Here is a 283,293-nt window from a genome sequence, read left to right as displayed (position 1 = left end):
AGAATAATGAAAAGAATTAACTCTATTTGCTATACTTATAAAGACAAAAAATTTTTCAGTCTGTATCTCAGAGGACCTCTCTGTAAAAATCACACAAATTTTAAGCTACAAGTGTAATTACAGACATCAAAGAATTCAAGGCCTTAGATTAAAGGGCAATGTATTCATATATAGGCAGTTATTCTTTTGGACCGTCAGATAGGTAAATGGGGAATCCATTACATTAAAGCTTCAAAATTGGTCACGTCAAAGTTCTCTGAACGTTTTAAAGGTTGGGAGGATGCCTGTATACCTTTAAAAAGTTAACTGGATTAACAATAGCAAAGGGAGTTCTATTTTATTTCACATGTTGTTAGTCTTGTGTTTTCATTGAATGTTCTGTCAAGCATTTCAAAAGATCACAGAATCTTTAGGGAACCATGGCTATTGTACAAGAAGTACATCAAAGAAGATTATAAAAATAACAGAATGAAATCTTATACATCCTTCTCCCAATAATAAGGAGCTAGGGATCGCTGTGCAAGAGATATGATTCATTCAGAGTTTGCATGATTTGTAAGTGTAGTTTATACACAATGCTTTCTTAGAATTCATACCATGATCACCAATAAAATGAGTCTCCAAGTACATTCCAGGTTTGCCCGGAGTGTCAGTTCAAGTTAATTCAGTGAATGTCAACTACATCTCTGCAGTGTGCTTGACACTTGGATAAATGATGGAAGGATGACCAATACACAAGGCCTATGTTTTCCCAGAAAGAGGTGTTAGCAGAGGCTAGTACAGAGGCAACCATTGAAAATAAGCTCTGCCATCTGTGCGACAGACATGAGACCAGAGATTGAGGGCACAAAAAGGGTCAGCTTTCCCCAGGGAGTGAATCTTCCCAGGGAAGGTGACGTGTGAGCTGCATCTCGAAACATGGAAAAGAAACAAACAAGGGGTGACGTGCGTGGGGATGAGTTATTTTGAGCAGTAGATCTACCTGTGAAAAGTCAGTGAGACACAGAGCAGAGTTTGGAGAACTGCCAGGCTGATAGGAACACGGAGTCCATGCTAACGAAAAAGACAAGAAAGGAGGTGGGATTGGGAGACCGAGATTGGATATGGAAGATGCTCTAAGCCAAATCTCTCTAAGGCTGGAAAGTTGTAAATCGGGTCAAAGGAGCAAAGGCTGCTGGCAGAGACCAGTAGGAGCTGATGATCATGATAGCTCATCCTTGGGGTTATGTTAGCATTTTAATAAAGTTTTTCACAAATGTCATTTAGAAATGATTTCCTGCATTTAGGGGATTTGGGGGGGGGGGATGGATACGTGTATCTGTATGGCTGAGTCCCTTTGCTGTCCACCTGCAACTATCACAACATTGTTAATCCGCCATGAAAAGTGAAAGTGTTACTCTGTTGTGTCTGACTCTTTCTGACCCCATGGACTGTAGCCCACAAGGCTCCTCTGTCCATGGGTTTCTTCAGTCAAGAATACCGTAGTGAGTTGCCAGGTCCTTCTCCAGGGGATCTTCCCAACCCAGGGATCGAGCCTGGGTCTCGTGCATTCATTACAGGCAGATTCTTTACTGTCTGAGCCTATACTCCAATATAAAACAAAAGGATTTTTTTTTAAAGAAAAAAGAAATTATTTCCTTCATTTTATAGTATGATTGACTGCAAATTTAAAAGGCAAAAGTTTTGAAACTGTGCAAGGATTTTATGAAATAAAAAGCTACCAGAAAGAAAGGTGTCACACAAAAACCAACGGTAATTAAGACATAAGCCTCTGCCTATGTCTGGAGCTTGGTGGAGACTCACAAATGCCTTGCATTTAGGAGCTGGCTTCCAAACTGCCACTTAAAAGAAACAGTAACTCAATGGGATAAGTGAGTGCCAGAGTCGGAAGGGCACATCAGTCAAATTAACCTTGCCCTGGATAGATTTTCCATTGCTCTGTCATAATCTTTTTTTCCCCTCCTGAGGCTAACTGAAGAATTTATTAGCATTAGCGTGATATCTACATATCTAAATTTAGCCAGAAAGGCATTAACTGATATAGTTTCATCAGTAGAATTACCAATAGTTACAGAGTCCATGTCAAATATTGAGCTTTTATCCTTGAATTGTTACAACATGTAACATTGAATGGAAGATTATGTATTTCTAGTGCTTTTGTTACTTTTTTTTTTGGTGTTTTTTGTTTGTTTGTTTTTAGCTAAAATTGCTGACAATGGCAAAATTTGTCTTCTTCGAATCAGATGAGATTGTCAGATCCCATATCTCTAAATAGATCTCCCACCTCCTCTGGAATCCTCAACAGAAATCTCAGGACTGTCCATTATAGTTTTGCAGATAGATCAGAAACGGCCCAGAAAAGTCCATTATGATGCCAGACATTTACGTATTTATGGAAGGCGATTTTGTTTTCCATGTAACTCCACATGTAGTCTTTTATTTATTAAAAAATTTTTTTTTGCCACACCATGCAGCATATGGGATCTTTAGTTCCCTCACAAGGAATCAAACCCACACCCCCTGCATTGGAAGCAGTCTTAACCACTGAAGAGCCAGGGAAAGCTCCCACATGTACCATTTTAGAACCAAGATGTCCTTAGACATCATGCAATCCAACTCTTCTTCTTATAGATTAAGAAAGTTCAATAGGATTCCATTTTCATTGACCATAATGGCAGAATATAAGAAGATATATGATATTTAAAGTTGGCAAAAGTGTCCAGAGGAACATTCTTGTACCTGATTAAGGAAAATATAAAACGGTATGTTTTGGGAGGGTAGTTTGGCACCACCTACACAAATTTTAAAAATATATATTTTTTGGTTCATTTTAAGAAAGCAATCCTGGGACTTCCCTGGTGGCCCAGTGGTTAAGACACTGCATTCCCAGTGCAAAGGCCACATGTTCCATCCCTGGTCAGGGAACTAAGATTCTGCATGCAATGCAGCATGGCCAAAAAGCAGAAAAAAATTTTAAAAAGCTATCTTAAAGAAACCTAATACATACACATTGAATATATGTTCCAATGTGTTTGTTTCATTATTTTTAGATGGTGAAAAACTGGGGGCAATGTAAACATCCGTCAGTAGTGGAAATTGTTTCATCGACTAGGGTATTTCTGTACCATGAAATGTAAGACTGCAGTTGGATAGAATGTCCACCATATAGTATTAAGTGGAAAAAGCAAATTATAAGATAATATATGGAGTTTGATCCCATTTTTATTTTAAAAATGTTTTACCTTCTTATAGAGAAGTATATTTGAATGGTGTGCACCAAATTTTAACAGTGATTACATTACACCATGGAGTAGACTCAGAAAGTGAGGCAAAGTACATTTTTACTTTACATATTTAAATATTGCTTACAGTTTTTTTTTAACGAACATGCATTACTTTTATCTTTTCTTTTTTTGGAAGAAAAAGCTGAGTCTCAGATAAGTGAAGTAATTTGTTCAAATCACTCAAACAGTGAAAATGATAGAATGAGATTCCAGGTTTTCTAATCCCAACCAGATGCTTTTTCTCCCAAAGCAAGGCCTTGAGATACTTTACCTGAACATCCAGCTTCCTGCAGGGCTTCCCTGGTGGCTCAGACGGTAAAGAATCTGCCTGCAACCCAGGAGACCTGGGTTTAATCCTTGTGTCAGGAAGATTCCCCTGGAGAAGCCAATGGCTACACACTCCAGTATTCTTGCCTGGAGAATTCCATGGACAGAGGAGCCTTGAGGGCTACAGTCCATGGGGTCACAAAAGAGTTGGATATGACTGAGTGACTAACAACACACACACACACTAGCTTTCTGCAGATCTAGTCAGATTGCATATTTCTTAAGAAAGTAGGTTAAAAATAGGGCTTCTCTGGTCATCCAGTGGTTAAGACTCTGTGCTTCCAAAGCAGGGGGCATGGGTTTGATCCCTAGTTGGGGAACTAGGATTCTGCATGCCACGTGGTGTGGCCTAAAAATAAGTAAATAAATAAAATTTTAAATTAAAAAAATTTTTTTAAGAAAAAGTTAATAAAAAAAGAAAGTAGGTAAAATGTATCATTTCCTTCTTTTATCAAGGCAAATAAATTTCTGAGCCTCTTAATATATCCTTCTCAAAAATTTTTTTCTTTAGTACTATTATAATCATCATGGAAATATTCATTTACAACTACTATATTTTATTTATTGACCAGTTCTGACCATTTCCCTAACTACTAGCCCACAAAGACAAGATTGAAATTAAGTTGGATATTATTTCATAGTTGAACAGAAGACCCAGACTTTCCAACAGAGCTCATAAGTCTATTCGCAAACTACAGAGGAATTAGCTATCATGTTTCCTCATCTGTCCTTAGAATATCTTTTGCTGTCTTACTCAACCATAGTTGTTATTTTTAGCTGCATTTTGGTATTCATGATGGATGGCACCACTGCTCTTCATGAAATAAAATATAAGAAATCTTTGTTTAAAATCGACAGCAATAATAGATTTTTCCATAGGTCTAGTTTTTTAAGTTTATTTTTAGGGATTAAAAAATTTCCAGTGTGGAGTTAGAATTTTCAGACTTTAGGAGTGGCCATAATTATATGGCTGATGTTTTACTCAGTTGATAAATGAAACATCTGAAAGTAATTCAATCAGGGTCTTCCACATTGCAGGCAAATTCTTTACCATCTGAACCACCAGGGAAGCCCGAAGAATACTGAAGTGGGTAGCCATTCCCTTTGCCAGGGGATCTTCCCCACTGAGGGATCAAACTCAGGTCTCCCATATTGCAGGCAGATTTCTTTACCATCTGAACCACTAGGGAAGCCCATAATTATTGGGTTGATGTTTTTCTCAATTGATAAATGAAAGGAAGCATCTAAGGTAATTTGAAGGTAATTACATGTTTAATTGAATACTTAATTATGTTGGAAATGTCACTATGCTAAATAAAAAGAGATACCAAAATGTGTATCTCAAATTATCCCTCCTCAGTAAATGTGTATATTTTATATCTAATCATATATGCATAAAATAAGATCTTGAAATAAATGTATGCCAATATTAATATTAATATTGGATGATGAAACTCTGATTTCTGTTTTCTTCTCTAAATTCCTTGCAGTTTCTCATTTTGTTGAAGGAATGTTTATTTTCGACATCAGAAAAAAAGACCTAGAAGCCAATTTAACTTGAAACAATACTTTCTAAATGTCATTTTCTGAGAACAATAGTCAACTTTAGGCACTTCTGGAAGAGAGTGACATAATCTCATTTTAATTTGTATTCTTGCTGGTTTGCTAAGCAGGAGACGCCAGCTCAATCCCCGAGTCAGGAAGATCCCCTAGAGAAGGAAATGGCAACCCACTCCAGCATTCTTGCCTGGGGAATCCCATGAACAGAGGCGCCTGGAGGGCTGCAGTCCATGGGGCAGCAAAAGAGTCCAACACAACATAGTGATTAAACATTCTTGCTGGTGGTAAGGTCCAATTGAAATTTGACCTTTTTAAAGAAAAAGTAGCCTTCAGTGAAGAGAGAAAAGGAATCTAAAAGACAAGAAGAGTGAGAAAAGAAGTAAATAGACTGACTTGATTTGCCTGGGTGGAGCACAGATTTCAAACTAGGATGTACAAAGCCAGGGACTTCCAAGCAAGGACTTGATGGTAGAAGGGAAGGTGTGTTATAGAGTGACTGGGAAAGGAAACTTCTTCTGAGCACAGGAAAGCAGCAGATGTAACTGGGTTTTCCTTTCCTTACCCCATTCTTCAGCCACACCTTAACACAATCTCAAGTACGTGGCAGGCTTTTCTCTCTTTTTTTTAGGATGATAAATGAGGAAAATACAGCTGTTTGAAGCTAGATAGGACTGAGGTAGTGGCTACAATTATAGGGGGAAATCCAAGAAGCAGCTCACTCTTGCTGGGATCATGATGTTGGTGGACAGCTCTGTTACTCAGCTGAGGCTAGAAGAGTTTGTACCTGAAAACCATGTCGTGGGTCCTGTCATAACAATTAGGCAAAGAGTAGACTACAAAGGGGAAACAGAGCTAGTTATCATGAAATACAAGAGTTGGAGAAGGAAAAAGAAAACACCAATGATCTAATTAGTTATTTGTTGTTTTATTTTCCTAGGAATCAAGAAATGTTGAGTAGCACAGATCTAGAGATTATCACACTAAGTGAAGTTCATCAGAAAGAGAAAGACAAATGCTATATGACATCAGTTATATGTGGAATCTAAAATACAACGCAAATAAACTACAGAAACAGACTCAAAGGCATAAAGAGAACAGACTTGTGGTTACCAAGCGGGAGGGAAGGAATGGGAGTTTGGGATTACCGAATGCAAACTATGACATATAGGATGGGTAAACAGCAAGGTCCTACTGTACAGCACAGGGAACTATATCCAATATGCTGGGATAAACCATAATAGAACATGGTTCTATACGAATATATATGTGTGTATAACAATCACTTTGCTGAAGAGCAGAAATTAACAATGTGAATCAACCACACTTCACTAAAATTAAAAAAAAAAAACCTTTCATACATTAAAAAAAGAAAACATTGAGTAGGAGATAAAAAGGTCCTAGTCATACTAAAGATAGATTGATAAGTGATTTGATGTCTATTATTTAATGGACCACTGACTTTCAAAGTAAAAATATTAACAGCTCTTATTTGATAGGCCATTGACTTTTTCATCTTGTAAAAAAAATTTAGCATCTTTCCAGGCTTCAATATTCACCTCTGTAAAATAGGATCCAAATTATACTTGTCCATTTCCTTAAAGCAGAGACATTACTTTGCCGACAAAGGTCCATCTAGTCAAAGCTATGGTTTTTCCAGTAGTCATGTATGGATGTGAGAGTTGGACTATAAAGAAAGCTGAGCGCGGAAGAATTGCTTTTGAACTATGGTGTTGGAGAAGACTCTTGAGAGTCCCTTGGACTGCAAGGAGATCCAACCAGTCCATCCTAAAGGAAATCAGTCCTGACTATTCATTGGAAGGACTGATGCTGATGCTGAAACTCCCAATACTTTGGCCACCTGATGTGAAGAACTGACTCACTGGAAAAGACCCTGATGCTGGGAAAGATTGAAGGTGGGAGAAGGGGACGACAGAGGATGAGATGGTTGGATGGCATCACTGACTCAATGGACATGAGTTTAGGTAAACTCCAGGAGTTGGCAACAGACAGGGAGGCCTGGTGTGCTGCAGTCCATGAGGTCGCAAAGAGTCGGACACGACTGAGCGACTGAACTGAACTGAACTGAATATTCCTTAAAAATGGTGTAAGCATTAAAATATACTCCTGAAATAACTTATAAACGTATCGTGATATGTTAGCATTTAGTATTCTTGGGGGAAAATTCTCTAGCCCACTCACTCCTGGTGAGGAACAGTTGTTTTGGATGAAGTAAAAAATAGCAAGGAATTATTTATAGTAAGTTCTCATTAGTACTGGGGTTATTTACTTGGTTCCTTATTTTTCTTCCTCATTCATTCTAAAGTTCAAAATCAATTGGATATTCATTACGAACTGCTAAAGTTGTGGTCCAAAATAGGAAATGTAATGCCAATTCCTTCCATTTTTCTTCTTGTTAGTCAGTTTCAGAAGTCATATCAAGAAAGACAGTTGAAACTATAGCTTAAAAAAAGGAATACTAGATTATCTGTGAATTTCACCTGCCTAAAGCATCCTTAACCAGGGACCATGTCATTTGCCACCTTTACCTCCTCTAATAGTTGATGGCATTGGGGAAGGTGCAGTGGGATTGGTTCCTTAGAAGAAGTAGAGTTCAAGTTTTGGAGATTGGGGAGGGTTTTTTTTGTAATAATGCATAGAAATTAATATTGCTTGCATATCTCCACAGAATATCTTGATATCACTTTTAAATCTTCTGAAACCGATCTGTTTGTTAAAAAAAAAAATACTTATTAAGAGCTTAGTATATCAAAGGGAGTTATACTAAGAGGTTAGAAACACAAAGATAAATAACACAGTCCTCAATCTCAAATAGATCACACTCTCAAATAAAAATAAGCAAAAAGTTATAAAACTAGGACTTTTAATACATATATTTTAATTTAATTTAATTTAATACATATATTTTAAAGAATATATTTCACTGTATTTTTTGACATAGCTAAGTTAAAAGAAGAAATAGAAAATCACACATTTTCCTTATCACCTAAAAATAACCACGTTTATTATACACACATAAATGCATATATTTTAAAGAAATCACGTCTGAAATCACTATTTTTTCAAACTGCTTCCCTATTCTAGGAATATTTTTCCATGCTAAAATCTTTGTTAGTAGCTACAAAATTTGAAGGTACTATACTTTATGGGGGTCATAATTTATTTGCATATTTCCCAAACATTTAGGCTATGGAAAATATTCCATGTTATTAAAAAATATGGTCTTCCCTGGTGGCTCAGTGGTAAAGAATCCACCTGCAATAGTGGAGATGCAGGAGACGTGGGTTGATCCCTGGATGAAGAAAATCCCCCGGAGAAGGGAATGGCAACCCACTCTAGTATCTTGCCTGGGAAATCCCATGACAGAGGAGCCTGGCGGGCTACAGTCCATGGGGTTGCAAAAGAGTCAGACACAACTGTGAAGCAACTGAACACACACACACACAAAATATACTCCAGAGAGGATTCTGAGTCTGTGCCACCGAGTGAGGCTAAATTGTAATTTTACTGTCTGTGCCTCACCTGGACCAGGTAGCTGCAGCAGCAGCAGCCAGGAGAAGTAGACCCTTTGTTGTGTGTGTGGTTGAGATGCTCTCTAGGTACCAGGGAAGAGCATGGAGTCTAATAACATCAAGAAACTCTTGCATGACGTCCATAAAGGAGAGACTCCTGGGTAGAACATGTCCTGCTAAAAATCTATGCTCCTTCCTATGGTAGGCTGGCTTTGAATGCGTGAGTGTGTCTGGTCTTTTTGGCCCCAAGAGGCCGAGAAGAAACGTGTGGCTGGGACTTCTCTGGTGGTCCAGTGGTTAAGACTCCACAGGGAGCACAGGTTCCATCTCTGGTTGGGGGGCTTAAGATGCTGCCTGTGTGACAAAAAAGAAAGAAAAGGAAGAAAGAACCTGCCGGCAGACAGATCCTAAAGTGGTCTCCCATGGCCCCTTTACTGGTCTTCATGCCTTACCTCTCCTTTTGAGTGAAGATGGGACTGGTGACTGGTGACTTGCTTCCAACCAATGGAATACGGCAAAGGTGACAAGATCTGTGATGACGTGCATACAGCTGTAGCATTAATCTCGCCAGGAGACTCTCTTCCTTGTTGGCTCTGAGGAAACAAGGGGCTGTTGGGAATATCCACCTAGCAAGGAACTTAGGGCAGCTTCCAGCTGACAGTCAGAGGGAAATGGAGGCCCTCAGTCCAACAGCCCATAAAGAACTAAAGGCTGCCAGCAACCACATGAACTGGGATGCGGATCCTTCCCTACTTGAGCCTCAGATGCACCCACAGCCCCTGCTGATGCTTTAATTTCAGGTCTGTGAGATGCTGAAGCAGATGACCAGCCTTGCTGTGCCTGGACCCCTGACCCACAGAAAGTGCGAGATAATGGACGTGTGGTTTTGCAGTAACACTGGTACCTAGCAATGATTACTAATGCAAAGTCTGACAATGCCCTGAGTCATCACTGGTCTCTAGGCTAGGAAAGTAAGAAGAAATTGGGAACAGAAAGATTTTGTCTGTAATCCTCGATGAGACTCTTCACCTGCCTGATTCTATACTGTCAAGCCATAGAAGGAGAGACAGCTTCAGCTTTTATTACATGAAGGGAGCCATCAACTTGGGCAATGCAATATCAGTCCAGGAGAATGGCTGTAATTTGGGAATTGTTAAGAAAAGCATGCTGCAACCCTGAGAAGAAAAGGAAAAATGAGCCATGGGAAAAGGAGGACCTTCTTCCTTGGAAAAAAGAAAAAACAAAAATGTACCTTTATTTCCAAAGATGTGGAAATAGCCAAACAGAGGAATATAAGTCATAATTAACACAACACATGTTGCTGGAAATGATTATCAACATCTTGGATTTAAAAAAATAATAAAAGAAGTCACTTCTAGAACTGATAGAGTAGCTCAGATGGAGTGATTTTCCTGCTGATAAAAATCATTAAGTCTTCACAAATTGTTTAAAAATCTTATAATTTGAGGTACTAGAGAATGACCCATAGCAGGCAGACACCGCAGAGATGATCCTTGAATAATAAGCTGTGAACCAGTAAGATTTCTTAAAGGGACCTCTGCTCTTTTTCTCATTTATTACTTCTCTGCAAGAAGTCAGCCAGGTGCTGCTGAACCTCTGTGTCTGGGGTTTGTTGATCCCCTCCTAGGTCCTGGCCTCTCCTTGAATCTTCTTGCCTCTGTGGACTCAGAATTGCAGTGTTCCTCACTTACTGCCGGCCAAACCTCTGACTCAGTAGTGAGGTCTCTAGCCGCTCCCTTCCCCATGTCTCCTTTTCTTCTCAGGGCTGCAGAAATTACCACCATCTTCCTTACCTACAACACAAGGTAAATTTGGCCTCTGAGCATTACCATCCCAAATCGGTGTAGTCCTATGTCATATTGCCATATGGTGGCTCAGATGGTAAAAAATCCGCCTGCAATGTGGGAGACCCAGGTTCAATCTCTGGATCCCTTCTCTGGAGAAGGGAATGGCTACCCACTCCAGTATTTTTGCTTGGAGAATCCTAAGGGCTGAGGAGCCTGACAGGCTACAGTCCACAGGGTCACAAAGAGTTGGACAACTAAGTGACTACATCACACTGTAGAACACTGCCCTGTCAGGCCCTAGTCCCCTAACACCTCCTTGGCCTCTTCACTTATTTCTCTCTGTTTTTCTCTCTCAAATCCAGCCACATTTGCATTGTTGATGCTTGCTGTTCCTCTAACACAGGATACACATTTCCACCTCAGGGCCTTTGAACTTGCTATTTCCTCTGCCTTGAAGTTTCTTCCCCCAAATATCTCCATGGCTCTCTCTCTTTTCTCGGGTCTTTGCTTAAATATCACTCCTTTTTATTTAAAGATTTTTTTCTGTGGGTCTTTTTAAAATTTTATTGAATTTGTTCATTGAAAATTGGTCAAGAATCTGCCTGCAATGTGGGAGACTCGGGTTCGATCCCTGGGTTGAGAAGATCCTCTGGAGAAGGGAATGGCAACCCACACCAGTATTCTTGCCTGGAGAATTCCATGGACAGAGGAGCCTGGTGAGCTACTGGGGTTGCAAAGAGTCAGACAAGACTCAGCAGCTAACACATGCACAGGTTGAATTTGTTACAATGTTGCTCCTTTTTTTTGTACCTTGGTTTTTTGGACCTGAGGTATGCCTGATCCTAGCTCTCCAACCAGGAATCAAACCTGCACCCCCTGATTGGAAGGCAAAGTTTAACCACTGGATCACCAAGGAAGTCCTTCAAATATCACTCTTTTGGTGAGCTCTTACCTGCAAATTCCATCTAAAATGATCACCCCACGACCTCTCTCACGATGCACCTCTTTTCCCTTAGCACTTTTTATTTAATATGCTAGATGTTTTGTTTATTTATCCTGTTTGCTATCTGTCTCTCTAGCTAAAATATAAGTGCTGGCTGTGGATGCATGGATTGCTGCATGTTTTTTTTTTTTCCTTTTGTTACTTCTGTTGTATTTACAACAGTGACTGACATGTCAATCATTACTTGTTGAATTTCTCAACTTGGCTTAAAAGATTCTTTTTCTCATAGTACCATTTCTCCCATAGACTTGTAGGCTAGAACTAAGTTGCAGAGATGTCTTGGTGATCCACAATTATGGTTTTAATATTTCAGTTCCTTTTGACTAGAAGTATTTGTTCTTAAGTGACTAAGGGGAAGTAAATAGAATATCTAGGACTTCCCAATGGACAGAGTCATGGGTGCCAAAGTTCATTTATAAGTCAATTGTTTGCACATCCTGAACTTATTTTCAGAACACTATGGGCACAGCTAGTTAACTGCAGGGAGTCTGAGAAGACTGGATAATGCCAGAACTGGGAACCAGATATGCCCACTGGGATGGGGCAGACCCCAAAAGGACAGCAACAGGTGCACTGAACTCTGAGGATGTTCCATGCAGCCAGCAGGAGACACTGTCCTGAAGGCCAGGGCACAGGCAGCAGTTACATTAGAGAGAATCCAAAGAAACGGGATGACCCCATTGGGAAGTAGAGTTTAGCAAATGACCATCTAGGAGTAATGATACTTTAAAGACGAGTTTATCAAAAAACACCATGAAGCGCAAAGGCAAGCCAAAGAATAGAGAGAAAATATTTACCATATGCATATATGACAAATGGACCATATACAGATTATTTAAGGAACAACTTAAAATCAAAAAGGAAAGATAGATGACCCAATAGAAACATGGGCAAAAGTCTTTAGCAGTCATTTCAAAAAAGACAATCTCTAAATGTCTAATAAACATATGGGTATGTTCTTAGCATCAACTATAACAGTCAAACTAAAGCCACAGTGAGACTTTACTACACATCCACTAGAATGGCTAACACTGGGAAGACTGGAAATCAAATGGTATTGGCATAAAAACAGACACATAAATCAGTGGGACAGGAGTGACAGTCCAGAAATGAATCTACACATACATTATCAATTAATTTATGACAAAAGAGACAAGAAGGTGGGACACATGTACAATCATGGCTGACTCATATCAATGTACGGCAAAAACCACCACAATATTGTAAAGCAATTAGCCTGCAATTAAAATAAATTAATTAATAAAAAAAATAAGAGAGACAAGAATATACAATAGAGAAAGGGAAGTCTCTTCAAGAAATGGTATTGGGAAAACTGGACAGCCACATACTGAAGAATGAAACTGGACCACTCTCTCATACCATACACAAGAAAGTAACCTGGTTTAAAGACCTGGACATAAGACCATAGACTATAAAATTCCTAGAAGAAAACACAATCAGTAAGCTCCTTGTCATCAGTGTTGGCGATGATTTTTTGGATTTGACATCAAAAGCAAAGAGAAAAATAGGTGAGATGTCATCAAACTAAAAAGCTTCTGCACAGCAAAGGAAACTATCAACAAAATGAAAAAGCAATCCACCAAATGGGAAAAATACTTGCAAGTCAGATATTCGATAAAAGTGAAAATCCAAGATACATAACGAATTCCTACAACTTAGTAGCAAAAAACTAAACAGTTCAATTAAAAATGAGGAGGATAAACATTTTGCCAAAGAAGACCTACAGATGGCCAACAGATATATGAAAAGATGCTTAGCATCATTAATCATTGAAAAAATGAAAAAAGACCATAATAAGATATTGCCTAACACCTGTTAGAATGGCTATTATTTAGCAAGACCAGAAATAAGTGTTGGTGAGTGTGTGGAGAGAATGGGACACTTGTGCACCATTGACTGGAATGTAAATTGGCGTAGCTACTGGAAAACAGTATCAGTTCAGTTCAGTTCAGTCGCTCAGTCGTGTCCGACTCTTTGCGACCCCACGGACTGCAGCATGCCAGGCCTCCCTGTCCATCATCAAATCCCGGAGTTTACTCAAACTCATGTCCATCGAGTCAGTGATGCCATCCAGCCATCTCATCCTCTGTCTTCCCCTTCTCCTCCTGCCCCCAATCCCTCCCAGCATCCGGGTTTTTTCCAATGAGTCAACTATTCGCATGAGGTGGCCAAAGTATTGGAGTTTCAATTTCAGCATCAGTCCTTCCAATGAACACCCAGGACTGATCTCCTTCAGGATGGACTGGTTGAATCTCCTTGCAGTCCAAGGGACTCTCAAGAGTCTTCTCCAACACCACAGTTCAAAAGCATCAATTCTTCAGCGCTCAGCTTTCTTTATAGTCCAACTCTCACATCCATACATGACCACTGGAAAAACCACAGCCTTGACTAGATGGACCTTTGTTGGCAAAGTAATGTCTCTGCTTTTTAATATGCTGTCTAGGTTGGTCATAACTTTCCTTCCAAGGAGTAAGCATCTTTTAATTTCATGGCTGCAATCACCATCTGCAGTGATCTAGGAGACCAGAAAAATAAAGTCTGACACTGTTTCCACTGTTTCCCCATCTATTTGCCATGAAGTGATGGGACCGGATGCCATGATCTTAGTTTTCTGAATGTTAAGCTTTAAGCCAACTTTTTCACTCTCCTCTTTCACTTTCATCAAGAGGCTTTTTAGTTCCTCTTCACTCTCTGCCATAAGGGTGGTGTCATCTGCATATCTGAGGCTATTGATATTTCTCCTGGCAATCTTGATTCCAGCTTGTGCTTCATCCAGCCTGGCATTTTGCCTGATGTACTCTGCATATAAGTTAAATAAGCAGGGTGACAATATACAGGAGCCTCAAAAATTTAAATGGAACTACCGAATGACCCAGAAAATCCTATTTTGGATATTAATCCAAAGAAAACAAAAACCTTAACTCAGAAAGATATAGGCACTCCAATGTTCATTGCAGCATTATTTGGGCTTCCCTGGTAGCTCAGATGGTAAAGAATCCATCTGCAATGTGGGTGATCTGGGTATGATCCCTGGGTTGAGAAGATACCCTGGAGGAAGGCATGGCAATCCACTCAGTATTCTTGCCTGGAGAATCCCCAAGAACAGAGTATTATTTACAATAGCCCAAATAAGGATATAACCTAGGAGTCCATTAATGGATGAGTGGATAAAGAAAAACACGGTGTATTTTACGGTATAAAGTATATTTTATACTTTATTACTCATAATAATATTATGGAAAATTATTCAGCCATAAAAAGATAAGGAAAACTTGCCGTTTGCAACAACGTGGATGAATTTTGAAGGCATGTGCTTAGTGAAATAAGTCAGACAAAGACAAATACTATATGATCTTGCTTAGGTGTGGAATCTAAAACAAACAAACAACTGAACTCAGAGCTAGACTGAGGGTTGCCAGAGATGGAGTAGGAAGGTGGGAGGATGGGAGAAATGGGTGAAGGGTGTCAAGAGGTACAAATTTCCAGTTATAAAATAAATAAGTCCTGGCAATGTAATGTACAGCACGGTGACTATACTTAATGAGGGGGTTGACTCGTCTCTGCTCCAGCATGTTGGGGCTGGGAAGCCTGGAAGACAGGAGTGACTTGCTGTTGCTTTAACTCACACCCTGGTGGTTGATGCTGGTTGGTGGCTGAGACCTCAGTGGTGCTGAAATCCCCACTGAGGGGCTACCTCATTGGAGAGGGCATACCTCTCCATGTGATGTCTCTGCTAGAGCTGGTCTGGGCTTCCTCAAAACACAGCTAAGGATTCCAAGAGAACAAGGCAGAAGCTGTACCACTTTTTTATTGTGGTAAAAAACATATCATAAAATTGACTATCTTAACCATTAAAAAAAGAAGACACTTCCCTCATTGTCCAGTGGTTAAGACTCTATGCTTCCACTGCAGGGGATGCAGGTTTGATTCATCAAGGAACTAAGATGCTATATGCCAGACAGCATGGCCAAAAAAAGAAAACAAACAAGCAAACAAAAAACCTGTCTTCTTTTCAAGCAAAAGTTAGAGGAGATATTTCCCAGCTTGTTGGGTTGGAAAATAAAACTATTTTGTATTTTCAGCATCTCCAGCCTCTTGGAATATTGGCAGATGCGGCAGAAGTGACATTCTGGGACTTCCAGTCCCAGCACTTAAAAGGCCCTGTGGCTTCTCCTTTCCCCCTCGTGGGATCCAGTTGCCTAAAAAGGAGTTTAAGATATACCACTAAATGATGAGAAACCAGAGGGAGAGCAGAAGGCCCAGCCAGCCCCCAGCCACTCAGCTCCGTTGTTGGGAGCGTGCAGTCCCTAACATGCAGTTAAGAAAGCCATGTTTGTGGTCTGTCCTCGGGGGAGTCCCAAGCTGAGCACAGCTGCTTGTGGGACCTCAGCCAATACCTCCTGGAACAGAGTCAAGTCATCCCCACGGAGCTCTGCCCAGATTGCAAAATCAGGAGCAGATAAACGGTGGTGTTTGCTTCAAGACACTAAGGGTTCAGGGGGTTCTCATGCATAAAGAGACAACTAAAGTACCCGGCACTAGGAGCACACAAACAGTGTGATCTTTCCATATTCCTTAGCCCAGGGCTCAAGGTCCTCAAGGGTCCCTTCCTCCGCCTGCTGTTCTGACTTCCTCTGGTATTACTCTCTGGGCTAGTCAGCTTGGTCTTCCATCACAAAATAGCACAGACTGGGGGCTTAAACAACAGAAATTTCTTTTCTTACAGTTCCAGAGGCTGGAAGTCCAAGGTCAAGGCTATCATCTTGCGTATTAAGTTATCATCTTACATGATAAGTCAAAGGTGTATCATATATTTGACTCCATTCATCAAACACACATTAGTTTATCACACACTAGTTCCCTGGGACTTGAAGATAGATCAGATATGTTGCTTGACCTCCCAAACACTCCCCCTGGCTGCATACAGTGCCTGGAGGAGGGCAGAACATAGACAAAACCTTGAACACAATGTGATAAACACTCTAGTAGAAATGGGCATGAGAAGAGGAACGGAAATCCAGGTTAGGGAACAATGAATTCTGCCTGGAGAAGCAGGGCATGGAGAACAACAGACAGGGCATCTTAGTTGCTCCTTGAAGAATGAATAGCAAATGGTTAGGAGGTGAAAGGCAATATTTCATACAAAAGAAAGAGTGTGGGGACTTCCCTGGTGGTCCAGCAGCTAAGAATCCACCTTCCCATGGTGGGGGAACTAAGATCCCACACGCTGTGAAGCAGCTAAGCAACCCCCCGCCACTGCATCTACTGAGCCCATGCTCCGAAACAAAGAACCTGTGCGTGGCAACGGAGACCCAGCCCAGCCTAAAGGAAAAACAAAAGAGTATGAAGGATAACAGGCTCCCTGGGTGGCTCAGCTGGTAAAGAATCCACCTGCAATGCAAGAGACCCCAGTTCAAGTCCTGGGTTGGGAAGATTCCCCGGGAGAAGGGATAGGCTACCCACTCCAATATTCTTGCGCTTCCCTGGTGGCTCAGATGGTAAAGAATCCGCCTGCAACATGAGAGATGTGGCTTCGATACATAGGTTGGGAAGATCCCTTGGAGGAGGCCATGGCAACCCACTCCAGCATTCATGCCTGGAGAATCCCCATTGACAGAGGAGCCTGGCGGGCTACAGTCCATGGGATCGTAAAGAGTCAGACACAACTGAGCGACTAACACACATGAAGGAAAAGGTAAGTGTTATGTTGGCTTGATATGGGGAGGGTATAGGAAAGCGGGTGGGCAGCAGGTACAGCTGGAGAGAGGGGCAGGACTAGGTTATAAAAAGCCTGTGGATCATAATCTGTACTTTGTTCTGTAGATATTGGGGAGATGAGAGCAAATCCTACTCTGACAGAGACCTCTGGATGTCAAGAACTTACCTTTTCACCACTGTAGCCTTAGAAATGATTAAGAACCTCCCGGGTCTACACTACTAGCAAGGATCCCATGGCCGAGGGCAGAAGTTACTGAGCCTTGGAGGCTGGGAAGAAGTGGGGAGCAAGGATTGGAGGTCCTCAAGAGGAAGGGACTTTGGCAGGAGATGTGGGAACAGAGAGGGGCTGGGGGTGGACTGGGCAGGGCTGGTGGGTGGAGGTCCCTCTGGGTGGTGAGTAATGGTGTGACACAGTGAGCATTGGGCCCCAGCCTCTTTGGGTCTATCTTTCCCCATCTTCCTCTCACTCTTCTCATCACAGACATGTGGAGGGAGCAAGGTGGTAGGGAGGGGAAGAGGTGCAGAAGCAAGACACAGGTAACAAGATGAGAGTCTCTGCATTGTCAATACCAGGGACTAGTGTTGGGGAGGGTGCGTGGCGAGGAGGCTAAGGTGGAAAGAGACTCTCTACTCTATGCCACCCCCCTCTATCTTTTCTCCAGCAAAGCTTCTATTTTCAACAGATACTCACTGTAGAAACAAGAGAGGAGGGGGCCAGGAGGGGTTGTCATGTGGAGACAGTATTGGCTAAACTCAGACATGGTGTGATGCAGTGATGATTCTGCAGTGGCAAAGGAACCCAGCAAAGACAGGCAAAATGTGTGTGTGTGTTCGCAGGAGCGTGCGGGTACTTCCACTGTTACGAAGCAGAGGGACAGGGAATCTCTGGAATTGCCCAGTTGGGGTGTGGGGGAGGGTCAGGTGCAAGCAGCCTGCGTAGATCAAAGTCCTGAAGTCAGGGAGGGGCTGCCCAGGCCCAGAGCCTCCTAGCAGAAGGGAAGCCACAGGGCTTGGCTCAGTGGTTCTACCACAGTGGCTTCTGAGGTTCGTGCCAAGAACGCCTTGATGGACTCCTACAGGAGTGGCATTGGCCTTCAGTGGGAAGAATGGCTCCCCTAGGACAAGACCAAGGGTGTAAATTAAAGAAAAGCGTGCTAGTCATCTGATGGTCAGATTGTTTGTTTTGGTTTGGTTTTTAATTAAGAAGGTTAGAGGACATATTTCAAATTTGCTTTTAAGCCTTTTCCCAAACTCCTAGTATAGTTCCAATTCTATGCATTGTTTTTCTATAACAATGTATAAAAAGATTTCAGGTTGCAAAACTTGCCTTCTCCACCAAGACTTTATTCTATTACTATTAGAAGTAACTGTTTAAATTTAAATGGAGTCAGTTTAATTATTGAAAGCCTATAAATGAACAGTATTTAGGTAACTATAACACATATGTATATTTCAAAATCAAAGTATAAGAACTGTGAGGGCTTCCCAGGTGGCCCAGGGGTAAAGAATCCGCCTGCCAATGCAAGGGAGGCAGGAGACACAGGTTTGATCCTTGGGTCGGGAAGATCCCCTGGAGAAAGGCATGGCAACCCATTCCTGTATTCTTGCCTGGAGAATCCCATAGACAGAGGAGTTTGGTGGGCTACAGTCCATGGGATTGCAAAAGAGTTGGACATGACTGAAGTGACTGAGCAGGCATGCTAGCTATATATATATATATATAAACTGAATCACTTTGCTGTGTACCTAAAACTAACATCACATTGTAAATCAACTATATTTCAATCTTTAAAATGGTTTTAAAAAGATGAGAAAAGAGCAAAAATCTCAAAATAAAAGGTATCATTCACTCAATTATACGAGGAGTGTATATACATATATATATAAATGTATATATCATATTTCACTGTTAGTTCACTGCTGTTATTTTCGTTATAACAGAAACTAACATCTTTTAAAAAGAAGGTTCTGGAATTTTGCCCTGGCTTCCAGAATTCTGGGGAGAATAGTCCACCGTAAGGACTAATTATGTATTCACTGCCTGCTGTATGGTCTGCTAGGCAAAAATAAAGATAACTGCCGAATAGATGGCTTTGGACAAGTTTGGCTAAAGATAGCCTTCAAGTGTGTAAACTCTATACTCTTCCAGGGTGCATTTCCAACATCAAATAGTGATGAATTAAAGCTTTACTTTATCTTCTCCGTAATGAGCAGGCTCACTCGACAGGATACCTCAAACAGGAAATAAAAGGCAACGTCATTACATTCTCTGTCCACAAGGCTGTCTTACGCACTTAGCTCCAGTCCATTCAGCTTACATAGTCCTGGCTGCGAACATCCTCTGAGGTTACGATACTGTTCGGGTGTCCGGCGTCATCACTTTCCATTCCCTCTGGCGTCTGGAGTCTCATTTTAGCTGCCGAGATCACGCGGCCTGTCTATCACGTCACTTGTGGATACTGGGGCTGTTTCGCCTCTACGGTCCAGTGTCCCCGCTCCAACACCCAGGGTCACGTACGGAGCGTGTGATTTAGAAGATGAGGATCTAACCAGAAGGCTTTTCCTGCAACAAATGCTTCTAGAGTAAAGTGTGAGACACAGAATACAAACTTACGGTCAGCAAAGGGGAAGGAGGGCAGGGACGAATTAGGAGTTTGGGATTAGCAGATACACACTACTGTATACAAAATAGGTAAACAACAAGGTCCTACTGTATACACAGGGAACTATATTCAATACCTTATAATAAAATATAACAGAAGTATATGGTTATAAGTTTCACATATATGTAATATATATATATATATATATCTGAATCATTTTGTGAAGTGATACAACATTGTAAATCAACTATACTTCAATAAAATAAATAAATACAGAAAGAAAGTGTAAGCAAGACAATTTCTCAGTGTGCAGCAATTAATTCAGCCCCACTACCTAGGTAGCTGTAACCCACATCGACTTTCCCCTAGAGTAAGCGACAATAGAATAAAAATCCCCCTTCAGAATCCCCTGGGAATTCTGGAGCCCAGAATTCTCAGGGCTCCAACTGTCCTTCAAATCCTCTCACAAGTCCACCAATACCACCATCATATAGGTGGTGGGCAGGGATTTTCAGTAACCCATTTTTTCACCCAGGAATATCTCTTTAGGACAATCACTTTTACTTCATTGCTATTCAGTTCCAGACCTAGAAATGTAAAGAGGGAAATCCAGAAATAGAATTGGAAGACAAAGAAAGCAAGCAGTGGAACAAAATCCTTTCTGAGAGTTACAAGGACTTTGTGGAATTTCCTTTCTTAATAATCCTCAGGATCATCAAAAATAGGTTCTGGCTGCCCTTCTGGGTCCTGCAAAGTTCTTGGCCATGTACCCCCTCCTAATTTGAACACCGAGCTGGGCAGGTGGGAGCTGGGGCAGGGGTCCCTTACAGAGCAGCTGCACAGAAGCCTCTGGAGCTCAGGGTTGCCAGCCCTCCTGGAGCGGCTTGCCAGGTTTCCAGAGTGTTAGAATAGTAAACAGTTGTTTCTCTGAAACAGAGATGGGGTTATCCACAGCCTCACATGCTAAATTTAAGTTTAATGAAGCTCTTTCCTAACAAGCCAGATCAGTGATTTTAAACGGGTTGGTGGCAAGGCGAGATCCATCTCTCGGGGTTTGGGGGAAGGGACTGGCAAGTGTAGTCTGAGAAAACTCCCAGGTGATTCTGTATTCCACCTGCAAAACCTCAGTGCCTCTTCAGAAAACCACTGTCACAGATCTTGGATGCTGATGGAGGCCCTCTCTAGCTTCTGCAATTTGCCCACAGGGCTTCTGACATTTCAGAGTTAACCTATGAAGCACTTAGGGAAGATGACATAAGCCTCCCCCTGCCAATACTGCCATGTGAACTTTTTCACACTTAGAAGAGTATAGCTAAGGAGGCTGAAGAGCATAAAGAGAATGAAGTGGATATAATCAAATATTGACAATAGTTGACTGAGTAGTTAGGTTTGATCCTTGGAGCAGAAGATCTTCAGCAGAAGATCTTAAGTGTAAGTTTGGATGTCATCAATCACGTCTACCATAAGCCCTGTAGAACAGGGATGGTTGCACAGTCTGGAGCAAGACTGACGGTGGAGGCAGACACATCCTTCCACTGCCCTGACTCAGATGCGTTTTCCTGCTCCATATCCTATTCTTGTGCCATGAGCTTGCGAGGGAAGTGTCCTTCTTGCAGAGATGCCTGGAAAGAGGGGAAACATGGGCATTATTTATCTGAACTGTGATGGGAAAGATCCTACGACTTTTGAAATCCAAATGCATATTAGGGAAACAAAAATGAGCCTGCATTTTCAAAGTTGCTGGTCATTTTCTGTTTGGTAAGGCACGAAGAATTTTACATAATTGTGGGGACGACTATTCCTTCTGAGGCTAACACTTATATTGGCCATTTACTTATGCAAATAAAAGATAAAGCCCCAAATTGGAAAATGAGACCTTGGCAGACACCCCTTGCTGGCTTCCAAACTAATGACCACGTCTACGCCAATCTGATTCTCAAAGTGGTCCTGAGACCCTTTCAGGGGATCTGTGAGATTGGAACTATTTTTCCAACACAAAGACAGAACTTGCTTTTGCTACTCCCACCCTCTCACAAGTGTATAGTCAAATTCTCCCAATGTTATATGACATGTGATAATGAAACAGATTGCTGGAGCTGATAGGAGAATCTAGCTGTCTTCTATTAACATACCATATAGGGACCTCCCTGGCAGTCCAGTGGTTGACACTTTGTCTTCCAACGCAAGGGGTACAGGTTTGATCCCCACATGTCGCATGGCCAAAAGATCAAAACACTAGACAGAAGCATTATTATAACAAATTCAATAAAGACTCTAATAATCGTCCACATCAAAAAAACCTTTAAAATGACAAAGTCAATTTTACAACCTAAACAAAAAGAGACATAATAAAGAGATGTGCAAAAAATGCTAAACAATGCTACTGCATTCACTATATTTTTTGAAAATACAGTTATGTTTCATAAAAATATATTCTTTGTGTGAAACCAATATTATGGGTTTGTTACTGTTATTTTAAAATGAAGTAATAAATATTCTTAAAATTTCTGGTTTTTTCTTTTTAAAATTATTATTGTGACCAAATATATATCACAATTTAACATTTTAACTGTTTTAAATGTACAGTTCAGTGGCATTAAGTACATTCATATTATTGTACAACCATCACCACTATCCATATTCAGAACTTTTTCATCATCCCAAACTAAACTGTACCCATTAAACATTAATGCCTCATTAGTCCTTTCTCCCAGGCCATGGTAACCACTATTCCACTTTGTTTCTATGAATTTGACTACACCAGGTACCTCATACAAGTGGAATCATACAGTATCTGTCCTCTTGTGGCTGGCTCCCATCACTTAATATTTCCAAGATTCATCTATGTTGCATCAGAATTTCATTCCTTTTTAAGGCTGTATAATATTCCAGTGTGAGTACATACCACAGAATTTCTGTTTTGTCATTTGTAATCAATGGCTTAGCAGTTTTAAGACACTTCCTTTTATTAACTTTTTGTAATTTCAAAGTAGTTAAAATACTGATGTTTCAACATAACTGGTTTTCATTATGTTCTTCTACTCAAATAATGCAGGAATTTTGATTATTGCTGGTTGGAATGCATGACAGTACAGTTACTTTGAAAATGGTTTGGTAGTTTTTTTTAATAAAATTAAATATAGATATTTACTTGATAGTAATATACCAATGTCATTTTCTTAGTTTTGACAAATGTTCCATGAAATTGTATTAAGATGTTAACAACAGGAGAAACTGGGCATATTGGAACTCCTTACTTACTCTCTTTATAACTTTTCTGAAAATACAAAATTGTTCCCAAGTAAAAATTTTTTAACTAAAAATAATTCTCAGTTTTAGTATCTGCTATGGTAAATATTGGGCTTCCCTGGTAGCTCAGCTGGTAGAGAATCTACCTGCAATGCAGGAGACCCCAGTTTGATTCCTGGGTCAGGAAGATTCGCTGGAGAAGGGATAGGCTACCCAGTATTCTTGGGCTTATACTGGGCTTCCTGGGTGGAACTAGTGGTAAAGAACCTGTCTGCCAATACAGGAGATTCAAGAGATACAGGTTCAATCCCTGGGTCGGGAAGAGGCCCTGGAGTAGGAAATGGTAACCCACTCTAGTATTCTTGCCTGGAGAATCCAGTAGACAGAGGAGCCTGGTGGGCTACAGTCTGTGGGGTCACAAAGAGTTAGACATGACTGAAGTGATTAAGCACACAGCACGTGGTAAATACTGAGATATAAGCCACATAAATGAGCGCTTTATGGTTCCACCGGAGAAACTGAGGAAAACAAACAGGAAACAGACATTTGTTTTCCTGGCCTACCTTGCAGCCAGCATGGCCATGTGTCTGAGTTCTCACCAATGAGCCCAAGAAAGAGGTGAGAGCTGTTTTTCAGAAATCTTCTGCTTTCTCCCAGTAAGTCCAGCTGGGAGGCGAGGACAAGCCGGCATGACCTGCGCCCTCCCTCCTGACTGGAATGCCTGGGCTGAGGCGTCTGGGTGGCAGTTGTGAGGCACCACACACATGGCCTTCTGGACGTGCAGCCTCATTATTCTTTTCGTCACCTCAGATTCAGTTAAGCTGTTGGTAAAACTTTCTGTTCTTAGCATCCAAAGCACGGCAAAGGATACGGTTCCCTAAGATGCTCTGTGGCAGGCAGTGCTGCAGATCCTAGCTGCTAAACGTTTACTCATTTTGTTCCCTCTTAGATGTACTTTCAGATTACTCTGTGCCTAAAACAAACAAGCAAACAAAAGCACACAAGAAGAAAGTGTGGACTCTGCCCGGGGTGTGTGTGTGTGTGTGTCTGTGTGTCTGTGTGTGTGTGTGTGTGTGTCTCCAGGGCCAGCCTCCCCTTTACCCACACCTGCCAGGACCCAGCACCCTGGAATGACGCCCTTCCCATGTAGTGCTCACCCAGAGACCCAAAGTGCCAAGACTCACCTCTCCCAGCATCTTAACCAAGGAGGGGAAGAGGGCAGACCTAGGCCACTTATGTGGACTTCCTCAGAGGCCAAACCTGAGCAATTTCAGTGAGGCCTCAGAGAGGAGAGCTGCCTCTAGGATGCTTTTAGCTCCTTTCAGCAGATGGCTGATGCATTCAGCTTTCAACCTTGCTTCCTCTCCCATCTATGTGTGCTGGGATTAAAAGCACAGAAGCTAATGACTCTGCCTGGCTCACCTGGGAATCTAACACAGGATTCTGGTCTTAGGACCTCCACAGCCCAACCACACAAAAATCTGGTGATACAAGATGCAGACATAGAGAACAGACTTGTGGACACAGTGGGGGATGGAGAGGAAAGAATGAATGGAGAGGGTAAAATGAATTGAGAGGACAGCATTGACATAAATATAATAGATAGCTAGTGGGAAGCTGCTATATAACACAGGGAGTTCAGCTATACGCTCTGTTATGGCCTAGAGGGGTGGGTTGGAGGGGGTTGGGAGGGCAGGTCAAGAGGGAGGGGGTATATATATACATATGACTGATTCAAAATACTGTACAGCAGGAACTAACACAACATTATAAAGCGATTATCCTTTAATAAAAAGAAATTGGTGATACAGAAAGAGATGGCAAAGGTTTCCTGAGTCTCAGATCACACAAGTACCAGCTTTCAGGGTTCTTCAGTGCCTCCTCAAATTCAAAGCTGAGATCTACCTAGGCACTAGATAGAATTGATATTTCCATGTAATTTGGTATTGGAAAAAGGAAATAATATAGAAAGAAAAAAATAACTGGACAAAGAAAGAAGTCTGAGGGGTTTCTTTTAGGTCAATGATAAAAAAGACAGACTAAAAGCTAATCCCCAAGCCTACAGGAATATTCTTTTCTTCATGATTATCATAAGGAACAGGAAAAATGGAACTTGAATATTTATTTTATTGTCGTTAAAGACAGCAATGAAGGAGAAGGAGGAAGGCAAGGAGGAGGAAGAGAAGAAAAAGAGTAAGAAGAAGAAGGAAAGGGAAAGAGGTAGCAACAAGCAGAAGCAGAAATGATTGCATCTAGCACAGTAAAATAATATTTTAAGTATGACTAGTAATATATTGTAATATGCTATATATATTGCTATATATATATACATGCACAATCAGTATGTAATTATGAATATAATTTCCTAGATCATTTGGCTTATACATTTAATTAGAAAATATTTAATTATAATAAGTATAATTACATGTATAAAATTAATAATAGCATTCCTGTATTTATGGAATTAGTAAAAATGCAATTATACAATGATAATAAAGTGTACTACTACAATATATATGAATGTGTGACTAAGCAAACTAAACGTTTTCCCTTTCTAATCTGCTTTTCATCCCTGGATGAAGTGATGTGACATAACAAGAGCATTCCTCGTCGTGTTGGCCCACAGTACGTGCTTCGTAAGCTTTAAGTGCTTAGGTTCCAATCTTGGGATCAACCAATCAACACGCATTTCCTGAACAGCTCAACTACTATTGTACATTTCAGATTTGGAGGACAAACAAGGCCAATTCCTAATCTACAAGGCTACTTGCATCTACTTTCAGATGTATTCTGTTTGGAAGGCGAACTTTCTGGTCACCCTATGAGTAAGTGACTGTGGATTGTGATCATGGCTCAGAAGCATCCTTCATGCTGCATTTTACCTAGCTTCTTTTTCCCTTTCCTTTCCTTTCTCCATGTCACAGCCAGATTTTTTGGATGTTTCTGAAAACAAAACAAGAACATTCATTAGCAGTTCTTTCACATGAAAATAAAGAATTGCAATCTTCATTTTAAGTCCAGCAGTGAATCATTTCTTGAAAAGCTGTATGCAAAACACTGTTGTTCTTCTCTTGGCTTAGCTGATGAAGACAAGGGCAGAAGCAGGTTGGCACAGAGGTGACCCAGAACAAACTCGTTGTTCTTCAAGTAGCCTGAGCTAACCCTATGGGTCTGAATGTAAGCACGGTATAAAATCAGTAGGTGACACAATGAGACAGCAATGTAGACCTCTGATATTTTAAAACATCATTATAATGAGTGGTACAAGGAAGATGTGTTTTTGGATGTCAATTGTCATTGGTATCAAAGGGAATTAAAATTTTATTTAGTCCCTAAGCAGTCAATTAAGATGTGATCCACCCAAGCAATGTGATTTGAGAACTTAGATTCTTGTTTTAATCCTCTGAAAATAGTAGATATTGCCTTGATCCAAATTTAGTATGGCCCTTTTGGCAACAGGCACAATTTGTGAGAATTGTCTGTTTGGCAGTGCGTCATGCCTATGTGCTCAGTGGCTCAGTTGCGTCCAGCTCTTTGCAACCCTATGGACTGCAGCCTGCCAGGTTCCTCTGTCCATGGGATTTTCCAGGCAAGAATACTGGAGTGAGTTTCCATTTCCTCCTCCAGGGGTTCTTCCTGACCCAGGGATTGAATCCACCTCTCGTGTGTCTCCTGCATTGGCAGTGGTAAAGGCCATTTTACCCTCCATATGTAGAGGGCTGCCTTCAAGTTGGGCACCTGTTTGAGCCCTGGAACCCTTAGTGTGAGAAATGCACTCAGTTCAAACTTAGAAAACTGTTACAGGATGGGAGGATTCAGAATTGACTCTTGTAGTCAGATTTCCCCTCCTGAAATACGTACATTTTTGGTACAAGCAATGTTATGTTAGTGTTCAGTGTGCTTAGATACCTTTTGAAAAGCTCACAGTTTCAGAGGTGAGTGGTATGTTCAATTAACCTTGGCAGAATAAAAGCCAACTCTTTGCTGGAACCTAAAGAGAGCCTGATGAACTATGTATGGAGGTTCGTGACACTGTACAGGAGACAGGGATCAAGACCATCCCCATGGAAAAGAAACGCAAAAAGGCAAAATGGTTGTCTGAGGAGGCCTTACAAATAGCTGTGAGAAGAAGAGAAGCGAAAAGCAAAGGAGAAAAGTAAAGATATTCCCATTTGAATGCAGAGTTCTAAAGAATAGCCAGGAGAGATAACAAAGCCTTCCTCACCATCAATGCAAAGAAATAGAGGAAAACAACAGAATGGGAAAGAGTAGAGATCTCTTCAAGAAAATTAGAGATACCAAGGGAACATTTCAGGCAAAGATGGGTTCGATAAAGGAGAGAAATGGTATGGACCTAACAGAAGCAGAAGATATTAAGAAGAGGTGACAAGAATACACAGAAGAACTGTACAAAAAAGATCTTCACGACCCAGATAATCACAATGGTGTGATCACTGACCTAGAGCCAGACATCCTGGAATGTGAAGTCAAGTGGGCCTTAGGAAGCATGACTACAAACATGTGGAGCTAGTGGATGTGATGGAATTCCAGTTGAGCTATTTCAAATCCTGAAAGATGATGCTGTGAAAGTGCTGCACTCAATATGCCAGCAAATTTGGAAAACTCAGCAGTGGCCACAGGACTGCAAAAGGTCAGTTTTCATTCCAATCCCAAAGAAAGGCAATCCCAAAGAATGCTCAAACTACCTCACAATTGCACTCATCTCACACGCTAGTAAAGTAATGCTCAAAATTCTCCAAGCCAGGCTTCACCAATACGTGAACCAAGAACTTCCAGGTGTTCAAACTGGACTTAGAAAAGGCAGAGGAACCAGAGATCAAATTGCCAATATCCGCTGGATCATCAAAAAAGCAAGAGAGTTCCAGAAAAACATCTATTTCTGCTTTATTGACTATGCCAAAGCCTTCGACTATGTGGATCACAATAAACTGTGGAAAATTCTGAAAGAGATGGGAATACCAGACCACCTGACTGGCCTCCTGAGAAACCTATATGCAGGTCAGGAAGCAACAGTTAGAACTGGACATGGAACAGCAGACTGGTTCCAAATAGGAAAAGGAGTACGTCAAGGCTGTATATTGTCACCCTGCTTATTTGACTTATATGCAGAATACATCATGAGAAACGCTGGGCTGGAAGAAGCACAAGCTGGAATGAAGATTGCCGGAAGAAATATCAATAACCTCAGATATGCAGATGAAACCACCCTTATGGCAGAGAGCGAAGAGGAACTAAAAAGCCTCTTGATGAAAGTGAAAGAGGAGAGTGAAAAAGTTGGCTTAAAGCTTAACATTCAGAAAACTAAGATCATGGCATCTGGTCCCATCACATCATGGGAAATAGATGGGGAGACAGTGGAAACAGTGTCAGACTTTATTTTTCTGGGCTCCAAAATCACTGCAGATGGTGATTGCAGCCATGAAATTAAAAGACACTTACTCCTTGGAAGGAAAGTTATGACCAACCTAGACAGCATATTAAAAAGCAGAGACATTACTTTGCCAACAAAGGTCCATCTATTCAAGGCTATGGTTTTTCCAGTGGTCATGTATGGATGTGAGAGTTGGACTGTGAAGAAAGCTGAGCGCTGAAGAATTGATGCTTTTGAACTGTGGTGTTGGAGAAGACTCTTGAGAGTCCCTTGGACTGCAAGGAGATCCAACCAGTCCATCCTAAAGGAGATCAGTCCTGGGTGTTCATTGGAAGGACTGATGCTGAAGCTGAAACTCCAGTACTTTGGCCATCTCATTCGAAGAGTTGATTCGTTGGAAAAGACCCTGATGCTGAGAGGGATTGGGGGCAGGAGGAGGAGGGGACGATAGAGGATGAGATGGCTGGATGGCATCACCGACTCGATGGGCATGAGTTTGGATCAACTCCGGTAGTTGTTGATGGACAGGGAGGACTGGCGTGCTGCAATTCATGGGGATGCAAAGAGTCGGACACGACTAAGCGACTGAACTGAACTGAACTGACTGAAAGAGTATCTTGTTGGTTTGGATGATAATCTTATTCTAGGCACTGGCATACTGATACAAATGCTAATCCTTTTATGAACAAGTTTGATTGAATTTTGATTCTGGCTTCTATTTTTGGTCTCCTTTTGGAAAATGGGCTTCCCTGATGGCTCAGATGGTAAAGAATCTGCCGGTGATGCTGGAGACCCAGGTTTGATCCCTGGGTTGGGAAGATGCCCTGGAGAATGGAATGGCTACGCACTCCAGCATTCTTACCTGGAGAATTCTATGGATACAGGAGCCTTGGGGGGGCTACAGTCCATGGGGTTGCAAAGAGTTGAACACTACTGCCAACTCTTCTGGAAAATTTCTTATGTGCCCCACAAATATCCTGTCAGGCCCACATTCTGAGGTGGATCGCAGTCTATGCTGCTGCAAAAACCCTCTTGCTCCAATGCTGAACTCAAGGATCCTGCTGCTAAATTGAAAGAATGGTAACTGTTTCTCAGCTTTCAGAAAATGATGATTTGATGGATAGAATGTTCTCAACTTCAAATTATTTTTTTCCATACTTTTCCTTAAGAACTTGGGTTGATCAAAGACAAAATGAGTAAACAGAGCAAATAAATTAAAACTCATGCTTTGACAGGTTTCCTGTTTTCCTTATGAATGGCCCAGGCAGTTCAAATCTGTGTTATTTAAAAAAGATCAAAAGTATTCGTCTTCTGAAACACAGACACTCCTGCTGTGTGTGTGTACTTAGTTGCTCAGTCATGTCCAACTCCTTGCCATCCTGTGGACTGTAGCCCGCCAGGCGCCTCTGTCTATGGAATTCTCCAGGCGAGAATACTGGAGTGGGTAGCCATTCCCTTCTCTGGGGGATCTTCCCAAACCCGGTCCCTACATTGCAGGCAGATTGTCTACCATCTGAGCCACCAGGGACGCCCTGACATTCCGTCTACAACCTATTAAAGGCTTTTCTACCTAGGGCAGTGAGGAAAACCCAGATGACCTGGTGTACAGAGGAGAGGGAGGAGCAAAAGAAGTGGGAGGATGAGACTGGACCTCACCCTGCCCTATTTTAACAAGGGCTTGCCCACTTTGCATACCAGCCTCTGCTGAGTGGATGAGCAGACTGGCAAAACACTTGTAACTAAAAGAACAGTTTCTCAATAAGCCTGTTTCTTGGGGTGTAGAAACAGCTGAAAGTTCTTAGTTCTTAGTTCTTCGTCGTTTTTAAGATGGCTTTTCCAAATGACACTTGTTCACTACCCAAAATTTATTTGTAGAACCAAAACTTTGAACAGGACCAGCTATGTAATTTATGGAGTCCAATGCAAAATGAAGATGCAAGGTCCCCCTCCAACTAACAAAAATAACTGGGAAAAGAAAAGAAAAAAGAAAATGCAAGGCTTCTTGCTGAAAACTGAAGACTCTCCAGTGGTGACAGCAGAGCATGAGGCTAAGTACCAGAACCTTCTGAGGGGAGGGGCAGAGCCTGGGGCGCTGCACGGGCTGTGTGCCCATGAAGAGCTTTACTCAGCAACTTTCCTTTGACTACTCTTCTCAACAGCCACAGACTAGTGTTCTTGGGGGCAGGGTCCCTAGAAAACAGCAACAGAGACCTAGGGGAGCTTGTTGGACATTCCCATCTTGGGCTCCTGTCTGTGTTTTAACCAGCCTTCCAGGTGATTCTGTTTCACACTCATGTTTGAGAACCACCGCCTCATGATGGATTTTGGTGCTTAAAATGATGGAGAAGGACAAATGTTGTATGGTATCACTTATATGTGGACTCCAAAAAAAGCAACAAACTAGTGAATATAGCAAAAAAGAAACAGACTCACAGATAGAGAGAACAAACTAGTGGTTATCTGTGAGGAGGAGAAAGTGGGGAGGGTCAAAGACAGGGGTGCGGGAACGAGAGGCACAAACTATTATACATAAAATAAATAAGCTGTGAGGGTATATTGTACAACACAGGGAATATAGCCAATATTTTATAATAAATGGAACATATAAATATATATATAAAAATATATAAATGGAACTATAAATCATTAGGTTATACACAACTTACATAATATTATATATCAACTATACTTTGATAAAAAATAGAAATAATAATAAGATGAAATAAAATGCAATACCATGTAAAAATAAATAAAATAATGGATTTGGAGGGTTTTATCTTCCTTTTTTAACTGTTACCTTCCTTTTTTTTAATTAATTTTTAATTTTATTTTTTGACCTGTATTATGTGGGGTATTAGTTCCCTGACCAGGGATCAAATTCATGCCCTCTGCATTGGAAGCACAGAGTCTTAATCACTGGACCTCCAGAGAAGTCCCAAAATGATGAATTTTGGAATGGAAGTAATCTCAGGGATCATGTGGCCTATCTCATGTACAAGTAGACTAAGGGTGGGGTGAAGCAGAGTGAGGCCTAGAGTTCATGGTTAACTCTCTACTCATCTGCTGAACAATTTTTAGAGCACCAAATGGTCTATGGTTCATCACTCATGGTCATCTTCCCAGTTAAGCCAGCTCATATCCCAGTTTTAAAGATGAGGAAATCAAAATGCCAAAATTGTTCAGTGAGTCCACAAGCAGAGCTGGGATTAAAAACCAGAATTCCTAAATGCCCTGCCCAGGGCCCTCTGCCCGGCCTACAGGTAATGCGATACAGGTGAGCTAACCAGCTAGTCACTCTCCACCAGCGTCCAATCCCAACACCAACCAATGGAGTCCGAAGTCCCCAGGAAATGTGCAGCTCAGGGTGGCTCAGTTTGTGTCCTGACAGGACTGATGGAAGCCTGGGTTGTTTTGAAGAAGCTGATATTTGTGATTCATGCTGTGTTGACTCATGGATCTCACCACCGGCACAGAAGTGAGTCTAGGAGTTTTCTCTCCTAGTCTAAGGTTCTTTAGGAGGCCCGTAATACCCTCTTCTGTATCCTCATGTCTGCCCCTTGCATTCCTATCATTCAGTTACTTTGAAAGTCTTGGCCTTGGCTTATCATTTTTTCCATTCTTAGGCCAAGGCTATTTGTAGTTTCTCCACCTGTCACCATGTATGTTAGGCTGCAAAGGGCGAGTGCAGCTTCATGAATTGCATGATCCCAACTCAAGCTCCTTTAGAACACCATGCTTTCTTTGAACGTTCCATTTGAGGGATCCTTTATGAATCTTCACAACTTTTCAGCTGTGCCCTTTCACTTGGGCTGGGTGATACATATTGAGTTAGATATGTATGAAGTTAGTTTCATTTAAGGTTTGAATTATTTCCCACTTGTAAATGAGAGATCTTTGACAACTTACTAATTGCATAATATGCTCCTGATTACAGAAGTTATTGCACGAGTCCAAACCATACAGGATTATTATAGAAGAAATGCCATGGAAAGGAAGCAGGAAAACATAATGGAATAGAAAGTAAGAGGAAAGAAATTTTCAGAGTGCAATTTATAGTGCAAATGGGAAATAGTCACCAAAGCCATAATGGAAATGGGAAACTGTGAATATTATTAATCAAGAAAGAAAATGGAATGTATCATAGACCTAAATGTAAAAATTCTGGAAGATAACACAGAGCAAATCCAGGTGAGCTTTGATTTGGTGATGAGCTTCTAAATACAACACCAAAAGTATTATCCTTGAAAGAAAGAAATGACAAGTTGATATAGAAAACAGACTTATGGTTAGCAAAGGTGAAGTGGGGTAGGGATAAATCAGGAGTTTGGGATTAACATACACACACTATTATATATAAAATAGATAACCAACAAGGACTTATTATATTGAGCACAGGGAACTATGCTCAATGTTTTGTAATAACAAATAAGGGAAAAGAAGCTGAAAAAGAATATGTGTATAGTACAGTCCATGAGGTCACAAAAGTGTTGGACATGACTTGGTGACTAAACAACAACATCTGAAACAAACATGATATTTCAAATCAACTATAGTTCAGTAAAAACAATTTTTTAAAGAAATAAGTTGAACATTAAAAAAAAAAAACCTCCTGTTCTGTGAAAGTTACTATTAAGAGAATGAAATAACAAGCTACATACTGGGATGAAATACTTGCAAAAGACATCTCTGATGGGCTGGTGCACTAGGATGACCCAGAGGGATGGGATGGGGAGGGAGGTGGGTGGGGGTTCAGAATGGGGAACACACATAAATCCACGGCCGATTCATATTAATGTATGGCAAAAACCACTACAATATTGTAAAGTAATTAGCCTCCAACTAATATAAATAAATGGGAAAAAAAGAATTAAAAAAAATAAAGGATAGTTATCCAAAATATACAAAGAACTCAAAACTCAACAGGAAGATCTGAACTGATACCTTAAGAGAGAATGTACAGATGGCAAACAAGCATATGAAAATATGTTCTACATCATATGTCCTTAGGGAACTGCAAATTAAACCAATAATGAGATCCTACTACATACCTGTTAGAAAGGCTAATATCCAAAACACTGACAACCCAAACGCTGGTGAGAATATGGAGCACTAAGAATTCTCACTCATTGCTGGTGGGAATGCAACACCATGCAGCCACTTTGGAAGACAGTTGGAGTTTCTTACAAAAGTAAACATATGATCCAGAAATAGAGTTTACCCAAGTAATTTAAAAACTTAAGTCCATATGAGAACCTGCATATGAGTGTTTATAGCAGTTTTGTTCATAATTGCCAAAACTTGGAAGCAACCAAGTACATGAATGAATAAACAAATTATAGTACATTCAGACAGTGGAATATTATTCAATGATAAAAAGAAATGAGCAATTAGGCATAAAAAAACACAAAGAGGGACTTCTCTGATGGTCTGGTGGCTAAGACTCCAAGCTCCCAATGCAGGGGGCCCCTGGTTTGATCTCTGGTTGGGGAGCTAGATCCCACATGCTGCACCTAAGAGTTCACATGGCACAACTAAAAACAACCCTGCTTGCTGCAGCTGAAGATCCCACATGCCACTAACGGTCCCTCATGCCATAAGATCTGGCGCAGCCATTTAAACAAAAAGTAAACAAATACATTTTTAAAAAAGCTGTATAAAAAAAAGACATGGATTAAGTGTAAATGTTTTCTATTAAGAAGAAGCCAATCTGGAAAAGCTACATACTATATGACTACATATGACATTCTGGAAAAGGCAAAAATTTTGAGACAGTGAAAAGATGGTTGCCAGGGATTTGGGGGGAGGAAGTAATAAAGGTGTGAAGCACAGGACATTTTTAGGTCAGTGAAAGTATTTGATATGATTCTCTAATAAAGGACACAAGTCATTATACACATATTTCAAGATCCAAAGACTCTACAATACCAAGTAGGAACCCTAATGTAAATGATATGTACTTTAGTTATTCTGTGTGTGTGTGCTTGTTATTCACTCAAGCACACACACTGTGTCCAACTCTTTGCAATCCCATGGACTGTGTGTAGCCTGGCAGACTCCTCTGTTGTGGGATTCTCTAGGCAAGAATACAGGAGTGGGTTGCCATTTCCTTCTCCAGGGGCTCTTCACAACCCAGGGATTGAACCCAGGTCTTCTGCATTGCCGTCAGATTCTTTAGCATCTGAGCTACCAGGGAAGCCCACTTTAGTTACTAATAATGAATTAATGTTGATGCATCAGTTGTAACAAATGTACACCAATTGCAAGATGTTAGTAATAGGGGCGACTAGTAGTAATAGGGGAAATAGGTGAGGAAGTAAATGGGAACCCTCTGTACTTTCAGTTTAATTTTTCTGTAAACTTAAAAAAACAAAAACTTCAAAAAAAGTTGAGTAGTTAAAAGATCATACAAGCGTACAGTAGAATAAAGGATTCGCCAAGCCTGAATCATCTACCTCTGGAGTTCTTGTTATGAGGGGCTATACATTTTTCTTATTTAAGTGACATCTGATCTTACTTTTTTTTTATGTGTAAAAGCACAGATACACATATAGTATCTAAAGAGATTTACAGATTCTCTCTCATATTTTAAGTGTATGGGGGAAGGTACAGGTTTGGGGGTTAAAAAAAGCAAAAAGATGACTGGGGTGTTATAATGAAAAAGCAAGTGGCTTTTTTTCACATTCTTCTTATCCATCCATCTGTCCACAGACATATGAGTTGCTTCCACCTCTTGGCTAGCGTGAACAATGCTGCTATAAACATGAGTGTACAAGGATCTCTTTGAACCCTTACTTTCAATTTTGGGGTATCTACTAGATCAAAGAGAATCTATGTTGCTAGGTCATATAGCAATTCTATATCTAACTTTTTTGAGGAGCCTCCATACTGTTTCCCACAGTGACTGCACCACTTTACATTCCCACCAACAGTGCACAAGTGTTCCAGTCTCTACACATCCTCACCAACACATACTCTTCTGTGTGTGGGGTGACAGGTTTGCTTTCCTTTCAGGTAACATGATGCTTCCATATTCAAATTTTGCAAGACCTTATTGATGGAAACCATGGTAGATGGCGAAGTCCTCACTTCTGTGTGGGATTTTTCAGGAACACTTTTCTCTGTGTTTACGCAGGTTGCCCTGAGCGCTCTGACACCAATCTCCCTCATGATGTTGGAGTCCTGTAAGATCAAGTGAGTTCTGGGTCATAAAAGGAAAATGAAATTGTGTTTCAGTTGTTGTTGTTTAGTCACCAAGTCGTGCCCAACTGTATAGCAGCCCCATGGACTGTAGCCCGCCAGGCTCCTCTGTCCATGGGATTTCCCAGGCAAGAATACTGGAGTTGGTTGCCATTTCCTTCTCCAGAAGATCTTTCAGATCCAGGGGTTGAACCCACAACTCCTGCTTAGCGCAGGTGGATTCTTTACCACTGAGCCACCAGGAAAAGTTTTTTGGTTTTAATTTTCCATTATTATAGGCTTATTTTTTTAATATTATGGGCTTATTTTTTTTAACTATTAGTTTATTGTATTATTTTAAAATATTAAAAATTACCTTATAGTCCTTCATATTTTTCACATTTTTAATTCTCTTTTATTTCTTTAAACATAGTAGGCATATTTTATATTCTGATTCTGATCATTCCAATATCTGAAATGTTAGTTTGATTTTGATACTTAATTTTTTTCCTGTAAGACCTTTTTTCTGCCCTACTTCCTTCTGTGTTTTGGGAGTTTATACCATGACCACATTTTCTTTTTTTTTTTTTTAATTTTGGCTGCATCTTGAGGCATGTGGGACCTTAGTTTCCTGACCAGAGATGAAACTCGGTCCTCCTGCTTTGGAAGGCAGAGTCTTAACCACTGGACCACCAGGGAAGCCCTCAGACTTCACATTCTTTTGAGGTTGATTGATAAGAATTTATTAACCCCACTGTTGTAGGTGTTTGATCCTCCAGACAGCATTTGGATTTACTTCTACCAGGACACTATGGGCACTAGTGACTGATGGCCCTCTATATTTTGATTTGCTTTGCTTTGTTTAAAATGTAATAGAGCATCATTAACACATAATAATGTGCATACATTTAAAATGTCTAATTTAATAAAGCTGTCATATATATATATATGTATAAAACGCTGTCATTCATATATGTCATACATGAAACCATCACCACAGTCAAGATACTGAAGATATCTATCACCCCCAAAAGTTTTCTCGTGCCCTTCATCCTATCTCATTTCTGCCCCTTACCACCCTAGGCAAACACTTTCTGTCTCCATAGTTTGCAACAAGTGGAATCGTGCCATATGCACTCTTGTTTTTGGTCTGGCTTCTTTCCCTTGGCATAATTATCTTCCAATTTAGCCATATTATTATGTGGATGAAGTGTTCGTTTCTTTTTATTACTGAAAACTTTTCTCTTGTATGTACACTCATTTCCTGGGGCTTCTGCAACAAGTTACCGCAAACCAAATGGCTTGAAACAACAGAAATGTATTTTCTCCACAGTTCTGGAGGCTCAAAGTCTGAAATTTCAGATCAGTCTTTTTCCAGGGGCTGTAGGGGAGAAACTATTCCTCACCTTTTCCAGTTCCTGGCAAAAGTGTGCAATCCTTTACTTATTACTGCATCACAACCTCTGCCTCTGTGGTCAGAGTGCCTCCTCCTCTTCTCTTCAGGTCTCTAATCAGGTTACTATTACAGTATTTAAGGTTCATCTGGATAATCCCGGATTATCTTTTCATTAGAAAATCCTTTAAAAAAAAAAAAGACCCTTTTCCCAAATAAAGTAATACTCAGAGGTATCGGGCATTATACTTGGATGTCTTTGGGGGGCAATTTTTCAGCCTACCTCAGATGGATACACCACAATTCTTTAATCTACTCACCTGTTACTGGACATTTAGTTTATTTCCACTTTTTGGCTACTACAAATAGGAACATTCATGAATAAGTCTGAGTATGTACACATGTTTTCCTATCTTTAAGTATATATCAAGGAGTGGATTGGTTGGAAGATATGGTAGCCATACACCTAACTTTTAAAGAAACTGTCAAATCAGTTTTCATCAGCAATGTCTGAGAGTTCTGTTTCTTCCACATCCTGGCTAACACTTGGTATGTAAACATTAGTCGCTCAGTCATGTCCGACTCTTTGAGATCCCATGGACTGTAGCCCACCAGGCTCCTCTGTCCATGGGATTCTCCAGGCAAGAATACTGGAGTAGGTTCAGTTCAGTTCACTTCAGTCATTCAGTTGTGTCTGACTCTTTGTGACCCCACGGACTGCAGCACACCAGGCCTCCCTGTTCATTGCCAACTCCCAGAGTTTGCTCAAACTCATGTCCATTGAGTCAGTGATGGCATCCAACCATCTCATCCTGTCGTCCCCTTCTCCCTGTCGTCTTTCCCAGCATCAGGGTCTTTTCAAAAGAATCAGTTCTTCGCAGCAGGTGGACAAAGTATTGGAGTTTCAGCTTCAGCATCAGTCCTTCCAATGAATATTCATGGTTGATTTCCTTTAGGATGGACCAGTTTGATCTCCTTGCAGTCCAAGGGACTCTCAAGAGTGTTCTCCAACACCACAGTTCAAAAGCATCAATCCTTCAGTGCTCAGTTTTCTTTATAGTCCAACTCTCACATCCATACATGACTACTGGAAAAACCATAGCTTTGACTAGACGGACCTTTGTTGGCAAAGTAAAGTCTCTGCTTTTTAATAAGCTGTCTAGGTTGGTCATAACTTTCCTTCCAAGGAGTAAGTGTCTTTTAATTTCATGGCTGCAATCACCATCTGCAGTGATTTTGGAGCCCAGAAAAATAAAGTCTGACACTGTTTCCACTGTCTCCCCATCTATTTCCCATGACGTAATGGGACTAGATGCCATGATCTTAGTTTTCTGAATGTTAAGCTTTAAGCCAGCTTTTTCACTCTCCTCTTTCACTTTCATCAAGAGGCTTTTTAGTTCTTCTTCACTCTCTGCCATAAGGGTGGTTTCATCTGCATATCTGTGGTTATTGATATTTCTCCCAGCAATCTTGATTCCACCTTGGGCTTCATCCAGTCCAGCATTTCTCATAATGTACTCTGAATATAAGTTAAATAAGCAGGGTGACAATATACAGCCTTGACGTACTCCTTTTCCAATTTGGAACCAGTCTGTTGTTCCATGTCCAGTTCTAACTGTTGCTTCTTGACCTGCATACAGATTTCTCAGGAGGAAGGTCAGGTGGTCTGGTATTCCCATCTCTTGAAGAATTTTCCACAGTTTGTTGTGATCCACATAGTCGAAGGCTTTGGCATAGTCAATAAAGCAGAAGTAGATGTTTTTCTGGAAATCTCTTGCTTTTTCCATGACCCAGCAGATGCTGGAAATTTGATCTCTGGTTCCTCTGCCTTTTCTAAATCCAGTTTGAACATCTGGAAATTCACAGTCCATGTACTACTGAAGCCTGGCTTGGAGAATTTTGAGCATTATTTTACCAGCGTGTGAGATGAGTGCAATTGTGTGGTAGTCTGAGCATTCTTCGGCATTGCATTTTTTTGGGATTGGAATGAAAACTGACCTTTTCCAGTCCTGTGACCACTTCCGAGTTTCCCAAATTTGCTGACATATTGAGTGCAGCACTTTTACAGCATCATTTTTTAGGATTTGAAATAGCTCAACTGGAATCCCATCACTTCCACTAGCTTTGTTTGTAGTGACGCTTCCTAAGGCTCATTTGACTTTGAATTCCAGGATGTCTGGCTCTAGGTGAGTGATCACACCTTTGTGATTATCTGGGTTGTGAAGATCTTTCTTGTATATTCGTCTGTATATTCTTACCAGAAATGGTATGGACCTAACAGAAGCAGAAGATATTAAGAAGAGATGGCAAGAATACACTGGAATGGGTAGCTATTCCCCTCTCCAAGGAATCTTCCCAACCCAGGGATCAAACCCAGGTCTTTTGCATTGTGGGCAGATTCTTTGCCATCTGAGCCACCAGGGAAGCCTAACACTTGGTACAGTAAATGTTTTTAATTCTAGCCATTCTAACATGAATGTGATGTTATCTCAGTATACTTTGGATATTCATTTCCATGGTAACAACTGATGTTGGCATCTTTTACAGTGTTTATTTGCCACTTCTATATTTTTATTAGTGAAGTGCCTGTTTAAATATTTTGCCCATTTTTTAATTGGATTGCTGGTTTTCTTATGATTGAGTTTTGAAACATCTTTACATATTCTTGATATTTTGCCTACATTTAGGTATTAACCTTTTTACAAGATGGAGCTTGTATGTATTTTCTCTCATGTGCAATTTGTCTTTTCATTTTCTTACCAGTGTCTTTTGAAGGACAGAATCTCTTAATTTTGAGGAACCCCAATTTATCAATTTTTTTCCCTTCGTGGATAATGCTTTGGGTGTCATATCATGTCTAAAATAATGATATTTGTCTAACCAAAGGGTAAACAGACTTTCCACAAGGTTTTCTTTCAGAAGTTTTATAGTTCTAGGTTTTACATTTAGGTCTATGATCCACTTTGAATTGTTTTTTGTGTATTGTGCAATGTATAAATTGAAGTTTAGTTTTTTGTATGGTTATTCAATTGTTCTAGCACCTTTGTTAAAAAATTATTCATTCTCTGATTAATACCTTTGCAACTTTGTCAAAAATTAGTTCCTCAGTCATTTTGCTGTATGGCAGAAATTAACACAGCATTATAAATCAACTATATTTCAGTAAAATTCTTTAAAAAAACTAACAGTTTGGGAGGCTCAAGAGGGAAAGCATAGATGTATACATATTGCTGATTCATGATTTTGTACAGCCATAAGTAACACAACATTGTAAAGCAATTATACTCTAATAAAAAATAGAAAATAAAAATAAATAAAATAAAATCAAGTCACGAGAAAACTGAAAAAAAAAACTGGTAGTTTTTAAAAACCAACTGCTCATATATGTGTGAGTCCATTTTGGGGTTTTCTACTCTGTCCCATTGATCTGTTTGTCTATTGTGACATCAATACTAATTGTTTTTTGTTTGTTTACTATAGGTTTATAAAAATTCTTGAAATTAGATAGTGTTAGCTCTTCAATTTGTTCTTTTTCAAGTTTGTTTTGGCTACTATAGATTCTTTGCATTTCTATATGCCTTTTGGAATTCCATTTTTCAATTTTACAAAAAGTCTGCTATGATTTTGATCATGATTGCATTTAACCTATAGATCAATTTGAGTAGAAAATACATCTTGACAATGTTGACTTTTCTAGACCATGAACACAGTATATCACTCCTTTTATTTAGGTCTTTCTAAACTTTTGTAGTTTTCAGTGTATAGGTTTTGTATGTCTTTTGTTAGATTTATCCCTAAGTAGTTCATATTTTCGATGCTGTTAATAAGTTCCATTGTTTTAAAATTACATTTTCTGGTTCTTCATTGATAGTATACAGTTATATAATAGATTTTTATACATCAGCCTTGTATTCCTGCAACCTTATACAACTCATTGGTAGAATTTATCAGTTAAGCCGTCAGGGTCTGGAGGTTTCTTTGTGGAAAGGTCTTTACAGTTTCAGTATCTTCAACAAGACTGTTTAGGGCATCTTTTTTTTGGCTGCACCACTTGACATGTAGGATCTTAGTTCCCTGACCAGGGATCAAACCCTTGCCCCCTGCAGTGGAAGATTGGAGTCTTAAGCACTGGACAGCCAAGGAAATCCTAGAACATCTATTTTTTGTTGAGTGAGATTTAGTAAGTTATGTCTTTCAAGGAATCCATCCATTTAATCTAAGTTGTGTCTGTGTGGGAGGAGGTTGGCATATAATTGTGCATAATATTCCTTTATTATTGTGAAATAATAGAAAAAATATATATTGGTCTCTGCCCGCAGTTTCTGGCACAGAGTTCCTAAAATGCTTGTAAATTCCTAAGTAATAAGAGCAATAAGAACATGTTTTGATATAATGAGTGACTCTGGATGGCTCTTGGAGAGGGGCTGGTCACCAGAAAGACCAAGTCATGATTAAAAGCTAGGAATTTTCAGCCCTACCCTCCATCCTCCAGAGATGGGAGAGCGGCTGGAAATGGAGTTGATTTTTGATCCTGCCCAAGCAAGGATGACTCCATACAACCCAATAGCATGGAGTTTGGAGAGCTTTCAGTTGCAAACATCTCCACACTGGGAGGTGACATCCCCCGCCCCCCAAACTCCATGGGGACACAGGCTCCGGCACTCAGGACCGTCCCAACAGGCCATTCCTATTATCCTCTGCCAGTCATTCTAGGGCACCAGTTACTGACTGACCCTTTGGAGTTTCAGCTTTTTTTGAGGAAGAATCTTTTATTAGACTTTCTCTGTGGAGTATTTCCTGTATTCCCGGGCCTTAGTCTTTTGTGCTTTGTACCCTGCATGCCCAGAAAGTCTTGCTTTTTTTTTTTTTCAAATGCCCTCAGGATAAAATCTAGCTTTAGATGTTTGTATTACTTCTCATGGCTCCTACTTTTCACTTAGTTCTGCTTTCCAGATACGTCTTACTTTAATGTCAGCTCATTAATGTATTCACAAAGATGTTTTCAGGTATTACATCAAGTCTCTTAATTTATTTATTGTATTGAACTTCTTTCAATCCCAGGCTTCCATTAGAAAAACTGTACCATTTTCTAGATGAGAGAATGAAGACGACGGAAGAAGTCTTTCCATCATTTTATAAACCTCACTGTGCAGGTAATAATTATCTCTCTCTATAAACAAAATCTACCCTATCAACTTCTCAAACGTACATTGTTCTACTATCAGCAGAGTCAAGATAATCCACTTTCTTAAAAGTTGCTTCTCTACAATAAACATTTATGAAGTTTTTCTGCATATATTATTTCATTTGCTCTTCATAATACCCCTGGTGGAGTATGCAAGGCTGGCGTCATGCACATTTCACAGCTGGGGAAGCTGAAACTTGGAGAATGATTTGTCCAGTAACACCCAAGTATTGGGTTGGCCAAAATGTTCATTTGGGTTTTTCTGTAAGCTGTTTGGAAAAACCCCAGTGAACTTCTTAGCCAACCCAGTAAGTGATAATGCTGGGTCTTGACTCTAGATTCTCAAGTCCTGATGATGTGAGATATGAATGAGATCCTTACAGTAAGTAATTTGCTTATATATATATATTGCTTCTAATTTATGTTTTTTTAAGTTTAAACACATTACATGTAATGTTAATATATAAATAATATAAATAAATACATATACATGTAATGTTAACATAATTAGAGTGTTTATGATCAACACTACAGCGCAAAGTATTTAAACACAGTGCTTCTCAAACTACAAGCCAGCGCCATATCTTTTTAAAATGCAGATTCTAATTCTCAAGGTCTAGTCTAGGGTTTGCCCCTCAAGCTCTACTGTCTAATAAGCCAGCCCCCAAGTGCAGCTGCAGGTCTGCAGGCAGACCACTCTTTGAGCAGCAAAGGTTTCTTTCCTAAGTTTTATAAATAAGAACTTAGGGTGCGAGGGCCAGTGAAGTGTGGCTAAAATGTCCTGAAGTAGGGACCAGGTAATGTTGGCTCCAACCTTAAAAAGCCACTTGGGGGCTTCCCTGATGGCTCAGTGATAAAGAATCCGCCTGCCAATGCAGGAGACATGGGTTCAAGCATGGCCCCGAAAAATCCCACATGGCGTGTAGCATCTGAGCCCATGCACCACTACTGACCCTGCGCCCTAAAGCCCAGGAGCCACAACTACTGAACCCCACCCACCCTAGAGCCTGTGCTCTGCAACAAAAGATGTCTCTGTAATTAGAAGTCCACACAATGCAACTAGAGAATAGGTCCCGCTTGCTGCCACTAGAGAAAAGCCTGAGCAGCACCGAAGACCCAGCAGAGCCCAAAATAAATAAATAATTAATTAACGTAAAAAGGTCACTTAGCTGCTGTCCGCGAGTGGTCCCCCTCCCCCCGCCCAGTGTGACCCATCCCCCAGCCCCAAGACTTTGGTGGCCAAGTGGTCAAGGCAGTGGCTCCTGTCACTTGAAGTGACCGTAGAGATTTTATAATCCAGGTTTTTCATTTTTACATGTATGGAAATCTAGCTCAGAAAGGTAACTAAACCTGCCTGAGGTCAGAGCAGAACCAGAGCCTGAGTCAACGTGGCTCTAGTTATCAGTTCTTTTTGTCTGTATGTTTGTTTGGATGCACCTCTTGGCATGTGGGATCTTAGTTCCCTGACCAGGGATCAAACCCACACCCCCTAAACTGGAAGTGTGGAGTCTTAACCACTGGACCACCATGGAAGGAGCAGTTCTTTGCTGCCACCGCACACAGCCTCTCCAGACATCAGTGATGATTAGCCCTGGGACAGGTCCCTTAATCCCTCGGCTTCAGTAAGTATCCTCACATGTAAAATGAAAGGGTTAGACACGATCACTAAGACCCCACCACCTCTAATTCTCTCTGAGACTTGTATCTTCTTTACTTCTCCTGTGAGAAAAGAATAGAAGGATAAGAGATGGGTCCCCCCTCCTCCTGTAGAAGTTTAGACTGAAGGGAATTAATGCAAGCACAAAGTGTTTAAAATAAAATTTCAAGTGGGAATGTACTCTGTTCACTGTGAGAAGCAAGTCCCCGGATTTTCTCAGCCTCTGTCAAGTGAGAAAATTGTTTTGCCTTGAAGCACTTGTCTTATTTTCTGCTGAGTTGCCTTAAAGACTAAATTATAGGGTGTACTTGGAACTTGGCTTCCTTTCTGGGACAAAGAGATAACAACAAAAACTCATCATCTTGTCCCTTTATCATTGCCAAATCTTCCAGCAGGGAACTTTAATAGCCCTTCAGTTGTGGTCTTCCTATACTTCTTCCACTGCTTGACTTTTTATTTTGTTTAGAGTGTCAGGGTCCATTACTGGGGATTGAGAAAGAAACACTCAGACTGTAATTGGTCTTTAGAAGATATATTTGAAGATTTTTCTTCCATAAAGGAAATAAAAGTTCCTAATGATTTTATAACTTTCTAGAAAACAAGCATATTTGTATGAATATTCAGAAAAAAGAAACCATATTACTCAAATACACATACAAAATAAAGAAAAAGGAGACTGAAATAGGATAGAAAATTTTCTGGCTTCCTGTCAGAAAGAAAAATAGCTAGCCTTTTGGTATAGTCAGTAGATCTATACATCCTGATTAAATTCCAACTAACAATAGGTATTTTGAATCTTTACTAATGAAAGTAGTAGGCTGTTAAAAAAGTGACTGTCACATCAGTGAGCAAATTCGCCCACAGCTAGTTAAGAGCTGCAGTGAGGATTCAAACATAGATCTTTCTGATTTCAAACTCTTTAGCTATTGTGGTATACCACTTTTATATTTTTTTAAGCTTTTCTTTCCCCTTCAATGTTTATTTATTTGGCTGCTCTGGATCTTAGTTGTGGCATGTGGGATATTTACTTGCGGCCTGAGAACTCCCAGTTGTGGCATGTGGGATCTAGTTCCCTGATCACGGATTGAACCAGGGTTCTCTTCATTGGGAGTGAAGAGTCCCAGCCACTGGGCCACCAGGCAAATCCCCCTATACTGCTTTTCTCAGAGGCAACAATCTTGGTCTATCTCATTTCAGCTGTTAAAACTCTGATCCAAGCTAGTCAAATATCGTCTGAGGCATTTTTTTTTCAATTTTACTTTCTTTTAAGTTGAAGTATAGTTGATTTACAACCCTGTGTCAATTTCTGCTTACAGCAAAGTGACTCAGTTATATACATATATTCTTTTATATATTCTTTTAGATTGTGGTTTATTAAAGGCTATTGATATAGTTTCTTGTGCTATAGAGTAGGACCATGTTGTTTACCCATTCTCTATATAATAGTTTACATCTGCTAACTCCAAATTTCCAACCCAGCCCCCGCCACCGCCCTCCCCCTGGCAACCGCAAGTCTGTTCTCTGTGAGTCTGTTTCTGCTCATAGATAGGTTCATTTGTGCCATATTTTAGATTCCACATATAAGTGATATCATGTGGTATTCGTCTTTCTCTTTCTGACTTACTTCTCTTAGTATGCTAATCTATAGTTGCAGTCTGAAGCAATTTTCAATTTAGTGATTCTCCGCAAAAGAACGTCAAGGCAGAAGAAATTGCCAAACATGTGGTTGGAGAAGAGTAGGTTCAACTTCTGTTCTTGAATGAACCCACTTCCCTGGGCCACTCCAGTGTAGAAATATTCCCATATAACAAGTGAAGAACTTCCAGAATCTTCTCTGAATCAGCTCTATCACAACCAAACAATTTGGAAAAGGCAGGTCAAAAAACATCACTTCTTTATTCAGCAAGTAATTTTTGAGCAGGTTCTAAGTACCAAAGACAAAGGTAGGTGCGGGGACACCAAGAAGAAGGCCAATTGCTCCCACCCTCAAGGAGCTCACAGACTAAAGGGGAGAGGGACACACAGACGAGGGCTTAGCGGGACAGTCATGCAGTAGCTGTGATGGAAGTCTGCACACAAATGCACAGCTATACGGGGAGGCGGGACTCAGGTCTGATCAGGTGAGACAAGGCAGACTCTACAGGGGAGGTGGGGGCTGAGCTGAGATGTGAAAGATGAGCAGTTTTCCAGGTACCTATGCTAGAATTGGTCTTTAGGAAGAAGGAAAAAATACATGCTAAAGCATTGGTGCCTATTAGAGCCCTAAGTGTGGGAATCTAATGTGAGGTGGACAGGCTGACTACAGCAGGAAGTTAGAGCAGACCCAGTGCACGTAGGCTGATGCAAACCCTGAGGAGAGGCCTTATGTACCGCACTGGGCAATGCAGGTTTGGTCTCTAAGACGGGGGAGCTACTAGAGAATTTACGAAGGGCTCATGATTAGATTATCCTGTTAGAAAGATCCCAAATTCAGACACTGACACCCTATGGAACCTAAATCTGCCAATAGTGTTGGAGAGCTTTTAAGAAATGATTCTGGCCACTATCCAAGCTCTATCAAAATTATAAAGTATGTAAAAGTCTTTGCCCACCCTCCTCACTTCCTTCTTCTCTCCCAGCACTGTGTTCTGTTCTTTACCATCTAACAGCCTACATCCCACCCACCCAGGCCTTCCCATCTCCCAAAACTCCAAATTAAACCTCGCTACCTAGAACCTAAACTTAGATTCACAGGATCATCTCAGACATTGCGTGAATAAAAGAATTGGCATGAATGGACATTTATGAGCAGAAGAGTTAGCACTGTATGTCCTCCAGCCTTCCAACCACAACTCCCCAGGTATAGAAGAATGCTCTCCTGGGGTGAACTTGGTTCAAGTGAATTCAGAAGGGCATTTCTGACAGGGAGAGGGTCTCTTCCCTGGAGATTATCTATCAAAAATTGTAAATGAGTAGAGTTCCCTGTGCTAGACAGTAGGTTCTCATTAGTTACCTATTCTATGTGGTGGTTGTTCAGTCACCCAGTCGTGTCCGATTCTTTGCAACTCCATGATCTGCAGCATGCCAGACCTCTCTGTCCCTCACCATATCCTGAAGTTTGCCCAAGTTCATGTCCATTGCATCAGTGATGCCATCCAGCCAGCTATCTCATCCTCTGTTGCCCTCTTCTCCTGCTGCCATCAATATTTCCCAGCATCAGGGACTTTTCCAATGAGTCAGTTGTTCGCATCAGATTCCCAAAATACTGGAGTTTCATCTTTAGCATCAGTCTTTCCATTGACTTCCCTTAAGATTGACTGGTTTGATCTCCTTGCTGTTCAAGGGGCTCTCAGGAGTCTTCTCCAGCACCACAGTTTGAAGGCAGTGATCCACAGCCTTTATGGTTCAGCTCTCATAACCATACATGACCACTGGGAAGACACAGCCTTGACTATACAGAGCTCTGTCAGCAGAGTAACATCTCTACTTTTCAACACACTGTTAGGTTTGTGTCATAGCTTTCCTGTCAAGAAACAAATGCCTTCTGATTTCATGGCTGCAGTCACCATCCACGGTGATTTTAGAGCCCAAGAAGAGGCAATCTGTCACCATCCCACCTTTTCCCCTTCTACTTGCCATGCAGTAATGGGGCTGGATGCCATGATCTTCGTTTTGTAATATTTAGTTTTAAGCCGGCTCTTTCCCTCTCCTCCTTCACCCTCATCAAGAGGCTTTTTAGTTCTCTTCACTTTCTGCCATTAGAGTGGTATCATCTGCATGTCTGAGGTTGTTCACGTTTCTCCCGCCTATCTTGATTCCAGCTTGTAACTCATCCAGCCTGGCATTTCTCATGATGTGGTCAGTGCATAGATTAAACAGAGCGATGGCAGACTGCCCATCATACTCCTTTCTCAACCTTGAACCAATCTGTTCCATACAGGGTACTCACTGTTGTTTCTTGACCTGCACACAGGTTTCCTAGGAGACAGGGAAGATGGTCTGGTATTCCCATTTGTGTGTCCCAGCTGGTAAAGGATCCGCCTGCAATGCGGGAGACCTGGGTTTGATCCCTGGGTTGGGAAGATCCCCTGGAGAAGGGAAAGGCTACCCAATCCAGTATTCTGGCCTAGAGAATTCCATGGACTATACAGTCCATAGAGTCGCAAAGAGTCGGACATGACTGAGCGACTTTCACTTTCATTCCCATTTTAAGAGCTTTCCACAGTTTATTATGATCCACACAGTCAAAGACTTTGGCGTAGTCAATGAAACAGAGATGTTTTTCTGGGATTCCCTAGCTTTCTCAATGATCCAGCGAATGCTGGCAATTTGATCTCTGGTTCCTCTGCCTTTTCTAAACCTAGCTTGGACATCTAGAAGTTTTTGGTTTGCATAATGCTGAAGCCTAGCATGCAAGATTTTAAACATGACCATACTAGCATGGGAGATGAGTGCAACTGTCTGATGGTTAGCACATTCTTTAGTACTACCCTTCTTGAGAACTGGGATGAGGACTGACCTTTTCCAGTCCTGTGGCCACTGCTGGGTCTTCCAGATTTGCTGACATATTGAATGCAACACCTAGATGGCATCATCCTTTAGGGTTTTGAATAGTTTTACTGGAATTCTGTCACATCCACTAGCTTAACAGCAGTGCTTCCTAAAGCCCACTTGACTTCACTCTCCAGAATGTCTGGCTCTGGATGGCTGACCACACCATCAGAGTAATCTGGTTCATTAAAATCTTTTTTGTACAGTTCTTCCCTGTATATTTTCCATCTCTTTTTGACCTCTTCAGTGTCTACTCGGTCTCTATCATTTCTGTCCTTTATTGTGCCCATCTTTGGGCAAAATGTTCCCTTGACATCTCCAATTTTCCCTAAAAGATCTCTAGTCTTTCCCCTTCTGTTGTTTTCTTCTATTTTTATATGCTGTCCATTGAAGGAAGGCCTTCTTGTCTCTCTGTGCTGTTCTTAGGAAATCTGCATTTAGTTGGATATACCTTTCCTCTTCTCCCTTGCTTTTTGGCTTCTCTCCTTTCTTTAGCTATTTGTAAGGCCTCCTCAGATAACCACTTTGCCTTCTTGCTCTTCTTTCTCTTTGGGATGGTTTTGTTTGCTGCCACCTGTACAATATGGACTTTCATCCATAGTTCTTCAGGCACATTGTTTACAAGTGCCTTGAATCTATCCGTTACTCCACTGCATATTCATAGAGGACTTGATTAACTTGTACCTGGCTGGCCGAGTGGTTTTCCCCACTTTCTTTAGTTTAAGCCTGAATTTTGCTTTGAGAAGCTGATGATCTGAGCCACGATCAGCTGCAGGTCTTGTTTTTGCTGACTGTATAGAGCTTCTCCATCTTTAGCTACAAATAATGTAATCAATCTGATTTCACTATTGACCATCTGGTGATGTCCATGTGTAAAGTCATCTCTTGTGTTGTTGGAAAAAGGTATTTGCTATGACCAGTGCTGTGTTTCGGCAGAATTCAGTTAGCCTATGCCCTGCTTCATTTTGTTCTCTAAGGCCAAACTTACCTGTTACTCCAGGTGTCTCTTGACTTCCTACTTTTGCATTCCAATTCCCAGTAGTGAACAGACATCTTTTTTGGTGTTAGTTCTAGAAGGTCTTGTAGGTCTTCATAGAACTGATCAACTTCAACTTCTTCAGTATCAGTGGTTGGAGCTCAGGCTTGGATTATTGTGATGTTGAATGGCTTGCCTTGGAAACAAACCGAGATCACTCTGTCATTTTTGAAGTTGCACCCAAGTACTGTATTTTGGATGCTCTTGTTGACTATGAGGGCTACTCCATTTCTTCTATTGAATTCTTGCCCACAGTAGTAGATATAATGGTCATCTGAGTTAAATTCACCCATTCCCATCCATTTTAGCTCACTGATTCTTAGGATGTTGATGTTAATTCTTACCATCTCCTGCTTGCCCATGTTCAATTTACCTTGATTCATGGACCTAATATTCTGGGTTCCTATGCAATACTGTTCTTTGCAGCATTGGATTTCATCACCAGACACATCCACAACTGAGTGTTGTTTCTGCTTTGGCCCAGCCACTTCATTCTTTCTGGGGACTATTAGTATTTCTCCTCCATTCTTCCCCAGTAGCATATTGGACACCTTTGGACCTGGAGGACTCCTCTTTCGGTGTCATTTTTTTGTCCTTTTATACAATTCATGAGATTCTTATGGCAAGTATACTGGGGTGGTTTGCCATTACCTCCTCCAGAATATATCCTATTTTATACGTAGTATCAGCATTGTATGTATATCAATCCCAGGCTCCCAAGTCATCCACCACCCCTCTTTCCCCCTTAACGTCCATACATTTGTTCTCTATGTCTATGTCTGTATTTCAGCTTTGCAAATAGGTTCATCTGTACCATTTTTTCTAGATTCCACATATACATGTTAATATTTGTTGCTTATTCACCAAGTCTTGCCCGACTCTTGTGACCCCATGGAGTGGACTGTAGCCCACCAGGCCCCTCTGTCCATAGGACTTTCCAGGCAAGAATACTAGAGTGGGTTGCCATTTCCTTCTCCAGGGGATCTTCCTGGTTCAGGGATCAAACTTGCATCTCCTACAATGGCAGGCAGATTCTTTACCACTGAGCCATCAGGGAAGCCCATATGTTAATATACAATATTGATTTTTCTTAGTGCTCTGTGGTAACCTAAATGGGAAGGAAATCCTAAAAAGAGAGGTTCTATGTATACATGTAGATGATTCACTTTGCTGTATAGCAGAAACTAACACAATAATATAAAGCAACTATATGCAAATAAAATTTTTTAAGAAATTGTAAATGGACCCTTTGACCCCAAAATTCCATTTTTATAAACCTATCCTATAGATATAGACAAATGTCCATGTGTAGGGGATTGATTAAGGAAATTACGAGACATCTCTAAATGTTGATGTCTGTGATTTGGAAATGAAAGGCAAGTTGCAAAAGTGATTTCTTTTGTGGAAGAAAATAACATATGTCTATAAAATATTTGTATTTAGAAGAAAACTCTCCAAACTGTTCATATCAGCAAACCATGGCGAATGGGTAGGGGCTAGAAACACGTGGAGACTTCAGCTATTTATTTCCTACAGTTTTGTACTATTTGTTTTTTACCTGGAGTACATGTCACATTTATAATAAATGATAGCCTTTATTACTCCAGCTGTATTCTTGCCAGCTCAGAGAATAATGCATCATCTAGAACTGAACATCACATCTATTAATCCAGTTTAACTTTGCATTTGATTTTTTTGGTCCGCCTACACTTGGCTTCTATTGAACTTGCTTGTCAGTTAAGACACCCAGGTCTTTTTCACGGAAAGCAGTGTGGGTTAAAAAAAAACAAGAGATAAAATTCCGTCCAATTATTGTTATTTATTGTTAACAACAGAGTTAAAACAACATGAAATGCTTGGCATTTCCAACATTTATTCATACATCAACCCACGTTCTCTTTTCTATTGATTATGTTTATGATCTCCTTGAGTTTCCATGATGTTCAGTGTCTCTTAAGGGAGTGAAAAAGGACAGGTGGGTGGTGTGTTCAGTTAGGGCTATTTGACAGTACTTGGGGGTATTTCAAATTTTTTTAAAATAAATGTACATTTGTGAATGTAATGCTTTTCCATAAGTTTTTAAAATAAGATCAGACCATACGAATGATCGTGCAACTTCTTTTTTTAATGTAACACTACATCTTGGATATTTTTCTGTATTACTGCATGTAGATCATTCTTCCTAAAGGCAGAGTCTTCTCAGTAATGTTCATTTAAATTTGACCATCAATTTTTAAAAATTAAAGTATAGTTGGTTTACAATGTTTGGCTAGTTTCTGGTATACAGCAAAGTGATTCATATATATAAATACATATATATACATATATAAATATATATACATATATACATATATGTATGTGTGTATATATACATTCTTTTTCCTTATAGGCTATTATGAGATACTGAATATAGTTCCCTGTGCTATACAGGAAGTCTTTGTTGTTACCTACTTTATATGTAGTAGTATATATCTATGAATCCCAAGCTCCTAATTTGTGCTTTGCCCCCCTTTCCCCTTTGGTAACCATAAGTTTGTATTCCATGTCTGTGACTCTGTTCTATAAACAAGTTAATTTGCATCAAATTTTAGGCTCCATACATATAAGTGATATCAGATGATATTTGCCTTTCTCTGTCTGACTTATTTCCCTTAGTATGATAATCTCTAGGCCCATCCCATGTTGCTGCAAATGGCATTATTTCATCCTTTCATCCTTTTTTGTGGCTGAGTAAATTCTGTGTGTGTGTGTGTTTTATCCATTCATCTGTCCTTCACCACTAATCTTTACAGGTAGGTGGGAGAAGTTGGGGAGAAGTTGCGGAAGGAAGGATAGGGATTTTATAAATTTTATTGTTTAAAAATGCTAGCAGGCTCTGTAGCTCAGGGGTTAGAGCACTGGTCTCATAAAAATGCTAACCATCATCTAAGCCTTCAGCAAGTCATTATCTTTTTGCTGATATCTTTTTGTGGAGGGCTCTGCCTCGATGTTTGTGGGTGGTGGTTGCTAAAGATTGGGAAGCTGTGGCAATTTCTTACAACAACACAAGGAAATTTGTCACATCAATTGACTCTTCCTTTCATGAATGATTTCTCCGCAATGACGTTTGATAGCATTTTACCCACAGTAGAACTTTTTTCAAAATTGGAGTCAGTGCTCTTAAACCCTGCCACTGCTCTATCAACTAAGTTTATGGAATATTTAAATCCTTAGTTGTCATTTTGATAATTTTCACAGCATCTTCACCAGGAGTAGATTCCATCTACACAAACCACTTTCTTTGCTCATTCAAAAGAACTCTTCATCTGTTAAAGTTTTCTTGTGAGACTGCGGCAATTGAGTCACACCTTCAAACTTCACTTCTAAATCCAGTTCTCTTCAACTACTTCCTCCACTAAAATCTTGAATCCCTCAGAGTCATCTGTGAAGGTTGGAATCAACATCTTCCAAAGTCCTGTCATTGTTGATATTTTTACTTTATCCCATGAATAATGGTTGTTCTTAATGGTATCTAGATTGGTGAGTCCTTCCCAGAAGGCTTTTCACTGTGCCCAGATCTATCAGAGGAATCACCATGTATGGTGGCTATAGCCTTAAAAAAATGTATTTCTTAAATAATAAAACTTGAAAGTTGAAAATACTCTTTGATCACGGTCTACAGGATGGCTCTTGTGTTAGCAGGCACAAAAACAACGTGAATCTCATTGTAATCTCTGGCAGAGGAACCCCTGGTGGCTCAGTGGTAAAGAATATGCCTACAGTGTAGGAGATGTGGATTCAATCCCTGGGTCAGGAAGATCCCCTGGAGAAGGGAATGGCAACCCACTCCAGTATTCTTGCCTGAAAAATCCCATGGGCAGAAGTGCCTGATGGGCTACAGTCCATGCGGTCGCAAGTCAGACAAGACTTAGCAACTAAACCACCACCACCACCCAGTCTCCAGCAGAGATCTTATGTGACCAGGTGCATCGTCAACGAGCAGTAAAGTTTTGAAATGAATTTTTTTTTTCCTGTGCAGTGTCTCGCCAATGGGCTTAAAATATACAGTAAAACACATTGTCAACAGATGTGCTATCATCCAGGCTTCATTGTTCCATTTTTAGAGTCAGGGAAGATTTCGCATAATTCTTAAGGGCCTCAAGATTTTTGGAATGGTTAATGAGTGTTGGCTTCAACTTAAAGTCACCGACTGCATTAGTGTCTCACAAGAGAGTCAGTCTGTCCTTTGAAGTGAGGCACTGACAGCTCTCTAGCTATGAAAGTCCTAGATGCTGCCTTTTTCCAATATAAGGTTGTTTCATCTACATGAAAAATCTGTTGTTTAGTGTAGCCACCTTCATTAATGATCTGAGCTCGATAAGATCTAAGTTATCAAGGTGTCTTCTGGATAACTTGCTGTGGCTTCAAGATCAGCACTTTCAGCTTCACCCTGTACTTCAACATTATGAAAATGGCTTCTTCCCTTAAGCTTCACGAACCAGCCTCTGCTAGCTTCCAACTTTTCCTCTGCAGCATCCTCACCTCTCTCATCCATAGAATCAAAGTTAGGGCTCTGCTCTGGATTAGGCTTTGGTTTATGGAAACGTTGTGGCTGTTTTGTTCTTCTATCCAGCCCACTAAAACTTTTCCTGTATTAGCAATAAGGCTGTTTCCCGTTCTCATCACTCATGAGTTCACTGGAGCAGCACTTTTAATTTCCTGCAAGAAACTTTTCCTTTGCATTCACAGCTTTGCCAACTACTTGGAACAAGAAGCCTAGTTTAGGGACTTTGCTAGCAGTCCAGTGGTTAAGACTCTGCACTTCCAATGCGAAGGACATGTGTTTGATCCCTGGACAGGGAACTAAGATGCCTCATGCTGCATGGTGCAGCAAAACAAACAAACAAGAGGCCTAGCTTTGAGGCTTTTGACATGCCTCCCTCACTGAGCTCAATCATTCTAGCTTTTGATTGAAAATAACAGATGTCACTTTTCCTTCCATTTGAACACTGAGGGTCTAACTGACCTAATTTCAATATTGTTGTGTCTTAGAGAACAGGAAAGCCCAAGGAGAGGGAGAGAGATGGGGAAATGGCTCGTTGGCAGAGTAGTCAGGACACAACATTTATTGATTAAATTTACTGTCCTGGGCACAGTTCGTGGCACCTCAAGACAGCAACATCAAAGATCACTGATCACAGATCACCGTAACAAATACAATGATGAAAAAGTTTGAAATATTGAGAGAACTGCAAAAAATGTGACGCAAAGACATGAAGTGAGCAAACACTGGTGGAAAAAGTGGCACCAATAGACTTAGTGCAGGGTTGCCACAAATGGTCAATTTATTAAAAATGCAATTTCTGCTAAGAGCAACAAAGTGAAGCACAAACATAATGAGCAAAGCTGGTAGCATATCCTTTCAGGTGAATCATCTGTTCAAGACTTTTGTCCACTTTTTTATTGGGTGGATTGTTTTCTTAGTGTTGTAAGAAGAGAGTTTTAAAAATATATTTTGGATATAAGCTCTTTGTTGGATATGTGACTTGCAAATATTTGTACTTTTTTTACACTTAACCAGTTCAATTTGCTAATATTTTGTTGAGGACTTTTATATCCAAGTTCATTAGAGAAACTGGTCTAGTTGGAATAGACCATTTGGAACAAACTAATTGGAATAGTTGTCTTTTTTTTCATACTGTCTTTATCTGGTTTTGGTACCAAGATAACACTGGCTTCATAAAATGAGTTGGGAAGTGTTCCTGCCTCTTCTTTCATCTGGAGGAGAATGTGTAGGATTAGAGCTATTTCTTCCTTAAATTTTGTTAGAATATGCCAGTGAAGCCATTGGGACCTGGCTATTTCTTAATACAATTGATTTTTTTCCATATTGATCTTGTATCCCGCAACTGTGATAAATTAACTTATTTGTTCTAGTAACTTTTTTGATGATCTCATTGGATTTTCTTCATAGATGATCATTGTGAAAAATACAGTTTTACTTCTTTTCCAATCTTGATGACTATTTCTTTTTCTTGCCTGGTTGCCCTGGGTTAGACTCACCAATGCAATGTTGAATAGAAGCTAGAAGTGGTTTGTTCCTGATCTGTTCTTGATTTTAGGGGGAAAGCATTCAGTTTTTCAAAATTAAGATTGATATTAGCCATAGTTTTTGTTTTGCTTTGTTTTTTTAATAGATGCTCCTTTTCAGGTTCAGGAAGTTCCCTTCCATTCCAATTTGCTGAGGATTTTATCCGCAATGAATGCTGGATTTTGTCAAAAGCCTTTTTGTACCTATTGAGATGATCATATAGTTTCTCTTTTTAGTCTACTAATAGGGTTAATTAACTTAACTGATCTTCAAATATTTAAATCAACGCTGAATTCCTGGAATAAATCCCACTTGATCATCATGGATCAATTGATAAAATTGTGTGGAAATTTATTGCATCAATTTTCATGAGAGATACTGATCTGCAGTTTTCTTTTTTGGAACATCTTAACGTACCTTTGGTATCAGACCAATACTGGTCTTACAGAATGAGCTGGGAAATAGTCTCTTCTCTTCCGCTTCCTGGTTACATATAATTGGTATTATTTCTTTCTTAAATGTTTGATTGAATTCCCTGCTGAAAACATGGGGGCCTTAAGAGTTTCTGTGTGCTTACGCTAGGAGTATGGGGGAGTGTTTTAAACTACAAATTCTTTAATAGTGAGGTTTAGTAGTTTGTGTCATTAAAAGAATTTGTCCATTTCATCTAAGCTGTTGAATTTATTGGCATACAGTTGTTAATAGTATTCACATATTATACTTTTAAAGTATATAGAATTGGTAATGATGCCACTTCTTTCATTCCCAATACAAATAATTTATGTTTTTTCCCTGATGAACAATGTGGCTTGAAGTGTATCAACTTTATTGATCTTCTCAGAGAACCAGCTTTAAGTTTACTGGGTTTCTGCTTTACCTATTTTATTGATTTCTACATTGATCTTTATTATTTTTCTCTCTTGTGCTTACTTTTTGTTTACTATGTTCTTTTTTCTGTTTTTAAGGTAAGAGCTGAGGCTATTAATGCAAGATCCTTCTTTGCTAATATAAAAATTTAGTGTTATAAATTTTCCCTTAAGCACTGCTTGAATGACACCCCACAACTTCTGATATATTTTTTATCTTCACTCAGTTAAAAAAATACTTTCTAACACGTCCCCCCTTGTTTTTAGATTTTTATTTATTTTTTTATTTTTTGGCCGAGTGGCATGGCATGCAGGATTTTAGTTCTCCCACCAGGGATTGAACCTTTACCTCCTATAGTGGAAGCTCGGAGTCTTAACCACTGGACCACCGGTTGTTGAAGCTGAAAATGGCTCAGTCATGTCCGACTCTTTGTGACCCCATGGTCTGTAGCCTGCTGGGCTCCTGTGTTCATGGGGATTCTCCAGGTAAGAATACTGGTTGCCATCCCCTCCTCTAGGGGATATTCCCAACCCAGGGATTGAACTGAGGTCTCCCACATTGCAGGTGATTCTTTACCATCTGAGCCACCAGGGAAGCTCATGAATACTGGAGCTGGTAGCCCAACTCTTCTTCAGGGGATCTTCCCGACCTAGGAATTGAACTGGGGTCTCCTGCAAGTTCCTAATATCCCTTTTGAATTTTCCTTTCATTCTTGGGTTACTGAGAAATGTGTTACTGAATTTTTAAATATCTGGGGATATTCTACAGGTCTTTTTGTTTCTGATTTCTAATTTAATTCTATTGTGGTTAGAGAGCATACTTTGTAAGACTTATATATCCTTTTCAATTTACTGAGAGTTGTTTTATGGCCTTGGAGATGATCTATCTTGCTGCTCATGGTAGTTATCCATAATCCTTAAGTCCCACTGGGGTGACTCAAAGGCCCCTTTTGGAAGCCTGTCCCCATGGCAGGTTTTGTTACAGGAGAGGAAGACTGAGCTTGGCGACTTGAGACTTTCATAGCAGAAGCAAGACTGCTCTTTGTTTGAGGGTGAATGCTACCTCATCTGTCAAGATTGCTCACTGCAAATATAATGGTGAGAAATAGCCTGGATAAATAAAGCAGCCGGGGTTCTACAATTTTGGCATACCTGCAAGAATGTGCAGTCATACTCAGGACCATGGTAGATTACCCCCCAATAAGGTCACTAAAGTTCTTTTCATTCTCCTGGATTATTTTTTTCTGTCTCTATTTCATTTTGGATAGCTCCTATTTAAAAAAAAAATTTTATTTATTTGACTGTGCTGGGCCTTAGTTGTAGCATGTGGGATTTTAGTTGTGGTATGCAAACTCTTGAGTTGTGGCATGTGGGATCTAGTTCCCCAACCAGGAATTGAAGTCGAGTTCCTTGCAATGGGAATGTGGAGTCTTAGCCACTGAACCACCAAGAAAGTCCCCATAATTTTTTTATTTTTATACTTTCAAATTTGCTATTCTCTAACCTGCTCTTAATCCCATCCAGCATACTTTTATCTCAGATATAAGTCATTTTGTTTCTAGAAGTTTCATTTAGATATTTTAAAAATATGTATCTTCCATGTTTGCTTTTAACTTTTTAAACATATGGAATACAGTTATTATAACTGTTTTAATGTCCTTGTTCTTTTTTTCTGTTTTTAAGGTAAGAGCTGAGATTATTAATGCAAGGTCCTTCTTTGCTAATATAAGTGTTTAGTGCTATAAATTTCCCCTTAAGTAAGTGTTAGTCATTCAGTTATGCCCGACTCTTCGCGACCCCATGGACTGCAGCCCACCAGGCTCCTGTGTCCATGAGATTTTCCAGGTAAGGATGCTGGAGTGGGTTGCCATTTCCTTAAGCACTGCTTTAATGGCACCCCACAACTTCTGATATATTGTTTTCATCTTCATTCAGTTAAAAAAATACTTTCTAAAACCTCCCCCCACCCCTTGTTTTTAGAGTTAATACGCACTCAGATGGGAAACTCAGAAGATGCCTAGAGCACTCTGTGTGTGGTGCTCTCCTCTCTGATACTTTATCCTATGAATACTTGCTGCCTTCGTCTCCCTGGACGCTCAGCTTCATGTCCTCAACTCAGGGAGCCCTCTGGACTCTACCTGTAACATCTGTGTCAGCCCTCAGGCAGTTTTAATTGCTTGTTATTTTCACTATGGGTTGTGTTTTCCTGCCTCTTTGTCTATGTGGGAATCTTTGACTGGGTGCTGGAAATTGTGACTTTCACCTTGTTGAGTGCTGGATGTTTTTGTGTCTTTATAAATCTTGAGCTTTGCTCTGTGATGTAGTTCAGTTACTTAGAAACAGTTACTTGGAAACAGTTTTATCCTTTTGAGTCTTGCTTTTATAAATTTGTGATTGTTTTATGATTTTTTTTTTATGGAAGAGCAGTGGTCATTCTAGGCTTAATTTAGAAATAATTAAATCCATGCTACTACTTGTCCAGGAATAATTCATTCTACACGACTGAAGTAAGATTTCCCTAGGGACTTCCCTGGTGGTCCAGTGGTTAAGAATCCGCCTTCCAATGCAGGGGACATGGGTTCAATCCCTGGTCTGGGAAGATCCCACATGCCTTGGGGCAACTTCGCCTGTGTGCCACAACTGAGCCTGTGCATCTAGAGCCCTTGCTCCTCAACAAGAGAAGCCACCATATGAGAAAACTGTGCCGCACCTGGAGAGTAGCCCCTGCTCACTGCAACTAGAGAAAGCCTGGGCACAACAGTGAAGACCCAGCATAGCCATAAAGAAAGAAAGAATTTTTAAATGGTTAAGATGGCAATTAAAAAAAAAAAAAGTAAAGACCCTCCTAGGTCCTCCCCTCAATGCTCTGTGAACTGAATATTTTTGCAGTCCTGGGATTGGAGCAGGCACCCACCTGGTCCTGTGTGAATGCCATGCACTATTCTCTCTAACCCTTGCAGATGGCTCTTTCCTTGAACACGGGGGGCTTCCTCTCAAGCATGTTCTGATCAGTATGCATGCAGATGGGAAACTCAGAAGTCCAGAAGATGCCCAGAACCCTCTCTGTGTGGTCCCCTCCTCTCTGAGACTTTATCCTATGAATACCTGCTGCCTTCTTCTCCCTGGACGCTCAGCTTCATGTCCGCAACTCAGGGAGCCCTCTGGACTCTACCTCAATGGTCTGGTCTGCAACCTCGCTCAGGGATACAAACTGAGGCAGTTACAGAACTCTCTTGGTTTGTTTCCCATCTCTCAGGATTCCTGTCATTCATTACATGATATCTGTTGTATCGGAAAACCATTGTTTCATGTACTGTCATTTTCTTTTTTTTCCTTCTTGTTTCTTGAAGAAAGGTGAGGGACTTCCCTGGTGATCCAGTGGTTAAGAATCTGCCTCGAAATGCAAGGGACTCAGATTTGATCCTTGGTCAGGGAACTAAGATCCCACATGCCATGGAGTGACTAAGCCCACGTGCCACAACTACTGAGCCCACACATCACCACTAGATGTGACGCATCTAAAAATAATAAGAACTAAGAAACCTGATGCAGCCAAATAAATATTTTTTTAAAAAGAGGAAAGGTAATTTTAGTCCTTATTGCTCCATGCTGGGAGAAGTAGAAGTCTCTTTACTAACTTCTTAAGTTTAGCTGTTATTCCTTCAAGTTTTGTTTTATTTTTTCTATTCTCTCACTTTAGGGACTCCAACTACACAAACATTAGACTGCCTGAAGTTTTGCCATCTCACTCATCCTCTGCTTAATTTTCTTTTTTTTCTCTCTCCATGTTTGTATTGAATTGTTTCTATCGCTAAGTGTTCAAGTTCACTCATCTTTTCTTAGCCAATGTCTACCCTGTAGTGAACCCCATTTAGGGTATTTTTAAAACATTTATTTTATGAATTTGGCTGCATCAGGCAGGTCTCAGTTGTGGTGTGTGGGCATCTCTAGTAGTGGCACATGGGCTTAGTTGCCCTGCAGATTCTGGGATCTTGGTTCCCCAACCAGGGATTGATCCTGCATCCACTGCATTGGTCCCACTGGACCACCAGGGAAACCTCCCCATTAAGGGTATTTTTAATCTCAGATATTGTACTTTCATTTCTAGATACTCAATTTGGGTCTTTAAAAAAAAAAAAAAATCTTCCATGTCTCTGCATAGCATGTTCAATCTTTCCTCTAGCTTCCTGAGTACATGGAATACAATAATAGTTGCTTCCAGTGTTCTTTTCTACTAACTCTATCATGTGTCAATTTTGGATTAGTTTTGATTGATTGTTCTCATTATGGATCATACATTCCTGTTTCTTTGCATACTTGGTAATATTTGATAGGTGCTGGAAACTGCAATTTTTACCTCGATAACTGTTGAACGGTTTTGTTTTCCTATGTGTATTTTTAAGTTTTGTTCTGGGATGCAATTATGTGATTGGGAAACAGTTTGACTCTTTCAGATCTTGCTTTGGAGCTTTTTCAAATAGCACCAATACATCTAGCTATGACAAACCTAGACAGAATATTAAAAAGCATAGACATTACATTACTTTGCCGACAAAGGTCCATATAGTCAAAACTATGATTTTTCTAGTAGTCATGTACTGATGTGAAAGTAGGACCCTAAAGAAGGCTGAGCACCAAAGAATTGATGCTTTTGAACTGTGGTGTTGGAAAAGAACTCGAGAGTCCCTTGGACTGCAAGGAGACCAAACTAGTCAATCCTGAAGAAAAGAAACACTGAATATTCTTTGGAAGGACTGATGCTGAGGCTCCAATACTTTGGCCACCTGATGCAAAGAGCTGACTCATTGAAAAAGACTCCTGATGCTGGGAAAGACTGAAGGCAGGAGAAGAAGGGGACAAAAGAGGATGAGATGGTTGGATGGCATCACTGACTCAACAGACATGAGTTTGAGCAAATTCCAAGAGATGGTGAGGGACAGGGAAGCCTGATATGCTGCAGTCCATGGGGTCCCAAAAAGTCAGACATGAATGAGTGATTGAACAATAACCAGTATGCATCATTTAGTTTAAGCCTAAAGCCTCTTTCCCAAACCCTCACTTCTGAATACTCCATCTGATGCTCTGTGAATCATAAGGTTTTCCCCTTTAGTTAATGGAAATGGAAACTATTCCTAGACCTGTGTAAATTCTAAGCATCATTCTTTCTAATCTTTTTGGGTGTGTCTTTCCTGACCTCAAATGTCTTTCTCCTGTGCATTCCCTGATCAGACTCAAGGGAGACCCTCTGCAAGTCTCCAGGGTTCTCTCTCTTTGCAGCTGTCTCCTCTTCTACAACTGGCCTTGCAAATTCTAGCTGCCTTGGTCTCTCTGAACTCACAGTTCAGGGAGACCACTGAGTTATACCTGCTTTCCCTTTATCCCCTTTATGATACATCTTGGAATCTTTTTCCAGGTGATAATCTGGGACAATCATAATACACATGCCATTTGTTTCCTGCCTCTCAAGGATCATTATCCTTCGTTGCCTGATGATCAGTGTCTTAAAATGCTTTGCTTAATGTATTTCCCCCCAGATTTTAGTTGTTTCAGGCAGGATTATAAATCTGATGCCTTTTAATAGATCTCATCTGGAACCTGAGGTCCCCACAATTTTCAAGGCCTAATATGAACAGTTTTTGTAGTTGTTGGTCCTATTTCTAATAGTTAAAATTTACTCATAAACTTGTTGAGAGATTATTTTAATCCAAAACTAAAATTTTAAATTTAAACCCAAGCAAATTAGTTCAGTCACTGTTTCTAAGGATGCTTATTTCATCAACAAACACTTGTGCACCTAGTGGTATATGGTAGACATATTTCTAATTTCTGGGGATTACGGCCATGAATGAGACGAAATCTCTGGCCTAACAGAGTTCATATCTTAGTGGACATGTTGTTTAAAAACGTTAGCATGATGTATTTGCAAATTTGTAAGAAAGCTCAAAACAATAAAACTAAGTGATGGAAAAAATTCTAAGGAACAATGATAAATCCAGGCATACTTTCAGCTTGAAACCTGTCAACAAGTTAGTAGCCCTGAACCACAGTTAAGTAGCCTGTGGGCAACTTTTATTCACTCTGGACATAAGTTGCAGGAGGCAGGCCTTGCCTGTCAGTCGCCCTCTGGATTCCCCGTGCCTAATGCAACCTCCACTTCAAGGGACCTCATCTTGGTTCCTACAGGGACACAAGGGTGACGAAACAGCTAGCCAGGACCGTAGGGATGAAAAGGCTTAAGTCAATACATCAGGGGGAGATGAACATGTAACATGAAGCTGGCTGCTCTCCTCCTTTGTCAGCTGTTTCAAATTTACGACTGGCAGGTGAAAGCAGACACTTTCAGCCTTTGGTTTGGTTCCTGACTTCTTAACCCGGTTGGTCCAAGTCCTTTGCCTTGATTTCCCCAGGTGAGGGCAAGGGAGGAAGAGTAAGAAGAAAAGGGAGTCTGTAGCTTCTGAGCTTTACTTTTTAGGGGTGTGTGTGTGTGGAATCTATGAATATGTGGGAACACATGGAAAACGTGAATACGCTGGACAACATAGATGTGCCGGGGGTGGGGGGTTGGCCAGGGACCCAAGCCGTGTGTGTCCCTCCTCTGATCCCCGAACACCCAAGCACCCGGGTAACCCACCTGGGCGCCCGCGAGTCCTGCTGCTCCATGACCCTCAGGGTGGACGGGAGGCGTGGGCTGGTGCCGGTGGACTCAGCTCGCCGTGGGGCAGGTTTGGGGTAGCGCCGGGCGTGCGGACCCCAGTCGCGGGGCCCCGCCGCCAGCCAGCACGTGCTCGGAGCGACGCGGGCGGGCGCGGGCGGAGGCCCGGGCGGGGCGGGGGCGCGGCCGGGCGGCCACGTGACGGGCGGCGCGGGTATTAAGCGGCGCGGCAGCCGCTCGGAGCCCGAGCTGGTGCTTCGCCCGCGACCCAGCGCCCAGCGTGCCGCCCCGAGAGGACCGCGCGAAGGTCACCCCGCGCCCGCCTGCCCGCCGCCCGCGCCTCGCCGGCTCCGCCGCGTCTCCGCCCGCCAGCCCGCCCGTCCGACCCCGCGCGCCGCGCCGCCGCCGCGACCACCGAGCGCCATGAATCAGATCGAGCCTGGTGTGCAGTACAACTACGTCTACGAGGATGACGAGTACATGATCCAGGAGGAGGAGTGGGACCGCGACCTGCTCCTCGACCCCGCCTGGGAGAAGCAGCAGAGGAAGGTCAGCCGGGGTCGCGTGCTCGCCGTCTGCGGGCTCGACCCGCTGGTCCGCGTGTCCCCTTAGCCGGGGGCCGCCCGCGCGGGGTCGCCGCCGACCAGGGGGACTCGCGGGAGGGCGCTCGATGGAGGGCTGTGTGGTCCCGTGTCCTAGTGGCCCGGGTGCCCCGGGAGAGAGGCGATAAAGTCCGGGGACGGTCACGGAACCGGGCGTCGTGGGTGCGCGCGCGCGCGTGTGCGTGGGTGCGCGCGTGTGTCAGACAGGAGTTACAAAACGAAAAATGTTAAGCGAGGAACAGTGCGGGCGTTTCAGTTTTAACCGGCATTAGATCAGAATCGGAAAGAGTCTCAGGTCCGCTTCTGACCCCTCGAGTCTGTGACCTTCGCCACAGAGTTATTTCCTGGTCCCGTCGTGTTCAGTAACCGTCCCCCCAAATTAAAGAGGTCAAATGAACATCAGCTTCATTCCGATTTTCACAGGGCTGCCCCAGAGAAGAACTGGAAATCATTTATTAAATGTTCTGGGGCTTCTTGGAGAGGGATGCTGTATGAACACCAGACATTCACCCACAAAGTAATAGTTATTTCACAGTCTATTTATGGTTCGTTGAGCTAAGCACACAGGGACGAGGGAGTCAGCCAGCTCTAAAAGTTCCCTGCTCATCTTCGTTGGCGCTCTCTGGGGGCCCAATGGAACATTCCACTATTTCAAGGTTTCTTCTTGATCCCCTTGGCTAGAACTCTAGGGACTGCTCACCAGGAGGCTAAATCCCGCCTCCCTTTGACTGGGCGCAGAGCCTGGCCGGGTCAGGGATGCCAACGCAGACCTGCTCACCCAACCTTCTGATGACAGTGTCCTGGCAGAAGCAAAGTGCCCTATGCTTTTTCACCCCCTGTTTTTCTTGGGGTGGGGCAAAGTGGGTTTCCCTTCTAAGGGCCTGCTTTTAAGTGGATAACGTCTGTTGACCATATGTGTGCATGGGAATGCTCTGTTTAGCTGCCACAGTGGGTGATTATCTGATAGTGCCTGGTGAATAAGTGTCTGGCTGCAGGGAACACATCCCATACTCTTAACAAACAGAAGCAGAGAGGTCTCATATTTGGATGATTATCAAATAACCATTTTAGAGGGTTTTTTGGTTATTTATAAAATAACCAAATATTTTCAAATCCAGATTTTTCTTTTGTTGTCATTTCTCCATTAAGGAGACCACTTAATAAATTATTTATTTGAAAGCTCCCGTTTAGCTACATTTCATTCTCCCTCTGAGTCCCTACCTTCTTGAAAACAGTGGAACGAGACTGATAAGCGGAAGTTGAGTCTACAGAGGAGAATAAAATTTCAGACCTTCTACAGTTTTTAAAATGACTTACTGTGAGGGAAACACCTGGCCTGAGGATTATTACTGTTTATTATTATTGTGTCATCTGGGCTGATGGACACATCATCAGTCAGAAAGAAGTTAAATTGTTGCTTTAATTTTTAACAGTGTGTTTATTTTTTAAAAAAGTTTTCCAGTTTTGATTACTACATTTTTTTCATGGTTTTTTTTTTTTTTAAGTTTTAAGTCTTTGTTGCAAAGATTGCTTTTTTTTTCCTCATGATAGGTAGCCTGCTCATCATTTTTGAAAGTAATAAGTCTAATCACAGTCGTTTCTGTTGATTTTTTAAAATTACAGTACAGGGCAGGGTTAATTTTAGTTTCCAAAGGCCATATAGACATATGTCATTTGTCATGTATACATATATGTATATAAAATATATATATATTCACATACATAGTTTTTAATTATTTTACATATAATGTATAATTATATACAATTTTTAATACACACTATTTGGGCATATAATTTCCTTGTTGTAATTTTTTAAAGTTTGGTGTTCCTATGTGAATATATTATTAAAACTGTATAACACTTGAAATATATTATTAAAAAACAGACATATGTCCTGGTCCTGCTGCTGCTACTGCTAAGTCGCTTCAGTCATGTCTGACTCTTAGCGACCCCATAGACGGCAGCCCACCAGGCTCCTCCGGCCATGGGATTTTCCAGGCAAGAAGAGTACTGGAGTGGGGTGCCATTGCCTTCTCCAGTCCTGGTCCTAATAATAATAATAATGCTAAAAAGTGAGAACTCATTTTTTTTCTCAGGTACTTTGAGTGCTGTGTTGTGACATTAGGGAAAAACAAAACAGAAGGAAACTCTCCATTAGGACATGGACCTGAACAGATCCTGAAGATCCTCTACTTTCTACTTTTTTTGTAGAGAACCCACTCAAGGCAGTAAAATAAAATAGTTCTGAACTGAGAGGTCCCGGCAGCCAGAGCAGTGGCCTCTATTTATGTCCTATGAGCCAAACTGCTGGAACAGGACAAGGATAAAATGCCATTGTTTCTATTGTGGGCCACCTTCTCCACACTTGCCGTTTCAGTGATATGCCGGGTATGAGATCTGTCAACAGATGCTGGTAACACATGATGACGTCTGTAGTGTTATAATGGATGTGGGGCCTAATTATATCCACAGTTCACAGAGTCTCATGGGCTGTGGTAATCCTTGCTCTCTGGTATGGAATTCCTCACTACAGAAGGACTTAGTAAAAGTATAGTGCTGTGTGTGTGTGATGAGAGGTTTTTTTTTTTTTACATTAATTTTGTCATCTTGACTATTTTAAAGTGTACAGTTCAGTGGTGTTAAGTACATTCATATTGTGTAGTCAGTCTCCATAACTCTTTCCTTCTTGCAAAACCCACTAAACCCAAACTCTGTACCCATTGAACAATAATTTTCTATCCCACCCCCCACCCCCAGCTCCTGGCAACCACCCTTCTACTTTCTGTCTCTATGAAGTAGACCCCGAGGGACCTGCTCCTGGAATCATACACTATTTACTCTTTAGTGTCTGGTTGATTTCACTTAGCATCATGTCCTCTAGGTTCATCAATGTTGTGTCATGTGTCAGAATGTCCTTACTTTTTAAAGCTGAATAATAATTCACTGACTGTATGGACCACATATTTTGTTTATCCATCCATTGATTGATTCACCCATGGGTTGCGTCTACCTTTTGGTTATTATAAATAGTGCTGTGAACATGGGTATATAAGTACCTCTTCTTAACCTTGCTTTCAGGTTTTTTTTTTTTTTTTAATTTTGTACCCAGAAGTGAAATCTCTGGATCTTCTGGCAATAATTGGCTTTCAATTTTTTGACGATGCACAGTGCTCTTGCCACAGTTTAGAAGATGTTGAATTTAGCAAGAGTGTGTAAAGACGCTTCAGAGTTCTCCCCTGCTCTTTCCAGGGGTATTTGAGAATATTTGTATTCATGCAAATGGGGCTGTCTTCAGTGGACTTTTAAAACTTCTAGATCTTTGGTGCTTAGATATAAGTTTCTCCTGGAAGCAAAGAGCACATTCAGCCTTTAATTCAACAGCAGCTTAATTGGGAGGTGACTTGTCAGAGCAGCAATGCTGAATATGTGTGCTATCTCCGTGGGCACAGAGTGCTGTCCTTCCCCACCCTGCAAGGCTAAAACAGGCCTTTTAAGGAAGTGACTGTGTGTTTTGATACATAAAGGCTTCTTCCATCCTTAATCTGTAAGAGCTAGGTGATCAAAACACTTTTCTGTTCATTGTCAAGAGCATAAGAGAGTTGTTCACTTATTCCACATTCAGAATTCTGATCAGTTCTCATTGTTTCTAAAGAAATTCAAGTTCTGTGTACTCACGATTTAGGTGGACCAGCTCACCGTTCACCTCAGTGCACCGGCTGTCAGTCCTGCCATCAGACTAAAATGTTGCCACATGGGGTCAGGCAGTGTGGAAGGACACTTGTGTGGGGGTAGCTGCCCACAGGTCCGGATTAAATAGAGCGCTCAGACACTGCCAGTTGCCCCTTTCCGTGTTCTGATGAGCAGCTGTTGGCTTAGGATCCAGGTGCAGGCTGTTTTACCCTGCACATTGGAGTATGCTCTTGTGGGAATTTTTCCTGGGGAAGAAAAGGTGAGAATCGTTCCAACAAGGTGAATGATGAACCAAGGGCCTGTGAAATGTCTCAAATTCATGAGACCTAGATGAACCTCAACTCCACCTGGTACCCTCTGTTTGGCCATAATTAAGTCACTAGACCTTTAGATTTGTGTCTCTTCATCTGGAAAATAAAGATAAGGGATTCCCTGTCTTTCTTGCCTCATAGTTTTTCGGAATCAGATGGTCAAACTAGTTTCCATCGAAGGGGCTTTGTAGACCACACAGTTATCTGTAAATGTTATTACTATCCGTGTGCAGCCAATAGTTGTTAATTTCATCAGGCAGTGTCGATAGTAATCAGTATTGTGGTTGGACTTTGGAGGGAAGAAGAAGCACATCGTTTGTTCCTTAGTGATTTGGATGTACTTTTTGTGTGTGCAGTAAAATGTACAGAGCATAAGCTGTGCCATTTTAACCTTTTTTAGGTGTACACTTCAGTGACATGACTACAGTCACATCTGACCTGGAGGGGTAGGGTAGGGGAGGGTGAGAAAGTCACCAAGTGGCCAGACCGGGACACTCAGCTCCGTGTTAATGGATGTGCTTGCTGACATGTCTGCTATTCAAGATGTGTTTGAGGAAGTGTGAAGATGAGAGGAACTCAACTGAAGCCAAAGATGCAGATTCAGTCCCAGTGCTCTGTGACAACCTAGAGAAGTGGGATGCAGTAAGAGGTAGGAGGGAGGCTCCAGAGGGAGGGAACATATGTATACTTAGGGCTGATTCAGGTTGATGTATGGCAGAAGCCAGCCCAATATTGTGAAGTAATTGCCCTCCAATTAAAAAGAAATAAATAAAAAACAAATTCAGAGAGAAAACTACATTGGTAACCTGCGGAGCCAGGTTATAGAGGACCTGGGATGCCAGGGTGAGTGTGGAGTTTGTGGTCCAAGAGTGCTCTCGGGAATGCTTGAGCTAGGAGGAGCCATGTTTCAAGTAGTTTATTGTTTGCGGAATAAACTGGAGTCAGTAAGCGCCTGAGGTGGAGGATCCAGGTAGAACTCATTACAGGGACTATACGTTTCAAGCGGTGAGGATTAGAAACAGTGTTGAGGAAGGCATTGATTTGAGAGAGATCAGGAGGGATTATAAAAAGTATTAAATAACCCCATGTGGTTCCCTGGCAGGCTGTTGTATAAATCCAATTAAGTGGACATGATCTCACCATTAGAGCCCCTGGACTTAAAACTCAAGATAGTGATGTTGACAAGTAACAAAACTGACTAGGAGTACCTGCTTCTCCACTAGGAGATGTGTCTGGGCGGAAAGCTAACCGTTTATGGGATGTATCATCCAGTGCAGGCGGCCGAGTGCTGAGGGGCTAGCTGTGCATCCAGGTGGCTGATGCCTAAAGAGAGGGCTGGAGTTTCAGGTATCCTTGGATGTCCAGAGAGAGTTGATGATGGGCAGGCTTATAAGGCAGGATCTTGTGGGAGCCCTAAGAGACCTCTGCCCCCAGAGTGGCTGATGTTCTCAAGGTGCCCTTGGTGTGCTATGCAGAGCCACAGGTGCAGTAGCTGGAAGGTGGAGAAATCAGTCTTTGTTCATCTTCTTTTAGGTACTGTGAAATGTCCTGGAGTCTGCCCTTAACCCTTCAACCTGATTCACCGAGGAAGAAACTTGAACCCAAAATAAGCTTTTCCGAGAGTGTGGGAGGAGGAATAGAACTCTTAGCTGGGAAGCCTAATGAACACAGCTTCAGAAAACTGTCAGAATGCCCTGCAGTTGATTGCTGCAGCTGGGAGACACCTACATAAAAGGCGCAGCTCCGGGGTGGGTGGGGGTGCTCCCATGACGAGCAGAGGAGTTGACATGGAATACGTTGGAGGACAGTCAGAACTGTACCACTGTTTCCCTGGGAACGGGACTAGTTCTTCCAGAAAGAACAGAAAGCAAAGATGAGGGGAAATCGCTTGCTAACTACTGTGCTAGACGAATTTCTCAGGCAGGAACATCTCAGACACAAGAGATGGGTCTGTCTAAAGAAGGCTGAGGACTATGTTTTACATAAGCACCTGTCTGAACAATTGCACACACACCTCTGAGTGTACCCCTACCCACAATTTCCTGGAGCAGAAACTATCAGTAGAAGATTGTTTTCCCCCTTGCAGCCTGTAATGAAGAGCAGAATAGCAGTGGAGCAGGAGCGTGGCCGATCGTTCTTTCATCCCTTTGGCAGCTGTTGATCATGGTCATGCTGGGGACCAGGGTTAGGGCATGGAGTTGGCTCCATCCCAGGCCTTAAGGGGCTTGCGGCATAGTTCAGGAGACAGGCGAGGGAGAAGCACGGAGGAGGGACTGGCTCACAGAATGAAGCGGAGAACATTTCCGGAGCCCCTTCTGCGTGGTTCCTGGTCACAGTGCTTGGAAGCATCTTCCTCTCTGGCACCCAGGTGGGGAACCTGGGAGTTACCCTTGAGCCCTTGCTCTCTCCCAGCCCCTGTGGAGCCCACTCCTAAAGTCTCCCAGCCCCTGCCCCTTCCTCCCATCACGTGCTTTAAGGCCCTTCGGAGTCTCTGTGTTCACTGTCTGGATGGGGGCAGCGGCCTCTGCTTTGTCACCCTTCCACACTCCACGCTTGTGCTCAGACTCATCCCCCTGATGCTGCAGGAGTGATCTTTATGAAATACAAGCCTGGTCGTGTATTTCTACTTAAAGCCTCTCTGTGGTTCTTTTTTAAAATTTATTTATTTGGCTGCTTCGGGTCTTAGGAGTGGCACACGGATCTTTGACGTGTTATTTGGGATCTTTCATGTGTTATTTGGGATCTTTCATTGCTATGCAATGACTCTAGTTGTGGCTTGCAGGCTTCATTGCTCTGTGGGAACTTAGTTCGCCAGCCAGGGATTGATCCCACGTCCCTGCATTGCAAGGCAGATTCTTAACCACTGGACCACCAGGGAAGTCTCCCTCTGTGGTTCTTTATTGCCTTGAGGGGGCCTTGCAGACCTCTCACAGGGGTTTGGGAGGTCAGGCCAGCCTCTGTTGCTACTCCTCTTACCCCAAGGGTTCTTGGCGTCACCGTGTTGTTTTTATTCATCCCTTTGCTTATCCCCGAGTCTGGCCTCCTCCCCCAGTTCTGGGAGTTCTTCCTGCTCAGCCCCCTCCTCTAGAGCGTGACTCACTAGATGCTCTCCTGGTCTCTCCCGTGAGCAGATGCTCTTCTCTGGTCTCCTGGGCCTACTCAGAGTCTGCACGCACATCTGTGAAGTACAGAAATTATAAGTCATATTTCAGAAAAGAATCTAGTACAGTTATTAATAAATTTTTTCTTGCAATCTTTGTAACTCCGCGAGCTACAGATGTATTAAATCCAACTCACACTTGTTTAATGTTTTCTCAAAGCATTTTCTCAAGTTCCACAAATGATGGATTTCTCCAACTTAGTTCTTATTCTAAGACTGATCCTAGAAAGAGAATCTGCTTAATGTTTTTTAAAAGTTGCAATTTAGAGATTTGGGGAATAAAATAAAACCATACATATAGATATATTTAAATGATAATAAAACATGTCACCACATGAATGAACAAAATTCTGATAACCTAGATTTGATTTCATATGACTGTTTTGTCCAGGTTGAAAACATCTACTCATGTAATAAAATTCCAAATTCATTTAGACAGAGAAATATACATTTAAATTTGTTCTTCCGTATGTAAAACCTGGTAAAACAAGAATTTTTGGAAGACATGCCAGGCTTCACAGTAGCAGGATTAGAAAATAGGGAAGAGATGCAGGTGATTCTGCAGAGTGTGTGGACCTGGAAAAGAATCTGCCTGGGGCAGTCTTGTTATAAGCCAAATCCAGGACTACGGAGTTAGCATGACTTTTGAGTTGTTGTGTTTGTTTGTTTTTGCTAGGGGATAAATATGTTAGGCATCATTCCTAGAGATTACTATATAATGAAAATAGATTCTTATTAGTGTCTGTTACAACATGAAAAAGCTTGCTATCTTAGTAAAAACCTCCTTTTTTTTTTTTAGTAATTGTGAGGGCCAAGTGGACAAGTAGGTGACTATGAGATTGGGGTGGAAAATGACAACAGCATTTGATATTGAAGGTATGAATGCATGTTATATAGATGCTTATAACTGAGATTGGCAAACAAGAAATCCTATCTTTTAGAGTCCTGACAGGTCTTCAAGTTACTTTATCATAGTCGAATAGGATGGGAAGATAATAATTACTTAGAAAATAATCTCATTGCTTTTTATTAGAATTTTAAGATATTTTGTACATATTAGGTTGAACCATAGGAAATTTTTGACACTAACCATTTCGACCTCCCCAAATTGCAGTTTCTTATGGCTTAACCCGATAAAACCACTGTATCACTGCTATTGTCCCACTATATTCGAGGTATAGTATTTGACCAAGACCTCACAATAGCCAAGCCATAAAACTGAAATCAGATTGTTTCTAGTCTTATCTCTAGTGCCTTTGGTATCCAACTGGGAAAATAAGGGTGGTGGTTAGGTTTTCGTAGCAGTAAAATGGAGAGGTTTGGATTGAGGGATTGACAGCCCATGGAAACATCGAAAAGAAAGGTCAAGCTTAGAGATTTACGTGCAGAAGTTACCTGCTCAGAGGACAAGTTTGAAACTGTTAGGAGGGGGAACTGGAAGATGTACCTGGCAGATGCTGAGGTGAGCTAACATCGAGGGCTCCTGCAGGAAGCAGTAATTACCGAAATGTGGAAGCATTGCTTCTCTGGATGAAAACATGCATTTATTGGACGACTTGGAACCACTCAGACTGTCAAAATGTCTTTGCTTTTCTTCCTGGAGAAATCTCACCTTGGTGTTTTGTTGGAACTTTGCCAGGCCATCTGAATCTGGCATTTGAATTGGTTTAGTTGCTAGAACAGAAACCCAGGGACTTGGCACCATGGAATGCGAGATCTTTTAGCTCATGAGATAAGTTATGGTTTCCAAAGGAAGTGAAAAGCTGTAAGAAACTATTTGTGGTGGTGTGCTCAAGTCTGTGACATAAAATCGTTCCGCAACTGGAATGGCCAAGGTGGGGCCTTCTTGAGGAAGACTTTATTGCAAATTTGTAAGGATTACTAAGAGAAGTAGTTTCATGACTGAAAAGAATTAGTTTCATCTTAACATACCGAATGTAGCATTCAACCACAAGGTAGATTTCTCTTTTCTGTTTTTGTTTATTATTATTTGGCTGCACCATGCAGCATGGGGGATTTAGTTCCCCAACTAGGGATTGAACCCGCGCACCCTGAATTGGAAGCTCAGAGTTTTAACCACTGGAAAGTCAGGAAAGTCCCTAATATCCCCTAATTTTCCTTTCATCCTTAGGTTACCTAGAAAAGTGTTATTGAATTTCCAGTTATCTGGGAATTTTCTGGAAGGCTTTTTGTTTCTGATTTCTAACTTAATTCTATTGTGGTCTGAGATACTTTGTATGACTTATATTCTTTTAAATTTATTGAGAGTTGTTTCATGGCTCTGAATATGATATATCTTGCTGCTCATGCTGGTTCTTCATAATCCCCAAGTCTCATTTGAGTGATTCAAAGTGCCCATAATAGAAACCTGCACACACTGTGGGTTTTGTTATAGGAGAGAAAGGCTGAGCTCTGGGAGTCATGACTGCCAAGGAAGTCGCAACTTTTTCTGTTTTATTGTTTATAAAATTTTAAAAATGAGATGAATGGTGGCCCTCATTTAGGTGTTTTGTTTCAAGTTTGTTTATTTTTTAATTGTTTATATTTGTTTTTTCCGTATAACAGTACAAGAAAAATATTCCAATAAGACAGTAAAAATGATATTTTAAAATATGAATTTTTTGCCCATGGATTAAAAAAAGAGGGGGAGGGGATTTGGCACATGGCTTCCAGTATTCCAAGCTATTCACTGTTCTAGGGCAGAGCAGCTGTTTATTGAGAATTTCCAGGCACTGTTTTAACCATATGTATTATTTTATTCCAGTGTCATAGCAGTCTTAAGAGATGAGTATTGTGGTTCTTACTTTTCCATTAGGGACGTTAAGTAACCCACCTACGGGTGGTTGAGGGTAGGGAAGTGGTAGCTGGGAAATGTACACAGAATTTTGTCTATATTACAAAGATATTATCTTTCACAATCAAAATTTTATAAAATACAGAGGTGCTAATTATTTTATTGTGTATTTTGATTTGCAAACGGCAGAGCTGAATTTTGTATCCAGGTGACTTATCTCCAAAAGAGGTGCTTTTATTTTTATTTTTAAAAGATTTATCTTGTTGAAGTTTGGTTGATTTACAATGTTGTGTTAATTTCTGCTGTACAGCAAAGTGATTCAGTTATACACATATATTCTTTTTCACATTCTTTTCCATTCTACTTTCTTACAGGATATTGAATATAGTTCCCTATGCTATACAGTAGGACCTTGTTGTTTACCCTTTATATATTGGATTGAGCCAAAATATGAGTTGATCAGAAAATTCATTCAGGTTTTCCCATAACATCTTATGCAAAAACTCTTAATGAACTTTTTGGCCAACCCAAAATATAATAGTTTGCATCTGCTAAGCCCAGATTCCCAATGCATCCCTCCTCCAACGCCCCATTTGAAAGGGGGTGTGTGTCTGAATTTTTAATTTCTAAGTGGGTCAAGGGGGTCAAGGGATGAGAGTGAGAAGACTAAATTCTGAGACTTGGGAAATATTGTCCTTCCAAGATTTTCCCCTAGTCAGGCTCTAGCAATCGCTCTATCCCACAGAAATGCCAGAGGAGGAGCAAAGGGACCACAGGAAAAGCCAACTACATCTTTCAAATGGAGGCTTATTGGACATGCCACTAAGGGCACATCTTTGGAATTAACTACTGGTCTGTCTGACATAGTTCCAAAAAGAAACTGGAGTTCAGGATGCCTAAGTAATTGAGTCAGTTCCCTTTTGGAACGAGAAAAGGAGACTTCCAGAGGCAAGAGTGTAGATCAGAGCCATCTTCCTGCAGACATGATGTCTTAGTGGACAAGGATGCTCGCCAAGACTCGGGCTCCATAGACATTTGGCCAATGGCAGTGCCAAGGACTCCCTTCACTTTACATTGAAAATATTCTGCCTTTCTTTTATTTATTTTTAACTTATAGAAAATTTCAAGCATACACAGAAGCAGAGAGAACATATAGTGAATCCCTCTGAACCCCACCAGGTGAAGGCAACCCAAGTTTCATAAATAAAGGATACCCAGCTCTGACCCCGCCCCAGCTTTACTGAGGTGTCGTTGAGAAGTGAAAAACTGTATGTATTTAGTGTGGCGCATGTTTTGATAAATGTGTACATTGTGAAGTAGTTACCAGGAATGTCCAATCCTAAAAGGAAAAACAAGTTATGTTCAACTGATGCTTTATTCTCTAAACAAAATTGTGAAGCAAAACTGCCAAGTGAGCCAACTGTTACCTTCCCTGTTTTGAAAGTTCTGGCTTCTCCCCCAAACCCAGGCTTCCTGCTACCTGCTTTTGACCATCCAGGCCTCTTCCCTGCTCTGCTTGGACACCTCTCCTAACCCCCAGTTCCCCTGATAATTTCTCACAGTGTTATGATTATGTTATGATTGTCTGTTCCTAAAAACTAAAGATTTTTAGGCAAGACCTGCCTTCCCAAGGATCATCAACTTTTTTAGCTTTTTTTTTTTTGCTGCACTGGGTCGTAGTTGCTATACACAGGCTTTCCCTAGGTGTGAGGAGTGGGGGCTCTGCTCTAGTTGTGGTGTGCAGACTTTTCATTGCAGTGGCTTCTCTTGTTGCGGAGCACAGGTTCTAGGGCATGAAGGTTTCAGTAGTTGTAGCACGCAGGCTTAGCTGCCTCACAGCATGTGGAATCTTCCTGGACCAGAGATCAAACCATTGATAGGTGGATTCTTAACCACTGGACCATCAGGAATGTCTAGGGGATCATCAGTATTTTAACGGTGACCTTTCTAAGACAATAATGCTGTTGTCTTATTCCTAGTTCCAAGAAGAACCCTAATGGTGAATTTCAGGCTTGGAAGGGGAAGAGAACAAAATTGTGCCAAGAAACCTCTGTTGGCAGAGGCAAAGCCTTTTAACAGCCTGTAAATGTGGTGGATGGGTTCACCGTAGTTTGTGGCCCCATGTGAGAAGGCAGTACTGGTAGGCTCTTTCCCTTCTCTTGCTGCAGACTGATCTGGTAAATTGACCCCATAGCCTCCTTCAGGTTTATTGGTCTGACTCCTGTGACCATTGCTTTTACTGCTTTGAGTGGGGAGCTTGAATTTGAGACAGGAGGTGGGAACAGTGTCTGAAGATGCTGAATTTGATACCTCTGCATCTTTATTTCCTCCACCACCCCCAGAGGAGAGCCAGAGGAAGGAGCCGAACAGACATGTAACGTGTCTTTGGGGAAAGGTTATTTTTAGGGGCAGTCTTGCCAAGACTGCTTCCGGAGCTTTTATTTAGACATAGATCAGGTCCTCACCTGCTTAGGTATGTGAATTTCTAGGGGAGACCTGGAAGGGATAGGGGCTATCTGCCTATAGCAGTTCCAGGCCACTTCCTTCCTTACAAAGATTCATTTTATTTGTTTCCCAGCCTTTATTGAGATGTAATAGACATTTAACACTGTTGAATTAACTTAGTTGAAGGCATATAGCATGATGCCCATCTCTCAGATTTTCAGCTTTTTATGAAAGGAAATGAGGAGGGGCGGAGATTGATCCCAGAGGTCAGGTGACCCCCTCATCTAGGTTTTCCCAAGACAATCTCAGTTGTGGCTCTTGTCCCAGAGTAATTATAAATAATGTCACCTTTGACCCTCAGAGATGGTCTAGCTTAGACTTCAGATTCTATGGTCACTTTGTTCAGAGGAAATACACAAGACCATTTCAAAGAAGGTTAAAATAATATCAAGACCCAAATAATTTGTATATTGGACAATAATGCCTTTTTCTGAACAGTCTGGCCTATTTCTGAACTTGAAAAAAACGCGAATATTAGTGAAATGAGAGTTCTAAAACCGACTGATTTCAGTATCAGAGCCCAGTAATTTCTGAGTCTTCTAACTCATGAATCCTTTAGAAGACCAAGCCTTGCAGCCAGTGGTGGGAGTGAGCCCTACGTCTGAGAGGTATGGGACCACCGACCTCCCTGGAGGCCTCCCATGGGCCAGGTTTACCTCTGAAATTCACATCACTGTTGTCATTTTGGTAGTTTGTATACCGTCTGTGTAGTCTTGTAAGTAGTATTTATGCTCATATCTCAGATAGCTTGATAATAATATGTGCTAGACTTTAAGGGTACTGATCTTGCACATCTAGAAAATTAAGGATTTGGACTTCACCAGTGGCTCAAGGTAAAGAGTTCGCCTGCCAATGCAGGAGACATGGGTTTAATCCCTGATCCCTGATTCATGCAACCAAGCCCATGCTCCAAAGCTATTGAGCCTGTGCTCTGGAGCCTGCGAGCCGCAACTACTGAGCCCCCGTGCTGCAGCTTCTGAAGCCCATGCACCCTGGAACCTGTGACCCACGACAAGAGGCGTCACAGCAACGGGAAGTTCACACATCGCAGCTGGAGAGTAGCCCCTGCTTGCAGCAACTAGAGGAAACCCATGTAGCAAGGAAGACCCAGCACAGTAAGCAATAAATAATAAAATTAAATGAAAATCCTAAAGTGCTAATCGCTCAGTCGTGTCCAACTCTTTGCAACTCCATAGACTGTAGCCCACGAGGCTACTCTGTCCATGGAATTCTCCAGGCAAGAATACTGGAGTGGGTAGCTGTTCCCTTCTGCAGGGGATCTTTCTGACCCAGGAGTCGAACCTGGGTCTTCTGCATTGTGGATAGATTCTTTACCACCTGAGCTACCAGGGAAGCCCAAATTATCTGAGTTAAACATTATTAAAATATCTGGACCTATTTCCAGGATCAGATCTCTAAGTTTGTTTTTATGACACCTTAAGTCTTTTTCTTACAAAAGATTATACATATCTTTAGAGACTTGAAAGTCTGATAGCAAAGTAGGAATAAGTATACTTACTGTGGGATAAAATTGTGTTTAATGTAAAATTGTCCCTTCTGTGATGAGGTAGGGTAGGGCAGTCACCATGGGGGTCCTTTAAGGACTTGGTCAGGAAGCAGGGAAATTGCTGTCAGAAATACCTGGGGGGTGACCGTGGGTCTATTGCTGTCACTGGTGTCTGGGTAACTAGATACTAAGGACTCCAAAGGATTTCTCTTCCACGGCCCTTGGACTTGGACAGTGTGTACCTTCTCCATGGGGCATTTTTTGTTGTTGTCGGAGTATAGTTGATTTACAATGTTGTGTTAGCTTCAGGGATATAGCAAAGTGAATCAGTTATACATATACATAATGTCCATTCTTGTTTTTTTAAAGATTCTCTTCAGATATAGGCCATTACAAAGTGTTGAGTAGAATTCTCTGTGCTATGCAGTAGATTCTTATCTATTTTATATGATATTTTAAAATGTGATATTGAACTAGGGATTTCTACTGTGAAACTTACAAAAAAAGAAAGCCTTGAAGTAGCACTTTATCAAATGATTAACGTCAGAAATTTAGACTTGCTGGAATATGTCCAATTTAAATCGCTTTCCTTTTTCAGGTAGAATGACAAAGGCTGAGGAAAGTAAAGCTAGTTAACATAATTACAGCTAACCAGAGAAGGGCAGAGAATCTAACCTAACAGAATGTATAGAGTTTCCTAAACTACTTTTTGGAGATACATTTTCAAATAACTGCCCAAGTCATATGTCTTTGTTACAGAAAATATGGAGAAGAAATTTTTTAAAGTCACACCATGGAGAAAACTAGTGTTAACATTTTGTCATATTGCCTGCTAGATGACTTGAGGCCATAGTTGAAAAGCATATATTTATGTTTTATACTATAATATATATTGTCTGAAATGATTTAGGATATGAAGACTTTTGAACACTTTTGCCCTCAGCGTGAGCCCTAGGGAAGAACTTCTTGATGGAGGAAGTGCCAGCCTGGTTCCCTCCAGTGGCAGGAGCTTTGGAAATGCCCAGCTTCCCTGTTCTGTAGCCCTTCTGCTTTCCAGAGCTTTCCCTGTATGTGGCACAAACCTGTGATGGAGCTGACTGGGGGACTGTTACCCACTTAGAACCGTGTGAGGGTTCAAACCAACAGCACAAAGCATGTGGCATACTCCAGAGAGCCACTTCCTTCAAAATAGCACTTTTAGTTTCTCTGCATAGGCAACCATTTATTTGGGTCCCTGGAAATAGTAACAGTATGGTGAACTTGAATTAAAGTATATTTATTTTGCTGTCTGGGTAGAACAAGCTGCTTCCCCAGTTGCCGGGATCGACTGGGGGGAGGGGACGGGGAGGAGGGGGAAAACATCAGTAAGCTTTTCTTTAAGCTTGAATTCATCCTCAAGAAGAGGGTCATGGAAGTACAATGAATGCTGCTCTTGCCTATAACCAAGGAACAGTTGGGTCTGCCCTGACCCAGAGCCATGTCTTGCACATAATTACCCAGGCTCAAAGGGAACAAGTTATTTTGGGAAGCATAGCTCAGGATCAATCGTATGTAAGGCTGTTTGTTGGGAGCCTTAAATGCTTGCTTACCAGAAAGTCCTCAAAGGAATTCTTCACCGAGGTTGTGCCAGCTTGGGGGAGGCAGGTGTGACCCCACGCAACTCCCAGCCAGAGGCTAAGTCAGGTTGTTGGCCTCAGGAAGTCTTTAAGCTCAGATGACCCGGCATCAGTAGCTTTCAGGTGGTTCTTTGAACCTAAGTTTTTTCTTTTTTTTTGGTTTTAATACTTTAAAACAAAAATGACCAAAACTTTGATTCTATGGATATTTGATTTGGTTAGCACATGCTTCCAGTCCTAAAATTGTTTGGGAAGTAACTGCATATTGCTAATCTTAACTTTCTTTTTTTCCATTTAACAGTTAAGATGGGGAGCTTCATCAAGATCATTTAATTGCCCTTTAGAAGACAGAATGCTGTAACTTTTTAGAAAATTTATTTTTAATTGGACAATTCCTTTACAGTGTTGTGTTGGTTTCTGCTGTAGAGCAGTGTTGGATCAACTATAAGTATACACACATCCCCTCCCTCTGAGCCCCCCTCCCGCCCATCTAGGTCACTGAGCACCAAGCCACACTCCTGCGCCCACAGCAGATCCCCACTAGCTGTTTTCCACGTGGTAATGTGTGTATGTTGGTGCTGCTCTCTCAATTCATCCCACCCTCTCTTTCCGCTGCTGTGTCCACAAGTCTGTTCTCTCAAGAACTGAAAAACGTCCCTTGGAATTAAAGTAATGGTAGTTTGGATTGCAAACTACGCTCGGGTCTGTGGCTGGGAGAACTGTTGATGTCCTTGCTAGGTTGCTTCTGTCTTGAGGGCTATAGAGATGTAAATTGCAGCTGAAAAGCCAGAATTAGAGAATGAGTAATAAAGACTCCTGTAAGTGGTAATAAAATGTTTGTAGGGGATTTTCTTGAGTGGGGAGGAAATTAACAGATGGAAATATACTTTAGCTTCTAGAGAAATGTATGATTTTTTATGAAACAGAGAAAAGTGCTAACTAATTCAACCCAAATCCAATATTATTTATGGTTATCTGTATACGAGGGAACATGGGGACACACGTTGGGATTGAAATGTAAAAGGGATGCAGTAAGCTGAGACTTCTGACAGTTGTCATTTTCACAGGACAAGGGAAGTGTACTGTCCTTAATATCAGTGAGTGATGGACTCCAGTTATTCTGGAGTCTATATTCTTTTCTGTAACATTTTTGTTAACATCCTTTTTATTTTTTATTGTCGTATAATTGATTTACAATGTTGTGTTGGTTTCTGGTACACAGCCAAGTGATCCAGCTATGCATCCATACATATGTATATGTATTAGCATATTCTTTTTTGCATTCTTCTCCATTACGATTTATTAGAGAATACTGAATATAGTTCCCTGTGCCCTGCAGTGGGACCTTGTCGTTTACTTTATGTACATTAGTTTGTATCTGCTGACCCTAAGTTACTGGTTCATCGCTCCCCCCCCTCACCCCTCTTTGGTAACCATGCGTTTCTTTTCTGTAGAGATCATTCTTGTGCATTGATTACTACTGGCCTTCATCAAAATCAGATCAGTAAAATGTAGACTGGAATAGTGAATATTTCAGCACATTTGAATGTTTACCTCTTTTTAGAAGAAAGACTCTAAAACTATAAGACAGTTCTTAAGTAAAGGTAAAATCACGACTCTCATATAAGCAGAAAAATAAACACGTGTTAAAGATGATATTTAACTAACTCATGAGAAAACTGGAGAGGTGTTCCAGCTGGTTCAAAAGAGAATCTGAAGTACCGTTGTACATTTATAGATTAGGAGTATTGAAACTAATGTCCGAATATCGGCAGATACTTTTTGGTGGGAGCAAGGAGGATCGTCCCTGAACTGAACAAAAGGCATTCCTTGTCTGTAGAAAAGAACCGGTCTGCATTGCTCTCACTCATCTATTGGTTAGATCGGTGAGCTGTAGAATAATGTACATAGAAGGGGAGCTGTAGACAGTGCACCACTTGACCTTCGGAGCTCAGATTTTTCCTAACATAAAGTACCTTATTATTTTAAAAACTTATTTATTTTTTAGTTGAGGGTAATTGCTTTACAGAGTTTTGTTGTTTTCTGTCAGACATCAACCTGAATCAGCCGTAGGTATACATATATCCCCTCCCTCTTGAACCTACCTACAGTACCTTATTTAGCTATCTCCTCTTTCCAAATTTCGTGACTTTAATCTCTCCTATCCTTTCTGGAAGTTATGAAGGAGACTCCATGTATCAGACAGATCATTCCTTAAACCAGAATTAGTCTGGGCTAGACTTGGCTTTGTTTAAAACCTGGAAAGCCTTTTTGTCCCATTTGGCAGCCTTGAAGATCGTTAGCACATTTTTTAATCTATTCTGAACATCCAGGGACTAAATGGAAGTCAGTTTTCTGAACCTGGTGATTGAAACCTAAAATTCATGATGAAAACCAGAGCTGGTTAGGACTGTGTTTTCAAGGGCTGGGAAAGCCATTTTTACCCTCCCCACTTCAAGTGTCACCCATTAGCCAGATTCTATTTTTAGATCCTCTTCAGTAGTGAGGATTTTTATGAGTAGTGAGCCATTTTGGGGGAGACAAGATTATAAACTCTTTTTTTTTTTTTTTTTAAAGTTTAAGGATTCTGTAGTTAAGTTTGACATAATAAGAATCTTCAAAAGCCTGGAACTTGACTAGATAGAGATTTCTAGCTCTGCAGTGGTTTTTATTTTTTCAGTTTAAAAAATCTGACAGCTGTCTTCTTTGTTTCAGAAATCAAACAGATGTTATTCAGCAAATAGTTACTGAGTGCCACTGTGTCCCAGGATAAAGTGTCTGGAACACAAAAATCCCATCTTTGGGAATTCCCTGGCAGTCCAGTGGTTAGGACTCTGAGCTACCAAGCTGGGGGTCTGGGTTCGAGCCCTTGTCAGGGAACCGAGTTTCCCACCAAATGTGTGGTGCAGGTAAAAAAAAGAAATCCCAGCTTCTCTCTGTGCCACTTTCACAGACATTTTTAGAATGTTCCAGGTGGTGGTATCACCCACCAGGTATTTCTGAGAGGATTTTTCCTGCTCCCCGACCAAGTCCTGAAAGCCTTCTCATGGTGACAGCCCCACTTGAGTTGCTCGTAGGCTTTGACACTCCTTAATTAGAGATTGCTAGCTATTCTCACATTGCCTAGAAAGAAAGCCTGAATCCTACTTGTAGGCAGTATTTGTTGGGGATGAATCAGTGGGAAAAGACTGTCTCTCTTTTTTTTCCTCTTTGTCTTTGAGTCATTAAATTTGTGTTTATGTGTATTCCTGATACTCAGAGGAAAGGCTGTATGTTGATACTGTTAAGGCTGCAATTTATTTATGACTGAAATTGTCACAATTTAAGCTTGAAGTATTAAAAATTTGAATGGGTCCTGGCTCCGTATGGGTTCATACAGGTGTACCTGCTGGGTACTGGGTTCATGAGGTGATTCAAAGGTGAATAAGGCAGGACTAGAGACTACTGTGTTCATTTTGTGGATCTTTGATGCGTAATATGTGTGCCTGTGGGCATATGGAAAGCCTGAGAAACCAGTTGTGGGCCTTCCATTTGCAATGGAGTGCAATGGAATTTGCCTTTTTGCATGAGTTAACTTTAAGCCTGTTTTTATCTAATGTATCATGAACCAAGTTCTGATTCCCATGTAGCCCTTCCTATTAACTCTGCCTTAGGAGTAAGTCTTTTTTTAATGCATGGACAAAATATTTTTACCCTTTATGAGCAAACGCTAGTATTATAAGCACCGTGGACCTTGAAGAAGTTAAGATATGCTAGTGGTGTCTTTGGTTCTTTGAGCAGTGGGGTGAGTACCTGTGATAAACCAGGAAAGGTAGAGAGCTGGTGTGGTTCTGGGTCTGCGCATCCCTCTCTGTCTGTGTATGGCAGCAGTCTATGAAATGTGATGAACTGACAGTGCGCTTATGCTCATTTGTCAGAGGTGGAGTGTCTCCTATGCTCAGGTAGACATAAATTGTGACTGTGGACTGTCTTTATTTTTCTATGCAGTGACTTACTTCCCTTTCCATTGAAACCCCAAAGCACCTCACGTTTCTTTGAATTTCCATCACCTGCTGCTTGCTGTTCTCTTGTGTTCCTATAGCATTTATATTTGCAAAATATTTTCCAGTCCCCTCCAATTCATCATACTTCCCAGCCAACTCTTTGTATTAGGTTCATGGTGCGTTGCTTAGGGGAAGAAATAAGCCACAGGAGTGACAGAGGCAATCTATTATTTACAGGATGGATAAACAAGTCCCACTGTCTAGCACAGGGAACTATATTCAATATCCTGTGATAAACCATAATGAGAAAGAATATGAAGAAAACATATATGTATAACTGAGTCACTTTGCTATAGAGCAGAAATTAACACAACATGGCAAGCCAGTTGTACTTCAATGAAATTTAAAAAAAGGAAAAAAAAAGTCACAGGAAAGATGAGCTGACTTGTCCACAACAGACGCTGAGTTGGTCACAGAGCCAAGCTGAGGCTTTTAGAGCCGGTGATTTTCAGGGACTGCTAACCTGAGCTGTTGTTATCCAGCAGGATCTTGGGGACTAAGCAGAGATTTATGGGTAGAAAATAAAAGCGCTGCCCACCATGCCGTTAACTGCCTGGTTATGCCAGCTATGAGAACGTTAGGGCCCCAAATGGACTTCCGAAATGTCTGGTAATTGATGGCAGTGCATACAACATCCTTAGAAGGAACACTCTTCTGCTTGCTTACTTCTTGCTTTGATTCAATTTTTTAAAATGTTGTCTGTAATCAAAAAGCGTGCTTGGCAACCTTGAAGATTTGGAATTTTTTTAAAAGATCATTGTGATCTCGATTGATGATTAGTCAATGCTCATTGTGCTGAATGGTTGGTCACCAATGTGATGACTGTTTAGTCCAGAGAGCTATTCTAATGTTAAACACCAGCAGAAACACCTTTTTTGCCCCCCTCCAATTGCATTAAATTTTTTTCTTTTTTTAAAATTGACATATACTTGATTTACAGTGTTGTGTTACTACTGTTCGGGGAAGTGATTCAGTTACATGCATGTATACAGTCTTTTTCTTTTATATCCTTTTCCCTTATGATTTCTCATAGACTTTTGCATATAGATCTCTGTGCTATTACAGTAGAGCATTGTTGTTTATCCATCCTATAAGTAATAGTTTGCCTTTACCAATACTGTGGCTTATTTCTTCCCCTAAGCAATGATCCATGAACCTAACACGATGAGCTGGTTGGGAAGTATGATGAATTGTAGGGGACTGGAAAATATTTTGCAAATATTACTTCTATAAGAACACAAGAGAACAGCAGTAGATGTTTTCATCTATATAAAAGCTTACATCTGCTAACCCCAACCTTCTACTCTATCCCTCTTCCATGCCGTCCCTCTCCCAGCCCCTCCCCCGACAACCACCAGCCTGCTCTCTTGTGTCCCCGATCCTGAGAAACACCTTTTAAATGTTTTGAAAGTTGGTCGAGTATCTGACCCTTTCAGTTGAAGGCCACTGCTGATTTTTCTGATGTGATTCTGGAGCGGCACATTTTTCCGGGCATCGTGGCATCGTGCAGACTCACCCAGGGCTGTTCCCCCATGATGCGTGGGTCAGAGTCTTTCTGGATGAGGGGTGGGGAAACTTTGAGGTGAGCTAGCATGGCTGCCTCCACCAGCCACGTGGGTTGCATGGATCTGCCCCCTCAGAGGAGCAGCTCCCTGCCCTTGAGGAGGGCAGTGCCTCCTTACTTAAAACGCCAGAGCTGCCCTGCTTCTCCTCCCTTAATCAGACATTGTACAAAATGTGTGCGTCTTCCTAGACACTCCCACCCCCTGCGTTACTTTTCAAATATTAAAAAAGGACCAGGATAGTAATTAGAAGCAATCCGGGCAAATTGGGAATTTGTGAAGTGGAAAAGAAAACACGGTTATAATGATTATTGTAAATAGAAAAAGAAATGGAGCGTTGTTAGAAAATCGACTTAACAGAGTTGTCGTTTTCAATAGTTTTTTGCAGGAGGCTGTTCAGAGCTATTGTGATAATAGATTGTGTTGCCCAGTTGGCCTTTGTATTTCTTCTCCTGATAACCTTTTAAATTATTTCATAAAGTTGATTGTGGCAATTTTTGGGTAGCTGGGAAAGTGTCAGGACATGAAGGACAAATAATTGCGTGGTGTCAGAGTCAGAAATGGAATCTGAGTTCCAAGCCATGATAGTGAGCTGGACCGGGCCCCCAACTCCCTCTTGGGGACCACTATTTCTGCTCACCTGGGGCTCAGTTGTCTTGCCCAGAGGATCTGGCCAGGAATCCACATTCTGACCCTCCTGATGTCTTTACTCATTGACGACAGTAAATGATAAGCAAACTCAAAATTGTAGAAAACTCTGATGTTGCCTTAAGCTGGTTTTGACCTGATAGACAATGCTGCTTTTTAAGTATAGTTGATTTACAGTGTTGTATTAATTTCTGCTGTACAGCAAAGAGATTCAGTTATTTATATACATTTTTTCTTTTTTAATATTCTTTTCCATTGTGATTTATCTCAAGATATTGACTATATTACAGCTCCCTGTGCTATAGAGTAGGACTTTGTTGTTTATCCATTCTATATATAATAGTTTGCATATGCTAACCCCAAACTCTCAGTGACAATGTTGTTTTATAATTAGTGGATTTAAAAGCTGAAAGTTATTCACGCTTACCTAGCCCAGACTTCATGCTGCTCTGCCTAAGTGTCCCAGCCCCCAGTAAGCCCTGTTCTGTTTCGTTCAGAAATGCCCAGTGACTGAAGTGAGTCTCCATGTTAGGAAATGTGACCTCAAATTTTATATAGTTATTATGAAAATAAAAGCGGTTCACAAAGTATAAAGGAAACTGATGTCTGTTATGTTGCCAGATTTTTGTTTGGAGAAAATGGAATAGTAAATTGAACAAGGGTAGTCTTACAGGAGCCAGCCCAGTCCTACAGCATTATTGCTAGAAGAATTAGTAATATTCAGAGAACTGTGTCAGATTCAGGATTGATTTTTTTTTCTTTTGGTCCTTTTTTGTGTCAGATGATGATGTCTCCAAGGTAGAGATGCAAACTTGTGTTATTTTAACAGTATAATTAATCACAGATATTACTCATTTTCATGGAACAATATTGTTTTCCCCTCTCTCTTTGGAATAACCTACAATGTAGGATGTTATATCTGTAGGCTTAATTAACTTAAAAAGAAACTAAATACAAAATCATAGTGTTCAATAACTCAAGCGTATCTCAACATTTCAGTGAGGATATAAGTACTTTTTATCATTAAGCGCAGTGTACTGATTATCATGACATATAATTTAACTTTGAGAAAGGCAATATTGAGTTTCTATGAACTTGGAACTTCGCTAGTAAGTTCTTCAAAGAAGATGTGGCTTCTGAATGGAGATAGCAATTCGTGCTAACAGATATTCTTAGGAAACTCCTACAACTGACATTTTTCTTTTTTTTTTAAAAATTTTTATATTAGAGTACAGTTGATTTCTAGTGTTTCAGGTGTAGCGTTCCCTGTGCTATATAGCAGATCATTTTGGTCATCTGTTTTATATCTAGCAGTGTGTATGTGTTAATCCCAAGCTCCTCTAATTTACTTCCTGCCCCAGGCTTTCTCCTTTGGTAACAATGTTTGTTTTCTGTCTGTGAATCTGTTCCTGTTTTATAAATAAGTTCATTTGTGTCATATTTAGATAGACATATAAGTGATGTCACATGATATTTGTTTTTCTCAGACATACTTAGTATGACAGTCTCTAGGTGCATCCATGTTGCTGCAGATGGCCTTATTTCATTCTTATTTATGACTAATATTCCATTGTCTATATGTACCACATCTTCTTTATCCGTTCCTCTGTCAGTGGACATTTAGGTTGCTTCCATGTTTTGGCCATTCCAACTGACATTTTTCTCAGCTACCATGTTTTAGGGGTTGAAGAGCGTTTTCTGGCTCTCTGGATTATGTTCAGGAGTATAATGGAGCTGCACCTGCTGATCATTTGAATATCCTTCAGACTTTTCACGTGAAAACATAATACTACAAGTCAAGGGCACAGTGCCTTAACCCCCAACTGTTTTCCTCTGCTCCTTGTTTTTTCAGAGTTTTAGTACAATGGCCAGGGAGGGTCCCGTATGAGCAGGGAGACCAGTCTGCACCCACTCTCCTTCCTGGCCGGTGACTTACGCGTTATGATTCTGTATATTTCAGGGAGAAATGCTTTTATTTACTCCTGCTGCTTAAGGAATATATACACAGTGAGACAGTGACTCCTGTGACTTTCTGTCTTTCGGTGATTGAACACTCATTCCCTTAGCTTTTAAAGAAATAAATACACATGTATTTATTTTATTTTTTATTGAATTATAATTGATATAAAGGGTTAATTTCAGAGGTACAGCAGAGTGATTCCATTATACGTATATCTGTTCTTTTTCAGATTCTTTTCGCTTATCAGTTCAGTTCAGTTCAGTCGCTCAGTCATGTCCAACTCTTTGCGACCCCATGAATCACAGCACGCCAGGCCTCCCTGTCCATCACCAGCTCCCGGAGTTTACTCAAACTCATGCCCATCGAGTCGGTGATGCCATCCAGCCATCTCATCCTCTATCGTCCCCTTCTTCTCCCGCCCCCAATCCCTCCCAGCATCAGGGTCTTTTCCAATGAGTCAACTCTTCACATCAGGTGGCCAAAGTATTGGAGTTTCAGCTTCAGCATCAGTCCTTCCAATGAACACCCAGGACTGATCTCCTTTAGGATGGACTGGTTGGATCTCCTTGCAGTCCAAGGGACTCTCAAGAGTCTTCTCCAACACCACAATTCAGAAGCATCAATTTTTCGGTGCTCAGCTTTCTTCATAGTCCAACTCTCACATCCATACATGACCACTGGAAAAACCATAGCTCTGACTAGATGGACCTTTGTTGGCAAAGTAGTGTGTCTGCTTTTTAATATGCTATCTAGGTTGGTCATAACTTTCCTTCCAAGGAGTAAGCGTCTTTTAATTTCATGGCTGCAGTCACCATCTGCAGTGATTTTGGAGCCCAGAAAAATAAAGTCTGACACTGTTTCCACTGTCTTCCCATCTATTTCCCATGAAGTGATGGGACCAGATGCCATGATCTTAGTTTTCTGAATGTTAAGCTTTAAGCCAGCTTTTTCACTCTCCTCTTTCACTTTCATCAAGAGGCTTTTTAGTTCCTCTTCACTCTCTGTCATAAGGGTGGTGTCATCTGCATATCTGAGGTTATTGATATTTCTTCCGGCAATCTTGATTCCCGCTTGTGCTTCTTCCAGCCCAGCGTTTCTCATGATGTACTCTGCATATAAGTTAAATAAGCAGGGTGACAATATACAGCCTTGATGTACTCCTTTTCCTGTTTGGAACCAGTCTGTTGTTCCATGTCCAGTTCTAACTGTTGCTTCCTGACCTGCATACAGGTTTCTCAAGAGGCAGGTCAGGTGGTCTGGTATTCCCATCTCTTTCAGAATTTTCCACAGTTTATTGTGGTCCACACAGTCGAAAGCTTTGGCGTAGTCAATAAAGCAGAAATAGATGTTTTTCTGGAACTCTCTTGCTTTTTTGATGATCCAGTGGATATTGGCAATTTGACCTCTGGTTCCTCTGCCTTTTCTAAAACCAGCTTGAACATCTGGAAGTTCACGGTTCACGTATTGCTGAAGCCTGGCTTGGAGGATTTTGAGCATTACTTTACTAGCGTGTGAGATGAGTGCAGTTGTGCGATAGTTTGAGCATTCTTTGGGATTGCCTTTCTTAGGGATTGGAATGAAAACTGACCTTTTGCAGTCCTGTGGCCACTGCTGAGTTCTCCAAATTTGCTGGCATATTGAGTGCAGCACTTTCACAGCATCATCTTTCAGGATTTGAAATAAGCTCAACTGGAATTCCATCACACCAAAAGGTTATTTTCCCTTATAGGTTATTGCCAAATATCGAGTGTAGTTTCCTGTGCCATAGAGGAGGTCCTTGTTGGTTATCTATTTTATACATAGCAGTGTGTATCTGTGAATTCCAAAATCCTCATTTACCCTCCCCCTTTCCCCTTTGGGAACCGTAAGTTTGTTTTCTATGTCTGTGAGTCTGTTTCTGTTTTGTATATAAATTCATTTGTATTCCCTGTTTTTAAAAAATTCTACATATATTCTCCATAAGCAATATCATATGATACTTGTTTTTCTCTGACTTACTTCAGTTAGTATGATCATCTCTAAGGTCCATCATTCTCTTAGCTTTGTTGAGAGCACCTTAGGAGGGTGAGAAGGACTAGGAACGTCAGCCTTTTCTACCTGTGGGTAGATGGTTATGTGTTTTCCCATCTTGGTTCTCCTTGTGTGGCTCAGAAAGATTGTTTTAATGTGCTTAATTTTAAGATGCAGAAAGGATCTATAGAGACTTCCCTGGTGGTCCCATGGTTAAGAATCCAACTGCCAATGTAGGGGACATGGGTTCAGTCCTTGGTCTGGGAAGATCCCACATGCTTACGGAGCAGTTAAGCCCGAGAGCCACAACTCGAGAGCTGATATGCTGCAACAAAAGATCCTGGAGCCACAACTAAAATCTGACAGCCAAGTTAAAAAAAAAAAAGTATTTGTGTTTATCACTAGGTGAACAGGAGCAGAGAGGAAGCTGTGTTCTAGGAGAGAGGTAGAGGGAGGTTGGAGCTGGAGGCAAGGGAGGAGGTTAGAGAGCCTTAATGTGATGAGGCAGCGTCTGAGATGGACTCTAGGCTGGGGGACATTGACCTCTTTCCTTGAGGGACTGTGTATGGTTCATAGAACACCATTCCTTTTAAGAAAGGACACCTGCCTTGGTAATCTGGTTTGAACCAAGGAGCCTCCTTTCAAAACCACATGGACATACCTTGGTTCCATTTCAGTTCTCCAAGATTTAGTTTGCAGGGACCTTAAAGATGCACGTTGCCATCAAGCAACAAGAAAATCCACAAAGACGCCTTTTAGGTACAATGTGTGGGATTTTGTTGCCGCTGTGGTGGCTTTCATTTTTATCTCCTCCATGATTTGCAGCTTTTTACGGAAGCAGGGGACAATGGGGAAGGCATGGAAATGGTCTCTGTGGGCCACGGTAATGAAAACTGTAAATAGAGTGAAAATTAAACAGTCTAATAAAGCTTAAAATTCCTTTTCAGAATGCACTGGCCTCTTTGCAAGCTATTATCACAAAGCCATTGGGGTCCTCTTTTGCATTGAAGTTAGTTAGTCACCACCTTTATTGGCCCTTCGGAATACTCATTAAAGAAAGTGAAACTTCATTACACTTAACTGACTAAATTGACCTTGTAGATTCAATTCATTCTCTGGCTTTGCACAACTGAATAATTATCTATGGTAAATTACCTTCATTGTATGTATGCACGGCTATAAAAAGGTGGTATCCAACAGACGTTCACAGTGTTCCACGGTGGGGGGTCAGGAACAGCACTGATTTCATGAACAGACTTGGGGTTCTATCCAGAAATGCTTCTGATACTTGTATTATGAAGGGGCTTAAATAACATAGTAACAAAGTAAGGAAATTTACACCAGCAATATTTGCACATTTTAAAGGAGAATCTAGATAAAGACAACTCAGTAAAGATTTTTTTTGAGCTGAGTTTTCTGAGTTGAGTTTTTAATTTTTTCCTCTATCAATTCCATTAAAAAAAATCACAACCTGCTATATTCTCTTGTGCCTTTCCCAAAAGATTAGGAATATGGTTAGTCTCGGTATTGTCAGAAAAAACAAACTGAAAAACTGCTTTCAAAGTAGTTTTGCTTGCTGAAAATGGGGCCTGGGAAGTTTTTTAACTATATGAACTTGGTTATCTGGAAGCAACCTAAAAGGTTCATCGAAGGAACTAGTTCAGAAAGGGTGGTATGTCACGCAGTGGAATACTATGCAGAAATAAAAAGGAGTGCTTTTGTTGATATTGAATGATCCCTAGGTTATATTTTTCTTTCTTTCTTTTTTTTTTTTGAGATTGTCATATGGTTTATTTTTTTTTCATTTATTTTTATTAGTTGGAGGCTAATTACTTTACAATATTGTAGTGGTTTTTGTCATACATTGACATGAATCAGCCATGGAGTTACATGTATTCTCCATCCTGATCCCCCCTCCCACCTCCCTCTCCACCTGATTCCTCTGGGTCTTCCCAGTGCACCAGGCCCGAGCACTTGTCTCATGCGTCCAACCTGGGCTGGTGATCTGTTTCACTATAGATAATATACACACTGTTCTCTCGAAACATCCCACCCTCGCCTTCTCCCACAGAGTCCAAAAGTCTGTTCTGTACATCTGTGTCTCTTTTTCTGTTTTGCATATAAGGTTATTGTTACCATCTTTCTAAATTCCATATATATGTGTTAGTATACTGTATTGGTCTTTATCTTTCTGGCTTACTTCACTCTGTATAATGGGCTCCAGTTTCATCCATCTCATTAGAACTGATTCAGATGAATTCTTTTTAATGGCTGAGTAATATTCCATGATGTATATGTACCACAGCTTCCTTATCCATTCATCTGCTGATGGGCATCTAGGTTGCTTCCATGTCCTGGCTATTATAAACAGTGCTGCGATGAACATTGGGGTGCACGTGTCTCTTTCAGATGTGGTTTCCTCAGTGTGTATGCCCACCCTTGGTGTGTATTTCCTCGGTGTGTATTCTTTCTTTCTTTCTTTTTTTTTTTTGATTAAAGCAATTGCTAAATGTTTATTTTTTTAAATTTATTTTAATTGGAGACTAATTATTTTACAATATTGTAGTGGTTTTTGCCATACATTGACATGAATCAGCCATAAATTAAAAATCCAGGTGCAGAACAATGTGTTTATTATGATTTATGTTAAAGGGATAGAGAAAATGATGTATGTGTCTATGTTTACACATGTGTAGAATGTTGTTGAAGAGAAACGCAAGAAACTAAATCTGTTTGTTGTTCCCTCTGAGGAAGGAAACTGGGCAACCGAGAACAGGAGTGGAGAGGGAAGCTTTCTCCTTTATACCTTTTTGTACCCCTTGATTTTTGAATAATAGATTCTTGAAATAGTAGATAGGTAATAATAGACTCTTGTTAATCATCTTAGCTTCAGAACAGAAACATGATTATCTAGACTTGCATTGTCCAGTAGAACTTTCATGTTCCATGTCTACACCATCCAACATAGCAGCCACTAGTCCTGTGTGGCTTTTGAGCACTTGAAAGGTGGCTTGTACAGCTGGGGGACTAAAATTTTAATTTCCTTTAATTTTAATTAATTATATTTAAATAGCCAAGTGTGTCAGTGGCTACCATATTGATTAGGTGCAGATCTAGAGTATATGACTTAGGGTGTCTCTCTGTTTAGACCAGAATAAAGTTTAGTTGTGTATTGGGAGAAATAATTATTAGTTTAGGCTTTCACAGTAACATTTATTATTATTGTAAATCTAAGAAAATACCCACATTTTCTTTTTACCCTAAAATTTAATGCCATCACGTATTTCTTTTTAAAAATTTATTTTATTGAAGTACAGTTGATTTGCAATGTTGTGTTAATTTCTTCTGTACAGCAGAGTGATTTAGTTATACATATATATTCATTCTTTTTCATGTTCTTTTCCACTGTGATTAATCACAGGATATTGAATATAGTTCCCTGTGCTATGTACAGTTAGGACCTTCTTGTTTATTCATTCTATGTATAATGGTTTGCATCTACTGTCTAACCTTCCAATCCATCTCTCTTCTGACCCCTGACCCCCTCCCCCTTGGCAACAACAGATCTGTTCTCTGTGTTTGTGAGTCTGTTTCTGTTTTGCAGATAAGTTCATTTGTGTCATATTTTAGATTCCACATATAAGTGATATCGGATGGTATTTGTCTTTCTCTTTCTGACTTGCTTCACATGGTATGAATATCTCTAAGTCCGTCTATGCTGCTGCGAATTCCTTTCACATATTTCTTGAAATAACTATTAGTCAAGTTTGAAAATCCTTTTTATTACCCAGGAAAATCATTTTAATGGAAATGCTGTCTTTTTGTACTCTAACTTGGAAAAAGTCTATTTCTGAGCGGTTTGTTTTCTTATCTATAGCACAAACCCTATTTGTGTGTCTCCCTCCAGTGTACTGTGCCGGGCACTTTGCTCTTGAGCCCAGCAGCTGTTATGTGACAAGGGGGCAGTTTGCATTCTTAGCCAGCAGCTGCCAGAAGCGTTTCTAATCTGGTTTTGGCAGGAAATAGTGCACAAGTGGAAGCCAAGTTAAAAGAAGCTTGAAAAATAAACAGAATGATTTCAGATACCCCTTAGTATATCATTCATATTTCTGCTTAATTTGCTCTAGTTATTTCTTAACTTGACTGGAATCTGAACCTTTCTAGGGCAGAGCTCTATCTAATTGTCTTTGAAATCTGGGGTCTAACCCAGGGGCTGGAATATGCCAGTAGGAGGTCACTATTATTACTCTTGCTGTTATTATTAGTAGTAATGATTGACTTTATTGCAGATTTGTTTAATTGATTGTTACTAGCTTAAAACTGTTGTTCATCTGGGATAAACTGGTTGTAGATAATTAGTGGTTATGAGTCCCTCTTTTCTTCCCCTTCCTACTACACAGTGCCTCCCACCTTCTGCTCTAAAGTATGACATTTTGAACATTCTGTAAAGATTATTTATTCATCTCTTCTGTAAGCACATGGATTTTTCTTGTACACACATCCTAATTTAATCTGTCTTTCTTACAGAGTAAGAGGTTTTCAGAAGGCAAGGGCATCGGTGTAAAACACAGTACCTTTTAACAAATTTTTATTATTTTTTTATTGAAGTATAGTTGATTTACTAACTAACAGTATACAGCACATTCAGTTTTATATATGTGTGTGTGTGTATATGTATGTATATGTATGTGTGTATATATGTGTATATGTGTGTGTGTATATATGTGTATGTGTGTGTATATGTATGTGTGTATATATATGTATATGTGTGTATATGTATGTGTGTATATATGTATATGTGTGTATATGTATGTGTATATGTATATGTGTGTATGTATATATATATGTGTGTATATATGTATATGTATGTGTTTGTGTATATATACATATATGTGTGTATATATGTATATGTATGTGTTTGTGTATATATACATATGTGTGTATATATGTATATATGTGTGTGTGTATATACACACATATACATATATGTGTGTGTATGTATATATGTATATGTGTGTATATATATGTATATGTGTGTGTATATATGTGTATGTATATGTATGTGTGTGTATATATGTATATGTGTATATATGTATATGTATGTGTATATATGTATGTGTATATGTATATATGTGTGTATGTGTGTATGCATATATGTGTATAATATATGTATATGTATGTGTTTGTGTGTATATACACATTTGTGTGTATATGTATATGTATGTGTTTGTGTGTCTATATATACATATATACATATATGTATGTATGTGTATATATATGTATATGTGTGTATATGTATATGTGTGTATATGTATGTGTATGTGTTTGTGTGTATATACATACATGTGTGTATGTATGTGTATGTGTTTGCGCGTGTGTGTGTATACATATATATTTGCATATATATGTGTGTGTAAAGGTCAGTTTTCATTCCAATCCCTAAGAAAGGCAATGCCAAAGAATGCTCTAACTACTGCACAATTGCACTCATCTCACACGCTAGTAAAGTAATGCTCAAAATTCTCCAAGCCAGGCTTCAGCAATACGTGAACCGTGAACTTCCAGATGTTCAAGCTGGTTTTAGAAAAGGCTTTTTAGTTCAAAAAGAACAGAGATCAAATTGCCAACATCTGCTGGATCATCGAAAAAGCAAGAGAGTTCCAGAAAAACAACTACTTCTGCTTTATTGACTACGCCAAAGCCTTTGACTTTGTGGATCACAACAAACTGTGGAAAATTCTGAAAGAGATGGGAATACCAGACCACCTGACCTGCCTCTTGAGAAACCTGTATGCAGGTCAGGAAGCAACAGTTAGAACTGGACATGGAACAACAGACTGGTTCCAAATAGGAAAAGGAGTACGTCAAGGCTATATATTGTCACCCTGCTTATTTAGCTTATATGCAGAGTACATCATGAGAAACGCTGGGCTGGAAGAAGCACAAGCTGGAATCAAGATTGTCGGGAGAAATATCAATAACATCAAATATGCAGACGTCACCACCTTTCTGGCAGAAAGTGAAGAGGAACTAAAGAGCCTCTTGATGAAAGTGAAGGAGGAGAGTGAAAAAGCTGGCTTAAAGCTTAACATTCAGAAAACTAAGATCATGGCATCTGGTCCCATCACATCATGGGAAATAGATGGGGAGACAGTGGAAACAGTGTCAGACTTTATTTCTCTGGGCTCCTAGATCACTGCAGATGGTGATTGCAGCCATGAAATTAAAAGATGCTTACTCCTTGGAAGGAAAGTTATGACCAACCTAGACAGCATATTAAAAAGCAGAGACATTACTTTGCCAACAAAGGTCCATCTAGTCAAGGCTATGGTTTTTCCAGTGGTCATGTATGGATGTGAGAGTTGGACTGTGAAGAAAGCTGAGTGCTGAAGAATTGATGCTTTTGAACTGTGGTGTTGGAGAAGACTCTTGAGAATCCCTTGGACTGCAAGGAGATCCAACCAGTCCATCCTAAAGGAGGTCAGTCCTGGGTGTTCATTGGAAGGACTGATGCTGAAGCTGAAACGCCAATACTTTGGCCACCTGATGCGAAGAGTTGACTTATTGGAAAAGACCCTGATGCTGGGAGGGATTGGGGGCGGGAGGAGGAGGGGACGACAGAGGATGAGATGGCTGGATGGCATCACTGACTTGATGGACATGGGTTTGGGTAGACTCCGGGAGTTGGTGATGGACAGGGAGGCCTGGCGTGCTGTGATTCATGGGGTCGCAAAGAGTTGGACACAACTGAGTGACTGAACTGAACCGTGTATATATATATACATACAAACTTCCCTAATGGCTCAGCTGTAAAGAATCTGCCTGCAGTGAAGGAGACAGAGGAGATGCAGGTTTGATCCTTAAGTGGGGAAGATCTCCTGGAGGAGGAAATGGCAACCCACTCCAGTATTCTTGCCTGGAAAATCCCATGGACAGAGGAACCTGGTGGGCTACAGTCCATGGGGTTGCAAAGAGTCGGACACAGCTGAAGTGACTAGGCACGGCATGATTCCTTCATGCAGTGCTTTGAGGAGGATATATGTGTGTATGTATGTATATATATGTGTGTGTGTGTGTGTATAGATATATATTCTTTTTCAGATTCTTTTGCATTATAGGTTATTACAAAATGTTGACTATAGTTCCCTGTGCTATACAGTAGGTCCTTGTTGGTTATCCATTTTACATATAGTAGTGTGTATATGTTAATTCCAAAAGTAGTACCTGTTTCAAGTGAACAAAAACTCCTCAAGTGGTTAGACCAAATAAATGACTTCCTTTTCTTTGTCTCTAAAGAGGAAGTGTTACTTGTATCTTATCTTTGGGCTGCAGATCGTTCTTTCTATCCAATTCCCAGATGGCCCAGCCTCCTGTGTCCCAGAAGGGGTAAGAGGTTGGGTGTGGGCCACACAGGGGCGCTGAGTGTGGACAGAGCTGCGCTGAGCACTGTTTGTTTCTGGTTGCAGACCTTCACTGCCTGGTGTAACTCCCACCTCAGGAAAGCTGGCACTCAGATCGAGAACATCGAGGAAGATTTCCGGAATGGCCTTAAGCTCATGCTACTTTTGGAAGTCATCTCAGGTGAGTCTTAAACATTTTTCGTAGGTGTTATACCCAGTTTGTCTGAGCAGTAGATATGTATGCGTCTGTTTTTTTTTTTTTTTTAAAAAAAAAAGCTCCCTTTGAACCTGACTGGGCAAGAACATGGTATTATTGGCAAAGAATACTTTCCAAAGAGCAATCTGTCTGGAGTTATTTTTCTCTTCTAAAAGAGGAGCGAATTCTGTTTAAAACGGACTTATTAAAATAATGTTTCTGCCACCCACCTTGAAACAGAATGAGAGAAGAGAAAATGACATTTATATAACTCCTCACCAGGCTGCCCTGTCCAGGTTTAGTCCAGCTAGTGTGTATTCCAAAAACTGTCTTTCATGCCAAAAGCCAGTGTATACATTGGCTTAACTCTGCAAACAGGAGTCAGAGTTTCTGAGGGGTTATACCTTGCCCTGAATGTCAGCTAGCTGGTTTAGACATTGGACTGGAGAATGGATGAAGGCAGGGCTGCCCTGATCTGGGTATCCTCATATTCCCATGTCTGAGATGAGCCCTGCAATTTGAATGAGGCTCCCTGACTTCTCATAGCTGGTCAGCTACTCCAGTTGCTGCGGGGGCCCCAGCCAGCTTTTTTCTTACTTATTTAAACATTGGCTCATAGACCAAACAAGGCTCTCCCAGCAGGTCTGAAAAGCATATGGAGTTCATAGCACAGCCTCTGCTCTGGTGCATTTCATCTTGAAAGTATTGTGATTTACAAAAACTGGAGACACACGAGGAACAGTCAGATAACTATTTTTGTTTAAGGAGGGCGTGTACTCTGAATTTTGTCATCTTGATTCTGCATCAAGGGGGCTCTTTTCTCTGTGTCTACACGATTCTTTCTTCACCCAACAGGGGAAAGGCTGCCCAAACCTGACCGAGGAAAAATGCGATTCCACAAAATCGCTAATGTCAACAAAGCCTTGGATTACATAGCCAGCAAAGGCGTGAAGCTGGTGTCCATCGGGGCAGAAGGTAAATGGGGTGTGATGGGAAAGTGCACCAACCCCCCCACAGGGCAGTGGGCCTGCAGCTGGTTGCCTTCTTCCCTCTCTGTTCCCTCCCGCCATCTCCTCTTTGCCAAGCTCTGGGTACCGTGAACAGGAAACAAGGCTCTAAAGTTGTTTGAAAAGAATAGAGTCAAATAGAGCTGATACTTGCCCCTCGAATATTAAGCTTTTAACTTATTACTGTACTGATTTAGCATGAAACAAAGATGGCTTCTTTTTTTAGGCATTTATCTTGAGAACACAGCGTCTAGATTTTAAGAAGATATTGCCGTAATCCCAATGACCTTGTTGTTCTAGGATGTGATAACTTAGGAATGAATGTGGTTTGAACTTTATGCATTCGTGTGTGTGTGTGTGTGCTCTGTCATGTCCGACTCTTTGCAACCCCATGAACTGTAGCCCACCAGGTTCCTCCGTCCATGGAGTTTTCCAGGCAAGAATACTGGAGTGGGTTGCCATTTCCTTCTCCAGGGGATCTTCCTGACTCAGGGGTTGAATCTGCATCTCCTGCATTGTCAGGCAGATTCTTTACCACTGAGCCACCTGGGAAGGTGGTGTCAGATTCAGATTTAGACGGTGTCAGATTCAGAACTAGGCAGATGCATTTCCTGACCCTAAACATGGTCCTAAAGTAAATTGTTTTAGAAAATTGGATCCCAGAGATTACAGATGGGGAGTTTTGAGTGTGTCTGTATTCCATTGGCAATCAAAGAGGCCCAACTAAAATAATTGTGGCAAGGCTGACAGATATGAAACTGTGGACTGGACAAGATTTCCATTTGAAAAATAATCGTAGCCTAAAGATTATGACTTTGGAAGAACTAAGGTGATCGGCAGTGAAAAGAATCAGAACCTGTGACATTTCTTAAAAAATAATTTTAACTTGAATAATTTTTCCTATATTACACATAATAAAGAGAAACTCTTTATACTTTGTGCAGAAAAATGAATAGAGTCAGATACGCTGCTGTCTCCTTAAGACTAATCATCTGAAGGAGAAAGAGTTTGTACAGCCCAGCGAGTTTTTTAAAAAGTTGAAGTATAAGTGCTTTACAATGTTATGTTCGTTTCTGCCATGCAGCAGTGTGAATCAGCTGTGTGTACACGTACATCGCCTCCCCCTTGAGCCTCCCTCTCACTCTCCACATCCCACACCTCTAGGTCATCACAGAGCAGCGCGCGGATCCCTGTGCTACCCAGCAGCTTCTTCCCACTCGCTGTGTCTTCTCCGCGTTGTAGTGTGTATACGTCAGTGCTTCTCTTGGTTTGTCCTCCTGTCTTCTTCCCCTGCTGTGTGCACAAGTCTGTTCTCTACATCTGCATCTGTGTTCCTGCTCTGCAAATAGATTCATTAGTACCATTTTTGCAGATTGCATATATATGCATTGATATACAATATTTGTTTTTCTCTTTCTGACTTACTTCACTCTGTACACCATACTTTAGGTTCATCCACATCACTATAGCTGACTCAATTTCATTCCTTTTTATGACCAAGTAATAGTCCCTTGTAAATATGTGAATGTGAAGTCGCTCAGTTGTGTCCAACTCTTCCTGACCCCCCAGAAGGTAGCCTGCCAGGCTTCTCTGTCCATGGGGATTCTCCAGGCAAGAATACTGGAGTGGGTTGCCATTTCCTTCTCCAGGGGATTTTCCTGACCCAGGGATCGAAACTGGGTCTCCCGCATTGTAGGCAGATTCTTTACTCTCTGTGCCACCAGGGAGCTTTATACGACTTTTCTATCTATTCATCTGTCAGTGGACATCTAGGTTGCTTCCATGTCCCGGCTGTTGTAAATAGTACTGCAGTGAACATTGGGGTACATGTGTTTTTTTGAATTATGGTTTCCTCAGCCCAGTGACTCTTAATAAGAACTAATAGGAAGGATCTCCATTATCTGTGGGAGATTGGGAGTCCTGGTGAGTCTAGCAGGAGCTGAGACTACTCTGCCATTCATTTATTTTGCAGCTGAATCCAACAGCCTGCCAACTGGGGAGCTTGAGGAGAAGGATCAGAGTAAAGATGAGCCTGTGCTCTCTGTGTGTGATTATTTAGAACCTTAGCATGTCTAGTCTTTAAACCTGGGTAATCCCTGGGTTGTTTTCAGTGACTTTACATATGCAAGATCTGTGCTCATTATTAACTTAGAATTTATTTAAACTGGAGACATTTGGTTATGAACACCACATTTATAACTAGCCATGCTACGACAGTTACAAAAACAGAAACTGGTCTTTCCATATGTTATTTTCCAATAGCTCTGAAGTAAAAACTTACAGAAGACTCACAGGAATACTTTATGTGCTGAGTATGTTATCTTTAACCTCATTTTTTTGTTGTTTTTCCTTACCTAAAGAAATTGTTGATGGCAACGTGAAGATGACGCTGGGTATGATCTGGACCATCATCCTGCGCTTTGCTATTCAGGATATTTCAGTTGAAGGTAAAAGACTTGATATTGAGTTGATAAAGTCAAGTTTGAATAGAGTTTTGTAAAACTGAACAGTCACTTACATGATTGAATGAAAGATGCCTGAGTTGGGTTTTCACGAGTTTTCTATTTGTATGAAAAAAAGACCCCAGCAATGCTGTTTCATTCATGGGGGTGGAATCATTTAGGAAAAGATGAGCACATGTTCAGAACAGAAGTCGCTTCTTTAAATGAGTATTTTTTTGAGCTTTTTTATTGCTTATTATACTGTCGGTTCATGATTTTAACAGTTCTTTAGACTTCACAGCTTGAAACCCTTTTTTTCCAAGTGCGAAAAGATAATCAATTGAAATCTGTTTGTTCATTCCTTAGTTCTTTTTTAACTTCCTCTGTCTCTTATCCTTCACTCCCTCCCTCCTCTGTTTTTTTTAAAAAACAAAGTCTGTATCGTCATCCTATCTTTCAGCCCAGTAACTGTTCCATTGTTGTAATATAATCCCAATCCTTGGCCTTGCCACTGAAGATGCAAATCTTTAGTCTTTTACACCCACTGCATTCCCAAATATTTTGATGAATTCAGCACTGTCAAAAGTGTCAAATTGACGTTCTTAAAATTAGAACTTGGCTTGTTTAGCACTTGAATCACAAAATGCATAGCTGCACGTTATACTTAAGGGTAGTCTGACTTGTTCAACCTTCTCCAAGTTTGTCACCTAACAGATAACCAGGCACCTGAATGGTAAGGGCTGAGAGTATTGTTTACAATTCTGTCTTGGAATTTCTCTAAAGATCAAACTAAGATATAATGATATTAAAGCCTCAATAATTCAAGCTCAGGAATAGTAGCCAGCTTGAATTTACTGAGTCATACACTGGACTTTTTTAAAGAAATATTTACTTATTCATTTATTTGACTGTGTCGTGTCTTAATTGTGTCATTAGGATCTTCACTGCAGGCACATGGACTCTCTAGTTTTGGTGCATGGGCTCCGGAGCATCTGGGCTCAGTAGTTGCAGCTCTCGGGCTTAGTTGCTCTATGGCATGTGGGATCTTAGTTCCCTGACCAGGGATCAAACCCATAACCCCTGCATTGCAAGGCAGATTCTCAACCACCGAACCACCAGGAAAGTCACTCATACAATGTACTCTTATTAAAGTACATTCCTTTCATGCTTGTGAAAATAATAAGATGCTTTTAAAAAATTCCTGCTTTATTAAGAAAGAATAATTTGTAATCATCTAATCACTTTTATATACTTCTACATTTAAATATTTAAATAGTTGAGCCCACTTTGTAGAACAAGTTGAAAAATCTTGTTCACATCATTGCATTTACTACACTAGCAAATCCTTTTCCCACAGATATTACAGAGGTGAACTTGACCTCAGGTTTTTCTGATTGGTTACATTTTAAGTCACTGATAATATTAATTGAAAACTTAATTCTAGTTCAAATGTAACTATGAATGGTATGATCCACTAGAGATTTTCCCCCAAATTATTATTAATGTGCCCAAGATAAGATAATCAAATCATGGTTTTTTTGTAAACCATATCATGATAGAAAGATTTTCCAATGACAAAGAAATAAACATTCAGAAGTGTGATTTCACTGGCAAAGTGCTTAAATCTCTTCAAACAGAAGTCTTTTGGTGTCCTACACAGTAGATAATTTGCTAATTTATTTCTTTATTTGCTTAACTTTCATGGAGTCATTTCTTAGAAACCTCACTTAATTTCTGTAAATGTACAGAAAAATTGTCTAATTTATTTAAATGACATATATTGTGTAGAAAAAAGCATTGTCATTTAGACTGAATTCTTTGAGAAGCCGCTCTCCATCAACAGAAACGACGGGCCTCTTCTAAGAAGGAAAGTGAGAGGCTGCCGTATGAGCTGTTGAGGGCAGTGCAGAGATGCCTGAGTAGATGCAACTCCTTGGTGGTGTGGTTGTTCGTGATGGAATGGCAGATGGTACTGCCCATTTACAGCATGCTTTGTACACCCACCGTCAGGGTTTTGTGTGTGGACTTTTCAGGTTTAACCCTCACCTGCAGGGGGTGAGGTGTGCTTCAGTCATGTACTATTTGGCACAGGCTTGTAGCCTTCCGTTGAAGCCTCAAAGTGAAATTGGGGTGGGAGAGAGTCAGCTTTGTTACAGTAGCCAATTCAATAGGGAACATACTTGCTTCAGCATTCATGGTCTAAGAGTGTTCAGACATACTCAAACAGAAACTAGGTTAAACTCATGATTTTTCTTGCCTGGGGAATCCCATGGATGGAAGGAGCCTGGTGGGCTACAATCCATGGGGTCGCAAAGAGTCAGACACAACTTAGTGACTAAACAATAATGATTTACAAAATGACTTACAAATCTAAGGTTGAGGGACTTCCCTGGTGGTCCAGCAGTTAAGACCTTCCCTTCCAACGTGGGGGGGGTACAGTTTCAATCCCTAGTTGGGGAGCTAACATCCCCTGCCTTGGGGCCAAACAAACCAAAACAAAAAGAACAATATTGTAACAAATTCAATAAAGACTTTAAAAATGGTTGTCAAAAAAATCTTTAGGAAAAAATCATAAATCTAAATGTAAGCGGCAGTTATAAGATTGTATTAATCTACTTTCTGTATGTTTACTTATCTAAGTTTTTTTTTAATTTCTTTTTTATTGAAGGATAATTGCTTTACAGAATTTTACTGTTTTCTGTCAAACCTCAACATGAATCAGCCATAGGTATACATATATCCCCTCCCCTTTGAACCTCCCTCCCATCTCCCTCCCCATCCCACCCGTCTACGTTGATTCAGAGCCCCTGTTTGAGTTTCCTGAGACACACAGCAAATTCCCGTTGCCTATTTAACATGCGGTAATGAAGTGTCCATGTTACTCTTTCCATACAGCTCACCCTCTCCTCCCCTCTCCCCATGTCCGTAAGTCTATTCTCTATGTCTGTTTTTCCACTGCTGCCCTGTAAATAAATTCTGCAGTACCATTTTTCTATATTCTATCTATATGTGTTAGAATACAATATTTTAAAATATGGAACACTTCACAAATTTTCGTGTCATCCTTGCACAGGGGCCATGCTAATCTCTGTATCATTCTAATTTTAGTATATGTGCTGCTGAAGTGAGCACCAACCTAAGTTTTATTTAAAGTTTATTTTAAAAGTTTGGATTATCTCCTCCTATTGTACTTTTTCTTACTAATTCCATTGGCCAGAACCCCAAAGGCAGGCTATTATGTGTATAGCAGAACAGCTAGCTATGAAGTGCCATATTTCAATATCTGTATGAATATTACAATAAAGTCTTAGAACTTTCAGTCTTTTTCCTTAACAGGAACTTGTTATTAATAAGAGACATGATCAGGAGCCATTCAGATTATTCTTGGAGCACATGAAATTTGGGGGGTTGTATTATTTCATCTGGATTATGGGTCAAAGAAAAGTCTGAACTAGAAATGGGAAGTTTAGAGAAATGATTATAGAATACTTATCTTGATTTGAAAAAGTCAACCTCATACTGAAATAGAAGACCAAGGCCCAATTTTGAATAAGAGTCCACACGTTCAGGTTTTGAGGAGCTGTTTGGATGTATGAAACTTTGGATCCTCTAAGAAGCAAGTGCCAAGATGGTGTTAGAAGTTGTCATAACCTGTTCAGGCTGCCATACAAAATACGATAGCCTGGGTGGCTTAACAGAAATTTATTTAGCTGGAAGTAAAGATCAGGTTGGCAGCATTGTTAGTTTCCAGTGAGGGCTCTCTTCTTGCTTGTAGATGTCTGCCTTCTCTCTGTGTCCTCACATGGCAGAGAAAAAGAGGGAAGGGAGAAAGACAGGAGGGAAAAGAAAGAAAGAGACAGCAGAGAGCTTGCTCATCTCATAAGGGCACTAATCCCATCATGAGGGCCCTACCCTCACGACCTCATCTAACCCTAATCACCTCCATCTCTAAGTACCATCACACTGGGGGTTAGGCCTCCAACCCATGAATTTGGGGGGGACACAGATATTCAGTTTATAGCAGAAATGCTAGAGGTTTGTTGGGGGAAATGCCTATGGGGGGAGGATAAGATGAGGGGAAGCAGCAGATGGCAGGGTGCCTTCAGGCATAGTGCCTGGCTGACACTTGTGCTGTTGAGAGAAGGACTTGGGAAAGAAAAACGTCATTCTGCAGAGTGGTCCTCAGGCAGCTTCAGCCGGGCGGATGGGGGAGTCCCTCGGCCTCATTGCTCTCAGCGGAGTCCCGCTTGTGGCAGGAATGGCCCCACTCTGGTGCCCCTCCCTTGCTCAGCCTGGGGCTGAAGTGTATCCTCAGGGGGATGCAGGGGTGATTCAGAGCGTGGCAGCTGGGACGTCAGGTCTGTGCTGCGCTCCCAGCAGTGAGACATTTAAGCAGTGTCGTCATGCCTGCTGCAGCAAGGTACCTCTTGTTCTTGTTTTGCCACACTGTGTGGCATGCGGGATCTTAGTTCCCGGACTAGAGATGGGACCTGAGCCCCCTGCAGTGGATGTGTAGTCTTAACCCCTAGAATATCAGGAAATTGCCAGCAGTGGTTGCTTTTTTGTTTTTTGTTTTTTTCACCTTGGTCAGAACCCCAGTGGCCAAACGTGGAATTTGCCAATAAAAACCTCTAAGTATTTTAAAATCACTGAGAGAATATAGAAGGGAATACATTTCAGACACAGTGGCCTCTCTGAATTCCATTTACTTAAGAATATACATTTTAAATGAGATCAGTGACAGGTTGTGCATATGTGTTAGTTGCTCGGTCGTGTCCGACTCTTTGCGACCCCATGGACTGTAGCCCCCAGGCTCCTCCGTCCATGGGATTCTCCAGGCAAGAATACTGGAGTGGGTTGCCATTTCCTTCTCCAGGCAATGACAGGTTAGTTAAGTCATAAATTATACACATTAAAAAATTTTTTTTCATCAGGAAGGTAAGTTACCAGTACCCCTGATGTCTGGTTTGGTTTTCATTATGTCATACCTTGTTGTCACTTCTGTATTATCCTTTTTAAGCCCCTTCAAGGAGCATCAGAAGTCAGTCCCTGGGAACAGGGCACCAGCCCCTCTCCTTTTGCAGAGGTGATGCCTTTGGCGATGGGCCCTCTGGGAGGTCTCTTTAGCAAGTGATGAGAACTTGGGTGAGTGACCGGTGAGGGTGAGGGTATTTCCCCACGAACTCTTTCTCTTGGCTATCATTACAGAAACCTCTGCCAAAGAAGGCCTGCTGCTTTGGTGTCAGAGGAAGACCGCTCCTTATAGAAATGTGAACATTCAGAACTTCCACACCAGGTGAGCAGCCAGGGCCCCGGGGCCCTTATATGCCCTCCGGAACATGAGTGGGCAGGGAGAGCAGTGTTTGTTTATCTCAGTGTCTCCTGTCTGTGGGGCGTTTTCTGTATGAAGTAAAACTCAGGCTCTGGACTGATTGATACTTAGGGTTCCACTGGGGAAAACGTTGGATTCAGGCTAGGGAGACTGGTACTGACTGTGAGCATCATGCAGGGGTACAGCAGGGTTGGCTTCTCAGGGACAAGGAGACATTGAAATAGGGTCTGCATATCCCATGTACGAGGTCCACCCTGTCCCTTTTGTCTGCAGTGCCCAGAAGATGCTTCATCAGTCAGCTTTGTAGGCTGGGATTGGAGAAAAGTAGAAAAGGCCTGTTTGAAAAACTCTAGGGAGCTGAATGAAGGAGATCCAGAAATGATGTGAGAGCATGTTTGCTTCAGTCTTTCCTTTCTCGTGTACATCTTTTGCCAGGTGTTTATGTTTTCTCCCTTTGTGTGATAGGGATACCCATGAATGTAAATGGGTCCCCAGCCCCCATAGATCAGAGAAAAGAAATGAAGGATACAGATGAGCCCCCAGGACCAACTGGGGAGGTTCATCTAGGGAAATAAGTATTATTAGGTGTCCTGAGTGCACACAGGTGAGGAGGAGGCTTGCTGTTCCTACAACAAGCTGTCAGGATGAGAGGACCTGGAAAGGCTGGGACCTGCTGGGTGAATGTCAGAGGCCCAGTCTGGCCTTCTGCTCACCTCCTTTTCTTTCTCTGGCCCAAAATGGGCCTGAGCCCTTCAACAGTGTAGCCCTTGGGGTCTCCTTCTTCCCCACCCTTCCAGGCCCAAGACTCCCACTCCTGGTCTTCAGTGAACCTGCTGCTCGTCACCAGGGAGCTCTTATCCTGAGGGTGGTGTCTTTGGGCAGAGCGGAAATCTAGACTCTCCCAGCTTAGTCCTTCAAGTACTTACCCATCATTGCCTTCAAACAAACAAACAAACAAAGCAATAATAGAAAAGAACCCTATGAAGAAGGATAGGGGAGAGGGTGGGATTTCAGAGTGTGTTAAGGAGTGTGCTCTTGGAGGAACGTGTGTCCTGGGCGTTTCAGGGTGGACCATCCTGGTGTCTGTCTGTTGGGCCGACTCCAGGGACTTGGAGGAGAGAGAGAGGAGGAAGCCAGACCCGCCAGACCCTGAGGGGGTAGAAGGGCGGTGGTGGGGGGAGCATCTTCCCTCCGGCCCTGCTGGTTCTCCCAGCACAGAACTGACCAGCGCAGGAGCAGCGCGGCAGGGAGGGAGTCCCCAGCAAGGCTGAACCCGAAGCCATAGATGGAAGCGAGACTAGTAAGGGGGTGGCAGTCCTCGGCAGCCCCCAGGAGAGAGATGAGTACTCCCAGGGAAGGGGCCACGGCGTCACTGGGTGGGGGAGTGAGGGAGGTACCTGGGGCTCCGGGTCCCAAATTCCAGGCCAACACATGAGCAAGGGCAGCCCCTTGCCACTGCTGCCGGCGCCTCTCCATTAACCCGAGTTCCTGTTCCTCCCGACTGTGATTGTCGTGCAGCTGGAAAGACGGCCTTGGACTCTGTGCGCTCATCCACAGACACCGGCCCGACCTCATTGACTACTCAAAGCTGAACAAGGTCATTTGGGGGGCCCGGCATGCTGTGTCCACCCTGCCCCCAGCATGTCGTCTGAGACTGAGCCCGTCAGCCCTGAACTCACACCAACACCCAGGCTGCTGCCAGTATGCCCTCCCAGCCGACCCGGCGAGGGGTGAGGACAGGAAGGGTGGCCAGGAGCGTGCTCACCCGTCATTTTAGGGCAGGACGAGACCCAGAGCCAGGTCACCATTTTGGCCCACATTACGATGTTTGTTGTATTGGCTTGATTTACTATGAAAGCTTTATATATGTTTCTTAGAGATTTTACATTCCCAGATTGAAAATAGGGAAGTGAAGTATCTGGGGAAGGAGACGCAGATACCCCAAACCTCGTATTTAAATTCCTTTTATCTTTTCTGAAAGATTTAGTTGCTGACATATTTACTCAGAGTTGATTAACTTGTTTCTCACACAAGAGATGCTTCATATTTACCTTGCTATTGATGTAAGGTGTTAGTTGCACCCTTAGAAACGAGGTTTGGGGGATTTTTGTCCTTCTCTTTTCAAAAAATTCAACTTACGAAATTTATTTTTCCCCCAGCTTAGGAAAGTTTCATTATCCCTTTAAGCTTAAGCTTTTATTGCGCTTAAGTTTCAAATAGTCTGAATTCTTTCTTTAAAATAGTTTGCACATATGATCTGTGATGGAAGAAAGAAATCCTGCCCCCTTCTAAATATTGCAGTGGACAGTCTATGCCCAGTAACAAAGCCACGTAGAGACTTAAGATGCCCCGGGACCATTCCTGCCAGGGCGGCGGGCGCATTGCCTCCCACTGCTGTGTGCTTGGCTGGCCGTGCACCTCTAGTCGCTGTGTTTGGTGTGGAGTCTGGTCTTTGCTGCATGCTTCTCTCACGGCGTGACCAGTGGCAGGTGGGGTGGACGAGTGTGCTGGCTTTGGCCACCTTGCAGTTGTCACCACCCTCCCCCTGACCTGTCTTCACTGACCATGGGGTAGCACACGAAAAATGCACTTGTGTCCTGAAGATGAGAACTGTGGTCCTCAGGTGGAAGATTGCCAAAGGGAGTGGGCAGCCAGAGTTTTTCAGCTTCCCCAAGTGTATATTCTCACCCCAGAGTTATTCTGAAACGTGAAGACAGTGTATATTGTTTTCAGTTACTGTTTAACTTATTTGCAAAATGAGGGAATTACACTATATAGACCTAACTTCATTAGCAGTTTTATAAGGGTCAGTTTTTAGTGCTCAGTCGCTCATTCGTGTCCGACTCTTTGCAGCCCCATGGACTGTAGCCTGCCAGGCTCCTCTGTCCATGGAATTCTGCAGGCAAAAATACCAGAGTAGGTTGCCATTTCCATTACTCCGGGGGGTCTTCCCAACCAAGGGATTGAACCTGAGTCTCTTGTGTCTCCTGCCTTGGCAGGCGGATTCTTTACCACTAACGCCACCTGGGAAGTTTTTATTACAAAAGTTCAATAGACATGTGGTAATTGGCCACCTATGATCAGTAAAAAAATGATAATAATTAACAATAGCAGTTAATACTTTGATCAGCTCTAGATTAGGCACTTAATAAGTATATATATTATGTATGTATTAGTATGTGTCATACATCTGGGTATTACTGTTAATATTAATACATATATTTTATGTATATTATACATACACAAGGGCTTCCCCAGTGGCTCAGCAGTAAAGAATCTGCCTCCAGTGCAGGAGACATGGGTTCAGTCCCTGGGTCGGGGAGATCCCCTGGAGGAGGGCGTGGCAACCCACTGCAGTGTTCTTGCCGGGAAAATCCTGTGGACAGAGGATCCTGGCGGGCTGTGGTCCATGGAGTCGCAGAGTCAGACACAGCTGAAGTGACTGGGCACACAGCATGTGCATGCACAAACAGTCTTTCAGTCTTCGTAGCACACAGTAAACTATGTGTTGTAACCTGCCTGTTAAGTTGGTACTCATTATCCCAGATTTACAGATGAACAAGAGGAGAATTTTGTAATCTGCCCAGGGTCACATACCAGTAGCTGAGCCAAGAAAACACTTAATTGCCATGTTTTATGTCAAGTCACATTCTAAGTAAGAAACCATTCACAAAGTCTCTGAATTATTACTTTGTTTTTAATGCTGACATTTTTCTTCTATGTTAAGAACAAAAAGAAACTTGACTCAGCTATTTGGCTTTATAACATTTGCATAAAATATGCAGCTACAACTCCCCTTATTATATGGCTGCTTTTAATAAAAGGATTATATGCTTTGTGATAGTTGAAAAAAAGTTTTGCCTGAAATGATAGTAAACTCTGAGAGGCCAGGAGGCTTGCTTTGGTTTCTTCCTTGAGCACTGAACTTCTTTGAAGCCTGCCTGTTTTAAATGTTTCACCTTATCAAAGTGATTGTTCTCATTGCAAAACATTGTAGCTTCTGAAATGTTTAAATGGCTTTGATGGTAAAGTTCATTATAGTCATCTCTGGAATAACATTACTTCTCATTTTGATTTTTCTATATTATATACTCCCCCATCCCATTTCAGATTCACGGTACTTAATCTCTTTAGAAGATAAAAAGAAGAAATATTAAATACATCTTTTAATTTTTCAGTATTTCAGTTAAAAACTTCTGGTTAAATATATTTTGTTATGTTATATATTTAACCAGTTTTACTGTGGAAGACAAACACAGTCTTAAGAACAAAAATTTCTTCACAGTTTTCATTTACAATATTGTTTCTATGGTTTCTTTAATAATTTGATTTTTTAAATTTAATATTCTGCAAACCAAACTTTGACTCTTTGTAGCCATGTTGTAACAATCTTTAGTGATCTAAAAGTTTCACCTAAACAGGCTAAAAGCAGCATTTTCTAGCACTTAAAACATAAATAAATGTAAAGTTAGTGTTGTACTAATAAATATTTGGAGACCACCTCCCAGATCTGGAAAAATGTATGTTTCATGCTTCCTTTTGGAATCATCTAAATTTTGGTATTAAGAGTTGGAAATAAATGCTAAGGTATCCAGGGTGGTTTTTTTTTTTTCCCGTCCATGAGGAGATATCTCACAACTTTCCTCCCAGCCACACAGTATCTGTTCTCTCAGACTTTTTGCTCACATTTTATAAAGTGTGCATGGATTGAGCGATTTTTATGTTATTTTTGTTGTTTGTCTAAATGTTTGAAGTGTTTGGGAAAAGATAAGAAAGAAAATCTTATACTATTGTGGTTATGTGTGGATGGGAAAGTTTCATACCCAAAATGAGGCATATAAAAAAATTCATTCAGTGCTGTTCAAAAAAACATGTTAAAAAGCTGATTATATTCTTTTCCATGCAGGATGACCCAATAGGAAATATCAACCTGGCCATGGAGATAGCAGAGAAGCACCTGGATATTCCCAAAATGTTAGATGCAGAAGGTGAGATGAAAATTGTGTTTACTGACTTAACAGAAAATCTATGGGCTCCCTATGTTACAGCCACACATGGGGACTTCTAGGTTACATCTGAAGCACTTAGGGTCCCTTAGAAGTTTCTGTCATTGGCCTCATAATTATTAGAATATTTCATGTGTAGCTACTTCAAAATTATTTTTTAGAATCCTACTCAAAACCAAGCCAGCAAGACTGTAGTGAAAGGACTTGGTAAAAGGTTCAACTTTGACAAAGAAATGGAATGCTTTGGTTTGTGATTTTCAATGGAAAGCTTCCTATCTTAATTTAATTTTTTAAACAACATAAGATTACTTCTTTTTTTAACTACATAGGCAGAAATTTAACAAATAAATCTCCTTAAGCTTTAAGACTCCACAAGGAAAAAAAATCCTTCCCACTAGAAGTTATGGAATCACAATACAGACTATAGAACAGTTAGCCATCATGTGCCTCCCAGACTTTCATGTTTCATCTTTAATTTGTTCAAGTTAAATTTAGTTTCGTTAGAGCTGGAACCTCTCAATATGTTGCAGCTTAGCAGCCCTCATGCTGGGGACTGGTTTCAGTACTTTTCCTGCCCTTTCTGTGAGATGAGTTTGTGTGAGTTTTGCCCTGGCACAGCATTGAAAGCTCGTATGCATGGACATCATTCACTTATTTCATTTCACTTATGCATGAATCACTTCTCACTCAGCAGATACTTGATGAGCACCCACCATATATACAAGATCCTGGAGATGCTGCAGGAGATGATGACATGTATAAGGCAGGGCCCAGCCCTCAAGGAATTTATATTACTGTGCTTGTTGCTAATCTTATTATTCTCTGTTGGTTTGTTGCTTCTGCTAATTAGCATTGTTGGGGGAAAACAAAGAGCTTAATTCTAGTCAGTTGTCAGTCTTCTCTTCTTCCTTATTTTTGGTGACTGTATCATGGCTGCCCTAACAAAATACCACTAAGTAGGTGACTTGAAACAACAGAAATTTATTCTCTTATAGTTCTGTAAACTGTAACTCTGAAATCACGGTGTTGGCAGGGCCGTTCTCCCTCCAAAGTCTGCGGAGGAGGACCTCTTCTTGTTCTTCCAACTTCTAGAAGCCCCAGGTGTTCTTCAGTTCCTTTTAGCATTGCTCCAGTCTCTGACTGTCTTTACATGGCCATCTTCCCTCTGCATCTGTTTCTATGTCTTTTTCCTCTTCCTAAAGGATACCCGTCACCATGGACTAAGGGTGTGTCTTTCTCCAGCATAACCTCATCTTAACTTGATCACATCTGCAAAGATCTACTTCTAATAAGGTCACATTCACAGGTGCCAGGAAGTAGGACTCCATCTGTCATTTTGGGGGCCACAGTCAGTTAAGTCTAATTTTGCCCGTTTGTTAATGGCCATTTTATCAAACACCTGTAATACTGGGTGTTGAACACATTTGAATACATTCTTTGGAATCTACTTACGGTTTTTCACAAACTCATTAGAGGGAGAAAAGCAATGAAAGAATGAAGTCTCAACGTAGAAGAAGTACCTTTTGCTTCTTGTCCATCCATCCTCTGACCTCCGTTTACATTTGGGTGCTCTGTACTTTAAACTTTGCATACATTAAAATACCTATGCAGAGTTTACCACTTGAATGAACAGCTAGAATACCGAAGAGAGGAAAAAACAAGTGACAGTAAATTCATCTTTGCCTTCACTGACGCCTCCCTGACTTCTGACAGTGCAGGGTGAGCTTGGAATTATCCTGTCTCTGGCAGGCCGACCATCCTCTTGCTCCTGGCTCTCCTTTAATCTGAGTCCTGGTCTGGACATATGTTCTGCTTATCCTGAGTACTTGGGCTATGTTGGCCCTCTGTTCATTTCCTTCTCCTTTGTGACATCCTTGCCTCTTGTTGTTTTTCTTTTTTTGTTTTTAATGGTTCAGAAAAATGCTTATATATGATATTATTTTCTTTGCAGAGTAGTTTCTGTAAGAGTCTTCTGGCGAAAGAGTTATGAACTTGACTGGCTTGGGTGTAGGGCGTGCAGCGGTGTAACCAGCTCCCCAGCAGATCTTCCCCCACTGTTAATTATCCTTTGTGTGTTTGCCACTTGTGTCTGGACTCACAATCCCCACAGCTTCGTAGTAACATGTTCCTGCCTCTGTCACTCTTTCATTGTAATGTCTTTAATACCGGTTTCCTCCCCTCAGATCATTAATCCCTTTGGCAAATCCTTGCCTCCATCCCAACCCCCTCTACCCGCCTTCCACTGCTCTTGACCTTCCTTCCTATCATTTGTGATGGTCTCTGAACTCTAAATGGAATAGCTAATTGGGCTACCCGCCCATGAACCTGTAATAAAAACTGGTGAGATTCTTTCCTGTCTTAAGTACCTTCCACACTTTTTAAAAAGCTGAGAAGGTTGTTTCTCTGTGTCCTCCCTCCAGTGTGCACCAGGTGTAGGTTTGTCGGTGCTCATGGTCTGTGTGGACCTGCAGGAGGCCCCTTGTTGACCCCGGGACACCCCGTCTGTCCAGAGGGAGGGAGCACTGTTGTGTGCACCCAGTGGAATTCTGGAGTTCCCACTCCAGTCATGGATGCGACTTACTTGCTTGGTTAGGACTCTTCTGAGCTGGCCGTGCGCTTCTCTCGGGCGGTTCTTAGAAGTGCACACAGAGTAAGGAATTTGCAAATGTGACTTCTTTGATTTGAGCCAAAGTTTAAACATCAGAAGTGTGTGGGAAGGGGGAAGAGTCGAGACTTTGGCCTCTCTGAGAGGCCTGCTGCTGTTGGAACATCCAAGCAGTTAACCTTCTTTTTTTCCACACGGATTTAGTATACGCTGCCAGACCTGATGAGAGAGCCATAATGACTTATGTCTCTATCTTATCTTAAGATACTTACGTTACTCTCATGCTTTTGCTGGTGCGCAGAAGGTGAGGATGTGAAACATAAGTCACCACTCACCTCTCACCTTCTGTGTCTTGATTTTTTCTTCAGTTGTTTTCGCCCACCCCCCCACTCTTCGGAGTAAGGAGATCCATCTGGTTCCAAAGAAGCAGTCATTTGTTTTTTTCAGTCTAGTTTTCTTTGAAACGTACTGTCTATGCAGTAAGTAGTATGCCATTCATGTTCGTTTTCCAGAAGGTTCCATGCTGTTCCACAACCCCACATCCTATCAATATCCTCTGGAAATCCGATGACGAGCTTTCACCTTGGGGAATTACACGGCACCTTTTTTAACTGCATTCTGTCCAGTGACTGAACTGAGTCTCAAGTTAGAAAGCTTGATGATTCAGCCACAAATGGGGTGGCCAAGGTGAGAAAGGAAGAGTGTATGTTCTTGTGGTTCTGTTTTCTCTCTTCCTGCTGGTTGTCTTGGCAGCTCCTACCCATGGTGGCAAGAGTCATAGTAATAAGTTCAAGTCATGTATACCCTTCTTTTTAGAAGTTCTGTTACTCTGGGTGGTTTCTATCAGTGGCATGGTAAGTATGTATAGAAGGGTTAGAACATGTGCTGTTTTCAGTAAACTTCATCCCCATTTGAGTGAGGGCTGTGCACAGAGCAGAAAGCCAAGGATTATGAGGGAGGGGTGGGGAACTGGTGGCCACGATGGGGCCAGAGAGGTCTGCGTGTCCTCCTGCATCTCGCAAAGGGACATACCTTGCTCACAGCCAAAGTGGCGGATGACGTGATCCACTTAAAAGGCAGGATCCCACAGGTCCTTAGGAAGTGGGAACCAACTCTGATAGGCAGCACCCGGGCTCCCATAGGAATACCTTGCCTGCACTTAAAAAAAAAAAAAAGCCCACCCGGGGTGGGAGGGAAACCCTCATTTTGATGATGTAAAAAGAAATGTGCCGGTTGAAAGCATTGTGTTCACAAGCGTTCAGTTCTGTGCAGCCTTCCTAAAGGTCAGGATGGTGGGCCCAAAAAACACAGAAAGTCAAATGTAAACCAGTTTGTTCTTCCCTTTGTTCACCCTGGTTTCTGCTCTTCATCTGTGTGTATGTCTGTTCTCTGTGTTATTTTTCCCTCTCTCAGACATTGTGAACACTCCCAAGCCCGATGAAAGAGCTATCATGACATACGTTTCCTGCTTCTACCATGCTTTCGCGGGCGCGGAGCAGGTATTTAACCCTCGTCTGTCTGGTTGCCGTGCTGCCCTTGTGCGCTGGTTTCAGTTACGTGTTTACATGTGCACGCGAGCACACGCGTGCATACCTGGGTGTGTGTCCATGCGCTTCACATCTTACCTGGGGCTCTTTCTGAGTGCTCTGTAATGACCTAACTTGGCAAGTTCCAAACTGTGAATGCTTTTTTATTGAACAGCTTTACCCTCAAGTTCCTGAAGTGTTCTTAGTTCTCTGTCCTTCTAAGATATTGCTCATATTTCACTAGTCAGTTGTGGGAAATACTCGCGCTTTAGGAAAAGCAAGAGCCGTGAGAATTGGGCCGCATTGACTGTGCGGTGAAGGGGGATTTGACCAGGAGGAGTGAACGCCTTTCCAGGGCCCATTTTTATTAATAGTTCTCTTCTACCTGGACACCCTTCACTGTTCAGTGACCTGTTCAAACATCTTGCAAGATGAATATTAATGTAACTGAAATAGTGAAAAGATAACAGTGTTAAATCCTCAAAAAATGCACACTCCTTAACACCGGCCCCCTGAGGGACATCATAGGTAGGTATCCCTGTTTCCTCCATGGTCCCCTGTTTCTGCCTCCTGCCTCTTCCCACATCTCTACTTCCAGTGCTCTTATAGATGCGGGTGGACAAGGGATGTATTATTTCTGTGATCTCTATAACTCTATAAGCCTGTCACCAGCAAATGGTGGTAATTGGAAATTGGCCCCTATGAGGGTTTCAGAAGCAAGGCTTGGGACGAGGCAGGAGGGCTGGAAGCCAAACGGGTCTCATGGTCGTGGTTTAAGGGACTCGGCCACTCCCAGCTCAAGCTCCCCACAGAAGGACAATAGAAAATTATTGATACCACAACAGCTACTCAAGTGGATTAGACAAAGTCTTAAAGCAGGTTCTGTTCCAAGAAAGGATCCCAGCTAACACATTCTATGTGTTCATTTCGGGAGAAGAGGGCTTCTGTGAACTCAGGGCAGTGACAGATGCATTCAGAACCCAGTCCTCTATGCTTTGATATCTAACGTGATTGGAGAGTTCTCGCCCTGTAGTTTTGAGGTTGGTTAGAGCAGCGGTCTGCAACCTTTTTGGCACCAGGGACTGATTTCGGAGAAGACAGTTTTTCCATGGGCTGGGGTGGGGGTGTGGTTTTGGGATGATTCAAGTGCATCACACTTATTGTGCACTTTATTTCTATTCTTATTACATCAGCTTCACCTCAGATCACCAGGCATTAGATCCCAGAAGTTGGGGACTCCTGGGAGGGCTCAGGTGGATGCCCAGGGACCAGAGATTTTTGTTTCTGCGGCCCATCGATTTCTGTTACTAACTTGTTCAATGTTCCACAAAGCTCATGTTTTCAACTAACGCTAATCTTCCCGTTCTTCCCTGCAGTATATTCACCTTGCTGTGTAAGTCTGTATGAAACTGTCCCAAAGGAGTGCAATGACCCATAGTGTGAAAGAGCCATATCCTCAGGCTTACCCCACCAGAACCTAGCACCCGCACCATTTACGGCACATGCCACCCCCGCCCTGCCGCCTGCCGCCTTGTGTATGCACGTCCCTGTCGACAGAGCCGTCCTGTTTACCTATTGTGTTTTACAGGCCGAGACAGCGGCTAACAGGATATGTAAGGTTCTTGCTGTGAATCAAGAGAATGAGAGGCTGATGGAAGAATATGAGAGGCTAGCGAGTGAGGTAAAGGAAACGGGTCCCCGCGGTCTTGTCCATTCCCTCCCAGAGGGTGAGAAACAGAGGGTGAACACGGATTGTCAAGTGTTTTTTTTTTTTTTTTTTCCCTTGCATTTTTCATCTCGGGTAGGATAAAGTAGGAAACTCCACTAGCGCTCAGGAATTGTTCATCTTGTAGCAGCTTAATTATTGGCACAAAGATCATGCTGCAGGTTGTTCCGAGCATTGCAGGGCATGGAAGTAGGTTGCATGTTACAAGGTGTAGTAGAAGCTCTGCACCTCCGGGGTTGGACTCCCCTAGATGACATTGTGCTCCTTGTTTTTTTCCTGCTTCATTGGCTTCTGACATCACATTGGATGTGCTCCGTATTTAGAATCCCGGCTCCACGCAGTGACTTAGGATCTAAGGAACATGCCCAATCCATAGTGAGAGGAGAGAGACGCAGCCCTGTGTGTATATTTAAATATCAAATATCTAGGGGGAACCTGGTGGAGGCAGAGCTGGTAGAGCCCTCTGTCCAAGACGTTTGAGCATGAGTTTCCAGGCTGCCTTTTTATAGCTCTTCAGTCAGGTTCTTGGTTAGATTAGCACTTTGCACGCTGCGCTTTTTTTGTTCTTATTAAACTATAAATATTAGCTAAGCAGGACCAGGGAAGCCAGGCGGCTCAGTGGTAAAGAATCCAGTGCCAGTGCAGGAGATGCAGGAGACTCGAGTTCGATGCCTGGGTCGGGAAGATCCCCTGGAGGAGGACATGGCAACTTACTAGTATTCTTGCCTGGAGAATCCCATGGACAGAGGAGCCTAGCAGGCTATAGTCCCTGGGGTTGCAAAGAGTTGGCCACAACGGAGCAACCATGCGACAAAAGCAAAGCAGGGCCACACTGAGTCCACAGCCACCTCCTCTCTGGCTTGAACCCAGCCACAGTGACAGTAGCGGAGAACAAGTCACGCCCGCTGTGAGTTACTCGGGCTCATACTTGGCCTGTCCTGGGTAAAGCATCGGAACACTTGGAATCAGTTTTCCCAAGCAGTTGTATGTACTAGTCCAAGCTAATGATGCCGTTTTTACTTTCTACTGTTGTGGGGAAATTCCATTCGCAGCATCATTTAATGCCAGTGAGCCAGCCGCAGGGTTGAAGTATGACCAGGACTGAAGGACAGATGCTCCTCGGTGATGATAGCCTTCATTTTCTTACATGGTCCTTTATTCATCCTCTTCAGATAGACTGTGCAGGGCATTTGTAGGCCTTGGTAGTAATTTAAGAGAAAGGAGCATACTTCATCCTTGGGAGTCATTGCCATTTTCACCTTCATCCTGTGGGTTTCCTTGAAGTTAGCTATTAAAATACACTTTGGCATTGAGTCAGTTCCAGATTTACAGTGCTTTTGTCTAGTAAGTAGACCCCTTAGATTTGAGCCGATTATAACTAGAAATACATTTTAAGTTAAACCCAATCCTTTCCTGATTTTATTCCACCATGTGAAGTTTTTGGTTTTCTTTTTTTTTCCATTTGAAAGCTCCATCCAGCATTTGTCTGCTCATGTCTGGTCCCCAAGTTTCCTGTAAATGTCTCATTTTTGTAAAACATGCCTCGTGCTGACTCTGAGTTTTCAACCTGTGCCTAGTATCACTGGGGCAAGGGTGAGTGGCCCTGGGTGGGGACTGAAGTCTCCATTTGTGCCCTCCTTACAGATGGGGCTGTTACAGACTTCTGTAATCTCGGGAGCTTTTGGTCAACCCATTCCCAATCGTTAGATGCCTCTGTTTTATAACTGGGGGCACTTTGCTGGTGTTTTCAGCAGTTTTGTGTGTGTGTGTGTGTGTGTTTTGGGAGCAGCTTTTGGAATGGATTCGGCGCACGATCCCCTGGCTGGAGAACCGGACTCCTGAGAAGACCATGCAGGCCATGCAGAAGAAGCTGGAGGACTTCCGGGATTATCGCCGGAAGCACAAGCCTCCCAAGGTGCAGGAGAAATGCCAGCTGGAAATCAACTTCAACACCCTGCAGACCAAGCTGCGGATCAGCAACCGGCCGGCCTTCATGCCCTCCGAGGGCAAGATGGTGTCGGTGAGTAGGCCCTCGGCCCCGGGCGCACCCCGCTCTTTTTCTCATAAAGTCCCTCCTCTGGTGTGCCGCTGAGAGGAGGCGCTGACTGTAATTCTGACCCTGTGTCCGCTTCCTTCTGGGTGTTCCCCCTCTGCCATCATGCAGTTCTTGCCTCTCCCTGCTGCTGGTGCCCCGCACAGAGCAGGCCTCTGACAGACACCCGGTGATGACGGTCCCTCCCTCTCCTCCCCGCCTCTGGGTGGCCCAGCATCTCCATCACCACCTCTGTTCCCTCCTGTTACCACCTCCCCGTTTCACCTTCTCCAGGGCTCAGCCCGACATTTACCTCCCTCTCTGCATATCAGTTTCTCCCACGCTTCTGAAGCTTTCCCATCCACATTAGGAAGCAGTCTAGAATCTGCCAGACAAAAATGAAAACCTCCTATGACTCCACATCTCCCTACAGCAGCTGTCCTATTTCTCAGCTCCTTTTGCAGCAGGACATCCAGAGAGAATTCTTTGTGGTCCTTACTTTTGGTTCCTTCCTGTCCCTTTACTTCTTTTACTCGTCAACGTGCAGTAAGTAATCTGGCTTCCATCCCCGCCTCCATGGAGACTGTTCTGTTCAAAGTCAGCAGGATCCGTGTTGACAACGCAGTGGTCCCTTCTGTTTTCATGTTCTCTGTGGCTGTGACCATGGCTTCCTTGGAACTCCCTCCCCTCCTGAACTTAGCTGAGTTCCTCCTGCCTGACCACCGAGTCCTTCCAGTCACTGCTCGCAGCTTTGCTTCTTCCCCCGAGGCTGTGGGTGGATGGTTCCTGGGTCAGGGGCTCCTGACTTTCTCCTCTGTTTTGACACCTGCAAGTGAACTCATCCCAGTCTCGTGGCTTTAATTACTGGCTATAATGGCAATGTCTCCCAAATTTTACATCTCCAGCTCTGATTTCTGCCCCAGTGCCAGATTCATATGTCCACTTGGATGTCTCAAAACCTAACAACCAGGTGTCCTTCTGCAGTGAGCTCTGAGTAAATGGCATCATTGACCCCTAAGTTACTAAAGCCCCAAACCCAGGTGTCATCTCAGATCCTCCCATTCTGTCACTTTCTTGCATCTGGTTCCTCAGCAAGGTCCACTGGCTCAGGATCATATTTTGAATCTGAGCCCTTCTCTCTACCTCTGCTGCTGTTGCCTGTGCCAAGCCGCCAGTGCTTCTCTTTGGACCCTGCAGTAACTTTCTTACTTGCTTTTCTTGTTCTTTCCCCCCTAAAATGCATTCTCTACATAGATGCTGCCGTCATCTTTTTAAAAACATTTTTTTTCCTGTGGCACACCAGCTCAGGTGCCCTGTGGCATGTGGGATCGCGTAGTTCCCCAACCAGGAATCAAACCCACATCCCCTGCATTGAGTCTTAACCCCTGGATTACCAGGGAAGTCCCCGTCTTTTTAAAACATAAATCAGAGTATGTCTCCTTTCTTCTCAAAACCCTTCAGTGACTTTCTAAAATATCTGGAATAAGATCCAGATCCCTTTTCTGGGATCTGACATGGTCTGACCCCCACCCCACCCTGCTGGCCTCATCTCTGGCTGCTCTGCCCCTCACCCATCTAGGGACACACCACCTGCTGTGGTCCTTCCCAAGCCGAGTGCACCCCTCCCGCAGGCCTTTAGCTCATCACTCACTTCCATCCCTGAGGTCTCGACTCAAATGCCACCTCCGCAGAGGGGTCTCTGCCTAAGGGAACCACTCTCACATGCCCTCATCAGTACCAATTGCCTGTGAGTTGTTTTTCCTTAGCAGCACATCACTGTCGGAAATAGGAGTTTTGCTTGTTTAATTCCTTATTTGTTGTCTTTCTCCCCACTAGCACCCCTAATCATGAAAACTGCACAGGGGCCCTGGGAACTTTACAGGTGCTGTCCACTCTTACATCAAAGGTTCCCACAGTGCCTGGCGCGTGTGTGATGCCCAGGAGCCAGTTGACGACTGGAAGAGCCCCGTCTCTGAGTCATTTTGGGGCTGAGTCGCCTTGCGGCTTCAGCTTCTAGTAGCCAGAAAATTAAAGCATGTAAGCCTTTGTCCACATCTGGAAAAGCATGTGGTAACTGTTCACTGATGAGAAGGACCATCTGAGTCCTAAAAAGGCCTGGTGATAATGAAGATGTTTAGAAGCCAGAACATGGGGATGGTTTTTTGGGGTGGGTGGGGAGTACAGAGGGTGAGGGAAGGACAAGAAGACACCAAGGAAAATGCTGCCGACATCACCAAGGGGATCGTAGGGGAGCCCGGGGGGCCAAAGCGTAACAGATGGGTCGTGCTTGTCCCCAACCATCCTAGGACATTGCGGGCGCCTGGCAGCGGCTGGAGCAGGCGGAGAAGGGCTACGAGGAATGGCTGCTGAACGAGATCCGGAGGCTGGAGCGCGTGGAGCACCTGGCTGAGAAGTTCCGGCAGAAGGCATCCACGCATGAAACCTGGGCGTACGGTGAGTCCCTGGGGCACGGTGGAGCGCCTGGAGATCGGGGTTGAGTTGCGGACAGAGCCACGCGTGTGTGCAGTGACCACTGTCCCTGGCACCTGTGACCCTGCAGGCAGCTGTCCTCGCCCCTTTGCTGTCCCAGGCACGAGGGCACTGCAGGTGATGGGTGTGGGGAATTTCCTGGCAGTCTAGCAGTTAGGACTCGGTGTTTTCATTGCTGTGGCCCAGGTTCAATCCCAGGTCAGGAAACTGAGATCCAACAAGCTGTACTGTGCGACCAAAAAAAGAGGTAGATGTGAAGATGGATGTTTTTACCAAACAGGACTCATAGTACATTCTTCCCACGCTTAGCTACACAGCTAGGCCTCCTCCTCCTTAAGGCCCAGCCTCCCCCTGACTCACCCCACTTTCTTCTATCTGATTCCACAATCATCTGTTTGTTCCCTAACTGTGGGTCAGACAGTCCTGGCCCAGACACTAGCTTCTGCAGATAGAAGTTCTATTAAATGCTACAAAAGCAACAGAATTTCCCACTTAGAAAATCTGCTTGCAAGGAAAGAACACAGGAATGGTTTTCTGTCTTCCCAGTGCTCTTGTTTCACTTAGAGTCATCTGCTCCTTTCAGGCCTCGCAGGCATACCTGTGTGCAAGGCTGTGATGCTGTGGTTGTGGTATTGTTTTGACTCTCTGCTCTTTGCTGAGGTAGCAGAACATCCCCTCATGACTTGATCATCTATTTTGAGAAAGGACAGGAGGTTTCCCTCATCCTGTGGGTTCCTTTTGCTGTCCTACTGCTTGACTGTCCATGTTGCACAGCAAGACGGTCACACAGACGTGCGGCCAGGAGACGGTCACACAGACGTGCGGCCAGGGGACGGTCACACAGACGTGCAGCCAGGCAGGTTGGCGTCCCGGCACTGACGCCTCCCAGCTGCGTGTGCACCCTGCGTGCTTCTCACCTCTCAGGGCCTCAGTGTCGCCTGCAAAGTGGGGTAACAGCCGTCCCTCCTTCACAGGGTCTTTATGAAGATTTAGTGAGTTCAGTTGTCATTTGGCACACAGTGCTATGTTGTCATCATTCGATATGTGAACATTTGCTTTCCATGTCTTGCTTTCTGGAATTAAATTCTTGAAGGTCATCAACCAGGGAATAAAAATGGGTCCAGTTATAACCACAGAAGTTGCTTGACTTAAGAAATATTTGTCGGGAAACAGTTTCGGAGAGACATTTTTCTACAGTTATAGAAAAAAATTACAGGCTGCATTTAATCTCATTAAAAAATAAAGTTTTCAAAGAGGCAGAATTGGGCTAATGGTTGAACCCATGGGCAGACAAATAAGAGTACAAGTGTTTTATCTAATAATCCCAGATAATTTTCATGGGCTAGTAATTACTAGATTAACTGAGCATCACACGGGAAAGTCAGATACTTCTTTAGGAATAACGCAGACTTGTTATTTAGATTGTGCTCAGCATGCTTTCTGGGCTTCCCAGGTGGCGTTAATGGTAACGAACTCACCTGGCAGTGCAGGAGACTTAAGAGATGGAGGTTCTTAAAAAAAAAAAAAAGAGAGATGGAGGTTCTATCCCTGGGTTGGGAAGATCCCCTGGGAGAGGGCACAGCAACCCACTCCAGTACTCGTTCCTGGAGAATCCCATGGCCAGAGAAGGCTTCAGGCTACAGTCCCTAGAGTCACAGAGTCGGACATGACTGAAGTGACTTAGCAGGCACGCAGTGTGTTTTCCACCCTTCCAGAATACACAGGGGCTCAAGGCCTCCTTAGAGTGACAGCCTGAATTCTAGCTGAGATATTATCTCTGCCTCTTCAGGGCTGTCCTTCTTTCTCCCTCCTCTTGGTTCTCTGAAATGACCCAGGACTTTGCAAAGAGGCCAAAACCCTCACACTCCCTTGCTGCAACCATTGCAGGCAAAGAGCAGATCTTGCTGCAGAAGGATTACGAGTCGGCAACCCTGACAGAAGTCCGGGCTCTGCTGCGGAAGCATGAGGCCTTCGAGAGCGACCTGGCCGCGCACCAGGACCGCGTGGAGCAGATTGCCGCCATTGCCCAGGAGCTCAAGTACGTGCTGCCTGCGGGCGCTGCCGCTGACATTGAGCCCTGGGTCCAAGCAAGGACCCCGCTGAGAGCTTCCCCAGGCATTCCTAGGGAGGGGGTCGTGGGGGCCCGCCTTTCCTGTCCTGTCCTAAAATGTCGATCCAAGCCAGAGGATGCTGTGATGGGATTGGTCCTGTGTTTTTTTTTGTTGTTGTTGTTTCTTTTCTTTTTTCCTAAGCTTTTTATTTTATATTGGGTTCCCTCCCCCAAACTTTATATTTTATATTGGGGTATCAGGGCTTCGCTGGTGGCTCAGACAGTAAAGAATCTGCCTGCAATGCAGGAGATCCCTGGATCAGGAAGATCCCCTGGAGAAGGGAATGGCTACCTACTCCAGTATTTTTGGCCTGAAGAATTCCATGGACAGAGGAGCCTGGGGGCTACAGTCCATGGGTTCTCAAAGAGTCGGACACGACTGAGCGACAAGACTTTCACTCTCAGATAGCCGGTTAACAGTGTTGTGGTAATTTCAGGTGAACAGCAAAGAAACTCAGCCATACATACACATGTATCCATTTTCCCCCAGACTCCCCTCCCATCCAGGTTGCCACATAACATTGAACCAAGTTCCCTGTGCTACATAGTAGGTCTTTGTTGGTTATCCATTTTAAATATAGTAGTGTGTACATGTCCATCCCAAACTTTTAACCGTCCCTTCCCACCATCCTTCCCCCACCTGGCCACCATAAGTTCATTCTCTAAATCTGTGAATCTGTTTCTGTTTTGTAAGTAAGTTCATTTATGTCGTTTCTTTTTAGATTCCCTCTATAAGGGATGTTATAGGATATTGCTAGTTCTCTGTCTGACTTACTTCACTCAGTATGATAATCTCTAGGTCCAGCCATGTTGCTGAAAATGGCATTATTTCATTCTTTTTAATGGCTGAGTAATATTCCAGGTCCTTTTTTTCCCCCCCTTAAAGATTTACCCTGACTTTTGCTCTGGTCCTTTGGTTTTGGTAGTGTCCCTGTGTCCATCCATCCAGCAGCACCCCCACGCCCAACACAGGTTGAGAAATAAGCACTCAGGATGGGAGCATGACTTGCAAAGGGGGCCTCACCCAGGCCTGGGTGCACGAGATGACCCCATATTGCCTCCCTCCAGAAACCAAAGACCGAGACACCTCCAAAGGAAGAGATATTAAGGCTCCACTTTCCTTTGTCATCAAATAAGTGTCATTTCATTTTCATGCTCTTTATTTTATGGGAGGAGCTAGCATGAGGTTGAGGCCAGGGTAGTTTAAGCCCCAGTAGGTGTTGTAGGTCCCACTGGTGCAGACGCTGCCTCTGGCTGTGGCCATCCTTCCAGAGAGGGGCTGCTCTGTTGTTCCTAAGCCTTTTTTTTTTTTTTAAGGTCCTTGCTTCTTCTCATAAATACAGAATTCCATTCCCTACTTCTCTATCCCTCATTATCACCACTGATAGATCTGTAAAATTTTGAGAGCCTGTCACATAATGATAACTTTAAACAACCAATAGTAAATGTTTCTTATGATAATGTTACATTTTAAGACGCCCATGTTCCTCCCTTTTGACTGGAGTGAATTCCTTAATTAACAGAGATGGCCTCTTTTAAGAGTATCTTCTTATTCAGCCTTGCCCAAATATATTCTTAAATATTTGTGGCCTTCATATCCAGGTTTTTACTGTATTTGTGGCTTTACCATTGTCTTATTTCTTATGCTTCTTGAATGTTGGCCATCTGGCTGTTTGTTACAAGGGAGAGAAACACAAGCAACTTAATGTTCTATGATAGTTCCCCATAAATGATTTGGGATGGTTTCAAGTATTGCTCATAAAAATTAAGTAACAATTTTATGTTATTATTATTCCTGGTATCCCCAATGTGTATTTCTTTACTCAGTCAAGAGAGGAACCACAGAATCTAAACCTGTGTTCATCTTACTATTATTAGTCTCCCTTTCCTTTTTACCTTTTCTAAAATAATGAATGTTTATGCAGTCCTCAAAGTGCAAAAGAAAAGAAAATACCCTGCACAGCTATGCGCACCCTAAGTCCTTGAAACTAGGCATGTGTAGAGCTAGTATATATGAATTAGAAAGAGGGATAAATGTTCACCCTGATGATAATCACAGAAAGCTGAGATCGATGCCTCCACTGTGGATCAGTAGAAGGTTCCTGGGTTTTTAGTTCTGAAATCTTTCTGCTCTTTAATAGTTGCATTTGAAGAGGCATATCCTTTTCACTTTATATTCAAGGCTGTGCGCATTGCTGGCATGTTTTTATTGGTTTTGATTTTCTGGTTGTAATAATCACAGAATCTCAGTCCACCCCAGCTAGTGGGGTGTGTGTGTGTGTGTGTGTGTACGTGTGTACAAAGCTGCTCTTAAGAACTGGATTCTTTAGATGATTGGGAGCTTCTTACCCACAGAAAGCACACTTACATCACAACACATGCATCTCCTTTATTCAAAAACAGCGGCATTCAATAAAGACAAGTTAATATTGTTTAAGAGAATAAAAAGCAAGGTAACAAAAAGCCATTGCCTTAATTTAGAGTTGAAAGAAGGAATAAGCTTCAGGGAAGTGGATTTGGTCGGATAGGAGGGAGTTTCCTAAAAGCCTCACTTTGGACCGTTTTGAAAGGAGAAGTCTCCTGAAGATGTCTGTAAACCTTCCTGAGTCTTGCTTTCATCCTAACTAAAAGGGTGATTAAATTTTGTCCAGGATTTAAACTTTCTATCCCCAGAGACACGAGGTTTACTTTCTGGTCAATAATTTGCTTGAGTGGTGAATTCAGGGTATCTCACCTCACAAAGATCCCGTTGGGATGTACGGCAGGGCTGGTGAGGAGTGGGGACCGTTGAGGGAGAAGTCTGGCTGTCCCTGCAGTCACTCGAGTGACACAGGCGAGTGAGTCCTTGTCGGAGAGGGAGGGCTTGGTTCTGCTGGGCTCAGAGTCCCAGCACCCCCACCCCCGCCGTCCCCCCAGGACGTGGTGCTCTGTCCAGCCTGCTGCCCTTTGCAGGCGCCAAGGACACAATGGGGTGCAAGCTGATCCCCCTCTCTCGCCCTCCCCCATGACTCATTTGATGTTCCCGTCACCGTGGCTTCAGCACGGCCCCCGGGACTGTCCTCGGGTCAGATTCTTGGCTTCATTTACAGGTACATCACCACTTAAAAATAATGCACTCCGGGGGCCCGGCCAAGAAAATGAAGGCAGAATAAAGTTAACCTGAGGTGTCAAGAGGACAGCTTTCTCTCTGTTTAGAAATCTGTTGACCAGCAAGAATTTTCCTAATTCTTCCTGTGATCTGTCAGAGAATAGCGATCATGTTTGCAATGCTGAACAAAACCCTGAAATACCCTGCTCACTATCCATTACGTCTTTTTTTTTTAATTACTACCTATTTATTTTGAGCCTGTGTCCACTTTTCTTCATGTCATCTGGGAAAGTTATTCTTCATTTTCCCTTCTAATAGTGAACTGGACTATCACGATGCTGTGAATGTTAATGATCGCTGCCAGAAAATCTGTGACCAGTGGGACCGGCTGGGAACGCTTACTCAGAAGAGGAGAGAGGCCCTGGAGGTGAGTCTCCAGGCCACCTATTGGCATGACACCTCCTAATAGAGGTTCCTTTACTAACTCACTGTTATTCATTTTGTTTTTCTGTGGCATGATGTGTATAAACCAAAACAGATTGTCTGTGGACTTCCCTGCTGCCCCAGTGGCTAAGATGCTATGCTCCCAATGCAGGGGTCCCAGGTTCGATCCCTGGTCAGGGAACTAGATCCCACATGTCGCAACTAAAGATCCTGTGTACCACAACTTAGACAGAGCACAGCCAAATAAAATAAATATATTAAAAAAAAAAAAAAGCATGTGTAGTGAACAGAGCTTCTACAGAGAACATGAAAAGCAGGAGAACAAGGAAAACGGAAAGTTGGTAGTTTTGTTGTCATTTATCTGTATGGCAATGACACGCCCTTTTGAATTAAAAATACAAAAATCTAGTAGTAATGAGATAATGGTATAAACTCATTTTTGTGAAATAATAATGGCAGTGAATTTCCCAGCGTCCTTATCTAAGAGTAAATTGAGCTGAGACTGAGTCAGGAAATAAGGAAGAATGGAAGCTGAGACGTTCAAAGGGAAGATGGCAACACATGTTGAGGTAAGTAAAAATGGATGTGAAACAGAGTCAGGATGAATCTGGCCTTATTCAAGTATAAGACTTGGAGAAACAGAAGTAAGTGGCTGGTTTTTAGCTGAACCTAATCATCTCTCAAGATTTCACCCGTGGTTCAGTGGTAAAGAATCTGCCTGCAATGCAGGAGATACAGGAGACTTGAGTTTGATTCCTGGGTCGGGAAGATCCTCTGGAGGAGGGCATGGCAACCCATTCCAGTGTTCTTGCCGGGAGAATCCCATGGACCGAGCAGCCTGATGGGCTGTGGTTCGTGGTGTTGCAGAGTCAGACACAACTGACGCGATTGAGCACGCACATGTGCAGTCTTCTCTCACCGTGGAAGACTCAGACGACATGAAGAAAGAAGCAGTTAGCAATTTTCTGAGTCTTTTCACCCTGACTCTGATGAAACTTTTAACATGTGTAATATCAGGTTTCCTAGATGTGAACCAGCTATTAATATATTCACTTAAAGAAAAATGTTGAGAGAAAGGAAGGACCGGGCATGTGACAGAGAAAGCTCAAATTTTTTGAACAGGAGGAAAAATGACTCCAACTATGGAAGAGTTTCAGATTCCAGATGCCTCCCTCCCTGCCTGCTTGCCAGCCTCTCTGCCATAGGAAACGAGCATAGTATCGTTCTCTGTGACTTGAAGCCTTGTGCTTTCACATGCCCAGAAAGGCAGAGAGGTTCTCCAAGTTAAATCCTGAATGAGGATGTAAGAACATGAAACTGTAGTTCCTCCTGTCCGCTAGGTAGGTGACTGTCGGGAAAGGCACAGTGTTATCATAAAATGAGGACGATACCGTGAATTTTCTGTGAACCAGCATGGTTAGAGAACCAAGTCCTCTAACTTCTAAAGTGTGCTTTAGCTGAAAGCACCTTACTGCATACTCTATGTGGATTCTCAGCCTTCAAAAGGTAGGATGTGGGGACTTTTCCGGGGGTCTAGTGGTTAAGAATCCACCTGCCAATGCAGGGGACATGGGTTTGATCCCAGGTCCCTGGGAAGTTCCCACATGCCACCGAGCAACTAGGCCTGTGCCACAGCTACTGATACTGAGCCTGTGCACTGAGGCCCCTGCCCTGCAATTAGAGAAGCCACAACAATGAGACGCCTGAGAACCACCACGGAGAGGAGCCCCCACTTGCCACAACTGGAGAAAGCAAACTCGTAGCAACGAAGACCCAGCACAGCCAAAAATAGATAAATAAACAAAAATAAAAAAAATACAAGAGTAACATGTAGTAGAGTATTTTAAATACTTTCGGAACATTGTGACTCTGGATGTAATTAAATCCACCTCTGATTGAGAGGCACTTCAGAGGCCTGCAGGGCTCAGCCTCATCATTTGGACATCAGTTAATCTTTATGCATGCATATACTAACGATGAGAGGGTTGTGATGGAGGAAATGTCAGATAATAGTTTGTTGCCCTGGAGTGCATCTTTAGATGCTCCGAGAACTTTGTATAATTTAGTCTGTGATAACACTGGCTTCTATTTCATCTTCAGAGAACTGAGAAATTGCTGGAAACCATCGATCAGCTTCACCTGGAGTTTGCAAAGAGAGCAGCTCCTTTCAACAACTGGATGGAAGGCGCCATGGAGGATCTACAAGACATGTTCATTGTCCACAGCATTGAAGAGATCCAGGTGACTGAGCACACCTCTGCGTTCCCACTACTAGAAATGAGTTGTAGTTTCAAAAGAGTTCTCTCTTCTGTTTTGTCTCATTTTTTAATTAAGAAAAATGTGGCTGGGACATCCCTGGCAGTCTAGTGGTTAAGACTCTGAGCTTCCACTTCAGGAAGCAGGGGTTTGGTTTGCTCCCTAGTCAGGAAACTAAGACTCTGCATGCTGTGCAGCGAGGCCAAAAACACACACGCATATATAGGGCTAGAAAGCCCAATGTACCCTTTGACCTTTAGCTTAAAAATGTGTATACTGCTCTGCTACAGCTAAATTAACATCAGCCAAATAAAGGAAAATAGGTCTAAAAGGGTATGTTCTTTAAAATAGAATGTGAAATCATATGAGCAGAATAGACATATATGCTCTTGGACTTAGTCACAGCAAATTATGAGTTTATTGGCTGCTAAGTCACCTACTTTGCAATGTTTGCATTTACTGTTCATTAAAATCTATAGAATTTCACCAGACCATAAAGCATAAACAAAAACACAAATTAGCACCTCCACCTCCCACAATCCGAAATGTTCTGCTTTTGATCTCTTCTGGAGCATCAGAGTTACAAATAAGACTTAAAAGTGACTTAGGGAGGTTAAGTTCCTCTCAAATAGCCAGGACCCAATTTATTTAGAGACCATTTGATGTATAATGTAATATAAAGAGAAAATACTGTCAGATTTTTTTTCTGATAGATAATAGATAGATCATCAAAAATAATCTAGATGTAAAAGAAATAGTGAAGGTGGGGATTTGAACCCAACCAAGGAACAGGAATTCCTGCCAAGGAGCATTCTAGAAGGGTTTGTACCTGGTTGTAAGGGGAATGAAATTACTTCCTTGAACAAGGCCTTTGTCTTCTGAAAGAAGCTGTGATAGTGTTTCTTGCATGCACTCTTAAGCAGAGGTTGGCAATCTGAAATCGTTTCTGGAGTAAGTGAGACATCAAAATGTGCCTTGGAAGCCATACTTGATGCGTGAAGCAGTCTCTTCAAATTTAGTGAAAGGTGTGCTGGCGGGTTGCAGCATCTGTCCTGAGTATTAGCATCACCCTGGAAGGTGGTCCCCATGACATCTACACACAACTGAACATAAAGAGCTGCTGTCTCACATGCTAGGGTCCAAGGATAGGGTTGTTACGTGGAGGCTTTATAAAGCCTAGGGGGAATGAGTTGGTTTCTGTGGCCTTTTCTTTTGCAGGAAAGGGATGTACTTCCTGGTGGTCTGTAGGTATAAAGGCAGCAAATGGCAGGTTCCTTTTGAGGGGCTAAGGGTAAATAAACCCTGGTCATTAGAAAGGGCAGCTAATCTAAGTTCTGCATGTTGCTGGCAAGTAAGACCTAAACAATAGCTGAGCATCATGATTAAATGAATTATGATTTTTAAAAGAAGAAAACAATTATTTTTTAAAGTTTTTGGATTAATAGACACCAGTGAGTCATCAGGAGGTCTTTTTTTCCCCCCATTTCGATGAACTTGACTTGTGTGTACCAGATAGCTTTTCTGAGACATTCAGAATTTGTCATCCACTGGAGAGTCCTGCAGCTGTAAAGTTATTTATGTGCGTGCCGAAGGGAAGAGCAAACCTGTAAGATTCACTCTGAGGTAAGTCAGGTTTTCTCCGCTTGTCTCTGGCTCAGAGCTTGATCACTGCCCATGAGCAGTTCAAGGCCACGCTGCCCGAGGCCGACGGCGAGCGGCAGTCCATCTTGGCCATCCAGAACGAGGTGGAGAAGGTGATCCAGAGCTACAGCATCAGGATCAGCTCAAGCAACCCCTACAGCACCGTCACCGTGGACGAGATCCGGTCCAAGTGGGACAAGGTGGGCAACTGAGGGTCCAGGGGTGGGCGAGGAGGGTGTGGGTGAGGCGGGTGTGCTCAAGCTGAGGTGGAGAGAAGAGGTGAGCCCCTGGGGAAGTTAGAGTGACTCCCTGGTCATCAGAGTTGTGTCCTTCACCCCAAATTTCACAGCTGTGTTAAAAGAGAAACTGAGGCATAGTAGCAATTTTAAGTTTTTTTTGAGCAGAAGTCAGTTCGACTGGGCTGCATCCAATCTAGCAGACAGAAGGGAGCTCCATGTACAAAATGAAAGACTTTTATGGGCAGAAAAGAGTAGGAACAAGGAAGTTACAGGGCCAAAAAAAGAAGATTGGTTATTGCAAAGTTACTTCCCTTTAGGGGTCTACCTGGCAGATGGTCTCACTAGTACTGATCAGGTGATTCCTGGTTGACTGGTTTTTAAGATTCCATTTCTGGGAGAGCGGAAACTGTATTTAAGTCTGGGTCTGGTGGAGTGGGATTTAGCATAAGCGACTCTATTTTGGGCCTGTTGTCTTGTTTTTCACAGATGAAATATATTACACTCTTCAATACCTAAATACATTTAGCAGTTTCTATGATCTGTAAGACAGTAGAAATGATTGCCCTTAAGGAAAATCTTATCAGTGTTAGCAAACTCAGTACAGGTTATGATGCTAAAACTATTTTTAAAACCCCAGCTGAAAATTTGGTGGAACCCATTTTCTGCTGGTGCTTCATCAAAGATTTTTAAGAATATGGGCTAGACATGTCCCAAGTGTGTGTGAATTTAAAATGTGGGAAAATTACTTAGGAAACTACATATGGGGAACAAAAGAACTCCTTGCTAATTTACTGCCACTTATATTCTGGGAAACTGTACAGATTTAATTATAGTCCAGTGGGATCATTTGAACCCTTTTATCTCATTCTTAAGAAAGATTTATTTTCATGGTTTAAATTGTAGCATGGTTATCTTGGTAGGCTGCTAAGTCTTCAGTGAAGAAGTCCACCAAGTGGATTTGAGGTGGCTTGCTATAAAAACACACGTAACAACTGTTTAGTTAATAAACCATGCAAAAGAGGGGGAAAAGAAACAGGGATGAGAAAGAGAGTGTTAAATCTGACAGTTAGTTCTTGTTTCTGACCTTAAAATTAGCTCTGGTCTTCTGACAGTCAGAGTAAAAAGGAAAGTGTTGAGCTAAGTAGTTTCCTTGGCGGGGGGAGAGGGGGGGAAGGGAAATATGTCATTTATTTTCTTAAAATTTATTTATTTTTTAATTGAAGGATAATTGCTTTACAGAATTTTGTTATTTTCTGACAAATATCAACATGAATCAGTCACAGGTATACATATGTCCCCTCCCTCTTGAGCCTCCCTTCCTTAAAGTGAGACAAACTTTTCTGCCATCACTAAGTTATAAAGCAAAATTTGCCAGAGGGAGTTTTGTGAAAGGGACATTGAATAGTAATGTCTTTTTGCCAATACACACAGAAAAAGGCTTCTGAAGTAGCTCTTTTGTCTGTGGATTCAAAGAGAACTCAGGCATAGCATAAAATGTAAATCACAGGGTACAAATGGAATGGAAAAAAATGTAGACCAGGTGGGATCCCTTCCGGTGGGCCAGCATTATACAGGGTTGAGCTCATGAACCTGGCAGGGCTTCCCAACTTTTTTGTGTCTTAGATCCCTTTGGTAGTCCAGGGAAGCCCGTGGATCCCTTCTGATAAAAATATGTATAAATTCATAAAAAACATTAAAGGTTACAAAGCAAATAAAATACATTGAAAAATAGTTATTAAAATATATATGTGTATAACTGAATCACTTTGCTGTACACCTGAAATTAGCACAACATTATAAATCAACTTCAATAAAAAATAAATGTTAAAAAAGACAAAAAATGTATTTTTAAAGTTGGAATATACTACCACATTTTAAACCAAGATCTAATAGCAGGTCTAGTAAATGTGAGTGGTGATGAGTGTCCATCCTATTTTGAGAGGTAGGCAGTAACTAGTGTACATAAGAATGTGGTTTCTGTTGTGATAAAGTCACAGTGGGTTGGTGTCCATATTCATAATCGAAGGAAATGCTCATTTTCTGCTGGAGCTGGGGGAAATAAGGATGTCAGTTTGGTTCATTCAAGTTCACAAATCCTCTGCACTCTGGACCCAGCCCTGCACCCTCCCTTCCCCCCACCCAGGTTAGTGCTGCAGGCCGGGAACCCCAAGCTGGACAAATGGTCAGCGGTGCAGACGTAGGCTTTCGGCAGGCACTGGTGGCGCTGGGTGGCAATCAAGGCTAGACTGAGCTCCCCCTTTAGTCCCTAAAGTAGGGAGCACACGCCCCTTCCTCCCCCGCCTCCTCCCCTCCTCCCCCACTCTGCTCCCACCGCTGCCCTCCACCCACCACCACCTATCTTGGTCACTCTTCCTGGACCACCGCTGGCCTCTAACCCCTGTTGTCCTCAAATCCTGGCAGGTGAAGCAGCTCGTGCCCATCCGGGACCAGTCACTGCAGGAGGAGCTCGCCCGCCAGCATGCCAACGAGCGTCTGCGGCGCCAGTTTGCCGCACAGGCCAACGCCATCGGGCCCTGGATCCAGAACAAGATGGAGGTGGGTTGGTGCTTCAGAGAGAGCATGTCACGGCCTCCAAATCGGTCCCCAAGCTGCCACAACCACTGCTCTCCACTCAGTGCCGTGAGAACACTGTCCAAGTCACCTGGGTCTTACCCTGGGTGGGCCCTGGGCTGTTGCAGCCTGTGCATCAGTTTAGGGGGGTTGGGGTGAGGGTGGGGTGCTGGGGGAGGGTGCACACCCACCAAAGGCAGGCAAGACTGTTCTCGCTGTCATCCATTCATCTTGTCATTAAAAATGCTGATGGGTCTCCTTCTCAATTTTCAGCCTCTGCAGGCCCTAGATTTTAAACCATCCATCCCTAAGGAGGATGCGTGAAGAGTCACAAATACTTGGCATTTTCAGAACCTTTAAGGAAAAATAATCTTTGAATGACACTGATTTCTGGGTTCATTTTATTACCAAGAACAGCCAAGAGACATTTATTAACCTACTGTTTTTTTCTTTGAATCCCCCCTTATGGTGATAAAATGTTAGCCTCTTTCTTAAGAGGAGAACATCTAAAAATCTAGGAAATTCTTTTGACTGCTCATGAAGCATCCAGTGGTCTGAAATCTCTCTGGCAGCCACATTCCTGCAGACCATCCCCCGGTCTCCTCGAAAAGAGGCAGCTCCAAGCATCCGTCTTCATTGGAAGAGGCTGAAAGGCCTCCTTTCTTCATGGATCTTGGTCGATTTTTTTCTTTTCCTATTCCCTAGATAGATTAGAACTAGGGTACTGCCCTATTTCCTACTTCATCTGAAAAATAAGGGACTTTGGCTGCCGCCTAAAATGCTGGCGTAGCTGGCATCAGAAGCAGAGCCAGGAAGGATGCCGCCCACAGAGTCACTCTGGGCCGGCTCACCTTCCTCCTCCCCTGCCCTTGCCTCCACCAGGAGATTGCCCGGAGCTCCATCCAGATCACGGGGGCCCTGGAGGACCAGATGAACCAGCTGAAGCAGTATGAACACAACATCATTAACTACAAGAACAACATCGACAAGCTGGAAGGCGACCATCAGCTCATCCAGGAGGCCCTGGTCTTTGACAACAAGCACACTAATTATACCATGGAGGTACAGGCCTGCGGTGCTCTGGTGCCCACTCGTGACCATTTCACCCAGTCGGGGGTTTTCTGCCCACGTTTGTCTCTATCTGTTCCTGTTTGTTCTACAAGTTTGACAGTGAGGGGTCATTAAGCCTTCACTGTCGCTTTATGTGAAACAGTTTTGTGAACTAGATCAAGCACTGTGTGTGGGTGATCAGTCGCTCAGTCGTGTCCAACTCTTTGCAACCCCATGGACCATAGCCTGTCATGCTCCTCTGTCCCTGGGATTTCCAAGTCAAGAATACTGGAGTGGGTTGCCGTTTCCTCCTCCATGGGATCTTCCTGACCCAGAAATTGAACTCATGTCTCTTGCATCTCCTACACTGGCAGGTGGATTCTTTATCACTAGCACCACCGGAGCAGCTCAGATCAAGTGCTATGTAGTTGTTATTTATCAACATCGTCCTCAACTTTGTCATCATTATTATCACAACAGTGAATTCACTGCACTCCCAGGAATGGGACTGTTCCATTTCTACCAGTTTGGTCCAGTTGGATCTTTTGGGAGCCAGTGGATATAATCCAGGTCCCATCCTGCTACCTGGTTAGTGACAGAAAGACTGTACACTGTACATTTTATTCTACAAAGTGCTAGTTGTCACTGTTAGAACCCTGCTCCTCACTTCTGAGTATTTCCCACTACAGAATCTTGAAAAAGAGTGGAAAAGTAGAATTTAAAAAAAAGTACATAGAAGTCCTACTTGTCTCCCTTTGGGTTGACTCTCCTGTTATGAAAATGAGCAGGTAAGACTGACCTGCTGGGAGAATCTGGAGCTGATCATTTTCTGTTTTCCTTGGTAGCACATCCGTGTGGGCTGGGAGCTGCTGCTGACGACTATCGCCAGAACCATCAACGAGGTGGAGACCCAGATCCTGACGAGAGATGCGAAGGGCATCACCCAGGAGCAGATGAATGAGTTCAGAGCCTCCTTCAACCACTTTGACAGGGTACCTCACTCCTAGTTATTTGAAAGGCAATGCTGGGGACATCAAAAGACATATTTGAAACAGCACTCAGGCTGTTATTTTTAAGTTGCCATGTCCTTAAAATTTATTGAGGCCAGAGGAAAAGAGCCACTGAAATGAAGTGTGCTAAGTTCTCATGTTGCTCAAGGTGACATCAGACAAAGTCTAGGTTTGTGGGCCCGTTTATACAGATCATGTAACAAATGCCTTTGTATTTGGGAGCAAAGCAAGATTTATTCTAAGTGAAAGTGTATCCTTAACATAGTTGAAGGATTTAGGTCATTTTCTAAGCACTTAAATACAAAGCTCTAATGTACTTTTCCTAATTAACTACTTAGGTGAAGCACCTGATGAAAATTAGCCTACTCTTTTGCCATAAAACTTAATTTTCTTTTTTAATGAACAAAATCAGCTCATGAAATGTTATGAGGAAAATGTATCAACAAAATGATGATCATATAAAAAGTTTAGTGCTACTCTTAAAATATTATCTAATATTTTGATTTAAATATAGTTGGGTAAAACCAGTTCTTCACAAGAAAATGCCCAGTTTGCTTATCATTTAGTTAACAGTGACTCCTAAGGCCACATTCCATTTGTTAAAAGATCCCTAACAAAGTATATTTCATTCTTTTGCTCAGGACCCTGTGTATGATTTACAAATATTAGTCATATGGTTCCTAAAATGCCTATGGACTAGACCAGCCATATTCAGGCCTGTTAATGAGTTCAGAAAGTAGACTTCTGATCAGGGAGCTGAGGCATAAATAAAGTATTACATACAGAGATGGATACTAAAGTTATTTTGGCTTCAGCACAGCTGTACTGTCTATGCTATAACACTGACCTGACTTCCTTCAGGTTGGGTCATTTTCCTCCCATGGAGGGAAATAATTGACCATTGTTCCTGCACACATCACCTGGGCTTGTAGGAGGATAGCTCCGCTTGTTTGGGCCGCTTCAGAGAGGGAAAATCCACATCTGTTTGAATCCAGGGTAACGATTGTCTTTTGCAACAAAAGTCCAAAGGAGGACGATGCAGAACCTGCCAAGTTTAAAAGTTTAAGTAAAGCAACTATAGTCCAATAAAAATTAATTAAAAAACAAAAAACCCAGCTTCCCAGTCTCAGTGAACAATTTACATTCACCTAACAAGAACTCCTTTCATACCAGCTTTCCCTTCCCGCCCCCAGTAAACAAATTAATAGAAGTTTAAGTTAAGGATTCTGTGTCTTGGAGGGACTCGGACCTGAGAGTGGCTGCAGGGTAATGCAGCATGAATCCTAGTCCTGCTGTCATCTTTGGGGGGATTTTACAAGCGAGGTCTGCCTGGGGTCTTAAGAGTGTGAGGCTTTCTCAGAACACTTACATTGTGTTTGGTCATCGATGGGTGGCAGTGGGCAGCTTCTGACGTGGTCATTTTCAGTGGCACTGGGTATTCCTCCTGCTTTCTTGACGGTGTGGTCTCCATTTCCGAATGCTGTTTACCCTCCTTCCCTACTTTTTCCTTTTTAAGAAATTATTTTGTGATGTAATGTCCCTATGTTGAGCCTGTCCTTTCTGTAAATCAGACCTTTAAAAATTCTTTGGCAGATGTCACAGTGTCCCTTCTCTTGCTGGATTTTGTTCCCTGGTCAAGTCGAGTTATTTATTTTGCTTCTAACACTCAACTTCTTTCTTCTTTCTTTTTGTTGGAAGAGGAAGAATGGTCTAATGGATCATGAGGATTTCAGAGCCTGCCTGATCTCCATGGGTTATGACTTGGTAAGACAGAAGTTGAAATTTTATTACTATGATATTCTACTGAGCTTATTTAGGTTTGTATTTTAGAAGACAGCTGCCTTAAACTATGGCCACCCACTTGGGTGGGATTGTTTAATTTACCAAGGTAACATTGAAGGTTTGCCTGGTACCATATGAAAATAACTTCCCGGAGTCAGAACATATATTTTCATTCAGTCATTGGTCAGCTGGTTTTTTTCTTGTGAAGGAAGATAACATAAACTTTCCTGATGGTTTTTAAACAGCATTATTTGAGAGAGAACTTACATACCATACAATTTGCCCATTGAAAGTAGATACTTCAATGGCTTTTCCTGGTGATTTTTAAAGTGCTTTTTCCTCTAGTATTTTAGAAGGTTAAAAAGTTTTTAGTGGGCTTCCCTGGTAGCTCAGTGGTAAAGAATCCACCTGCCAATGCCAGAGACATGGGGTTGATGCTTGATCCGGGAAGAACCCACGTGCCTTGGAGCAACTGAGCTCATGCACCACAACTACTGAAGCCTGTGCGTCCTAGATCCCGTGCTCCATAACAGGAGAAGCCACCACCATGAGCAGCCCTTGTGCAGCTAGAGAGTAGCCCCCACTCTTGGCAACTAGAGAAAAGCCCACCAGCAATGAAGACCTAGCACAGCCAAAAAATTAATACATTAATTATTTTTTAAAAAGTTTAAAATCAGCTAAGAAATCTTACATTTCCCTGTGGGTTATGAGTACCTGTATTAACCTCACTTCTCTGTTACCTGTTAACACATTACTGACCAAAGACATATTACTATGTCTTTTGTTACCTGAACATTATTGACTGGAGATATGAGAGTGATAATAATTTACATCATCATGCGAAGCTGTTAGAGCTTAAAATTGATCAAGGGTTCATTATGCAAAACTTAACGATTATTGTTGTCATTCACATTTTGCCCCATTAGCTTCTTGTCCCAACTTGTGTATATTATAAACACAAGCTTATTACCAATTTTCAAAAATGATGCATAGTGAAATTTTGAGTGAAGAAGAATTTTTCAATGCATTTTATGCAAATTCTTTCTCTGATTGTCCAAGTGACAGATATACTTTAGTGTCTCATAATATGATAGTTCTTCCAAATATAGTTCTGATTCAGACGATGTGAAAATTAGACCAACAAAATGACAAAATATCTTAGTGATTGATTCTGATCTGGAAAGTGAAAGTGAAACTGTGCTGGAGAGATTTTATAGGTGTAATTATTGAATGTAATAACCTGCAAAGTGTTAGTGAAGTAACAGTATTAATTTTTGGCCAGTCAAAGGAAAAATCACTGTCCCACAGGCATTAGTTTCTGTGAAAATCCCCCAGTCAATAATGACTTAATATGTAATGTTGAACATGAACTACTTTGATGCTTCTCCCCTTTGAAATAAGCACTGTGAGAGCCCGCCTCTAACCTGCCTTCTCTTGAGCAGTATTATTCTTCTCAATTATAGCCTGAAAAAAGGCCTAAGTCTCTGAATTCTTCTTCCATAATTATGTTAAGTCCCAAGGCAACAGGGCTTCCCTGGTGGTTCAGCAGTAAAGAATCTGGCCACTAGTGGAGGAGATGGGAAATGTGGGTTTGATCCCTTGGTCAGGAAGATCCCCTGGAGAAGAATATGGTAACCCGCTCCAATATTCTTGCCTGGGGAATCCTATAGACAGAGGAGCCTGGTGGGCTGCAGTCCACGGGGTGACAAAAAGAGCCAGACATGACTTACAACTAAACAACAACCCAAGGCAACATGGATCAGAGAGAGAAAGGAATTCTGACATCAGGAGCTTCTGGGTTGGTGCTGTAGCTACACTTCAGAATCCTTCAATGGCAGTAAACTTAAGTCGCCCATAAGGGGAATCTGTTCCAAAAATGGAAGGGAAGTGCAGGGGATATTTAAGCTTTCAAGCAAAAAGGGACTTGCATGCCAACAGGTAAAAGCGGGAGAGCAGCACAGTGAGGAGCTGTGCACTGTGGAAGTCAATGTCTCCTTGCAACCTTGCCTCAGGGTGAAGCTGAGTTTGCCCGCATCATGACCCTGGTGGATCCCAATGGGCAGGGCACTGTCACCTTCCAGTCCTTCATCGACTTCATGACCAGAGAGACGGCTGACACCGACACTGCCGAGCAGGTCATCGCATCCTTCCGGATCCTGGCTTCCGACAAGGTCTGCATCGGCCCATTTTCTTCTGCCTATCTGACAGTTTACTGCTTTATTCCAATAAGAATGGAAACAGTGTTGCAAATAATAATGATTTTGATACTACTGCATTTTATACCACATCTGCCCTGAATTCTGAAAGCACTTAAGCAGAACAGTGGTGTACTCAGAACAGGTTAAACACAGACATTCTGTCCTGGCATTTGTGCTTGGTCCTTATGGGGAGTTTTACAGAAGGAACCAACAGTATGAATTTTGCAGTTTTTTGTGTGTGTGTTTTTCTGGTTCAACCCTACTTTACATTCTGGATTGGTAGATAAGATTTCTGAAAGATGAAGCAGTGCCATTCAGATGTTAGAAAACCAAGAACCTTCTCTCAAGGATCAATGACGCTGACTGTGCCCAGCCCTTGGAGCAGAGTTAAATAGAGCCATTCATTCTTTGTAAAAATTGGCAAGTTTTTCATTACATGTAACCTAGAAATTAAGTAGGAGTTTAGTTGCAAATTTTTAGAATTTTCAAATCTCCCAAGACAATATTAAAACATTTCAGTATGTATAAATTCAATTTGGGATATGATTCCATTGCCTTGCGTTCTAGCTGAAAGGGAAAGGAAGTTAGGATTCTAAAACACATCAGCTTGGCCATGTTTGTTACCTTAAAAAAATCTTATCTGACGACACAAACTATCTTTAAAATAATTATGTTTGTTTTAAAATGAATCCTTCATCGTGTGGATAGGGGTTGCGGGGAGAAAGTCCAACTAGTGTAGGAGATAATAAACCAAGGCTTATCTAACACCCCCAGAACCCTACTATATATTACAATACATTTGTTCTTTATTTATCTGGACCTATCAGTCTCTTTTATGAGAATTATCCTATTTTCTCTTGGACATTTGCCATTAAAAACAAAAACAAAAGACTCCATTGTTCAATGTCAGTTTAGTTTTGCTTTAGAAGGAGTTTTTCAACAGTGGCAACATGCCTCTAGTTTTTTAATAAATTGTGTAGGAAAGCAAGCACATATCACATATATTTTTTAAAAACCACATTGATCATTTTAAATTAAATATTCCTATATTTTCATCAGTGTATGGTATAATCCAACCTCCCCTTTATCTTTCTGTGTGAAATTTACATCGTAGTATTCTTCACTAACATTATGGCTCAGTTTGAGAAGTGTTGATGAAGTATTGCTGTCTTTGCCTCTATGAAGCATATTAAATTTCCCACTGGCCAGAAGACAAGTTACAAGTAAAACTAAGCCTTTGGTTGGCTTCGGGTACTGTGCCCCTTAGACTCCCTACCTTTAGTCTTTTATTTTTTTAATCTTTATCTTATATTGGAATATAGTTGATTAACAATGTCATGTTAATTTCAGGTGTATAGCAGAGTGATTCAGTTAATCCTTTTTTTTAACAATTAAACAAATGCAAGAAGTCTGTCAGAATTTAAACCATTCAAGTTCCAGTGTGTCCTGCCATTGATTTTTCAAACACGTGTGTATTGTTTTCCAGCCGTACATCTTGGCAGAGGAGCTGCGCCGGGAGCTGCCCCCAGACCAGGCCCAGTACTGCATCAAGAGGATGCCCGCCTACTCAGGCCCAGGCAGTGTGCCCGGAGCCCTGGACTACACCGCCTTCTCCTCTGCGCTCTATGGGGAGAGCGATCTGTGAGGCTGGGGTTTTGTAGTCGCTGATCAGAACGCAATAAAAGCTGAAGTCACAGTTTGTTTCTTGGAAACTTTGACAAACTTTATTACGTTATAGAGGGAGAACACTTTTTTCTCAGCTCAGTTATTGCCAGCAATGTAATATGGCTGAAGTTAAGTTTTTCCAGTAGATGACATAGCATACTTTATAAGTAGGTTTCTTTACTTCTGAGTTTTTAGCTAAATGCCATGGAACATCCGGGGTTCTGCTGGTTTCTTTGATAAAACACAGCCAATCCTTGAGTAGTGTGAAATTAGGAAGACCTAAGGATAGAAGGAACATACAAAAATGGGAAAATTTTGAAATATCCAAGATTCAAGACCAGAAAAATAATAGTAAATGTTTGACATTAAAAAAAAATATTCTTCATATATATAATATGTTTATATGGTTATCTCTTGGGGAATATATTTGGGATACTGGTGTTTTACTTTCTGGCTTATCCAAAGATTAACTATATTTAAGATAAATGGTAATTGTCACCTTGTTAGCTGAATTGAATATTGTGAACTTCCAGAGAATAGAAACAGACACCCCAAAAGACTTTTAGCACTTAAAACATTTTAGGTAGAAATCATAGTCAGCTCTTTGTTATTTAGGACTACATAGTCCAGTTAGTGGATTGCAATGCCTTACTCATACTGCAAAGCAGGAACCTCGCCATGGAAGTTAGTTTCACTGCCAGGGAGGAAGATGGAATCACTAGGTAAAATGTGTTTGGGGAGGATTATTTATTGATTCCAGGTTCCTGTGCTTTTTTTAGAGCTTGTTAGTACGTTAGAATCTCACTAGATGACCACATAGAAGTGCTCTGTTTTTAAACAAACAGGTATCAATAGCAATAGTTGGGGGACAAGTCAAAAGCTGCTATTTTTATAGCTCTCCAGGCAGAGTTTCTCCTTTTTTGCCTTTTTGTGTTGTTATCTGGTAAAGAGAAGGTTAGAGGGAAGAGTTGGTAGGAAAGGACTAATTCTCACCAACAGTAGAGGTAAGTTCTTTAACTGCAGAACCTTTACATACTTGAGGTGAATTCGTTTTGTGTGGCAGGAGTTCTTGATGTCTCTGCCAGGTCTGGGTGAGTGTCCCTGCTGCGACTGGGTGGGGCATTGCCATACATCCTTCCGTGTCTATGGGGAAGCCCCTTGCAGAGGACACCAGTGGCTCCTGCCATCCACGTCTGTCAGCTTTCATTCATTTTTCTGCTCCTGCTGCTGTATGCTGTACTCCCCTGTTTTTCCATCTAGTTGACAGCTTGTAAAGAATAAAGCAGGAATTCTTTTTATATCTGAATCCTTAATGATCAGATGAATTAGAAACAAACAAAAACAGTTGTAAACAGCAGTTGAAGTGTTACTAGAAAAACAGTCATGTGCCTGTTAACCTATAGTCTTTTTATTCAGATTTTTGTAGATTTCCACCAGTAGCTGGAAATGGGATATTTTCCTTTCATGACTGTCCCGTAACTTAATATTTTTACACAGTTGGCCCACTTAGAACCTTCAGCCTTTGTAAGTTTCATTTAATTTGCTTCATTTTATTAAGTAGCTGATAGTTTACAAATTTCTGAAATCTGAGTCCTTGAGTTCAATGCCAGACACTTTTGGGGTGGTGTTTAGATGAACTGTGACTCCTTATTGTACTTCATGCAGGTGCTATATTCCAGCTGTATAGGGAGAAAAATGGGAAGATATTCTGCCTTTGAGGCTACTAGTGGGAATTTGTGGTGTTTTATGATTGGTATAGGTAGTTCATCTTCCTAAAATTTTAGTTTCTTTACAACATTCAAGCAAGAGAATGGATCAACACTATCTGCTAACAAATGAAAAAGGGAAATAAACTCTGAAACAATAAACATGTTTATACTCTCATTTTAGAAGTTATTTTTATTTCTGAAGTTGAATTATTGATTAAACTTAATTTGTAAAAGAAAAGGAATCCCTGTTTTATTATTATTATCATTTGAACTAATAACCAGTTTCTTTGGTTAACCACAAGCTTTCCTCACTTAAAATTTCCATCATCACTTAAAACTCTCATTTGGTTTAGCATTTGTCTTGTTTAAAGAATTAGAGACTGGCTTGTTGGGTAGAGGGTAAATTTGAGATGAGGAATTAAGGTTGGCTCAGTTAGAGGTGAGTGATGAATGGACTAGGGAACGAAATGGATTAGGAAGAAATTTTTAGCCCAGATATCATTTCAGAATCCCCAGTAGGTATTTTGAAAATGTATGGCACCCCCATACTTCTAGTTGTGGAGGTCTGGGTTAAGACCGGGACATCTGCATTTTTTGAAAGCTCCATGGATGATTCTACTAACCCTCAGTTGAAAACCACTGGATTAGAGGTAATGGAAAGGGTTATTAGTAATCAGGAAGTGTAAAACAGATAGAGAACCTCTTACTAGAAAGGTTAATAGTTGAACCACATGAATGTCCAGGCCAACCCCTGTACCATCTGGTTGGTGATATACAAATATTGGCAATGGCTAAATTTCAGATGGGTACACTTGGCTTCATATTCTTTTCTGCTGCATACCTGATTGATACATATTCATGAAATAAGCTGGAGATGAGCTTTTTACAGCCTTTAAGTGAAAAGAAGCAAATCAAAATGATATAAAGTCTGAAACTTGTAATTCTTTTTTAATTAATTTTAATTGGAGGATAGTTGATTTACAATGTTGTATTAATTTCAGGTATACAACAAAGTGGATCAGTCATACATACACATATATTCACTCTTTTTAAGATTCTTTTCCTATACAGGTCATTGCAGAGCACTGAGTGGAATTCTCTATGCTCTATAGTCGGTTATTATTAGTTACCTGCTTTATATATAGTAGTCTGTGTATGTTAATCCCAATCTCCTAGTTTATTCCTCCCTGTCTTTGTATTTTAAGAAGTAGCTAATTGTTACCAAGCTGACAAAGACTCACCCACAGTTGCCCTGGGTTATTTGACAAGAAGGCACTTGAGTGTGTTCAACTGTGTCCATGAACTTTCTCAGATACCCAGGAGCCTGTGTAGAGTGTTAACTGCCCTGTGTGCGACCTTCTCATATTTCAGATGGAATCAGCAGAGAAGAAGACAAGCTTTTTTTTCCCCTTTTGGATTCACTAATTAATAACTCAGTACTTAGTGTGTTAGTCACTCAGTCATGTCTGACTCTTTGTGACCCCATGGACTGTAGCCCGCTAGGATCCTCTGTCCATGGAATTCTCCAGGCAAGAAAACTGGGGTGGGTAGCCATTCTCTTCTCCAGAAGATGTTCCCAACCTGCGGATGGATCCCAGGTCTCCTGCATTGTAGTCAGATTCTTTACCATCTGAGTCATCAAGCAGCTGACAAATCATCATCCTTTTTAAGCTGGGAGCTGGAGAGGGTTGTGATCCATCAATGGGAATCCATAACCAAGGATTCCCCAGGACCTTAAACTCTTTTTGAAGTAATCTCCAAAGCACTGCAAACTTCCGTGTTGATAAAACAAATGGGCAGAAGTGATGGCAAATTGGAGTATCAGTAAGAAATAAATGGCTTTTTTGGGTCATGTATTTAAACATTAGAAATTCTTTTCAACTGCTTTCAATAATAATACTTAGAACAAAGAAACAATCCAACTGAAAAATGGGCAGAAGACCTAAGCAGACACTTCTTCAGTGAAGACATACAGATGGCCAACAGGCACATGAAAAAATATTCAACTTCGTTAATTATTAAGAAGTGCACATCAAAACTACAATGAGTTACCACCCTACACTGGTCAAAAAGGCTATCATTTAAAAGTCTACAGATAACAAATGCTGGAGAGAGTGTGGAGAAAAGGGAACCCTCTTACACTGTTAGTGAGGATGTCAATTGGTACAGCCACTATGGAAAACAGTATAAAGGTTAGTCAAAAAAACAAAAAACAAAACGGTGGCCATAAGATCCTGCAATCCCACTCCTCAGCATATATCCAGAAAAAACTAATTGGAAAAGACACACGCACCCCAATGTTCACTGTAGCACTACTCGCAACCATTCACAACGCCAAGGCATGGAAATAACCTAAGTGTCTATCGATGAATGAATAAAGAAGATTAGTATACATACACAATAGAATACTACTCAGCCATAAAAAAGAATGAAATAATACCATTTGAGGCAACATGGATGGACCTAGAGATTATCATCCTAAATGAAGTAAGTTAGAGAAAAACAAATACCATATGATATCATTTACATGTGGAATCTAAAATACAACACAAAGAACTTGCCTATGAAACAAACTCACAGGACAGATTTGTGCTTGCCATGGGGGAGGGAAGGACTGGGAGTTTGGGATTAGGAGATACAAGCTATTATATATAGAATGGATAAACAACAAGGTCTACTGTATAGCACAGGAACTATATTCAACATCCTGTGATAAATGATAATGGAAAAGAATATGAGGAAGAACGTATATATATGTATAATAATCACTTTACAGTAGAAATTAACAGAACCTTATAAATCATTACAATAAAGAATAATCCTTAGAATGATTTAACTTTAGTTGCTAAGTTCTGTCCAACTCTTGTGACCCCATGGACTGTAACCCACCAGACTCCTCTGTCCATGAAATTTTTCAGGCAAGCATATTGGAGTGGGTAGCCATTTCCTTCTCCAGGGGATCTTCCCAACCCAGGAATAGAACCCGGACTCTTTACCACTGAGCCATCAGGGAAGCCCTTAGAATGAGTTAGCCAATTAGAAAAGCACCTCTGAATAACTGGTAACAAGGCAGCACAAACTGATAACAAGAATGCTTTCTGAGACAACCACAATTGTCAGGTTTCACTAGATAAAAGTTGTGGTAATTGTTTACATGATTTCTTTTAGATTTGATGTGTATTATATGAGAAAACACTTAAAACATATTTATCCAAGCATATAAAATGTTCCCATTACAATCTTTGACTTACTTCATCTTATAAAATATTTAGTATATACTATTTCATGTTAGCTAAAACATATAATTTATGCTAGATACCAGACCAATTAATTTTTGATAGTTTATATTTTACTCTTTCATTAAATACTTTGAAAAAGTTTGATCAGAATATTTAAGAAAATGGAATTATTTCCTGATTTTTTACATGATTTTTATATAACTATTCCCAAACACGACTTCAGTACACATAAGCACACACACTTACCAAAGGAGTTCCATTCCTTTTAGCATCCCTCCCCTTGTTTCATGAAAAACTTTAAAAGTGTAGCTACATATTATACTGCACAAATGAGAAAGATTTATGTAATAAGAATTTTAATTCTATTAGCACAATAGCATTTTAATCTCGACTTAACTGCTTTTATAAGATTCCGTGCAATATTTATTTCTCAGTGGTTTTTAAATTATTTCTCAAAATAAAGATTTGAGTTTATTTGAATTGAAAATGAAGTCAGGTTTTTTTTTTTTTAGAAACAGGAAGTACTGATTTACTTAATCATTTAGCTTTACTTGGGTAATTAGGCTACATGGGGGACATTTTCCATCTTTTCAATTATCTAAATCTGAGGCTCCAATGTTTTGATGAAAACATAATTAAAACACATGATAATATAAAAGCATTTTATTGAAAGAAAAAAGGAATTGGCAAAGCTGTGTTAAAACTAACAACTTCCCCTAACTTTTTCTGAATACAGTGGACTAAATAAGGAGTTTTTCAGTTGAGTTCACTCGTGTCCAACTCTTTGCGACCCCATGAATCGCAGCACGCCAAGCCTCTCTGTCCATCGCCAACTCCCAGAGTTTACCCAAACTCATGTCCATCGAGTCGGTGATGCCATCCAGCCATCTCATCCTCTGTCGTCCCCTTCTCCTCCTGCCCTCAATCTTTGCCAGCTTCAGGGTCTTTTCCAATGAGTCAACTCTTCCCATGAGGTGGCCAAAGTACTGGAGTTTCAGCCTCAGCATCAGTCCTTCCAATGAACACCCAGGACTGATCTCCTTTAGGATGGACTGGTTGGATCTCCTGGCAGTCCAAGGGACTCTCAAGAGTCTTCTCCAATACCACAGTTCAAAAGCATCAATTCTTTGGTGCTCAGCTTTCTTCACAGTCCAACTCTCACATCCATACATGACCACTGGAAAAACCGTAGCCTTGACTAGATGGACCTTTGTTGGCAAAGTAATGTCTCTGCTTTTTAATATGCTGTCTAGGTTGGTCATAACTTTCCTTCCAAGGAGTAAGCATCTTTTAATTTCATGGCTGCAATCACCATCTGCAGTGATTTTGGAGCCCCCAAAAAGTAAAGTCTGACACTGTTTCCACTGTTTCCCCATCTATTTTCCATGAAATGATGGGACCAGATGCCATGATCTTAGTTTTCTGAATGTTGAGCTTTAGGCCAACTTTTTCACTATCCTCTTTCACTTTCATCAAGAGGCTTTTTAGTTCCTCTTCACTTTCTGCCATAAGGGTGGTGTCAACTGCATATCTGAAGTTATTGATATTTCTCACTGAAATCTTGATTCCAGCTTGTGCTTCTTCCAGCCCAGCGTTTCTCATGATGTACTCTGCATATAAGTTAAATAAGCAGGGTGACAATATACAGCCTTGACGTACTCCTTTTCCTATTTGGAACCAGTCTGTTGTTCCATGTCCAGTTCTAACTGTTGCTTAGGAGAAAAGTAACAGGAGTCATTCCCAGTTGCTAAGTTCAAGGAATGGCACAGCTACAGCTTAGAAGAAATCTGAGTTTCTGTTTGAGAGAACACCCCAGTGATATGGGCTGCTCCACTCAAAACTGCCATGTGGAAACAGAAACTTGTGTGTTTTAAGCCACTGCACTTAGAATATCTGTTACAACATCTTGGCCTTACCCGAAATAATGCAGTAATAGTAACCTTGACAGCTTCCTCACCTAGCTGTATAGCTACATTTATGATATTTTAGATATACTAAACATTTTAACTTTTACCTTTTTATTTCTCAACTTTATATGAGTTTTGATAAAGAGAGATAATGACATTTTGTACCTAATTTGGCACATTCATTCGTTCATTTTACAATCATTGTATTTTACCGCCACTAATATCCAGAATGCTGCGTGGTGTGGCCAAAAAAATTATTTAATAAAATAATACTAGCACATATCAAAGTGTCTTAAATTCAATGAAGTATAATAATATAGGAACCAGAACAATTAAAATTAAAATTTAGTTCCTCTTCACTTTCCAGACATGGAAGAGGAGCATATAGTGATTTGGAGAAATCAGAATGAGGTGAAGAGTTTAGACAGCAATTTTTAAAAAAGATCTGACAGAAAAAATGGAGGGTAGGTGACAAAAGGATGAGAGGAAACTAACAAAGCAATAGCAGAATTAAAATCTGCATCAGAAATGGATTTTATAAAGACAGCAATTATTTTGCAAAAATCAGAAGTGGAGGATGGATATCTAAGTTAAATGTTTTTAAACCCTAAAAGTTATAATTATTCTGGAAGTAACAGAATGGTTGAACAGAAGCAATAATCAAATATATCACTAAATAAGATTTTCTTGAACTGAAAAAAGGATTTAAGCATGCAAGCAAAAGAGCACACAGTATACTAGGCAAAAATCAATGAAGAAAAACTAACACCTAGACATATTCTGCCATTCAAAAAAGATAATTTTCAAGATAAGAAAATAATGGAACCAGACCGAAAAATGACAATCAATAAAACATAAGTCGTCTGGGCTCAGACTTCTCTCTAAAATGAGATGCAAGAAGACAACATGGGAAAGATGGAGAAGATTGAAATAGCTATCCCTCCAGCAAAAAAACAACTGAATTGACAGGGTCTGTCTGAAGCAACTAGTTTGGAAAGCTGGGCTGGTAGAAACTTGCAGAGCCTGGAGAGAGTCTACTGAAGCAGCTGAATCTCAGGCAGTACGAGGTACCATCTCCTGTCCTTCAACCCTGTGGCAGGCAGCTGTGAACATAGGCAAGCGTTCCTGGTGCAGCTTGCTACAGTCAAGGTGGGTAACAAGGAGCTTATCCTCCAAAAGTCGAGGCCACGTGTTTTGAGTGCTAATTGCTGCTTTTGATCACTGAGGAGCCAACACAGAAGTCAAGCATTATTTCAACCCACATGGGCTGAAGTGGCTTTCCATCAAGGAGGGGACTCAAAGACGGGATCTATTTTTCACTTTATGGGAACCAGACATTTAAGGAAATCTTTGTAAGGCCAAAGACAACTGCAGAGATGATGGAAGAGATCAGTGATCTTACCTAACACACAATACAAGTGCTGCAAAGTTAGTTTGGAAAATTCCCATGGCTCTAGCCCTCAACCAGCAAAAACTAGCAATCCCTGAAGAGTGGGAGAATTAGACTTCCAGAATTACTACATTATACTTAGAAGGTCTAGTTTTCAACAACAACAAAAAATGTAAAACATACCATAAACAGGAAAGTATGACCCATTCATTGGAAATAAAAAAATTTGAGTGACTTTCCTGGTGGTTCAGTGGTTAAGATTCCTTGCTTCCAGTGCAGGGGGTGTGGGTTCAATCCCTGGTTGGGAAACTAAGATCCCACATGGCACATGGAAAAGCCAAATAAATGAATAGAGTCTTAGAAAAGATGACATTTAAAAAGAGAAAAGCCATCCAGATTAGAAAGAAAGTGAAACTATCTCTGTTCTACAGATGACATGATCTTATATGTAGAAAATTCTAGCAAACCTACAAAAATTTGTCAGAGTCAAAAGAATTCAGCAAGAAGATTTAACATCAACACCTCAAAATCAGCTGTATTTCTACACATTTGCAATTAACAATCTGGAAAGGAACCAATGAAACAGTTCCATTTACAATAGCATTAAAAAGTAATACCATTTTCCTTCCTGCCCACTTGTCTTACTCCATCTGGGCTACTCTAACAAAATACCACAGGCATCTATAGGTAGGGTATTAACAACAGATTTATGTTTCTCATAGTTCTGGAGGCTGAGAAGTTCAAGATCATGGTGTTAGCATGGCTAGATGAGAACCCAAACTTCCCTGAATATCCTCACATAGGGACAAGGGAGACTTACTGGACCTCTCTTACAAGGTCCCTAACTCCCTCTGATGGTTCCATCTTCAGGACCTAGTCACATCCCAAAGCCCCTAATACCAATGAGCATTAGGTTTTCAACATATGAATTTGGAGGGGACACAAACATTCAGTCCATAGCACCATTATTTTTTCTTACATTGCAGTCCAAATCTATCTCTTTACATGAATTTCTTGGGTTTTCATATTTTGAATGAACTTCTTTCTTCTCTCGAGTCACTAGCTTTCCCCTTGTATTTCTGTTATTCCCTTTATTATGACCCACTTTGTCTTATTAACTCATAATTGGTCTTGCAGGATCTTTGGGGAGCAAATCCTATTCTGAACATCTTTATGTTCCCCGAAAGCATCTGACATGGTGCCTACCCACTTTGGGTACTGAACTGGCATTTATTTGATAGAACTTTCTAAAGCTCTGCTGTCAATATTAATTATACACTTTGATAATCTGAAGAATGTCATAGGTTTCAGTTTCTTTGAAATTCATTTAGTTCCTAATTTTAAAAAAATCCAAGATTGAACACACTACAGAACTAACCTTGCACTGCACAATAATGGTTTTTGACAAACTGAATAATTGGTGATTAAATATTTACTTGAAGAAAAATACATTATTTAATTTTAATGTTTTCAGGCTATAGTTCATTTCTGTGTGACATCCAAAGTGATGGTTTTAATAAGGTTTATATTAAGGTTCTTAATACCAACTGGCTGGCCAAGTGTAAAAATCACCTCAAATACTATTAGAAGCACATGATCCTTATACATGGGCATCCTTAATCACATATCCTTAATCACATACCAGGTATAGTACTTTTACACTTTAAAGGGGGACAGCAATACCAACATGGTTGTCCAGTCACCAGAGAAAGACCGGCTTTCTAGAAAGACTGAGGCAATACTTGAATGACTTTGAAAACTAGTATTGTCCAGTCATTATAGCAGAAGATACGCAATCTCCATTACAGATACCAGTTGCACCTTCATCTCAGGAACAGGGTTAAAGATCTCAGCAGCCAGGTGAGCATTCCTGAGTTCCTTGGTCTACGCCTGCATTCCTAACCAATACTTAGTCCCACCGTCCCATAGTTGCTGAGAGGCAGGTGTTTCTTTACCAAGATGAATAACTTTAATCAAGTGACAGTCAGCTTGACCTAGGGATTATTTTGCTTTATTTAATGTTAACACTAGTGAAATTTATCTTGTGTGTGTGCTAAGTTGCTCCAGTTCCATCCCACTCTTTGTGACTCTATGGACTATAGTCCGCCATGCTCCTCTGCAAATGGGATTCTCCAGGCAAGAATACTGGAGTGGGTTGCCGTGCCCTCCACCAGGGGATCTCCCCCACCAAGGGGTCAAACCCCACCATGTCTTTTGTCTCCTGCATTGGCAGATGGGTTCTTTACCACTGGCACCACCTGGGAGATTTATCTTACCATTGGCAAATAAAGGGATCATATTTCCAGTTTTAGAGAATGATTACAGCTTTCAAATTACATCCTGGTTAAGACGAAACAAACAAACAAACAAACAAAAAACCCCTCTTTCTGCCAGTAAAAAGTCTGCTATGGAAGCTGTGCTAACAGTGTTCATCAGATAATGTCCAAAAACTGATGGTTGCAATATTTCTCCAGTAATTTACCCTTCTGAACACTATTTAGTCACATGCCACCTTGTGCCAGGTATTAAATGTTTCTGTGGCTATATAACAAGGCCAAGACAGAAAAAGTCTGTCCTAAAGTAAGGTTTTATTATTTTTAATAAACTTATTTACTGCCTATCGTCTGCATATGTGCTCTGCTTAGTCTCTCAGTCACGTCTGACTCTTTGCGACCCCACGGACTGTAGCCCACCAGGCTCCTCTGTCCATGGGGATTCTCCAGGCATGAATACTGGAGTGGGTCGCCAAGCCTTCCTCCAGTGGATCTTCCCAACTCAGGGATTGAACCCTTGTCTCCTGCATTGGCAGCTGGATTCTTTACCACTGAGCCACGGGAAGCCCCAACCCTTTATTTATTTATCTATCTTTGGCTGCCCGGGGTCCTTCGGCGCTGAGGTGAGGTCTCTCTGCAGTTGAGGGAATGAGGGCTTTCTCTAGTTACTGATACATGGGCTTTTCATTACGGTGCCTCCTCTTGTTGCAGAGTATAGGCTTCAGGCACACAGGCCTCACAAGTCATGTAACACGGGCTCTAGAGCACATGGGTTTCAGTAGCTGTGGAGCACTGGCTTAGTTGCTCTGAGGTATGTGAGATCTTTCTGAACCAGGGATCTAACCCATGTCCCCTGCATTAGCAGGTGGATTTTTAATCAAGGGACCACTGGGGAAGTCCCCATTAACCCTGTAAACATTAAAGTTTTATCTGTCCCCAAACGCCAAGTAGGAATATCTCCCATTGAAATTATAGAATATTTAAGATTCCAGGGTTTCATGAATGACAACAACATTTGTTTAATGTTAACAGTGAGGCAACATTTTATAAACTCACTTCATTCTGTAAATTAAGGTCAGGGAATCTGAGTAACAATGGATATTGTAAGCAATTTGGTGTGTCCATTTTTCTGGAAAGAGGGCTCTTTCATCAGTTGTTCAAAGGAAGTATTAGGGCTTAGCGATAAACAGGAGGAATGTTGAAACCAGTTTTCCCAGGTTTGAAGCCCAGGTTTACCGCCTCTTAGAAATGTGACCTTGGGCAGCTTGTTTAACTTCTCTGGTTTTTTTTTTTTTTTTTTGCCTTTTTCTTCTAGGTTAGTTAAGTGAAGCAGTGGGGGTGGAGAAGAAACAAAGAAATCTGCAACCGGTTGTGATCAATGAATTGTAAACAGCACTGCACTCTTGCCCTCTGATCAGTCAACCTCTCTTTTCTTTGGTTTTCTCATCAGTAAACAAGGATGATGACAGACACTAGCTTATAGAGATCCTCCTCCAGGGTACTAATCTTGCTTTATAAAGATATACTTGATCATCATTTGTCCTATCCTCTAGGCCAAGGGTCCCCAAACTCTGGACCAAGGATCAGTACCTCCTGTCAGATCAGCGACGGCATTAGATTAGAAATAAAGTGTACAATAAATGTAATAAGCTCGAATCACCCTGAAACCATCCCCTGCCCCCTGGGCCATGGACAAATTGTCTTCCACGAAACTGGTTGTTGTTGTTCAGTCGCTAAGTCGTGTCCAACTCTTTGCGACCCTGTGGACTGCAGCATGCCAGGTTCCCCTGTCCTTCACCATCTCCTGGAGTTTGCTCAAACTCTTGTCTACTGAGTTGATAATATCATACCACATCTCATCTTACACAGCTGTCCTTTATTTTCAGATTCTCTCAAGTGCTGTTTCTACCCACTAGTTTCTCTCTACAGAAATGGCCTTAACTTGGCACACACACTCTCTTTAGAGCCTAGCTTCTCCTTTGAACTCTTTCCCCAACACCCTTGGGGTTCTGAGTTTCTTTGGTACGCTACATGTGATTCTTTTTCTTTTTTCTGTTAAATTATTCTTAATCAGATTGTGAGTTCTTCCTCTTAAGAGAAAGGTGGGGATGCGCTGTAGCTTGTCTGTCTTTGCATTCCAAGCATGTAGTCTAAAGTCTGACACATAGTGTGTGCTTAATGTTTATTGTCAAAACGTGACAATTAACATGCATAAATGTACTTCAGAGTTTCCCAGCACACTCACACGATCCTACTACTAATCCCTACAACAACCTTGTAAAATAGTAATTATCACCACCCTATCCATCCTTTCCTATTTTATAAAGTGTAGAGTGGAGCCTGAGATTATCTTGCCCAAAGCCAGTTAACAGTAAAGCGTGACTAGTACCTGCTCTTCCAGACTTCAAGTACCAGCCTCTTGACATCATATTAATACATTTTGAAGTCAGCGCCAACTTCGCACCAGGATTTAAATTTGGGGAGACCACTGGTGGCCACAGTTTCAGACGCTGGGCTGAGATGAGCAAAACCTCAGAGGGGCACATGGGATCCTGAACTACACCTCCCAGAAATCCCGGGGGAGGGGGGGCGACAAAGCCTCATGTGAGTGGTTGAATCGGTCAGCCAATAGCGTTGCTACGAGCTTCCTATAGACCAATCGCGGGTCTGAAGGGGCGGGACCTCCCATGGCGAGGCTGGATTGCGCGCAGAATAACAGTATTCTTGAGTTACACAAACCCACGGGGGCACTGCGAGCTTTGGCCCCGCGCCTCGGCCGCCACGTCGTCCTCCTCTTCGGGTCCAGCCCGCGTCCTCCTGTCGACTCGGCCTCCGGTCGCGCTGGTTTAGCTGCCAGGCCTTTGCCTAGGACCGGCCAGGTGACCGAGAAGAAAGCACGTGTATGAGCAGCGGTCTGGGCAGGGGGCCCTCCTGTCAGCGCCGCGCGGCGCTCGGGCCCTGACGGAAGTCCCGCTGTCGGGTCTGGTTGCGGGGAGACCCCTCAGTATCCCTGGGACCCCAACCTTCTGTGAACTGCTGGCCCGGCGCTGGCTGGCGTGGCTCTGGGCCGTCACGTGCGGAGGGCGCGTCTTCCCCGCCGCGTCCCCGGCCCGAGGAGAAGACTCCGCAGTATGGCCCCCACGCTCCAGGACCTGACGCCATCTGGTAATGCTGCGACCCGCTCTCCGCGCTTCGGTGGTTGATTACCTCCTAATCCCTAGGGTGATTCAGTTACCACCAGGAGACACCTGGTTAGCTTTCCCCGGGGGCGGGCGGCACCTCCGAACGTGCGAACCCTGAGGTCCCGTGTTTTCTCGCTGCCTGCGTTCCTTCTCTCCCCGACCCACGCGGCTTCCTCCCAAGGTAGACAAACCATCAAATCCATAAAGCACACCCCGACCTGTGCCCCAGAAACATACTCTGAGCGCCAGGTTAACTAAACTTTTCAGTTTGATGTACCGTATTCCGTCTGGGCCTTATAGAAGTTTTGCATGATTGAACGTTCTTATTCAATATATGTTTATTAAGCATCTAAGCCAAAGAAGGTTCAGGTGCTGAGAAATAAGGAAGCCCAGAAAGCTATTTAAAACTGCATTGAACTTTTATTTTACACCTCGAGGTGACAACAGTAGTCCTGCCAACTCTAGTGTGTGTAAAATCACTGTTAGAATAGATGAGTGGGTACTCAGTAGGTTGGGATAAGGGGTAATAATTCCAGGTGATTTTGATGTTGGTGACTCTCACATTGACAATGAAGAAAAAGAAAACTAACACAAGAATTAAGTATATCAATATTTTCAGTTTTAAAATGAGTTCTAGGTCTTGAATGCCCTCCCTGATTGTAATTTGTGAACAAATACACCTATTAAAACTTGTGAGGTATGAAGTAGCAAATGAAGAAACAAGAGAATCAGTAACAAGGACATAACAGTAGATGTGACAGATAAGGATCTTCAGCTCAGGAATTACATAACTCTGAAATTTTTCAGAGGTGAGCTAGTGACCCTTTTGATTCTAAGGTCCTGATAAATGGAACCGTTAGAATTGTTCATGAAACAGGTGGATATGTGATTAAGAAACATTTTATCACTGTTGCTGTAAAGTGAGACCTATATCTCCCACAGGGGTATCATTTACTTATTTGAATAGTATTTTTTACTGATGACTTCTGACCTTCCTTTTCCCATGTAATTTAAAAAGGAAGTATGTGATTTCTCTGTTATCTTAATGTATCTGGAGCAAAAACCCCTGCAGATTTAGAATAGTTTGAATAGTGATCTTTTTACAGCAGATAAAAGGAAAATTAAGTGTTTGAATCTAGCTTAGCTTTCTGACCCCAAGGCTCACCTCCACAGATGAACACTTCAATAAAGTTAAATCAAGTCTTGGGCCCTATGCGTGGGCCTAGAAAAGACTTCAGAATTATTCTGCTTCTCTTTATGTGGGGAGCCTGTATGTTGGGATGAAAGTCAGTTTTAACTTCCTAGAAACCCTTACTTATTGATGTCCAGTCTTAGTGAAGCTCTTGGATGAATAAAACTGGCAATTCCTGAATCTCAGGGTTGGGCCTTAAGCCTGAGTGTCCATGACCTCAGGCCATGGTTGTGGGCTGGCAAATACTTCTTGTGAGAAAAGTTTTAACTATAAGTGTGTAAAGATTGCTTAGTTTCATCGTTGTTTACTGGTAGTATGTATTGGGTTGGCCAAAATGTTCTTTCAGGTTTTTCTGTAAAATGTTATCTGGAACTCAGTTGATAAATGATTAATGAAAGAGTGAGTAAATGAGCCAGTGAATTGCTAGTAGGCAGTTACATGTTTCTAATTCTTCCCGGGCTCATTAAAATCAAAGGGGAAATAGTATATTTCAGAAATGGAATATTGCACAAGCAAAGAGATGACTACAAAATGTAGCAAGTTGGTGCAAACTAGAAGTTAGAGATTCAGAAATGAAGTGTCTTGCAAGGGACTTATAGGGTAGTAGTAAGATAGTCTTTAAGAGTCAAGTCAGGAAAGTGCTGAGAACAGTGTTGGGATCATTTGTTTGAATGCAGAATTCTTTTCTTTGCTCTGTTTCCTCCAGGCAGTGCAGTGGGTGTGGGAGTCCTAAGTCAATCATAGCTACATGGGATCATTCTGTCTACAGAGTAAATGTGTTCTTGACAGTAACTTGTTACTTAAAATCATGTGTATTTGGGGTTTATGCCGTCATCATCTCTAGGATGGTTCTTGTCTTAAAGAACCATTATTTAGGATGGTTCTTAAAGGCCATACTATCTGACTTACCCACCTCAAAATCTAATAGGTCCTTTACACCAGTTAATCCCATGTTTGTTTACTCTTTGGAGCATTTACTATGAATCCCATTATCATTACTGGGAAAGAAAACATTAGTTCAGTTCAGTTCAGTTGCTCAGTCGTGTCTGACTCTCTGCAACCCCATGAATCGCAGCACGCCAAGCCTCCCTGTCCATCACTAACTCCCAGAGTATACCCAAACTCATGCCCATCGAGTCGGTGATGCCATCCAGCCATCTCATCCTTTGTCGTCCCCTTCTCCTCCTGCCCCCAACCCCTCCCAGCATCAGGGTCTTTTCCAATGAGACACCACTTCGCATCAGGTGGCCAAAATACTGGAGTTTCAGCCTCAGCATCAGTCCTTCCAATGAACACCCAGGACTTATCTCCTTCAGGATGGACTGGTTGGATCTCCTTGCAGTCCAAGGGACTCTCAAGAGTCTTCTCCAACACCACAGTTCAAAAGCATCAATTTTTTGGCGCTCAGCTTTCTTCACAGTCCAACTCTCACATCATTACATGACCACTGGAAAAATCATAGCCTTGACTAGATGGACCTTTGTTGGCAAAGTAATGTCTCTGCTTTTTAATATGCTATCGAGGTTGGTCATAATTTTCCTTCAAAGGAGTAAGCGTCTTTTAATTTCATGGCTGCAGTCACCATCTGCAGTGATTTTGGAGTCCAAAAAAATAAAGTCTGACACTGTTTCCACTGTCTCCCCATCTGTTTCCCTTGAAATGATGGGACCAGATGCCATGACCTTAGTTTTCTCAATGTTAAGCTTTAAGCCAGCTTTTTCACTCTCCTCTTTCACTTTCATCAAGAGGCTTTTTAGTTCCTCTTCACTTTCTGCCATAAGAGTGGTGTCATCTGCATATCTGAGGTTATTGATATTTCTCCCAGCAATCTTAATTCCAGTTTTTGCTTCTTCCAGCCCAGCGTTTCTCATGATGTACTCTGCATATAAGTTAAATAAGCAGGGTGACAATATACAGCCTTGACGTACTCCTTTTCCTATTTGGAGCCAGTCTGTTGTTCCATGTCCAGTTCTAACTGTTGCTTCCTGACCTGCATACAGGTTTCTCAAGAGGCAGGTCTGGTATTCCCATCTCCTTCAGAATTTTCCACAGTTTATTGTGATCCACACAGTCAAAGGCTTTGGCATAGTCAATAAAGCAGAAATAGATGTTTTTCTGGAACTCTCTTGCTTTTTTGATGATCCAGCGGATATTGGCAATTTGATCTCTGGTTCCTCTGCCTTTTCTAAAACCAGCTTGGACATCTGGAAGTTCTTGGTTCACGTATTGCTGAAGCCTGGCTTGGAGAATTTTGAGCATTACTTTACTAGCATGTGAGATGAGTGAAATTGTGTGGTAGTTTGAGCATTCTTTGGGATTGCCTTTCTTTGAGATTGGAATGAAAACTGACCTTTTGCAGTCCTGTGGCCACTGCTGAGTTTTCCAAATTTGCTGGCATATTGAGTGCAGCACTTTCACAGCATCATCTTTCCGGATCTGAAATAGCTCAGCTGGAATTCCATCACATCCACTAGCTTTGTTCATAGTGATGCTTCCTAAGGCCCACTTGACTTCACATTCCAGGATATCTGGCTCTAGGTCAGTGATCACACCATTGTGATTATGTGGGTCGTGAAGATCTTTTTTGTACAGTTCTTCTGTGTATTCTTGCTACCTCTTCTTAATATCTTCTGCTTCTGTTAGGTCCATACCATTTCTGTCCTTTATTGAGCCCATTTTCGCATGAAATATTCCCTTGGTATCTCCAATTTTCTTGAAGAGATCTCTAGTCTTTCCCATTCTGTTGTTTTCCTCTATTTCTTTGCATTGATTGCTGAGAAAGGCTTTCTTATCTCTCCTTGCTATTCTTTGGAACTCTGCATTCAAATGGGAATATCTTTCCTTTTCTCCTTTGCTTTTAGCTTCTCTTCTTTTCACAGCTATTTGTAAGGCCTTCTCAGACAGCCATTTTGTTTTTTTGCATTTCTTTTCCATGGGGATGGTCTTGATCCCTGTCTCCTGTACAATGTCATGAACCTCTGCCCATAGTTCATCAGGCACTCTGTCTGATCTAGTCCCTTAAATCTATTTCTCACTTCCACTGTATATTCATAAGGGATTTGATTTAGGTCATACCTGAATGGTCTAGTGGTTATCCCTACTCTCTTTAGTTTAAGTCTGAATTTGGCAATAAGGAGTTCATGATCTGAGCCACAGTCAGCTCCTGGTCTTGTTTTTGCTGACTGTATAGAGCTTCTCCACCTTTGGCTGCAAAGAATGTAATCAATCTGATTTCGGTGTTGACCATCTGGTGATGTCCATGTGTAGAGTCTTCTCTTGTGTTGTTGGAAGAGGGTGTTTGCTATGACCAGTGTGTTCTCTTGGCAGAACTCTATTAACCTTTGCCCTGCTTCATTCCGTACTCCAAGGCCAAATTTGCCTGTTACTCCAGGTGTTTCTTGACTTCCTACTTTTGCATTCCAGTCCCCTATAATGAAAAGGACATCTTTTTTGGGTGTTAGTTCTAAAAGGTCTTGTAGGTCTTCATAGAACCGTTCCACTTTGGCTTCTTCAGCATTACTGATTGGAGCATAGTCTTGGATTACCATGATATTGAATGGTTTGCCTTGGAAATGAAGAGATCATTCTGTCGCTTTTGAGACTGCATCCAAGCACTGCATTTCAGACTCTTTTGTTGACTGTGATGGCTACTCCATTTCTTCTAAGGGATTCCTGCCCACAGTGGTAGATACAATGGTCATCTGAGTTAAATTCATCCATTCCAGTCCATTTTAGTTTGCTGATTCCTAGAATGTCGACGTTCACTCTTGCCATCTCATGTTTGACCACTTCCAATTTGCCTTGATTCATGGACCTAATATTCCAGGTTCCTATGCAATATTGCTCTTTACAGCATCGGACCTTGCTTCTATCACCAGTCCCATCCACCACTGGGTATTGTTTTTGCTTTGGCTCCATCCCTTCATTCTTTCTGGAGTTATTTCTCCACTGATCTCCAGTAGCATATTGGGCACCTATTGACCTGGGGAGTTTCTCTTTCAGTATCCTATCATTTTTCCTTCTCATACTGTTCATGGGGTTCTCAAGGCAAGAATACTGAAGTGGTTTTCCATTCCCTGCTCCAATGGACCACATTCTGTCAGACCTCTCCACCGTGACCCGACTGACTTGGGTGGCCCCACACGGCATTGGTTTCATTGAGTTAGACAAGACTGTGGTCCTGTGATCAGATTGGCTAGTTTTCTGTGATTATGGTTTTAGTGTGTCTGCCCTCTGATGCCCTCTCGCAACACCTACCGTCTTACTTGGGTTTCTCTTACCTTGCACGTGGGGTATCTCTTCAGGCTGCTCCAGCAAAGCGCAGCCACTGCTGCTTACCTTGGACGAGGGGTATCTTCTCACGGCCGCCCCTCCTGACCTTGAACGTGGAGTAGCTCCTCTTGGCCCTCCTGCGCCCCCGCAGCAGCCGCTCCTTGGAGGTGGGGTAGCTCCTCTCGGGCGGGGCCCCTGACCTCAGGGGTGGGGTAGTTCCTCTGCCGGCTGCGACAGACCGCGCAGAAGTGCACCGGCTGCGACGGACCACGCAGAAGTGTGGCCGTGAGGAGCTACCCCTTGCCCAAGGTCAGGTGTAGCGACCCAGAGCGCCAGGCAGCGACAGCGCAGGAGCAGTGGCCGAGAAGAAAACATTAAAGGGTAGAAAAAAAAATCACCCAAGTAAAGTACATTGACTAGGTCCTCTCGAGCTGGGAAAAACTTTGTGATCTCTTAGGTTCACTAGACAAGGACATTCTTTGTGTCTTTCTCTTTTAGACTGTGTTATTTATATATATCATCCCAGATGGTACCTGCAATGCAGGAGATGCAGGAGACTCGGGTTCTATCCCTGGGTCAGGAAGATCCCCTGGAGAAGGGCGTGGTAACCTACTCCAGTATTCTTGCCTGCAGAATCCTATGGACAGAGGAGCCTGGCAAGCTACAGTCCATAGACTCGCAGAGTTGAACAGGACTAGAGCAACTGAGCACACACTTAGATATCTTAAACATAAAAATACTTCTCAGACAGTGTTGTAACTAGTCAGATAATTGAAGAACCTGCAAAGCTATATTTTTATGTTCAGTTGTGAAAGATGTTAGGGAGAGTCTTTGCTATTTAGAACCTAACTGCTGCTGCTGCCAAGTCATTTCAGTCGTGTCCGACTCCGTGTGATCCCATAGACAGCGGCCCACCAGGCTCCCCCGTCCCTGGGATTCTCCAGGCAAGAACACTGGAGTGGGTTGCCATTTCCTTCTCCAGTGTGTGAAAGTGAAAAGTGAAAGTGAAGTTGCTCAGTCGTGTCCAACTCTCAGCTACCCCATGGACCGCAGCCTACCAGGCTCCTCCATCCATGGGATTTTCCGGGAAAGAGTACTGGAGTGGGGTGCCATTGCCTTCTCTGTTAAAACCTAACTAGTTAGGAGTAAAATATATAGAATGTTCTGGACCTAATGAACTGAATAAAGATAAATACCAGTTTTTTATTTGTTTTACTTGTTGCCTGTGGAAGAGCGACATTCCAGTGTCTACTCACCCTGTCAAGGGAGGAATTGTTCAGGTGACTTACTGTCATAACAAGGTTCTGGAGGAGCACTGGTGATTAGAAGCCAGTGACAGCTGATCTCCTACTGGAAAACATTGGGGAACAAACACATAAAGATTAGAACAGTGAATGATTATACCAACACACATGGGAGGAGGGTTTTTTAGTTTCTCTTACCTTAAATCGTATGTTATCCCCTAAACGATAAATAAGGACATGGAAAAGGTAGAAGCATTGGATTTTTAAGGACCTCAGTTGCAGAGGAGTTTTGTATTCGTCCGTTATAATTCCCACTCATATTTGTTTTCATATGTGTTCCCTTTTACCTCTATTTTCTGTTCATAATTCTCTTGCTCCTGTTTCATGTATTTCATCATATTTGTACATTTCCTTGTAGATGCTAGTCTGTGTATATATTTTTCATTTATATAAATAGAATCCCAGTAGTTAGCCATTTCTGACTTCCTCACTCAATATTCTTTTCTACAATAGAGCAATACAGTGGTAGTTCTGGTTACCACTCAGTAGTATTCCATACACGAGCATCCTGCACATTTGACTTTGCCATTTCCCAGGGTTGTCTCCAATTTGCAACTTCTCTAATATCCTCTGATGTGTTCTCTATGCATCAGTGGAGCCGTTGTTTGGGAAATACACTCAGGAGTGAGATTGTTGAGTTTTCCACATGCTTAATTTTACTGACTCTTGCTAGGTTGCTCTCCAGAATGACTGTATCTATCTACGTTCCAAAAAGCAAGGGTTCTGATTTTCTTTGGTATTATCCAATCTTCTAATTACTGCCCATGTGTTGTATATATATTGGTTTTGTCTTGTTTTAATTCATGTCTCTCTGATGGCTTATAGTTGGAGCATCTCTTCATATACTTGTTGAGTATTCAGTTTTTCCTTCCCTTGATTTGCCTATTCACATCTTTTGCCCACTCCTGTTTAATTTCTTATTGATTTGTAGGAGCTCCTGGCATATTATAGATTTTAGTCTCTTTCAGGTTTTTTTTCCTTCCTTTGGCTGTGCTGTGTGGTTTGCAGGATCTTAATTCCCTGACCAGGGATCAAACCCTGGGCCCCAGCAGTGAAAGCGCAGAGTCCTCACCACTGGACTGCCAGGGAAGTCCCAGTACCTCTCAGTCTGACATTGCAGAATCTCCCTTCAGCTGATGATCTGTTTATTACTTTTGTCAGTGGTGATTTTCATCTGTCAGAAATCCAAATCCTTTGTTTTTATGTAATCAAATTTACTTTTTTTAAAAAAAATTATAGGTTGAGCTGTTTAAATCTAGATGTCCTGCCCTGTGCTAAGTAAGAAGATATTCTATATTTACTTTCCCTATTTCATAATATCTTGTAGTATATAATAATATTTGATAGGCCAAGTAATCTCTTTCTACTTTTTTAAAGTTAGCTTAGCTCTTTCTGGGCTTTTAGTCTTTCACATAAATTACAGATAGGTTGGTCAAGCTTCTTATAAAAAAATTACATGTTTTGTTTAGAGCTTTTTAAAAAACCTTTTGTCTCTTACGTATATGATAACTCTTAACAAGCTATCAGAATTTGTGTGGGGATGGGGTTGTTTTATGGTAAATGGTGAACTATCTTAAAGATTGAAAAAATTTATATTTCTGATTTGAAAAGTGAATACATTAGAGGCCTCTTGGAAAAATGCTTAGACCTTTTTTGAAAATAGGACAAGTGGGGGCACACTCCATTGTCGGATTTGCAGTGAGTAGAGAAATGCCAAACCAACTCTGATGAAGGATACCAGGGTGGGCGGAGGTGGGGCATTTCTTTTGTTGGTATATTAACTTTCCTTTCTTATTTCTATCTCCTTAAACTCCTGTGTACTTGGTCAGTGGAGGAGATAGAAGTACAAAGACATGTAAATCATATGGTTATTTACTGATCATTTTGGTTGATGGCGATGGTTTTAGTTGCTAAGTCTGACTCTTGCGACCCCACAGACTGTAGCCTGTCAGGCTCCTCTGTCCATGGGATTTTTCAGGTAAGCATACTGGAGTGGGCTGCCGTTTTCTTCTGCAGGGGATCTTCCTGACCCAGGGATTGAACCCCAGTCTCCTGCATTGCCGGTGGATTCTTGACCAACTGAGCTACCTTCCTGATAAACTACTGACCATTTTGCTAATGCCAAAAGACATATTTCTTTTTTTTTCTTTGACATATTTCTTTGTAGAAAAAACTGGGATTTTTTTTTCCTCAAAGGTTTGAATACTTTTTTGTTTATTTTTTAAGACTTTTTTTCAGTGTGGACAACTTTTGTTTTTTTAATTTATTTTTTAATTGGAGGAAGATTGTTTTACAAAGTTGTGTTGATTTCTGCCATACAACAGACAAGAATCAGCCGTAATTATACATACATCCTCTCCCTCTTAAAGCCCCCTTCCCCTCCCCCATCCCACCCCTCTAAGTCATCACAGAGCACCAGGCTGGGCTCTTCGTGTTATATAGCAACTTCTGTTTTACACTTTGTTGTTATTCAGTCACCAGGTTCTGTCCAGCTCTTTGCAGCCCCCTGGACCATAGCATGCCCGGCCTCCCTGTCTCTCACCATCTCCTGCAATTTGCCCAAGTTTAAGTCCATTGAATTGGTGATACTGTATATATGTTGATGCTGCTTTCTCCATTCATCTGTTCTCTCCTTTTCCCACTGTGTCCACAAGTCCATTCTCTATATCTGCATCTCCATTCCTTCCTTGCAGACAGGTTCATCAATTGTATTTTTCTAGATTCCATATATAAGCATTAAAAATGATATTTGTTTTTCTCTTTCTGACTTCCTTTACTCTGTTTAAATAGGTTCTAGGTTCATTGACCTCACTAGAACTGACTCAAATTCATTCTTTTTTATGGCTGAGTAATATTCCATTGTTATTTATGAAACACATCTTCATACATCTGTGGATGGACATCTAGACTGATTCCATGTCCTGGCTATTGTAAAGAGTGCAGCAGTGAATATTGGGGTACATGTGTCTCTTAGAAATGTGGTTTTTCTCAGGGTCTATGCACAGTAGTGGGATTGCTGGATCATATGGTAGTTTTATTCCTAGTTTTTTAAGGACTCTGCATACTGTTCTCCATAGTGCCTGCATCAATTTACATTCCCACCAACAGTGGAGGAGGGTTCCCTTTTCTCCGCATCCTCTTATAGCTTTTATTGTTGGTAGATTTTTTTGATGATGGCCATTCTGACTGGTGTGAGGTGACACCTCATTGTAGTTTTGATTTATACTTCTCTAATAACTAATGATGTTGGGCATCTTTTCATGTGTTTGTTGGCCACCTGTATGTCTTCTTTGAAGAAATGCCTGTTCAGGTCTTCTGCTCATTTTCTGACCGGGCTGTTTGTTTTTCTGATATTATATTGAGCTGTATGAACTGCTTATATATTTTGGAGATTAATCCTTTGTCAGTTTTTTTGTTTGCAATTATTTTCTCCCATTCTGACTGTTGTCTTTTCATCTTGTTTATGGTTTCCTTTGTTGTGCAAAAGCGTTTAAGTTTAATTAGGCCCCATTTGTTTATTTTTGTTTTTATTTCTGTTACTCTAGGAGGTGAGTCAAAGAGGATCTTGTTGTGATTTATGTCCAAGAGTATACTGCCTGTGTTTTTCTCTAAGAAGTTTACAGTTTCTGGGCTTACATTTATTTAAGTCTTTAATCCATTTTGAGTTTATATTTGTGCATGGTGTTAGGAAATGTGCTAGTTTTATTCTTTTACATGTAGCAGTCCAGTTTTCTCAGCACCGCTTATTGAAGAGGCTGTCTTTTCTCCATTGTATATTCTTTTATTCTTCCTCCTTTGTCAAAGACAAGGTACCCATAGGTACATGGGTTTACCTCTGAGATTTCTATCTTATTCTGTTGGTCTGTATTTCTCTTCTTGTGCCAGTACCATACTGTCTTGATGACTGTAGCTTTGTAGTATAGTGTGAAGTCAGGAAGGTTGATTCTTCCATCTCTCTTTGTCTTTCTCAAGATTGCTTTGGCTATTTGAGGTCTTTTGTGTTTCCATACAAATTGTGAAATTGTTCTAGTTTTGTGAAAAATACCATTGATAGTTGATAGAGACTTCAATGAATCTGTAGATTGTTTTGGGTAGTATGATTATTTTCACAATATTGATTCTTCCAATCCAGGAACATGGTATATCTCTCCGTCTTGTGTCATCTTTGATTTCTTTCATTAGTGTCTTACAGTTTTCTGCATACAGGTCTTTTGTCTCTTTAGATAGGTTTATTGCTAGGTATTTTATTCTTTTTGTTGCATTTGTGAATGGGATTGTTTCCTTAATTTCTCTTTCAGATTTTTCATTGTTAGTGAATAGGAGTGCAGGGATTTTTGTAGATTAATTTTAGATCCTGTGACTTTACTATTTTCATTGATTAATTCTAGTAATGTTCTGGTGGCATCTTTAGGATTTTCTATGTATAATAGCATGTCATCTGCAAACAGTGAGGGTTTTACTTCTTATTTTCCTTCTGGATCCTTTTATTTCTTTTTCTTCTCTGCCATGGCTCTGTTTTCCAAAACTATGTTGAATAATAGTGGCAAGAGTGGGCACCTTTTTTTGATGTGGACCATTTTTAAAGTCTTTATTGAATTTGTTACAGTATGGCTTCTATTTTATGTTTTGTTTTTTTGGCCCTTAGGCACGTGGGATCTTAGCTCCCCAACCAGGGATCAAGCCTGTGCCTCCTTTGTTGGAAGGCAAAGTCTTAACCACAGGACTACCAGGGAAATCCCTTGAATACCTTGGATAGCCAACAGGGACTGTTGTATAGCACATGGAACTCTGCTCAATGTTCGGTGCAGAGGAGGGAGGTTTGGGGGAGAATGCTCACATATATATGTATGGCTGAGTCCCTTTCCTCTTCTCCTGAAACTACCACAACATTGTTAATTGGCTGTACACCATTACAAAATGTTTAAAGTTTGGGGAAAAGAATTAGATTGCATGCATGCACCTACTCCCTCCTCCAGCTTCCCTCCACCACCACCATGTCCACACCCTGTGTTCCCATCAGTTGGGTGATCCAGTCACACATGCTCTCATTTTAGGAAGGGTTGCAGCTACATTCTTTGAAAAAGAAAGGAATTCAGTTGAGCATATAGGTTAGAGTTTTTAATCTTTCTTTTGATTCCCCATCTGAAAGGATCTCTGTGTAAATGTTTTTGCTGATTATTGTGTTTGCTCTGCCTCATTCAGGTTCATCTCTAAACCTGCAAACATGCCATTCCTGCCTCCTGCCCCAACATGAACAGAGCTGAGCGCTTCAGGCTTCCTTGATGCTTTTTCTTAACCCACTGGACTTGTAGAGTATAGAAAGCAACCTTCAGAGTTTCGATCCTAGCTCTACTTTTTATTAGCTATGCAATAATAATGACATAATAGGAGTCGCTAACATTTGTGGGGTGATTATGCCAAGGTTATATGTCTCATTTCATGACTTTTATGATATGAGAGTCCCAGTTGTTAACATCTGGAACATGCCTTCAAATGCATCATCTTGTTCTGTTGTCACATGTCCTGTGATAAGGCAAAACACAGTCTGTCTAAAACCCCATAGCTACCTTTGAGAGCTGGGACTAAAACCCAGATTTCTTGGCTTTTTTTGTCCTGTCCCCATTAGCTTAATCATATCAAATTCTGGGTGCTTCTTAGCTGAAGGATAGCCACATCATGGGGTGTCTAAATTAATGCCACACCTGAATTGCCTTTGTTGACACTAACTGGAAATGATCAGACCACTTCCCGGTTGCCTACCAGTCTTTCTAGTATACATGTCTCATTAAGCCCTGCCTTTTCTTCACACTTTCAGGAAGTGGTTTTTTTCCTTTGGTGCTTGAGGTACTACTGCTCAGATTTTTGGATCTTAACTTTGTTCCTTTTTCAGGAACAGTTTTCTTTCCCCTGTTAGCTCAATAAACAAAATTAGCCAGTGAGTTAGTTTTGGAAAGGAATAGTAAACCCTGAAATAAACATAATGTCCTCTAGGAAAGAAACCACATACCGACAAATTTACTTTACAGCTTGCTAGAGCAACCTTTCTGAAGCCTATTAAGGAGTAATTCAGTCAAAATAACTCTATAGCTACCATCCATCCCCTGTTTCTATGTAGAATACCTAAGACTGTGGACAGTAAGAGCTGGGTTTTAAATTTGCACCACTGCCAGTTTACAAATGTTCATACGTTACTGGTTTGGGGCTTAAATGACCTTCTCTTGTCATCTTTCCTCCCTCTTTTGCTGTGTCAGTTTAGGAAATACTTACTGAACACTTAAGTGCTGGATACTGTCCTTGGTGTTGCTAGGGATACAGATGAGTTGGCCTAATCCCAGTCTTCCTCCAAGAGGCTCAAAGAGCTTAGAGCCATCTGCATTTTACTCCAGCTTTGCTTCCCTCTCAGGAAGCACAGAAGCACATGTTGACAAGAGAGGTGGGTGTCATTGTGATTTGTTTTGAATAACTTGTAGTAAATTTGGTAGGCAGTAGGGAATTGTTGAAGGTTGGAAGCATTGGAAGCAACTGGTTTAAACATGCTTTTTAGGAAGATGAATCTGGTGCATAGGATGGATTGAAACATAGGGTGACCAGGTATAGTCACCCCGGTGGTTGAGATGACACTTTATATGACACTTGATTTTTTTTTTTTTAAAACAAAGCATCTTTGTATCTGATCTCCTTTAACCCATAAGACAATTCTGTGAAGTTAGGATGAGCAGGCATTGTCTTTCTTAGTTTTCATGGATGCAGACTGAAGCTCAGAGAGGACCTGTAGTGGCTGGATGTGTAATAATGTCTTGAGGAAAGGGCTGGCACTGGGGATGGAAGGTGGACCCAATGTGGATGGCATTTTGGATTCCAGAGCCATAGGGCTTGAGATCTGAGTAGATATTGATTATCAAGGAGAATGAGGGGTCACATAACACTGAGATTGTCAGGTCAGTCTTCTGGGAAGGATGATGCATTCAGAAAAGTAGAGAAATCAGACAGGGAATGTGGCAAATTTGGTTTTGGATAGTAGATTGAGGGGCAGGCTGTAACAAGTGAACAGCTTGGAATTTGAGTCTTAGATTGGAGCCCAGTGTTTTTGATAATTAGAAGATCATGTGTGACTTTAGGGAGTGATTTCAGTAGCGTGTGGAGGAAGAAGCCACAGCATGAAGATAGGTTGAGGTAGAATTGCTGGAGGTGGGAAGGGGTAGACGGGAGGGACAGTGGGAGGTGTGGGTGGAAGTGATCATATGTTCTTCTTTAGGTGCAGAGGGAACAAGCTGCAAGAGGGTTTTGTGGTGTGTGTGTCGGGGGTGAATTTGAGGAGCTCCCCAAAGAAGACTCTTTTGTACAGGATTAGGTGAAGTTACCTCTGAGTTAAAAGGATGAGAAGGATTTTGTGCTAAAGGCAAGCAGAGGTCTGGGATAGCAGGTATGGGAAGTGTTGTTCAGGGAGCTGAGGAAAGGTAAACCGAAGAAAAGGCTCAAAGTTAGGAATTTGCGGTGATTCCAATCAGCATGGTTTTGTGGCTTTCCAGTAGTTCTTGGAGACCAGAAAATAGGATTGGAAGGAGTAGGCATTAGGGCTTTTCAAGGCCGGGTAGCCTGTCATGAGTTCTGGTGGTAGGTGGAAGAGACTGTCAGACTTAACAGTCTAAATGGCAGTTTGGAATTATTGATGGCTTTCGGTCATCAAACCAAATCTTCTTATGTCTTATTCTGGGCACATGCACAGAACCAACGGGGAGGGAGTCCTGCAGACCTCCAGCAGCTGGCCTGGGCTTGGAGCAGTTGGCCCTTTGCTGTCTGTTGTGCTCATCTTTGAAACAGGAATAACTACAGCCTACCTTAACCTTGGTGCAGTGCTATACCAGTGATTCTGTGCTGTCTGCTGCCTCTTGTTTCATTAGGCATTGTTGTTACTTACTGAAAACATTTTGGGGCAGCCTTTTTGAAAGGTGACAGGATTGCGAGAATATATTTATGAACCCCACTTACGCCCTGTTGTGAATTATTTTAATTTAGTCTGCAGTCCCTCTCCACACCTTGTTTTCCCCTTTCATTTTGGAAACTCAGATTCTCACTTTCTTTAAAGCAGGGATGGAGAAGACCCTGCAAGATGAGATTGAAGCCATCCTGCGGGAGAGGATTATGGTGCTTGATGGAGGGATGGGGACCATGATCCAGCGGCACAAGCTGAGTGAAGAAGACTTCCGAGGACAAGAATTTAAAGATCATGCCAGGCCCCTGAAAGGCAACAATGATATTTTAAGTATAACTCAGCCCAGTGTCATTTACCAAATCCATAAGGTAAACCTTCCTTGAGTTCTTTTATTTTTATTTATCATTCTGCAAGTCCTTTGGTGTCCTGAGGGCAGACCACCGTGTTAAGTGCTCTGGGGGAGACAGAAAAGGGGGTGATGTATTCAGAAAGCGGGTTTCATTCAGTTTGGCTGCTCAGTCATCTTGGCAACCCCATGGACTGTAGCACGCCAGGCTTCCCTGTCTATGACCGACTCCTGGAGCTTGCTCAGACCCATGTCCATAGAGTCGGTGATGCCATTCAACTATCTCATCCTCTGTCGTCCCCTTGTCCTCCTGCCTTCAGTCTTGCCCAGCATCAGGGTCTTTTCCAGTGAGTCAGTTCTTTGTATCAGGTGGCCAAAGTTTTAGAGCTTCAGCATCAGTCCTTCAATGAATATTCAGGCCTGATTTCCTTTGGGGCACCTAATTCACTACAGCAGCCCTGGTGGTGTGAGACTGAAAGGTAATTGTTATTCTCATTTTGTAGATTTGAAAACTGAGCATCTCAGAGATTAAATAACTGGCGATACAGAGGATTGCTGACTTGAAATCCCATGTTCTTCCATCTCATTTTTCTGTCTGGCTAGTCAGCATAAAGTCATAAAGTCAAGATAAAGTCAGAAGCAAGTAACTGGGTATTGCTAGACTTTTAAAAATAAACATAAAACTAAATTGTTTTATAGGTTATAGGAATTTTGTAGAACTATGGCTAAAAGAAATAATAAGTTGACTTAATCTGTTTTCTTGGTCTAGATTCAATTTGAAGGACAAAGTGACTTTAATGAGAAAATTTTCTCTTTGGAGTAAGGCATTGTTATAGGTATTTCAGACTTCTTTAAAAAATTGCAGTGTAGCTGACAAATAACATTAGTTACAGGTGTACAGTGTAATGATTAGATATTAGTATATGTTACAAAGTGGTCACCACAGTAAGTCTAGGTAATATCTGTTACCATACAGAGTTACAGTTTTTTTCTTGTGATGAAGATTTTTAAGATCTACCTTCTTAGCAACTTATAGTAGTATTAACTATAGTCTTCATGGTGTGCGTTACATCTTCGTGACTGATTTTATAACTGGAAGCTTGTACCTTTTGACCCCCTTCATCCATTACCCTCACTGCCCACTCCCCAACTTCTGGCAACCACCTTTCTTCTTTCTTATAGCTCAGTTATATTTCATTACGTATACATATGACATTTCCTATTTTCCTTTATCTATCAGTGGACACTTGGATTGTGTCCATATGTTGACAACTGTAAATAATGCTACAGTGAACATGGGTACCTCTTTTTTAAAAAAATTTATATAACTGGAGGATAGCTGCTTTACAATAGTGTGTTGGTTTCTGCCGTACATCAGCATGAGTCAGCCATAGGTGTGCTCTCGCCCCCTCCTCCTTCAGCCTCCCTCCTGCCTCCCCCCCAGAAGATGTCACACAGCCCTGGGTTGAGCTCCCTGTGTCCTACGGCAAATTCCCACTGGCTGTTTTACATACGGTAATGTATATGTTTCAGTGCTCCTCTTTCAGTTCATCCTACCCTCTCCTCCTTTTGTGTCCACAAGGCTGTCCTCTGTGCCTACATCTCTGTTCCTGCCCAGCAATAGGTTCATCAGTACCACTTTTTAAGATTCCATATATATGTGTTAATATATGATATTTGTTTTTCTCTTTCTGACTTACTTCACTCTGTGTGACAGACTCTAGGTTCATCTGCCTCTCTAGAATGGACTCAAATTCATTCTTTTTTATGGCTGAATAATATTCCATTGTACATGTGTACCACATCTTCTTTATCCATTCATCTGTCTTTAGACATTGGGTTACTTCCATGTCCTGGCTATTGTAAATAGTGCTGCAGTGAACACTGGGATATATGTGTCTTTTAGAATTGTGGTTTTCTCAGGGTGTATGTCCAGTAGTGGGATTGCTGGGTCATATGTTGTTTTATTCCTAGTTTTTTAAGGAATCTCCATAGTGGCTGCATCAATTTACATTCGCACTAACTGTGCAAGAAGGTTCCCTTTTCTCCACATCCTCTCCAGCATTTGTTGTGGATTTTTGATAATGGCCATTCTGACTGTTGTGAGGTGATACCTCATTGTAGGTTTGGTTGCATTTTTCTAATAGTAAATGGTGTTGAGCATTTTTTCATGTGCTTATTAGCCTTATATGTCTTCTTTGGAGAAATGTCTGTTCACGTCTTCTGCTCATTTTTTGATTGGGTTGTTTTTCTGGTATTGAGCTGCATGAGCTGCTTGTGTATTTTAGAGGTTAATCCTTTGTCAGTTGCTTTATTTGCAGTTATTTTCTCCCATCCTGGGTTGTCTTTTCATCTTGTTTATGGTTTCCTTTGCTGTGCAGAAAAGCTTTTCAGTTTAATTAGGTCCAATTTGCTTATCTTTGTTCTTATTTTACTCTAGAAGGTGGGTTATAGAGGATCTTGCTATGATGTGTGTCAAAGAGTGTTCTATCTGTGTTTTCCTCTAAGAGTTTTATAGTTTCTGGTCTTAACATTTAAGTCCTTAATCCATTTTGAGCTTATTTTTGTGTGTTGTTAGGAAGTATTCTAATTTCATTCTTTTACACCGTGCTGCCCAGTTTTCCCAGCACCACTTATTAAAGAGACTGTCTTTTCTCCATTGTACATTCTTTCCTCCTCTGTCGACGACAAGGTTCCTCTAGGCTCGTGGGCTCATCTCTGGGCTTTCTGAGAGAAGCAAGCCATCGAAGGAACCGTAGCTGATTCTGTGAGCCATTCACAGTTTCACTGTCCTGACTGTGTGCGCTTAGACGTGCATGGCTTAATATTTGAAACAAGCATGCTACTGGCAGAATCAACCGAGTATCTTTTCTGTCTTTTTCAGTTAGTGTTTTTGTTTTATTTGGATAAAACCCAGAAATAAAATTGCTGGGTCATATAGTAGTTCTATTTTTAATTTTTTGAGGAGTCGCCATTCTATTTTCTATAGAGGTTGTGCAAACTTTACATTCCTGCCAACAGTGCGCGAGGGTTCCCTTTTCTGTATCTCTTCACCAACACTTGTTATTTCTTGTCTTTTTGATAAAAGCCATTCTGATAGGTGAGCTCTGATATTGCATTGTGATTTTGATTTGCAGTTCCCTGATGATTAGTGATGTTGACTGTCTTTTCATGAACCTGTTGGCCATCTGTATGTCTTCCTTGGAAAAATGTCTGTTCTAGTCTGCTCATTTTTTTTCCTTTTTGGCCATGCCATGCTGCATATGGAATCTTAGTTCCCTGACCAGGGATCGAACTATACCCCCTGCAGTGGAAGTGTAGAGTCTTAATCACTGGACTGCCAGGGAAGTCCTGTATTCTGCCCATTTTTTTTGAATTGGTTTGTTTGTATTTTTTTTGTTAGTTGCTGAATTGTATGAATTCTTTATTTTGGATATCCATATCAGATACATGATTTGCAAATATTTTCTCCAATTCAGTAGATTGCCTTTTCATTTTATTGCTTGTTTCTTTTGCTCTGTAGATGCTCTTTAGTTTGATGTAGTCCCACTTGTTTGTTTTTGTTTTTGGTGCCTTTCAGACTCTTCTTAAGGAAATCACTTGAATGAATGAATGATTAAATGATTCATTGAGTGTGTAAGGAACCTTCTCTTGGCTGGTCAAGACTTTGTTGTAGATAAGATGCAGAATAGTTTTCATTTGAAGAAAAACTAGGAGTGTCTTTCTTTTGTTGTGATAGAAATTGTCAGTACTAGAAGATTGAAAATTGGTTCTTGAAGAGGTTGATTCTACAAGTTTTTCTGCTAGGCCTTCTAATATGTAGTCAAATTACATTATAAAATTCCAGTACATTGTAGATTGGGAATGCCATCATGGGTATGAATTGCTTCATACAGTTACAGTTATGCATGCATGCTCAGTCATGTCCAACTGTTTGCGACCCCATGGACTGTAGCCTTCCAGGCTCCTTTGTCTGTGGGATTGTCCGGGCAAGAATACTGGAATGGGTTGCCATTTCTATCTCCAGGAATCTCCCCGATCCAGGGATTGAAGCTGTGTCTCCTGCATCCCCTGCACTGCAGGAGAATTCTTTACACTGAGCCACCAGGGAAGCCCAACATGGATACAAACATCAGTTCTTATCATGCAATTGGTGAAATCACCACCTTTCCCCAACCGTTAGCTTCCTGAGGGCACTAATTTATGCCTATTTTTCACTACTGAATTCCAACTGAGAACAGTATCTTGCACAAAGTAAGTCAGTAAATGTTTTTCAAGAGGGTGAATCTTTGTCTTCTGTGTTAGATAGGCAACTAGAAAGAACAGCAAGTTTCCCGGGATAGGGACATAAATCAAAATGGCAGTAAATACAGTAAGGTGTATCTGGCTGTCCCATTTGTGTGGGATATTGACTCGCTGGAGTTCTCTGGATGTAGAGACCATGTCGTGTTTGTGGATGAGGAAGGGAAAAAGACTAGGCCTTTTCACACTTAGTTATTTCTAGTAGTGTTACTGACCATAGAGCTGATCCCTTGATCCTTCATTTTAATGGAATGTCCAGGCTCTATACAAAGTGCAAGTCCCTGACACTAGGCTGTTTTGGTTGTAATGTAGGTGCCTGACTTTCAGCTTCTGGTTGGGGAGGCATCCGTTTCAAACGCATCCTTGTCTGTAAACACCCTGACAGCCGTATGAAACGGCTGCTGCTGACTAGCCGACTAGCAACCAGGCTTCCCCCACCATGACTCTTGGAGAAAGCCCTGGGTAACCTAAATGAGTGACCCTGCCTTTTGCTTCCTGGGCCCTAATTCCTACAGGTTTTAAGCTCTCCAGTAAAGAGTGAACCCACAATATCCTAAGCATCTACCTTGATCCCAGTGAAGGCAGAACCCTGGCTCTCTCAGTTATTTCCCTCCATCCCCCAGCTACCTCACTGTGTGGCCTGAGCATGCCGCACCCTTCAGGACCTGTGTATGGTAGGACCTTTTTGTTTTGTCAAAAGTTCCCTGATAGTAATTGCTGAGGTGAGTCTTGCAATTGTGATAAGAGCCTCTAGGGCCAGTCAGGCCATGGCATTGGCCCCGTCCTGGCTCAGCACTGGGGTAAGGGCCCAGATGAATGCCTCATGCATTTCCTAGCCCATTGATGCTGTTAGGCTGAGACCTACAGGAACTGACATTTAAAACACCTGCAGGTAGCCTCGGCTGTGTTGTCATTAATGGCCGCCTTTAATCTTGACAGCTTTTACAGAAGAAAATTGAGCAGAGTGATGAAGCAGCATGCCCACATCCATCTGTGTTTTTTTGTTTAAACTTTTAATTTTATGTTGGAGCATAGCTGATTAACAATGTGATAGTTTCAGGTGCAGAGCAGAGTGACTCAGCCATACGTATGTGTATCCATTCTCCCTCAAACTGCACGCCCCATCCTGGCTGCACGTAAGATTGAGCAGAGGTCCCTGTGCTACACAGGAGGTCCTTGCTGGGTATCCATTTTTAATACAGCCGTCACACATGTTTTAATTGGTGAGAATAGACTTGGAATCTTGGGGTGTCATATCCCGAGCCCATGAGTGGGATATTATTCCAGGAAAGAAAGTGGAGAGAGGAGGTGAAGAGCTAGAAGAAATACCTTATAAACTTCATATTATGGAAAATTTTAGACCTACGCAGAATTGGAGAAAATAACTGGGAATTTAGAAATACTCTTTGCCTAATTATAGAGATAATATGTGTTCATTGTTACAGAAATAAAATGTCTAGCTCAATAGAAAAACATAAAATAAAAACCACCTGTGATATCAGTATGTGTGTTTATGCTCAGTTACTCAGTCATGTCCAGCTCTGCGACCCCATGGACTGTAAATTCACTACCAAGACATTATTTATATTTCAGACTAGTTTTCTGTATTTGGGTTTTAAAAATTAGATTGGGATTATTATTACTCCATACTATTTTATAATTTGCATTTTTTAATACCATGAGTATTAAATATTCTGAGACATGGTTTTAGTAACTTTGTACAAATTTATTCTATTTATTTATTTATTCTATCACCATTTGCTTAATTTAACCTTATTCTTAGGCATTAAGGTTGTTTTCAGTTTTTCTTTCTCTTTTTTGAAAAGCTAAATTTTAATTTGTTCTGATAAAACAGAACCCACAGTTAAGAATAAATTGCCTTTTAACCACTACTCCAAATTTCTATTTTCTCCCCAGAGATAACCACTTATACTAGTTGGTGTATGTCTTTCCAAATCATTTGTTATGCTTTTATACATAAGTGTATATATATATATGTATACTAGAAAACTCAATACTATTTGTCTGTGTGTATATTTTAAATTTAATGGTATCATATTAATTTTGTTTTTCTACTGCACAGTATTTTTAGAGATGTTTCCATATTCGTAGATATTTATACACAGTGTTGTTGTGGTTTTACCTATTTTTTGGCTGCTTGTTGCATGCAGGATCTTAGTTCCCCGACCAGGGATCAAAGCCATATCCCCTGCAGTGAAAGCAGAGTCTTAACCACTGGACCACCAGGGAACTCCCCACACATGGTGTTTTTTAGCTGCCACATAACATGTAATAAAATGGACATATTATAGTTTATTTAGCCGTTTCCCTATTGATGAGTATTTAGGCTGTTTGTGACTTAAAAGTGTGTAAATCTTGGATTTTATTTCCAAATTTTTCTGCAAACAGTGTCTTATCTGCTTACTTGGGGTTGAGTTTACTCAGTGTTGGAAAATCAGGAGATTCCAGAGTGTTTATCAGATTGAGACAGAGTGAAACAAGGAAGAAAGATTTCAAACAGGGAGAACAGGAGGACACCAAAGTCCTCGGGGTTTAGTGAGGGTTCTGATCTGGCTCAGAGGGGCCAGGAGCCGTGGGCTGAAGCAGCTGTGGTCAGAAGTGAGATTGCAGTGAGAGGGCCCTTCTCAACAGAATCCTAGTTGTGCTGAAGCTGGGACGTGGCAGAGGAGCAGACAGAATGTTTGTGGAGGGCCATCGTGTCCAGAAGCTTGATGTGCGATCTGTACTATCATCTGGCCACTGACGAAGCAGGGCTGTAATAATGCTTTCAAATGAGGAAACTCAAACTCAGAGTTTAAGGAACTCGACTCAGTTCACACCACATTTGAACTTTGTCTGACCTCAAGTTCCGTTTTATTTATACCACATGACTTTCTGTGAAATCCCTATATCCTTTTGTGTCTCTATTCTGTATCTAGTGCAGTGCCTTGCACTTAGTAAGTAGTCAAAAAGTATTTGGTGAAGATGGTGAGGAAAAGGCAAGTTTACTGTTAGGGGGCAGGGATTCTGTAACTCATAGCACTGACATGACCTCTTGTTGCAGGATTACCTCCTAGCTGGGGCAGATATCATTGAAACAAATACTTTCAGCAGCACTGCTATTGCCCAAGCTGACTATGGCCTGGAACACTTGGTAAGGATTTCATTTTTCCTTGTATTTAAGATAGTTATGAGTATTTGCTGTATTGGTAGTTGCTAGTGAGAAAACCTGCCAAACCTGCAGGGTCAAGCTAATGTCTAGTTATCTATTGTTTGTGGTCAGACAGAGGAAATGGTTGGAATCTCTTCTGATTGTAAACATAACTGTCCAGTCATTTTCCAGGTGGCTTCTTTTGTGGACTAGTGATAATCAAATAAAAATGATGCTTATTATGCAGTAATTGAATAAAAGCATAATGATTGGCCATGTGTGCAGTTTTGTAAAGCCTTTTTAAATTGAGTGACAGATCTGGTTTCCTTTTTTAAAAAAATCGTGGCAAAATACATGTAACATAAAATTTACCATTTTAACCATGTTTAAGTGTGCAGTTCAGTGGCATTACTCACATTCACATTGTTTGTTGTGCCACCGTTACCACCGTCTATCCATGGAACTCTTCATCTTGTGTAACATAAGCTCTGTACCCATTAAACAATAATTCCCAATTTTCCCTTCCCCCCAGCCCCTAGAAACCACCATTCTGCTTTCTGTCTTTGTGAATTTAGCTCCCCTAGTTGCCTTATGTAAGCAGATGATCAGCATTTGTCCTTTTGTGACTGGCTTATTTCACTTAATGTCCCTTAAGGTTCACTCATGCTGTAGCATGCATTGGAATATCCTTCCTTTTTCAAAGTTGAATCCATTGTATGGATATACCATATATTGTTTATTCATTTATCCACTGTTGAATACTTAGGTTGGTTCTTCCTTGGCTATTGTGGACAGTGTTACTCTGAGCATGGTGTACAGACCATCTGTTCTGCATCTGTGCTTGCATTTCTTTCGAGTGTATACCCAGAAGTAGAGTTGCTGAGTTACACAGTAATTCTGTTTAATTTTTTGCAAAATTACCACACTATTTTCTGCAGTACCTGCATCATTTTATATATCCACCAACAGTGTACAACAGTTTCCAGTTTTCCATCTTTGCCAGCACTTGTCCTGTTTCTGTTTTTTTTTTTTTTTTAATAATTTTATTTATTTGTTTTGGCTGTCCTGGGTCTTCACTGCTGTGCAGGCTTCTGTCCAGTTGCAGCGAGGGGGAGGGCTACTCTCTAGTCATGGTGCTCAGGCTTCTCATTGCGGTGACTTCTATTGCAGACCACAAGAGAAGTGCAGGCTTCAGTAGTTGCAGCTCCTGGACTCTAGAGCACAGAATTAATAGTTGTGGCACATGGGCTTAGTTGCTCTGAGGCAGGTGGGATCTTCCTGGTTAGAGGATCAAATCTGTGTCTCCTGCATTGGCAGGCGGATTCTTTACCACTGAGCACCAGGGAAGCCCTGATTTTGTTTTTGTTTTGTCGTCATAGTAGGCATCTTAGTGGGTGTGGGGTAAAGGATTTGGTTTCTTTTTAATCAACACCATGCTTCCATATTCAGATTTTGTAAACCTGATGAAAATAGGTGGCAGATGCTGAGATTCCTATTTCTGGGTGGAATTTTTCCCAGACCTGTCTCTGTGTTCAGGCATGTAGTCCTGAGTGCCTTGACACTGATTCCCCTCAGTGTTGGGGCTCTGTGAAATCACTTGCTTTGGAGTTATCAAGGGAAAATCAAATTGCGTCATAATTACTTTTGTGTTATTTTGGGGCAGGATTGGCAAACTTTTTCTGTAAAAGGCCAGGCAGTAAATATTTTAAGCTTTGTTGGCACATACAGTCCTTGTTGCAACTGCTCAACACTGGCATTATACTGCGAGAGCAGCAATAGACAGCACGTAAATGAGTGGGCTTGACTATACTTCAGTAGGACTTGTGGACACTGCTTTGGACGTTTGTGTATGCTTGCCTTTTAGTCATAAGGAGAGGGTTCATGGCCCTTCTCCAGATTCTCTAGAGGTTAATAATCTACGAAAAGTTCAGACCCAGTGTCCCCAGCCATTGTGTGGTGATGGAAGCCAGGGCCTGCGGGAGTTGCTGAGGAAACCACCTAGGCAGGTGGTGGCAGAGCTGGTTCTGGAACCCAGGTGTCCTCTCTCTGAAGCCCGTGATTCCCCATTACTGTGTTTTTGTTATTGTTTTAATTTTCAGCCTATTTCGTGACATCAGCTTATTCTGATGTGCCAGATGTCCAGAGATTGCCCTTTTTGCCAGCTAGCTCATGGTTTTGGGGAGGAATGTAAAAGCAGTTCCCAAAGACTTGCCTTTCCTGTTGCCTTCATTGCTGGGGCAGCTGGTAGGCCTTATTGGCTAAGATTTTATTCAGACCTCAAATTAATTCACTCTGAATTTTCTTACTGAGTAAAACTGAGTTTTAGAAGGTCATGAATTCCTTACTTATTTTATGGAAGTAAAGAAGGACAAACTAACACTTGCCATTGATGTATTAGGCCTACCGGATGAACATGTGCTCTGCGGGAGTGGCCAGAAAAGCAGCCGAGGAGATAACTCTCCAGACAGGTAAGGAACCTTGTTCTCCTTTTTTTTTTTCCTTTAAAAAAAAAACAGAGCTGCTTCCTTTGATATTCTTAGCTGTAATAATCTGTGCTTATTGCCGTTTTTCCTTCCGTGACAGCTGGCCCAGAGCAACGCTGCAGATGCCATCATGTACTTGTTTGTAGATTCCTTCTCTGCAGTTTCATAATCAGGCATTCAGCGTCTCTCTGAATGGACCCTGTCTCCATGGGTCTGTCTGTCTCATGCTCTGTGTTTACTCGATGTTATATCTTGATTTTATTACCAGGACCATGGCTTCCCCATCCGTCTACAGCTAAGATGATTTCTCTACCTTCAGAAGCACATCTTCAGGTTATTGAGGCACAACCGAGTGCTCTGGTCATAGTGGTGATCATTAAGATATTTGATCTTATCCCTGTCAAGCGACCCTCATCCTTGAGGTTTTCCTTACCTGGGTAGAGAGAGATTCTCTTTCGTGTGTTTTCCACTTCACACCACTCATGTCTTTGAAGGCGCTGTTGTGTAGCACAGAAGAGGCTGACAGTAGCGTCAGGCTTGCTGGGGTTTGAAAAATGGCTCCCCAAAATAGCTCACCTCCTGGCTGTCTGCCACAGGAACACTTGGGCACCAGCTGGAGGGGAGGCTTTGAGGGTGGGAAAGGAATAGAAGAAATACATGGAACCCCTTAAGATTTGGAAATGTGAAATTGTTGCCAACAGGAAAGATGTAAAGCAAAATTGTTAGGAAGTTAGACACAGCATACTAATGAAGACTGCAGCGATTTATAGGAACTCTGTTTCTGAGAGAGAATGTTAAATGTGGAAGGGCATAGACTGTTGCCCCAGTAGAGTCACAGAGCAGAGGATATTCAGTCAGCCAAGCAGGGGAAGATAAGAACGTTTTTCTTACACCAACATTATTGTCCAGCTTGGGGGTGGGGGTGGGTAAAGAATATTGTAACCTGTTAAAAGCTGGGTTATCGATTGGTTGGTAAATGGAAAACATAACCGTTTGGGTAAAATCACCACAGGTGATGAGCAGTGTGCCCCCTGCTTCTGTTAGGATATGTAAATGAACACAACATGTCAGGCTCTTAGGAGCACCAGGACTCTAGCCTAGAGGAAAGATTATTCAGGAATGCTTAAAGAGTTATTAAAGTAAGATTTGATCTCCTTTATACTTTAATTTCAGGCTTTGTAATTACCCACCGTGATTTAATATTTTTCCCCTGCAAAGGCCCTGCAATACAGCAGTGGCGAGCATTTCAAGATCAATGCTACTGTGAGGAAATTTTGCAGAACCTATGTTGATGACCTTCAAGGTTTCTTAAGGGTAGGGAGAAAGAGAATTTGTTCAAGTATAGCTGTGGTGATGCTTCCATGGTAGCTCAGATGGTAAAGAATCTGCCTACAATGCGGGAGACCTGGGATCGATCCCTGGATTGGGAAGATCCCCTGGAGAAGGAAATGGCAACCCACTTCAGTATTCTTGCCTGGAGAATTCCACGGACAGAAGAACCTGGCAGGCTACAGTCCATGGGATTGCAAAGAGTTGGACGTGACTGAATGACTTTCACTTTCACATAGCTGTTGTGATAGAAAAGGATTACTATCTGAAACTCTTTGAAGCCAGATATGAGAATTCAGTTTTTGCATTGGCTTGGAGGTCACATGTGCACTTCATGTTTCATAATTTCCCCAGTGGGGTCCAGGATGGCCCTCATAATCAAATATCTATTTGCAGTAAAATCTATGAATTGTCTACTAAGTGGAGTAAAAACTGTAAATAGCCTCTTGTAGTTCAGGTAAGGTCAAGTTTTGTTGTTGAATTAAGGGAAAAAGTGAGGCTTTTGTGCTTTTTTGACTTTCAGAGTGATGGACAAAGAATTGCATTCCTGTGTTTTGGGGAAAATCTGATGGCCTCTTGACTCACAACAAAAAGGGCAAGCTATTTAGGGATTTCACACTTGTTTTTCTTTTCCCAAAGGAATTAAGAGGTATGTGGCAGGAGCTCTGGGTCCAACTAACAAGACACTCTCTGTGTCCCCATCTGTGGAAAAACCAGATTACAGGAACATCAGTGAGTATCATATACAATCATTGACCTTGGGCAAGTACCTCAGTGTTTCAGTAATCTTTTCATCTGTAATATGGGGCCAGTGCCAGCTTCTGTTTCGGGGTTGTTGTGACTTAAGGGCTTAGCAGTCTCTGGGATGTGGTAGACATTTAAATAAAAGTGAGCTGTTATTAGTCATTGGATTAGTATTATTTATCTTGAGTCTGTTTTCAAAGATCCATGTTGTTATGTTTGGGCTTCTTTATTAGCTGTGGAAACAAAACCAATCAAAATGAAACTTTAAACTGAGAAGTTGAGCAAATATAGATACTAGGCCTTGGTCAGTTTATAGAATAGCCCACTAGACCCCACTTTATTTGTCAGGGAGCAGTTATATACAGACTAACATTATACACCAGCATCTATAAGCATACATGCATTGAAATTTTATGAGGAGGCTAGAAATCTAGGTCGGTTTAAGCATTAGACTGCAAAAAAACAAAAAGAATTAAACGGTTGGAGCTGAATAGTAATGATACCATGTGTGGTAATGAATTCTGTGTCGAAGACAAGTTCAGGCAAGTGCGATTTGTAGATTTTGGTTCCAGATACCACACTTTCCCACTAGGAGTTGCTCATTCTGGGCTGACATGTGGCAGGAGCTTCTTTTGGTCTTAATGTGGCAGTGGAGAGCTTTCCTTTCTCTTGCACTATGTAAGATGAAGTAGGCTACTCTGTTGAATATATGTGCATCTTTCCTTTCCTGGGTGAGAGATAAAATGGGGAGTGGGATAACCTCTGAGATGGAAATAGATGACATTTTGAACAAAAATTTTACCTAGGAGCAATTGTACCCTTTTGTGTCCGAGACTGAAATTGCACACCAGGCAGGTTTCTTCTCTGACAGAGTTGATGTCAGAGGACAGGCGCAAAATCGACAGAACCGCGGACTTTCACCCCAGAAGGTGTGAGAGAATGTGACTCGACCAGTCATGAATCCAGATCAGTGTGACACGTTTCTCTAATTATTCCTCACAGTCTTCCCTGAACTGATTGATTAAAACCATCCCTGGAAAGATCTGTTTTAAAGATCTTAAAGTAAGAGCCAGGGCTCAAGAGATGACGTCCCTCCCCACCCAGTGGCTCGTTCTCTGCTCACGTGGGAAGTGAGCCTGCGTGCTGAGTACTTAGGAGAGTCAGTGTTTAGTTCGCTGGTTTAACTTCCATCACTGCCGTGTTTCTTACAAAATGTGGTGCTGCCCTTAAATTATGCCTGTGAACCAGCAATGGGTAGTTCACCTGGAGCCAGGCCTGAATTTGCTGTGTCCTGGGCTTTCAAAGGACATTGATGACTGATGTCCTGGCTATGGTTTGTTTTCTGCAGCATTTGATGAACTTGTTGAAGCATACAAAGAGCAGGCCAAAGGGCTTCTGGATGGTGGAGTGGATATCTTACTCATTGAAACTATTTTTGATACTGCCAATGCCAAGGTGAGTTAAAGGAGGAAAAGGGGGCTGAGCTGGGGTGTGGGCTAGGGTGCTTCCCCTCATGAAGTGAGGAAATAGAACATATTTTATATATTGTCATATAACATAATAAACATTATTCAAGTTAAATCAAATTCCTCAATTCTGTTTTATTCTCGAGTATTTTTAACTGAGTCCAGTAGAATGAAGGAAACTTTGAAAGGCTATCTTTCTTTTAAAAAGTACTTTTTAATTATGAAACTGAATATTTTCATGTATAGCTACTGTATGTGCATGGATGCATAGGTCAGATATATATGCACGATTCTAAAATTCAAGATAAATGTATGGAGTAAAAAGTAAATATCCTCCCTGTCCCCATTCCCTGGGCATCTAGCCATCTTCCCCGGGGACAGCTGCTGTTACTGGTGTGGCGGCCCTGTGGAGATTCCATTCAGAGAAAAGTATGCGTGTGAGTGTGCAGATGTGCTTGTATTCCTTACATATGCACAAAGGTACATAGTGTGTGGAATAAAAAGTGGCTATCCTCATGCATACGTTTTTGACAGTGTCTTTAAGTATAAATTTCTACACGTGAAATTGCTGCATTAGAGAGTCTGGGCACTGTTACTTTCAATCTCCAGCGTCAAGGTACCCTCCGAGATTGTACTCATTTATCCTCCAGTCAGTGAGCAGTCCACAGGAATGCTGCTGCTTTCACCACACCCTCTCTATTGAACTTTTTGGTCTTTTCCACTCTAATAGGTGAAAAATACTACCTTACTATAGTTTTTAGGTATGCGGTATCTCTGTCTGTGGGTTCTGATATGGAAGAGCTTTGGGCATTAGAGGAACTTAGTTTCTGGTCTTGGAACTTAAGAAAACATGGGCAGTACAGATTAACACAGCATTCGTGTCTTTACAGCCCATTCTAACTCATATTCTTTTTTGCAGTGACAAACACTGTTGGCTCATGTACCTACCTTGTTTATGTGAGGCTGTGGAAGTAGAGGCTTCATGTTTTTCTCTTTTTAGTTTTGATTGAGAGAAGGAAGAAACAGAGTAGCTCTTCAGCTCTTCCTCAGGGGAAATATTAGTTCATGGGTGGACTTCCAGTCAGCGTTTGTTTTGTTGTAATATGTACAGTGGAAGCACAAGCTGGAATCAAGATTGCTGGGAGAAATATCAGTAACCTCAGATATGCAGATGACACCACCCTTATGTCAGAAAGTGAAGAACTAAAGAGCCTCTTGATGAAAGTGAAAGAGGAGAGTGAAAAAGTTGGCTTAATGTTCAACAGTCACAAAACTAAGATCATGGCATCTGGTCCCATCACTTCATGACAAATACATGGGGATACAGTGGCTTGACTTTATTTTTTTGGGCTCCAAAATCACTGCAGATAGTGACTGCAGCCATGAAATTAAAAGATGCTTACTCCTTGGAAGGAAATTTATGACCAACCTAGACAGCATATTAAAAAGCAGAGACATTACTTTGTCAATAAAGGTCCATCTAGTCAAGGCTATGGTTTTTCCAGTAGTCATGTATGGATGTGAGAGTTGGACTATAAAGAAAGCTGAGCAGTGAAGAATGGATGCTTTTGAACTGTGGTGTTGGAGAAGACTCTTTAGAGTCCCTTGGACTGCAAGGAGATCCGACCAGTCTATCCTAAAGGAGATCAGTCCTGGGTGTTCATTGGTAGGACTGATGCTGAACCTGAAACTCCCAATATTTTGGCCACCTGATGTGAAGACCTGACTCATTTGAAAAGACCCTGATGCTGGGAAAGATTGAGGGCAGGATAAGGGGACGACAGAGGATGAGATGGTTGGATGGCATCACCGACTCAATGGACATGGGTTTGAGTAAACTCTGGGAGTTGGTGATGTACAGGGAGGCCTGGTGTGCTGCGGTTCATGGGGTCGCAAAGAGTCGGACACGACTGAGCGACTGAACTGAACTGAATATGTACAGTGTTACCTTGAGAAAGGGGTGTGGGTATTGTATGTTACATGGAGGACTTCTTTCTTCTCCCCAGAGAGTGTGATATGTGTCTTATCTGAAGAGGCCTTGGTAAAAGGAACATTCTGATCAGCCTGTTAGACTGTGACCTTTGACACAGTCTCTCGTAACAAAGATGTCCTTTTTCTCCCTGGCAGGCAGCTTTGTTTGCAGTCCAAAAACTTTTTGAAGAGGAGTATGTTCCCCGGCCTGTCTTTGTAAGTTCTAAAGTATTTGCATGATGAATTTTGTGTTTTTTTTTTTTTTTTTAATATCATCATTTTGAGGGTGGGGTTTTAGTTTTCCTGACATAGAACTTTGGAGAGTATTGATCATCTTTTAGGAACCAACTATTTTAACTTCCTACCACCACCTTCAGACCAATAGCAGTCTTATCTGTGGAAATGTGAAGACAATGAATCTAGAGGTGGTTGGTGAAAGGCAGGAAGGTTCCAAGGAAGCCTGGCTGAGTTGGTCCCCCAGAGTCAAAGGCGCACTGTCTCTAGGGCCCAAGGAGGGATGGACTTGAATCTGACCATGAAGTGTCCACCACCAGAGACAGCAGACTGCCAGTTCACTGATGCACTAGGCAGGCCCACACTGCTTGCTGAGAGTAGATTAGAACCCACAAGCGTTGTTAGACGAATCAGATGTTGAACAGCAAGAGACCAGGATGACCTTAAATATCTGTGGAAAGTCTTCTCCAAGAGCACTGGCGGTGTGAATCCTAAAGCTCCCTGACTTTCCCTTTTCTCTGTTTCTGTGGCTTTCCAGCCCCTCCCCTGGGCACTTTGCATTCATCTGTTTCCAACCATGGTTAAACAGTGTTACCTTAAAGTTGGAGTGCTGCAGTTCTCTTTCTTTTTTTTTTTTTTAAGCTTTTTAATTTTGTTTTTGAGACTGTATTCTTAAGTCTATGTGGTTGACTGAGTTTACTTTGTCAATTCAGATTTCAGGGACAATTGTTGATAAAAGTGGGCGGACTCTCTCTGGCCAGACTGGGGAGGCATTTGTCATCAGCGTGTCTCATGCAGACCCACTCTGGTGAGTGATCATTCTTTCCTGCTTCCATTCCTTTTGGGGTTCATCTCTTATGATGACTGCAGTCTGTGACCAGGGAGTGAATGGCTTCTTCATATTCCCATGGTATCACTTGTGTGAAATATTGACTTTCCTTGAGCTATATTCTGACTGCTCTGAGGACGTCAGAAGACCACAGCCTAAATGAATCAATTTGAGTTACTGGGAGAGTTCTTATACTCCGTGGACAAGCCAGGAAGTTGCGTTTTGGTCTGTGAATGTCCCTCTTATAGTTTAAGACTGCCTTGGCCCAGTAAAAACACTTTAAATCTATTATCAGCACTTAAAAACTGCAAGGTTTTTTCATCCCTGCTTGTGGAGCAACCAGAAACAGCCTAGTTGGGAATAAGGTGAAGCAGCCTAATTTGGAATAAAGTAGGAATTCTAAAACTCAGATTTTTATCTTTAAAATTAACATGGCTGGGACTTTCCTGGTGGTCCAATGGCTAAGACTCTGCACTTCCAATGCAAGGGGCCTGGGTTCAAACCCTGGTCAGGGAACTAGATTCCACATGCTGCAACTCAAAGTTCTCACGCTAAACCAGTTTGAAGATCCCAAGTGCGACAACGAAGACCCATCACAGCCAAATAAATACATAACTATTTTTAAAAATTAGCATGGCTTTTACCTTGTATTTTAACATATCTCTCTATTTTTCTGATCAAAATGGTGATGAGATGGAAGCTCCTAGAGTATACACAGTTTCCTCCTGAGCCTTGTCCATGCGTGTGCTCCTTCTGTCTGGAGGCCGTGCCTGCCCCGCACTCTCATCCCCACACGTGAGCCTTTCAGTCCGTCCCTAGGGTCCTCTCCAGGGACCCTTCCCTCTCCTACCAGCCCAGGTCAATGTTCTTGTCAGAGTGCTCTGTGAACTTTTATTATAGTCTTGGCCATAAAAATAAGAGTCATAGACATGTATTGGAAGTCTGCTGTGTGCCAGGCTCAGTTCTAAGTGCTTTATGCTCTCTTAATTTTGGCAACAACACCTTGAGGTAGCTGTTTGCTTTTCAGATCTTTTGTTTATTTTTTGAGTTGGGTAGTTTTCTTATTGTTGAGTTTTAAGAATTAAAAAAAAAAAAAGGTGAATACCATATATGTGTTTTACAAGTATTTGTTCCCAGCCTATCTATGGCTTGTCTTCTCATGCTCTTAAAGTCTGCTCTTTCATTGGACAGAAGTTTTTAATTTTAGTGAAGTCCACTGTATCAATTTATTTTTCTTTCATGGAACCTGCTTTTGGTGCTGTATCTAAAACACATTGCCAAACCCATGGTCACGTAGATTTATCTCTTATATAATCTTTATATTTATATTTATATCTTTAATAGTTTTGCAATTTACAGTTAACCATGTTGCATTAATTTTATGAAAGATGTAAGATCTGTGTCTAGATTAAGTTTTTCAAATGTGAATATCCAGTTGTTCCAGCACTATTTCTTGAAAAAATAATCCTTTCTCCATTGGATTGCCTTTGCTTCTTTGTCAAAGGTCAGTTGATTCTGTTCCTAGACTCCATTCTGCTGCATTGCTCTGTGCTCTCATCAATACCAGAGATTCCTTTAGCTTTTCAGTGCATCTTGAAGTCAGGTAGTATCAGTCCTTCAACTTTGTTCTTCTCCTTCAAGAATTGTATTAGCAATTCTGGGTTGTTTACTTCTTCATGTAAACTTTAGGATCAGTTTATTGATATTCACAAATAACTTGCTGGATTTTAATTGATGTGTGTGAATGTATATAAAATTGGGAAGAATTGAGGTCTTTAGTATAATAAATCTTCTTGTTCACGAACTTGGGATATATCTCCATTTATTTAGATCTGCCTTGATTTCTTTCATCAGAGTTTCGAAGTTATACACAAGTATTTCATTTGTTTTGGTGCCATTGTAAATAGTGTTATGTTTTGTATTTCAAATTTCAATTGCTTTATTGCTAGTGTATAGGTAAACAGTTCTAACTTTTGTATATGAACCTTGTACTTTACAGTTTGGGTTCAAGGAGCGTTTTAGATGATTCGTTGGAATAGTAATAGATAGTCTTACCTGTGAACAAAGACAGATTTGTTTCTTCCTTTCCCATCTGCATACCTTTTGTTTTCCATCTTCTCTTAATGCCCTCCTAGGACTCCTGGCGTGACATTTAGCAGGAGGTGAGAGGAGTCATCCTTACCTTGTTCCAGATCATGTGGGGAAACGTTTAATTCCACATCATTAAATAGGTGTGCTCTAAAAAAAAAATAGATGTGCTTTACCAGTGTGAGAAGTGTTCTTCTTTTCCTAGTAAACTAGGGGTTTTTACCACAAATGAGAGTAGTGAATTTGCTAAATAAACTTTTTATTGTGGAATAATTTCAGATTTGCAGAAAAGTGGCACATTTGGTACGAGAGTTCTATATGCTCTTCAGCTGGTTTTTTTTTTTTAATCTACTTTTTTCTAATGTGACATCTTGCATTGCCTGTGATACTTTCGGCAAAACATATTACTAAAACATATTACTAAAAACATATTACTGTTATCTAAACTCCACACTTTATTCAGGTTTCAAGTTTTTCCACACTCTTCTTTTTCTGTTCCAGGTTCTAATCTAGTATATCACATTGCACTAAGAAATCATCATAAAGGGAAAAAAGTAAAATATGAAAAAATTAAAGATGACGTAGTCCCAGTCACTTCATAGTTAATTCTTGAATTCCTGAAGGCCTTGGCAGCTCCCACTGAGAGTGGCTTTGGAGGGGTTTAGCAGCTCTGCTTTGATCTGTTTTGAGTCGCAGTAAGTTTCATTTGCAAAACACAGAGCTCCTTGGTTAGAAGTCAACCCACTTAATTTACAAGATGACAAATTCTAAGTCCAAGGTCATGTTGCAAGTCAGTTGGAGCAAGGGCCAAGTCTTGATCTCCTAGACTCCTAAAGTGTCTTCCATATACCATTAATATTCCATCTACCTGCACGATTTTCCTTTTTCTTTCTCTTCAGTATTGCTTTTCAATCAGTGTTTATTAGCAGTGGTAATTTGCAGACATTTTTGTTTCATGGTATACCAGTGATGAAACTGTGAACTTATTTTTTTATTTATAGTCTGGATCCTTAAGCTGTAAGATCATCTAATGTTGCAGACATGGGCAGAAATATTTAGTGCTGCAAGGAACATCAATGAGGTGGCTTTGACTGGAGCTGAATTAAATGTACTTCAAATCAAGAGATTTATTATCTGCTTGGTTTAAAATATACTGCTTTCCTCATCATAACTTTGTATATGTATAAATATTTAGCATAAAAGAGGGTGCTTCTAATCTCTTCATTTTGTTTTTTCAGCATTGGATTAAATTGTGCTCTGGGTGCCGCTGAAATGAGACCTTTTATTGAAACAATTGGAAAATGTACAACAGCTTATGTTCTCTGTTATCCCAACGCAGGTATGTGCTTCAGGGGAGTCACACATAGGAGAATCCAGATACACAAGACTGAGTAGATAGGGAAACAGATCTGGGTTAAAAGAGTTTGTTTTGCAGATCTTAGGATATAGTCAACTTTTAATAGGAATTTTTTAAATGAAGAATACTTGGGTCTGGACAGCTGTTTCCCTCTAGATATGAAGGAACAGTTTGGCTCAGCCTGAAAGTGTCAGAAGTGAACAAAGCTTGGGGGGATGAGGCCTCATTGCTTAACTGACCAGAGCCTTGGAATTGGTGACAGTGCCTGCCGTGCGGGCATGGCCAAAGCGATGAGCGCAAAGGCCCTGAGAGAGCCTGCTTTGTCCCACTGTGTCAGCAGATGAGCAGGTGAAGAGCCTGTTACTCTTCCTCCTTTTAAGTTAGGACTTCAAATTTATGGTATATAAAAATTCCTAAGGTAAATGTAGACAACTTTTAAGCGGTCCACTTAATATTGATAATCCATCCTGGGTTAACCAGATTTCCTGGTGTATGTTTTTGAGCATTAGGAGTAAGATAACTAGAAGTGGATAATAAATAAAACAGGATATTGGATAATTAGATGCTGAAGTCTTACTTGGGAAAACTTACTTGAAAGGAGATGGGTTGTATTTTGGTTGTTTTTAATTGCATGCCCGGTGCTTGATAGTTCAAAGGATGTGTGGTACTCCCTCAAACCTTCCCCTCTGGCAGCTAGGTGACTAGAATTAATTTCCTTTATAGGAAGGGGAGGGCTAGAGGTGGGGAAATTCTGTCCCATGTAGTAGTGATACTTTGAAATGAAAAAGAAATAATGGATATTTATTTTCCTCTCTGATTTTGTTGCTGTTCGATATGTTGTCTGTGTACTTATTATGTTTAACACTAAGAATTCTTATTTTTTTAAGTAGTCTTGCTTTAATTATAAATAAAAAGTTTTCTAACCTTTAACCTAAAGCCTTTACAAATACTATATCTGTTTGTGAAAATAATTTCCAGTAATGGTTGAAATATGCTTTCTTAGGTCTTCCCAATACCTTCGGTGACTATGATGAAACTCCACACATGATGGCCATGCACTTAAAGGTCACGAATCCTCTTTCACTTGGTTTTTAAGAGATAAAGAAATGGAATTTTTGATTTAGAATATTTAGACATAGACTTTGCCTCTAAAGAAAACCCGATGTGTATATAAGAAATAAAAGCTTAAGATGAATGAATATGATGGAGGCAGAGGAAGGGGCTTGCTGTCAGCATCCGTCTCCATGGTGGAAACAAGTGGATTCCCAGTGGGGTCCAACCCAGACTAACTGAGACCATCCTCTGAGTGCTCCCCAGTGGTCTTCTCCACCCACCAAGCTGCTCGGTGGGGTTGACATCTCTTTGCTCCCATTGTCATTTCCCCCGCTCTGCTTCTCTCCATACACCTTCCATCTTTGAAGTCCTGGTTCACAAAACCGTACTGCCCACAACTCCTCCTTATTTCTAAACTCTGGGTCTCTTTTCCTCCTTCTTTGGATTTTTGCTTCTGGCTTATTGACGTTGTCTCCTAAAGTATTTCTGACTTAATTCTTATGATTTCAGTACCTTATGTGGAAGCTCTTTCCAGTACCATCACTTCTCAGTTCCTTGAGTTCCTCTCTCGGTTATCTTGTCCTTCAGACCAACTGTGGTTAAACTCCAGACCCACATTATGCATTATGTAACCTCTATCACTTGTGGCCATTGGAGTACTTGAAATGTGGTTGTTGTGACTGAGGAATTGAAATTTTGATTTTTGCAACATGTGAATTTAAACTTAAAAACTAATAACTTACATGTTATTGGAAAATACATTATTTAGTTCACATTCATTCTGTTCAGCGTATGGGTAAAAAAAATTTTTATTATGATCAGATAGGCAGATGTCTCATTGCATTTCATCTGAACTGTTCTTTGCTTTTAACCTTGTATCTGAGTCTTGTGAAGGCTTGATATCTAGAGTCAAATATGTTTAGCTCTCTTTTAAATGTGAACTTAGTTATTCAGGAAATACGGATGGTGGTGAACTTATAATTCATATGAACTCTCTGAAACTTTTTCATTTTCTAAATGCAGGATTTTGCTGTTGATGGCTTGGTCAACATAGTTGGCGGATGCTGTGGTACGACACCAGATCATATCAGGTGATAATCACTTCTAAGTGTTTAATTTTTTTGTTAATGGGATGAGTTGTGTCCCCCTCAAAATTCATAGATCGAAGCCCTAATCCCCAATTCTGAATATGACAGTAATTAGAGGTAGGGTGGTTAAGCAGGTACTTAAGGTAAAATGAGGTCGTGTGAATAGATCCTGATCCAGTGTGTGACTGATGAGGACACAGACACACAGGAGGGGACCCTGTGAAAACACAGGGAGAAGAGAGTTGTTTAGAAGCCAAGGAGAGGAAACCAGTCCTGCTGATGCCTTGACCTGAGACTTCTAGCCTCCAAAACTTTGAGAAATGGATCTTGCTGTTTAAACTCCTCAGCCTGTGGTATTTAATTATGGCAGTCCTAGCAAACTAGGATACTTTAATTTTTATAAAGTACAAAAATTAATCAAATGAAATCCCGTGTGACTCAGACATAATTTCCATAATTTTCAGCATTTTGCTATTTTTATTCTATCTATTCTCTAACTTCTTTTTCCCCCTTAGATGATTATAAGCAAATCCTAGCTATTTTAACATTGTACCTTTAAATACCTGATTAATATTCCAATGTTCAATTCCAATGCTCAAGGAAGGACAGCTCGTATGTGGAGAAATACCTGCCTCCACTAGATTCTCTCATGGACAGAAAAGACAGTAAGCAGCAAGCACCTTGAGGTCAAGAAGAGCATCTTTACCTCGCCTGGCGCAGTCACCACTTAACCCATGTTGTTAAGGGTTAAGGAAGGGAGTGTGAGACAGGACTTGGTGAAGGGTGTGGTGATTAATCCTCTTACAAAGAGGATTGAAATTGAAAAACAATTGGGGTAAAACATAGTTGAGGACTGTTTCTGTTTTTATTTTTTTTCCCTAAAGTGACTGATGATCATATTTTGAGGCAGTCTACCTGACTGTTCTGCATCTGTTTCATACCTATAAAATGTTCACTGTATGAATTGCCTAATGTTGCGCCGCTTTTGTTGACCTCTGTGATAGACTTTATTGAAAGTGAAAGTGAAGTTGCTCAGTCGTCCGACTCTTTACGAACCCATGGAGCCCACCAGGCTCCTCCATCCATGGCATTTTCCAGGCAACAGTACTGGAGTGGGTTGCGATTTCCTTCTCCAGGAGACTCTATTAAGAGTCTATAATTTTTTAAACATCTTTTAAATACTATCTGAAAGCTATTAATAGTTGAGGATCTCTTTTTGGTTTTAAGGTTATCTCCTCCTTTATAGGGCTTCCCTTGTGGCTCAGCTGGTAAAGAATATGCCTGCAAGGCGAGAAATCTGGGTTCAAACCCTGGGTTGGGAAGATCTCTCGGAGGAGGGAACAGCTACCCACTCCAGTGTTCTGGCCTGGAGAATTCCATGCACTGTATAGTCCTTGGGGTCACAAAGAGTCGGACACGACTGAGCGACGTTCACGTTCACTTTCCTCCTTTATAAAAAGAGTTGCTTTAAAAATACCTGTGTGTGTGTGTGTGTGTGTGTGTGTGTCTGTTTATCTATCTCTGTATATGTATATTTGCTGCTTTTATTTTGTCATTCACATTAATTTGGGGGGCTGTAGTGAATGGTTCATACTGGTCCTGATCAATTTAGTAGAGCAGGCAGATTTTTCAAGGCTGATCAGAGACATATTTCATTGAAGCCGAGAAGGGAGAAGGTTCCAAAGAGTATGAATAACTAAAACAAATTTCCAGGAGTAGTTATTTTGGAGTTTTAGTGATGTCTTACTCTGAATCCTCTCTACTGTGTGTGTGTGTGTGCTTGAGAATAAAATACCTAAAGGATTTAATTTCCTTTGCTCCAGGCATCTCCTCTCCTCTTTACTCTTCCTTCTCAACAGTGAAGCCTTTTTTTCTTTTAAATTACTGTGTGGATTAAGGACATCTTCAGGTTTGGGAAAGGGATGGAGGAGATTTGCTGTTTGCATTTGTGTAAACTGTCTCATATCTGTAGGTGCATGTTTGTAGGTTCACGTCTGTGAGCATAGAAACTGGTATAGTCAATACACAGCAGGCAGAACAGATACAGAAATATGAAATATTATAGATGTATTTTCTGCATTACTGAGAAAACTAGAAAGCACAGTTGCTGCTGCACATTTGGAACTAGGTATATAATTATGTTAAACAGACTTAATGTCATAGCTGGAAATTATCTTAATTGAATTTTGCTCTGAGTTAATGGATATTGTGTTTTCTCTTTTAACTCAGAGAAATTGCTGAAGCTGTGAAAAACTGTAAGCCTAGAGTTCCACCTGCCACTGTTTTTGAAGGGCATATGCTACTGTCTGGTAAGTCGTAAAGATGTGATTTTTTTTTATAATTTCAGAAATCCTTTGTAGATTAAGTTTGTATGTTTAGTCTATGTGGTAGTGATGTTTATGCCAAGGAACTTGTTTATTAGGTCAAAGAAGACTATGTATTTTTCTTGGCACTTAAATTAATTCTGGTAAAGAACCGTTTGTTCTTTTTAGGGATGGGAGCAGGAAGGTACTGACTTCAGGGAAATGTGAATGAAGGCACAGGTAGTGCCCTTGGTCAGAATTATTGTGCACTGCTTCGAAAATGTACGTGGGCCCCAGCCTAACAATTTTAATTGTCAGATTTGTTGCTAGTTGCTAAAAAATCTAGCCCAGGCTCAAGGTTTTTTAATGATGGTAGTCTCTTCCTAGAAAATTTTATGTGCTTCTAAAATATTATTGTCACGCTCTTATGTTGAGTGTGTGTTCAGGACTTAACAAAGAGTTGTAATATCTATTATTCTGTTTTGTTCTCAACAACCCTCTGGGGTGAGCAGCTTCCCTTCTTCAGAATAAGCTTCAATGTTCAAAAGAGTGTTGGTAAAATAGGTTATCATGCCAACTATTGGAAAAAAAACTTTAAATTTTATATTTTTTCCCACAACACTTTAATGTTGTATTCTTAGATAATATCTTTAAGCCAAAAGGAAAATGTATATACAGTTTCTTAGAGAACCTGCAAATAGCACACACAAGGAATTATGCACCCTAACTGAGAATTTAACATTTCTCTAAACTGATGTATTTTTGTTCCATGTGTTCTCCTAAGAAAAGTGAAATAAAGTACAGTAAAAGTAATACCTACTTTTTTCACTCAGAACATGCTACATAGAATTAATCCCAGTGAGTGAGATGAAGTTGAGTTAAAAATACACCTCTTCAATCAACCCTTTTTTCCTTTTTATTCTCCAGAAGACAGGATAAAATTAGAAGAAGAGGGATTTGTGATTTATGATACACCCCCTACCCTGAAAAAGGGGCTTTTATCAGAGAGAGGTGTGGTGGAATGGTTTATTTCATCCTTAGATCTTACTTCGGCCAAAGTGTTAGTTGTTCAGTCATGCCCAGCTCTTTGCGACTCTGTGGACTGTGTCCTATCAGGCTCCTCTGTCCACGGAATTCTCCAGGCAAAAATACCAGAGTGGGTTGCCATTCCCTTCTCCAGGGGATCTTCCTGGAGATCGAACCTGGGTCTCCCATATTGTAGGCAGATTCTTTACCATCTGAACCACTTCAGCCAAGGACTAAGTTAAAATGGTTAACCTTTGCCACAATCGAAATAGGAGATAACCATTTAGTTATGATTTTTAAAGAGTTTATATATGTAAGAATGAAAGAATTCTTTCTTCTGATTTGAATTTCATGTGCTATTTCTAAATTGTTTTTAAAAACCACCTTCAATCAGATTTTAGAAGAATAACATCAAACATACTCTCTTTAATTGTTCTTTTCTAAATTGCAGGCTTGAGAATAAATGTAGTTTTTCTGTCAGATACTTCAGATTCGTAATAGATCAGAAGTGTGTTGTGTGAAATGCTTTTAGAGCAGTGCAGCAGGGCCTCTCCGGCATTTAAATGTTGGCAGCCTGCCTGTGTGCCCTGGGATCTCCAGGTTCTAACTAAAGAGCAGGGGTGCTCAGAGGCTGCCATGGGGGAATGAGGCCGTGAGGATGGTACCAATGGGGAAGGAAATCACTGGCCCAAACTGGGAAGTGGTAGTCTTTCAAGTCAGGGAACAAAAGACCTGGAGTCGTTTGGTAAGCTCAAGTCTCTGAGACAAGTCCCCTGGGGTGTTGACTAAAATGGCTGTACGGAGCTTGTACCCCGGGGCTGACTGTTCGCAGAGCCTGCCTGTGACCATCTAGCAAGGCTTCTGCTCCTAATACTGTAAATATAAGGGTAGAACAAAAACAGTTAAAGGTCATTTCCTCGGGCAGTACTTTATACTGCATGTTGCTTTTTTCCTCAGAGTAACATAGGCACAGTAATTATCTGATATTTGCCCGTAATTTATCAGCTTTTAACTGGGAGATGCTATTGTCCCTTGACAAATAAAAAGGAGCAATACAAATAAAGAGGAGCCACTTACCAGTGGCTCGCCGAGGGTCAGCTGTCTCCCAGTGTTCAGCCCGAGTCCTTCCTCGTGACCCTGTTGGGCCTCAATGATTATTGGTTCTTGGCCTCTGGATCAAAGAGATGAGATAAAACTCTAAATACACTGTTGGTAGGATTAAGAAAGCTTACTCCATCTGGTTTCGAGCCAATGTCTGAATGGACAGCTGGGGAGCATTCCTTTAGATTCTAACCTCATGGCTTTTGCCCCAGACTCTTGGTTACGTAAGAATATGTTGATAATTTTGCCTTATTACTCAGAGCTGGTAATGATTCAGCTCTTTAGAGAAATTTGCAATTTAAAACCCTGAAATATTTCTTCTTTTGAGAGTTCTGGTTGTAAACATAGAGACTTGTACTGTGTTTAAATATCCCTAGGGGAAAAGGCCATGCCTAGCTAGTCAGATGGAATGTGGCATAGAAACTTCTTTTCTAGTTCATGGCAACATTTGTTTGCTGTCTCTTGTTGTTACATGTATTTTCAGAAAATTTTCAAAATACTTCTCCTTTTAAGGTCTAGAGCCCTTCAGGATCGGACCATACACCAACTTTGTTAACATTGGAGAGCGTTGTAACGTTGCAGGATCCAGGAGGTTTGCTAAACTCATCATGGGAGGAAATTATGAAGTGAGCATCATTAATAAGACCCTTGAGGCATCCGCCATGTGTTTTGGCTAAGACAGCAGCAAACAAAGCTGCTCTGCCTTTGATAGCATTTCTAGCAGAGCTGCTAGACAGTGTGAGAATATGGTAAAGTGTGTTTGCAGCTGGCCGGGCTGGTGGGAGGATGAGGCTTAGAAAAACCAAAGCTGCTCTTGTTGATATTTGTCAAAAAAAATGCACCCGAGGTATGAAATGGGATGAGATGGGAGGGACCCAGATTCTAGCTGTTTCTATTAATTGTGAAATTTTAAAAGTTTGAAGATACTGTTCATTTCAGCTTCTCACAAATCCTTTAAAGAAATGGAAAGCCAAGAAAATTCCCATTTATTTTCTCATGACCACATCAGATACTGACCAGCATGATATTATTGATTCTATTTACTGTAAACTACAATAAACAAGCAAACACTAAAGAAAGAATAGGTCCTGCCTTGAAAAGTTTTGCCCTAGTGTTCTTAAACTTGATCACTCTATGAATGAGCAGAATTTAATCCAGAGAGAGCCCACCAAGGACAGACTTCTTTTTTCTTATGCAAATATGAAGTTAAAACATGGAGGAATCTGATCTGGGCATTAATGATTTTATTTTTTTCGTTAACCTTCTCTCATTTTAAGATTTTAAAAACCTTTATATCTTCCAGCAACCAGTATCAAAGTAAACTTAGTTTTAGTCACAGAGAAAGTGTACATTTATCATCCTTTATGAATGTGTTAATGATTGCTCTGTGGTGTCCCTTGGAGGTCTGTTCTGCAGGTGCGTCAGTTATATGGTTATATGGTTCGTGATGGTTCCCGTCTGTCCTCTTCCCTTCATTCCTGCTACTACTCAACCAGCACATCCTGCTGCCATGGTCTCCCCCAGTTCAGAAGCTTTCATGGGGTGGCTTTTTTTGCACGTGGGATGCAACCCAAACTCCCTAGGCCATCATCCAGTCCTCTCCAGGTAGACACCAACCTGCCTTCTGTCCTGACCTGTCATCTGAATGTTCCAGGAGGCGTTCTGCCTCCAGGCCTTCATTCATGTCTACTCTTATGAAATCCCTACGACCGTTTATGGTGGTGTAGAGTTCTGCAGTGACGGTGTTCTCTTTGTGTTTTGATAATTAAAACTATTCTGTGGTATTCCTTTCAGTCTGGGATTTGATAGATTTGCTACTGAGAGCAGACGGCATTTTAGGAAGAAGCAGGCAAGTGGGAGTGGTATCTGTCATCTCATAAGGTCTTACTACATGCCTGTCACTGTCCTCAGCGCTTTGCAGCCATTTTGACTTCATCTTTTCAGACCTGTGAGAGAGGTGCTGTTATCATCCCCATTTTACAGATGTCCAGCTGGAGGCTTGGGGGAGGTTAAACCCACTTGCCTGTTGTTTCACAGCAAGTGAATGTTAGACCCCAAGTCCTCCAAGCGCATACCCTTCACCACTCTGCTGTCTCAGCAGGGATGGGGCTGGGAAGTAGGAAGTGGGTGGTGAGGAATGACTCCTCGCTGGATTCTAGTGCGCCTGTTTAGTGCTCCCTCAAGGTTCTGTGGTTACGTGAATGAACACTGACCTGAGAGAAGGTCCAGTCCAGTCTGTTTACTCAACTTGTACATCTTTAAACAAATGACTTCATCCCTTGGAGCATGTGTGGGAAGTTGGACTCCTGAGCTGCTATTCTGTTGCTCTTCTGATGTAGAAAGGTCAGGCACTAGCATCTCTGTTTTGTGTCTTTTGACCTCTGGTCTAAACAGGTCACTGCTTACTGTCTCCCTCTGCTTCCTCCAGTTTGTTTCCCAGGGGCAGCTGAAGCCACTCCCTCTCAGGTGGCCTTCTCTCTTCAGTCCTCAGAGATCTCGCCCTCCCAGGTGTTTAGGCGGGACATTTGACTCACGTTGTATGGCAGTGTCCATAGCTTCTCGTATGATGGTTGTATGCCCTCAACTAGATGTAAGCCCTTCAAGAACAAGGACTATGACTTATGCTTCTTTTTATTCTTTATGGTATTTAATGTATTGCTGATATCAAAACACTTTTTGATTTGCTGAATCTTATTGCAGCCCTTTTTTCTGTGTAATGTTGGATCATTGTGAATGGAATTCCCTCGAGCCTGTGCCAGAGGGTCTCATGCCTCTTCTCTCATGATTGCTAAAAATTTCTATTTGATTTTCTTTGGCTAAGAAAAAATTAGGACAACATTAGAATCTACTGTTGATTTTATCCCTGCTTATTTTATTACACTATGAAACATACAACAAAGACTTAAAGTCTCTACTGTACCAGTCAGTTAGAAAACTTTATTGAACACATCTGTTTTGCCTATCATTGTTCAAACAAGAGTGGGAGATACATAAGACCTTTCTCAATTTTCCAAATGCTTAAAATCTGTTTCAGAGAATAAGCTCATATTTGTGAAACCGTGAGGAAATGGTAATGTCATATACTATGTGATAATGTTTATAATTGTTGCAGATGTTTAGAGGCAGCCAGTCATTGTGGAATAAGCAGTGTTTCCCAAAGTGTGTTCTCTGGAACGCTGATCCTACAGCATACTCCTTAAATGATCATAAGTGGGAAATGCTGTGTATTGTATTTTGTACTTGGAGATTTACAGTGTATAATAATGTATTAATGGATTTGAAAATCCTTATAGCATAAAAAAGTTTAACTTATATTTCATGTAACTGCTGTCAGTAGCCTGCAGTGAATGCTTTGCATGATTTGGTGAATATTGAAGAGTTAGATAAGTTTTAGATGGTTTCTGTCATGACTTTTCTTGAAGGGGGAAGCTCAAGTGGGACTTGAGCTGGGTCTTAAATAGTATAGAAAGGGAGGGGATTGTATTTGAAGCAGAGGGAACAATATGTGTGTCACAGGTAGAAGCGGATTTGGCTGGGTGAAGTATGCCAGGGTTTAGGGAGATGTTGAGTTGGATAAGAAGATGGGGCAGGTTCCCAGGACCTGGAACACCATGCTGAGGGACTGAGATTCTTTACGGGAGGAATCAGAGCCTCTGTGGGTTCTGAGGAGTGATGAATTGTGATGGAAGAGATTTTTAGGAAAGGTTCATCTGTGATGGTTGAGAGCAGCTCAGGGTCGGGGTAGTGGGCGGCGCTGGTGGTGAGGGGCTGGCTAGCTAGCCTAATGGAATTGGAAGGGACTGCCCGGGGTGGTGAAGGACTACTTTTGTCAGCCTTTTCTTGAGTCACCCTCTTCTGATGCTGCTTCCTCTTGAATTCTTTCCTCAGGAAGCACTGAGTGTTGCCAAAATGCAGGTGGAAATGGGAGCCCAGGTGTTGGATATTAACATGGATGATGGCATGCTGGACGGTCCAAGTGCAATGACCAGATTCTGCAACTTCATTGCTTCCGAGCCTGACATTGCCAAGGTTGTACAGAACTTCGATTCATCAAGGGAATTTACACGTGCTGCTCTGTCGCTCATTTGACTTTGTCACTTTTCCCTTTGTCTGTCATCTCATACACTGGTTTTCTGTTGTACTGTGTTGAAAACCCAGTGGTTTCTGATTGTCTGTTTTCTCACATAATGGCAGCCTTTCATTATAAACCAGACTTCATAGACAAAGGTGTGACAGTAGTGTGACTGTTTCCAAGGCTTCCGGAATTGGTCACAAGGATTATTGAATTTCCTCTGGTGTCTGGATAGGCCAAGAACTAACTTTTCATGTCTCTGAAAGATATACTTACCTGTTGCTACCAAATCATTAGTTCTATTTCTACCACAGACTAGGGAACTCAGATAGTCCTTCCTTATTGCAGGAAGAAGGGACCTTTTTAGGCATAGCAGAGTAAGACAAAATTATAAAACAAGATTAAATTGAGGTATTAATGTCAGCTTTTACATTTGTTCTTTAAGATGAAAGTTAATTTTTGTGTCAAGCTTTTCAAAACTTTCAGATGGGTTCTAAAAAATTAAAAATGTTCATTTATTTACCATTGAATTTGTGATGAGGAGTGAGTTTTGACTTTTGTTTTTGTTATTCTTTTAAGGACACTTCCTAGTGCCTTAAGAGCTAGGGCTGTCATTTTTTTTGTTAAGCTTCAGCAGATGTTTAAGTGAGAAGTCCTGTGGTAAGCACTGAATTACATTAACCCATCCTTCATTTGTGTCTTAAAGCTTTGCACTTAAACGCCTCAAGGCTTCTCTGGGAGTAAATATTTTGAGAATTTAAGGTGAAGAGAAGCTAAATGACCTGTTTAAAATCAGAATCAGAGGGGGCAAAATGACCCCAGTGAAAAGACTTCTCTGCTCTCATTCTGATATTTAGCTATGATCTTTTGAGTTACCAGTTTCTGGCCCACACATGAGGTCTCTTTTTAGACTGGAATTACTCCAAATATTTTGGTATTTCGGAACAAGAGTAAGATTAAAATCCTATCTCTGTCACACTGCTGTTATTTGTTTATTGTTTCCCTAAAGGAGAAAGAGGGAATATATGAGAGTCCTTGGGAGGGGATTTGTGGTGACTTGCTGTGTTTCTGTGATGTCTTGCCTTTCTGACCTCAGGTGCCCTTGTGCATTGACTCTTCCAATTTTGCTGTGATTGAAGCCGGGTTAAAGTGCTGCCAGGGAAAGTGCATTGTTAATAGCATCAGCCTGAAGGAGGGAGAGGATGACTTCTTGGAGAAGGCCAGAAAGATTAAGAAGTTTGGAGCTGCCGTGGTGGTTATGGCTTTTGATGAAGAAGGACAGGTAAGTGATTTCTTTTGCTCTGACTTCATTGTGTTACACAGTGGCTTAAAGCAGTGGAAGAGAACTGAGTCCAAAACCGATGTGTATACCGTATGTACCATACATATGTGTACACACACATGGGCATACCTTAGAAATACCATGGGTTCCATTCCAGGCCACTGCAATAAAGCAAACATCGTAGGAAAGCCAGTCACATGAATTTTTGGTTTCCTAGTGCATAGAAAAATTATGTTTGCACTATACTATAGTCTATTAAGTGTGCAGTAGCATTGAAAGTGAAAGTGTTAGTCGCTTAGTTGTGTCTGACTCTTTGCAACCCCATGGACTGTAACCCACCAGGCTCGGTCTGTCCATGGATTTCCCAGGCAAGAATACTGGAGTGGGTTGCCATTCCCTTCTCCAGGGGATCTTCCCAACCCAGGGATCAATTGTCTAGGAAAAAAGTACATACCTTAATTAAAAATACTTTATTGCAAACTCAAAATGGATTAAAGATCTAAATGTAAGACCAGAAACTATAAAACTCCTAGAGGAGAACATAGGCAAAACACTCTCCGACATAAATCACAGCAAGATCCTCTATGACCCACCTCCCAGAATATTGGAAATAAAAGCAAAACTAAACAAATGGGACCTAATGAAACTTAAAAGCTTTTGCACTACAAAGGAAACTATAAGTAAGGTGAAAAGACAGCCCTCAGATTGGGAGAAAATAATAGCAAATGAAGAAACAGACAAAGGATTAATCTCAAGAATATACAAGCAACTCCTGCAGCTTAATTCCAGAAAAATAAATGACCCAATCAAAAAATGGGCCAAAGAACTAAACAGACATTTCTCCAAAGAAGAGATACAGATGGCTAACAAACACATGAAAAGATGCTCAACATCACTCATTATTAGAGAAATGCAAATCAAAACCACAATGAGGTACCATTACACGCCAGTCAGGATGGCTGCTATCCAAAAGTCTACAAGCAATAAATGCTGGAGAGGGTGTGGAGAAAAGGGAACCCTCTTACACTGTTGGTGGGAATGCAAACTAGTACAGCCACTATGGAGAAGTGTGGAGATTTCTTAAAAAACTGGAAATAGATCTGCCATATGACCCAGCAATTCCACTGCTGGGCATACACACCGAGGAAACCAGATCTGAAAGAGACACGTGCACCCCAATGTTCATAGCAGCACTGTTTATAATAGCCAGGACATGGAAGCAACCTAGATGCCCATCAGCAGACGAATGGATAAGGAAGCTGTGGTACATATACACCATGGAATATTACTCAGCCGTTAAAAAGAATTCATTTGAATCAGTCCTAATGAGATGGATGAAACTGGAGCCCATTATACAGAGTGAAGTAAGCCAGAAAGATAAAGAACATTACAGCATACTAACACATATATATGGAATTTAGAAAGATGGTAACGATAACCCTATATGCAAAACAGAAAAAGAGACACAGAAATACAGAACAGACTTGTGAACTCTGTGGGAGAAGGTGAGGGTGGGATGTTTCAAAAGAACAGCATGTATACTATCTATGGTGAAACAGATCACCAGCCCAGGTGGGATGCATGAGACAAGTGCTCGGGCCTGGTGCACTGGGAAGACCCAGAGGAATCGGGTGGAGAGGGAGATGGGAGGGGGGATCGGGATGGGGAAAACGTGTAAATCTATGGCTGATTCATATCAATGTATGACAAAACCCACTGAAATGTTGTGAAGTAATTAGCCTACAACTAATAAAAAAAATAAAAAAATAAATAGAAAAAAAAAATACTTTATTGCTAAAAACTGCTATCATCTGAACCTCCAGTGAGTTATAGTAGTAGCATCAAAGGTCACCATAACAAGTAGAATAATAACAAAGAAGTTTGAAACATTGCGAGAATTGCTGAAATGTGACCTAGACATGAAGTGAGCAAATGCTGTTGGAAAAGTGGTATCAATGGATTTGCTTGATGCTTGGTTGCCACATACCTTACAGTTTGTAAAACAACGCAGTATCTATGAAGAACAGTAAAACAAGGTCTGCCTCTATATATATGTATGTATGTCTGTGTGTTTATATGTATGTGTGTGTGTGTATACACCTATTTACATCTATCTGTATATGAAAATTTGATTATATAGTAGTCTCTACATCAGTTGAAAAAGGAATTATTCAATAAATACTATTGGATAACTGGCTATGATTTTGGAAGAAAGTAAAAGTTGAGCACAATTTCCCACCATATACCAAAATAAAATATACATCAATTAAAGGTCTAAATGTTAAAAAAAAAAAAAAAGTCCAAAGAATATATGGGAAAATATTTATCTAAATTTAGGAAGCCAGAAATAAAACTGATAGATCTATTTATATAAAAATGTAAAACTTTGTAGGACAAAACATATGGTTTATTTGCAGAATGAGTTACAACAGTGGGTTAGTACCCCTAATATGCAAAGAGTTTCTACAAATCAGAGAGTAAAATACTCCTATCAAGTCAGTGGAAGAATGAACAAAGAAAATGAGCCCCAATTTTTAGAAAAAGAAACACAAAATAGCCAATGAATATCCTAAGTCATGCATTCGTTTTTCCCTTGTAGAGTGATTTTCTTAGTTGGTAAAAGTGGAATGGCTAGGTCAAAGAGTGTGTACATGTGACATTTTGAGATCCATTGTTAAATTTTCCTTCTCAAAAGTCATCTTCACTACTAGTTAAGTGTGGTAAGGCCAGGTGGCATAATTTTTATTTTTTTACCAAAGGTATGACTATGCAGATAGTTAAAGAGACATATCTTGCTTTATGAAAACATAAAACATATATTGTTTTATGAAAAACAAAAGCCCTAAGCCTCCAGATCCCCAGACAACCACTTACAACTTAGCTGATTCTTGTATCATTTACCTCCTCATCTTCAAATTCCAGTTTTAGTTATTACTTATTGCTGTTCTAGTGGTTAAGGACTTGACTTCTTCATCATCCTCTACCCCCACTCCATCCTTTTATCCCCCCATCCTTCCAGTATAATTTCAGTTGTAACTATTTTTGGCACTTATATTAAGTAGTATAAAAGTACTTAGAGCTGCCAGAACTTACACAGGACTGGGATAGACTCTTGGAGGGCACAACAGAAGCTTGTGCAGCAGGACCCAGGAGAAAGGAACAGTGACCCCACAGGAGACTGTTCTGGACTTGCCTGTGGGTGTCTGGGGTGGGTCCTGGAGCCTCCGGTGGAGGCGTGGGTTAATCGTGGCCTGCTGCAGGGTTGGGGGCACTGACTGTAGCAGTACAAGCATGGGATCTTCTGAGGGAGCTCACCATTTTCTTCATTACCTCCACCATAGTTTTGCTCCAGGTAAATAGCAGGGAGGGAACACAGCTCCACCCAGCAACAGAAAATTGGATTAAGATTTACTGAGCATGGCCCCGCCCATCAGAACAAGACCCAGTATCCCCCTCAGTCAGTCTATCCCATCAGGATTGCTTTCATAAGCCTCTTATCCTTCTCCATCAGAGGGCAGACAGACTGAAAACCACAATCACAGAAAACTAACCAATCTAATCACATGGACCACAACCTTGTCTAACTCAGTGAAACATGTAGGGCCACTCAGGACAGACGGGTCATGCTGGAGAGGTCTGACAAAATGTGGTCCACTGGAGAAGGGAATGGCAAACCACTTCAGTATTCCTGCCTTGAGAACCCCATGAACAGTGTGAAAAGGCAAAAGGAGGACACTGAAAGCTGAACTCCCCAGGTCAGTAGGTTCCCAATATACTACCGGAGAAGGTGGAGAAATAATTCCAGAAAGAATGAAGAGACAGAGCCAAAGCAAAAACAACACCCAGTTGTGGATGTGACTGGTGATGGTAGCAAGATCCAATGCTGTAGAGAGCATTATTGCATAGGAACTTGGAGTGTGAGGTCCATGAATCAAGGAAAATTGGAAGTGATAAAACAGGAGATGGTAAGAGTCAACATCAACATTTTAGGAGTCAGTGAACTAAAATGGACTGGAATGGGTGAATTTAACTCAGATGACCATTGTATCTACTACTGTGAACAAGAATCCCTTAGAAGAAATGGAACAGCCATCATAATCAACAAAAGAGTCTGAAATGCAGTGCTTGGATGCAGTCTCAAAATGACAGAATGATCTCTGTTCATTTCCAAGGCAAACCATTCAATATCATGGTAATCCAAGTCTATGCCCCAACCAGTAATGCTGAAGAAGCTGAAGTTGAATGGTTCTATGAAGACCTACAAGACTTTCTAGAACTAACACCCAAAAAAGATGTCCTTTTCATTATAGGGGGCTGGAATGCAAAGGTAGGAAGTCAAGAAACACCTGGAGTAACAGGCAAATTTGGCCTTGGAGTACAGAATGAAGCAGGGCAAAGGCTAATAGAGTTCTGCCAAGGGAATGCACTAGTCATAGCAAACACCTTCTTCCAACAACACAAGAGAAGCTACACATGGACATCACCAGATGGTCAACACCGAAATCAGATTGATTATATTCTTTGCAGCCAAAGATGGAGAAGCTCTATACAGTCAGCAAAAGCCAGACCAGGAGCTGACTGTGGCTCAGATCATGAACTCATTATTGCCAAATTCAGACTTAAACTGAAGAAAGTAGGGAAAACCACTAGACCATTCAGGTATGACCTAAATCAAATCCCTTATGAATATACAGTGGAAGTGAGAAGTAGATTTAAGGGACTAGATCTGATAGAGGGCCTGATGAACTATGGGCAGAGGTTCATGACATTGTACAGGAGAACAGGGATCAAGACCATCCCTAAGAAAAAGAAATGCAAAAAGGCAAAATGGCTGTCTGAGGAGGCCCACAGATAGCTGTGAAAAGAAGAGAATTGAAAAGCAAAGGAGAAAAGGAAAGATATTCCCATTTGAATGCGGAGCTCCAAAGAGTAGCAAGGAGAGATAAGAAAGCCTTCCTCAGTGATCACTGCGAAGAAATAGAGGAAAACAATAGAATGGGAAAGACTAGAGATGTCTTCAAGAAGATTAGAGATAACAGGGGAACATTTCATGCAAAGATGGGCTCAATGAAGGACAGAAATGCTATGGACCTAATAGAAGCAGAAGATATTAAGAAGAGGTGGCAAGAATACACAGAAGAACTGTACAAAAAAGATCTTCACAACCCAGATAATCACGATGGTGTGATCACTCGTCTAGAGCCAGATATGCTGGAATGTGAAGTCAAGTGGGCCTTAGGAAGCATCACTACGAACAAAACTAGTGGAGGTGATGGAATTCCAGTTGAGCAATTTCAAATCCTAAAAGATGATGCTGTGAAAGTGCTGCAATCAATATGGCAGCAAATTTGGAAAACTCAGCAGTGGCCACAGGACTGCAAAAGGTCAGTTTTCATTCCAATCCCAAAGAAAGGCAATGCCAAAGAATGCTCAAACTACTGTACATTTGCACTCATCTCACATGCTAGTAAAGTAATGCTCAAATTTCTCCAAGCCAGGCTTCAACAATATGTGAACCGTAAACTTCCAGATGTTCAAGCTGGTTTTAGAAAATGCAGAGGATCAAGAGATCAAATTGCCAACATCTGTTGGATCATCGAAAAAGCAAGAGAGTTCCAGAAAAACATCTATTTCTGCTTTATCGACTACACCAAAGCCTTCGACTGTGTGGATAACAATAAACTGTGGAAAATTCTGAAGGAGATGGGAATACCAGACCACCTGACCTGCCTCTTAAGAAACCTGTATGCAGGTCAGGAAGCAATAGTTAGAACTGGACATGGAACAACAGACTGGTTCCGAATAGGAAAAGGAGTATGTCAAGGCTGTATATTGTCACCCTGCTTATTTAACTTATATGCAGAGTACATCATGAGAAACGCTGGGCTGGATGAAGCACAAGCTGGAATCAAGATTGCCAGGAGAAATATCAATAACCTCAGATTTGCAGATAACACCACCCTTATGGCAGAAAGCCAAGAACAATTAAAGAGCCTCTTGATGAAAGTGAAAGAGGAGAGTGAAAAAGTTGGCTTAAAGCTCAACATTCAGAAAACAAAGATCATCGCATTCGGTCCCATTACTTCGTGGCAAATAGATGGAGAAACAGTGTCAGACTTTATTTTGGGGAAGCTCCAAAATCACTGCAGGTGGTAACTGCAGCCATGGAATTAAAGGATACTTGCTCCTTAGAAGAAAAGTTATGACCAACCTAGACAGCATATTAAAAAGCAGAGACATTACTTTGCCAACAAAGGTCCGTCTAGTCAAGGCTGTGGTTTTTTCAGTAGTCAGGTATGGATGTGCGAGTTGGACTATAAAGAAAGCTGAGCGCCAAAGAATTGATGCTTTTGAACTGTGGTGTTGGAGAAGACTCTTGAGATCCGTTGGACTGCAAGGAGATCCAGCCAGTCCATCTTAAAGGAAATCAGGCCTGCTTGTTCATTAGAAGGACTGATATTGAAGCTGAAACTCTTAATACTTTGGCCACCTGATGCGAAGAGCTGACTCATTTGAAAAGACCCTGACACTGGGAAGGATTGAAGGCGAGAAGAGAAGGGGACGACAGAGGATGAGACGGTTGGATGGCATCACCAGCTCGATGGACATGAGTTTGAGTAAACTTCGGGGGTTGGTGCTGAACAGGGAGGCCTGGAGTGCTGCAGTCCATGCAGTCGCAAAGAATCGGACACCACTGAGCAACTGACCTGAACTGAGTGTAAAAGTGGAGCCATGTAGTATACCATGATTCCTTTTCCTTTCCTGAATTCTGTTTGTTTTCTGTGAAGTTAATACTTACCTTTGTGTTCACTCTGTTTTTATGTATTTTCAGACTATTCCCTAGTTGTGTAAATTTCCAATATCCAGTGTATCCAGACACATTAAGTAGACTGTCATTTTAATTTGTTGAATAATTCTCTCTCCAAGTCTTCTGACATAATCTGGAGTGGTTGCTCAGGAGGCTGACTGCATAGCTGTCACTGTGATATGTCCCTCCCCATCATCCTGACAGTTCTTTTCACCTCTCTCATAGCTGTTTAGATTTCACTTTCCTCATACTTGGTTTAATCTCTTATTTAGTGAAGTGTATCCTCTGGTGAAAGAAGACATGGAAGTAAACATTTTGAAGCCTTATGTGTCTGAAAATGGCTTTATTTTACTTTTATACTTAATTGAAAATTACATGAGTACAAGCCTGAAATTATTTTCTCTATGTTTTGAACTCATTGATCTGTTGTCTTCTAGTTTCAGTTGGTATTGGTGAGAAACTCAGTGCTACTCTAACCCTTGATTTTTTTTGTGAAGCCTGTTTATTGACCCTTTTCCTGGATGCTTCTTTTACCTGCTGTGTCCATGGTTTTTTGAAGTCTTGTGATCATGAACCATTCATTGTGTTAAGCCCTCAGTAGGCCCTGTCAGTCAGGATGCTAATGGCCACAGTTGCAGGAAGTTTCCTTGAATGGTTTATCCTCTTGTGGCCTGTGTATTATTCAGAAACTGGATGTTTTGGAAAGATTGCCTAGTTTTTTTACCTTTTCTCTCCAGTTTTTCAACTTTGACATTTGTGAGATTTTGACATCTACATTTATCTTCTCTTGAGTTTTATGTTTTCTTCTTCCAGGAGCCCTTTTTTGTTACCTATATGTTCTTTTTCAGATTTATATAGCAGCCTGTTTAAAGGAGGCAGATGTCTTCTCTAATTCCTTCAAGTGTATCTTGAGCACCTAATATGTGCCAGGCTGTGAGGAGTTAGCAAGGAATAAAACCTAGTCCCTGCCCTTGCACAATTTGTATTCTTAGGGGGGCAAAAGGAATAAGGAAAAAGACAACATAGAAATACACACACACCCCTGGATAGTGTTGAATACAATGAAGGGATATGGGGAGGATAAGGCTGACAGGCATACCACCGTGGGAGACACTGTTTTATATAGGGTGGTTGGAGATGGCCTCGTGGATAAGGTGACATCTTAGCAGAGCACCATAGGGAACCAAGGAATGAAACATGTAAAGATGTAGGGCAGAGGGAGCCTTGAGATAGATGCCTGCTGGTCATGTTTGAAAACCACAGGGAGGCCGGTAGAGCCAGAGCAGAGGGGAGAAGAGGTGATCAGCGGAGGACATGAGGTTAGAAAGGCTTCAGGTCAAATTGCCTAGGGTCTTGGAGACCTCTGTTAACACTTGGACTTTTCCCCTGAGTGATCTGAGAAGCCACTGAAGGGTTCTGCGCAAAGGAGTGAACCTGGTCTGAGTTGTATTTCAAAACCACTCTGGTTCTTTGTGGAGAAGGGTCTGCGGGGACCAAGCAGAACCATTGGAGGTAGTTCAGATGAGAGATGATTGTGACTGGGACCAAGGTGGGAGCAATAGAATATGTGAGGGCTCATCTGTTTCTAGATGTATTTTTGAAATAGAGCCAGTAGGATTTGCCTTCATGGAGGTTGTGAGCCGTGAAAGAAGGAGGAGTCTGGGAAATTTTTAGTTTTTTTTGGCCTGGGCAGTTGAGATAGAACGATGGTGAACAGCCTATTTGGATGCGGTTGACTAGAAGTGTGTGTTTGGACACATGTTTGTGTGTTAAGTGTGTGCTTATGTAGATGAGTCTGGTTTTCCTGGCCATAGTCTGGCTTGAAGATAAGATTCCCTTCCTTGGGAATTATTTGTGCATTGATGATACTTAAAGTAGTGAGACTGACTTCACCAAAGGAACGAAGGTAGATAAAAGGTCCTAGGAACAAGTGACTCTTGGAGCCACAGTGCTTAGTGGTCAGGAAGAAGAGATGATGCTTTCAGAAGGACTTAGGAAGGAGACGCCTCCTTGGTAGAAGAGGAACCAGAGGAGAGAGTTCACCTGGAAGCTAAGTGAAGAACAAGCTTTCTGAAGGGCATGATGAGCTCTGGATAGATCAGGGAGGAACAGACAAGTATTTACCCTTGTATTTGGAAACAGAGTAGTTTCTGATCTTGCAGAGAATGGGGGTGGTGGGTGGCAGGGGGCAGCAGATATAAACCATTTGAGAGGAGTTTTGCCATAAAAGGGAACAGAAATAGAGTGGAAACCAGGGATGCATGTGAGAGTAAGAATGAATGTGTGTGTGTGTGTGTGTGAAGATAGATGATGTGACCACATGGCCTTGTAAGCTGGTGGGAATGATCTGGTAGAGGGACGGGGAGGAATTGATGTGCAAGAGAAAGGGGGCACTTGCTGGGCCCATGACCTTGTGGGCTGAGGACTGGCAGCGTCTGCCCAGGGAGGGGAGTTAGCATGCTCACAGCGCAGGAGAGAAGGCAGAGCCGAGAATGCTGGGGGAGCCTGTGCTTCTGTTTCCTCAGTGAAACAGGGTGAACTCTAGAACGAGTGGGGTGCTGTGTGCCTTGTGTATGTGCTGCTTTCCTAGGAGTGTAAAGCGGAAACGTTCCCACAGGGAAGGACAGTTACTGCCTGTGCTCTTAAAAACATACATAGCCCTGGGTTCTGCCCCTTGAGTTTCTGACTCATTTGGCCTGGGGTAAGATCTGGCTTCAGTAATTTTTCAGCGTTAGAGGTGATTCTCATGAATACTCTGGCTGAAAACCACCAGCAGAGTTTATCTCGTTTAGTCCTCATAGCAACCACGTGGGGTAGCTGTCGTCCTATTTTACAGTGAGCCAAGGTCAAATGGCTGGGACATAACAGAGCCACATTTGGATCCCTGGCCTGCCTGGTTTGAAAACTGATATAGGCTTCCAAATCCTGTGTTATCTCTACTGCAGAGTACTTGATCTTGGCTAAGAACAGCCGTTCCCAATTTCCCAATTTAGATTTGAATGTGTCCACAAATAAAAAGCAAATGTAGAAGAAATTTTTTAACTTGGCAGTTATGAGAAAAATACACATTAGGGCAATATTACGGTAATGGTTTGTCCTTACTAAGTTAGCAAAATTTAAAATCATCAAGATCTCTGCTGGTATAACAGTGGTAAAGAGAAAGTCTTGTTCATTGTAGAGTGTAGCATAAATTGGGATAGTCTTTTTTTTTTTAAAGTTCTACCAAGTTTATTGCTACCAACCCATCTCCCTCCACCCTCATGCCCATGTGCTTAGTCATGTAACTCCATGGACTGCAGCCCGCCAGGCTCCTCTGTCCATGGACTTTTCCAGGCAAGAATACTGGAGTGGGTTGCCATTTCTTTCTCCAGGGATAATCCTTTTGAATGACCCTGTAATACCTAAAGACATAAAAATGTTCATACCCTTTGAGATAATGATCTCATAAGAATACTGTATATGCAAAGATTTTTCACTAGCTTTTTACTGAAGATATAATAACTTTAATATCCAATTGGGTAGATACTGATAACTTATGTTACATCAGTCTGTTGAAATATTATTCAGAGTATTTAAATATTAATTATGAAGATTGTGGAGCAGCATAACAGTGCTTTCAAGATATAAATAAAACCATAAAACAATAATTATATAGACACTGCATGTATACAGCTACATAAAAGCTCCATTTGGTAAAGTTTGGAGGAAAATGCTGTAAAGGAGAATAATTGTTAGAGTGAGATTGTGAAATTAAAGGTGCCTTTTTCGAAACTGCTTTTCCTAATTAAAAATATTTTTCTGTATGACTATAGACTTACTTGCTCATTGAAGAATTGTGGCATTAAAAATTATAAAGAGCAAAGCAAAAAATTCATATAGTTGAAAAGTTCAGGAAGGAACAATGCAGGTATTTTGGTGCAAAGGCATTCTTCTGTCAGTAGAGTTCACAAAACGATTGAGTGTAACAATCAGTTAACAACCAAGATTTGCTTTGCTTGACTGATACCACAGGTTATAAGTAGAAAGCTGTCTTAAATGGAAAACCATTGTTGTAACCAAATAAAGCAGAGGAAATCACAGGTACTTTTGTTCCAGTACATGATGGCTATCTTTGCTTTATGCTTGTGATCTATATTGTGATGACAACCTCAAGGTCAAAGCAAGGTCAAGGCCAGGTATGACCGAGAACTGGTCTCCAGACTTCTGGATTAGAAGGCAAATAAGGAAGCATTTCTGTGTTTTTTGGTTGATGTTAATAGTTTAAATCAACTTATTTTAAAATTTTTTTATAATTTTATTTATTTGTTTTAGGTTGTGCTGGGTCTTCATTGCTGTGCACCAGCTTTTTAGTTGGGACAAGTGAGGGCTACTCTCTAGTTAAAGTGTGAAGGCCTCTTATTGCTGAGGCTTCACTTGTTGCTGAGTACAGGCTCTAGGGCCTCTGGGCTTCAGTAGTTGTAACACAGAGGCTCAGTTTCCCTGCAGCATGTGGGATCTTCCTGGACCAGGGATCGAACCAGTGTCTCCTATGTCGGCAAGTGGATTCTTAACCACTGCCAGGGAATTTCTTTTGTGATAATTCATAAACTATAGTAAGAAACTTCTGTGGGGAAAAATAACTATCACTACTCACTTTCTAGATTGAATTCTCCTTTTCTAATTGAGATGATTATTTTTATATGACAGTTTTTGATTTTGTAAGGTTTCTTAGAAGTACAGTTAGCACATAATAGAATAGACTATATTATTTTTGCTTATACATGTGTAAACTATATGAAAGGATAATCAGTATTGTCCTATGAAAGATTCATTCAATTCATTTTCCTATGTTAAAATGGTTTGAAAATAAGTTTCTAATTTATAGAGAAATAAAACTCTGTCAGGATATTGATTAAAATTAACTAATCCTAATCTTGAAAACTGGAGAAGGGCATGACAGCCCACTCCAGTATTTTTGCCTGGAGAATTCCATGGACAGGGGAACCTGGCAGGCTACAGTCCATGGGGAAGCAAAGAGTCAGACACGACTGAAGTGACTTAGCACCCAATCTAGAAAATAACGAGGAATCTGTATCTGGGGGTCATTCAGGAACATGATATGTCTTTCCAGTTACTATTCAATCAAGTTTTATAGTTTTTCTTTAATAGGAAATCTCAAGAGCATTCCTGTGTATTTGTGTTGTTTCCTTTTTGTGATTTTGGCTTATTTTTCCTTTCGTAAATATTTTTCCTCTGGTAGTAAGTTTTATATTTTTATTTCATCAGCTTTTTAATTAAATTCAGATAAGTTGATACTGGTTTTGAGTTGAATAGCTTCTGTTTCCCAGTAGGGTGTGTACCAGTAGTTCTAGGAAACTAAAATCACCTTTACTTTTACTTTGCCGAAGGTAGTTGACCTCAGCCAAGAAGCTGATTCTCAAGTTTTCTGCTCTGACACTCTTTGAGCTTTGTTAAAATCTGATGTATATTTTCACATTTCAAGAGACTTCTTTTTAGTGGCTATAGAGAGGTTATCCCTCTCTGGCTAAGATGGCATGATTGAGTATTTCTCTCCTTTAGCCTTTCTTTATAAGATGGATTGTATTTTAAATTCTTTGCAGGAAGGAGACTTGTCCAGTGCACCTTCAGAGGTGAGAGTTTGTTGTAGGAATATGAGGAGCATAGGCCTCCGACCCATGTTTGGTCTTACCTCCATGCCTGGGGTGTTCATCCTGTCCTCCAGAAATAATAGCATGGCATTCAGTTGGCATACCTCCAATGCCGAGGGTCCCAACTGCCCGGAATGCACCTGGTGCCCCTCATCATGAGAGAGATTTAAGTGGATTCATTTGCTCCTGTTGAGACATAGTGTTGCTTCATCCAGCCTGTAGAATTTGGCTTTGCAGAGTAGGATTTTCTAGCTAACAGCCTCTCTCTCTCTCGTTTCTGGAGAAAAGCCTTAAAGAGACATTGGCTCATGATAAAGACCATTCAGATGGGTCTGCTTTCTGATCTCCTCACCTGCTGTGTCACTGGTGGTTCTTCTAAACCAGTAGTTCTCAAATGCAGTGATTTGGCTACCCCAGGAGACACTTGGCAATGTCTAGACAGATTTTTGTTTTTTGTCATGACTGGGTTGTTGGGAGGGGATGTCCTTCTGACATCTAGTGGGAGAGGGCAAGGATGCTACTAACAACCCTACAAAGCACAGGGCTGCCCCCACAGCAAAGAATTATCTGGTCCAGACTGCCAATAGTATCTTTTTGAACTGTGGTTTACTCTGGATGTATGCCCAAGAGTGGAATTGCGAATCATGTGGTAGCTCTGTTTTTAATTTTTTGAGGAACCTCCATACGATTTTCCACAGTGACTGCACCAGTTTATGTTCCCCTTTCTCCACACCTTTGCAGCATTTGTTATTGTAGACTTTGTGGTGATGACCATTCTGACTAATGTCAGTCAGTGGCTGACTTTATTTTTCTGGGCTCCAAAATCACTGCAGATGGTGATTGCAGCCATGAAATTAAAAGATGCTTACTCCTTGGAAGGAAAGTTATGACCGACCTAGACAGCATATTAAAAAGCAGAGACATTACTTTGCCAACAAAAGTCCATCTAGTCAAGGCTATGGTTTTTCCAGTAGTCATGTATGGATGTGAGAGTTGGACTATAAAGAAAGCTGAGTGCTGAAGAATTGATGTTTTTGAACTGTGGTGTTGGAGAAGACTCTTGAGAATCCCTTGGACTGCAAGGAGATCCAACCAGTCGATCCCAAAGGAGATCAGTCCTGAGTGTTCATTGGAAGGACTGATGTTGAAGTTGAAACTCGAATACTCTGGCCACCTGATGCGAAGAGCTGACTCATTTGAAAAGATCCTGATGCTGGGAAAGATTGAGGGCAGGAGGAGAAGGGGACGACAGAGGATTAGATGGTTAGATGGCATCACCGACTCAATGGACATGGGTTTGGGTGGACTCTGGGAGTTGGTGATGGACAGGGAGGCCTGGCATGCTGTGGTTCATGGGGTCGCAAAGAGTCAGACATGACTGAGCGACTGAACTGAACTGATTCTTATTAATGTGAGGTAATACCTCATCATAGGTATTTTGATTTGCAAATTTTGATTTCCATTTCTCTAATAATTAGCAATGTTCAGCATCTTTTTGTATGCCTTTTGGCCATCTGTATGTCTTCTTTAGATCTTTTGCCCATTTTTGATTGTGAGTTACCCAATTCTTAATCCAGGGCAACTTCTTTTCTGCAATTCATTTTTCTCTCTGATGTTATCTGGCTGATGGAGAAAGGACAAATAAGGTTTTCATATTTAATCCTCTCCTATCTGCCAAGTGTTGGCTCTGGGCACTGAGGATATATAAGGGCCAGTAGAGGACCCAGCTCCTTGCAAGATTCAGTGTCTTTGAACGGTTTTGGTGAAAGTGGAAGAAAGGCTTGATGAGGCGGGGAAAATCTAGGACAGTAGGATTCCAGAAAGATCTGAAAAGCAGGGAAAGAGTTCATTTTTAGGGCTTGGAGCACTACCTGGGAAGCCCTGTTAAAAGGAAGGCAAAACTATATAGGTTATAGGTCTTACCTAAATATTTGGGGGTATTTGTTTTAAATACATCTCTCGATAGTAGGTCAGTCTTTTTTTGTTCTTCCTGGGAGCTGATTGTTTCTACTGTATCTGCTTCCCCGTTTTCCCTTTGAAGGTACTAAAGCAGACCCATCGTCTGCTCTTTCCAGGGACTGATAGGTGTACTAAGAATGTCCTTCTCTGGAGAAGGATATGGCAGCCTGCTTCAGCGCTCTTGCTGGGAAGCCCCGTGGACGGAGGAGCCCGGTGGGCTGCAGCCCCCGGGGTCACAGGAGAGGCGGATACAGCTGAGCGCACAGGGGCAGGAGCGCTGGGGTTTCGTCAGTGGCGCGTCCCCAGGCAGTCGGGCTGGCTCTGCTGCTGCCTGGCCGCCAGCCTGCCTCTGGCTGGCCTGACCCATCGGCTGTGCTGTTCTCAGTGGTGTTTGAAAACAGTGCCTTAGAAAGTGTAACTGGTGAACCTTCTCCCTGCAATTTTGTCTACACCAATCCCTTGCATGGCAGACTGCCTCGTCATACTTGACTCCAAGGTCAAGTCTAAGCAATCAGAAATTCTCAACTAATGGAGAAATATTCAACTTCCCTTTTTCTGGGCAGCCTCTGCTGTTACCCCTCCACTAACACACACCCTGCCCCCAAATCCCACTTGTGGAGATTTATTCTCTCTCCTTTGTGCTTCCCCAGGGCTCCTCCTTGCTGTCCTTCCGTCCATGGCACTGAGCATCTGTGTCCACTCCACCTCCTTCTCCCACCCTTGGCCATGAACTCCAAGCGAAACTCATTTTCACATCCCCTGACCCAGAAGCAACTATGCTGTTCCTGGCCGAGTTATGACCATCAGATGAACTTGAGAAACAAAAACGAAATGCTGATGGGAAAATGCAGCCCTCTTTTCCTCACCAGGTTGCCTCTCAGTGTTGACTTCATGTCTGAAATCCTCTCCATTTCCCCCTTAATCCCAAGTGCCTAGCATCCACGTTCTGCCTCAAGTGTGAGTTCTGCCAGGGGCACAGCCTCCATTCTTTCAGGTGAGGAGTGAACCGAGAGACATTCCAAGGTGACCTCGCGTCTCCCAGCAGCTCAGTGCTGTCCCCTGAGCTTCATCCCCTGCCTGCATTTCTGCCCTCAGGCCTGCTGCTTCTCCCTGGGCTCTGGATGTCCTCACACTTGCTTTCAGCTTATGTTCACACATTAAGTACAGTAGAGAAGCCACTCCGAGGATTTCTGAACAAAGTCTGTGCCCTCAGTGATTTTGTAAAGCTCAGATATCTCTTGTCATGTGTTTCCCCCTTCTCAGCCTTTTTCTTTCTGACTTGTCAGTGCTTGTCTGGTGGTGGCACGTGCATCTCTTCCACCACTTCCATTTTGAACTCTGGCAGCAGAATGGCCCCTGCGGTATTCCCTGTCCAATGTTAAGCTGGTTCAGTCATTTGAAACCTTTAAGCTGCCTCTGAAGTTGGTCTCATTCCTTCTCTGCTTCTTGTTAGGGTGCATTTTCACAGAATCTGGGTGTCTTTGATCCTTTTTCTTGCTTTCTTACAGTATCAGCCTTGATAAATAAATCAAAAATTATTTTACATTCATCTGATTTCTCCCTAAGTTTCTGATAATCATGCTGAGGCTGAGCAGTGGATTTATTAATGAAGCCTCTACCTGCTGATGGCTATCTAATTTTCCTACAGCTTAAGAATAAGCCTAGTAAATTGTAAAATCAGAGAAGATATTTACTCCTCCCTCTTGGCCCTTAGAGTTGCAGTATTGTCACTGAAGTTTCTTCTAACTCAGCCTAAGAAGGTTTATGTCACCCATCAGTGGTTCTCACCTGGGCTGTATGCTAGGATCACTAAGAGTCTCTTTAAATACTGTTACTTAGGTCTCATTTCAGGATTCTGATTTAACTGGTCTCGAGTGAGGTTCAGGAACAGGTATTAGTATTAGGAAACAGAAATCCCTCCGGGTTACTCAAATGTGCCAGCAGAGTTGAGAGCCGTCTGGATCTGTAAAATCCTCAAGCCTTGAGGCTTATTAGCATGTTTGTGTCACCACCTTGGCTGAGGAACAGGACAGAGGAAATCTTGGAGAATCTAGCTTGATATGCTTATGGCGAAGTCCTGTCCTTTGCAACTCTGTGCATTCTGAGATTTGCTTGTTTATTCAACAGATGGTAGTTGCTTTCTGTTAATGTGGCAGGTAGCATACTAGGTGTTGGGAGAACAATTTGAAAAGGCCTCATTCTTATGGAGCTGATGGTTGTTGCTTCACTTCCGACCTAGTGATGGATTCATGACTCAGATGAAAGAAATGACCAGGACCTACCAACCCAACTTCCCTTGTGGCTCAGCTGGTAAAGAATTCATCTGCAATGCAGGAGACCTGGGTTCGATCTCTGGGTTGGGAAGATCCCCTAAAGAAGGGAGAGGCTACCCAGTCCAGTATTCTGGCCTGGAGAATTCCATGGACTGTACAGTTCATGGAGTTGTGAAGAGTTGTAGATGACTGAGCAACTTTCACTTCACTTCACCAACCCAACTAGGTCACTGTGAAATAATAACAGCACTGGTAGTCTCAAACCCCTGTTCCTTCTCGGTTAATGAGCTTAGCTGGGCCATTAACCTAGAACCTAGACCTCTGTTTGGCCCTCTGGTGAACAGATAACTGAAGCCCAAGATGAAAAGGTAGCCCTAGGTGACCTGCTCCTGACCACTTTCTTCTGGGCCCACATGTTGATTTTAACCTTAACTTTATCACTAACTGAAGGGAGAGGTAAGAAGTTGTTGAAACATTCAGTTAAGGAAGATGAGAGTCTGCCACCTTCCCTAAAGCCTGGAGCAGTGGGGCCACAGAGCCCCCTCCTTTGGTCCTTTCCCTAGGCCCCGTGATCTGCTAAGTCACATCCCAGCAGGAGGTGAATTCTGACCTGAGCAGCCACAGGAACAGGGAGAGATTAGAGACCAACAGGACCAGTTGTGAAAGAACACCAAGGTAGGCGAGCAGTCAGAAGCCTAGATCTGAGCGAGTTTTTTTTTTTTTTTTTTAATTTATTTATTTGGCTGTGCCAGGCATTAGTTGCTACAAACGTGATCTTCAATCTTTGATGCAGCATTCTGGGTCTTTAGTTGTGCCATGTGAGATCTAGTTCCCTGACCAGGAATCGAACCCAGACCCCCTGCATTAGGAGTGCAGAGTCCCAGCCACTGGACCACCAGGGAAGTCCGCTGAGCGAGTTTTTTGAATGTTCCCCCCACTATGCTTTGCCTGTCAAGAAGCAGTCATCTTCTGATTTCATGGTGGTAGTCACTGTCCACAGTGATTTTGGAGCCCAAGAAGAGGAAATCTGTCACTACTTCCACCTTTTCCCCTTCTATTTGCCATGCAGTAATGGCACTGGTTGCCATGATCTTAGTTTTTTTGAATATTTAGTCTTAAGCTGACTCTTTCACTTTCCTCCTTCACTTTCATCAAAAGGCTCTTTAGCTCCTCTTCACTTTCTGCCATTGGAGTGGTATTGTCTGCATATCTGAGGTGGTTAATGTTCCCCTGCCTGTCTTGATTCCAGCTTGTAACTCGTCCAGCCCAGCACCCCTCATGACGTGCTCAGCTTACAGGTTAAACAAACAGGGTGACAGTAGTCAGCCCTGCCGTGCTCCTTTCTCCATCGTGAACCAGTCAGTTGTTCCATATAGGGACAAACCTAGACAGTGTCTTGAAAAGCAGAGACATTACTCTGCCAACAAAGGCCCACATAGTTAAGGCTCTGGTCTTCCCAGTGGTCACATACAGTGTGAGTGCTGGACTCTAAAGAAGGCAGAACACCAAAGAATTGATGCCTTCAAACTGTGGTGCTGGAGAAGACTCGTAAAAGTCCCTTGGACAGCAAGGAGATCAAACCTGTCAATCTTAAGGGAGATCAACTCTGAATATTCCAATGGAAAGACTGATGCTGAAGCTGAAGCTCCAGGATTTTGGTCATCTGATGTAAACAGATGACTGTTGGGAAAAGTCCTTGATGCCGGGAAAGATTGAGGGCAGAAGGAGAAGAGGGCGTCAGAGGATAAGATGGTTGGATGGCATCACCGATACAATGGACATGAACTTGGGCAGACTTCAGGAGATGGTGAGGGACAGGGAGGCCTGGTGTGCTGCAGTCCACGGGGTTGCAGTCAGACATGAATGAGCGACTGAACAACAGCAGCAATACCATGCCTTTCTCTGGAAGATAGGGCCTCACTAAATGTCCTTGAACTGCATAGAGTATCCTCACCCCCCCTCCCTGTGGCCCCTGGAGAGCGCCCCTTGGAGGTGAAGATATGTGTGATCAGGAACTGATACTTGACCACTCAGCACTCACATCCAGTCAAGGGTATCCTGCCTCCAAGTACTTAGCTTGGAAGACTCAGCACTTCATTCAGTGGTGTTGGCCATTTTTCAAAAACATTTTGCTTATTTACTCAGAATTGTATGTCACTTCTTTTTTCAGAACTTCTGTAGAAATAGCAAGTATTCATTTTTTCTTTAGAGCAAATCTGGTTTTTTCTGCAACCAGAAATCATTCAGCATGTAATTCATTGAATAAGCCTTGCATTGAAATTATAAATTTGACCTGAAGACAGTTTCCCTGACAAAGTTCAGAAAGCTCTGAGTCACAGGTACATGCATTCATTCAGCAGAAATATTGAGCACATCCTCTGGCAGGCACTGCTCTAGGCTCTGGGGGTACAGCGAGACTGATTCTAGTCCAATTAATCATATATAATAAAACAAGTAAAAAAACCAATAAACAAGATGCCAAATAAATATATTGGGTTGACTAGAAAGTTCATTCAGGTTTTTCTGTTACATGGAAAATAATTTCTAGGAGGAGAGATGCTATGAAGAGGGGTGGAGGAGGCAGAAAAGGCGGTGGTGGAGCTGGTTTAGAGATCGTGATTAGGGAAGGCTTCTCTGAAAAGGGGACATTTGAGCAGAGGCCTGCATGCTGGGCTGTGAACCACAAAGCCATGTCATTGTGTTCCAGGCAGTGGCAGCAATGATAGGAAGGCCCTGAGGGAAGACGAGCTTGGTGGGTCTCAGGAACACCAAAGGAGTGGTGTGGGGAGAGGGGAGTAGATGAGGGGGAGATGTTTCATCAGCACAACAGCCACACTGCTTCTGTAAAAATAAAATCTTAAAACTGGAGGTGTGGGACCTGATTCTGGGGGAGATAGGAAACAGTGGGGGGTTGGGCCTTGCTAGAGTCAGTGCTTGGCTTCCTAGGGTCACTGTTTTGAAGTATATTTGCTAATGCTGTGATGGGTGGGGTTGGAGGTGGGTAATAAATGCACGTCTTTGAGTCTATATAGACTTACTATAGGAAGGTCCAAGAAAGCCTGGGTGACAGCGCAGGCAGGTCCAGAGACGAGGGGCACTAATTTTGTAATTTATTTGAATTCTTATCACGTGTGTCTTTTTAAGAACCCTATTTATTAATATACCACATGTGTGTATATTTGATTTTTGTGAGATTTGATTTTTACATATGTGAGATTTGATTTTTACAGAAGCATTATAGCTGTTGTGTGGATGAAAACATAAAGGGACTTTAAACCAATTCCTCCTCGATGAGATAATTTGATAAATGTGTAAAGGCTGCTTGGCATTTGGATTTCTATGAAATCCAAGCATTGGTATTAAGCGCTTTTGACAAGTGAATGGTCCTTCCATTTTCATAGATAACACCTCATTTTTCTATTTAAAATTACATCTTTTACCCCTTCCCCAGGCAACAGAAACAGATACCAAAATCAGAGTGTGCACCCGGGCCTACCATCTCCTTGTGAAAAAACTGGGCTTCAATCCAAATGACATCATCTTTGACCCTAATATCCTCACCATTGGTACTGGGATGGAAGAACATAACTTGTATGCTGTTAATTTTATCAATGCAACAAAAGTCATTAAAGTAAGTATGAGCATTTTTCTCCTTTCTACCCAAGACATTGCTTAGATTTATCACATGGCTTCAGTGAATCACTTGAGCTCACATATATATTTATTGGCAAGGAATATTGACATTCTTATTCTTGTAGCAAATTAGTTTTCTGAAATTCAGGGGCTTTTAAAATTTTTTTCTATGTTATTTTATATTGTGATGTAAAACACACACACACTGGGGGATATATAAAAGATACAGAGTTTGATAAATGATTATGAGGCATATAATAGCTTCCACTTGGGACCTGAAATAGAAAATGGAAAGTGCCCCTGTTTCTCTTCCTTTCTGATTATACCCTCATTCTGAGTTTTATGGCACTACTTGTTGCTCTTCTATATAATTTTAATGCTTCTATATACACAGTCAGTCCGAATTATCCTGGGTTTTTTATTTGCAAATTCACCTACTCACTAAAATTTATCTGTGGGCTTCCCTGATGGTTCAGGGGTAAAGAATTTGCCTGCCAATGCAGGAGACACAGGTTTGATCATTGATCCAGGAAGGTGCCACATGCTGGTGAGCAGCAAAGCCAGTGCACCACAGCTGTAGATCCTGTGGTCTGGAGCCCAGGAGCTGCAGCTACTAAGCCCATGCACTGCAACTCCTGAAGCCCGTGCACCTAGAACCCGTGCTCCGAGACAAGACAAGCCGCCACAGTGAGAAGCTCATGCATTGCAATGAAGAGTAGCCTCCGTTTGTGGCAACTAGAGAATGCCCGAGCAGCAACAGAGACCCAGCGCAGCCAGAAATTTAATGAGTAAAATTATTTAAAAAGAAAATTATTTGTGACTCCAAAATCAATACTGAAGGTTCTTCTGCAGTCATTCATGGGCACGCACACGTGCAGAGTGGTGAAAACTTTGAGTGCCTGACCCCTGTGATCCAGATGAGTCATCAGAGGCATGCCCTGCATCCCTGGGTTCAGCCCTCATTCTGTAAACAGGCACCCTTTTCATGGTCTGTTTAGGACCACATTTTCCACGTTTTTGAGCTTTTTTTTTTTTTTTTTTTGCTGATTGAGTTCTCTATTTGAATGGCCTATGCATTGTGCTGAGGTGCTGTCCTGTGTCCCTGCGTGCACAAAGGCTGTGTGATGTGCTTCATGGAGAAAACGGAAACGTAGAAAACAGGGTTATATGCTGATTAGTGATGACGGTTTTGTGACCAGAGTTTCACAAACCTGACCCTGCATTTCCTGTGGGAGCAGTGGTTTTCAGCATCCCCCAGTTCAGTGTTTGCAGGAACTTCACGGAACATAAGGACCACAAATAGCGAGAATTCACTGTAGAAATAGTATAGTTAGTTTTGCACATTTTTGAACTTCATGCTAATTTAAACAGAATCTTAAGATCCTTATGCCTTTTTCCTTACCCAGTCTCACTTTAAAGATCCACCTGTGTTGTAGTTGTGCTTTGTTCATTGTTCAGTTTTTTTGTTCAATTTACTAATGTATAATATTCCATCATTTACCTTTTCCATAATTAACTGTTCTGTGGTTGACATATGCTTGGTTTGTTTCCAGTTTGGGCAAGTTATGAGCAAAACTGTGTGTATACATTTCTTGTGTATATCTCTTCATGAGCTTCCTTGTAGCATATATCCAGAAGTGGAAGGGTTGGGTCCAGTAGTAGATAAAGGCAGCTCTCGCTCCCAAAATGCTTGAACTAGTTTGTACCCCATCTAACAGGGATTAAGAATTCCTGTTTTACATGTGAACTAATGCTTCATATGTCATAAGGTGTGGTGGGGACCTCAATTTCCTTTTGTCCTTTTAAAATTAGTCAAGTTTATAGCGAACTAGGGAGTTTGTTCGTTTAGGCTATAGAAGCCTTCTCGTAGCTCATGCTTTCCGTGAATAACCAACTTCTCTCTGTTTGTCCCTCTGGTTTTCCTTTTGTTATCTGTCACTGTTTCTTTTTCTGTTATTTATCCAACAGATGTGTGTGTGTGTGTATATATGTATTTAGCTGCACCATGCGGGATCTTAGTTCCCCAACCAGGGGTTGAACCCCTGCCTCCTGCAGTGGAAGCTCAGCGTTTTAACCACTGGACCACCAGGGAAGTCCCTATTACTTTATGTCACACTCACCATGTGTTGTAGCCACAGCACGGTTGCTGCAGAAGTACACAGAGTACAGAGATAAAGCAGAAGTTTTTCTTTTCCCTTAGGGAGGTTATAGTAGGAAAAACAATGAAGCACTGCTTTCGTGTCTCCCTGATATGCAAGTTGTGGTCTGTGTCTAGGTACAAGAAGCTCTGAATTACTTTGGACTTTATATGTTTTTTTACTTTCTATTCTTACTTTAAAAAGCTTAAGGAGGGGGGTGGGAGGGGGGATCGGGATGGGGAATAAGTGTAAATCTATGGCTGATTCATATCAATGTATGACAAAACCCACTGAAATGTTGTGAAGTAATTAGCCTCCAACTAATAAAAAAATTAAAAAAAAAAAAAAAAAAAAAAAAAAAAAAAAGCTTAAGGAACAGGATTGCTGCTTTTGGCAAACTAGGGAAATCCTTTCATATTTAAATTTTTTCCAGGAAACGCTACCTGGAGCCAAAGTCAGTGGTGGTCTGTCCAACTTGTCCTTCTCCTTCCGAGGGATGGAGGCCATTCGGGAGGCGATGCACGGGGTCTTCCTGTACCATGCAATCAAGGTAGAGTGGGGGGCCCTGTTTGCCTTGGACACCAGCCTTTCCTGAGGGCCAGCGTTTGCAGACCGTGGCCCGCAAGCTAACCTGGTCTGCTGCCGTTTCTCTGTGAATAAAACTTTATTAGAACAAAGCCACCCGCTCTCACTTGCATTCTGTCTATGACTGCTTTTATGCTGAGTTGAGTGGTTGTGACAGAGGCAGTGGCCTACGGTTTTTTTTTTATCTGGTCCTTCACAGAAAGAGTCACTGATCCCTGGTTTAGAGTATCGCTGGAAATCCTTATTTTTCTTTTTATTGCCCTTAGTTTGGTATGGACATGGGAATAGTGAATGCTGGAAGCCTTCCTGTATATGATGACATCCAGAAGGAGCTTCTCCAGCTCTGTGAGGACCTCATCTGGAACAGAGACCCTGAGGCCACCGAGAAGCTCTTACGCTACGCCCAGGTAGGGAGAGAGGTTCTGACGGTTGGCTTTTCCTTTTTTTCTTTGAATTTGTCTTCAACATACAGTTACTAGTCCTTCATTGTAGAACGGAAGAAAGGATACCACCATGTCTTTGGATCACTGAAGGTTTATACAGAGAGTTCCAGAGAAGGTATTTTCATTAGGGCGAGGAAGGAGAAACAAGCCTTAAATATCTGTTTCAGTACTCTTAATTTGTATTTCTGTAAGTTTATTTTGAAATGTAAAATTTATTTTTCTCATATGAAGTAACACATATTAATTTTTAAAAATTTATAAAATAAGGGTAAGCAAAAGAAGAAATAGAAATTATTCATAATCCTACTACCTGTCATTAACCACTGTTAAGGTTTTATTATAGCCTTCTATTCATGGTTTTGGTTTTATTTTTCTGAAACAAAATGTGCTAATAAGTATGTTCACACATGTGTACTTGCACACACATAGTCATGTACATTTTTATAAAAATCGAATTTTTCTTGATGCTTTTTTGGTAACCTGTTTGTTTATCAGTATACTGGGAGAATCTTTTCATTTTATTAGGTACTTTTCTATCTCATACTATGAATTGACTCTTTTGGATTTTCTTGTGTGGCCATGTGGTTACCTGGTACCCATTGTTATATCTTTACATTTTTATATATACCTGTTTGTTAGGATCTAGTCCAAGTCTACATACAGTTCAAGGCTTGAGGTCTGCACACTTTTAATCTATAGACATAAGAATAATTATAGTTTATCCAAAAATCAGTTTCTTGTTTCCATTTATTATGTATTGGGCAGTCCTAGGTATATTAAGTATCTATCATGGGTGTTGCTTTCTAGAATTCAGTTTAAGGAAAGATGAAATCTTTTTTCGAGAAACTTACTTTATAATTTATTTCAGAAAGCGATGGCAAAGGAAGACATTTTTCTTACAGAGCATGCCAGGAAAGTGGCAGAATGCCTTTGTGTATGTTGCCACCCGGGTTAATGTTCTCTAGGTTAAAATATGAATTTAACTTTGGCAGAACTGCTGACTTTTCCTGTTCCTTTGAAGAGTACTAAAATGTTCTGGAAAAAGGATAGGACAGCTTAGGGTTAATTGCATCCTTGATTTGTCCATGTCACAGATGGCAAGATTTTGATTTCTGAAACCACCTATGTTAGCCTTAGGTTCACTCACCAAAGATGAGTTCAGACTCAGTGCCAGTGAGCACATGACCCTCCTCTCAGTTCCTTAGGACGTTTATAATTTCTTACATGGACGCAGGACAGAATGTCCTGGATCTTGACTGTTGAAAATGTAAACAAGTTCTTCTTCTCAGTTCATTACATAAGAAACAGTGGCTAGATTTCCTTCCCTATTTCCATGATTGGGTCTACTCAGATAGACAAAGTGCTGAGCCATTTCTCTGGACACCAGGATACAAGTATGAAACAATATCCAGCTTTTTTTCTTAGCCTGCCTTCCACTTGGCAGGAGATTGTTCATTAATTGCCAACTAAGAACGGGGTTCTACTGAAGACCAGAGGGGCATCATAGCTTCTACTCAAGCATTCTTAGTTAACCCATAAAGTGATGCGCTTTCTCATCTTCTTCTCCACTGTCCAGATGAGTCAGCTCTCACTTAGGAAAGATAGGGCTCCTTATTTGTGAGACTATTCTCATTTAAGATTTTGTTGGTTTTGTATTTTATAGCAGTCATTCTTTTCGGTCTACATTCACTTCCAGTATTTGTTTATAAGTTTTTGTTTCTTTATATCTTGCTAAACTGCCAAGAGGTTTTGCTCCTAAGGGACAGCTGAAGAGTAAGAGGGAAAATCTTCATAGCAATTTCAAGGCTTCATCAATCCATCATATAAAAAATTGCCTCCCTGTTTATGTAACCACAGGACTTATTACAAGCCACTGACCCCATCTGTCAAGTAGGTTAACTGTCGACATTCAGGGTGACTTCTGTTGCTGTTAAGGAATTAATAACCAAAACAAGTATGCTTTCATCACTGCCAGGAGTCGCCAGCTCTTTAACCATTCCTCAGGGCACACCTTTTGCAAACAGAGCATGAAAAGCAGGAATATGGTGAGGCAAATAAGGGTTGAGGAATTTTTTTCTTTATGAGAGAATGATTCTCTCTTTTCGTTGTGAAATAATAAGGTCTACACTCAAGTTTCATCTGATAGATTATTCAGTACTGTTGTTGAAAAGGGTAGAAAGAGTCTCATCTCTGACCTTCCTAAACTCTAATGGGCTTTATTGAAAAATAATACCCTCGGTATGGGGTAGGCTGACCTGTGGTGACTAAATTATCTTGGGTAAGAAGAAGTTCCAGGTAACATGACTATGTAACTCATGTGGAGTTTGTTCATTGAGCAGTACTGTTTGGGTGTTAACAGGGACAATCTCTGGGTGTGATGGCTCTTGAATGACCTTGGATTGTGAGAATACACATGTCCCCAACTTATGATGATATGCAAGCAGTAAGCATTCAGTAGAAACTGTACTTTGAATTTTGATCTTTCCCTAGGCAGGCAATATGCAGTACCATCCTCTCTCGTGATGCTGGACAAAGGCAGCGAACCGCAGCTTCTGTTCAGCCGCCATGATGAGGGAAACAACCCCTGACAACCACTCTGGACCCACACTGCCATTCTGTTTTTACTCTTGGGACAGTATTCAATAAATCACATGAGATAGTCAACATTTTATTATATTAAAAAAAAAAAAAGCTTAGTGTTAGATGATTTTGCTGAAATAATAGGCTAATGTCAGTGTTCTGAGCACATGTAAGGTAGGTGAGGGGCTAAGCTATGATGTTTGGAGGGTTATGTATGTAAGTGCATTTTCAGCTTAGAATCTTCAACAGATGATGGGTTTATCAGATGTAAGTGTTCTTGATGCTTTTCTAGAAAAAAGGTCCTCTCTGTTCCTTATCTGGCCTTGGTTTTCTCCTTGCCAGTGGGTGCTCACACTCCCCTTTGGTTTTCGCTTGAGCAATTTCCTCCCTTGATGCTGGTCCAGTTTGATATCAGAAATAAAACACATGTCCTCATGAGGCACATTGCTAATCGGGAGCTACTCTTGAGCAGTAGAAGTAGCTGAAGGAGCAGCCAGTTGAGTGGTTGAGCAGCCGTTGTGCTTGGAAACTTCCTATTTGATGACCTTTCTCCACGTGTCTGGTGTCGGGCTGCTCAGTGTGTGAGGCTGCAGAAACTTACGTTTGAATCAGGAGCGCGTCCTGCCGAATAGCTAGTTGGAAAGCAGATGGACTCAGTGTGCCGGGTCGTGCTTCTGAAATAGCTTCTCTTAAATGGTACCATTTAGAATATTGATTTTCTGAAGCACGTCTATCATTTATCAGGTTTGGTAATGAAGGTCTGTACACGGTGAGAAATCCTCACACACACTGCATCCTTGCTTCCCACTGTTCACAGACACACAGCATTGCCCCCCCTGCCCCTTTTGTGTGGCACACGACGGTTTTTCTGTGAACACACCGGGCCTTTTCTCCAAGAGTGTTTGGAACACTCTGCCCTGTTTTTACTTACCAGACTCCATCCCACAGGCAGGAATTGCCTGATTGTGTGGTTAACAGGACAAATGATATTTACATAAATTAAGTGATGAGAATGTGAGCTTTAGAAGGACTCTTTTTTGGGTGGTGGGGAGTGTCACACTGCTCTAGTTTTGTATTTTCTGTTAAATAAATGTCAGAGTATATAATCTATGAAGTTTATAGTTTTTAGATCTAAAAACTGAGATATGATCAGCATATATTAGTGTTAGATGTATAGCATAATAATTTGATATCAGTATATATTGTGGAATGCTCATCACAGTAAGTCTGGTTAACATCCATCACCACATTTGTTTCTGTTTTTAGATTCCAAATGTAAGTGAGATCATACGGTATTTGTCTTTCTGTCTGACTTATTTCACTTAGCATGTTGCCCTCAGGGTCCACCCATGCTGTTTCAAATGGCAGGATTTCCTTTTTTGTGTGGCTGAATAATATTCCGTTATATATATAGTATATCACACTTTTTTTATACGTTCATTCACTGATGAACACATAGATTGTTTCTGTGTCTTTTTCTATTATAAATAATACTGAAAAAAAATTTTAAATTGCCATCTTCTTTAAGGTTTTTCATCATATGATAGCGGCATTAGTCTCTTGACGTGTGAGAGTGTCATCCGTTACCACCCCAGCCCTCAATCCTGAAGCGCCTCCCAGTCCCTTCCTTTTCTTCTTCCATGCTGTCCATTAATACTTTTATGTTTGTCCTTTCCTTCTCTTCCTGTTCCTACCACTGTAGTTGAGGCTTTCATCGTGAACTATTAAAACATTCTCCCCTTTCTAGGGTTCCCTTAAAAATACTACTTTGGTGGGAATTCCCTGGTGGTCCAGTGGTTAGGGTTTGGCACTTTCAGTGCAAAGGACCAGGGTTCAATCCCTGGTTGGGGAACTAAGATCCCGCAAGCCGTGTGTCTCACTCCCTCTGCAAAAAAATACTACTTGGAATGTTACTCTGAAGCTTCAGAATTTGTCATTCCCCACCTCCACCCTTGCCACAGTTGCCTGGAAGGTTAACTCCAAACTCCATGGCGTGGATTCCTAGCACTCTGTGGCTTGGCCTCTACTATCCTACACAAACATTGCTCTGGGAAATGGGTTCTCATTTGGCTTTAAATCATTCAGCTAATAGTTACCCAAGTTTTGTTTTCTGCTTGGTGCTTTCTGAACTTAGAGGATCTAACTAATAAGAGAGGCATGCCCCTGTAGACCCTGCAGTGTAATGAGACGTGCACAAGTATGCGGAGGCGTTTGTCATCAGGGTGGTGGGCAGATGCTGTGATGAGGCATGTACAGGATGCTGTAGACTGCTTAGGAAGGACACGGAACCCAAAGGCAGAGGTGGTTAGGAAAGCCTCCCAGAAGTGATGGGTTGGAGGCACCTGAGAGCTCAACAGGAGTTAGCCAGGCTAAAGTTTGGGGTTGGGGTACAGTACTGGTATCCTCTGCCAGAGGAGGGGTGTCTGCAACTAGCTGGGGCCTTGCCTTCTGGTAGGTGCTAAATAAAAGATTGCTGGATGCGTGGATGTGAAGAAAGGGCCAGGGATGAGAGAGATGAGAGCATAAGGAACTGAGATGTTCAAGGCGGGCTGAGTTCTTCAGGAATGGCAGAACATGAAGCTGGGAGAAAATTGGTTCAGGACATTGTCCAGCATGAAAAGGAGTCAATACGACATTCGGAGAGCAGTAGAGAGCTTACAGTGAATCTTCCCGTGGGGGCAGTTTGATCAGCTTTGCTTTTTGGAAAGGCCCCTCTGGCTACAGTGTGGAGGACACACTGGGGACCAGGCTGATGTTGGGCTGCAGGTACCAGTTAGATGCTTGGAATAGGAAAGTGGAAGCAGAGTACAGAGAAATATTCAGGTGGTGTAATTGTTAGAGCTAGGTAATTAACTGAATGCAAAGACTGGCTGGAGAGTCAAGAGTGATACTTAGATTTCAGATTTGGGCAATGAGTGACGTCAGTTGAGATGGAGGAAACAGATGTGCAATTCACCTTCCATCCGAGGATCATCACGATTTTGTCCCTTTGCTGAATCTGTCGGCATCTTCAAAGTCCCTCTTCAACACTCCAGTTTGTGATGCTCACTCTGTCCTCAAAATTCCGAGCCCTGTCTGTGTCATCTTCTCATCAGCGCTTGGCACAGGCTTTCTCTTGTAGCTTACCTTTCTCTGTGTATTTCTGTCTGCCTTATGATACGGCAAAGCCCTTGAGAGCGCGGTCTGTGTCTTGTTCCTCACAGTGTGCCCACCTCTAAGACTATTTCTGACTTGCCTTTGTTACAGACTCTTCACATATCTGGGTATGATGGTCCTATGTGAGAACTTTAAAAGCTCATCAGATATGAGGTTTAGCTTTTCTTACTGTCCTGGAAATCGTTGGTCCCAAGATGCTGTCTTTTAGGAAAGAAGGAAAGGAAAAAAAAAATGAATTTTCACTCTGTCTCTCTACTGAACATTCAAATCCTAGTGAGGATTATTTTATAATTAAAGAAATACTGAATCACTATACTGTGTGTCAGGAACTAAAATTATAAGTTGATTATGCTTAAAAAAAAAAAAAAAAACTCATAGGAAAAGAGATCAGATTTGTAGTTACCAGAGGCAGGGGGTAACAGGAGGGGAAAATTGGATGAAGGGAATTTCTCATAAGATGCATAATTACTAGGGATGTAATGTATAATCTGATAAATATCATTGACACTGGTGTATAATATATATGACGGATATTAGAATAACTCAGGAGTTCTCATCACAAGAAAAAAAGTGTTTTTTTCTATTTTATTTTGTACCTATATGAGATGATGGATATCAGTTCAATCATGCAGTCATATATGACTCTTTGTGACCCCATGACTGCAGCACACCAGGCCTCCCTGTCCATCACCAACTCCTGGAGTTTACTCAAACTCATGTCCATCGAGTCAGTGATGCCATCCAGCCATCTAATCCTCTGTCGTCCCCTTCTCCTCCCACCTTCAATCTTTCCCAGCATCAGGGTCTTTTCAAATGAATCAATTCTTTATATCAGGTGGACAAAGTATTGGAGTTTCAGCTTCAACATCAATCCTTCCAATGAACACCCAGGACTGATCTCCTTTAGGATAGACTGGTTGGATCTCCTTGCAGTCCAAGGGACTCTAAAGAGACTTCTCCAACACCACAGTTCAAAAACATCAATTCTTCAGCGCTCAGCTTTCTTTATAGTCCAACTCTCACATCCATACAGGACTACTGGAAAAACCATAGCTTTGAGCAGACAGACCTTTGTTGGCAAAGTAATGTCTCTGCTTTTTAATATGCTGTCTAAGTTGGTCATAACTTTTCTTCCAAGGAGCAAGTGTTTTTTTTAATTTCAGAGCCACAGTCACCATCTGCAGTGACTTTGGAGCCCCCCAAAAATAAAGTCTGTTACTCTTTCCACTGTTTCCACATCTATTTGCCATGAAGTGATGGGACCAGATGCCATGATCTTAGTTTTCTGAATGTTGAGTTTTAAGCCAACTTTCTCATTCTTCTCTTTCACTTTCATCAAGAGGCTCTTTAGTTCTTCACTTTGTGCCATAAGTATGGTGTCATCTGCATATCTGAGGTTATTGATGTTTGTTTCTTCCAGCAGTCCTGATTCCAGCTTGTGCTTCATCCAGTCCAGCATTTCTCATGATGTACTCTGCATATAAGTTAAATAAGCGTATAAGTTAAATAAGCAGGGTGACAGTATACAGCCTTGACACCTTCCTTTCCCAATTTGGAACTGGCCGGTTGTTCCATGTCCAGTTCTAACTGTTCGTTCTTGACCCGCATACAGATTTCTCAGGAGGTAGGTAAGGCGGTCTGGTATTCCCATCTCTTTAAGAATTTTCCACAGTTTGTTGTGATCCATACTGTCAAAGGCTTTGGCGTAGTTAACAAAGCAGAAATAGATATTTTTCTGGAACTGTCTTGCTTTTTTGATGATCCAACGGATGTTGGCAATTGGATCTGTGGTTCCTCTGCCTTTTTTTAAATCCAGCTTGAACATCTGGAAGTTCATAGTTCACGTACTATTGAAGCCTGGCTTGGAGAATCTTAAGCATTACTTTGCAAGCGTGTGAGATAAGTGCAATTGTGCAGTAGTTTGAGCATTCTTTGGCACTGCTTTTCTTTGGGATTGGAAAGAAAACTGACCTTTTCCAGTCCTGTGACCACTGCTGAGTTTTCCAAATTTGCTGGCATATTGAGTGTGGCACTTTCACAGCATCATCTTTTAGGATTTGAAATAGCTCAACTGCAATTCCATCACTTCCACCAGCTTTGTTTGTAGTGATGCTTCCTAAGGCCCACTTACTTCACATTCCAAGATGTCTGGCTCTAGGTGAGTGATCACACCACCATGATTATCTGGGTCATGAAAATCTTTTCTGTATAGTTCTTTTGTGTATTCTTGCCACTGCTTCTTCAAATCTTCTGCTTCTGTTAGGTCCATAGCATTTCTGTCCTTCATTGAGCCCATCTTTGCATGAAATGTTCCCTTGGTATCTCTAATTTTCTTGAAGAGATCTCTAGTTTTCCCCGTTCTTTTGTTTTCCTCTGTTTCTTTATAGTGATCACTGAGGAAGGCTTTTTTATCTCTTCTTGCTATTCTTTGGAACTCTGCATCCAAATGGGTATATCTTTCCTTTTCTCCTTTGCCTTTTGCTTCTCTTATTTTCTCATCTATTTGTAACACCTCCTCAGACAACCATTTTGCCTTTTTACATTTCTTTTTCTTGGGGATGGTCTTGATCCTTGCCTCCTGTACAGTGTCACAAACCTCCATCCATAGTTCTTCAGGCACTCTTGTCTATCAGATCTAATCCGTTGAATCTATTTGTCACTTCCACTATATAATCCTAAGGGATTTGATACAGGTCATACCTGAATGGTCTAGTGGTTTTCCCTACTTTCTTCAATTTAAGACTGAATTCGGCAATAAGGAGTTCATGATCTGAGCCACAGTCAGCTCCTGGTCTGGATTTTCCTGACTGTATAGAGCTTCTCCATCTTTGGCTGCAGAGAATATAACCAATCTAATTTCGATGTTGACCATCTGGTAATGTCCATGTGTAGAGTCTTCTCTTGTGTTGTTGGAAGAGGGTGTTTGCTATGACCAATGCGTTCTCTTGGCAGAACTCTATTAGCCTTTGCCCTGCTTCATTCTGTACTCCAAGGCCAAATTTGCCTGTTACTCCAGGTGCTTCTTGACTTCCTACTTTTGCATTCCAGCCCCCTATAATGAAAAGGACATCTTTTTTGGGTGTCAGTTCTAGAAGGTCTTGTATGTCTTCATAGAACCATTCAACTTCAGCTTCTTCAGCATTGCTGGTCAGGGCATAGACTTGGATTACTGGGATAGTGAGTGATTTGCCTTGGAAACAAACAGAGATCATTCTGTCACTTTTGAGATTGCATCCAAGTACTGCATTTTGGACTCTTTTGTTGACTGTGATGGCTGTTCGATTTCTTCTAAGGGATTCCTGCCCACAGTAGTAGATATAATGGTCATCTGAGTCAGTTAGTTCAGTCGCTCAGTCGTGTCCGACTCTTTGTGACCCCATGAATCGCAGCACATCAGTCCTCCCTGTCCATCACCAACTCCCAGAGTCTACCCAAACCCATGTCTATTGAGTCGGTGATGCCATCCAGCCATCTCATCCTCTGTTGTCCCCTTTTCCTCCTGCCCCCAATCTTTCCCAGCATTAGAGTCTTTTCCAATGAGTCAACTCTTCGCATGAGGTGGCTAAAGTATTGGAGTTTCAGCTTCAACATCAGTCCTTCCAATGAACACCCAGTACTGCAAGAAGATCCAACCAGTCATCTCATAGGATATCAGTCCTGGGTGTTCATCTGAGTTAAATTCACCCATTCCAGTCCATTTTAGTTCACTGATTACTAAAATGTCAGTGTTCACTCTTGCCATCTCCTGTTTGACCACTTCCAATTTGCCTTGATTCATGGACCTAACATTCCAGGTTCCTATGCAATATTGCTCTTTACAGCATTGGACTTCACTTCCATCACCAGTCATATCCACAACTGAATGTTGTTTTTGCTTTGACTCCGTCTCTTCACTCTTTCTGGAGTTATTTCAACACTGATGAAAGGTTGTTGCTGAACGATAAGACGCGGGATTCTTGGCCTCCGGAGGAGACGAATTCAATCCGGGGCCAGAGACGAGGCTGGATCGCTCAGAGCTTTTGTGTAATAAAGTTTTATTAAAGTATAAAGGAGATAGAGAAAGCTTCTGACATAGGCAGCAGAAGGGGGCAAAAGAGTACCCCCCTCCTAGTCTTTAGCTGTATGTTATATAGTCACTCGCAGTCTGTTAATGAAAAGAAAGGAATGTCATAAAATTTAGAATGGCACCAGATAATTCATCCCTGGCCATAAAACGATTGACCTGAATCTTGTAGAAGGGCAGAATACCAACAAATAGTTTCATTTACATAGATTAGCGGAACAATACCTGAGTAAGTAAGTTAGGCCATTTGGTGGAACCAACTTGAAGATAGAGTCTGGGGTATATTAACATAGGTTAAGACAACATTTCCATAAGAAAAAGAAATGTATTGGTTAACTCTAGGTTTGAGAATAGTTAGCTTCAGGTGAGACCAGGTGTCATGGCAACACAGCATTTTAAGAGAAACCTCCTTTTAAATTTGTATAGAGAAGGAAAAACATATCGCTGATTTGTTTCTTCCTGCCGCTTAAGAGAGATAAAAATGTCTGGCACTTGCAGCCTCTTTCCTCCATTTGGAGACCCCTGGCCTTCCTGCCTGTTACCCTCTCACTGATACCCAGTAGCATATTGGGCACCTACCGACCTGGGGAGTTCATCTTTCAGTGTCCTATCTTTTTGCTTTTTCATACTGATGGATATACATTAAACTTACTGTAGTAATCATTTCATTTGTACATAAATCAGCTCTTTATGCTGTACACCTGAAATTTGTACATCACTGTATGTCAATTATGTTTCAATAAAACTGGAAGGAAGAAAATTTTTAAATAAAAATTCAAAACCTATAAGATTTCTCATTTCCTCTGTCTTTGAAGTGAAGTGAAGTCACTCAGTCATGTCCAACTCTTTGCATTTCCATGGACTGTAGCCTACCAGGCTCCTTCGTCCATGGGATTTTCCAGGCAAGAATACTGGAGTGGGTTGCTATTTCCCTTTCTCCTTACCGCAAGCATTTCCCAAAGATTTTATTCATGCTGACACTCTACTAGGGTCTTGAAACATAAGAGAAGAATAAGACATCGTTTTTTTCTGCCAAGTAGCTGAGTGAGTGACCTGTTGTACCATCTCTCTATTCACATTTCAATCCAGACTCAGGGCAAAGGAGGGAAGAAAGTCATCCAGAGTGATGAGTGGAGGAATGGCCCTATTGAAGAACGCCTTGAGCACGCTCTTGTGAAGGTGAGTGTGGGCTGGAGGCTGGTTGCTGGTCCTGGTGGCTGGTGGCGTGGCTGGAGGAGAGGTGCTGGCAGCAGCTGCCAAAGGAGATCCCGTGGACTACTCCTGAGTGATTTGCCCTCCGTCCTACCCCATGTCCAGTACATTTGGCAGTATCTGGAGATGTTTCTGGTCGTTCTGACTGGAGTGGGAGGTTTTACTGGCATCCAGTGACCAGGGATACTGGTAAACATCCTACATTGCACAGGAGAGGCCTGCACCACAAAGAATGATTCAGTGCAGACTGTCAGTAGCGCCAACGGTGAGAGTGCTATTCTAGACCATGCGGCTGTCACCTGATCAACAGATGAGTTCTGGCTCTTCTGTTGCGGTTGGAGTTTTAGTCCAGACAGATAATCTCTTGGCTTCAGTTTCCTCATTCCTGAGTCTGAAAATTTCAGGTGTCTTGGGGGGTTTTTTTGGTCTCTAGAATTTAACTTTTGATTTCTTGGAACTTTTGAGATTCACCTACTTGAGGTTGTGGAGCTAGTCACCCACCTCTTTGGATCCTTGACCTGGGGACACTGGAGGATTTAGGGCTTGATCAGTGAAGGCTGTGTCCTCCCTGTCACATTACAGTGGGAAAACACAGTGATTTCACAGGAGATATTTGTTTATATGTAATCTGTTAAACCACTAGGATAAAAAGTGTATTTTATTATGAATTTGAACTTATTAGTACTCCTTCTGTCACTAATTTTTCACTTTATATCAATAAAATGCTTTATGTCAATAAAGCCATCACTTTACACATTTAATTCTCAAAATAACCATATGAGGTTGGTATTGTATGATTATTAAATGAGGAAACTGATGCTTAATAAGTTGTCTGAATTAGTGATAAGAGCCAGGATTTGAACCCATGCAGTCTGATTCCAAAACCCACACTCTTAACTATTTATTTGTTGTTGGGTGTTTGAACTTAAGCCAATTTTTCCTGTGAATTTTCCCTAATTTTTTGTTTTTCTGTAGGGCATTGAAAAATATATTATTGAAGATACTGAGGAAGCCAGGTTAAACCAGGAAAAATATCCCCGACCTCTGAATATAATTGAAGGGCCGCTGATGAATGGCATGAAAATTGTTGGTGATCTTTTTGGAGCTGGAAAAATGTTTCTACCTCAGGTTGGCAAGTGGTGGGGAAAAAGTTTCACAATTGAAGGAAAGAGCCTTTATCTTTTAATAAATAGTAAATTTGAGTCTGTTTCTCTGGTTTTAATTTTGATAAGAGCCCAGGGGCATTGAGGTGTGATTCTGTTCATTCTTTCTCTGAATGCACTTTTAGGCATAGTCTGAAAAGTCCATCTAGGGTGATGTGGAAGTTAGAGGTCATCTGGACATTCCCAGCATTAGTCTTCATGTTCTGGGCTTCTGTACCACCTCTTAGCCCAGCACAAGTCTCCCCCCGCCACCACCAAATCAAAATAAAACCCGATTACTGTAAAGTTAATCTTGTTAAGATTTGGTTTGACCAGCCAGTGTTCATCCTTAAGGATGAATATTTTGAAAAGATCATTACCATTTTAAATAATGATATACATTAACTGTTTCAAGTAAAACCAGTAGTCTTACTCTTATTTTGATTTACAGTTGCTACCGACCACATTGATTAACATTGGTACTTTTTGAGACTTCTGGGTTCAGGTCTGTGAGGCATACAAAAAACGAAAAGTCCCTGTTCTTTTTTTTTTTTTTAACTTTTTAAAATCAAAGTATAATTGATTTTTTAAATTCATTCTATATTTAATTATTCATTGTCTATTCCCCATTTTCCTTCATAGCATTTATCTTTTCTTATAGATTTACTGTTTTATAATTCACATGCAGTAAAATGCGCATGTTTAAAGGATGCAGTTTGATAAGTTTAACATGTCTGTACCTGTGAAACCATCACCACACTCAGGGAACATTCAGTTGTCCTGCGTTAGTCTCCCCAAGTCTGGGACAGTCCCACAGCCTTTGTTTTTCATGATGTCAACTTATTGTTTTAACTTCTTATGTTTGAATAAACCTTAGACTTACAGACAAGTTGCAGATGCTGTTTAAGTGATCATGTATCGCCCTCAACATATTCCCCTAATGTTAACCTTTTCACCTGATCATGGTGTAGTTATCAGAACCAGGAAACTAATACTGATATAATCATGTTAACTAATGACCTTATTCACATTTCACCAGCATTTCTGCTACTCTTCTCTTTGTGTTCCACAATCCCACACTGCTTTTATCTTGAACAGTTCCTGAGTTTTTCCTTATGACCTTGACTTTTGAAGAGTATTGTACAGTTTGATAAATGATAGGCTCTCTCTCAGTTTGAATTTTCCTGATGTTTTCTCTTTTTTGGCAAGAATAACACAAAGTAATGCTGTGCCCTTCTCATATCAGGAGGCCCATCATGTTGCTGTGTCTCATTCCTGGTGAGGTTAACTCTGATCATTTTGTTAAGAGTGTCTGCTACGTTTCTCCACTGTAAATTCTTTTGTAGGGAGAAACTTTGAGACTGCACAAATACCCTGTTTTGTCATCCTGCTTCTGATGAATTTTAGCATACATTTCATGAATTTTATGAAAGTCTCTGTTCTTTTTTGTCTGTTTAACAAATTTGACATATTACATTTTGTAAATTTGGGGTATACAGTGATACATATTTTAATATGATTGCCATTGAAATAATATTTATCACACTATATCATTATAGTACATTATTGTCTATTCATTATACTGTGTGTTAGATCCCTGTGGCTTATTTACTTGTTACAAGTTTGTACCCTTAAATATCATCAGACTTATCCTCCCATCCCTATCCCATGGTAACCACAGTTTCACTATTTTGTTTTGTTTTTTCTTTCTAGTTTGACTTTTTTTAGGTTCTGCATATAAGTGAGATCATCCAGTACTTGTCTTTCTCTTTCTGATTTATCTTGCTTAGTATAATGTTCTCAAGATCCATCTGTGTTTTTTTGCACATGGCCGGATATCCTCTCTTACCATGGCTGAATGATACTCCATTCTGTATATATACCACATCTTTTTTATCCATTCATCTGTTGATGGGCATTTGGGTTGTTCCATGTCTTGGCTGTTATAAATAATGCTGTGATAAACCTTTTGAAATCCTATTTTCATTTCCTGTGAGTTTATACTGAGAAGTGGAATTGCTTGATCATGTGGTAGACTTATTTTTAATTTTTCAAAGAACCTCCATATTGTTTTCTGTTCCCACCAACAGTGTATAAGAGTTCCCTTTTCACCACATCCTCACCAGCACCTGTTGGTTTTTGTTTTCTTGATGGTGACCATTCTAACATATGAAAGTGAAAGTTGCTCAGTTGTGTCCGACTCTTTGTGACCCCATGGACTATACAGTCCCTGGAATTCTTCAGGCCAGAATACTGGAATGGGTGGCCTTACCCTTCTCTAGGGGATCTTCCCAACCCAGGAATCGAACCCAGGTCCTCCCACATTGTGGGCAGATTCTTTACCAGCTGAGCCACCAGGGAAGCTCAAGAATACTGGAGTAGGTAGCCTATCCCTTCTCTAGCAGATCTTCCCGACCCAGGAATTGAACTGGGGTCTCCTGCATTGCAGCCAGATTCTTTACCTACTGAGCTATCAGGAGAGCTCTGAGCTATCATGTGTGAACTGGTACCTTAGTGTGATTTGTATTTCCCTGATGATTAGTGATGTTGAGCATCTTTTCATGTGCCTACTGGCCATTTTGATATCCTTTTTGGAAGAATTTTTAGTTCTTCTGCTCATTTTTTAAATGAGATTATTTGGGGTTTTGTTATAAAGTTGCATTAGTTCTTTATATATTTTGGATATTAATCCCTTATCCAATTTATGTTTACAAAATTGTTCTCTAATTCTATAGACTTTAAGGCTCTTTTTTCCTTTTGCATAAGCCTTAACTATAAGTGAACTGTGACACTGGGGATTGAGAAGAGAAGGCTGAGGAGGGGCTTTTGGAGGAGAAGCTTGACACTTGGAGGATGTGAAGAACTTCAGGAAATGATAAGAGGACCTTCTAGGTGGAGGAAAAATAACATGCAGAAGTTCAGAGGACAGAAACTGCAACATTTGATTTCCAGCCTTGTTTTTCTTCTTCTGTACCTGACTGATTAATTTTCCTCTTGGTGAGCTCATTCCTCACCCACCCACTGTCAGAAATGGACTCAAGTGTGGCTGACCTGAGGTCAAAACATGCATGATAATTTGTGCTAAAATTTCATAAGCAGCCATGTGTAATCATCCAGGTGTTTTGGTAAAGATGCCTGACTCTGTGTATTTTACTCAGGTTATAAAGTCAGCTCGGGTCATGAAGAAGGCCGTGGGTCACCTTATTCCCTTCATGGAGAAAGAGAGAGAAGAAACCAAAGTGCTTACTGGCAAAATAGAAGATGAGGCAAGTCATTTTGTTGGGGCCTGTGGACCTTGTGAGGAATTGGCTCTGGATACTCTTACGGGGCTGGGGGGTAGGGACCTAAGCCATTGGGCTTGACTGTGTCATTGAAGATGAAGCAGAGAAGTGAAACAACTTTTTTTTACCAAGTATCAGAATACCCTGGGATTTTCTGTAGAGCATGGCTTTATGAAATGTTTAATAGAAACATTATTTTCCAAACAAAGCCGTGATTTCAAGACAAAACCAGTTCATTCATTCAAACATCTACCAACTGTTTACAGAGCTCTTATCACGTGCCAGGTAGTGTGCTTGACTCTGTAGTTAAAAAAGATCGGTCCCTGCCCTTGAGATACTGTTTGGTTTTGGAAAACCTCTTACCTGAATATTCTCCATGTGCCGGTCATGTTCTTGGCACCACTGCTGGATTCAGTTCCCTTCTCGTTGGCTGCGCCACCGCAGCAAATCATTAAGCTTTTGACCTTGTTTAGCTCCCTGTGAAGCTCAGTCAGCTTTGGCCCCTAAGTTTCTGAATTCTTAAATCTGTCTGTGTTTGTGCATGGCTCTGACGGTAGTGTTCTAAAAATCCCCATTGCCTTGCATGTCTTTTTCTTTTCTTTCTTTTTCTTTTTTTGAGGGAGGAGATGATGATGGAACAACAGTGTTGGAGAAGATCATCTGAGCCCTCCTGCCCTGAGCTATTGTAGTCCTTCCCCCTCTGATGGGACACGTGCAGTTCACCAGAGCCTCCCTCTCCTTTTACTGCTCACATTTACTAAACATTTATCAGATAGATTTGGGGGTTACAAATATGATCTTCAGTGATGGGGCTGTTTTGTATTTGAACTTAAACTGTTTTTTGAGATGATGAAGCACATGATCTGGGTTGAAGCCCCCTCAGTGAACCACCTGGGGTTTGCTGAGGCTTACAGCCTTCTTTGCACAGAGCATGAGGCTTGGGTTCCGGGTCCATCTTTGAGGGTTGCCTTGGTTGTATTGAATTGCTTTCTGTGTCAACACCTGTCTGGCTCCAGAGAACCAGGTGACCCTAGCAATGCTGAGCTGTTTGACTTCCTCTCCAGGACCCTTACCACGGCACCATCGTGCTGGCTACTGTTAAAGGTGACGTACACGACATAGGCAAGAACATAGTTGGAGTGGTTCTTGGCTGCAATAATTTCAGGTAAATTAGGACCCACCTTTCTTACCTGAGCCCCTTTCTTATTTAAAGTAAAAGCATTAACAGGTGATTTGTTTTTGGGCGGGGAGGGCAGGGTAGAACTGTGGATGTTAGAGGTTGTTTTTCTTTTTCTTCACATGTTTTTGAATTTTCTGCATTAAGCATACCTTTTCAAATGAAGTAATTTAGTAATTATTTAATGGTGTACATTCAGTAAGGACAAAAAGAATAGAAAAGAGTATTCAAGCAGGGTCAAACCACCCAGAGGCTTCTGGGGAGTTGACTTCAGGCCAGAGGCTCAAACATCGGGCCCCACCCCATGGCCGTATTTCCTTTTTACTCTCAATAAGCTGCCAGATTTTAAAGCCAAGATCTTATTAAGACCTTGGCTAAAGAGAGTTTTATAAGAAGGCTTTGACCGTTCTTTTTCCTTTGCTTAGAATAGAACCATGCATGACTCTTAGTATTGATGAAGCTAGTTTTTGAATGTTGTGTACAAGTAAAATCCCTTTCTTACATCTCTCATTATAGTTGAATAATTATTCAGCGCCAATTTATTTCTGTGTGAGAGCTCATGACCCTCAGTAAGAGCATGTTTTGCTCAGATTTCAACATATTCTTTGTAATGAAAAGCCTGATAAAGCCAATGTCTTCTCTGGTCCATATCCAGCCAACGGTCCTTTTGAGGCATAGACTTCCTTCCATGTGCTGTTTTCTTTGTAGAGAGGAGAGACAGCTGCAGCTGGGCCCCCTTGGGGTTAGGGTTAGAGAGTTCCCATTGTCAGACAACCATTACCTTCTAAGCCCCTTCCTGCTTTCAAACTGTTCATCCATGTCTGCGTTCGAGGTTAATTAAATGCAGCTAAGAGAGGTTGGAGATGAAGGAGCATTGGCAGCGGCACCTTCTTCCTCTGACTGTCTTCTCAGGCACTTCTGTTTGGCTGCCTGTTCACTATCAAAAGACGGAACATTCTCTTCTAGGTCCAGAAACAAGGAATATTGTTCTTGGAATACATTTATTATTTTTTTTAAAGATAAATGTACTAGAGAGACAGTGGAGGTTGTTACAGTAAAATTTTTACCTATAGAATAAGTATTTGGATGAGGAATAAATATTTGACAAGGTGTTGGCTTCCTAAAATCTCTTGACATTTCTGCTGTTGTCTCATCTTTTCAAACCCTATGCTGTTAATTTCTATTTGCATTCATCTCAATTAGTTCAAACTCATTTCAGCTAGTAAATGTTTATAGATCATCTACTACATACCATGCATTGTATCAGAGACACCCAGATGGATTTAGTTGACTTTTCTCTATTCAAGAACTTTACTGTTTTTCAGGCTAAAAAGCCAGGTACATATTTAATGATGATAATAGGACAAAAACTATTGAAAAAAGGCAATTTGTAGGCAAACTCCCTAAAGCGATTCCTGAGATATCATTGTCTGTGTTTATCCTTTTGTATTATGAAAAATCAGTAAGTAGCTGAGAGAATCATACCAGTAATATTTCTTCTTCCAGTAAAGGCATTTTAAGAGGTCAGGGAGAACTGTGGCATTTCTCCAGGGTGCTACTGGAGCCCGATGTCATCAGTGAAAGCGACTCATCAAACCCAAACGCTTTCCTCCAGCACACCCATCTCCTCTGGCTTGTACACTGGAGGGTCGCTTATTTTTTGCTGGCTTCCCAGGTGACATAGTGGTAAAGAATCTGCCTGCCAGTACAGGAGACACAAGAGACCTGGGTTCGATCCCTGGGTCAGGAAGATTCCCTGGAGTAGGAAATGGCAACCCACTCTAGTATTCTTGCTTACAGAATTCCATCAACAGAGGAGCCTGGTGGGCTACCGCCTGTGGGGTTGCAAAGAGTCAGACATGACTGAGCACTCACATAATAATGGCAACTGGAGAAGCATCTTCTGATAAAACTTTATTCTTTTTGTAAAAAAATAAGTGAATGTGCAAACCTTTTTTCTTTGGGGTCAAACCCCCCTTTGGGTTTTGTGTCTCATAATACATGGACTGTCAACACCGATGGGTTTAATGTTATGATGTCAGGTGGTAGACAGATGCCCCTGAGACAGGCCTTGTGCAGTGAAATGTATACTGTGACTGTGTGTACTTTGTATCTGTGCTCCAGGCTAATGCCTGGGTGAATCACCCAGCTAGTTGAGTGAGTCTGGCAAACCATCTAGTAATACAACTTTTTCATTCCCAGCTCTTTGTCGCTGGTCAGTAAATCTCATGAAATGCTAATACAACTTTTTCATTCCCAGCTCTTTGTCGCTGGTCAGTAAATCTCATGAAATGCTAAGAGTTCTTTGTGGGGAAAAAAGAAGTAAAAAGGGCTCAAAGTGATAGTTCTGTCTAGGCAGAAAAAGCACATTTTTTAATGGGGATGATGCAATAGAATTTGCAGATTTGAGAATTTGAATAGATCTGGGGATATGTCCACCTTAGGTATTAGAGTTTACTAATACCTAACATTTATTTACCACCTCAGAATTTATATAGTGCTGCTTTTATATAACTGATTTTTCCTTTTTTTTTCCTTTGTATTTTTTTCCTAATTTCTTTCTTTCTTTTTCTTTTTTACTGTCCTTCATTCTTTTTTTCTTCTTGCGGTTTCGATCCTGCTTTGCCTGCCTCAATTATTGTACTTCTCATTTTACACAGCTAGCAAGTGGCAGGCCCTCCTCGGGGCTTTTGAATCCAAAAGTCAGGATTCTGTATTGTGTCAGTTTAGCTTTCAGTATTTGTTCCAGTTTTAAGCAACTTTAACTGTAATGTCTAATATTAATATTCCAGTTTAATTCCTCTTTAGAAATAATTTAGAATATTTAAACATATTTTGATCAGATATTTGATTACATTAAAGTTGAGTTTAGAATACTCTAATAATTATTATATAAAAAGACAAATGTAGACTTTTCCCATTTAACATAATGCACACTGTTTAATTGGATAAGAAAAAATAGGATGTAATAACAAAATTTTAAATATCATACATCCAGTACTTTTAAAAATACAGATCTGGTGAAACAGATAATGAGACGTATTTTCGTGTTAATCAGTGGTTCTTAATATAACTGTCTAGGATGGGTAAATAATATATAGTTAAGAAGGGAACACTTTAAAACTGTATAATGCTAGAGTTTTCAGCTAAGTGAGGAAAAGGAGTGTATTTAAGTCAAGGGCACACTAATCCAATTTTTCCTAGCACCTTACGGGTTCTCTTGACAATTATTTGGGTGCATTCAACTGTTGCATTTGTGTGTTTTGCAGCTTAATTGAAATAGAACTGACCTACAGCATTGTGTGAGCTTGAGGTATAAAACGTTGATTTTGATGCACTTCTATGTTGCGGTATGATCACCGCATAGTGTTAGCTAACCCATCACATAATTACCGTTTCTTATTTGTGGTCAGAATGTTTAAGATACACTTTCTTAACACTCTCGAGTATAGCATGCAGTGTTGTTAAGTCTGTCCAGAGTCCTGTGTATTAGACCCCTGGAACTCAGTCATCTTCAGCTGGGAGGTTGTACCCTTGACCAGCATCTCCCCATTTCCCCTGCAGCCCCTAGCAGCACCTCTTCTACTCTGTTTCCGTGCATTCAGCTTTTTAGATGCCACCTGTAAGCCTATATCGTACAGTACTTTTCTTTCACTGTCTGTCTTATCTCAGCATATGCCTTCAGGGTCCATCCATTGTTTCAGTGGAAAGATTTCTTTCTTTCTTATGGCTTCTTAATGGTTTCATTGTATGTATATATCACATCTTTATCCATTTATCTGTTGACACAGGGCTTAACCACAGGTTGGAAAGTCTTGGTTAGGACTGCAAACTGGTACAGTACTCCCATCTAGTGGTGATAGGTGTGAATTGCAGGATCAGAAGACTGCCACCTTTAACTTCACCTAATGGATGTGAGGCACTCTAAGAAAAATTAGTTTTTAGTTTTGCTTTTTAGTTCTTTCTGGAGAGTAAAAGAGGCTTTATCTATTACAAGATTTATTTTCAAAATTTTATATATTCTTAAATAATTTTGGATGCCTTTGCTAAGGCATTTGGTGCAGCTTACCTTTTTGTCCGAATTAGAAGCCCAAATTAAACGCTTGTGTTTACAGCTCTGTTATAATCACTTTAAAATGATGATTGTAAAATTTTGAAATTTCCATAGCATTCATTTTTATTTTCTTTAATTTCTCATGTGGCAAAATAAAAGAGTGTGTATAAGAAGAGGCTTACAGACATGGGATATAGCTCAGAGTGCAGAAGGGAAATCAAGAGAAAGCCAAGGGAGGTGTAGAGGCATGTGGGGGAAGCAGGGAATTGTAGTAAAGGGGAGAGAAAATAGGGAGGGGTGGTGGGAAGGATGGCGGCAGGGAGGGATGGGATTGACCCAGGCTTCAGATCCTTTCCTTCAGCCAGAGTTCCCCAGCGCCAGTTGTTCATGATTCTAGACTTCCGTTGCACTGGTCTTTACTGAATGCCCCTCTTCTTTCCTTCACCTGGCTAATACTTGCTCAAGATTCAGCTGATGTTACCCTCCCGGAATCCTTCTAAAAAACTGTTGTCCAGGTTAGATGGCCTCTCACAGCACACTGTAAAGGCCTCCTTCCTGGCACTTATCACACTGTATTCTAATTCAGAACTTGCCAGCAGTTTCTCAACTCACATGTGCCCAGAAACAGATCCCCTTCTTCCTCCAGGATGTGACTGAGGACAACCCCAGTCCTAGATTGGTTGACGCTGGTGGCGAGTAGCCTCCTTCCTATATCCCAGGGCCATAAGTACTATTTTCTAAGAATGGAAAACATTATAAAGTGCTCCTCTAAGCAGTGATATATTTGACTGTTTCCCAACAAAACTCCTTAAAATAGCCTAGTAAGTTGGAAGTTGAACTTGTCATACTCTAGGCCCCTAGTTCACGGTGTCCAGACGTTACAGCCTGCCGCGCCCCGTCATCAACCCCTGCAGCACGTTGTCTAATGGATTAGTGCCCTGAAGAGCGTCATTGATTTGAAATTGTCCGCATCTGAGGATTCTCTATGTGCTAGTGTATTTTTTTTAAAGAAATTTAATATGATAACAAGCTAAAAAATCCAGCTTACATATAAACAGGTATATAATGAGAGCAACGCCCCTTCCTGCCCTTGGTGTTCACCACCCACTGTTAACAGCTGCTGTGATGTCAGGTGGTGGTCCTTAAGTGTTGCTTTTTTTTTTTCAATTTAAAATCATTTTGTCTGTTTCGTTATTTAAGAATTGTTGACATTAGGAAACAAAGGAAAATGTGCACTGTAATTTTTAAAACATCTTTATAACCAGTGCGCATGATGAAATTAAATTGTCAAAATGATGGACATCCTTGGTACTCTAACTCTAGAACACAGGAGTAGTTTATGTAGCATGTTCCAAGGCTAAAATCCCGTTTTCTCTGAGATCCAGGATGCCGTCTCCTCCCTGAGCTGCAGCTTCGTGGAGTCGCTCTGTCTGAGCGTGCTCCAGGCCCCCTCTGCCCAGTCCCCCTCTCCCCGTGTGCCCACCGTGGTCTGCTGTTCCTTTGAGTCTCGCTCATGTCTTGGGGTAGCTGTCTTCTCATTTGTTCTCCCTCCCCTTTGACTTCTGGGGGATTCCATTCTCATCAGCTTTTCATGTATGGGAACTGATCTCTTCTTCCTTATCCTTCCTGTTGGCTTCCACGTAGGGTATACTGTTCAGTAGATATTTATGGAATGAATTTCTCTAACGTCTTTATTGGCCTCCATGGCTAAGAAGATGAGTTTTCGTGTCAGATCCTGGTTCAGACCCCAGCACCACTACTAGTTAGTTGTCTGGGTGGACAAAATGCTTAACTTCTGGGCACATGCTTTTCTGGACCATTCCTTATTAAAAATGTAAAAATCATGTTTTCAAGACTTTAAAAAAAAAAAGCATATTCTTTGGTAAAACCTACCTCAAAATCAAATTTAAAATAGGAATCAAACATCATAAAAATATTGTTATTGTTTAATGCAATAATCCCATTTATAATAGTCCAATGTATATATTTGGATAAATACATGAAATAAATATATGAAAACACCTCCCCCCGCCCCGCCCAGAAAAAAATACACAGGCCCCATGATCGTGCTTCCATGTACAGTTCCTGTGAGGGTTAAACAAGATTGTTTATATATAGAAGGCTTAGCATAGTGGAAATATCCCAGGTGTCCATTGACAGATGAATGAATAAACATCTGGCACATTCATACAATGAAATATTATTCAGCCTTAAAAAGGAATGAAGTTCTGACATAGGCTACAGTGGGGGAGGAACCCTAAAGACGTTAGGCTAAGTGAAATAAGCCAGACCCAGAAGGACAAATGATGTATGATTCCTCTTGTAGAAATATCCAGACAAGGCAAATTCATAGAGATAGAAGGCAGAGTAAAGGTTACTTGTTGCTGAGGGATTATAGAGTTTCTGTTTGGGGCAATGAAAGAGTTTTGAAATTAAATAGTAGTGATGGTTACACAACATTGCGACCAACTAGTGACCGTCAACTGTACACTTAAAAACGGTTAAAATGGCACGTTACGTGTTATATATATTTTACCAGAGCTTAGATAATAATGTCCTCTACCAAAAGCTACCTTAAACGGGTGAATTAGATGCTCTGTGGATTGTGTCAGCGAAGGTCTTTAAAAAAGCCCCTGCCCATGGTCAGTTCCTAATCAATGGCAGTCACCAGTGAGTTGGTTGTCAATGTTTGGTGAGCTTCTCAGTGTGATTCCAGTTTATATGAGAGCAGTCTTTAATGGCTAAATAGAAATGTTCCTTTAGCTTCTTTGATAACTAATGGGATCTCGTTACTTACCTCATATCTCGTTTCTGTACCCCAGAGTCATTGATTTGGGAGTCATGACTCCATGTGACAGGATACTGAAAGCCGCTCTGGACCACAAAGCAGGTATTGTGCACGTGGGCTCCCGGGCGTTTCAGCGAAGCATGCTCTCCCAGAGTCCGCCGGCGAGGGCGGTGCCCCAGCCCGGGGAGGCTACCGGGACATGCGGACCCGAGTGACCTCTCCTGCCTGGAGGGCTCTGTCACTGCCGCTTATAACGGGGGCTAAAGGGGTGAACAGGTAACTGTGAGACTCCTTCGTAGTTCCGAGGAAGGGGTGTGGGGACACGCTTCTTAGAACAACTTGTATTCGATTTTATTTTTCTCTGTGTGTATTTGCTCTTATATTTCTTCTGACACTGTGACATATTCCATCTGGGAAATCATGAACTAATAGTCTCGTGGCTTTTCCCAAAACAGTGGCAAGCAGATTATTGCAACTTGAAGTTGCAAATCATATTTACTACCAAAAGCAAACAATAAATTGAAAACCCCCAGTTAGAAAAGAAGTCTCAAAATTATTAATAAAAATTGGGAATTTATCTTCTGGCCTGTGGTCTTTATTACAGAGTTTTGAAAAGGAGTCTTCATACTTTTACTCTTTTTCTCTCATCCTCCTTTTCATTGTTCTTTTTTTCTTTTTTTGGAATAATAGATATAATTGGCCTGTCAGGACTCATCACTCCGTCCCTGGATGAAATGATCTTTGTCGCTAAGGAAATGGAGAGACTCGCTATAAAGATCCCGTTGCTGATCGGAGGAGCTACCACTTCCAGGTGAGTCATGCTAATGAGCTTCGTGCCTCACTGAAATTTCCTTAGATGCTAGTGTTTAAAAACAGCGGTAAAACCTGAGGTTTCCCCCTACGCGTAGCGCCTTGGCTCCTTATTATATAAATACACGAACTTTCTAGTCTTCGTGCCACAAGAGCCAGAATAATTTGGGGGCCTGCTGCGGGGAACTCCTCCATCAGTGCCACCCCCGACACCTGTTTTTGGATTCCTTTGGCCTATAATCCTCTTTCCCTTAAACTTCTCACCTCCTGCCCAGTTCCGGAGACTTCTAATGAACACTTAGAACTCCTGCAATCAAACTGAGTGAAGATGTGTGTGTTAGCACAAAGGCACTGCTTGAACTTTAGCCCACTCTCTGTCTTGAAGCAGGTGTCTGAATAATTACGGGCTCTATTGAGGAAACTCTGACCTTGTAATAGTTGAGATAGAAAGCTGACTGAGAGAAAATGAATCAGAGGATCACTTTGGGAAGTTGTTTCTGAAAAGGAGACCTTTTGGGAACCTCTGGGTCAAATAATTTAAAGAAGAGAAGGTTCAGATTTGGTCGCACGGTCATTATTCACTTTGTCATATATCTCCTGGGGTCACGATCATAATGATGTTCAGTGAGAGGTATGTTAGTTAGAGGTCATAGACTTTCATGACACATTCCTTATGCCCCACGTTGTTCACTTTGGCAGGGAGCAGTGCCCAGGTAGAGCACTGATCCTGATGGGCGCACAAGCATGTGGTTTGTTTCTGATACAAAATACAGTAGATGGCAGGTCAGAGCTATTCAGAGTTCCTTTCACACTAGAAACAACTGTATGTTAAGCCACTTGTAGTAGTTAGGAATCTACAAGCAGGATGTGTGTCTGTACATGGGGCATCGGGGGAGGGAGACAGAGAAATTGATTTTAAGGAACCATCTCATGTGATTCTGGAAACAAGAACGTCTGAAATCTGCAGAGCAGGTGGGCCTACTGGAGGCCTGGCAAGAGTTGCTGTGAATCTTGAGTCCAAAGGCAGCCTGGAGGAAGAAGGCCTCCTTCCTCTGGGAACCCAGTCTTTTCTCTTTGTTGTTGTTCAGTTGCTCAGTCGTGTCTGACTCTTTGTGACCCCATGGACTGCAGCACACCAGGCTTCCCTGCCTATCACCATCTCCCGGAGCATGCTCAAACTCATGTCCATTGAGTCCGTGATGCCATCCAACTGTCTTGCCCTCTGTCGTCCCCTTCTCGTCCTGCCTTCAATCTTTCCCAACATCAGGGCCTTTACGAAAGAGTCGGCTCTTCGCATCAGGTGACCAGCATACTGGAGCTTAAGCTGCAGCTTCAGTCCTTCCAATGAATATTCAGGGCTGATTTCCTTTTGGATTAACTGGTTTGATCTCCTTGCAGTTCAAGGGACTCTAAAGAGCCTTCTCTAATACCACAGTTTGAAAGCATCGATTCTTTGGCGCTCAACCTTCTTTATGGTCCAACTCTCACATCCATACATGACTATTGGAAAAACCATAGCTTTGACTGTACAGACTTCTGGCAGCAAAGTAATGTCTCTGCTTTTTAATTTGCTCTCTAGGTTGGTCATAACTTTTCTTCCAAGGAGGAAGCGTCTTTTAATTTCATGGCTGCAGTCACCATCCGCAGTGATTTTGGAGCCCAAGAAAATAAAGTCTTTCACTGTTTCTATTGTTTCCCCATCTGTTTGCCATGGAGTGATGGGACCAGATGCCCTGATCGTAGTTTTTTGAATGTTGCATTTTAAGCTAGCTTTTTCACTCTCCCCTTTCACTTTCATCAAGAGGCTCTTTAGTTCCTCTTCACTTTCTTCCATAAGGGTGCATATCTGAGGTTATTGATATTTCTCCTGGCAGTCTTGATTCCACCTTGTGCTTCATCCAGCCCAGCATTTCACATGACGTGCTCTGCATATAAGTTAAATAAGCAGGGTGACAATATACAGCCTTCTCTTAAGGTCTTCATTTGATTAGATGAGGCCTGCCCATATTATGGAGGGCAATCTGCTTTACTCAGAGCCTACTGATGTAAATGTTAATCACATGTGAAAAATATCCTCACAGAAACATCTAGATTGTTGTTTGACCAAAAACCAGGTACCATGGCCTTGCCAAATTGGCACATGAAATTGACCATCCTCCCACTTATAATCTGAATAGAACATTTTCATGAGTGGTCACAGTGTTCTATCTCCACTAATTGCTTTTCATACTTGGAGAACTCAATAGTGTGGTTATTATTGCTCACGTTAGAAAACTGGCTTTGTTTTTCCACGGAGAACTTAACCTGCTAGGATTATGTGAAAGATTGTTCTCCAGGAATATGACCAACTATCAATAACTGGGATTTCAATGAGCATAGTTTGGGTAATTGAATGATTATAGTGGGAATATTCATTAGCTTAGTAAAGAGAATGGTAAGAGAATCTATAGATTATTGTCAACATGAAAGACCTTTTAAAATCACAGTTATAAAATAGGAATAAAGAAATATTTAAATGAGCAGATGTAATGAAATGCATTATGAGTTATGTGAATGTGATGCTAGTTTCCAAATAAGAAAGATTTTATGAGGACTCTACACTTGGAAGTTCAGTATCAGGAAACCACATCCTGCTACTTGTTCAAGCTGGAACACTGTTACTGTTGTTTAGTCTCTCAGCTGTGTGCGACTCTCCTGTCACCCCGTGGACCATAGCCTGCCAGGCCTCTCTGTCCGTGGGATTCCCCAGGCAAGAACACTGCAGTGGCTGCCATTTTCTTCTCCAGGGGATCTTCCTGACCCAGGGATCGAACTTGCGTCTCCTGTGTCTCCTGCATTGGCAGGCAGGTTCTTTGCCACTGAGCCGCCAGAAAAGCCCAAGTTGGAACTTTACCAATAGTTAATTCTATTACATCTCTCACCAAGTAAGAGCCACCAGATTAAAGAGGTTCCTTAAAAAATAAGAGAAAGTAACATGACTAGCCTCTCAAGATATATCGTTGGCAACATTAGCCATAAATGAATCTTAACAGTTATAATCTGGTATATCAAGTTAAAATCAATCAGATCAGTAATGACCCACAGTCTTCATGCTCTTGTAGAATATCTGTTCTCTTTGTCTGGAAAACTGAAGGTGTTCCTCTCAGGAGACAGACATCTGGTTCCCATGATCTCCCAGGTCTCTTTAACTCCAGTATTCTGTTTCTCGATGAGTTTTTCTGGCTCTCTTCCTTGCCTGTTACAGTTTCTGAAAAATTATTAGAAAATAAAAGCCAGTAGTCTTGCTTCCAGGTAACCCTCTCTTTCTCCAGTTTGGCCTGCATTTCAGCTTTGTATAAGTGGATTCCATTGATACTACTTACATACTTAATCTACTGTGTATATTCTTCTGTGTCCAGCTCAACATTATGTCTTTAAGGCCCAAACTCATTGTTAGAGTAGTGGGGGGTTTTTGGTTTGATTTTTTTTTTTTCTCACTTTGTGGTAAAATATTGAATTGTATAATGCCCTCTGGGTTATTTATCCTTGCTACTGTCATGGGCATCTGGGTTTTTCCAGTTTGGGGTTGTTACGTGGAATGCTGCTATAAATGTCTATCTTCCCTGAAGCAGACTTGCTGGTTCACAGAATGTACATATGGTCATCTGCATTCCATGGACTCACAGGGTCACAAAAGTCAGACACAACTTAGTGACTATATGGCAGCAACATCTGCATTAGATATTTATTGCAGGATCTTTTTCCAAAGTGATTGTACTAATTTATACTCCCACCAGCAATTATGAGGCTTCTGGTTATTCTGCACCTTTTTCAGTGTTCACCATTTTTGTATGTACGTAATAATATCTTAATAAGATCTTTATTTATATTTCTCTGCTGACTAATGATGTTGAGTACATTTTCACATGTATATTGACAATTTGGATATGCTTTTTGAATTTTTTCTTTTTAAATTAGGTATTTCACTATTTTTATTACTAATTTGTATGCATTCTTTATTCACATTGAATGCAGCTCTTTCTCAGAAAGCGTTAGTCTCTCAGTGGTGTCTGACTCTCTGTAACCCCATGGACTGTAGCCCCCCAGGCTCCTCTGTCCATGGAATTCTCCAGGCAAGAATACTGGAGTGGGTAGCCATTCCCTTCTCTAAGGGTTCTTCCTGACCCAGGGATCAAATCCTAGTCTTCTGCACTGCGGGCAGATTCTTTACTGTCTGAGCCACCAGGGAAGCCCCTGTCAGATGTTCATGAAGTCTGATTTCTGCATCTCTTCCTTTATGGTTAGTGCTGCTCGCATCTGTAGGAAGCCATCTACCCTAGGAGAGTCAGCTTTGCCAGAACGCATTCAGGAGTTTGACTGTCTCAGAAGCCATCTGAGAACCTTATCATCACCTCCTACAGATCTGTCGAGGGAGGGCTTAGCAATGGCCCAGTTCTTTCCTTTACTAACTCCTTTTTGAGCAGATGGAGGCTCAGGACTTCCAAGTTCTCATGAAAGCAGATTTCTGAGGGGAATAGCAGCATGGCTTTTCCAGTAGCAAGAGAGAATTAGAACTGTTCCCCCAGACACTCAAAATGAGACTTGAGGATGGATCCTTGGAGAGGCTGAAAGGGTTATACAGATTTGGAATCATTTGTGGGTATAAATGTGCTTGGAGGGGCCCTTTTAAACCTATAGCAATAAGAGAATAGAAAACTGAACAGTTTACTGTCTGTAATACAGCTGATTTTGTATCACAAACTAGAAATGACTTTAATAGAAATCTGGCCCTTTTAGCTATAGAACTTCTCAAGGGCAAAAGTCTGGCAGTTAGCTCTCAATTTTTAACTGGTTTAAAGCCAATAGCTGCAAAATGTCCTTTTCTATTATCTTTTGTGTAATTTAACTTGCAGAATTCAACAGGAAGTCACATTGCCCAAAGTGGGAGGTAATTTTCTGAGTTTTGTTTTGTTTTTTTAAATTGCTCCAAAGTATGGTGCTGAATCACATAACTGATAATATTTTCCTCTGTATAGGATTTCATGGAATGAATTTTATATGCTAATCTCACTCCTGATTCTACCTTAATTTTCCTGAAATTTATTTTCCATTTTCTTTCATTTTTCTCTTCACATTTTAAGTTTTGGTCATGCTGCATTTATGTAAAACATTAATTCTGGGATAGGATATGGCATGAAATAGATGCTTGGAGTATGTGTTCTTTTTCAGAATGTGGAAGAATTTCTTCTCGTGCCCTCTTAGGTCGGCTCCAGCCTGCAGCTGGGGGCAGCTTTGTGCTAGCAGTCCCACGGGCTGAGGGAGGACCTCAACATTAGACACTCGCACAGATGAGGCCTCACCCACGCTGGTAGCGAGGCGGGAGACCGTGGGCTAGGGCTGACATCGCCAGGGCTAGTCGGTCACTATGGGAGGCGACTAATTAAATCCTAGGTGTGGACCAGTGATTTCGCAGAGATGCGTTTGAGATTCAGCCTCAGCCTCTACCCCTTTTCTCTGGGTATGTAGGAAGGAGAGGAGAGATTCCAATGTTTTGCATTTTTTCAGACTTCAGAAAGAAGTCTTCTTCCACCTGGAGAAGTTTGTATAAATGGAGGCTTAGAAAAAAGTGGAATCAATGTCAAACCAGGAGCATGCTTTTTTTAAAAATTAATTAATTTATTTTAATTGGAGGCTAATTACTTTACAGTATTGTAGTGGTTTTTGCCATACATTGACATGAATCAGCCATGGGTGAACATGTGTCCCCCATCCTGAACCCCCCTCCCACCTCCCTGCCCACCCCATCCCTCAGGGTTGTCCCAGTGCACTGACTTTGAATGCCCTGTTTCATGCACCGAACTTGGACTGGTGATCAATTTCACATATGGTAATATACATGTTTCAGTGCTAAGAATTCTCTTAAATCATCCCACCCTTGCCTTCTCCCACAGAGTCCAGAAGTCTATTCTTTACATCTGTGTCTCTTTTGCTGTCTTACATATAGGGTCGTTACCATCTTTCTAAATTCCATATATATGTGTTAATATACTGTGTTAGTGTTTTTCTTTCTGACTGACTTCACTTTGTATAATAGGCTCCAGTTTCATCCTCCTCATTAGAACTGACTCAAATGTGTTCTTTTTAATGGCTGAGTAATATTCCATTGTGTATATGTACCACAGCTTTCTTTTTTTTTTTTAATTTATTTTTTTTTATTAGTTGGAGGCTAATTACTTCACAACATTTCAGTGGGTTTTGTCATACATTGATATGAATCAGCCATAGATTTACACGTATTCCCCATCCCGATCCCCCCTCCCACCTCCCTCTCCACCCGATTCCTCTGGGTCTTCCCAGTGCACCAGGCCCGAGCACTTGTCTCATGCATCCCACCTGGGCTGGTGATCTGTTTCACCGTAGATAATATACATGGTGTTCTTTCGAAACATCCCACCCTCACCTTCTCCCACAGAGTTCAAAAGTCTGTTCTGTATTTCTGTGTCTCTTTTTCTGTTTTGCATATAGGGTTATCGTTACCATCTTTCTAAATTCCATATATATGTGTTAGTATGCTGTAATGTTCTTTATCTTTCTGGCTTACTTCACTCTGTATAATGGGCTCCAGTTTCATCCATCTCATTAGGACTGATTCAAATGAATTCTTTTTAATGGCTGAGTAATATTCCATGGTGTATATGTCCCACAGCTTCCTTATCCATTCATCTGCTGATGGGCATCTAGGTTGCTTCCATGTCCTGGCTATTATAAACAGTGCTGCGATGAACATTGGGGTGCACGTGTCTCTTTCAGATCTGGTTTCCTCAGTGTGTATGCCCAGAAGTGGGATTGCTGGGTCATATGGCAATTCTATTTCCAGTTTTTTAAGAAATCTCCACACTGTTCTCCATAGGAGCTTTACTAGTTTGCATTCCCACCAACAGTGTAAGAGGGTTCCCTTTTCTCCACACCCTCTCCAGCATTTATTGCTTGTAGACTTTTGGATAGCAGCCATCCTGACTGGCATGTAATGGTACCACATTGTGGTTTTGATTTGCATTTCTCTGATAATGAGTGATGTTGAGCATCTTTTCATGTGTTTGTTAGCCATCTGTATGTCTTCTTTGGAGAAATGTCTGTTTAGTTCTTTGGCCCATTTTTTGATTGGGTCATTTACTTTTCTGGAATTGAGCTGCAGGAGTTGCTTGTATATTTTTGAGATTAATCCTTTGTCTGTTGCTTCATTTGCTATTATTTTCTCCCAATCAGAGGGCTGTCTTTTCACCTTACTTATAGTTTCCTTTGTAGTGCAAAAGCTTTTAAGTTTCATTAGGTCCCATTTGTTTATTTTAGCTTTTATTTCCAATATTCTGGGAGGTGGGTCATAGAGGATCCTGCTGTGATTCATGTCGGAGAGTGTTTTGCCTATGTTCTCCTCTAGGAGTTTTATAGTCTCTGGTCTTACATTTAGATCTTTAATCCATTCTGAGTTTATTTTTGTGTATGGTGTTAGAAAGTGTTCTAGTTTCATTCTTTTACAAGTGGTTGACCAGCTTTCCCAGCACCACTTGTTAAAGAGGTTGTCTTTTTTCCATTGTATATCCTTGCCTCCTTTGTCAAAGATAAGTTGTCCACAGGTTCGTGGATTTATCTCTGGGCTTTCTGTTCTGTTCCATTGATCTATATTTCTGTCTTTGTGCCAGTACCATACTGTCTTGATGACTGTGGCTTTGTAGTAGAGTCTGAAGTCAGGCAGGTTGATTCCTCCAGTTCCATTCTTCTTTCTCAAGATTACTTTGGCTATTCAAGGTTTTTTGTATTTCCATACAAATTGTGAAATTATTTGGTCTAGTTCTGTGAAAAATACCGTTGGTAGCTTGATAGGGATTGCATTGAATCTATAGATTGCTTTGGGTAGAATAGCCATTTTGACAATATTGATTCTTCCAATCCATGAACACGGTATGTTTCTCCACCTGTTTGTGTCCTCTTTGATTTCTTTCATCAGTGTTTTATAGTTTTCTATGTATAGGTCTTTTGTTTCTTTAGGTAGATATACTCCTAAGTATTTTATTCTTTTTGTTGCAATGGTGAATGGTATTGTTTCCTTAATATCTCTTTCTGTTTTTTCATTGTTATTATATAGGAATGCAAGGGATTTCTGTGTGTTAATTTTCTATCCTGCAACTTTACTATATTCATTGATTAGCTCTAGTAATTTTCTGGAAGAGTCTTTAGGGTTTTCTATGTAGAGGATCATGTCATCTGCAAACAGTGAGAGTTTCACTTCTTCTTTTCCTATCTGGATTCCTTTTACTTCTTTTTCTGCTCTGATTGCTGTGGCCAAAACTTCCAACACTATGTTGAATAGTAGTGGTGAGAGTGGGCACCCTTGTCTTGTTCCTGATTTCAGGGGAAATGCTTTCAATTTTTCACCATTGAGGGTGATGCTTGCTTGTACCACAGCTTTCTTATTCATTCTTCTGCTGTTGGACATCTAGGCTGCTTCCATGTCCTAGCTCTTGTAAACAGTGCTGTGATGAACACTGGGGTACACGTGTCTCTTTCAATTCTGGTTTCTGTGGTGTGTATGCCCAGCGGTGGGATTGCTGGGTCGTATGGCAGTTCTGTTTCCAGTTTTTTAAGAAATCTCCACACTGTTCTCCATAGCGGCTGTACTAGTTTGCATTCCCACCAGCAGTGTAAGAGGGCTCCCTTTTCTCCACGCCCTCTCCAGCATTTATTGCTGATAGCTGGACAGACTCAAACTTCATGCCTGTGCTCATCCAGCTTGGGCAGTTTTTATGTTGGAAAGGAGTACTTTGATTTGTTTTTTTTAAATCATGAAATCCATCCATTTCTTCTCAGTGCCCTTTTCCAGACCATCAAATAGACAATGACCAGAATTGCACTGAGAAACCTTAGATACTTACTAAATATCAATTATGTTGGTGTAAACATTTCAATTTTTACCAACTAGCTTTAAAAGAAATGTCACTGAAGTCACATTGGGCCTAAAATATTGTTTCTTGGGGGAGCTTCATGGAGGAAAAAGACATAGGTATATTTGTGTGTTTCAAGTTGCTGAGGAAGCATCTGAGGAAGAGGAAGCATACAGAGTCTGACTTGTGTTCTATTTTGAAGCTGGAAGCAACTCCTTCTTTATAACTTTTCCTCCTGTTTGAAAATCTTCCCCGCCTCATAGACTACCCAGGGTAACTTCAGAATCTGTGGTCTCCGAGCACACAGTAGGCACAGATGCTCCTGAGGAGGCCCTGGCATTCCTTAGGCTGCTCGAGGGCAGCGGTGCAGCGCCCCCTGCTGGTGGCCATCCCAGCCTCCCAGTCCAGAAGGTATCTTCTGCGCTGGCTGGTCTAGGCTGAACTCCATCTTACAGCCCAGTTCTGGTGGCTTATGGCTTTCGTCCTTTGCTTTCTATTTCTGTAGAGAAATATGCTGAGAAACGGGACAGGTGAAATGTTAGAGGTTTTGTCTATCTCATTGTGAATGAGTTTTTAGAGTCTTTCCTTAGAAGCCTATTAAAAACACACTCAGATATTATACCTTTAATTTTTTTTTTTTTTTTGGTTTTCAAAAATTGCCTCAGTAATTCACAATTATTAGAACATGTCAAAGAATTCATAAAGTTAAACTTTTGTCTCTTCCTTCCCAGAGTCAGCCCCAGTTCTAATCTTCATGTAACCAGTGCTGACATTTTGATATCTGTCTTTGCTTTTTCTATTATACAGCCACTTTAAGGTTGGTTGGTTGGTTGGTTGGGGCAGGTTGAGGGTGTTAGTATTTTGTTTTGTTTATTTTTTAAATAAAGTTCTTTTAAACAAACTGGTTTTGCTAATTTGGTTTTCCCCTGTAAAATAGCACATTCTGGACATCTTTCCAAATGAGAATATATTTTAGTTGAGGGGAAAGAATATGAAAGTATGTGACTTAGAGAAAGCTGCTGCTGCTTTAAGGGGGAAAGGAGGAGGAGAGAAGACTGGAAACACTGTCCTTTTAGTGGGAGGGGGAGCTACTGTTATCACCCATGTACATGGGATTGTGGCAAAGTCTGCACTTCTGTCCCAGCCTCAGGGCCCTAGATTAACCACATGCAGGAAGGATGTATATATCTTCAATTCTCACTTTAATACGTTGTGCTTTATACTAAAATAGCAGATACGTAGCCTGTGCTATTGATATAAACATTCAGCAATCAGAGGGCAATTTGTTGGTAAAATCAGGTGGTTTTAAGCATTAAAGAGTGTTTCTTCCTCAGAACTGACATTTTCTGGTTTGGCGAAAGAAATTGGGGGCTGAGCCAGTGTTAGGATAAGATCTTGTTGCTTTAACCTCTCTCTATTACTGTGTGTTGAATTTATTTAGGTCCAAGTTTCCTTCCGACAAGTAGAAGGTGGGCTTGGGTTGGAGGAGTGTTGGTGTCTCTTGGTGGGAGGCGGGAAGCAGCAGCTGGGGACTGGTCCCGTGTCCCCTGCCGCTGTCTGCTTCTCCAGGGACTCTGGCTGGTGGCCCAGTTGATCTGCAGGAACACTCCACTTTGACCTTTATGAAAGCAAAGTGCAGTCACCAGGCCAGTCTGATCCCATTGGCAGAGAGCTGAGGACATTGCCCTCTTTTCACCCTAGACTTCTTTGTTGGCTGGGCCAAAAATCCAAGTCTTTTCCCCTTGGCTTCCCCATGTTAGGGTGGGGAGAAGGTCATTCTCGCTTTTGAAGGGATATGCAGTATTTATAAGTACCGTGAGATTTTTCTCTGGAAAGCACTGTAGAAACATTATCTCCAATGGTTCTGAACAGGAGTTGTGTAGCAACTGTCAGCCCTGACGGATGTGTTTTTCCCCCTGACCCCTCTTTTCAGAACCCACACAGCAGTTAAAATAGCCCCAAGATACAGTGCACCTGTGATCCACGTCCTGGACGCGTCCAAGAGCGTGGTGGTGGTAAGTGTGGGCCTCGTGTCATTGCAGATCTGTTGTAATGAGAAAATGAGAGCGTTGCGAGTTAAGGGTACTGCCCAAGATCTTCTGTTTATTTTTGTCCTGTTCTACTAAAAAGAATCGTCAAAGACTATCCTAGGGCTTGTGGTAGGGTCACTGCAGGTATCCGCATTGCCGGAGGAGGTGGGTCAGTGTGTCCTGTGCCTTCTGGGACCTCTTCTTGAGCCAGCATCGGCAGTGCTGGTTTGAGCAGCAGAGCAGTGATGCCAGGACGCCAACCCAGAGCGGGGTTTCAGTCATTTAGAGTATTTACAAATATGAATGGGCACTTTCTTAACTCCAGCTAAAGGAATGTAGAATTTATCAGTTTTTTTTAATTGAAGTATAGTTGATTTACAACGTTATGTTAATTTCTGCCGTACAGCAAAATCAAATCACACATATTTATACATTCTTTTTTTTTTTTAAATATTCTTTCTGATTATGGATTGTAGTTCTCTGTGCTGGACAGTGGGACCTTGTTGTTTATCCATCCTACACATAAAGCTTACATCTGATAATCCCAACCTCCCGATCCATCTCTTACTCCATTCCCTCTCCTTTGGTAGCTGCCAATCTGTTTTCTATGTCCGTGATTCTGTTTTTGCTTCAGAAATATATTCATTTGGGTCCTGTTTTAGATTCTGCATGTAAGTGGCATCATATGATATTTGTCTTTTTCTGACTTCACTTGGTATGATAATCTCTAGGTCCATCCATGTTGCTGAAAATTTCGTTCTTTATTGTGGTTGAGTAATAGGAATGTAAATTTTTTTAAATAACCCATTTCCAGATAGAAAAACGTTTAAACTGAAATGGGCCAATTGACCCTACCTGAAGACAGAAAAACATTCACAGATATATGTTTAAAACGCAGAATTTAGTGAATATGATAAACAACTTACCTTAGTGGTTTTTTCTGCTTTTCTCTATCATGAAGCCTAACATTCTCTCTTGTTATGTGTTTCATTATATTCATTGAATAATGGGACATAAAAGCTGTTGGGAATCTGAGTGACCATGTGGTCCAGTGGTTTCCAAGTATGTTTTTGCCACAGAAACCTTTGCAAGTGACGTCTTTTCTGGAAACTCAGTGGGCAAACCAGAGTGACCCCTTCCCCTCCCTCATCCCACTCCTGTTTCTCATCAAACGAGAACAATTTAAACATCACTCATCTAGTCTAGGGATTCCCAGGTGGCTCAGTGGGTAAAGAGTCTGCCTGCAGTGCAGGAAACCTAGGTCCAGTCCCTGGAGAAGGGCATGGCTACACACTCCAGTATTCTTGCCTGGAGAATCCCACAGACAGAGGAGCCTGGCGGGCTACAGTTCTTACAGGTGCAAACAGCTGGACATGACCGAAGCAGCTGAGCACACACAGCAGTCTAGTCCAGCCTTCACGTTTGCGGGCAAGGAAGGCCGCTGAGGGGCCTGGCGATTTGTGACACTCCCAGGCGCGGTCCCAGCCTGGATGAGGGCCACCACACCTCCCAAACCACTTTCCAAAGGAATTCTTTCAGACCTGTGAATTAAAGTTGTTCAGTAACCACTAACATTATTAAACATTTACAGTGTGCCCAGCACTGTGCTGAGTGCTTTACATGGACTTTTTATTTAATTCTCATGAGGTAGATATTTTCATTATCCCCATTTTAGAGGCGAGGAAACAGGAACAGAGAGGTCAGTAACTCTTGAGGCCACAGATCCCTCAAGCAGCAGGTGTGGATTGGAACGCAGGTGGTCTTACTCTGTGCTGCATTAGTTAAACTTGTTCTGTTAATGTTTAATAAGTCTCCTTTATTAAGGATACAATTGGGCTGAAATCAAAAAATTGCAGTTTTTTAATTTGCCATTGACATAGACTAATGTGCAAATAAAGTACATTTCTACAACTCAATTTTGAAAAACACTATTTATATCTTATATTTGGATTGTATTTCCTAAGGAGCTTATTTCAGGTCCATGGTTGAGTAACCAGTGCAACTCTCTTTAAGGCTAGTGGCTATTTTCAAATGCTAATGAGCGACAACACTTCCCATTTGAAGACCAGGCTGTTGAACCCATTTGAGTACACAGGACTGACAAAGCCCCTCAGGTTAGGGCGCACTTTAGCTGGGAAGCACTTGGCCCCTTGATTCCATCTCTAGGACACTCTTCCATTGTCTTGAAGAGCTTAAGCACCATGGGCCCAGCTGGAAGCCCGCAGAGGAGGAGGCGGGGGCATCTGTGTTCTTCACTGTGTGGTCCAGCCGACTGTGGTTGGTTCTTCTCATATACAAAGGAACAGCCACCCTTTAAAATCACTCAGATATAGTCTGATGATAAGTCAGTTGGGTAACTGCTGGTGACACGTTTGGGGAGTCATTGGTAGAGTTTGTTTAGGCTGACTTGTTTAGATTGATAGTTGGTTTAGAGTCTTTTGATCTCACTGCAGTGAGTACGGCACAGGCTTACGCTCTGGCTACTGTCTCATGTTTTTATTTGAAAGATTCCAAAATACCGTAGCTGCTTAATAGTTGGAGATTTACGTTGGGGGATGCCCCCTTGCTTTTTTCCTTTTTTTAAAAAATAAAAAACAAGATGCCCAAATTTATTTTCAATGTATTCCCTCTCATTGTGCTGTGATTTGCTATGAGAAAGAAAAAGAGGATAAGAAAAGCTGTACTGTGTCTGATGGTTGGCATGAAAACCCAGGTTGACTCTGATTTTGTGATTGATCATATGGAACAGCCCATATAATTGGCCATGAACTTGTTCTTATTGAGCAAGTCAGCCTGGGCAGGGAGGGGCTTGTCGCCACAGCTCTGGGAGCAGGAGTCCCACAGGGGTGTGGAAGGGCCGGCCAACGGAAGCAGCACCTTCCACCTCCCCAGTAGTTCCTGCTGGGTGCTGTCAAGTTTTGGAAATAGGGGGGCTCACCGGGAGCTGGTGATGGACAGGGAGGCCTGGAGTGCTGCGATTCATGGGGTCGCAAAGAGTTGGACACGACTGAGCGACTGAACTGACTGACTGACTGACTTTCCCAGAGTTAAAGTCTAGCAGAATGTAACAGTGTTTTAAAATCTTCAAAGCATTGCTTGCATGTGCTCTGGGGACTCGGGAGTAGGCATTCCTTCTTGTTTTCCTGAGTTCTGCTGAGTTTCCTAAAGGAGAACTCCACTGAGGCAAGGCCACATCTTTCTTCTTGGTGATTATATTTTCAGCTTTGGTGGCAGCGATTCTTCTACCAACTTGGTAATCATAGTCATAAATATACTTGGCTGATTCTGTTCTATAGTTTACTGAGTAGCCTCACATTTCCCAGACAGTCAGTTTCCTTTCTTGTTTTAACAGAAGTTCATGGTTGACTGTGAAGATCAGCCTCATTCTGTCAGCAGACATCCAGTGAGGATGCACCTTCTGTGTGCAGTCCTACCTCCAAAGGGCCTGCCTTAGTAAGGGAAGTAGACACGTAGACAGATGCTGGAAGCCTGTGAAAAGTGTGGTGATGGAGAGATGAAGAGTATCTTTGAAACCCTGAAGAGGGGGTACCTACCCAGTGTGTTGTGGATCCCCAGAACCCCCTCAGTTTCAGTGATTTATTCAGTGACTCACAGAACTCAAAAATGCTGTTAAACTCACAATCACCGTTTATTACCGTGAATGGATACAGATTAAAATTGAGTAAGATTTAGAAAAGGCCAGGCACTAGCTTCCAGGTGTGTCTCCCTATGGAGTCATATGGACAAGGCTTGATACTTCAACTAATGATGTGTGATAGCATGGATGGAACGTTGCCAACTAGGGATGCTGACAGAGCCTGGGTGTCTGGGGCTTTAACTGGAAGTCAGTCACGTACGTGTGGCATGCTCACTTGACTGACCTTACTCAGTCCTGAACCGCTCCAGAGGTCAGACAGAGTGCAAGCCAAGTCCCCCCATAAATCACATTGTTAGCATAAACAATCTGGGATGGCCAAGGCCCCAGGTAGACGAAGACACTCTTTATCACTGAAGGCTTAGTATTTACCTCACAGGATCTGTCCTCTGTTTAGAATGTGCAGCAATGAAGCGCCCCCGGCCTACTGAGTTAACACTTTACAGCCAGGCAGAAACTAGCATAACTGGTAAATGGAGAGGAAATGACATGACCATGGGAAGGCCTGCTGAAGGTGGTGACCCCAGGACTGACCCTTGTTTTGCCTGTTTTATCTTCTTTCGCTGCTCTGTGGTCGCTGAATTTTGATCTTGCATTTCCAGTGTTCTCAGCTGTTAGATGAGAATCTAAAAGATGAGTACTTTGAGGAGATCCTGGAAGAATATGAAGATATCAGACAGGACCATTATGAGTCTCTCAAGGTAAGTAACAAAAACAGGTCCCCTCTTGTTTGGGCAATAGAACGATCCTACAGTTATTATTGTGATTTTGCTGTTGGAGGAGGGGAAGGTTTGGGATCCTTTTAGAAAAGTCCTACTTTCTGCTTCACATCAGCATTCTTTACTGTTCCCAATAATTTTTGGCTATATTAAAATTAATTTTATTTATTCCACCAAACATATATTGAGTAAGCTGTAGGTGTTGGGTGCTGTTTGCTACCCGAGTTATGAGAATGAATAAAACATGAGCTCAGAGGCAGCAGCAAGACAGGAACTGAGACAGTGTGCCGAAATGACTCCCACAGATCCTTATTCTTAAGGAAATAATGGAAGAGAATGAAGACATTAGGAACATTGTAAGCCTCTCTCCCTGATCATCCAACACACTCTGTGCAGAATAATGTTTCGAGAACTATCCTTCTCTAGAGGAGCTTCAGGGGATCTATGGAGATCAGGCATGATTACTCTTTAGAGGTTGTCAGGATATTTCTTCCTGGTTATCTGCTTACTGGGCTTTGTGTTATGGGTAGGGGATGAATTTTGGGGATGGCCCGGCAAGGGAAATGTGATGACCAACAGTGAGAAAGGAATACGTTCCTGAGGTGTTGGCTGGACCAAGACACTGTGGTTGGCTTGCCCGCTCCTTAATCTGCCCACAGGTGGCTGTTTCTTGGCTCTGCCTTCTGGGCCTCAGGGCAGTTGGTGGGTGGCCCCAGTGAACCCCAGCCTCAGGTAAAGTCTGGGCAGGAGTCTGCCCCATCGCACGCTTACTTACCTTACAGTTAAGGCTGCAGGCCTGCCTTGCATTTATGTAGCCATGTGTGCGGGATGTGTATTGCATCTCTATTGTTCTGGTGCTGATGTGAAGCCATTTTAGATGTAACAGGAAGAGTTTTCTAGAATATGAATTTTCATGAATAAGAGCATTTGTTTTCTTGCAAAATATATTTACTAGCTTCCTTGGACATACTTTAATAGTAGCAGCTGAAAATCTAAGAGTCTCTGACTGAATAACTTTTCTTTTTTTCATAGGAGAGAAGATACTTAACCTTAAGGCAAGCTAGAGAAAATGGTTTCCATATTGACTGGCTGGCAGAGCCTCCTCCAGGTCTGTTGGGCTGTGTGTTAGAGAGATGTGATAGCTCTGAGCTGAAGAGAGGTTTTCATTTTCAGGTCAGCAGAATCAAACAGGCAGCTGGAAACTCTTCATTATGTTCAGTAGTGATGATGAATGACAATGATGATTGAAAATGAAAGTCAATAGGTGCCATTTATGGAGAACCAAACACTGTCCTGAGATTGAACTGCAGCAGCTCTGAGTCCTTGACACAACCCTAAAATGAATGTGTTCTTATCTCCGCTTTAATTTGAAGAAATGGAATTTCAAGCGACAGCTTGAAAGGTTACTAGCATTCAGTCTCTGCCGTGTCTCCCACACCCTCGTCCTGCCTCTGTGCTGTGCCTCAGTGGGCCTTCTTCGTCTGAAGCCGAGACCTGCTTGGGCGGCAGTCACCACTTTGGCCTGGGTCCCAGCCGGCCCAGGTGCAGACGTGGAACGTCTGAAATCGCAAACTCCTGCGTGTTGAGGAGACCAAGACATTGCCGCCACGCAGGCGCTTCTGTTCTGTTCACTCTTACTCTCGCTCGGACGCTTCCCTCTTGTGGTTTCTTTCCCTTCTGGTTTCTAAACTTTCTTGCCCTGCATGGGTGTTCACGATAATGTGTAAGACATTCTGACAGGTTCAGAGAGGCATGAGATATGAATGCAAAACTGAGACAGGGTGAACAGGGGTTATATTAATTGAATCCATATTTCCAAGGTAATACCTCTAATCTGCTTTCATTGCTCACCTCACCCACGTTCTACACATGCTCAGCAGAGTGATGGGTATTAAACTGGAAACGTAGGTGAGCTGGGTTCTAGATTTAGTCCAGCTGTGTTTAGTGTGATTTAGCGGGAGGAAGGCACATGGAGAGTTGGGTTCTAATCCCAACTTGGCTCCTGGCTCTGAATCCCTGAGTGACCCTGAGCATCTTATTTCCATGTTCGACAGTTTCTAATACATAAGAAAGGAGTTACTTTATGGAAATGTTGTAAGGATAAAATAAGATAATATGTATAAACCTTTGAAAAATATGCATTACTATACCAGCCCAATCAATGATTTTGTCTTTAGCTTTCACTATGAAATTGGAAAAATATTGCAAGGGGAGATCCATTTTAGTCAAGTCAAATGTCCAGAATACATCTCAATAGAAATAGTTCCCTCAAGGTTCACAGTTCCAGGCAGTGGTGGTGGCAGTTTTCAAGAGCTCTTTAACCCCCTTGCAGGGCCCCTCAAGGACAGCCCAGTCCTGGCGTATTTTCAGGAAGTCAGTAAAAGGAAAACGAAGGGTTCTTCTTTTCTAGGTCTTTGGTGGTAAACCTAGAAACCTCAAACAAACCTCCAGCTCTGACCAACAAGCTCATTCAAGAATAACACCCTTCAGTCACCCGGAAGCAGAGTGTTTCCCTGCCTTTCTAGGCAAGAGGACACTTCAGTCAGGAGAACAGCTGTAGTTTCTTTTTAATTACCAAACTAATCAGCAGAATAAAATACTTAAAAGGAAGGGATTGTCCTGTATAGTAAAAAGATGACCAGGAACACATGAGAAAAAACTACCATGGGTGGTATAAAAAGGTAGAGATTTCCAGGCAAAATTAAGAAGCTGTGCATACTTTTTCTATACTTTGACCTCTCACTTATACTATCGAATGAGACAAAAACACTCCTGAAACTTTCTGTGTTATCACTGAGCACCAAAGCATGGTGGTTTAGTTTAAGTTCTCTGATCCCTGTTTGCAGATCAGGAAACTGAGGATGTGAGGGCTGGGAAGCGGGCAGCACAGTGATCACCTTGGACCCTGGCCTGACTCACCCCAGGCTAGGTGGTGCAGGGGGCAGCGTGGTGTCCAGGAAGCCCAGGGGCACCGTCTGTCTCTGGAGTCTTCACCAGTATTTCACTTATGACTTACAAGGCAGTATAAAGAAGAATGTATTGAGTATCCATGTACCCCTACCAGTCACTTAAGAAGTAACCTACTGCCCATTTTAAAAAGACAGAGCAATACATAGTAGTAATTCCTGTGAGCCCCTGCCTCCCTGGCTGGACCCTGAATCTGATGCCTGGTTTCCATGCATTTCCTTAGACTTTGATCATGTGCATATGTATCAGTGAAAGTGAAAGTTTCTCAGTCATGTCCAACTCTTTGCAACCTCATGGACTATGCAGTCCATGGACTTCTCCAGGCCAGAATACTGGAGTGAGTAGCCTTGCCCTTCTCCAGGGGATCTTCCCAATCCAGGAATTGAACCCAGGTCTTCCACATTGCAGGCGGCTTCTTTACCAGCTGAGCCACAAGGGAAGTGCAAGAATACTGGAGTGGTTAGCTTATCCCTTCTCCAGCGGATCTTCCTGACCCAGGAATCGAACCAGGGTCTCCTGCATTGCAGGCGGATTCTTTACCAACTGAGTATGAGGGAAGCCCATGTATGTCAGTAGGCAATATAGATTATTGATCATGTTTTAAAACTTGATGGATGTGGCTTCTTCTATGTGTCTTTCTCTTGTGTGTTTTCTTTTAGCGTTACCTTCCTCTGTACAAGTGAAGGTGAACCCAGTCTGTCTTTTTTCTTGGGCATAGGGGAGGGGAAGGGGTTGAGGGAAGTTTCCAAGGGTCATGTAGTCAATCAGCTGCAGGAGAAGAAGAGTTTTATTTAAGATGTGCTGCAGAATTGGTCCCTCTCCACAGTAGTTTCTAGTTTCCCTCTTTGTAAAACAGCTCCTCTGGGTGACAGGAGGGAGGCAGAGCATGGAAGCTGACAGAGCAGGAAGGAGCAGGCCAGGAAGGCTTCTCGTAGGAGGCTCTGGGCACGAAGGGAGCTGGGCCACAGGCCCGCCCTGGCATCATCGGGGTTGACGGCTCATTCCTTTCCTGCAGTGAAGCCCACATTCCTCGGGACTCGGGTCTTTGAAGACTACGACCTGCAGAAGCTGGTGGACTACATTGACTGGAAGCCTTTCTTCGACGTCTGGCAGCTCCGGGGCAAATATCCGAACCGAGGCTTTCCCAAGATATTTGACGACAAAACTGTAGGTTAGTTTCGTAAGTGCTTCTGTCCTGCACTGACATTCGAGACATTGTCTTGGGACCTTGAAGATGAGATTAGGTAGTGGAGTGGTGGGTTTGGATTATGCCGGATGGAGTGTTTTGTTTTTTTGTTTTTTCTTTTGGCTGCACCTCAAAGCTTGTGGGATCCTGACCAGGGATCATACCTGGGCCCTCCGAGTACAGAGTCCTAACCACTGGACTTCTAGCAGAGTCCTAGAGTTCATTGTTTCCATGTGATATAGGATATTGTTTACCTGCTCAGTCCTTTGATGGTTTTCAAACTGCTGGGTTGATTGTTATTTATTGAGTAAACTTGGCATTTCGTTTACTCATTCTGAACTGAATCTTTGTTGACATCAATTACTTGCTGGGCACTGGGGATCCGCAGAGAAGATGTACCATGGCCGCTATCTGGTACCTGCTGGCTGAGGCAGCAGTGGCGGGTGATTCCCACATGACAGACCAGGCTTCTGCTTCAGGGCTAAGCCTGGACCTCTGTGGACACCAGGGGATGAGCTCGAGCTGAAACTGGAAGATCAGGAAAGGCTTCCTGGAGGAGGTGGTATTTGGACTGCTCTTTGAAGATTAGATGGGAGTTACTGAGGCTGGGCCTGGGAATGTGAGATGGTGAAGGAAGGACCCTCCAGGCCGGGCAGACCGAGTGAGAGGGCACAGACGTGTGAGCTGATCTGAATGCAAGGAGTCCGTTGTGCCCAGTGGAGGTGAGGGCTGGGGGCGACAAGCCAGTTGATAGATAATCTGCTCTCCCTGCTTCTGTCTTCCAGCCCTGCCCCAGAGACATGGGATCTAAGCCCATGAAGGCTCAGCCCTTCAACGGGTTCAGTAACAGCCAGCTCAGAGTGCAATGAGCAGTGGACTGCTGGACATGGGGGTTAGGGCTGAGGGGAGCCTGAGAGAGCACCCCTAGCCCCCCTCCTGGAGGGATCTCTGGGGTGCATATTAGGATGCTGGGATGCAGCGGCTCTCAGGCTCCCCAGGGTGCGGTGGTGAGAAAGGGGCGCTCGTTCTGAAGCGCTCCAGAGTGATGACGGGGCAGTAGAGAGGCCAAGGTGGAGCCGGCCGGTCCAGGCCCTGGTGAAGGCACTCAGGCCCTGCTGGCACCAGCGGCGTCAGGTGAGGCCTGCGGGGTCCCCGCCTGCCGCCCAGGAGCCGCGCCCGAGCCCACTTCGCTCTGCAGGCTGCTCTGTGCCCCAGGGGTCACGGCAAGGTCAGGGGGGCTGTCTGTGCACAAGGAGAGCGGTGATGGAAGGATCTGGCCTGCTTTGTGTCACTCTGTCTGACACGTTTCTGCGGGGAGTGAGAGCTGGCGCCCTGCCTTTTGTTAAATGGAAAAATATGAGTGGTGTGAGCTGGTGGAGCCGACTGTATCTGGGAGCTGTACTTAGCAGAACCACCGAACCCTCAGCTACTGCACCTGGGGCTGTGCCGACTGCAAACACGGACTTAAAGTATTTGAGAGGAGAAGAGGGATAAGGAGGGAAACTGGGGAGAAGCAGTGGTTTTAAAAAGCTTTCTTTAGTGGGTGTTATTGGCATACCTAAGTGAATTCTTATGATATTTTCCTAATAGGTGAAGAGGCCAAAAGGGTCTATGATGATGCCCAAAATATGCTGCAGACACTGATCAGTCAGAAGAAGCTCCAGGCCAGGGGCGTGGTTGGGTTCTGGCCGGCACAGAGCGTTCACGATGATATCCACCTGTATGCGGAAGGCATGGTGCCACAAGCCTCGGAGCCCATAGCCACCTTCCACGGGCTCAGGCAGCAGGTATGGAGGCCGTGCTGCCAGCGGACACGTAGCCCTCTTTGGTTTAAGCACTGAAAGATCATAAATAAGATTGGCATAAGTCTGAGCTTTGTGTTAGCATGGCTCCACCCTACCTCACCCCAGATGACCCATGGCAGTCCTGAGTCCGAGGCTTTGTGATGGAGAGAATGGACCAATGCGGGTTTAGAAGCTGGGCCTCAGGCACCAGCAGGAGGGAGGTGTTTCCTGTCAGGTTGGACGGGTGAGGAGAAACACTGCTTTTGCCTCGGGGTCACACACAGGTGGACATTCACTTGCTCAAGAACGTCGGTTTGGGTCCAGGCCTGTTGTTAAACCAGGCTGGTGGCCCCCTTTCTCAAGGGGAAACAGGTGGGAGCAGACTTCTGCTGCATGTCTACTGGGGGCCAGCTGCTTAGTAGAGCGCTTGCTGGACCATCTTGTTTAATTTCCACCCAGCTTGTTGGCAGGCAGTGTCTCTGTGCAGAGGAGAACACGAAGGCCTGTGGAGGGTACACTGAGCCCCACAGCTTGGAGGGAGCCCAGCGTGTGCACACCCCCCGCACCACTGGCCCCTCCTGGGTCAGAGGACAGGCTCTTCCGCTCACGGCTCCCTCTCTGTGCCCCTGCCTTTAAACAGGCAAGTTTGCCAGCATGTCCCTTCAGCTGCTATAAAAAAACAAGGTGTCCTAATCAACTGGAACCAGAATTCTCCAGTCATTAACAAAGTTATTAAATAAGTTATTTTTGCAAGGTCTTAACTCCCATTCTCAGTCCTTCAAAATGATAGTATTGCTTTTCATCATAACCACCATATATTTCATAATGACAGATATTTTAGCTGTGACAATATCTGAGGGAGTTCTTAAGCTAGGGACATTAAAAGGTACCTTAACAAGTTAAATGGGAGTAGCTACACCCTTGCTATGTGCACCCAGGCCCAGCACATCCTCACTGTGCACTCAGGCCACAAGACGCAAGAGGATTCTGATGTTAAGTTCTCGCCCCTCCTCACCAGGGAATTAGTGACTTTCCTTTTACCTAAGTAACTCAGTTCAGAAACCTCCTCCCTGGCCTGAAGTTCCCTCCTTCAGTCCTGTGTCCTCTGATCTCTTTTTACACCCAGCACCATTCCTGTCCAGGCAGTCTGTGATGGACGGTATTAGGGCATTTAATGTAATGACCTCAGTACGTGTGTACTTACCCGGATAGATATTTCTAAGGAGGTGCTTTTTTTCCAGTACACTGGAAAATTCTGATGGTAGCGACTCACTGCGCTGGGGGGTCTTCTGTTCTGAGTGGCTCTGATCGCTGTTTGTCTGAAAGTGCTGTGGGGCTCTGTGACCTCTCTCTCCTTATGGTGCCAGGAAGCTTTGTCTCTCCCTCTGGCTTTTGTTAGCAAAGAGCAGTTGATGGACAGAGTACAACTGGCAGGCAGCTCCTCCCTGCAGGGCTGGCCCTGAGTCTGACATTCCCATGTGCCTTTGTCAGCTACCTTCTTGCCTGCAGCCACTTAACCATTTTCTGCCCAGTGTTGATTAAACTGTACTTGTTTCCAGAGCTGGCAAGCAAATAACTGCGAAGCTTCTGGCTGGCCGCTTACAGATTATTCATCTGTCCTAAGCAGTGCTGCCTCGTGGTCAGGAGCGTTGGTTGTGGATCTGACCTGTGACCATCTGGCCTTGAACTAGTTCTTCAAGCCCTCACTGCCTCAGATTTCTTGTCTGTAAAATGGAACTGATGGTATCACTTACTTCACAGGGTTATCGAGACAATTTAATTAATTAGTTCATATAAAGCACCAACTAATGCTTGATGTATAGTAAGCACTCAGCACATATAAGTCATTCACTGTTTACCTTCTCAGCAAATATGTGTTGATTGTGAAACATGTGTAAGACTTTGCTTGTCAGCTTAGCAGCAGGAAGAGTCAGTCATCATTTGGAGATGGAAAGTGGGGAGGACGGCTGCCTGGCCTGAGAGAACCCCAGAAGCAGATCCTGCTTTGTTTGATTTCAGGCTGGCCCATCAGTGTCCTTAGCTGTCTCCTGACCCACCGCCCATGGCGGGCAGCATGTGGCCCTGTGTTGCTGACCTTGGCCGTTTGTTGAACTGCTTCTGTCGATGCGAAGTAGAGGCTTATACACCAAGTGGACCACTTTTGAACATAACTTCAGGATTTAATGTTGATCTCTAATTGACAACACTTTTGGGAAAAAAAAAAACAAAAATCTTCTGTGACTATTTAGGGTTCCAGTTCCAGTAGGCATTCAGTAGATATTTGTGAGTGTGTGAGGTTAACTGATTTCTCAACTATGTGTGTATGTCATATCAGATAAGTCTCGTTCCATTTGTTTAGTCAACATGTGTCTATTGAACACTCTATATATCAGACACTCTTCTAAGTACTGGGGTGAACACGACAGACAGCCCCGTTTGAAGCTTGTATTCATTGGAAGATGCTCGATTGCTGTTTGCTGTGTGTTAGGGCTACATCCATGCTAATGGCCACTCCACCCGCTCCTTGCGTTTCCAGGCCGAGAAGGACTCTGCCAGCTCGGACCCCTACCTCTGCCTCTCGGACTTCATTGCCCCTCTGGACTCGGGCATCCCCGACTACCTGGGCCTATTCGCCGTTGCCTGCTTTGGGGTGGAGGAGCTGAGCAAGGCCTATGAGGAGGAGTGTGATGACTACAGCAGCATCATGGTCAAGGCGCTGGGGGACCGGCTGGCCGAGGTAGAACCGTGGTGCCCTGAGGCCAGGGGCCAGGGCTAGGAGCCGGGACGGGCATGTGTGTTTATGTACGTGTGTGCATGTATGTGCATGTACTCCTGACTCTGACAACACATGTACTCTTAAATCGTGAATTCTTGAGTTGCTCTCATGCCTCATCTTTGGGCACAGAGCAGCTTTCAGCAACACTGTAGTTAGAATGACCCCCAGAGCCTTGATACAGTGTTGTCCAGAAGAGCCCGAGAAAAGCCAAACAGATTTCTTGATTCAGAGCTTCTCGTTCTGATGTTGGACTCTTCCATAGATCCCTCATCTTCCTCTGTGGGGTGGGGCAGCCTATGCGGCTGTGGGGGCCGCTTCCCTTTTCCCGAGGCCACTGTCACGATCCCCCCCTCTCCTGGCCACTGTAAACCAGAACCTGAGAGTCAGGGGCAAGTTTGAAGGGCCTCAGATCTCAGCATCCTTCAGAGTCCAGCGGAGACCAAAACTGAGCCCCAGAGCCGCTGACGACACTACAGATGAGCTGAGACTGTCATCTGTCACCTGTCCCTCTGTGGAGCTTCGCTGCCTGCAGGGCGAGTGGGATAGCAGGCGGGGTGGAGGCAGGAGAGGGGCCCCCGCCGCTGCCTGAGCTGTGTGTTCCGTGCCCTGGTCCCAGGCCTTCGCTGAGGAGCTGCACGAGCGGGTCCGCAGGGAGCTGTGGGGTTACTGCAGCGGGGAGCAGCTGGCTGTGGCTGACCTGCGGAGACTGCGCTACGAGGGCATCCGGCCGGCGCCCGGCTATCCCAGCCAGCCGGACCACACTGAGAAGCTGACCATGTGGAGGCTGGCGGACGTGGAGCGGTGCACAGGTCAGTGCTGGAGAGAGGCGGGAGTCTTCCTCGGGTTACACGCACAGTAGTGAAGGAGAGGCATGAAGGGGTGACGGGGAGAACATGGACAGGGGCTTAGGGTAAACCCCCAGTCCCATCTTTCCTCACCGTGTGCGTGCTTGCATCATGTCCAGCTCTTCGTGACCCCATGGACTGTAACCTGCTAGGCTTGTCTGTCCATGGGATTCTCCAGGCAAGAATACTGGAATGGGTTGCCATGCCCGTCTCCGGGGAATCTTACCAACCCAGGGATTGAACCCACATCTCCTGCGGCTCCTGCACTGCAGGCAGATTCTTTACCACTGAGCCACCGAGGAAGTCCTTTCCTCACTGCTCGCGGTCTGTTCTAGCACTTCACCTCCATAGCGTTATTATTTTCCAACAAGAGGAAAAGAAACACATTTTAATTTCTGCACTTGGAGGTCCTGTAGAAATGGGATCTCTTCCCTTTGTATTATCAAGTGGTGGTCTTACATCACCATCTTTAGGTTTATCAGTTTATTATTTCCTCTTCACCCACAACAGATGGGAGCTTAGCTGATTCATACCAGCCCATACACCCCCATTCCCTAATACACGTGTGTTACTGTTTTCAGCCTCTCCACTGGTGAGTGACCTCTGTAACCTCTAGTAACACAGTTCACATCACTCTGTCCTTCCATTCCTTCCAGGAGCATCCCGGGACTTCTGTCTCACAGAACTCCCGTCCTTCCCTTGCGCTCTCTTCCTCTTTATATCTATAGTACTGTTAATGCACGGTTTTTAGTGGAGTTCATCAGAAGCGTGCCATCCACGCTGGAGAATAACAGAATGTAGGTGCACGTGGGCAGCTGTGAGGTTTGTTGAATCTGGGCTGGCAGGAATAGCACGGGCTCAAGAGTCAGGAGGTGGGGACTTAGGACCCATAAGCCAGCTGGGTGACCTTTGACAAAGCACCTAACCTTCACACTGCTCTGTTGCCTTGTCCAGAAAGTGAATAACGTAGACTGGGTAGCCATGACGTGGGCTCATGCTTAGTGGGGCCCAGCTGAGGTCACCCCTAGTGACCTTGGCCCACTGGAGCCTCTGCAGGCCCAGATGGTGTCCTCAACTCCAGGGTTGGGGTCCTTGTCTAGAAGGCGTCGGTGTAGCCTCTGTGACTGATCTTGGAGGGCGGGAGAAGCATGTAGAGTCTTCCAGGCCTCCTCCCTACCCCTGCCCTGGTCACAGGAGATCTGCATGTCCCAAGTTTGTTCATCCCCTTGGTGGGAGTTTGCTAGACTACTCTACAACATCTTTCGTGCCACGTCATGTTGTCCATCTAAAAGGCACGAGTTCACTCTCACTCACTTGTAAATAAGACTTTATTGGGTGCCTACCAGCCGGCAGGCCTGTCTCAGCACTGAATAAATGAGCATTTTTCCTCATGCTGCTCTCCTCAGGCATTAGGTTAACAGAATCGCTGGCCATGGCACCTGCTTCAGCAGTATCTGGCCTTTACTTCTCCAACTTGAAGTCCAAGTATTTTGCTGTGGGGAAAATTTCCAAAGATCAGGTAAGTTAGCTGTTTCATTGTAGGTGGCATCCCTTGGTGCCTGTCTTGTTTTAAATGGAACTGTTAAACCTGTTTTATTTTACATGTGAATGAGAATAAAATGAGAGGCAAAAGATGAAGAAATTTACCCCCACTAATGTTTAGCTTTGATTTCAACTCATTACTCCAATTCTTGTCCTCCCACGTATAAATAGACCACCGTCCTCTCCTCTACCCCCCACCCCAGCCAGGCCTCTAAGCACCAGATAGTTACTACATATTGTTTTTCTGCCCAGAGAATAAGGCACCCTAGTGAATAAATAAATATCTGTGTCTGCTTAACTCAGTGGATCACTATTAATATTAAGATAAGACATGGAAGGTACTTAGAGTATCTTAGTGATTGCCATGGGAACTTTAGTTCAGAAAGTCATATCATTTTGTTTTAACAAACTGCCTTTAATCTTTTGCAGATTGAGGATTATGCTTCGAGGAAGAACATGTCTGTGGCCGAGGTTGAGAAATGGCTTGGACCCATTGTGGGATATGATACAGACTAACTTTTTTTTTTTTTTAACTTGTCTGTACTTGGTGATCCTCAGGGAAACAGTCCAAAGAGCCTTAATCATAACAGCGCAATGGCCAGGAGCCCATCTGCATTTGGTTGCCCTTTGCACCACTCCAGGGTGCAGACGTCTGGGGGGACCTTATAGAAGACCAGGGTCTTCCTGCAGTTCTTTTAAAACAAGCAGCTGTTTTCCAGGGAACTTTGAATAAAGAGCAGCGGGTAAGACTCCAGGGTTGTCCCTGGTCCCTTGGGGGCTAGAACAAGCTGGAGATGGAGGCCTTTTGCATTTCAAAGCAAGTCAGACTTTTTTCATTTTTTCCCCAGACCTAGGAGGTCACTTCTTTTTTCTCTCTCTCTCTCAGAGAAAAGCCTGAAAGTCAGTTGAATAGAGAAATATGACCTTGTGGCACTAGTGATACCGTGAGCAATGGGACATTTTGATCTGAGTGGTTAGAGCAGTCACTCTGACAGGGAAGAAGCATCACTCTGCTCTCTCTCCCAAGACCTCCTTTACTGAAGCCTCAAGGAGGTGCTCGAAGGCGTCCCTTTAGCCAAAGGCACCCTCTCCCTGAGGCTTATTAGAGGTGCTCAGGCCGCTTGCCCTGGCCAGTCAAATATAGTCGCATTCTCCAAGCATTTTGTTCTCTCGTAATTTCCTATTCCCTCGCCCTGAGGGGGAAGAAGGAGGTAGGCAGAGGGGGTGGCCGCTAAGGGTAGTTAACATCCTTGGGTCGTTTTCCAGAATTGAGCAGGCTCAGCTGCATGTCCTATGCAGAGTGGATGGATGGGCAGCGTCACTCTTCCCAGTTCTTCCTTTTCTGCACTGCCCCAACTCCACCCGTGTACGGTAAGGGAACAGCACGTGGACTTGTTCATGGTTATTGCAGGGAGATGGTTAAGAGCGTGGGCTTTGAAGTCAGACACACCCGGATTCAAGTTTCAGCGTTGCCACATGCTTGTTGTATGACGGAGGCAAATTACTTCAGTTCCCTTAACAGAATTTTCTCATCTGTAAACTGGGAATAGTGATACTAGCTCCTCTCTTGTGGGCATGAGATGTGGATTAAACGAGATTACGCATGTAAGGCAGGTAACATGGGTCTGGCATATAGTGAGAGCTTGATAGACAGCAGCTTCTGTAGAGGTCTCTCGCGCTCAGCACAGGGTGGGTGCTCAAGGAGAGGGAATAAGAGGCTAATGGGGGTGAAGTGCACGTGCGGTGACTGGTTCAGTATACTAGGTACCCTTTCTGGAATTAGAGCCCCGCTGAACACAGTGACTGGAGTGAGAAGCTACTTTCTGTGTCACTGGCATCATCAGATCTCATTTTCTGTAAGACAGTCCCCCCTCCCCTCGTGGTGTAAGCTGGCCTCGTCCCAAAGCAGTTACATCAAATAGACACTCAGGTATATTGGAGGTGAAAGGGGGAAAAAGCTTAGCAGTTGGTAATCCTACATAACTTAGCATATACATGTGTTCCTGAAGAGTAACATGCGTTTTCAGGCATCACTGGCCCTTAAAGAGAGAATTATATGCTTTCTTTAGGATCCGTTTAATCTGTGCTGGATTGAGAATGGGGCTCAGTTTCCTGAGATGCTCAGTTGGAGGAATTAGTTCTCTTCCGTAGCAGCTCTGTTACTCTAGGCGTTGGCACATCCTGCTATATAAGAAAGAATAACCTCTTCCTAATATTTTAATGTATTTCATCTGAATCATAGTTGTTAAGAGTCTCCCAGTTCGTTAAATGTTTACCATATCTTTTCTCAACTCATGTGACAAAACGGCTTCCTTCATTGCACTGTTGATCTAATCCTGTGATGGATGCCTTTTATCTGAAGACAAAACCAGTTTGTTCACGTTTGAGTCCCTGTGTTTTCATTAAAGAACATGGACAATAGCTTGAGGAAAACCCCTTCTTTAATTTGTGTCAGGTGACCTCAAAGGCAGGAAGGTGACCATGCTGTACCCGGAGTCTTTCTGTGTCTCTGCCCACACATCCAGAACGTCACCTTGTCGTCAGCATCCATGGCTCTCACATTCACTTGCTCACTCTCATCATTCCCATTAGGGATCCCGTGTTTATTTTTCCCTCTAAAGAAGCGCTTGTTTGAAAGCTTGCTTACTCTGCTACCTGTGTATGGGATGATGGTTGCGATCAGGCCTCATAATGTGCTGTTTCTCCTCTGAGACATTCTGCTGTTCCTTCCTTTCACAGCTGGGCTCCTTCAGAGAATAGCCTGTCTTCTCTCTGTTTCTCTCAAGCTTGTCTTCAGCAAATATCCGAGTGTCTTCGTTGTGCCAACCACCTTTTCCCATTCTCTCCTTAACTCGGTGAAGTTAGGTGTTTTTTTTAAAACCCATATCTTCTGTCATAAATGACCTCTTAATTGTTAGATCCATTAAGATCTAACATTGGCTATTCTAGTGATTTTTCTTCTCTGGATTTGGGCAATGTTGACCACTTCAGAAATCTTCTTTCCCTGTTTCCTCCTGACTTCACTTTTCTGGTTAACTTTACATGTTTCTTATTTCTTAGCTTCTTCCATAATTTTCTCTTCCTCTACCCATTTGAATCCTGGTCCTCACGATCCCATCACTAGTTACCTTCTTAGTCATATAGTTTTAGTGGGAAATCTCATCAAACCAGTATCTTTATCCAGACTCCTCTGTCCTGAAGAACATAGCATGTCAAGCATCCAGTATACAAGAGACACCTCAAACCCAGTATCATCTTACTCTTCTCAAATTCTTGATATATTCAATAATGAAAAATTCCACCATCACTCCAATAGAAACCTCAGACTCACCCCAATTTGCACATAAAAGACACACTTTTAGTTGGGAAGGTGAAATACCTTGCCCAATACCTTAACCAAATGGTTAAGGCAGACAGTGTTTTAGGTTAAGGCCTGATTTGGGACTTGAAGGATAAAGGTGAAGAAGCTAGGTAGAAACAAATGAAGAACTGTCTTTGTTCATGAATACTGAAGGTTGTAAGGGTGTTAGATCTCCTCCTAAATTATCTATAGACTCAATGCCATTTCAAGCAGAAATTCCAACAGAGGTTTTGTTGAATATGATGAGCAGATATTTAAATGTCTGTGAATTAGCAAAGGACTAAGAGAGCTGGATGCTTCTAACTGTGAAGAGATTGAGGAGACTTACAAGATAGTAAGTTTTATTGTAGAGTCTGTGTTGTATGTGGTACAGAGGTAGGCATTCTGAGCAGTGCAGTGAAATGAGGACCCTGGAAAGTAGCCCATGCATATATACTGACCTTTGAGATATGATGAGATGACAGATCAGTGGGGGAGGAAGGGTGACTCCATAACTAGTTGTAGAAAAACTGTTATCCTTACAGAAGAAATGAAGTTCGGTTTATGCCTCACACCTCACCTAGCAGTCAGTCCCAAATACGTTAAGGTCTGAATTACAAAAAGCAAATATTTAAATGTTTGCATGAAAGAAAAATCTTTGGGCAGGAACAAATCTCTTGAGACATGTGCTAATCATTAAAGATGATTAAGTCAAATATATTCAAACTAGCACTTAGGTTAAGCTAATAAACAATTTAGTGTAGTAAAAAGACAAACCAAGACTTGATATTTACAATACTGTTAACTGAGAAGGAAGTAGTAAGAAGAATATAGAGAGAATTCCTATTTTTTAAACAATAGGAAAACAGACTTCCTCTTCCCAGGATGTATCTAGAGGCATTCAGGATGGTCCAGCATTTGATATACCACTGTAGGCTTTCCTACAATACAGCCTCTTAGTAAGACTAGGCTGTCCTTAACCCCTGGTAATAGAATTGTTTACCTTTATACCAAGAAGGTTGGGATAGCACTAAAATCCACATGTGGTGTGTGCCCAGGCCAGCTTCAAGGCGTTTGTGCTGTGAGACCTAAGGTTCTTTATGAGATTGTCTGAAGCAAGAAGACATGTCAGCCAGGCCTGGTTTTCTGGGCGGTGTATATGTCTGTGACAGGATCAAGTGCACTTTCCTTATTGAGGAGCAGAAAATCATTGTGAAAGTGTTAAGAGCAGAAGCACAGAGTCAGAAAGCTAAATTTAAGAAATGAAGCTTTTTTGAGTAATTTTTAAAAACCAAAAAGAAGAAAAATGGAAAAGACTTGAAGAGGCATTTCACAGAAGAGAAAATACATGGGGCTTATAAATCAATAGAAACCTTGGAGATACGAATTACGATCACAATTAGCTTGTAAGTTACATTCATAAGATTTATAAAGTTAAGGAGTCTAACAGGACCAGGTGCTAAAGAAGATCCGTGTGAGCTCATTTCATGATGTGTAAATAGGCGCCCCTGCTTTAGAAAACAACCATACCTCACCAAGTTGAACATTTGCACACTTTGGGCTCTAGCTTGTGACTCCACCTTCCAGCTGTGTATCCAGTAAATGCGTGCATTTGTGTACCAGGAGGTATGTACAAAAATGTTTATAGTAACATCTTCATGATAGTTATAACTGGAAAAACTGAAATGCCTTTCTGTCTACAGGACAGCGTTTAAGTAAGTTAGGTGTATTAACAGTAAGGAATATTATTCAGTAGTAAAAAAAAAAAAAAATAAGTGAACCACAGCTATACCTGACAAGAAGAATGAATCTCTGAAAATATTAAGGAAAAAAAAAAAGCAAGTCCCAGGATATGATTGACACTATTTTTATTGAGCTCAAAAGCAAGCAAAACCAAAGAGCATCTTCTCAATGCACACATAAATGGTAAAACTAAAACTAAAAAAAAAAAAGATAAGCCAAAATTCAGCCTAGAAATCACCTCTGAGAGGGAAACAGGGAGCAGATGTCACGGACACGTGGGTAGACACTGGTTATTAGTAATGTTCAGGTTTTTGGGTTGTAAGGTTTATGGTTGTTTATTATGTTATGCTTCACAACTAGCTTTATATTACAGAGTTCTGTATGTATTACATATGTTGTATTTATGTATTATAAAAATAATAAAGGAAAATGGAATAATAAGCCAAAATCTGGGGTGCTGACTTTGTAGATGTTTTTTATGTGTCAAATATGTTTTTTAAGCAAAGGAAGGACAAAGAGCACAGTGATGCAAAGGTGAGGGGTGGGAGCTGAGAACTGAGCATCTGTGCCCGTGTCCAGCGAGAGCCAAGTGTGGCTGCAGATAAAGGCTTTGAAGGATAATCACTGGTGGTACCCTGGGCACAAGCGGAGAATGTAGACAGAAGAGAGGCATTCTGGGCAAATGGGCCCTGACGGAATAGGACAGTTGGATACCTGACTTGGAGTTGAAAGAATGACTGGCAAGTTTCATCATGGAGGTGGAGGCATGGGTGGGATGGCATCTAGAGAATCTGAAGAGATGAACTTGATTCTGGGACCAGGGAGGAGGAAGAGCCAGCGGAGGAGCCGACATGTGGAGTAAAGGAGACCGGGAGGGGGCCACGTCGGGCAAGCAAAGGGAGAGAGCTCAAGATCTGACCCCAGAGCCTGGCGCTGCCGAGAGCTCTGGGAACAGGACCCCTCACGGGTGACCCTCGTGGAGCGGCTGGGGGCGCTGTGGGGACCAGGGGCATGCTGCGCTAGGTTGTGAGGCAGGTTACTTGGTTGTCTTAAGAAGATGGGATGGGAAGATAGAATTGAAAGTGTTTAAGATAGAAAAAGGCTTTTATGCTGAGGAGTAAGTACCAGGTAATGCCAAAAAAAAAAAAAAAAAATAGACTATCATCTACCAATCACCAACATTTTAAACCTGGGACTTATTCCAAAACCTGGCTTTTTTTTCTTTCAAACTTCACATCCAATTCATTCTCACATCCAGATGGTTTTACCCACTAAATATCCATGCCTGGTTTAGGGTCTCATAATTTCTTCTCTGGACCCCTCTGCCACAGTCTCTGGGTTAGTTTCCTGGCTTCCTTTAGCTGTAAATGTGAGTGCTCTGATGCTTTATGCCCACACCAATCCTTCTGCCTAAACCAGTCCCCCTCCGCCCCTCGTTGTCTCAGATACATGCGTGTGAAAAAACCTCTGTTCTGACCCTGCTTCGCATGCTTCAGCAGCCCTAAACTGCTGCAGTGTCCCCGCCTGTCCTGAAGGAGCTGTCTGCTTGTGTTGTCCCCTCTGCCTGAAATTATCCCACCCTTGAGCTTCAGGAAAGCTTCCCAACCCTCCTCTCCCCTCCTCCTCAGAGCTAAGTGAAATGACACCTCATCTTACCTCCTTAATAGCAGGGTGCATATTTCACCGTGTTCTCACGATAGCAACAGTATGTCGCCACTGAAGTCTGACCCTGGTCTCTGAAGGACAGGATTGGAACCTTGTTCATCTATGCTGTGTCTAAAATAGCTCTTGATTTGTGACAGGTGCTCAGTGAAGTTTGTCTTCAAAGAAAAGCAGATGCTTTCTGGGGACAGTGGTTTGTGAGGAGAGCAGAGTGAAAAGCTCCTGGAGGGCAGGGGCCAAGCCTCTGACTGGGCTCAGAGTACCCAGAGCCTCACTCAGCACCTGCCATGTAGTTTGCTACAGAGTTTTCTGAATGAGCAGAGGGAAGCAGTGATTTCTCTTGCTCAGAAGGAGACTGGGACATCAGAGCCCTAGCACCCTCCACACCCAACTTAAATTTTCTTAATTACCAGTAAAGATGGCACGCTGGCAGCCCTGCGGGAAAACCGCCTCCCTGTAGCTTCTTG

The 283,293-nt window shown here is 41.8% G+C and overlaps 2 protein-coding genes, 2 non-coding genes and 1 pseudogene across 8 annotated transcripts; 3 read left to right on the top strand and 2 right to left on the bottom strand.

Annotated features, from left to right (window-relative positions):
* Window positions 1–63,299: 63,299 nt before the first annotated feature.
* Window positions 63,300–141,330, top strand: ACTN2 (actinin alpha 2). Its single transcript, XM_043925974.1, has 21 exons — window positions 63,300–63,609; window positions 96,935–97,049; window positions 97,920–98,039; window positions 100,432–100,518; window positions 105,721–105,808; window positions 107,363–107,441; window positions 110,751–110,832; window positions 114,869–114,954; window positions 116,570–116,662; window positions 118,497–118,727; window positions 121,046–121,193; window positions 123,117–123,267; window positions 126,746–126,854; window positions 128,972–129,112; window positions 130,786–130,968; window positions 133,429–133,563; window positions 134,461–134,640; window positions 135,474–135,620; window positions 137,337–137,402; window positions 139,433–139,591; window positions 141,105–141,330. The coding sequence occupies exons 1-21, from the start codon at window positions 63,484–63,486 to the stop codon at window positions 141,261–141,263; spliced, it is 2,685 nt and encodes an 894-aa protein (XP_043781909.1). The 5' UTR covers window positions 63,300–63,483; the 3' UTR covers window positions 141,264–141,330.
* Window positions 103,541–103,644, bottom strand: LOC122709709. The gene has a single exon (XR_006345683.1). It is a non-coding gene; the product is annotated as a U6 spliceosomal RNA (small nuclear RNA).
* A 13,187-nt stretch (window positions 141,331–154,517) lies between the features above and the next one.
* Window positions 154,518–281,335, top strand: MTR (5-methyltetrahydrofolate-homocysteine methyltransferase). 4 transcript variants are annotated; one of them, XM_043925180.1, is made up of 33 exons: window positions 154,518–154,966; window positions 169,841–170,052; window positions 177,397–177,486; window positions 179,882–179,951; window positions 181,935–182,027; window positions 183,388–183,494; window positions 185,633–185,692; window positions 186,424–186,518; window positions 189,866–189,966; window positions 190,988–191,049; window positions 192,061–192,128; window positions 194,355–194,434; window positions 197,069–197,181; window positions 200,444–200,584; window positions 201,724–201,909; window positions 222,049–222,228; window positions 224,802–224,918; window positions 225,220–225,360; window positions 236,285–236,374; window positions 237,383–237,535; window positions 240,708–240,815; window positions 241,895–241,995; window positions 248,884–248,951; window positions 249,540–249,660; window positions 260,511–260,592; window positions 264,865–264,963; window positions 266,014–266,089; window positions 268,964–269,119; window positions 270,725–270,921; window positions 273,455–273,655; window positions 274,311–274,503; window positions 275,946–276,058; window positions 276,511–281,335. In XM_043925180.1, exons 1-33 carry the CDS (start codon window positions 154,933–154,935, stop codon window positions 276,595–276,597), a joined length of 3,795 nt encoding a protein of 1,264 aa, XP_043781115.1. In that variant the 5' UTR covers window positions 154,518–154,932; the 3' UTR covers window positions 276,598–281,335. The 4 variants fall into 4 exon arrangements, with proteins under 4 accessions (XP_043781115.1, XP_043781114.1, XP_043781113.1 ...); XM_043925179.1 differs by having other exon boundaries at window positions 169,838–170,052; XM_043925178.1 differs by lacking the exon at window positions 154,518–154,966 and adding an exon at window positions 167,927–168,184.
* On the bottom strand, window positions 219,427–219,499 carry TRNAR-CCU. Its single transcript has one exon. It is a non-coding gene; the product is annotated as a tRNA-Arg (tRNA).
* On the top strand, window positions 280,307–281,612 carry LOC122708737 (annotated as a pseudogene). Its single transcript, XR_006345296.1, has one exon. The product of XR_006345296.1 is annotated as a 60S ribosomal protein L34-like (transcript).
* The last annotated feature ends 1,681 nt before the right edge of the window (window positions 281,613–283,293 follow it).

Source organism: Cervus elaphus, chromosome 15, assembly GCF_910594005.1.
Source record: "Cervus elaphus chromosome 15, mCerEla1.1, whole genome shotgun sequence".
NCBI lineage: Eukaryota > Metazoa > Chordata > Mammalia > Artiodactyla > Cervidae > Cervus > Cervus elaphus.
The sequence above is the reverse complement of the archived record's forward strand: the minus strand, read 5'-3'. Positions and strand labels throughout refer to the sequence as shown.

What these genes read in the sequence shown, in the direction of transcription:
- ACTN2 (XM_043925974.1), top strand. Translation starts at nt 63,484, where the DNA reads ATGAATCAGATCGAGCCTGGTGTGCAGTACAACTACGTCTACGAGGAT. An exon ending in TCCGGTCCAAGTGGGACAAG is followed by an intron (nt 130,969 to 133,428) that starts GTGGGCAACTGA and finishes AAATCCTGGCAG; the next exon opens with GTGAAGCAGCTCGTGCCCAT. An exon ending in TCTCCATGGGTTATGACTTG is followed by an intron (nt 137,403 to 139,432) that starts GTAAGACAGAAG and finishes ACCTTGCCTCAG; the next exon opens with GGTGAAGCTGAGTTTGCCCG.
- MTR (XM_043925178.1), top strand. Translation starts at nt 168,067, where the DNA reads ATGAGTTGGCCTAATCCCAGTCTTCCTCCAAGAGGCTCAAAGAGCTTA. An exon ending in TGATGGCCATGCACTTAAAG is followed by an intron (nt 191,050 to 192,060) that starts GTCACGAATCCT and finishes TTCTAAATGCAG; the next exon opens with GATTTTGCTGTTGATGGCTT. An exon ending in ACGACACCAGATCATATCAG is followed by an intron (nt 192,129 to 194,354) that starts GTGATAATCACT and finishes CTTTTAACTCAG; the next exon opens with AGAAATTGCTGAAGCTGTGA.